This window comes from Capricornis sumatraensis, chromosome 20 (genome assembly GCF_032405125.1).
Source record: "Capricornis sumatraensis isolate serow.1 chromosome 20, serow.2, whole genome shotgun sequence".
Taxonomy (NCBI): domain Eukaryota; kingdom Metazoa; phylum Chordata; class Mammalia; order Artiodactyla; family Bovidae; genus Capricornis; species Capricornis sumatraensis.
In genome coordinates, this window is record NC_091088.1 from 27,413,892 (window position 1) to 27,702,249 (window position 288,358).

The following is a 288,358-nucleotide window of genomic DNA, read 5'->3' on the forward strand; positions in this document are numbered from 1 at the left end:
AATTGTTCTAAGAAGCTTTTCCTAAATACCTTGCCAACTGTGCTCTCTCTTCTGTTAATAAATCATCTTATACATAAACTTGTGCTTGCTTCTCTTAGGCCATGTTTACCATATTTTATTCAGTATATGATGTGCTCTTCTTGTGCCGTTACTCCTTATCTCCCCCATTTAGATTCTGAACTTCCTGAGGGTAGTGGCTTTTGTAGTTTGTTTCTGCAGACTTGCTTTGGACGTAATGGATCCAATAATATTTGCTTAATTAAATAGAAAGTTAAAATTGGACTGATGTGATCTTTTTATGAATTTGTAAGATAGTACATTTATTAGAATGAAATAAGATGATAGATCTTAAAGAGGAACTTAATTGAGCGTTGTGTCAGTTGTAGAATGAAGTGTTTAAATCAGAAAAGGTGACTTTTTAGACTTTTGTGGGCACTTTTTTCTAGTTTATCTTTAGTTTCTATTTTTATAACTAACATTGACTACTTACGTGTGTCTTGTCGCATACGAAATATGTATCTTCTTAGGTATAAGGGTGTCCATTTTCCTCATTAGATGTTCCTCCTCTGAATGTACTTTAATAAAATCACAAATATTGTATTATGTTGGTAATGTATCATATTGATATTTACTTGTCTGTATCTCCTTTCAGAGGTCAGTTATTCATCATCCTAGTGCCTGGAAGTTGCTTCTCTATAAGTGTTTGGTAGAAGAGTAAGCAGCAAAATTGTTTTGTAATTTAAAACTTCTCATATTTCCGATAAGCTTTGGGTTACATAAATGTAGAAAGTACTTTGCTATAGTATAATCTATCATAATGTATAAAATTCAAAGACTATTACCATTTCTTTCCTAATTGGAATATTATAACATAAGCGTATTTCCAGAACAGTGTTCTAAAAAACTATTTCTTAAGAATAAAACAGATGTACAAGCCTATAGTATGTAGTATAAATTTGGAAATGTTTACTGTTATCACAATAATTGGGAATATATGAACTAATGTCATATACTTCAGGTAATTTACTTTCAACATTCAATTGGGCAGTAGTTTTTGTAGTTCTGAACTCTTGAAGTAATAGATTCTATATATTCAAGAAATTATTTTAATCAATTCTAAGATGCATATTTTTTCTCCTTTTAATATCTCTGAAATTAGGATGTATCTCAGTCACTATCTGCCTGGTGGTTGTCAGGGAGTAGTTGTCGGTTGGCTGTGTGTACAGAAACTTAGTCATAGCTATTTATGTTGCCATCACTTCAGTTGGGCTGTGTACATTGGTACTATACATGTTTAATTATTTTAAAGGTCTCAAAAGATATACAGTTATTTGGCTTTTAAACAAAAAGTTATTGATTATGCAGAGAGGAACAGAGACAGAGTAGCAGAGCATAAATTTAATATTCAGTTCAGTCACTCAGTCGTGTCTGACTCTTTGCAACCCCACGGACTGCAATACGCCAGGCCTCCCTGTCCATCACCAACTCCTGGAGTTTACTCATACTCATGTCCATTGAGTCGGTGATGCCATCCAACCATGCATCCTCTGTTGTCCCCTTCTCTTCCTGCCTTCAATCTTTCCCAGCATCAGAGTCTTTTCAAATGAGTCAGTTCTTCGCATCAGGTGGCCAAAGTATTGGAGTTTCAGCTTCAGCATCAGTCCTTCCAATGAATATTCATTATTGAAATTCATTATTCATATATTCATTAGTGAAACAGATATTTGTTGTTGAAGAAATGACAGCAATTCTACATTTTTTTTACAGAGCAACAATCAGGTGTTTTATGGACCAAAAAGAGTACTTCTTGGAAGAAGAAATTGTCAAATCCTTCAGAATAAGTCTACTTCTAAAAATGTTTTTTTAAAGTTATAGATAGATTATAAAATAAAGATTCAAAGTGATATAATTTATTTCTTCATGTTATATCAACTAATGATGTACCTTATATTTGACAACATACTGGATTTCATAACTGCTGTTGTATTTCTTCTTTTTCCCTCTTGGTAAATGATCATACATCCATTAAAAAAAAATAAGACATTGCTTTCTCTGATTAATGGATTAGGTATACATAGATGTTCCCTTGTCTAGTGTCTATAGCGGAACATAAGATATGTTCCAGAGAATTGATTTAACCTACTTTTTTCTTTCTTTTTCTTTTTTTTTTTGGCTAATGCTGTGTTCAGATTAGAGCACATAGCCCTCTGTCCATTTAGTCTCATAGTTATAAAATCTGGAAAAATAATTTCTCTCTTTCTGTATTTTACTTTTTCTAAAGTTATGTACTTGTTAAAGTACTTGTATACCATTGTGATTGATAAGTCCATTTCCAGGTGAAAATTAATGTAAATTTACATAGTTTTTCCTTCTCAGAAAAATTTCAGAAGTATTTTTTCATTTAAATTGTGAGCAGACATTCTCTTTAGGAAATTTATAAATTCTAATACGGACCTCCCAAAATAGAAGCTCTGGAAAAGTTTTTTAGACATTTGGTAGTTTTTGAATAAACTAATATGTAGAGGAGCAAGAATCTTCATTTGGGTTCTGTATACAAGACAGTGAGGGCAGAACTCTAAATTACCTTTGTTGAAAAGGTTTGGAATAAATCATGTAATCCTGAAACAAAATTGGCAAGTAACCTATTAGATCCTTTCCACATGTAAATTCTACATATGTTATGTGATGTGTCTGTGTATAAATGTTGCTATATTTTTCTCTTGCGATTATCATAAGACTAATTTATTGCTTAGCTTAAGCTACTGTTTGTTTTTGCTTCAGCTTGATTATCAGTACATTTTATTTTGCACAGTTTAGTAAATATAATAAGCAATAGGTATATTCCAAATGATTTAATGATGGGAGACTTAGGGGTAGAGTAATGAATATAGCTGTTAACAAAAAGGTGCTTGGTTTAGCTACATGGATGTCTGTATCACTTGGCTCTCAGGAGGCTGATCTTCCATGGTAGCTGAACAAGAGAATCATGGTAGCAATATGATACAGCATCTCCAACATACCACATGTCTGTGTTGTCTATCAGCTGACCAGATGGCTAACTTTTATCTCATTTAGGGCCAGCTTATCATGACTTCATACAATTGCTCTTCTTGCTGTAATTTCATGTGTACCCTATAAAACAGTAGCTTTATCTGCTCAAGAGGTGTAGAGCAAAAGATCACAACATACTTGCTAATCTGAGAGGATCTGTTGTTGGTTATCTTAGCACAACATAACTTTCAAGTGTGATACATAAATATGTTGTACATGCTAGAGCTGTTGGGGAGTAATGGCCATTTCATGGTATGGGAGAGTCTGACATTCCATTGTCAAGTTTGCTTTACATTCTGTCATTATAATATGTGAACTTCAACTGAAGTAATATGTTATTACTTTTAAATGCATATATATACATAGTCATGTCCCCTGTAGCAGCAAGTTTTTCCTTGTAGGGAATATCACTGAGCTATTTGCAATGAATTACTCTACCGAAACATACTATACAGTGAGATTGTATGTTTTTTAAATCATATATAAACTTTGTTTGTAAAACTTTTTAATGAATATTCATTATTAAACTTTGCTTTTGTTCTTATTTCCTAGGATTCTGACACTTCATGACATGTCATTATCCAGAGCAATAATGAACATTGACCTGTTGCGGATTAGTTGATGACCTTTGGAAATGATCCAGTAATATCTACTACAGAGAAACTGAATGTACTCCATTTGGAGTGAACAGCCCAGATTATTATTGAAGTTTTCAAGATGACAGATCCCATGATGGACTTTTTTGATGATGCCAATCTGTTTGGTGAGACCTTAGAAGGTTTGCCAGATGATGCATTTGTACAACCAGGACCTGTTTCACTAGTTGATGAATTGAACTTGGGTGCAGAATTTGAACCTTTGCACATAGACTCACTGAATCATGTTCAAGGTACTCCAACACATCAGAAGATGACTGATTATGAACAGTTAAATCAGTTTGATTCAATGAAATTTCACCAAGTTAATCAGTCTTTTGGTAGCCCAGCTGAACATGTGTTATCGCCACACTCTCAGTTTAATTGTTCTCCAATCCACCCCCAGAACCAACCCAATGGTTTGTTTCCAGATGTAGCAGATGGCAGTCCTATGTGGGGCCATCAGACAGCTACTAGCATTTCAAATCAAAATGGGTCTCCTTTTCACCAACCAGGACATTCTCACTCTATGCATCAAACTAAAAGCTTTGTGGCACACCATGACTTTGCCTTATTTCAGGCCAATGAACAACAAACACAGTGCGCTTCGCTACGCTCACAACAAAACAGAAATAATCTGAACCCAGGGCAAAATTCTCTTAGTCAGTCTAAAACTTTTATGGATGTTAATGTTTCTGGTCCACACAGAGTCAGTGTTAACCATCCACCACAAATGAACAATGCATCTACTTCACAACAGTCCCTTTCGATGCAGCAATTTTCCCAAACATCAAACCCTTCAGTACACTTCCTCAAGTGTACCAGTCACCAAGAAGGTAATTTTAATGGACCTTCTCCAAATATGACTTCTTGTTCTGTCAGTAATTCACAGCAGTTTTCTTCACATTATTCCTTTTCCAGTAATCATGTGTCACCAAATAGTCTTCTTCAACCCTCTGCAGTTCTTGCACCTAATCATACAAATCAGACATTATCTGATTTTACTGGGAGTAATTCCTTTTCACCTCATAGGGGAATCAAGCAAGAATCGACTCAGCATATGCTAAATCCTAATACATCTCTGAATTCAAATAACTTCCAAATGTTGCATTCATCACATCCTCAGGGTAATTACAATTCAAAATTATCTCCTGTGCACATGAACTTCCCGGATCCTGTTGACTCAGGAACTCAAATGGGCCATTTCAGTGATCATGTAGAAACTAATGGCTTTTCATCTTTGGAAGAGAATTTACTTCATCAAGTGGAATCTCAAACTGAGCCATTCACAGGACTTGACCCAGAAGACCTCCTTCAAGAAGGTCTCCTTCCCCAGTTTGATGAGTCAGCATTTGGGCAAGATAATTCAAGTCATGTTTTAGATCATGACCTTGATCGGCAGTTTACTTCACATCTTGTAACTCGGCCTTCTGATATGGTTCAAACTCAGTTGCACAATCAGGCTCGGAGTTGGCATTCATCACTTTCTAATCATCAGCATTTACATGATAGAAATCGCCTGTGTTTACAGCGACAGGTATGTAACTCTTATTTTGGTTTGGGGTAGCGTGGGGGTTTTACTCACTGAGTTTATTTCACATGAGACATACTCAGAATTTCTCAAACTCAATAATTCTCTCAGGTGAATGTGCCTATTTTGACGTAGATTTATATTGTTTCAGTAGTCTTATATTTGAAAGTCCTTCATTGATTTACTCAAAGCAATAAACTTCTATTATTTAGATTTTTTAAAAATATATATCTTTTATAAGATATTAAGACATCTTTTGTAACTTTCAGTTATGATTGCCTTTGACAGAAAGATTTATTATCAAAACCAAAAAATAACCATAATTAAAAGGAAAACAATAGATTGGGAATGTTTTATTGCCAATATAATGGACATAGAGTTAATATTCCTATAAAAATAATTTGATAATTGATGAGACCTCATTAGTTGATAATTAAATAAAATGTAAAAGCTGAAATTCAGAAAAGAAGTCAGTAAACTTGACATTCAGAATGATATGCAACTTTAGTAATAATTCAGTTGCAGTGTGGTTTCATTTTTATCAGAAAAATTTTTTTAATTTGATGTTTAATATTGGCAAATTTATGGTGAAATTGGAATTCACATAGCTTTGTAATTGATAGATATTTTGGAAAGCAATTTGGTGGCACATGGCATATTTAAGTATAAAAACTTTATTATAACCCAAATATGGCAAAAGTAATATACCCAAAGATATTTCTCTTGCTGTATCTAAAAGGGAAAATTGGAAACAACACAATTTATTATCATATCTATATTGGATGAACTACTGTAGGCATTAAAAAGACTTTGAAGACTGATAATATGTTAATAATGGTGGAAAAGCATAATTCAAAATTAAGATCCCAGTAAGGTGGTTAAGAGTACAGGCTCTGGTACCACACTACTTGGGTTAGAACTAGGCTCATGTTGCTTATTAAGTGTTAATAATTTCGGTGCACTCATTTGCTTCATCTTTAAATATGGGATAATAATAGGGCTTTGATAAGAATGAAGCGAGTTATATTATGTAAAGTGCTTAAAACTGTGCCTGGCATATAATACATGCTTAGCATATAATAAGCACTTAACAAATGTTTTTATAATTATACTTTTTTCATAGCAGTTTGGAAATATACTTATGAAAAATACTGAAAGGAAATAGATTGTTTTAGGGTAGCACAATTGCTTTTCTTGCCTTTGCTTTTTTATAGTTTTTGTCATATGAATGTATTACTTTAAAATTCTTTTGGTGTATTTAATGTAGTATTTTATCAGTTTTCTGAAAGTTTGCTGTTAAAGATTTATAAAATTGCTTTAATACCTTGCTTACCTGTGAGATTTGGTAGACAATGAAATATAGCATGGTTCTTGAAATTAAGTATTTACGGACCATTTTTTTATTTCAAAACTTTGAAGTGTCTGAAAAGGATAAAATCTTTATCTTTTACTTTGTGGGTCATGATGATTTTAGTACAGCTTTTGAATTATCTAAATAGATTTAAGATATTTAAAAGCAACTTAGAGATTCTCTTTCTCCCCATCTTTTTGTTGCCTGAATATAATATTATGATTTTGCTCCCTCTACTGGAAGAGGGTCAGGCATCTTGGACCTTGGGGAAAAACTACTGATCAAACCCAGGATCATCTATTCACTTTTTATGTATATTTCTGACTAGTTTGACTAATTAATTTGTCCAGCATATAATTGAAGTTATTAAATCTGAAATTTATTAACTTATTTCCTTAATTTTATTTTTCTAAGGATTTTTTTAATTCATATTTTCCTAAACATGTTCTACTGACTTTAAAAAGAAAACTCTCTTCTGTAGATCTGAAATGAATGGAGAATAATTATAAAAATCTAAAATAGTCCCCAGTACTAATACTAAATCTAATACTAATACTCAACCTTAATGCTATCTGAGAGAAATTTTTTTCACACCAATCCATCAGCCTTTAATAAATCATCTTATCTACACTGATACATTCATAAGGCTTTATTTAAACCTACTCATCTTCTTGTTTCAGTGTTTGTTTCATTTTGCTAACTTCTTATTCTTTTTGTTACATGTTTAAAAACTGATAAAGGGCAAATGTTTTTGAATACTTATCTGATTTACTGAAAGTCTGTTCTCAAGTTTCCTATTATTTCTTTGTGTTAAGGCTTAGAGTTGTGACTTTCTGATTGTGGGGGTGGAGAGAAGACATGGATTGGTAGAGAAGATAGATTATAATATGGTTAATAGGGATTGGATATAGATTTTATATGTATAGAATTATGTCAGATATCCCAATATGTGAAATTAAACTATTCAGTATGTATAATTGATGATAAATTTTGGCAGGGCATATATAAGTCTTTTATCAGAATTGTTTGGCATTTTCTGAATGATTATGGTTACTACATAGCCAAAATGTTGTATTATTACAGTTTTCCCCAAGTTCTATGAAAAGAAATTTTTTCTTAGGGTTTTTTTTAAGTCTCTCGCTTAAATGCAATAATTTCATTTCGGACTAAATTAGCATTGTTAATTATGTATATAGAAGTTAACAGATAAAACTAAGAAAATGGCATAATTTTTGGTTTATTAGAATTTTAAAAGGACACATACTGTTATAGCCAAAACAAGATATTCATTAATCTATCATTGGAAAACTCATGGGTGGCACTCTATAACTTTAGAAAGCTTCACTGGGAATATTAAGTATGTAAAGAGTATCTGTAAGCCTTCTGTTTTCTTATTCCCCAATTGAGGTGGAGTATTTGTGGATACAATTTCAAAATCTTGGAATCTGTGTCAGTCACTAAAAACTGAATATTGCTGAGAAAATTTCTTATATAATTGACTCTAGAATTTTACCATTTAAAAAAGAGAAAAGAAAAGTGAGGTGCTACAGGAAGCATTTCTAAATGTAAATACAAAACATAATAGAGAAAATACTAACTTATTTTCATCTCTGGTTGTTAGAGCAAAGGAATATTGAGTAATACCATAAATTTTTCCTTGCTTTTTTATGATAAATACTGCTCTTTAGTGACACAGAATCTTTCATTTTTGTCTGATTATTTGTTAAGTGGGAACACTATATGGAGCACTGTGTGATCTTTCAAAGTTTGTAAATTAAATTTATTGTAAATGTTCTATAGCAGTGAAAGATATGTGGGATAGCTAAAATAGCTGTCAGCATAGGAAATAGAATTTTAGGATGTATATAATTGTACATAATTCCTTGTTGGCTTTTGTATCCTGATGAATTTATAACTTTATTTACTACCTTGAATTTTTTTTTTTTTAGTTTTCCCTGAAGGTAGGGAAACCTGCCTTTTTTATAAGCTTCAAAAAAACCTTAAGGAAAGATTTGAACAGCCTGTGTAAGGCACATTTTAAAATACTGGATTTGGGGGAATTCCCCAGTGGTCCAGACTGCACTTTTCACTGCCAAGGGCCTGAGTTCATCTCTGATTGAGGAACTAAGATCCCACAGGCTACACAGTGCAGCCAAATACATAAATAAGAAAATATTGGGCTTCTTTTCTGACAAAAAAATTTAATATATAATTATTATTTAAAAATTGAACAACATAGAAAACAGATGAAAAATGAATTACTTGTAATATCACTACAAGAAGATACCATTATTGACATTCTGTAAGTTTCCAGTGAAATCTGCTGTCTGTCTCTTCCCTATGTATTTTTGCATTTTTAAGAACAAAGTTGGGATCATAGAGTTTATACTCTTTGGCAAATTGCTTTTTTGTAATTAGTATTTTTGTAACAAATTATTGTTACATTTTGCAACAAATTAATATGTTGCAGGCATTTTTTCATGTCATAAAATATTTTTCTGAAAATGATTTTGAATGGCTAAAAGTTTGCCATCTTGAGTTTGCTAAGGGTGCTGAGTGCTAAGTCACTTCAGTTGTGTCCAACTTTGCAACCCCATGGACTGTAGCCCGCCAGGCTCCCTTATCCATGGGATTCTCCAGGCAAAAATACTGAAGTGAGTTGCCATTCCCTTCTCCAGGGGGTTCTTCCTGACCCAGGGATCGCAGCTGTGTCTCTTATGTCTGCTGCCTTCATTGGCCAGCCGGTTCTTTACCACTAGCGCCTGGAAAGCCCAAGGTTGCTAAAATGCGATATAAAAGTAAAGTTGTTATTGAGATCTGGAAAATCTGAGTTAAGGTAATTAAAATATTTTATATTTTTGTTGTGTTTATTACTGTAATAGTTCAATTTGAAGTAGGTATGTGATAGTAAGCAAAAATTAGACTATGCCCTGTGATAGAGCATTATGTTTGTGCCAACACTGTTCTAAATAGTTAATATATGTTATTAACACATTGATCCTTCACAGCAGTCCTTTTGTTTGGAGTTAGTTAACTCCTTCAGTTTCCATTTGCAAAAACTGAGATACAGAAAAGTTAATTAATATACCCAAAGTCACACCTGACTAGATTCAAATCAGATTTAGCTCCGTTATATATGGTCTTAACTACTTTCACTTTATTTCGGAGTATATTAATGCAGTGTGATGTTTAACAATAATATGCTAAAGTAATTCCTCCCTTCTCACCCTGCCCCTCCCCCAACCCCTTCAGAAATATACCTTACCGATGAGATAAAAACTTGCTTTAGAGTCTTTAAGTGAAGACCATTCATCTCGTATATTCTGACTATATTGACGGTTTATTCATTATCAGAGGGAAAGACAACCCCAAAATAAAGAACAAAAGTAAAGTGAAATAGCTGTTGCTTCCAAAAGTGTTTTGACTTTTTAAAAAATAAGATTGTGTTTAAGATGATAATAACAAATGCCCTAAAGGTAAACCTCATAATTACCTTCAAATATTTGAAGGACTTTAGAGGCTGGAATTGCATCTACCAAGTGGAAGTCACAGAAAAGTAGATTAGTGTAAAGAAGTTTGAAGTAAAACACTTTCACTGAAAGCCAGGAGGTGGAAAATGGACTAAATTGGTAGGTTCTTTTCAGCTATTCTGTGGTTGTAATTTTGAGTTTCTTTGTGAGATGTATTATTTATATTGCCTGTTTAGCTCCTGAGTGGCAGTTGTAAATAATGAAGAAGGGTAAAGACATGTGACAACTTCTCTGCTATCCAGGAATACCTGGGAATTATTTATCACAGATGGGTAAATTTTCCAGACAGTGGAAGTGTGTTCTATTAAGCTTCAAAACCTTTTATATGGCTTTCTCCCAACCCCCACCCCAAGAGTGATGGTAATGGTGGTAGAATGATCAGTTAAGAAAAGATGAAAAAACTCTTAAAGTTTTATAGGGAGGTCTTATATGTTCAAATTTGTGATAATTATTGTTACACCTCCAGGAATCACCCTCACTTAAGTAAGAATTTTAGATATTTGAAAGTAATCTTAGAAGCACAACTAATTTTTCCTGTAAATGAAATTACTATTAAAAAACAAAGTGGAAAACTTCCTAAAACTGAATGTAAATCTAAAGCAAGGAATTTGCTATACTTTGCTCATACCCATTGAGTTCAGAGGATCCTGAGGTCTTTGCTAGTTATTTTTGGTTTTGGGTTTTTTTAATAGTGGTAACTTTTCCTACATCAAAAAGCCAACATATAATGAATAATTTTAAAATTTGTCATTCCATTTATGTCCCAGACAAAAATAAGGGGGAAAAATGGCCTAAGTAGTATTTAGATTGTTTTATTGAATAATTTAAATTCTTATAAAGTAACATCCCTCTACTTATCAAAATTTATTTGCGTCTTTATATACTTAGTATGCTATTGCTTATAAGAAGTTGCAAAATTCTTAGTTGTCTAAGCTAATACACAAAATAGAATTCTGTGAAGGAATTTCCTGTTCAGTTGGGTTTTGTTTTTTCAGATAAAGTGGACTTGTTTTTTTTCGTTTTGACATTTCTGTCAAATCTTCTAGATTAAAATGTTCTGTTTGGACTGGAAATTTGTGTAATATTAGCTACTTCTGAAATATCTTAATTATTAAACTGTGTACTATATTGTATTAGAGGAATTGAGTTGTGCACTGAGTAATGACATTCTGGTTGTAGCTTTAAGGCTGTTGACTTCTGACTTGCATACTTAAGGGTGAGAGGTGAACAGGAAGTGAATTCCAGGGGTGGGGAAGAGGCAGCAGTTGGTGAGAAATTTGTGGATTTGTGCAGTGTGTGAAGAACATGAGATTCAAGCCAAACTTCAAAGTAGGTCTAACAGAGTTTTATTGTATTCAGTTTTTTTGCTTCTGTGTTTTACTCTTTCTTGCTATTTTTTTTTAAATGGAAGTGCAGTTGATCATATAAGTTACAGACAGGTATAGCTTAATTTTATTGAGGTGCACTCCCAGATACCTTAGAACTTCTCAGTCATTTATCCTTATTAATGTCTGAAATTGAAAAAAATAGGTTAGGGGCTACTTAACCATCAAACTTTATTCCTGTTATGATAATATGAATACTTTGGAATATTTAAATACGAGTGATCAGGTTTCTTTATTTGGATAGTTGGACTGAAATGATTTTAAACAACAGAAATATTTTAATGCAATATGCTACGAATAATTCATGGAAGGAGATGGTAAGCAAGCACATAGGAAGCTTAGACTATAGTTTTCAGTTAAATAAAATCTGGTAATTTACTATAGTCAACTATGCAGATAATAACTTGCACATTTATTATGCAAGTAATACCTTACAAATTATGAAAGCAGGGTAGTCTTTTTTGTATTGAAGTTTTATAGTATTTGCAATATTATATTCATTTCAGGTATACAACATAGTGATTCAATATTTTTATGGATTATATTGCATTTAAAGTTATGAGGTAATAAGGGCTAAGAACCAACCTTTAAGCAGTTTTCTGCTAGATTAATGTACACTTGTGTACCTGAAGAGTTTATGTTGAACATTTCCTAGAATTATAGAATTTTAGAGCTAGATAATATTTCACCCTATCCTAATAGGGTGAAAAAAAGCAAAAACAGGTCATTTTGCTTTCTGTCATACAGCTGGCTAGCATTCCTTCTTATAAACACTATAGTATTTAAGCGTGATCAGAAATGAGAATGGCCAGGCACTTAAAATTAATGTTTTATAAGTATTGATATTTTTTGAGTTGCTCAGTTTTGTTTTTGGGATTTTTTTTTTTGTATGTATATCTTTCAATGTATTTTAAGTTTTTAACCATACTTCTAGTGTTAAAAAATGGACACTTACTGTATCTGTCAAATGTAGATATAAACTGTATATGTGTGAATGACTGAATTTTGTGTAACATCTGTGTTTTGGACATGTTGCGTTTTTGCTGCATCTGTTTGTTCGGTATTTATTAGGTATCTACCAGGTATAAGAGGTTGTGCTGGGCACTGAGGTTGCAAAAATGAACCAGATATGGTCCTTTGCCTTTGAACAACTCAAACTGAAAATTAAGTCATACTTTCCCATCGGTCTGTATTGTAATTTCAGAGGTGTTCTCTTTTCAGTTGTGATTCAGTTGACAGAGGTTTCTAGCACTCTTCAGCTCTCCAACTAAGTGATTTTGAATGAGTGATAATTATAAACAATTCATTTCCTTGATCCATCTGATTTAAAGAAGGTATACCTCTAAGTTTCTAAGATTAGCTCTTTGTTACGTGACATTTTGTCATTTTGTACCTACTTGATCCTTGTATGCATTTATATCCGTGTTATAATGTATGTACATATAATATCCAACTGCTCTTGTGAATGGCAGAGTCAAGAAAGCAGGCCCTTTCCTTTTGAGCTTCTAATCTGTTTAATTTTATTACAAACTATTATGTTACAAAACTGTTTTTTTTATTTTAAAACTATGTGATTCAACTTTTAGCACTACTTTTTTGTCAAAAGAGACATAACTAGTTACTGAGAGATACATTATACTTAAAAGATTACATTGTAGATAAATTTCCTAGGATTTTTTCCCTCTAAATATCTCAAATGAAAGTAAGACTTTCAGAAGTAATTTTTAAAAAATAACATGGTAAATAAACATTGAATGTAATTTGAAATAGAAATAATAAAACATTTGCATAATATTTTAAGTGGTTTACTTACATTGTTTGAATTTTTTAGTAATAACCTGAGGTATATATAAGTTGGTATTATTTCTCAGAGTTTACATATTAAGTACTTGCGGTATCAAGAGGGAAAGTAATCTATCTAAAATCTTTATTTATTTATTATTATTATTATTTTTTTACTTTACAATATTGTATTGGTTTTGCCATACTTCAGCATGAATCCGCCACAGATGTACACGTGTTCCCAATCCTGAACCCCCCTCCCACCTAAAATCTTTAAATTCATTGTGTTTTCTACCACATCAACTCATAAGAGCATAAACAACAAATATATTCATTGAGCACCTGCTGTTTGTATATCAGGTACTGTGCTGGGTACTGACATTACAAATACAAAGAGACCTCTAAGGCTACCCCTGCAAATCTGTATTTTTGTTATATTACAAGAATAAAGATGACTGTCAGTCAACTTAAGCAATATTAGAAATATGAATATTATGAGTTTTTTAAACTGTTTATAGTAATATTTACTTTTCCTAACTTAGGAGTTGAAAGGACACGAGAGTGGACATCCATGTCCCATTCACATAGACTCATTAGTTTTTTGCTTGCCTCATTTGTCTTCTCGCTCTGTTTTCATTTTAAATAAAAGTTACTTTTACTATGTAATAAAACATCATCAATAACAATATCATATGACCAAAATTCAGATATCTTTTAATTATCCTAGTAATTTTTAAAGATGTTTATTTTAAAATACAGGATCCAATCAAAGATCAGGCATTGCATTTAGTTATGTCTCGTTAATATTCTTTATCCTAATACAGGGGTTTTCATGCCTTTTTGTTGTTCTTTTCCAGTGTCATCATTTTTTTAAAAAGTCTAGACCCTGTCTGTATTTATCTAATTGTTTCTTCATACTTCAAATTAAACATTTCTTGGTGAGGGTGCCACATAGATGTAGTTCTCTTGGGTCATATTAGGTCATATTAGGAGTTTGTCTCATTATTGGTGATGCTAAGTTTTATCACCTAGTAAAATTACCTTCGGACTTCCCTGGTGGCTCAGATGGTAAAGCGTCTGTCTATAATGCGGAAGACCTGGGCTTGATGCCTGGGTCAGGAAGATTCCCTGGAGTAGGAAATGGCAACCCACTCCAGAACTCTTGCCTAGAAAATCCCATGGACGGAGGAGCCTGATGTCCATGGGGTCGCAAAGAGTCAGACACGACCGAGCTACTACACTTAGTTTCTTTCTAAAATTACCTTCACTCCTTTTTAATTAGTAAGTGGGATTTGGCTATAAAGAGTTGGATCCATAGATTAAAAAACACTGACTATGTTATAGTCTATTACCCTTATTATTCTTTTTGAATATTTTGCCAGTGGGCGTCTTTGCAAGCCAACCCTGTGCCCTTCTAATGTGTCCTCTTTAGTCTCTAAGTACTTCCACTTTCTGGTGTAAGAAGGTGTATTTAATTGCTTTGTCTCAGAGCTGGAATCAGCCATTTCTTTAAGGAGCTCGTTTGCTTTGCTTATACTATGTAATGTAATGGATATGAGTACTATTTGTAATTTCTTATTTGGGTTTTTGTGTTAGAACCTTGTGATCCAGAAATTTTTGATTCATTTTCATAAGTACTTTGTCACCATCTATTATTTCATGTGGTGTTATGTTATGTATGAAATAAGATGTAGTCCTTGCTTGGTATTTGATTTAGGTTAAACTCATGTTGAACAGAGGGGTTTGAGTTTTTTTTAATAAGGTTGATAGAAATTTTTGAGAGCATACTATATGCTAAGCACTAATGTAGTTCTAAGACAGCTTTGTTTATAAGACATTCATTTGTTTATGAATTCAGTAAAGTATATTTTGGACACCTGTCATATGAACAAAGTTAGTGGAGGTGATGGAATTCCAGCTGAGCTATTTAAAATCCTAAAAGATTATGCTGTTTAAGTGTGGCACTCAATATGCCAGCAAATTTGGAAAACTTAGCAGTGGCCACAGGACTGAAAAAGTTTTCATTCCAGTCCCAAAGAAGGACAATGCCAAAGAATGTTCAAACTGCTGCAGAACTGCACTCACTTCACATGTTAGCGATGTAATGCTCAAATCCTTCAAGCTAGGCTTCAACACTACTTGAATTGAGAACTTCCAGATGTACCTGCTGGATTTAGAAAAGGTAGAGGAAACAGAGATCAAACTACCAATATCTGTTGGATCATACAGAAAGCAAGGGAATTCCAGAAAAACGTCTTCTTCTGCTCTATTGACTATGCTAAAGCCTTTCACTGTGTGGATCACAACAAACTGTGGAAAATTCTTAGAGATGGGAATACCAGACCACCTTACTTGGCTCCTGAGATACCCATATGCAGGTCAAGAAGCAACATTTAGAACTGGACGTGGAACAGTGAACTGGTTCCAGATTGGGAAAGAAGTACATTAAGGCTGTGTACAGTCACCCTGCTTATTTAAATTCTGTGCAGAGTACATCATGCAAAATCCCAGGCTGAATGAAGTTCAAACTGGAATCAAGATTGCCAGGAGAAATATCAGTAACCTCAGATATGCAGATGACACCACCCTAATGGCAGAAAGTGACAAGAAACTAAAGAGCCTCTTGATAAAGGTGATGGAGGAGAGTGAAAAATCTGGCTTAAAACTCAGCATTCAAAAAATGAAGATCATGGCATCTGGTCCTGTCACTTCATGACAAATAGCTGGGGAAGTGAAAACAGTGACAGACTTTATTTTCTTGGGCTCCAGAATCACTGCAGATGGTGACTGCAAGCATGAAATTAAAAGATACTTTGTGCTTGGAAGAAAAACTATGACAAACCTAGATAGCATATTAAAAAGCAGAGACGTTACTTTGCCAGCGAAGGTCCTATGTATAGTCAAAGCTATGGTTTTTCCAGTAATCATGTACAGATATGAGAGTTGGACCATAAAGAAGGCTGAGCGCCGAAGAATTGATGCTTTTGAATTGTGTTGGAGAAGACTCTTGAGAGTCTCTTGGACTGCAAGAAGATCAAACCAGTCAATCCCAAAGGAAATCGGTTGTGAATATTCGTTGGAAGGACTGATGCTGAAGATCCAATACTTTGGCCACCTGATGTTAAGAAATGACTCAGTGGAAAAGACCCTAGTGGTGGGAATGATTGAAGGCAGGAGGAGAAGGGGTCAACAGAGGATGAGATCGTTGGATGGCATCACCGACTCGATGGACATGAGTTTGAGCAAGCTCCGGGACTTGGTGAAGGACAGGGAAGCCTGGTGTGCTGCAGTCCATGGGGCTGCAAAGAGTCCGACATGACTGAGCGACTGAACAACAACGATTGGGAATCTACTGTTAGAGGTACTGAGGGAGATGCAGAGACAATGCCCATCTACCGTTTTTATGACTCAAAACTTCCCGTGAAACTGCCTAAAAAGGTGTCCTGGGAAGTTAAACATGGGATGATTTCTTTGTCCATCTGGCTCCTGCATTCTTCTGTAGCCTGTTGAAGACAACACACTGGAAGTAGGATTTGAGACCCCATCATCTTCCAGTTGCATTCCAGTGCCCCCTGCTAGCAAACTTAACATTGTGCCACTGGCAGAGAAAAATGTGTACAAGTTCCTTTATTGTAGTGCCGACAGTGAAGTGTAGATTTAGACCTGAGAGGTGACAAAGTGACATCTGGCATGTAAAGTAAGCCTTTGGTGAGCTACTGTGTAGTACTTTTTTTTATTATTTTAGTGGTTGCTTTAAGATTAATGGTATACATCTTTGACTTATCACAGTTTACCTTCAGTTATAATATACCTCTTCAATATGAATACATATGACTGATACCATAGAGTACTTCCATTTCCCACCATCCTGGCCTTTGTACTTTTGTTGTTGTCTATGTAAGTTATAAACTCCACACTAAATTTCTACTAATATTCCTTTAGGCAGTCATTTATCTTTGAATACAATTTTATAAATAAGAAAAAATATATTTTACATTTAATTAAATGTATACCATTTCCAGTATTCTTCATTTCTTCCTGTAGATGCTAAGTTTCCATCTGATACCATTTTTTCCTGCTTGAAAGACTTCATTTAACATTTCTTGTAGTGCAGGTCTGATAGTCATGAATTCTTTTAATTTTTTGATGTCTAAAAAGTTCTATTTCCTCTTTGTTTTTGAAAGACATTTTTGCTGGATATAGACTTCTAGGTTGACAGTGGTTTTTCTTTTTATCCTTGAAATATGTTGCTCTGCTATCTTCGTTTTTGCCTTGCTTTCTGATGTGAAGACTTCTGTAATTATCTTTGTTCCTCTGTGTGTAACATATGTTTGTTCTCTGCTAATTTTTATAAATCTTCTTCTCTTTTATTATTTTTAAGCAGTTTGATTCTGATACTTGGTGTGATTGTCTTCATGTTTCTTATGCATGAGTTTTGTTGAGCTTTTTAGATCTGTTCTTATAGTTTTCTGTCAAGCATGAACATTTTTCTTTGAAATTTTTTTTGTTTTTGTTCTCAAATATAGGTATATTAGGCTGCTTGAAGTTGTACCACAGCTCACTCATGTGTGTATATGTGTGTATGTATTTTCTTTAGCTTTTCCTTGTTTTTAATTTTGAATTTTATTTTTGTTGTTTTGTGTTTGGATAGTTTTTATTAATTTGTATTCACTACTCTTTTCTTTTGTTGTGTAATCTGTTAATTCCAGCCAATGTATTTTTTAAATCTCATTTTCACTCATTTTGTGTCTTCCATGTCTATACTTAGCAGGCTTAATCTTTCCTCTAATTTACTGAACATTTGAAATATAATTATACTAACTATGTTACTTTTCCTTGTCTACTTTATTTATTATCTGTGCCATTTCTGAGCCTGCTTCTATTGATTGATTTCTTTCCTTAGTGTAGGTTGTATTTTCCTGCCACTGTGCATGCCTGATAATTTTTGAATGGATGCCAGACATTGTGAATTTTACCGTTTAGTGCTAGGAAAGTTTTGCATTTCTATAAATACTCTTGAGTTTTGTTCTGGGATAGAGTTAAGCTACTTGAAAATTGGTTTATCTTTATAAGATCTGTTTTCAAGCTTTGTTTGGATGGACAGTCTTTAGAACTAATTTTCCCCCACAACTGACACAATAATAGCATTGTGAATTCTCTTTCCAATGCCTTGTGAAATAGAAAAGTTTCCACTCTGGCTGATGGGAAGGTGGACCATCCCTGGCCTTAGTGTGAGAGCTCAGTTCCTTTCAGGTGGATTGTTTTGGGCCTTGGGGAACTTCACAGACTGGTAGTATTGATCAGTACTCATCTAAAGTCTTGGGATGATACCTTCTGAAGATCTCCAGAGGTCTCTCCCTGTGAAGTTCTCTCTCTGCTGCAGAATGTTCCCCTGCAAACTAGTCGCTTTGAACTTTAGCTGAACTAGTAGGTAGCTGAACTTTCAGCTCTGTCTCCCCAACTCAGGCTGTGAGATTCCACCTGACTCCCTGATCTCCCTGTTCTGCGGCTTAAAGCAGGCTAATAGTCAGCCTTGGCTTATTGTTCCCCCTCTCTCAGAGGTTACTGCCAAGAGTTGCCTGATGTCCACCATCTAGAAATGATAGCTGCATATATTGCGTTTGGTTTTTCGGTTAAGTGTGAGGATAAATCCAGTTCCTATTATTCCATCTTGGCTTTAATTGGAGGACTTAAAACACCATTTAATGACTGTATAGTAATTTATAATATAGAAGTAGTATGATTTATGTATCCAGTTTGCCTTGTGTAGTATAACGAGTATCTTTGTAGGTAAATTATTGTGTATGTGTGTATAATTAGATTCCTAGAATATCAAGGTAAATGTACAGACTTTCCTTTGATAATTTATACAGTTATGAATAATAATAAAAATACAAGTAGCCAATAAACATTGAGCAGTTATACTTAAAAGATCATGTCTTTACATATTTTTTTTCATTTAATTGTCAGAACAACTCTGAGGTAGATCTTATCATTTACTCTTTTTACAGATACTGACTTGAAGTTCAGAATAATTATATAGCTTGTTCAGGGTCATACAGATAGTGTTGGATACATTTTTATATGTCATCACATTTTATTCTACTCTTCATTATGGCACCTTAATTTGTAAGTAAAAAAAAAACTAAAACTCAAGGTATCACAGTTTATAAGTCACAGAGCAAAGACAAATACAGGTTTGAGAAAACTAGGTAGTGAGAAAAGATAGAGGGAATCCCCTGGAAGTCCAGTGGTCAGGGTTCTGTGCTGTCCTTGCCAAGGGCCTGAGTTCCATCCCTGGTTGGGGAACAAGTCTCGCTCACCACCCCTCCAAAAAAAGAGAGAGAAAAGGTAAATAATTCTTGATTTTGTAATACATAATGCAGTAGTTTGCTTAGTTGTTTTAATAATTATTTACATAATAATTATTATAAAATAATCTTATATAATTCCAGGTTAAATTCACAAGCATCTTAGATATTATAGTACTGCAGGGAATAGTACTTTTTTTTTTTTTAAATCAAATAATCTGATTTCCAAAGTGTTGTATTTTATCTTGTAAAACTGCTGTTTTTTACTTTCTTTCTTTTCTTTTTTGGCTTGACTCTGTTCCTTTGTATCTTACTCTTTCAGCACTTTCTTAATATTACTCATGTGGTTATATCTCTTACTGAATTTAGCCGTAATTCCTAGAAAGTTTAATTCATGAATTTTTGTCACCAGACAAATGAGCTATTTATGAAGAAGATAAGTTAGTTTTTCTGTTCTTGGTCTCTCTCATGCATTTCTCAGTCCCATTGTCAGAGTATAAATATTTTGCAGGCTGGTTTTGCACGTTAGTCTCTCTGATAGAGTAGGGGTAGCACTGACTTTGTAGTGACGAGGCCTGGGCTGGAGGCCTAGCCCTGTTATCTACTGTCATAGTCATCTTAGGCAACCTTTCGCATCTGTAGTATGTGGCTGTATATTTTTTCTAACATTTTTTATTAATAAATGTGACAGTAAATTTGAAAGTGCCCTGTAAATTGTAAAGTCAGCTTATTATTTGATAATGATTCCTTGCTTCAAGGATTTTCAAAAAATATTATACCTAGAAAGACCTTTAATTATTAATCAGCTTTTAAAAATTTTATAGTTATAGAAACTGAAGCCCAAATATACAGTCTGCATAACTTTTTAGTGGCATAATCTAAAATCTGATTCTGTTTCCTTTTATTGTTCTTTTTCTTACATAACATTTTTTTACACTCCTCTACTTTCTTATGTAACTATTTCTTAACTCATTTTTATGCTGGCTTGCCCCTAAAATTTGTGAGTCCCAGGGAAGGAGTACAAATGTAAGCTCTTAAATTGTATGTCAAAATATTTGAAGTTGTGAAGTCAATAAATTGTTGAATATGTTCTGTTCTTCTTTGAGAAATAGAAGCATTTGTTTGAAAATAGAATCCTTGGGCCCTGTGGAGTTCCACCCCAGAATATGGCAGAAATGGATCATTCTACTTCTCTTGCCACTCCTGTCGCTATCTTGTATTTCAGGTGGCCTCGCGAACACAATGTGGACTTTTCAGCCTGCATATCCAGGCTCTCCTTCACTCTTCCCATCTCTCTACCCTTGCCATACAAAGCGTTCCTTGCCAAACAAGGACTTCCTTGAGAGAACAAACCTAGGGAATAGACCCAGGTGAGCTCTGCAAGTGAGTGTGAAACTGTTTTAGGCAGGGAATTCCTATATACCTGGAGCATGTTCTAGAAGAGGGAAGAAAGTAGTACATTGTTTTGGCCTTGAGGAGGGGTGTGAGACAGGAATCAAACCCTCTAAACTGTGCAGCTCAAAGAAGAGGGACTCCTCTTGCCTGATGTAAAGAAAGATGTTTTCCTTACAAGCAATGACACAGACGTGTGACGTTTGTTGGTGAGAGCTGGTAAGTTAGTGAGGGATGTAGGTAGTTAGCTTGTCTAAGACCAAGAGAAAGATTTTCTCTTTAAGGAAATCTTTATCATTAGCCATACCTTGGGCTTTGTATCTGTCAATTCAAGTATAGTTGATTTGTGAATTAAGAGTTTGTAGACTGTATAGTTTTAAAATTTTCTTAAAAACAAAGCTGTCAGTATTCTTGGGATTAAAGTGAAATTGTCCTATTAATACATATGTGTTGCAGTCAATGAATTGTTAGTATGGTAGTGGATTAGGACAAGTTATTTTCTAATGAAAAATATTCAGTATCCAAAAACAAATAAAATGAAGTAAATAAATAAAAATAGTAAATAAATGTTCTTTCATTTCAGTAGGTATTAATATTTTGCCTTTTTTTTTCTCTATTTATAGATAAGTACATAGATTTTATTGTTTGGGGTGGTATGATTTGAAAGTAAATTCCAGTCCTCACAACACTTTACCTCTCAATACTTCATGTTAAAATCTCCTAAAGAATGAGAGATAGGTTTTTAAATACAACCATTATCACACCGAAGATCAGTTAGTTCAGTCACTTAGTCGTGTCCAACTCTTCACAATCCTATGGACTGCAGCACGCCAGGCTTCCCTTCCATCACTAACTCCTGGAGCATACTCAAACTCATGTGCATCGAGTCGGTGATGCCATCCAACCATCTCATCCCCTGTCGTCCCCTTCTCCTTCTGCCTTTAATCTTTCCCAGCATCAGGGTCTTTTCCAATGAGTCAGATCTTTGCATCAGGTGGCCAAAGTATTGGAGTTTCAGCTTTGGCATCAGTCCATCCAATGAATATTCATGGCTGATTTCCTTTAGGATGGACTGGTTGGATCTCCTTGCAGTCCAACAGACTCAAGAGTCTATGGAGAGTCTTCTCCAACACCACAGTTCAAAAACATCAATTTTTTGGCGCTCAGCTTTCTTTACAGTCCAACTCTTACATCCATATTATGACTACTGGAAAAACCATAGCTTTGACTAGACGGACCTTTGTTGGCAAAGTGATGTCTCTACTTTTTAATATGCTGTCTAGGTTGGTCACCGAAGATAGTCAGTAGTAATTTCACATTTCATTTAAAATGTTATTCATATTCAAGTTTCTTCAACTGTTAGGATACACTGCTGAATTTTTTTTTTAATTGACACCAATTTTTGTGGACTTTGGAGTTTACTACTGAATTTTTAAAATCATTTTTACTTAAATATACCACTGAAATGTTTGAACTGTTTAGTTTTGGTCATGGCTTTAGAATTAAAAATATATCCAAGTCTTCATTGCTTTGTCATTAAATTTTTTTTTAACTAATCCTGGCATACCAATTTAAATTATCCTGACATACAAATTTTATAGATTTTCTTGTTGCCAGGATGTTCTTTGAGGAACAGTCATCTGTAAGTAGCTATGAATTCTCTCTGACATTTTAAAAATTAATTACTTTCCCCTTTGTTTTAATGTGCCTTCTAAATTTACTTTTTCCTTCAGAGAAAACGTTGGCTAAAATTGGGATGAAGGAAAGGGATTTACATAATTTGAGGAAAACAAGTGAGTTACTGCAATCTCTTAGATTTCTTTTAAGGGAAGAGAAGAATGAGAGATTATAAAACTGTTTTAGTGATATAGTAAGGCAAAAATATAGATGACAGTACTTCTGGTGAGAATAAACCATCTAGACTTCTTGAAATGTAGAGTAAGGGTTATACCAATTACTTCTCATAGCTACTCAGTTTTTGACACTGTTCAGTTCAGTTCAGTCGCACAGTCGTGTCCAACTCTTTGTGACCCCATGAATTGCAGCATGCCAGGCCTCCCTGTCCATCACCAGCTCCCGGAGTTCACTCAGACATGTCCATCAAGTCAGTGATGCCATCCAACCATCTCATCCTCTGTCGTTCCCTTCCCCTCCTGCCCCCAATCCCTCCCAGCATCAGGGTCTTTTCCAATGAGTCAACTGTTTGCATGAGGTGGCCAAAGTACTGGAGTTTCAGCTTTAGCATCATCTCTGCCAAAGAAATCCCAGGGCTGGTCTCCTTCAGAATGGACTGGTTGGATCTCCTTGCAGTAAAAGGGACTCTCAATCAAGAGTCTTCTCCAGCACCACAGTTCAAAAGCATCAATTCTTCGGCACTCAGCTTTTTTCACAGACCAACTCTTTCATCCATACATGACCCCTGGAAAAACCATAGGCTTGACTAGACGGACCTTAGTCGGCAAAGTAATGTCTCTGCTTTTGAATATGCTATCTAGGTTGGTCATAACTTTCCTTACAGGGAGTAAGCATCTTTTAATTTCATGGCTGCAGTCACCATCTCCAGTGATTTTGGAGCCCCCCAAAATAAAATCTGACACTGTTTCCACTATTTCCCCATCTATTTCCCATGAAGTGATGGGACCAGATGCCATGATCTTTATTTTCTGAATGTTAAGCTTTAAGCCAACTTTTTCACCCTCCTCTTTCACTTTTATCAAGAGACTTTTTAGTTCCTCTTCACTTCCTGCTGTAAGGATGGTGTCATCTGCATTTCTGAGGCTCATCACTTTTTCTGGGATCTGTTTCTGTGGATTCAGAGATCTGAATTTAGGAATCCATATGGATTCTATGGATCTGTTTCACTACAAAGTCTTAGGCTGATTATTCTTTCTCCAGTTTCTTGGTGGTTCTTTTTTCTCCTGTACACTGATCCAGATTCTCCAAGATTCTGTCTAAAGCTCTCTTAGCTTCTCACTCTATATTTTCTACTTCTTTTATTTTATGGTATCCCAAGCCTTCTTGTATCACTTTGTAGAAGATACTCCCCAAATACATACCTTCTTAAATCTAGTTTAAGAGTTTTCATTTGAATGTAGACCTCTTTACAGATGGGCAGTGAGGGCTGAAAACTTAGATGTACCTCCCCTAAATTACTGCCTCTGCTTTGTTCCACTTTTGTGCTAGGTTAATCTGGTATAGCTTTTATCATAATTTTTTCTGCCCAACGTCTTCACTTAGCCTGGCACTCAAAGCCTTGTACGTGACACCATAACTTCCCAAATCTCTCACTACTGTATCACTCATTCATTAAAAGTAAATGTTTCCTTTTCCTTAAAAAGACAAAACAATTGAACCACAAATCATATATACAAACACTTTTAGTTCTGTAGCTATCTCTTTTAGTGACTGATACATGTAAGATTAAATAGGATAATATTTGTAAAGAGCTTAAGAAATAGGCACTCAAAAAATATTATAGCCAATTATCACACTATACACTGCATGAATTAGCTTGTTTTACTACTGGACACAATCTTTAGCTGGTGCCAGTATTATATACATTTTATGGATGAGGGCACTATAGTTTGGAAAGATTAACAAACTTGCCCAAAGTTACATGGCTGATATGTAACACAAAGAAGTTTTAAACCCAAGATTGCCTAACTCCAGTCACTATTTTCTTTTTATTGTTAATGGTTAATTACACACTATTTTTAACATAGAGAAAATAAGCTAATCTTCATGAAATGAGATTAAATATATATTCATATTTGCCTTATTTATTTGAAATCTCTCTTAAGGTTGAAAAGATGAAAAAATAGAAATGAATGTTTTTTTCTTATTTTTTAAAGAATTGCAGTATAATTGCTTTACTATCAGGTAAAGCAGGTATATGTATATGCATATCCACTCTCTCTTGAACCCACTTCCCACCGCCCCATCCCACCCATCTCGGTCACCACAGAGCACCAAGCTGAGCTTGCTGTGCTGTACAGAGGTTCCCACCAGCGGTCTATTTTACGCAGTCGTGTTTATATGTCAGTCCTCCTGTCCCAATATTTGTCTCGCCCACCCTTTCCCCCCATTTCCACATGTCTGTTCTCTACATCGGTGTGTCTATTCCTGCCCTGCAAACAGGCTCATCTGTAAAATCTTTCTGGATACATGGGCATTGTGTTGTTCAGTCGCTCAGCTGTGTCTGACTCTTTGTGACTTCATGGTTGCAGCACGCCAGGCTTCCCTGTCCTTCACCATCTCCTGGAGTTTGCTCAAGCTCATGTCCACTGAATCGGTGATGCCATCCAACCATCTCATTCTCTGTCATCCCCTTCTCCTGCTGTCAGTCTTTTCCACCAACAGGGTCTTTTCCAATGAGTCAGCTCTTTGCATCAGGTGGCCACTGTATTGGAGCTTCAGCTTTGGCATCAGTCCTTCCCATGAATATTCGGATTTATTTCCTTTAGGATTGACTGGTTGGATCTTCTTGTAGTTCACAGGACTGTCAAGAGTCTTCTCTAACACCACAGTTCGAAAGCGTTAATTCTTTGGCTCTCAGCCTTCTTTATGGTTCACCTCTCACACTGGTACATGATAGCTTTGACTATATATGGACCTTTGTCAGCAAAGTGATGTTTTTGCTTTTTAATATACTGTATAGGTTTGTCATAGCTATAGATACTGTGATTATCCTCATTGCATAGATGATGCAACTGTACCAAAACTGGCTAGGTTTTAGAGGTATAAATCAAATATGACCTTGACTTCTAAATAACTACAATATGCTTTGGCAAACATAGCAGTAAAATTACATGTTGTAAAAATGATTGATATCTACACTGAATTTTGAATAAGATGTTTGCTTGGCTACCTTTTAGAGAAAGGACACTCCAAACAACTAGAACAGTAAATTCAAAGTTATTGATATAACTTAAAAAAAAAAAGTATTTCAGTATTTGGAAATTGGAGATAATAACTGGAAAAAGAAGATGATCATGTTATTCAGAAATGCTAACAATCTAAAATGACTATAGACTTAAAATATTCTGCTGCTACTGCTAAGTCGCTTCAGTCGTGTCCAACTCTGTGCAACCCCATAGACGGCAGCCCATCAGGCTCCCCTGTCCCTGGGATTCTCCAGGCAAGAACACTGGAGTAGGTTGCCGTTTCCTTCTCCAACGCATGAGGGTGAAAAGTGAAAGTAAAGTTGCTCAGTTGTGTCCAACTCAGCGACCCCATGGACTGCAGCCAGCCAGGCTTCTCTGTCCATGGGGTTTTCCAAGCAAGAGTACTGGAGTAGGGTGCCATTGCCTTCTCCTATTTCTGTTTAAAACCTTCACATTTTGATTGTAGGTTTTAAAAAATTTCTTTGCCTTCCCCCATCACTAATTACATTGGTTGAAGTAAACTCTTAGATGTCTTTCAGTATCTTATAGATTTCTCCTGGTATTGGAGGAGATATCTAATATTTCCTTTTTACTTTTTACTATTTATTTGGATAAAAAACACTAAATACCGTGCTAACAGAGTAAAGAAAAATAATTTGTTTTTAGTGTCAAGACATCAGTGGATTAGAACAGATGGTTTTTTCTTAAATATCTGGGTGTTATTTACTTAGATTAATGATAGTAAGATTAAATAGTAGGCACTTTCAGAGTTGTAGCCTTTTAATTTGTTGTTGTGTAACATACAGAAAAGTACACAAATTATAAGTAAATAGTTTGGTAAATTTTCAGAGACTCATCATCATCTGCTTCACCAATCCAGATCAATAAATTGAACATTATCAAAATCCTAAAAATCTCCTTAGGCCTCCTACTAGTCTTGCTTGCCCTCATCCTAAAGGTAATCACTATTTTGACTTACACGTTCATAGATTAGTTTTGCCTGTTATTGAACTCTCTGTGTATTTATGTGGAGTGTGTACCCAGGAGTAAAATTGTTCAGTTGTAGGGTATGTGAATTTAGTGCCAGATCAACCACATATTTAGTAATTTAAAGCAGCGTCCATTTATTATCTCACAGTTTCCTTGGGTCAGATGTCCAGGCACAGCTTAGCTGGTGTCTCTGCTTAGGGTCTTATAAGACTGTATCCAGTGAGTCCACTGGGGCTGTGATCTCATAGAAGACTCACACCCTCTTCTAGGCTCACGGGATTGTTGGCAGAATTCATTTCCTTGCAGCTGTAGGACTCAGCAGCTTGTTTCTTCAAGGCCAGAAGGAGACTGTCTCTGAGCTCTTAGGAAAGCCTAAGTTATCCTCTTTAATTAAACATTTTTATCTTGAGATAATTGCAGATTTATATGTAATTGTAAAAACAGCTAAATCTACTGTATTCTTTACTGAGTTTCTTGGCATATTGATATTTTCTTATGTACAAATTTTTTAATTTTAAGATTTGCATAGGAATATTTAAGGAAACAGTCTTCTCAGTCCAGGTTTCATATAGATAGGCCTTTAATAGAATGGAATCATTGTTAGTTTTACACATCTTAGAAAAACTTGAAAATCTTTGCAGTAGGTTAACATTTGAAGATAGTTGTCAGATCAAGATCTCTTCATTTTTCTCATCAAACTTTTGTTTTCATTTAAGAGTATTACTCATGAGTTAAATAAACTGCAAAGCTAACATAGTCCCGAGACTGCCTTCATTTTTTCTTCTAATTAAAAAAAAAAAATAGTTTATTTCTTTTTAATTTTTGGTTTTGCTGGGTTGTTACTGTTGTGCTGTCATTACTGCTTTTCTCTGGTTGTGGAGAGCAGGGCCTCCTCTGTAGTTGTAGTGCATGGCCTTCCTCAGTGCGGTGGCTTGATGAAGCGCATGGGCTCTAGGATGCTCGCTCTTCAGTCTTTGGGGCGTGTGCGCTCAGTACTTACGGCTCCTGGGCTCTAGGCACAGGCTCAATAGTTGTGGTGCGTGGGCTTAGTTGCTCTGCAGCATGTGGGATATTCCCAGATCAGGGATCAAACCTGAGTCTCCTTCATTGGCAGGCGGATTCTTTACCACTGAGCCGCCAAGAAAGCCCCTGCCTTTACTTCTGACACCATCTACACATTCTGGAGGTTCCCAGAACCACCCTTAGTTTAAATAATAGGCTAGCAGAACTCGCTGAAGAACTGTTATACTTATGGTTACAGTTTATTACAGGGGAGGTTATAGGTTGTGTGTGTGTATGTGTGTGTCAGTCTTGTCTGACTCTTTGTGACCACATGGACTGTGGTCATGGGTTAAAACTTGGTGAAAGAAGGGATGCATAGGCAGCTTCAGAGGGTTTCAAACAAAGCGCTCTCTTTGGTGGTCCCACCTTTGTTGGATGTGTGGCAGTATGCATTGGATATTGTTAATCAGCGATGCTCACATGAGCTTCAGGGTCAGAGTTTTTATTTTTATTACATCCATTAAATAGCTATAACTGTTTCTCTATTTGATTGATTAACTAATTGCCCAATGTGGTTGATCCCATCCTCCAGGTAGACTAATACCAGGTGACTCAAAGCCCTCCAACCCTAAGTGAAGAGTCTGCGTTGAACCCCTATGAAATAAAATTGAAACGTTCATTAACCTCTTAGAACTGTGTATTTCAAAATTTTTTACTGTGACCCAGCATAGGTGTGTTTTTTAATGTTTATCAATGTATATATGTAGGGGCGTGTGTGTGTGTTAAGCTGTAACCAGTGTTTCTGAAAACACTAGTCCACTACATTTATAAAGAATGTTAATGGCTAGCCCCTGAACTGATGGGTTGTAATGAGATTTTAGTTCATAGTTAAAAATCCTGACTCTGAAAATCAGACCATTGAGAATAGTGATGGCTAATTATTAGAAGGAACCAGCTTAAAACTGTAGGACCTGAACAGATAAGATCTGAAGAAGAATTGAGGTTCTCTTGCATGGAGTGGTCTCCAGAAGTACAGACTGGAAAGGATAGTATAGTTGGTGCAAAATGTTATCCAATAGGGAAACTTGGATTTTTAAAAGATAAAAATCAGAATGTTGGGTTTTGTGCTTTGTTGCTAATTTTTCAAAGCTGCTTAGAATAATTTGATTCATCTTTCCTCAGATCTTTGCATTGCTAATTCTTTCTTTTCATTCAGATTTCAGTATAAGTGGTCTCCTCAGTTAGACTTTCCTTGAGTCCATTTTAAAATAGTCACCCATCACTTTTAATCCCATCATCCTGTTTTCATTCTTGGCATAGCCGTTACCCTTACCTGATTTTTTTTCCCCTATTTGCTATCTCCTTCTCTAAAATGTTAGCTCCATTAGATCAGGGGCTTTATATTGCTTACTGTTTTATTCCTGGTATTTAAACAGCATGTCTGGTAGGTAGTATGTACTCAAATAATATGTCTTAAATGAGTGATCTAGTCTGTGTTCCTCTTAAACTCCAAACAGAATACATTTCTTTTGGTGAGACTAGAGTATACTATAATTATCACCTCCCTTGTTCATTATACTTCTTTCCTGTTTGTGCAGTCTAAGATTGCATTTACTTTTTTGGCAAGCTCATTATACCATATCATTTAGTTTACAGTGAGCTAAAATTTCCTGGTATTTTTCACATGAACTGTTGAACATACTTTTTCTCTCCCTGCCTTTTTATTTTAAGTAGGTGGTAGTGTTTGTATATGTGTGTGTGTGCATGTGCACGCATGCTCACAAGAATACCCATTTATAGATTTGGCCTTTTAAGATTTTTTTCATCAGCATTTTTGAGTATGATCTAAGAGGGAGGCTAATTAAGAATTAATGGTAGGTTTGCTGAAGAGATCTTAAGCTGAATTGAAAGGCTAAAGGAACCCAGAAGATTGACCAGATCACAGATTTAAGCTGAAAATATTCATTCATTTGGAGGGGCTATGTGCAAGCTGAGGAGGTAGATTCTGTTAGACAGATTTTGGAAGATCTCAGTTGACATGCATAGGTTTGCTTCTTCCTGTTCTTAAAAGAAATGTAGCATGATTTCTGCCAGGTTCAGACCTAGCATTGGAGTTAAACCCTTCATGAATCTAAATATTACTCGCTTTGAAACTTAGTATGGACATGAGTGTAGTAATACTTGAAGAATTATGTTCTCTTGCATCTGTCCCCTCTTCCTTCCCTGATTTTCCTTTCCTAGCCATCCCACCCTCCCACACTGTGTCCTCAAGATCCTAACCTTCTTGTTTAAAGCAGTCAATGGAACGTTTTTAATTGCCTTTATCATTTATAAAACCTTAAGTCATTGTGAACTTCCCAGCACTATTCCTACAGGTCAGTGCCTCTCATATTCTTCTTAATTCTGTCTTTTATACTCTGCGTTTTGAAATCTGGTAAGTTTGCAACCAGTATTTTTAGATACACTACATCTGTCCTTGTTAGAATCATTTCTTATTGAATTGTTAGAATTTGATTTTTGAGTCCTGACTTGCTGAACTCCATTTCCTGACTTTATTGATCTGTCTTGTGCTTTTCTAAGTTTCAGGCCATATGATGATACTTTTTTTTCTTTAACATCAAAAGGCCTTCATTTATGACACACAGCTAGTATGCCTAAGCGTGTTGTGGAAAAGGTCATGTTTAGTTTTTTCATATAATTCCCATCACTTCTACTTCCACAAATAACTTCTCTTGTGGTTAGAGTTATATCCAGAAATGCAGTTTCTCTCACAACTTCCTTTGCATTCTGCAAGATGAAATTTTAATATGATGAAATTAAATATATTTTGTGATTTCTGAAATGCTTTTGACTTTTTATATATAGCTACTCTTCAATATTTGGTTTTCTCTTGCCTAAAGCTGTAAATCAAATTCAAATACCTTATTTAAAATTTTTTCCTTATTGCAAATGTATTTAAATTAGCCTCCCCTTACCATCATTTTTATTTATGTTAGTAATTACTTGAGTGTTCAAGTAGTTTTTTAAATATCTCAGAATTCTGAAAGTAAAATTGATTTTTCATAATGCTTTATATACAAACAACCAGTGTCTTTGAACATAACCAGTTCTCAATCTCCTCTTTAAGGATTTGAGGGTTGTTTCTTTTTTCCCTTTGTATTTATTTTATTAATACCTTTGAAAATATTGTCCAAAGAGTTTAGAATGTGATGATTAGTGTTGTCCACCGAATTATGCAACTGTGTGGTGGTTAATTTGCTTATGCTGTTTCCCTTCTACTGTATCAGGTTTTCTCAAGGCTGTAAGAGTGTTTTTCACCCATGGGTTTTGTCTGACTGCCTCTACCACACTTCAGTCTCTCTTTTTATCTGGAAGAAATAGAAAATAGCAAATGGATTTACTGCTTTGGAAAGGCTACTGATTCCTCATTCATTGTCTTAAATGTAATGCTTTATGGACTTTGGATCAGTAGTCATCTATGACAGTAACTTAGCAGAAGAGTTGAACTTTGCTATTATTTCAGTGTGATATATATTTGTCCTGTCTATGCCTGAACTTTTTCATCTGCAGTTAGGAATAATTAATATTTGATTAATTTTAATAATTTTATTAATAGGAATATTGTGAAGTCAAATAAGAAATAGTGAAAAGTTTTGGGAAGGAAAATTATTTTTGAATTAACATATTCAAGAAATCTTATGGTAAATAGATGGGGAAACAGTGGAAACAGTGACAGACTTTATTTTCTTGGGCTCCAAAATAATTGCAGATGGTGACTGCAGCTATGAAATTAAAAGACTCTTGCTTCTTGGAAGAAAAGCTCTGACCAACCTAGACAGCATATTAAAAAGCAGAGACATTACTTTGCCAAGAAAGGTCTGTCTAGTCAAAGCTATAGTTTTTCCAGTGGTCATGTATGGATGTGAGAGTTGGACCATAAAGAAAGCAGAGCACTGAAGAACTGATGGTTTTGAACTGTGTTGCTGGAGAAGACTCTTGAGAGTCCCTAGAACTGCAAGGAGATCAAACCAGTTAGTCCCAAAGGAAATCAGTCTTGAACCTTCATTGTAAAGACTGATGCTGAAGCTGAAGCTGCAATACTTTGGCCACCTGATGTGAAGAACTGACTCATTAGAAAAGACTCTGATCCTGGGAAAGATTGAAGGCAGGAGGAGAAGGGGACGACAGAGGACAAGATGGTTGGATGGCATCTCAGACTCAATGGACATGAGTTTGAGCAAGCTCCGGGACGTGGTGAAGGACAGGGAAGCCTGGTGTGCTGTAGTCCATGGGGTTGCAAAGAGTCAGATATGACTGAACAACTGAACAAGAAGCATTTTAGAAGAGATACTGTGGGAAGTTTGTATTATTTACCCAAGTGATATTTATATATAATATTTTAATTTTTTGATAGAGTTTCTTTTTCATTTTCTTCTTTTTTATAATTTTCTTTATTTTTGTTTTTGGCTGTGCTGGGTCTTTGTTGCTGCACGGGCTTTCTCTAGTTGGGGCAAGCAGGGGTTTACTGTCTAGTTGCAGTGCCTGGGCTTCTCATTGTGGTGCTTCTCTTGTTGTGGAGCACTGGCTTCAGTAGTTGGGGCACATGGGCTTAGTAGGCTTAGTTCCTTCAAGGCATGTGGGATCTTCCCGGGAACAAGGATCAAAACCGTAACTCCTGCACTGGCAGGCAGATTCTTAACCACTGAGAAACCAGGGAAGCCCTACTATTTTAATTTTTTATTAGTGGTGTGATAATTTTGAGTTGTTTTATGGAAAGGGCTTTAAATTTTGTACTTGTGCTAAAACTCATTCTCTAATTTCTTTTTCTCTCTCTTATACAGTAAACACCCCAAGTTTGCAATTCCACTGTAGCCTGCCATTTTCCCTTCATTTATTTAAGAAAAGTATTTAACACTGTCACTTTCTTCCCATTTACTTCTTAATCTACTGTAATATGGCTTCTACCTCAACCAGTTGGTTAAACTATTCTTACCAGTAACCTGAAATATCTTACAGTGCCAAAAAGTAAAGAAGTATTCAAAATATGGTGCTGGTAAACACAGCTTAGGAACCAACTTGAAGGAGCTCTAAATGGTCAAAGCTGGAAAAATCTGAATAACAAATAATCATGTTATCAGATTATAACCCATAGAATAAAATAAGTCTGTACCAGTCCATGAGTCTATGCAGGTATAAATAATTGAATAAGTGAATGACTGAATGAATAGATAAAGAGAAGAGGCAACGTTCGTTTGTAGTAGAATTCCAGTTGAAAATGTGAAAGGAGTGATGGAAATAAATATTTTCCATTAGGCAAGTAACCACAGTAATAATAATTGTTAAAGGCAGGAGTCATCAGTGTTAGCTAAAATAACTAGGCAAATATTTATGAGAGGCAAGATATTTGCATAGTCTGATAAGATACTTAATAATTATAAAAGGAGAAGTTTATGATAGTCATGGCAGACATTACTTTAACCAAGGGATCAAAGGTAACAGTACCAGTTAGTTGTGAGACATACTGTCATCCCAGTAAAGCCTGAGATGGTGATGCAGTGAGGTGGGCACAATATCGCATTACAGCAGTAACAGCAGTATCTGACCTTTCTGAGTATTTGTGTGCCAGATGCCACACTAAGCACTCTACTAGCATTACCATAGCCCTAGAAGGTAGACACTATTATTATTCCCATTTTACAGATGATGAAACTGGGACCCAGGGCTGGCTGAATCCAAAGCGCTTTGCTTTCATCACAACATTATGCTGAGAACAGCTTTTAGTGTCATTAGTAATTTATGGACTGATGAATTCAGTATATTTAATGTTGTCAGTAAGGAACTTGATGAAATTTTGTGGTTTAATGTGTTTAAGATATAATTTTGTTTGGAAACAAAAAGACGAAGTTTTGAACAATATGGCATTGAAAAAGCAACACAAACTAATGTAAAATAGGTTAAATATTATTTGTTTTTATATCATGTATAACCTTTTTGTAAACAAAAAAGTTTTCATGAAATATTTGATATTTTTATTGAAACCACTTAACCACCCTAAATGTAAAAATCTGGTCCTATTACTTCTCTGTAGGCGAAAGCACCCCACTCCAGTACTCTTGCCTGGAAAATCCCATGGACAGAGGAGCCTGGTAGGCTGCGGTCCACGGGGTTGCGAAGAGTTGGACACGACTGAGCAACTTCCCTTTCACTTTTCACTTTCATGCATTGGAGAAGGAAATGGCAACCCACTCCAGTGTTCTTGCCTGGAGAATCCCAGGCACGGGGGAGCCTGGTGGGCTGCCGTCTATGGGGTCACACAGAGTCGGACACGACTGAAGTGACGCAGCAGCAGCAGCATTACTTCTCTGTATGTAATCAATTACTGACTCCCTATTTCAGTTTAGCATAAACTCCAGATATTTTAGCATAACTTACAACACTTGATAATCTAACCCATTACCTTTCTGTCTTAATTGTGTATCATTTTTCCACATGCATTGTTTTCTTGTCATGCCAAACTACGTGTTATTCCCAGAATATAACTGTTTAAATTTCTTTATTATATATAACATTTCATGTGTACACAAAATCAGAGTATCTGTCACTCAGCTACAACAGCCATCAGTTTATAGGCAATTTTTCATCTAGATGACCCTAGGGCTATCATACCCACCCCCTCCAGCAACTATCTTGAAACACACCTCAATGATACTGTGTCATCTGTAAATATTTCAGTTTATATACCTAGAAGACAAAGGTTTTTGCTTTAAAACACAACTTTAAAATTAGTTTCACACTTAATAACTATTATTCCTTCATAGTCAAATATCCAATCAAAGTACCCTAGTATTAACAAATATAGTATTACATACTTTCTCAGGTCTGTATCAAGACAAGGGCCACACATTGCATTCAGTTGATATGAATTTTGAGTCTCTCTTTTCTTTTTTTTTTAAATTTTGGCATTACATTTAGTCTTAAGTCTCTTGATCTGTGGTTACACTTTGTTTCTTATAGTTTCTTTGTAAAGAAACTGAGCCATCTGTCTTTAAAGTTTCCACGTCCTGGATTTTGCTGAGTACATTTCCATGGTATGCTCTGACATGTTTTCACTCTCTGTATTTCTTGTCGCATAATAATACATTTTTATTAAAAAAAAATAACTTTTCATCAATATCTACTATTTGTTTTAACTACTATGTGGATGAGTAAAATAAATGAAATACAATAGTATTACCTTATCAATGTCAAATTCAGGACTTATGACAATTAAAAAAAAAGAGAATGTCATCATTAGGTAAAAGCGGAAACCTGGATACTAGCACAAGTCACAAGAATAAGCCTTCTAATTTGTGAACTTGGGAGTTCACAGATGTAAAGAAAACACAATAAAATAATTGCCTCACATCTATCAAAAACTCTGAAAACAAATCTATGGGTAAAACTCAGAAGACTTTGACGTAATAATTTGGATCAATTTTTCCTGCCTTTTTTTTTCTCATTAACAGTAAGCCTTTATTGGTACCTTGTGGAAATAATGTTATGTAATGAATGCAGAAGAAGTTACCACTAGTGTTTGATACACATTATTAAAATTAACTAGAAATTTATTGTTTTTAGAGTTTAGTTTAATATGAATACTTAAGGAAATAATTATATAATTCATCCTAAAATAAAAATATTAAAAACTAGCATCCTGGCTTACTATAAACAGTTTAACAAAACTAAAATGCCTTCTAAGTTAGGTTTATAATATCAAATTGCTTTCAGATATTTACTTTACATTTATTTATTTAAAAAAATTTTTTTATTTGGCTGTGCTGAGATATATAAAGGATCTTAGTTCCCCAACCAGGGATCGAACCTACACCCCCTGTAGTAGAAGCTCAGAGTCTTAACCACTGGACCACCAGGGAAGTCCCCTTGCTTTCCTTTTGATGGCAGAGCTTTTAACTCTTCCCTTTTGACTTCCGTTTCAACACTCGTGATACTCACCTTACCATTTGTAGTTTTCTTTTTGTTTTTCTTCTTTTGACTCCTGTTCATCTCCAGCTATTCAAAACTTTATGTTTTGGGTTGCACTACTGGTTCTCTTCTTTTATTCTGTACTGTCTCTTGGCAGTAAAACTCAGTCTTGCTCAAGTTTCATTATCTCTGTTCTGTTGTATATTCTCTTCCATTGGAAGCTCTGTTCACCTCATCCCCAAAGCCTGAAACCTGAGAGTCCTCTCTTCTGAGAAAAGTTAGAAGGTTTTTAGCTATAATACAGTTTAAATATGTTGTTGAAAATTCCTCACTTTGTGTTTTATTATTACCAAAGAATTATATCAGTTTTGTTAGAGATACTTTATTCCTTTGTATTGTTGTAAAAATGTGTGAAATAGAACTTTAATTTTTTTATATTTTTCCCTAAGAAAGGAACCTGTGCTCAGTAGTAGATGTATGGTAGTCATGTGACCATTCTCCCCTTCTTTTTGAAGATTTTTGATTTCCATTCATGTCTACACACTGGTGATTCAAGTTTTTAACTGTTTGTATGCAATTAAAATATTTGAAATGGATGAACTGAGAATGGGCCAGTATGTGGGGAAATCATTCCACCAAGAGGAGAAAGAACTGAGTTCCCACTCAGATTTTAACGTCTCTAACTCCTTACCCAAATCTCTCTCTCTGCTTCTTTCATGAAAGAAAAGAGAAGTAACTGTGGTATTAAAACTTTCTAATTTTTAAGAGGTAGCATTCCTAAAGGCTGGGTACCACTATTTTTCATTCTGTTCTACTTCAGTGTTTTAGTACTAGTCTGGACCCACTAAATTTATATCATGACTTGTTACAAGGTCATGCTCTATGGTTTGAAAAACACTTATATCATAAATCCTTGAGTTTCTCAAACATTGAAATATGACATCCAGGGTCTTACGTATATTCTTCCAATTGCTATCAAAAGAATTGATATGTCACATATATCAAATCTTTATGATTTGCTATGACTTGTTCTTATAAATATTTGTATTTTATGTATTTTTTTTCATTTAGCATACTCAATCCTTGGGGAGGAAGACCTTTGCCTTTATTTTTTGTAAGTTGTGTTTTGAAACTGTGACAAACCTACAGAGAAATCACAAATGAAATACAAAAAAATTCTGTTACTTTGTAAAGAATTGGAGAGTGCACTGCAAACCTGATGTTCTATCACCCCCAAAGACTTGATATATTTCCTATTTAATAATAAATATTGGGGCTTCCTGGTGGCTCAGATGGTAAAGAGTCTGCCTGAAATGCAGGAGACCAGAGTTTGATCCCTGGGTTGGGAAAATCACCTGGAGAAGAGAATGGCTATCCATTCCAGTTTTCTTGCTTGGAGAATCCCATGGACAGAAGAGCCTGGCAGGCTACAGTCCATGGGGTCGCAAAGAGTTGGACGCGACTGAGCAATTAACATACAATAAGTATTAATAAATATTATTGATAATAAATATTCTACAGATAATGTTTTCTTATATAACTATAACCATATGAGTGGGAAATTAGTACAGCAGGAGCTGTTGGGACTGAGAGAGAGAACAGCACAATTAAGCAGATTGGACAGAATTTGTTGAATGCTTATGTGAATGAAAAAGAAAAATTGTAACATTGAGAAAAGTTATTATTAACTACCCTTTGGTATATTTGTATAAATTGGGAAATTGCCTACATTAAAAATGATTAGTTACTTAACACTTCAGCGTTGATGTTCCATGAGAATATAGTTTTAAAGTATAGTTTTAAATATATTTATATACTTACAAGTATATAATATAGTTTTAAAATCACTAGTAAAGTAATTCTCCAAGCCAGGATTCAGCAATACATGAACCATGAACTTCCAGATGTTCAAGTTGGTTTTAGAAAAGGCAGAGGAACCAGAGATCAAATTGCCGACATCTGCTGGATCATGGAAAAAGCAAGAGAGTGCCAGAAAAACATCTATTTCTGCTTTATCGACTATGCCAAAGCCTTTGACTGTGTGGATCACAATAAACTGTGGAAAATTCTGAAAGAGATAGGAATACCAGACCACCTGACCTGCCTCTTGAGAAACCTATATGCAGGTCAGGAAGCAACAGTTAGAATTGGACGTGGAACAACAGACTGGTTCCAAATAGGACAAGGAGTACGTCAAGTCTGTATATTGTCACCTTGCTTATTTAACTTATATGCAGAGTACATCATGAGAAACGCTGGGCTGGAAGAAACACAAGCTGGGATCAAGATTGCCGGGAGAAATATCAATAACCTCAGACATGCAGATGACACCACCCTTATGGCAGAAAGTGAAGAAGAATTAAAGAGCCTCTTGATGAAAGTGAATGAGGAGGGTGAAAAAGTTGCCTTAAAGGTCAACATTCAGAAAACTAAGATCATGGCATCTGGTCCCATCACTTCATGGGAAATAGATGGGAAAACAGTGGAAACAGTGTCAGACTTTATTTTGGGCGCTCCAAAATCACTGCAGATGGTGATTGCAGCCATGAAATTAAAAGACGCTTACTCCTTGGAAGGAAAGTTATGACCAACCTAGACAGCCTATTAAAAAGCAGAGACATTACTTTGTCAACAAAGGTCCATCTAGTCAAGGCTATGGTTTTTCCAGTAGTCATGTATGGATATGAGAGTTGGACTGTGAAGAAAGCTGAGTGCCAAAGAATTGATGCTTTTGAACTGTGGTGTTGGAGAAGACTCTTGAGAGTCCCTTTTACTGCAAGGAGATCCAACCAGTCCATCCTAAAGGAGATCAGTCCTAGGTGTTCATTGGAAGGACTGATGTTGAAGCTGAAACTCCAATTCTTTGGCCACCTGATGTGAAGAGCTGACTCATTTGAAAAGGGAAAGATTGAGGGCAGGAGGAGAAGGGGACGACAGAGGATAAGATGGTTGGATGGCATCAACGACTCAATGGACATGAGTTTGGGTAAACTCCGGGAATTGGTGATAGACAGGGAGGACTGGCGTGCTTCGGTTCATAGGGTTGCAAAGAGTCGTTCAAGTTAATCTCTATAACTTAGGGTATTTAAACCAGTCTCTGTAATATATTGGTATGTGAACCAATCCATGTAACTTACAATACAAATGTAAAACTTACTTGTATTATACAGTGGTTAAGAGCATGGTTTCCATTATAAGGCTTTCTGCCTCCTCATCCCTGCTCCATCTTTCAGTAACCGTGTGGTTTCAGGCAAGATATTTCTCTGTGCCTTAATGCGTGCCTGCTTGGTCACTTTAGTCATGTCTGACTCTCTGCAACCTTATGGACGGTAGCCTGCCAGGCTTCTCTGTCCATGAGATTCTCCAGGCAAGAATACTGGAGTGGGTTGCCATGCCCTCCTCCAGGGGATCTTCCCAATCCAGGAATCCAACTTGTGTCTCTTATGTCTCCTGAATTGGCAGGCAAGTTCTTTACCACTAGCGCCACCTAGGAAGCCTCTATGCCTTAGTATCCTTAGCTATAAAATGAGGGTATATCTCACAGAGTATTTTTTGTCTTTTTCATTTTTATTGGAGTATAGTTAGTTTACAATGTTGCATTAGTTTCAGGTGTACAGCAAATATTATACATATGTTTATGTATATATCCAGTTTTTTTTAAGATTCTTTTCCCATATAGGCCATTACAGAGAATTGAGTCAAGTTCGCTGTACTATACAGCAGGTTCTTATTAGTTTACCTCCTTCATATGTAGTAGTGTATATATGAGGCTCCCCAGGTGGCTCAGTGGTAAAGAATCCGCCCACCAAGCAGGAGATGTGGGTTTGATCCCTGGGTCAGGAAGCTCCCCTGGAAAAGAAAATGGTGACCCACTGCAGTATTCTTGCCTGAGCCTGGTGGGCTACAGTCCATGGGGTTGCAAAAAGTCAGACAGGACTTAGTGACTAAGCAGCCGCAGTGGAGTGTGTCAATTTCAGTCTCCCATTTATTCCTCGCTCCCATCCCCTGGTAACCATACATTTGTTTCTACATGTACTCTACTTCTGTTTTGTAAATAAGTTCACTTGTACCCTTTTTTAAGATCACAATAAGCAATCTCATATGCTGTTTATCTTCCTGTGTCTGACATTCTTCACTGAGTATCACAGTCTCTTGGTGCATCCATGTTGCTCCAGATGGCATTATTTTGTTCTTTTTTATGGCTAATACCCCATTGTATATTTGTAGCACGTCTTCTTTATCCATTTCTTTGTTGATGTACATTTAGGTTTCTTCTGTGTCCTGGCTATTGTAAATAGTGTTGCAGTGAACATTGGAGTGCATGCATCTCTTTGAATTTTGGTCTTCTTCATAGGGTTGTTTTTAAGATTAACTGAGTTACTGTACTGTAGATCCTGGAACAGTGTAGGGTTAGAGACTCACTGAAAGATCCAATTATAATTTATAGTCAGTTTTCCCTTTATGTGATTCCTCCATATTTGCAGTTCATGATTCCTCCATATCTGTGGTTCCACATCCTTGGATGAAACCAGTAGTGGATTATGTAGCACTGTAGTATTTATTGAAAAAAATCTGTATATAAGTGGACCCAGGCAATTTAAATCCACATTGTTCATGTGTATGTCATATTAGGCATAGGGCCTAGAACATAGTAAGGATGAAATGTGTTAGCTCTTATTATTATTTTAAAAAATTATTTGTGCCCCTAAGTCTCTCATTTTGAAATACTACTGTAAGAATCTCTCCCATTTGCTACTCCTCTCCATTATCACTATTACCCTATTATTCAGGATTGAATTGATTATTACATGTAAAATGCTTAGAATAGTGCCTATCACCTAATAAGCATTTGGGGTTAGCCATTATTATTGGTTATTATGATTTTTACATAGATGACCTCTCAGGTTACTAAGATCCTTTTCTTGCCATTAATGATCCTATGCCTTTAATATCCTTTCCTGCTCTTTACTTTAGTCTTTCTAGGATACTATTCATATAATGTAGCTCCATTTCGGGAGCTTTGATGCCTAAAAGGAAAAAAAGAAAACTAAAAACAGGTTCTTTGATGCAGATGTCAGATGATCTGCCAAGACCAGTTGAAAAAATGGCATTAATGAAAGAGGTAAATGTGAATTTTGAAACAGTGAAAATTTTGTTTTAGGTATTTCATTCTACTAAAATAGTCTCAATATTTTATAGGAGAAAAATGGTATTAATTATCAAACTCAGGAGGACTTGCTACTTATTTATTTTTAGCAATGGACCAAAACTCAAATTGTTATATGAAAAACTCAACAGTTTAGTTGAAACAGAATGTGGAGAGTAAAGGTCAGGAATGTTTTAGGAGTTTTTTGAGGTTAGGAAAATAAATTAATGTATGAATTCAGGTTTAAGTAAGAGAAAATTTTAAGTAGGATTAGTTATTCTTTATAGACAGATCTTATGTATTCATTTGAAAATCTTAAGCTTCTTTTTAGAATTTAAATAAAAATAGATTCAGTTCTCTGTAAAAATAACATTGTTAGCTTTTTGTTAGGAGAATAATGAGAGACCTTATCTAATTTCTTAAAGAGAAGTGACTTGTTATGTGTTCCATTTGCATGACCTCCTCTTTAACCCTTCACTCCTCTTCAGCTGTGTTTATGCTTTAAATATTTTAGAGTATCACGGAGAAAAGTATTTTTCTCTGGTAAAAATTGCATTGGACTTTCTTTTTTTAATGATGATAGCTACATAAAGCCACTTCACTACTGTTTTCGTTTTCAAATAATTTTTTGAAATCAAGTTTTTACGTATATTTTTTAAAAACTTTACTACAGGAAATGGTAGAGTGAGAGTTAAATATGTTTCATGGAGGGAAGAACAGTCCATTGGGGGTTAAATTGCAGAGTCTAATGGAATAATAACTGGTAGCACCATCTGCTGGCCTACTTCCGCAGAAGGAGTCAGTATTTTTAACGACATCTCTAATATTCATGCTGATGCATTTTGATGCTTTGTGCATTCATTTCTTTCTGTGCTTTGTTGGAATCTGGCTATCTGCTTACAGCTATTGAGGAAACTCAGCTTTTTAGGAGGGGTTTACGCCTTTTTCATATCTAATTAGGATGAACAGTGGATATAAACTTGCCAAGGCAGAAATGTGTTGATAAATCACAATGTGTATTTGTGGAGGGTTGTGCATCTCTTGGTTGCAGCTTGCTAAATAGGCCATTTAGGAATCTTCTTTCAATGCTTTTTTCTTGAGCACTGCCTGGGGTGGTGAAAAAGCAGAGGGCAAGCCTTTGTCTGACGCCAAAAATGTCTTCAGTGAAGAGGCCAAGAGGAAGGGTAAGTGAAAGCCTGAATGAGTGGGAGGAGGAGGGGTTCTTTGGGCTAAAAGGCTAATGGGATTGAATAACCTTCCTTATTACTGGCTGCTGCTGCGGGAGTCGTACTGCATCGCCATCTTGAGCTTGTTGCTGTTTTCTCGCGTCTTGGTTATTTGTTATAGCCTGTAGGCCTTAAGGTGGCATTTTAGTGAGCGATTCTAAACCCTCCTTCCTTTCTCAGTGCTGTAGCACTGCTATGAAACCTTTGATGAGGCAGGTATAGAAATATATCCAGTGAAGCACACTGGAATCAGCATGAAAATGTGTTTGGAAATTCCTGGTGGTTTTTTCCCTTGCTGTAGTCAGAGGCATGTTTACGGGTAAGAATGTAACAAAACTGTGATCTAAGAATACATGGATGTATGCGTGTTTGAAGAGGATATTATTTTTAAAATGCTGTTGATTTGCTTCCTGTGATATTGCTAAAATATTAATAATTTTAACGTGAAACTATAAATTTGTTTTTTTCCAGAATTGCTTGAGCAAAATACTATGATATAGAAAGAGAAAAAAATCCTCATTTAACTCTTTCACAGAAGAACTAAAACTTTCTCTAATTTTTAGTATGGTTTTGTCTACTAACTAGCTATATTGCTGCATAGACTGCACATTAAAATGATTTAAATGGTTTTAAGTTCTAGTTCCAGTTTCTTGTAAAGCAGAGAGGCTTTGTTTTTCTAAAAATCATAATAAACTATGGGGAGTAGTCATTCTAAATGAAAATTGATATTTTAAATTTGTTAATAATTTTCAGAGTTCTGGAATGAAGAGGAAAGAAGACACTTATTCCAAATGCCCAGAATATTTATATGACTTAATTTGGATTAGCTGTATTTATAGGACAAAATTTGAATCAGCTAATTAAGAATGCAATGAAAATATCAGTGAATCTGTATTACCCTTCTTTAATCTTCATTTTTAAAAGCGATAGTCCGGCTTTTTATTTTATACCTAGACTAATATCTAAATCAGCAAAGTGTTTTAATTTTAAACTGTAACACACATATTTGCTTATGTATTTTACTTCTTTAAGCTTAATTCTAAAGTTTTGGTTGTGTGTGTTAATTGTTTAAATGTACTTTTATATATTGTGTAAAAATTATTTTGATTTCTCTAGCCTCCATCTTCCAAGAAGAGTGATGGTTCTGGGACATACACTAAGTTGCAGAATACCCAGGTGAGGATCATGTCCGAGAAGAAGCAGAGAAAAAAGGTGGAATCAGAAAGCAAGCAAGAAAAGGCTAATCGTATAATATCAGAGGCCATAGCAAAAGCGAAGGAGCGAGGGGAACGCAATATTCCACGAGTAATGAGCCCTGAAAACTTTCCTAGTGCTTCAGTTGAAGGAAAAGAGGAAAAGAAAGGAAGAAGGATGAAATCCAAGCCAAAGGACAAAGAGAGCAAAAAAACAAAAACTTGTTCTAAGTTAAAAGAGAAGACAAAAATTGGGTGAGTTGATTAAGAATTAAATCTTCTTCCTTTGAAGTTTTTGTAAAAGCAGTCTGTCTAATCTTTTACTTTTGATTTGCGTGTGATGTGTTTACTCTCACTTTGGAGTTTTAAGTTGGGTACCTCATTGCCTTTTTGAATGAATTAGGTATTAATAATATTCCAGAATTTTACTAAATTTACTGACATGTGAACATACCTTTTTGTTAGTAAAAAGAATTTAGAATAGGAAAATATTTTATATATAAAACAGAAAAAGAAAAAAAAATCCACATTGCTGTGCCAGTTCCAAGTTTATTTAAAATTTTAAAGCGCCTTGAAATTGTTTATAATTATAGATTTATTTCTCTCTTAGTTGTACTTCACTGGGTACTTTATAGTTTGGAAACATGAAATATAATATTTTCTCATAAACCTGCAACTTTGAAATAAATGGAATGGCAAGGAAACTAAGACCATTTAAGTCAACAATAAGCAGCTCTCAATTCTTACAGACTTACTTCTTTATAGTCTTTCTGATTTACTTTATGTAATAAAGAGGCCAGGTGAGGATTAATGCTCCAAGAGAATTATAAGGATAAAGAATTGCTTTTGGAGGGTACATTAATCCTAGGTGTTTTTTATTTGACTACTTATTTTCAAAAAATAAAATGTAATAACTATTATTTGTTTTATGTGTATGTTTATTTTATGGATGCAAGGGATGCAAGGGTAAAACTAATCTAAGGCCAACAGAGTTTAGACTTGTTTTTATGGGAATATTTGGTTATTTTTGAAGGCTTTATATGAAATATTAATAAAGTGTTTAATTTTCTTTTGTCCACATAGAAGAGTACACAATAAAGGAGAAATTTCATTATTATTAAAATCTTCATTTGCTTAAGAAATCATTTATATATTATATAGATATTCCGAACTAAATTTTATAACAGTTTATTCACAGCATTTTAAATGCAACCATCAAACTAAGTTATATCATTAGGTCCAAATCTTTAAATAATGTGGGCTCTGTTGGTATAATAGAGAGATAATTAATATTATTGATTTTATATTTTATTTGCAGATAGCTAACATGAAATTTGAAGTTTAGATTTTTGTTCCTTTTATGTTTAAAGGCTTTGGAATGAAGGCATCTTATTTCAATATTTTTTCTAGTTTTAATTTAGGAAACCCCTTATATAATCCTTTAATGTATTAAAAGTTGCTGTGATTAAAATATTCCAGTTTTAACTTGTACAGGGATATGGACAAAGTAGTAGTACTATTTGAAAGGATATTTAAAATAATCATAAGAGGAAACCTTAGAGAACCTTCAAGAGTTACAGTAAGTTTAAATGGGGGGATGAGAGGATAACTAGAGGGAAGGAAAAGATAACAGGTGAACCTGGTTCAAGAGAAAAAAAACAATATATAAAGGGAAATTAGAAATAATAAATTATAATATAAAAACGTGGATTTTTTAAAAGTGTAGATTAATATGGTAGGGGATAGTAATATATTAGAGTAGTCTGTGATATTTGTATTTTTGTTATAAATAGATTAGTAATGATAAATTATTTTAATATTGTACAGCATGATCAATTTAGTACTTGTTTTATAGAGATAGCATTTGTGAGAAGAGGTCAGAATTGTATTGGAAAGATATTTCCATGGTCAGGTATTGAGTAAGCGGTAGAAAAATCACTTGCTGAAAGTGGGTGAGGAATTTATAAGTTGCAGGCAAGTAGAACTGAAGCTTGCCCATATATTATTAAGCTATTGGGAGTGCAGCAGTTTTTTGATCATCTTTATTAGACAACCAAAGATTACTTTCATGTTGGAAGAAAAAGCGTGGATGGAAATGAAATTCATATACAACCTGGAGTTCTGTAATGGGTCACTTGAAATATTTCATTACTGTGCTTTCCAGTTAGCCCACTACATTGTATTATTTGAATTTGCTGAGTTTTTAATTTTTTGTGAAGAACCAACTGTCCTTTAAATAGTTAAGTTTATTTGCATCATTTTAATAGTATTTCATGATGTATTAAATATTTTCTTGTAAAGGTTTTGTTTTTCTTCGTTTTAAAAGAATCGAACTTTTGCTAGTATCAGGTGATTTATATCAGATAAAATTAAAGGGAGTGTGTGCTGCAACTTAACCATGAGCATTAATGAATGCTCATTAATGAAACATAAATTTCAAAAATAACTAAATTTGTAAATAATAAGTTATGATTATAGTCAGAGTTGTTCATTTAATGCACATATGTGGTATCATATAATCTAGGATTTATTATATACTAAGACTAATCTGAAGAAAACCAATACTGCCTCTGCTTCCGTGAAACCTTTGTATTTTTTCTGTCACTTTCATAGATTAATCTTTTTAAATATGAGGAATAGAGTTTCCTTTTCAGAGACTTTGATATAGTGTCATTTAATCTTTACAGCAATTCTGAGTTAGACTGGGCATGCAGTATGATAATGAGGTTAAGTGCTTTGACTTTGGAACCAGATGTACTTATTCACATTCCCCCTTTATCACTTATAAAGCAGTGTGGCCCTGGACAAATACTTAACCTCTCCAAGTTTTAGTTTACTCATACATAAAATGAGGATAATGGTAGTGCTTGCCTTATAGTGTTATATTGAGGGTGAAATGATTTAATAACATTTAAAGCATATAGAACGATACCTATAAATAATGTTAGCCGTTATTTTCTGAAAACATAAATAGCATTTAGCTATTTAAGGAAAAACCCAAGGCCGGGAGCTATGCCCCTTGTTTGAAACTTAAGTTCTGACCTATCTGCCTAGGTTCTCTTTCTATTAAGGCTCTCTTCCTGAATAAGATGAGTTTAAAAATCAAGCAGACAATATGAAAACAGAAACAGTTGCTAAAACTGATAAGAAGGAGAATAGTTTAACTTACTAATATTTTTTTCTTATTTGTATGCCTCTGTTTATCAGATTAGCTAGAGTGGCATTTAGGACAGGTGAATTTTGTTTTGAAACGTGCTTGGAGTTTGAAAGGAATTACATGGTTATATGGAAGGGATAGTGTGAGTTAAAATGGAAATAACAGGTGTAAAATGAAGAGTAAGGTATAGGACTTTTTCTGCTTTGACATTTTTCATGATCTTGGCAGTCAGGTTATAAAAAGCCACCTTTCAAATGGAAGAGTGGGTATTTCTTTAGTGATCTTTGCTACCTAATAGAAGCTCCATGAATGGAAAGGAATGAATTTTATGAAAAGAATGAATCAATTGAAGATTAAATTTTAAATGATGCCAAATGGTTGCATTTGGTTTGTTAAAATCAGAAATGGCAAGCTAATCCTTCATTAAGTCACAGGGACAAAATTAATGGTTTAGTAGTGATAAAGTAAATTCTAAAATAAATTCATTCTAAGACTTCTAGTAGAATTTTCTTATAGCTTGCTTTTAGATTTGATTGAAGCATTTTTAAGTTGATTTTGTTTTATAGCTTTGACATTTAAACTATGTTTCCATGTTGTCAATTATTTTACTTCTTTGCTTTAGATGATCAGACTGACAAGTAGAATGTTTTTTACACTTAAAAATGTTCTTATAGCCCTGTAAATTATATCAGTAGAGGTAAAACCTTCACAATTAAAGGTTAAAAAAAAACTATTTTGTATTGCTCATAATTATTCTTTCTGTTGTTACGAGTGGCAGTTAACAAGTGCTAGAAGTAGCTTTTCTCTTTAGATAAAGCAGAAAACATCTAAATTAGGAAATATTTATCAAAGCAAGTTGGAATTAAGGGTGTCATGTTATAAAGAAAAACAGTAAAACATTTAATTAGATTTGGAAATTACATTGTGCCCTTCTTTGCGATTGTCATTCTGAGCGCCCAAGAAGGGATAAGTAAAATAACATTTATTAATTACCTACTATGCATATACATATATATGTATGTTTGTATTTTTAAACAAAACAAACATGTAAGTATATCCATATGTGTGTCTAGAGAGAGACACGCATTTAAATAATAATATAAGGGGAAAATCATGAACAAAATCTGAGGGGAAAATAAGAGGAATCAGCAGAAATTGGGAATTATCAGTTTATATTGTGTGTTAGTGAAATAACAAATGAGAGCCTTCCCTGGTGGTCCAGTGGTTAAGACGGCACCCTTCTACTGCCAAGGGGTGGGTGTTCATGCCTGCTCAGTCAGCTACACCACATGTCACAGGAAGTAACAACTGAGACCCTGATTGCAAACATTCAGAGTAGTAGGAATTTAGTGTGTGTTAGGATAAAATATAGATGTATTAATTAAATGTTTCTCAGCATATGATTAAGAAAGTGCTTTCAAAAATGTGTGGTATAAATTTATTATGTATTTTTAATTGTTAATCATGCCATTAGTAGACTGTATAAGTTCTATAATTTTTAAATGCTAAGAAGATAAAATGTTTTATTGATTTGACTATTTCTAAACTTAAGTTCAATGAAAATCTGAAGTATTCATCTGCAGAAAGAATTAATGTATACTTTATATATTATTATGAATTTAAGATTTATAAGTCCATTTTTAATGCATACATCTTTATATAAGATGTATTATAAGGTTTATCACTAGCAAATAATGTGCGATTATTTCATTTAATCTAAAATGTCATTGATTATGACACACTATTATTTTTTTATTTTATGTGTCAGAAAAAATATATTAACAGTTAAAACTATGGCATACCTTTGAATATTAAGTGAATCTTGATTTCATAGATGTTAATATGTAGAGGAAAGGTGTACTTTAGAGACACTATAGTATCTGATTTTAATTTTCCTATTTTGTCAGTATTTTTAAGCATAAATTTTTTTTTTAAAGAAGGGAAGTAAATTTTTTAAAGAATAAGGATTAAACTATGCTGATAAATATACTGACTATGATTAGCTAATACTTGGACCTTAGTGACTATTTATATGAAACAACTCAGTGAAATAAACATTTTGAAAAACTTGATGCCCAATCTTAAATTGGAAGTGATTATTTGTTTTATTTAGTATTATTTTTTGTCCATGCCACATGATGTACTGGATCTTAGTTCCCGGCCAGGGATCAAACTCATGCCCCCTGCAGTGGAAGTACAGAGTCCTAACTACTGAATTTCCAGGGAATTCCCTAAACAGGAAGTAATTTATAATCCACGTTATTAAAAACCTCGAATACAGTCCTCCTTTCATAAATTTAAAGATTAACTAAAAACTGTTTTAAAACTTGATTGTTTTTTTCCAAGAAAGTTTAAGCTAGAGTCTTGAGTTGAACTTTAAACTGGAATAATTTCATCAAGTTAAATATGTTTCTTCTTAAAAAAAATACACATGTATATATCTGATGATTTTAAAAATAGCCCCAGTGCCTGCAACTGGGCTTACAAAGAAAAGAAAATTATAATGTAAAATAGTAGTTTTGCTTGTTTCCTCTATGTTTGATGAATTGGGTGCATTAATTACAACAAATGGACTAAATTGGATAAGATTCATTGTTTGTCCAATTATTGCAATGAGAGGATCTACAGGGGGCAATTACAGATTGACACCGTGTAGAATGTAGCTTGTTACATGGCTTCTACTAATAACACGTGGGCAGGATTTAGATGAGTGCATCAATTACATCTGAAAATCAAATATAACTGTCAAGTATATAAACACTGAGGTTTTCTAGTATGTGTTTCAAATGAATTAACAGTTCAGATTTATACTTAGTTTGAAATTGCCCTTTGCTGTCTGAAAACAAGCTATGTTTTGATATTTAGTTCTTTTACATGCCTGGATACTTGTTGCTGCAATTTGCTAACATTGATAACAGATCCTTTTAATGTTTTAAAAAACAAAACTTGCTTAAAGTCTTTATTATCATTATAGTCTGTATTACTTTGTTGCTTTACTTTGTGACATTTCTAAAAAGCAGACTATCAGTTTATTTGAAAATTGTACCTATAATGACATTTTATTTTAGAATTAACATAGTAAACTTTCTGTAATTCATCATGGAGGAATGGAATGCTCTTTGGTAACTGGATATTTTACTTAACTGACTTTATCTTATTTCTTCTACTTTTGGACCATCTGATTTCCTTCAGATAACATTTATGGCTATCAGTTGTCATTGTACAGGCAATAGATATCCCTGGTTGTTCAGAAATCAACAAACTTTAACCGTAGCATTTTCTAAAACATAATGTAGTTTCATAATCCTCTTTATTCATTAAAGTATATTTATTGATATTAAACTATCAAGTGACTGGTTGAAGTATAGTATCATTTTATTTTAAAATCAGTAAGATACGTTGAAAATAGCAGAGTAGGAGTAAGGAGACTTTTCTTTTACTAGACGTGTGGTTTTGGCAATTTGTTTTATCTTTTAGGGCTAAAGTTTCTCTATTTAGTGGGACTGATGACCGCCTCACCTATATATGAACTTTTCTCAGGGTCAGCTAAGGTATAGACAAAAGCACTTTGAAATTTTAAGTATTCTGTAAGTATAGAATAGTTTTATTATCCTGAATATTTGTTCCTGGAGTTTTCTTCACTAATTATTTTGAGCCCGTGGTTCTGAAACCTGGTGAGAATTCTTATAAAGTCTGATGAGGGATCCCAGTTACTAGATCAGAATTCTGGAGTTGGAACCTACAAATCTGGAGTTTTGTTTTGTTAGTTTTTATTTTGAACTAATCTCACACTTGTGAAAATAGGTTAGGGTTCCCTTAGGCTCTTCACCCAGCTTCCTCAGATGTTAATAATATTTTACCCAAACACAATGATCAAAATCAGAAAGTAAACACTTAACACAATCCTGTTAACTGAGTTACAGCTCAGTGCAAATTGTGTCAGTTCCATTTTTTTAGCCAGGATCCAGTTAAGGATTTTATATTTCATTTTGTTGTCTTATCTCCTCATACTCCTCCATTTTAGAATGATTCTTCAATCTTTGACATTTTCCTCTTTGTAGCATACTGGGCAGTTATTTTGTAGTGCTCAGTTGCTAAGTCGTGTCCATCTCTGCAACCCCATGGACTGTAGCCCACCAGGCTTCTCTGTCCATGGCATTTTCCAGGCAAGAATACTGGAGTGGATTGCCATTTCTTCCTCCAGGGGATCTTCCTGACCCAGGAATTGAACCTATGTCTCCTGCGTTTCCTGCATTGGCAGGCAAATTCTTTACCACTGAGCCACCTGGGAAGTGCCTTATTTTGCAGAATGTCTCTCAATTTGGAATTTTTATTTTTAACAAACAAGCTTCTAATGAAACCTGACTCACATGTTTAGGAATTACTGATCAAAACTAACCAAATGTTTGTTCTTTGTAATATCCCTTATATACCATTTTAGAATGTTTAATAAACTGATATGACTTCATTATTTCTAAGAACCAATGTTCTATGTAAGTAACCATAGGATATTTGTGTGTGCACATATATATAAACTATATATTTTATATAAAATATATATTTTTTAAACTCAGAATTATGTCAGTAAAGAATGACTTCAAGTTTTAGAATAAACCTTTTTTCTACAGAAGAAATGTAGCTTTTTTGAACAGAATGGTCGTGTGTGTAAGTATTTGGACCTCAGAAATTTAGTAGGAAACTATTGTATTTGAAATATTTCTTGCAAAGTTAGAATTTGAAAAATACTTTTGCATGGGTTAATGATAGTTTATGAATTAAGATTTATTCCAGGCCTATACAATAGTATTGGAAGAAAATGCAGAATATAAGAAAAATAAATTTTGAAGGTATTTTTGTTTGTTAGTACATTTTTCAAATAATGTAATGAAGGTTTACCTTAGGTATTATCAGTTTAGTTCAGTCGCTCAGTCATGTTCGACTCTTTGCGACACCATGGACTGCAGCACACCAGGCCTCCCTGTCTGTCACCAGCTCCTGGAGTTTACTCAGACTCATGTCCATTGAGTTGGTGATGCCATCCAACCATCTCATCCTCTGTCGTCCGCTTCTCCTCTGGCCTTCAGTCTTTCCTGGCATCAGAGTCTTTTCAAATGAGTCAGTTCACATCAGGTAGCCAAAGTATTGGAGTTTCAGCTTCAGAATCAGTCCTTCCAATGAATATTCACGACTCATTTCCTTTGGGATGGACTGATTGGATCTCCTTGCAGTCCAAGGGACTCTCAAGAGTCTTCTCCAACACGACAGTTCAAAAGCATCAATTCTTTGGCACTCAGCTTTCTTTATAGTCCAACTCTCACATCCATACGTGACTACTGGAAAAACCACAGCCTTGACTAGATGGACCTTTGTTGGCAAAGGAGTGTCTCTGCTTTTTAATATAAGGTATTAAAACACTTATATCTAATTTATCCACCTCCACCAAAAAGAGGTGTTCAAGACTAATTTGGTAGCACTTAGTATTTTTTTTAGCACTTAGTATTTAGTTAATGTTTATTTATAAAAATATTATTTAAGCAGCTTAGTTTAGTGTCCTTAGAGTGAAAACTTATTTACTTTATCTACTAGAAAGGCAAAGTACAATCTCTTCATAGTCATAAAGTTTTAAATCTCTCTGCTCCTGATTTCATTGAAGTTTTTATTGAGTGGGATTTGAGTCTTTAAGCAGCAATATAGATAACATATCAGATTATATATTTCACATACAGAATTTATTTAGCATACCAAACACTAATAACATTTGCCTTTTTAAGCACTGTACTGAAGGGTATTTATGGGCCTTGATCTGCATTTCATGGGAAGTCATTATTAACAGCTTTTTTGCCACTAGTGTTGTCCTCATCTACAAACCAGTCTAAATTATGTTTGAGTTTGGCGATGGAGAGCAGATGAGGGAGTGCATGAAAACTGTATTTCTATGAATCATTTTTAGTTTGAGTTATCCCTTACCTTGCCATTGAAGATCACCTGTCCAAGTGCCTTAGGTTATATTAAATAATCAGAAGTAACACAAAGGTTACTCTCAGAAGGAGATTGTTACTTGAAGAGAAAAGCATGATAGGAGACTTCTGGGAAACCAGTGTCTTGTTTCTTGATCTAGGAGCTGGTTATACATTTATGTTCAATTTGAGAAAACTCACTGCGCTATATACTCTTTTGATATGTGCACTTCTCTGAATTTACGTTATACTGTAGTATTAGTACACTTTTTAAGGGAAACTGAGGGATTGCATTTGGGACCATTTTGAGATTTTCATATCTGTGGGATATCCATGTGGATATGTCTTATCAGCAGTTGGTTATATGAATCTGAAGTTGAGGAAAGGTCTGAATGAGAGATAACAGATCTGAGAATCTTCAGCTTCTAAGTGGTTGTTATGAATGGATTAAATTTCCTAGGAATAGTATGTAGAGAAGAAAGAAGTCTAAAGACACAACTTTGAGAAATACCAAAGTTTAAAGGACTGGCAAAAAAAAAACTGAATCCTGCTGAAAAATGGATTACTTCTTCAAAGTAAAGAAGAACCAAAGAAGTTTAGTGAGAACCAGAAGAATGTTGTGTCATGAATCTGAGGGTGGAGACCAGGAAAAATTAGTTATGTGTTAGTAGATAAAATTTTTTTTAATTTCCGTCGGATTTAGCATTACAAGGGTCATTGGTGGCCTTAAACATTAGGAGGTCAGTCTTTGGAGTGAGGCATACTATCAATATGACTTTAAACAAGTAATTTAATTTTTCTAAGCCTCAGTTTCCTCTTCTTGTATAATTTGCCTCTCAGAACTATATGAACGCAAAGTTAGAGAATGCATATAAAGTCAGCAGAGGTTGACTCAGTAAACATTGAGTAAATGGAAGCTCTGAATATGGAAAGTTGTTTTTAGAGTTCTGATTATAGTGGATTGACGAGTGAAAGGAACAGTATAAGTGACTCTGAGAGCTGTGGATAAGGAGGGAAGAACAAGATGATGTGGTAACTAATAGTAGATATTACCTCAAGGGAGATTTTTATTTTAGGAGAGAAACCAGAGTAAAGGAAGAGGGCCTGGAATTTAGAGAGATGACCTGTGTAAACAGAGGGGATAGAGTATGGCTGTGGGTAGTTCCTTAATGTTGTGTCAGAGTATCCTTTTATACTTTCTCTGATTTCCTGGTTTCAGTGTAAACTGTATGTTTACTGTATGTCATTTATTTCACATACTCAGAAAAGTACAAGTGAGATAACCAAGTAAAAATTACCATTATCATGTTGAAAGTGGTGATCAAGCCAATATGAGAATACCCTGGGAATTAATCATTCTAGAATTTTTCCTCACCTCATATCTCATTATCCAGTCAATAACCAAGTCTATTGTTTCTGCTTCCAAAATGAAAAATTATGTATCTTTCTTGACTTCTTCATCCACCCTACCATGGTCCTGTATTTCATTCTTCATTTCTCACCTGAAATTGGCAGCCTTATTGCTGGTTTCCCTCATTTACATTTCATTTCCTTCTAGTTGCATTGTTTCCTTGTTTAAAATTATTTCCCCCCAATTTTATTGAGATGTAATTGACATATCACAGTGTATTCATTTATGGTGTACAGTATAGTGATTTGATGTATGTATATATTGTGAAACTGTTACCACAATAAGTTTGTTAACATCTGTCACCTCACATAGTTATATATATTTTTTCTTGTGATAAGAACTTTTAAGGTTTACTCTCTCAGTGACTGTCAGATGTTTAACTCAATATTATTATCTATAGTCACCAGGCTGTACATTACATCTCTAGAATTTGTTTAAAATTCTTACATCTTCCGGTTGCTTTACTGTTTCTTATCCATTCAAAATATCTCCATGCCATTTGTTGTCAGTGCTGAGCAAGACAGATTTCTTTTCAATTTCTGCCCTATGGAGCTTAAAGATGGCCTTAGACTAAAACATTAACTCCTTGCGTGTAAGACAGGGTCTTCTATGACCTTGACCCAGCTCTTGCTGTAGTATACTTTGTGTGGTCCTAGCAATTCATGGGGTCGCAAAGAGTCAGACACGACTGAGCAACTGAACTGAACTGAACATGCTCTTATTGTTGCATATTCTCACATATCCTGTGGTATCCCCCTGTCTGGAATGTACCCAGTCTTTTCTTTCACTACTTGTTGGGCTCCCTTTCATCTTTCAGTTCCCTGTCTCAAACACTGTCTTTTCTGTAAAGCCTTCTTTACTCTTCAGTAAATATAAGCATTTCTTCCTTTGTCTTCACGTTACATCTTGTTCTAACTTCCTGTTTATTTTAGCTGAGATCATATTCTAACAATGGTATGTAAGGTTAGGAACCTTATCGACTTTACCTTAAAATCCTAGAACCCAGGAAAGTGCCTGGCATGTCACAGTTAGATGTAGTTACCATTAGTTGAGGAACTACTATGTGTTAAAGGCTGCGCTCAGACATACATTATCCCACTTAATTCTCAACAAAAATATGGCTCCAGATATTGCAGTATCCCTGTTTTACAGGCAAGGACACTATCAAGTAATTTCCCCAGTGTCACACAAGGACAGGTAAATGGTCACATCAGGCTTTTATATTTTTGAAATTACGATTTCAAAGTAGATACTTTTAACCTTCAAGTTTTCCCACATTAGTAAATAACTATTGAAAAGAAACTTGATATATTTCGAATATATCATGACTGAATATAATCGGGAAGCTTTCTATGTTTTGAATATAGATATCTAAAATAGAACTTTCCTAATAGTGATCATGTCATCTCATCTCTTGAACTAGATAAGAAAATGTGGGCTGTACTTATGTATTTCTGTCTTTCATCAGGAAACAAACATAGAAAACACATTTTCATTTTAGACATTTACATTCAATATGTGTTAATGTACATATATATGTGTATATATTAGAGACAGGTAAATGTATGCATACTGTAGAAATATAAAAATTCTTTAGAAAGATAGAGTGTAGCTAAGAAAAGCCTTAAGTGAAATAATCAAAGAACTATTAATTGTTTAAGTAAGGGGAAAACTGCTATAGTGTAGAAACAAGTGGAGACTTGAAGAATAGGTGGGATTCAAAGAAATTAAGTGGAATTTGAAATAAAAAGAAGTAGAAGGAAAAAGAATCCCTCATTGCAAATCTATCCAAGATAATAAAATAAATGAATTATGTTAATTCTTAAATAATTAAATCACCTGACATTTTTCTCATGAAAAATAATCATGAGCCTAAAGAAACAAGAGATAGAATTTAACTATTATTTCTAAACTTGAAATATGTTAACTGTATTATTGGTTTCTATTTGTTCCATTGGAATAGAGTTTATCATTTGAAAATATCATTTTTTATTTCATGATAAATAGCATCTTTGAAAGTTGAACATTCAAGGGATAAAAAACAGAAGAAAGTTGATGACTGAGATCTTACTGTGACCAAAAATGGAGAAATACAAAGAGATCTTAGTGTTTACTCTTTTTCTCTTAAAACAGCAAACTCATTATTACATTGGGTAAGAAACAAAAGAGAAAGAATGAGTCTTCAGATGAAATATCTGATGCAGAGCAGATGACACAGCATGCATTCAAAGAGGAAGACTCTCAAGTGAGTATAAAATTTTTTTCTGAGAAATGAAGCACTGGCAGATTTAGATAGCATAATATTGTTTTATGGATATTTATACTGTAGTTTAGTGGTAAAAGTACATTTTATTTTCATAGAAATTATATGACAAAACATTATTACAGTATGGTCCTACAGTGTTAGACCTGGGAGGAAACTTACACGTCCTCTTCAAACCCTCTCAGTTTTAAGATAATGAGACTGAAGCCCAAGAGAGTTTAAGTAACAATCCAAAGACCCTGGTGGCTTTTAGCATGGCAAGTATCTAGTGATATTATTACCCTGTACTTATAGAGCATTATTAAATGAATTTAATGATGGAGATACTAATTTTAAAAGTCAAATACAAATGATAAAGCAAATGGGTTGAATCATTCTTGGAGATAATTTCTTTGGTCTGCTTCTACTGAGGAAAAGATAAACAGGTATATTAAAAATCCCCTAAAGCAGACAGAAATACTGTGCATTTTTCTTTTTTATTTTTTTAATAGCTGTATATTCAAAATAACCTTGTGAAGTTAAAAAATTATATAGTGAAGGTCATAATAATTCAGGCCACCCTCTGCTCTCTAATAATTAAAGTATAACCCTAGGCCGTAGGGGTGGTGGCAGTTGTTGCATTATGGGGCCAGAAAGCCCCTGAATGGCCTTTCTTCTTCCTTATGCAGCTTCTTATCCAATGGGAGAGTAGTGGCTCAAGGCTCCTGGGCTGCTGCAAGAGTTGAGGTAAGGGCAGTGACTGAAGCTCCTGATATTATATGGCCTGGCTTTTTCTTCATATGTTATCCTTAACTTAGGCAAACTTATCATTATTCAATATGAGAAAATGTAGTTAAATTTTTACTAAAATAATGCTGGCCATTTTTCCATTATGTAATTACCAAACAATGAAATGGTAGAATAGGTTAACATGCATATTTCTTCCATGCCTTTCACAGTACTTAACTAGGTTGCTTCGACAAGTGTTTTGCTTTAACATGAAAATTTTAATGGAGAAGGAAAGAAATATTTTCTGGTAAACAATCATAAATCTGTATTATTGATATATTTAAATATATTAATATATAAATTATGTATAAATATCTAAAAGTAGTTTTCAACCACAGTGGATTGTCAAGATTTGAAGGCTTGAAAAGTAATTGAAGGTTTAGCGTGAAGTGAAAAATTTTAAAATATGGTTATGATATTTAATTTTTTACCTGATAGAGAATAATTCAGTAATCTAACTATATTTAGAGACTTAAATTATTTTTTAAGCCCCTATAGCACATTTTAGCACATTTTATTAGGTCTATGATAGGAAACAAATGGTATGTTATCATAATGAAATGTTTAGTCATTTAAGAACATAATGTTTCTGACCTCTTATGTAAAGTGCTGTTGATTGAAGCCTTTAAAACATTAAGGAAAAGTTAGAAAAAAGAAATTTGAAGAAATAGCTTGTCACTTTTAAGTTGTCCTTTGGAAAATACTATGGAGAAAAAGAAAGCCAAAGCAACCCACATTGGCCTAAAATATGGACATTCAAATTAGTTCTGTATTTTTAAGGTAGTGAAACTGTTCTGTAACAGGGAAAGCTAATTGGTAAGAGTAGCACCTTACTTCTCTTTGCTGAATATGTATCTAAATGCTGTAGTGGAATGTAAGTTTTGGTGAAATCAGTTTTTAAATTGCTCATAGACTGATAAAAATCTTCGTAGAATGAGGGAGCAGTTTACAGTATGTGGCTCTCATTCCTTCTTATAAAGAATTACCTGACTGTGCATTTTTGTGAGTTAAAACAATTCTTTCAGGCCACTTGTTTACTACTTACTAAGGATTGTGTATGGCATTTCAAAGTACCTGACCTAAGTGATCAGAAAGGAAACTTTAATGTTGAAATCATCTATAGAATCTTCTAAAAGTGTACCAAATTATTACCAGACTTCATTATATAAACTATTTGTGCCTAATGAGATGTAACATTCATAATATATGTTATTGTTAGAATAATAAGTGTCCTGAATGGTTATTAAATTAAGATATTTTTCAGCATTAAGAACTGATGCCTGTAATAGAATTCCAAACATTTCTTTAGCCTGGTATTAGAGATCCATAGACTTTTCTCTCCCAGGGAATAATAAATGTTTCATATCTTTTCCAAAAGAGGATTTGGGAGAATTGGGTTTCTATAAGTCCCTTGGGCTTCCTCAGTGGTTCAGTAAAGAATCCTCTTGTAGTGCAGGAGCCCCCAGGAGATACAGGTTAGATCCCTGGGTCAGGAAGATCCCCTGGAGAAGGAAATGGCAACCCACTCCAGTATTCTTGCCTGGGAAATTCCATGGACGAAGGAGCCTGGCAGGCTACAGTCCGTGGGTTCGCAAGAGTAGGACACGACTTAACAAGTAAACAAAACAAAAGCCAGTATATTTCTTAGAGTGAACTCCCCAGCCTTTATGGGTGTCCCTGGTGGCTAAGATGGTAAAGAATCTTTCTGCAGTGCAGGTGACCCATGTTCAGTCCCTTCTATATAATTTTTGTATGCCACCTTCCTGCCTCCCATAGTGACAATTGTCACCTTGAGTTCTGAAAATATAAATAAATTCATGGCTAAGAGATGGTGACCCATTCTAATTGAAGCATGGAGTTTTCTACTACGTTCACCTGAGCTGCCTCACCACAGTAGTGCCTTTCTTTCTCTCAATATTCCACTACTTTCAAGAGAAGAGGCACTGCAGCCTTTCTGAATACAAGGAAGTTTGTCCCTACACTGCTGCACTGATTGAGTTTTGTTATGGCAATGGTAGCATGAAAGACCTACCACATTGAAGACATTGGCAGAAACCAAAAGGAGACCACATAGGTTATTCTGTTAGTTGCATTTTGGGGAAATGTTATGGGAGCTACTGAATACACAGAAGACTAGTAAAAGGAAGAAGGAATGTTGAGTAGTAGAACAGTTGACTGAGGTATCTCCATCCATGAGATTTTAAGGAGGTACACAAAATTAAACCTAAGTCCTTTGGGATTTTCAGGCAATTGTATAATTTGTTTTTTAGTGGGAACATCAAATATTAGATTTTTAGGGAGGTAAGTAAAGCCATGTGCATTTGATACTTGCTTTTAAATTATTTAGATTATTTTAAAATCATGTTACTACACAGAATACTTTCTGAAAAGCTTTCTTCCATTTTTATGATAGTGCTGTTATTTATTTCTAAGGGAAGCTAGTAAAGGCAGTAAAACAATGGTTCCTCCTTCATTCACATTTAAGTTTTTAGTAGATTTCATACTTTGTTATTTTGTGTATCTCTTTTAAAACATTTTATGTTATTTGGTTTTTTTCTGTTTTAAACACAGGTTCATGGGCTTTGTGTCAAAGTTTTAATTTCTTTTAGTTTTACAACCCTGATATTAAACCAGTATTCATCTGATGACTTTCTAGGTTTGAAGCAAAAACTGTGCTAGTATTAATATTTTAAAATACATGCTTCCCAATCTGTAAAATAGTTAAATAAAAAGACCTTTTTATTGTTAACAAATTCAAAAGAAAACTAATAAAGGTATTATTGTTAATCATTCTTACTTGACATTTTAGGAAGTAAAACTAAAGATAACTAAAGATTGCAAATCTTTGGCAAAGTGAAAATTATAATCTTCCTTTAAAAGTAAAAATGAGAAAAGATGAATGCAGAATACAGTTTTGAAAATTTAATGTACAAAATTGTCACATGACCCTTTAAAATAAATCATGTGAATATGATCCTTATCATTCATTACAGAAAAGAAGATCAAATCGACAAATTAAAAGGAAAAAATATGCAGAAGATGCAGAAGGGAAGCAATCTGAAGAAGAGATTAAAGGCTCTATGAAAATAAAAAAGAATTCAGCTCCTTTACCTGGCGAACAGCCTTTACAGTTATTTGTGGTAAGACAGATTTTGGGTTATATGACAGAAAACATTTTAAACCAATGTAAATTAAAAATCTTCATTATCTTTCCTCCTAAAACCTACATCAACTTTTCCTCCTAGGTTCCATATTATAGTTAATAGAACCATTAGTTATGTGGATCAGAAACCTAGGTATTTGTTCTCTTTTTTATCTTTACTTCTTGACATTCAATTTTTTGCCTTCTAAATATATTTTCCTGTGACTCCTCCAAACTCTGTTTTTTGTGGAGTGTTTCTAAATTGCAAGTCTAATTACAGTACTTTTCTTGAAAACTCCTCTAACGGTGTCCTAAATCAGAAACAAATGAAAATGCACTTTTTACAGCTTATAAAGCCTTTCGTATGGATTTTTTTGGCCCTATGTCCTTCCACTTCTCTCTAAACTCTCAGTCCTCTGGTTTGATGAACACAGTTGTCTCAATGCCATATTTTGACACCTTTATGTCTTTACATATGCATTTTCCTCTTTGTAGAGTTCTTTTACTCTCCCTTATCTGGACTGTAACCCAGCTACTCATTTCCTTGCTGAATCATCTGACACCTTGAACAAGTACTAATCTTCTCTATGCCTGAGCTTTCTAATCTGCAGAATGTAAACTATTGAGAATAATGCATAAGAGATTAAAAAGCCCAATATGTTTACTATGGTGGTGATGCCAGTGATGATGAGGACAGTAACAACAATTGATTTTTTTCATTTTGTATTTCTAACATTTAACATGGTCCCTGACATGTTAAATAAGTGTTTGTTGGATTTTAGTATATTTATAGACATACAGAGTGGCAACTGAAATGTTTTCAGAATGTATCATCATACTTTTTTTCCTCCTCCACATAGGAGAATCCAAGTGAAGAAGATGCTGCAATTGTGGACAAGATACTATCTTCTAGAACTATAAAAAAGGAAGTAGGTAGTGATACATCATTACATTCTATACTTTATATTCCATGGCCTGATTGTAAAACTCATAATTATTGAATCTTTTTCTTAGATATCACCTGGAGTGATGATTGATACAGAAGAATTTTTTGTAAAATACAAGAATTAGTAAGTATTTAAGATAGAAAAATAATAGAAAGATATTTCAATATGAATTAATATTTTGAATATATTAAGTTAAATTATTTTTTAATCTGTATTTTAAAGTATTTGTTACTGCATGAACTTAAAAATCATTAAAAAGTGAATAGACTTAGAAAACTTTTCATGTTGAAATTGAGTAGCTTTTTTTCCCAGAAAACTACTTACTAACATCAAAATGCAGGAATATTTATAAATGATGCTTTTGGAAATAATAGACATTTTCTATCATATTATACTGTTAAACTTTTCAGATTATGTTCAACTTTTAGTATGCTTTGGTGAAAGAAAGTATTTTAAATAAAATTACATTGCTTTCAAAACAAGTTTGCTTTCTGGTCATGACAAAACTGTTATAATGAAAAAATGAATGAAAAGTCACATCTTTGTTATCCTTATTATTCAGTTTACCATTCTGTGTAGTGATCACAGTGGCTTTATTTTAGAAATTATATGAGAGTCTGTTGACATTAAATGAAATGATGAACAGCCTATTTAGAAAGTTGAAGATAATATTTTTAGAGGCCATGATTAAAAATAAATCTAAAAACAAAACATGATTTCTATATCATTCTAATATGCTACTTTATAAAATTTTAGCTCTTATCTTCACTGTGAATGGGCCACAGAACAGCAGCTTCTGAAAGACAAAAGGATCCAGCAGAAAATCAAACGATTCAAATTGAGACAAGCACAAAGAGCACATTTTTTTGCAGACGTAAGAAGAAAAAGACTATTATGTGTTGAACTCTGAATACATGTCATATTATGTATCAAAAACTTAACTATTATTCATTTTAATTCTTAGGCTTCTACTTTTGATATTTGACTATAAATGATATCTACCTATTTTCCCCCTAAATTTAGCTTGTGAGTGAAGTAGCTCAGTCATGTCCGACTGTTTGCAACCCCATAGACTGCAGCCTACCACTCTCCTCTGTCCATGGGATTTTCCAGGCAAGAGTACTGGAGTGGGTTGCCATTTCCTTCTCCAGAGGATCTTCCCAACCCAGGGATCAAACCCGAGTTGCCGCATTGTAGGCAGACGCTTTACTGTCTGAGCCACCAGGGAAGCCCTAAACTTAGTTTGGAAAGTAGCTAAAACAGGAACACTAATAAATGAGAATGATAGCTATCTCCTGTATTTTAAAGTTAACATTTATTTCAATACCTTTTAGAGTTGAATGTGAGTGTGTTAATATCTTAAAGTATTTTATCAGCACACTTAAGTAATGGTGACATAGCAAATAAATGAAAAAGAAGATTTTTCAGTATATAAGATACTGCATATTTTCTATATCAGCTTTGTGTATGCATGAACAGAACATCATTGGAAAAATTCATTAACCTTTCCAGGCCTTTTTAAAAAGTCAGATATCCTTTCCTGCTCTAAACTTTTTAATTTTTCTTTTAATAGACTTTTTTAGAGCAGTTTTAGATTCATCTAATTATTTTAACTTTTTATTTGAAGTTAGTACTGGATATTCCCACATATATTTTAACTAGATTCCCTAAATGTTAACATTTTACCACATTTGCTTTCTCCTTCACATTAATTCTTCTGTCTCTGTGCACCTCTCTCCCTCTTTCTGCCTCTCTCTCCCATGTACATAATTTTTTTTTCTAAACCATTTGATAATTCTCAATTTCAGTATTTTCTAGAAGCCATTTTTCCATATTAATAGTACAGTTAACACAGACATGGTAATATTATCTCATCTATAGACCCGAATTCATATTCACTAATTGTTCCACTAGTATTTTTATAGAAAAAAATTATTTTAAGTATGTTTATGCTTATTCTGATCCAAAGTCTAGTTCTGCAGTGCATAATACATTTAGTTGGCATGTCTCCTTTAATCAGTATTTTTTTGTTTTCCATCCCTTGGACTTTTTTCTTTTTAAAGAACTTACGTGGTTTATTCTATAGCGTGTCCCTCAGTTTGGGGTTGACTTGATGTTTCCTCAGCTTCAGGTCATGCATTTTTTAAAATGAACACTACAGAAATGATGCATCAGCATTCTCAGTGAATCGTGTCAGGAGGTATATGATATCTATTTACCCAATTACTGGTAGTGTTAACTTTAATCACTAGATTATGTTAATATCTTATGGCAGATTTTTCCCCCTTGAAGCTATTTTTATTTTTTTTGTAATTGTAAAGTCTACTTCAAAAATTTGTTGATTGAAATGACCTATCAATTTATGGATGCTGGGAGGTCCTCAAAAATTTCTCACTTCCTCACTCTGGTAAATCTCTATTGAGCTGGTGGGGCTTACCAGGTGGCTCAGTGGTAAAGAATCCGCCAGCCAGTACTGGAGATGCAGAAGATGCGGGCTCAATCCCTGGGTCAGAATGATCCCCTGGAGAAGGAAATGGCAACCCATTCCTGTATTCTTGCCTGGAGAATCCTTGGACAGAGGAGCCTGGTGGGCTACAGTCCACAGACTCGACTTAGTGACTGAGCACACACAATGAGCAAAAGATTTTGGAAGTACTTAACTAATAATCTTTTAATTTTTTGTGAAGGTTAATTATTTTTAGTGTGCCTCAGGTACAAGATAAACTGGAGCTATGCAGATTTTCTTAGAGTCCTTTTTTACCATTCTGGTATTGGGAAGTGTGCTTTTATTACCAAGTGTGTCTTGTACATGGAAATGATAGTATTGATCAGGAATGGATTAAGATAATGAAAACTAAAGGCAGAGCCATGGAGTTCTGTAACATTTAGCAGTTAAACAGAGGAAGAGATGCAGCAAAGATAACTGAGATGGGCTTTGGAAGTAAGGCTTTCAGGCATGATTAGGAATTAGCTAAGCAGACCAGAGAAGGAACAGCGATCTATTCAGAAGAGAGAAAAATAAGTATAAAAACGAAGGTGTGACAGAGCATGTAATCTGAAAAGCATGTGGTTTTGTACTTTTGAAGCATAATATTTTGGGTATGGCTGTGTCAAGCAGTAGGAGATGAGCATAGAGGAAAATGTTTGAGCTTGTTCATTCCACAGAAACTAATGTGGGCTTGGTTCCCAAATAGGAGAGAGTCAGTAAAGAATTTGAAGCAAGGGAACAATATGTAAGATTTATATTTAAGAAAGAGTGGGAACATGAATCAAGATAATCAGTAGCAAACACTGGACGGTAGTGGAGGACAGAGGAGCCTGGCGTGCTACAGTCCGTTGGGTTGCAAAAAGTCAATATGACTTAGCTACTGAACAACAAGTGTGAAAATAAAGGGAGACAAAACAGTAGTTAGTGACTAGTTAGGAAGTTACTTGTAAAGATCCAAATAAGAAGACATGAGGCAGTGAGAATGAGAAAGGAGGAACCAATTTGAGTTATAAACAAAATTAGAACCTGTGTGAATCAATGAGTTAAGGGAGGTGGGAGATGAAAGGAGAAAAAGGATCTAAGACGGCTTCTCCATTGCTGGCTTGTGTAACTGGGAGTAGAGTGTGGCATGAAGTTGGTGCTGGGTTGGCCATTAGCCCAGTTAGAAACTACAGGCAGAAGTACAGGTTGAAGTGTAAATGAATGCAGTTGAGTGTGAGGTCGCTCAGACAGTTTGCGTTTAGTTAGGTAAGGGGATCTTGAGCACAAGAGCCAGCACCAGATAGTGTTTGATACAAATGAGAGAGGAGCCTTCAGGTCAGGTGATGGGTCTTCAACTCTTGGACCTGGTTATTACTGAGGAAAGTAGCACAAGAAAGGTAAAGGAAAGCCTCTTTTCCAAGTAGGAAATTTTAAAGGATACATCTTCTAGAGTAACTTACTTGTCTGAGGTGCCTCATTTTTTCAGTGCTGTTTAGTTGAGTTTTTTTTTTATACATAACTTGGTGATTCATAGTACAAACAAATCATAGAAATTTTTTAGAAATTAAAATGGAAGTATTCCATTTTTTGAAATTCAGTTACAGTCAAACTGAAGTGTTTGTCCTATAGTGAATAGCTAGTGATAAATTTGTCATTATTTCACTTTTGTTTTTCTACTTCTTTGTCAAATATCAATTAAGTTACTTTTAATTTTAGATGGAAGAAGAACCATTTAACCCAGACTACGTTGAAGTAGACAGAGTGTTAGAAGTCTCTTTTTGTGAAGATAAAGATACTGGCGAGGTAAATATTTGGTAGAAATACTTTCTGAGTAAGTAAGAAAAATCTAAAACCTTCCAGGTATTAAGACATTACTTTTTTTAGAGATAATGATCTAAAAACACTAAACAAAGTCTCATAAGTTTTTACCAGTAAAGATTAATATATTTAAATTGTTTCTGGGGATTCTCAGTTTAAACTGTTTCTTACTATTCTTTTTCAAATTAATCAAGTGAAAAAAACTTTCTTTTACAGCCTGTTATTTACTATTTAGTAAAGTGGTGCTCATTACCGTATGAAGATAGTACTTGGGAACTAAAAGAAGATGTAGATCTTGCAAAAATAGAAGAGTTTGAGCAATTGCAAGCTTCCAGGCCTGACACAAGACATTTGGTAAGAATATGCCTTATCATCATGAAATCTTAGATTTCCTTAATCAAGAGGTGTAGTGTGATTTTTGAATTTTGAATTTAGTCTGGTGTGCAATTAATACTGTATTTTTAAAATGACTACATAGTAAATAAAATTACTACATAGTATTTTATATATGTTAATTTAACTATTCCTCTAGTGGATACTCCAAGTTTTTTCTATTCTAAACAGTGCTACATTGAAACATGGAACCCTTTATAAGTGAAATCAGAAGTATTAATATAATTGTTTGGTCAGAACATATGTACATTTAAAATTTTTTATAAGAAGGGACTTCTCTGGTGGTCCAATGGCTAGGACTCCATGCTCCCAATGAAGGGGCCCTGCATTCAGGGGCCTGGATTCAATCCCTTGTTGGGAAACTAAGATCCCGCATGCTGCAATGACTACAACAACAAAAAAGATCCAACATGCTGCTGCGGCTAAGACTGGTGCAGCCAAATAAATTTTAAAAAATATTTTTAAATTTTTTGGTAAGTATTTCCTTTTAAATTTCCCTTCAGAAAAGTTTCAAATACTTCTACTTAATCTTGAATTTACTCAGGTCATTTATAAAAATGTCAAGGGTATCAGTTTCAGCTCTAAGCAGTGTTATTAATTCTCTGTCAAAGAAAAATCTTTAATATACCCACCTTTCCCTTGCTTTCTGTAAACCGGTTATTTCTCTATAACTGAATAGCTCTTCTACTTCCATAGTAGCTTTATTTTTAGAAAAACCTTTTGTATAGAATATTACTAAAGATCCACATAAATTAAGTACACTGGTTTCTTATTGATTCATCCTTGTCTCTCTTTGCTTTAAAAAAAAAAAACTGAATCAGTTATTGATTTTTCTAGTACAAAGACTACAGAATTCTAGAAAGTTATATGGCAAGTTGTGTTATTTTAATAATTACTTTTTTTTTTACTTAAAGCATAGGATTGTTACCATGTGAATCCAGTTTGCAGAACCAACCAAAAGAAATTCACAAAGAGATATACTATGATTTTAATTAAATATTTTGGCCAGTCCTCTTTCAAATGTAATTTGGGTATAGAAATTTCTTCACTAAAGAGGGATTTGGTATATGAAAAGACTAGAGGAGATCACTTTTCAATTAGAATCAGAATTAAGGAAGGCTGTTATGAAAAATGTGGAGATGTAAAATAAAAGAAGAAAGTTAATTGTTCTGTGGAAGAGACCATATTGTTTTTATAACAGTTTTTTTTCTGGTTGTCATTTTATTTTCTGGTCTTCTTAATCTGTCTCCCATTAATACCCATAGCTTATTACCAAGAGGATAGCAGCTCACCTCTTTTCCTTTTGTCTTCCAAGTGCCTTTTCTTGAGCCAGGAAAGGAAAGTGTTAAATAATTCAGGGAGGAGCAGTCTAAAGGATATTATGAAGAGGAAGAACTTTCTTTTTGGAGTGGGGTCCATATTTCAGTGGTAACCTGATCTCTAGCCTTATTAAGTAAGCTGTTTCTTAGATCAGTGGTTGTCCGTCAGAGGTGCTTATCAGTACCACTTTGGAACTTTACAAAAATTAGAGGTGCCTAGTTTCTGTATCCTTGCTCCAGAATCAGAATATCTCTGAGTGGACCCCAGGTGTTAAAAGTCGATTTTGATGCACATGGTGGGAAGAGCCACTGCCTTAGATACATTTGTAGTCTTTGGTAATGTAGCCAATAGAACTAATCCCTTCAGTTAAAGTAAAATCAATTTGACAAAAGTGCTAGTTTATCAAAGTCAAGTAATACAGGAGGTAAGTGATTTTTTTTTTTGCCAGTCTATTATTATTAAATAAAACAGAATATAAACATATTTTTGAACAAATGAAATTTGTTCCTAAACTAAGGAAATAGTGATTGGATTACTGAAAGGAAAATTATTAGAGAATATTATTTAATGTGGAAATTATTTTAAACAATAATTTAAAATACATTATAGTTAATTGTTTTAAAGTTCATTGGCTACTATTTAAGAAAATTTTTTTTTTTTAGTAAACCCTGAATATTTCATATTTGGGTGCTATTGTAAGATAGTACTTTTACAATTTATTTATAGTTGTTTCTGCAATGTAGAATACAATTTTCTGTGTACTGATCTTATGCAGTATTGGTAAAATCACTTCTTAGTTTGTATTTTTTCTAGATTTCACAGGATTTTCTGTATAGTCAAATCATATCTTCTGAAATTGATAAAGTTTCACTTCTTCCTTTTTAATCTTGATGACTTTTATTTCTTTTTCTTGCTTGATTACTCCTATTACAACCTATAGTACAGTGTTGAACAGAAGTGATGAGAGTGGACATCCTTGCCTTTTCTGATTTTAGGGAGAATGTATTCATTTTTTAACCAGGACATATGATAGATGGCTTTTTCATAGATGCATCTTATTAAGTTGAGGAAATTTCTCTCTATTCAAAATTTAATTAGAGTTTATTTATTAGGAATAAATGCTGAAGTTTTCAAATCCCCTTTTTTACATCAATCTGAGATTATCATAGGTTTTTTTAGCCTGATCAACACTGATTAATTTTCAAATTTAATCCACCTTCCATACCTGGGAAAAACCCCACTTGGTCATGCTGTATTACCCCTTTCATATGTTATTAGATTCCATTTGCTAAAATTTTGTTACGAATTTTTTATCTCTGTTTATACAGGATATTGGTCTCTAGCTTTCTTGTAATTCCTTTGTCTAATTTCAATATCAGAGTTTCACAGAATGAGTTGAGACTATGCCTTCCTTTTCAGTTTTCTGGAAGAGTTTATGTAAAACTTATTTGGTCCTTAGATGTTTGTAAAATTTCATCATAATGCCATATAATGTTACCCTTCTGTGATTATTTTAAAAACAGTGCTTTTACCATGTATGAGATGTATGGAAAATTTAAAAGTCTGAAATACTTCATTCATTTGTTTTTCCGCAAAGGATCGTCCTCCTCCTAATATTTGGAAAAAAATAGATCAATCCAGGGATTATAAAAATGGCAATCAACTCAGGGAATACCAACTGGAAGGACTCAACTGGCTCTTATTCAATTGGTACAATAGGTATGTAGTATGTATTAATAAAAAAAAAATTTTATGTGTGTTTTTAAAATGTGTTCCAAAATACGTTAAATGAAATTGATACTGATGTTGCTACATTATTACTATCATGGAGTCTTCATTATTGAGAGAAAAATTGTGGTTACCTCTGAAAGATAATGTACATTATAATTCAGAATTTTGACTACAGTTGCTTCCCTTAAATATGTAGCAATCAGAATAGAAGACAGTTGATATATTGATTCTTAATCAGATTTGAGATAGCTTTCTTAACATCATCAAACATCAACCATGTTATCAAATGTTTTTCAGCTTACACTACTGTCTGCCAGTAATTGAATCTAGTTACTAAGGTGTGAGCAGTTTCATCTAAACAGTTAAATAAGTCTGTAATATACATCTTCAAGGAAGCAAATTTTCAGTAATTGTTAAGGAATAGAATACGAAATATAAGAACCTAGTAATGAATTACCCCCACTTATTATAATTTTCCAAACTGTTTAAAAAACTTTTCGGCATATTTCAGTTCAGTTCAGTTCAGTTCAGTTCAGTCGCTCAGTCGTGTCCAACTCTTTGCGACCCCATGAATCACAGCACGCCAGGCCTCCCTGTCCATCACCAACTCCCGGAGTTCACTCATATTATGTCACCTTTTTTTAGTGAGATGGAAAATTAATTGCAAAAGAAGTAAAAAATGGTATCTTGATTGATAAAAAAGTCTGATTATGTATATAAAAGAGCAAATGAAGGTACTATTATTAGTAATGGTAGCAAAATTTTATGACACTTGTTCAGAATCATTCTTCTGTGTTTCTACTTGTCACACGGTTCTTCTGTTTCACTAAGTAACAGTGAGTCATGAGTCCATGGCAGTGGTGCATCCATCAACTTCATCAGATGGAGTTAGGGGGATCTGTTATCCCACACAGTGCTCTTTCCCCTTGTTTATATTTTCTAAGCGTTATCATTTTTCCCAAGAGAATCTTCCTGGTAAAATAGTCAACAAAATTTTAATTGTCTTCTCTTATCAGTACCCTTTCTCAGTTGCTTGTTTTAAACTTGTACTACCTTCCTGAAGCACTTTATCAGAACCCTACCCCCTCCACTCTCTATATATGACTGCTTCTTAGAGACGTCTAGGACCAGTAGTTGAATTCATTCAGATTGTTGCCTGCCCTCACACCCAAGCCTAAAATTGTATCTCCATCCTTAGCCATTCATGCCTCTGTCCTCCTATCAGAAGTTAAACGGCGCCTCCCCAGAACCAAGACTGACGCTACAACCTCAACTCTTGATAGGCATCGCATCCAGTCTTCAGAACCTCACTTCAATCACTTATCAGCCTTCTCTGTTATATCTTCAAACTATCCCATTAAGACTAATGCCATCCCTTCAGTCTGTGAACAAATTTGGGTTTAACCTATATATAAAAATTTTAAAGGAAAGGATTAATCTCTTAGCTCTGTTTTTCCTTCTAGCTACCTTGATCCCTCTTCCAAGGTAGAGGTCTAGGAAGTATAGCCATCATGAACTCTTCCTGTTTTCTTATCTCCAATTCTCCTTAAATCTGTTGTTTGGATTTTAATTCTGTATCATATCTGAAACTCTTAATTTTCTAATTCACAATGTTTTTTCAGCCTTAAATTGCTGTCTCTGCTGCATTGGATAGTAGTTCTAGTCCTTTTTTAAACTTTTCTCCCATTCTCACTTCCAGCAGCTTCCATAGCGTTAACACTCCAGCTCTCCAGTACCTCTGTAGCTATTCCCTTCAGTAGTCTTTCCTGGTTCTGCTTCCTCTGCCTACCCTTTCAGTGTTTGTTTTTTTTTTTTTTTCTTTCCCAACGTTTGATTTTTTGCTGTCTTCTCATATTACGTGTTTGTTCTGCCTAAGCCAAACTTTATACCAACCCCCATGTCTTCACTTATCAGTAACATCTCTAAGGCGTTAATTCAAGCCCATGTTTGTTTGCTTCTTGCTTCCTTAATGTCTGTCTCAGTGATATTTTAAACACAACAAATTCACAATTAACCTTATTATTTCCTGTTTCCTCCATATCAGACTTATTCTTCTGCATTTTACATCTTAGTTAAGAATAATACAGCTTACTTAGTCACCCAAATTTAAATCTGACTGTCATCCTACACTCCATATATCTGATTGATCATTAAGTCCAGATCATTCTAACATGTAGTTAACTTTAGAATCAGTTTTCTCTTGATCCCTCCTACCTTAGTCCAAAGGTCCACTATTCTTTGCTCTATTATTTTGGTACTTTCCCAATTACTGTCCCAACTTCAAATCACCTTACCTTCTACTATTCCCATGGCACAAGAGTCGGCTTCAAGTACAAACCTAATCTCTTCAGGTTTCTTCAACAATGTTCAGTGACTCCCGTCTCAATAAAATGATGTCCATAACCTTTATTTATGACCCCTGCTTATCTTAGTAATATCCCTTCCTTTACCTTTCCCTCAAAACCATATTAAACTACTGTTGCCTCCCAGTTAATTGTATTCTTGACACTTGTACCCCTTTGCTCTGCCCTCTGGCAAAACCCTGCTCATTACTGACCTCCTCTCTGAAGGCAGTCTTACTTCTCTCTAGATACAGTTAGATACTCACCTGAGCTTCCATAATGAACTTAACACTGATGATTCTTAATTGGCCATATATCACAATCATCTGTGCAGCTTATTTTAAAAATTTCAGTTGCTTTTATCCTACTTTGCACATTGAATCAGAATGTAAAGGAGAAGGCCATAGGTAATTGTTTCTTAGGCTGTTCCAGTACATAGGCAGAATTGAAAACCAGTTCTTTAATTTGTGCTTCTGTGATAGCACGTTGCATGATTATTTATTTATGTCTGCTTTTCTAATAGATACAAGCCCCTGGAAGGCAGAGAACATGTTCTTTATATATATATCTCCTTGAGATAAGAAGGCATTTAATGAATGTTTCCTGAATAAATAACATTTAGTTTGCTTTGTTCTTGCCATATTGTTCTTTTAGAAACTCAAGTATCTAACAGGTGGTATCTTTATTTTGGAGCTACAAAAAAACTATAGTTTTCCCTTTGCAATACTATAATAAAATTATAATATTTAACCAAATCTGCACTTCAGAAACTTTCACGTTTTTATAAATGCAAGTATTTTAACCTGATCGCTCTGCTTTTTTTATATTTATCTTTTAAAACATTGTAGTATACAGAAAACCCAAAATATACATGGGTAATATATTTGTTTATTTCAGACGAAACTGCATTTTAGCAGATGAAATGGGTCTTGGCAAAACCATTCAATCAATTACATTCCTCTACGAAATCCTTCTGACTGGTATAAGAGGACCTTTCCTGATTATTGCTCCACTTTCTACTATTGCAAACTGGGAGAGAGAATTTCGTACGTGGACTGATATTAATGTTGTGGTTTATCATGGGAGCCTGATTAGCAGACAAATGATACAGCAATATGAGATGTACTTCAGGGACTCACAGGTGTGTTATTGGTGATTTTGTTTGTTGTTTGAAAGGCCAGATTTTAAAAAGATAAGCATTACATATTAATTACTTTCAAATTTGTAATAGATTTTAATTGCCTCCTTAGATCTTAGTTTGATCTATTTATTCATGATATTTTACAATACATTTTAGTAGCTGAAGAAAGAAATGACAAAAGTAGGCAAGTTCACACTGTAGTTTACTGGAAGGAAGTATGCTGATTTATACAATCATTACAAATTTGATTTTATACTTTTTAGCTAGAATAATTGTTTTATTAATTGTTTTAAATATAAATTTATTTTAAAAATAATAACTGTCTCTTTGATCATCTTCCAGTTTTTTCCCTCCATTTAAAAAATATACTTCTTCACTGACCACCATGGGTCTGAATGCCCATTGGGGTGAAACCGTAGGTTGTCTTGTGTGTTCAGTGAGTTTTGATGTTGGACATTTTGGGTTGTTTTGTATATTGGTACACACATACCTCTGTATCTTTCTTCCCTCGCTTTGATGGTTTTCTTCTCCATATTCTAGTGGTAATTTTGACCACTTACTCTTTAGGAAGGGATACCTCTTTTTCTGCTAAATATACAGATCATAAAATTGAGATGACATTATATGAAAGAATTTCCTAGTAGAAGGTTAAGTTTAGAAAACATGAAATGCCAAGTTGCAGTTTTGACTAGTAATTGGACTCTTCTTAGGTGAAACTTTTACTAAGAAATAAGAAACAAGAGTTAACTGAAACACATTTCACACAAAATTGTGCTGTTTCATTAGAAAAGATTATGGCACTCTGCCTCAATATAGTACCTTAATATTTTATTTTCTTTTATTGATTCTTAACATTTTATAAGGATCATTATAACATATGGCCAGGTCATGAGATATGATATAGGTTAAGGTAAGATAAAGTGCATAGCCTTTTACCTTTGCCTACCAGTTATAACTGATTTTCTACTTATTTAAGGCTGAATATCAGTAAAATTAACTTTCTTCTACTTTAATGTTTGAAGCAACTAGATTTCTATGAAATTAGGCATGTCTGTAATCAGTTCTACTGAAAATTATCAACTTTGCATTTTTGGAGCCTATGACAACTTAAGTTGTTTGATTTCCTTCCATAGTGTTTTATTATTCTTAATTGCACATTTGTAGAATTTTAGAGCTATATGACATCATTAAAACCATTTACTCTAGCTTTTTAAAGGTATTTTTAAAATATTAGAAGTTTAAGATTTAATATGTATTTCATGAGTTTGGTATAAATGTAATAGCCAGAAAGCTGAAAGATTCCTGTTGTGTTATAAACTGAATAGTATGTATTAAATTGTATTTTATGGTAAACGTTATACATTTTAGAATATTGCGTGGAGGGTTTAAAATTTCCAGAGTTAAGGATGTTTCATGTAATGAGATAAATAGATCTATACTTTAAATATAGAAATAAGTTTCAGAGTTAACTCTTTCAAATATATATATATTTTAAATTAAATGAACATTTAACTTTTGCTTTTTTCCAAATTATTAAATAATTTGAAATCACAGAAGTGGCAAAATTATGCTGTAATTTTCTGAATTGCACTGGAAAAAGTAACAGATAATAACACTAATATCTACAGACATTTATTGAGTATTTACCATGTGCCATGCATTATGCTCAACAGTTTACGTGTAATATTTCATGTAATCTTTGTAATAGCTACCTTGTAAATAGGTGAGATCTTCCTCATTTACAAATGAGGAAGCTGAAGTAAAAAGAAGTGATACTGTTTTCCCTAAAATCATAGAGCAAAACTGGTATTAATAAACCCAAGTCAGACTCAAGAACCTTTGTTTTTAAACAGTACAATATCACTGGAACTGAGTGCATCGTATCCTGGGTTTTTAGAGCTGTATAGACTTATATTTTGTACCTATTCTAATATTCTGCTGGAGTTATTGTTCAGCTTAATGGCCAGTATATGCAATCAATATGAATTGTTCTAAAATTACTGTAATTTAAGTTGATAGGAATTGAAAATCTAAATCAGATCACATGATCTTTCTTAACCCTTAATTTCTCCTAATTATTTATAATTTTCAATGCCATTTAAACATTCTCTTCACTTGGATTCTAGGACTTTATTCTGGTCCTGTATCACTTTCCTTTTGAAGCCCCTTTAAGTGATTCCTTCTTGTCTTATCTAAACTTGGGGGTGACCCAGGGCTCAGTCTTCTACTTTTTATATCCATACTCGTTTCATCAGAGATTTCATTTGGTCACACAACTTAATTACTATCTGTACTGCAGGAAACTCCCAAATCAATATCACCAATTCTAACCTCTTTCCTAAATGTGAGTCATATGCAAATGCCTACTCAGTTACTCCACTTGAATATCTAATAGACATCTCAAACATAACATGTCCAAAACTGAAATCCTGCATTTCCTCATGGTAGTAAATGGCAACCCCAGCTTCTAGTTGTTTGATCCCAAAAGTTTAGTCAAAACTTGAATCCTCTCTTAAACTCACTCCATTCCTATCCGTTAGTAAATCCTGTTGGTTCCACCTTCAAATTAAATCCAGAATTGGCCTACATTGATGATGGAGGCCTCCAAATCTCATGGCCTCCATTGATGATCTCTTGTTTGACTTACAACAACTGCCTCTTAACTGGTTTCTATGATCCTGTCCTTGGCCTTTTTCAGACTATTTTTTACCAGAACAGCCAAATAATTCTTTTAAAATATGTCAAATCATGATACTTCTTGTCTCAAAACCCTCTAATAGCTTCTTGCTCAAAGTAAAAGCCAAGAGTCCTCACCACAGCTTTCAAGACCCTATACAGCCTCATCCCCTCCATTCACTGGATTTTAGTCACTGGATTTCTTGCTAATATTTGAATACTGCCAAAGATATTCCCATGTTATGGCATTCACATTCTCTGTTTCTACCTAGAATGCTTCCTGGTCCAGATCTCTAGATATCAACATACCTTCCTCCCTGATCTTCAGGACTTGGCTCAAACGTCACTTCTTAGTGATGGCCTCCCAGCCATTGTAAATAGAGTTGGAATGGTCACCTCCAAGGCTGTACTTCCCATACACATCCCTGTGTTATCTGAGTCTGTGACCTTTATTACTTTCTAACATAATTTCTTTGATTTTGTTTTTTAATTTGGAGGTTTCTTTTTTCCTTAATGGCTATGTTCTATATTTGAATAATTGGAACGTAAGTTCCACTTGGATAATGAGTTTTGTCTGTCTTGTTTACTGCTCTATCTCGTGCAGCTAGAACAGAGTCTGGCACATAATCACCCAATAAATACTTGCTAACTAAATGACATGAGTGGCCAGTTTTTATATTTACTACTTATTTGCCATTATATGTGTGGAGTCATGGATATAAATAATAAAAATAAACACTGAAATTTATTTGGCTAGATTTTATAATAACCATTTCTTTTTTGACTTAACATTGTTAATAAGATTCTTAAAAATTATCAAATGTCTTATCAAGGAATACTTTTTTGGATATAATTAATTGTATCGTTTTGGCGAAATTTTTGACAACATTCTTAAAAACTACAATCTAATAGTTTTAATGCTAAGGTTCCTCATTTTAAGGAGTATCTCTGTATATATAAAAATTTCTATGGAAAATGTTTTATAGCAAATGTCATTAAGTGATTTGTATGCTGCTTGATAGGAATTAAAAATTATAAATAAGACATTATAGCAAATTATTACATTTGGTAATAAATTTCTAGGGGCGTATTATTCGAGGAGCTTACAGATTCCAAGCCATCATCACCACTTTTGAAATGATTCTTGGAGGCTGTGGAGAGCTTAATGCAATTGAATGGCGATGTGTAATTATTGATGAAGCACATAGGTTAAAAAATAAAAACTGTAAACTTCTAGAAGGTCTGAAACTCATGAATCTGGTAAGTGACTTAATGTCGTTTTAATGACTTCCATTTCTTAGCTACATAGTAAAAAGAGCTAGTGCCAGAAACTTATTCCTTTTTTTTAAATTTTAAAATACAGATTTCTAATTTCTATCTGATAATTAAGAGTATTTTGCTTTAATTAGTAAGGGAAAAAAATCTCATCTGTTTTCTAAGACTTAAATTTTTTAGTACTTTTCTCTTAAAAGCTTTAGCAATTTTGTAATTTAAAAAGAGAGGGAAACCTTGGGAGAGTGTCCTATTGAAAAGAAATAAAAGTATAAGTTTTAAGGCTAAATTCCTCAATAAAAAGCCCTTTCACCAAAGTTCAAATATTATTCAGATCATTTTATCATAGAGGAATAAAGTGTCTGCACAATTAGCATGTATTTATTATAGTTAATGGGATTTTTGAAAGTCATCTTATTAATGTGTTTGCTTTCAAATCAAAGTATTTTGTGTTTTTTAACATTTCGATTTAATTAGCATCACATAATTAGTCCATGAGCACTTGAACAAGTGACTCAAGTACATTTGTACAGAACTACATAAAGTACAGAACTACATCAAGTAAAACAGTAAAGTGCTCCTTCGTAGTCTTCATCCGTGCCCACTCACACTCTCCACTCCTTACTCCAGTATTTACAAATTGGTATATATCAGTCTAGACTATTTACTAACATCAAATACTTATGTAGACATGCAGATACGTATATAAATATTTGCTTAAGAATTTAGAGGTATTTTCAAATCAGATTTTAAATATGTTATACTATTATCACTAAAATATTTTTATTTCCTTTCGTTACTATTATGTTTAATTTGTAATGCATTTCTAGCTCAGAAATATTCCAGTCAGCCTTTCACATTGTTGGATTGTTGCTTTAATGATGGACGAACTTGTTCTTTTGTAAGAAGTCAAGTGATTATCTGCTAAATTGTAAAGAATGAGCAGTGTTTTGTATACAAATTACCATACCAAGAATGGCTAAGTACCCCCCAAGAATTTGTCTGTTTCCTTGAATAAAAACCTAAAAATAAACTTTTAATTATTTAGTATTTTTCTTTTAAAAGCAATAGGTAAAAATTAATAGCAGACAAAGTAAGCTATTATGAGAATAACACAGAGTCAATTAATGAAGATGATATGGGTGGAGATATATTTTGAGTTGATTCTTGAAAATTATGGTCAGAAAAATGTTTCCTTTTCAAAAACATGGAAACATTTGATAATCTAGTTCAACTTTCATATCATCTTAGCACAGTGGTGTTTGACATGGGCCTGATAGTATATGTTATAGGCATGTTATTCTTTCTTTATATAGGAACACAAGGTGCTTTTGACTGGCACACCTCTCCAAAATACAGTTGAAGAACTATTCAGTCTTCTTCACTTTCTGGAGCCCCTAAGGTTTCCTTCTGAATCAACGTTTATGCAAGAATTTGGGGATCTGAAAACAGAAGAACAGGTATCCTATTAGTTTTTGTAAATAGGTACATCAAATCTCTTCTCGTAATTATGCATGTGTATGCTACCTATATTTTCCATCATTTTTTAATGCAGGTGCAGAAACTTCAGGCTATCTTGAAACCAATGATGTTGAGACGATTGAAAGAAGATGTGGAAAAGAAGTTGGCACCTAAGGAAGAAACCATCATTGAAGTAGAACTTACTAACATTCAGAAAAAATACTACCGGGCTATTCTGGAGAAGAACTTTTCATTTTTATCCAAAGGAGCAGGGCAGACTAATGTACCCAACTTAGTCAATACCATGATGGAGCTCAGGAAGTGCTGTAATCACCCATATCTTATCAAAGGTAGTCGAAAAGGATTGCAAAGAAATCCTTTGCTTTCAACAAATACTCATGAAAAAATAACAAATGCTCAATAAAAGTAACACAGATGTAGTAGCTGCTACAGGAAAGGCACTGACCCTGTAACTCTCCACCCTGGTGTTCTGTGGGATTACAGTTGTTCCAGAGTCGGGGGCAGTGTGAGCTACTTCTTAACAGTGTCCCATGTTAGCATCACCCGATTACAAAAGCAGGAGATGTGTTCAGTCTAACATGGAGTGTGGTTCCTCCACCAGCCTAATCCTTCTTATGGACAAAAACAGTAAAGCCCATGTTTGAATCTCTGAGTTTACATTTTTCTTCCTGATTTCTTTTCAGTCTGGATACTCTAGTTATTGTCTCTAAATTTGTGTGCTCTGATAATGTTACTTTTTAAGGTCTTGTTAGCTTGTCTATTAATGATCTGTCTGTACATTTGAATATTTTTACTTATTCCTGTGAATATACTCTTTATGCAAGACAAGCTATTTCTTAGACCAGTAACTAACTCGTTTGCAGTTCTGGTACTCATGGCTAGACAGGCTGGAAGAAAGGAGAGCACCCTTAATGTTGATCTAGACTATAGGAGAAGTGTGGTCAAAGAACTATAACTTGACTTCCCTTTTAATTTTTCTTGTTTGCTTGTTTTGATGGCAAGCAGGATGCCTATAGACACATCTAGGTTATGATCACCTTGCAGTGGTGACCACTGTTGTATTGGTTTTTAAATACTAGAAATTTATTTAAAAGTTTGTGTTTACTCACTTAGGATAGAACTGTGTTTTCACTAATTGTTATCCTAAGAACATCCATTTGCTAAATTCAACATTTAGCAAACATAAATTTATGTAAGACATTATGCCAGTTGTCTTGGGAGATTAAAAATATGCTTAAGACACTGTCTTTATCCTCAGTGGAATTATAGGCTGGTATTGGTGGGGATTTACCCACAAACATAAATAATTCTAGTACCTATGTTAGAAAATTTTAATGTGTTAAAGAAGCACAGAAGATCACTAATTTAAAAAGAAAGTAGTTCAGAGTATCTGCATTTGTGTGTTGATGCTATCCTCTTATATTTTTTTGACAGGTGCTGAGGAGAAAATACTTGGAGAATTTAGAGATACATATAATCCAGCTGCTTCTGATTTTCATCTTCAAGCAATGATCCAGTCTGCTGGTAAATTGGTCCTTATTGATAAATTGCTTCCCAAAATGAAAGCAGGAGGTCATAAAGTGCTCATCTTCTCTCAGATGGTACGCTGCCTTGATATCCTGGAGGACTATCTTATACATAAAAGGTAAGGCATATAATTCACCATGAATTAAACTATAAAGTATGCTAAGTGTATGGTATTAAGATTTCTGCAGAACGGTTTACTGTAACCCAACTTTACTCAAGTCTTCCTTTTTACGTAGATAAGAGTCCATTTAAATCTGTACATAAAGATTGTTTAAGATTATGTATCAGCTTTTCCTAACCTACATATTTTGCAATAGTAGACAGGGAGGGCTAATGAGACTAAGAAAATTTTGCACGTTGACAGATATTTGCTGACCTATTGATGGGTGTATTAGGTTACATTTTATTTCATGTGTTTGTTAACCTTGTATTAAATGATTCAGGATCCTTTTTCAGATCTTTTTCGGTGTTAAAATTAGAACCTGAACTTGCTGGACTTTGACTTATTGTACACTGTATAATATTTGCTCTTGCTTTCACCTTTTCTCATATGTTTAATGTGGGTTTCTTGTTTTGGTTTGGTTTTTTGGTGTATGGCAGATAATCTCTGCAATAATATCTAATCAGTATTTAGATAAGTAGGATATTTATCAGAGTATTTGTGGGCCAACTAGAAATCAACATGTTAATATCAAAGAGAATCTGAAGATTCAGCTATAATTTTAGTTTATGATATTTTGACCCTTATTAATAAGTAGAGATCAGTCTATGCTAGTTTATATTTTCAGATGTTTTATAGTACATTTTTATTTTTCATTTTGTTTTCAGTTCCACTTTTAGTGTCAGTGTTCTCTCCTTTAGTCTTATTCCAAAATTTGTATTCTCCGTTTTATACCAAATAGAAGGAGGATTAAATTGCAATAGTCTTAAAATAACCATTCTTGCATTTTCTTGATGTCTTTACACAAAGAACTTTATAAGATAAAGATAAATTTGACTTAAGATGAATTTCATAGAAAACCTCAGATTTCTTTGATCCAGAAGTAACACTATTACGAGTCATACTCCCCCTTTCACAGGCCCCAGAGATAACAGTACAACTGCTGATAAGACTAAATTATAGGTGGAAAGAAGTGTCTTAAACCAGAAGAGGTGTGGCAAGAGTCATGTGTATTCCTCTTCTAGTTCCAAAGTCTTTATGTATTTTATATTTATTGATGTTTAGCAATTTCTCAGTTTTATGTTAAATGAGGAAGGATAAAAGAAGTTAAAATTTAATTATTTGGCAGTGATGACTTTGAATAATTAGCATTATAGTTTGCTCTTAATAAATTATAGTTTACAGGCAAGTATATCAATTGAGAGAGTAACATGATTGAGGTACAGAGAAATGTTTAAGCTTCTTGTATCGTTTTATTTAAACCTTTGCTTCTTGCCCCCCACCAAAAAAAAAATCACTTTTTATAGTGAGATTGGTACATGCATGCTGAGTTACTTCAGTAACTCTACGACCCTGTGGACTGTAACCCGCCAGGGTCCTCTGTCCATGGGGTCCTCCAGGCAAGAATACTGAAGTGGGTTGCCATGCCCTCCTCCAGGGGCTCTTCCTGACCCAGGGATCAAATCCACGTTTCATTGGCAGGCAGGTTCTTTACCTCTAGCACCACCTGGGAAGCCCAGTGAGATCAGTAAAGTATATTAATTGTAAAGCTTTTTACCTATACATCCAGTAATGCAGAGATTTTGTAACTTTATATTATTTTGTGTTTCCTGCTTAGCACAAACAGTGAGAATTATAAAACCATAGAAACTAGTTGGGGTAATATCACTTCTTAATTTTGTAGTAAACATTAATGTTGCAGCAAAACTGATAGCTATGTCTGTCAATTTGATAGAATGACTTTATTTTCATTATATCCATCTATCTAAATTTATTGCATTTCACTTGGTAGATATTTATATGAGCGAATTGATGGAAGAGTCAGAGGGAATCTTCGACAAGCTGCTATAGATCGATTTAGTAAACCTGATTCAGATCGATTTGTCTTTCTTCTGTGTACCCGAGCTGGTGGGTTGGGCATCAACTTAACTGCAGCTGATACATGTATAATTTTTGATTCTGATTGGAATCCTCAAAATGACCTTCAGGTAAACAAATTCCCTGACTAAGAGAATTTTTTTAAATTTCCATAGTTATCTTTGATAACCAACCTGTTTTATTTTTATTTGGACAATTAACATTTATGCTTCCCTAAGAAATATCAGTGCCAAATAAAATAGATGAGATTATTTTATTTTAATTTAACGACAGTGAAATATAATAAAATATACTTATTTAGATTATATGTCTTCTAAAAATGGCTTACTTACTTGAGTATAATATTTAATTATTTAAAGTATATCATATATATTTGTGAAATGCTTAGGATAAGTTTAAGAATAGCTTATTTTACTTCTTTAAAAATAAGTGCTTACTTCTCCTGATTTCATCTTTTTAATCATTACATAATATAGTATGCATAGAATGGAGACATAATTGAATTTGCTTTTTATGAAATACTAGAGAAAATTAATGTACACATTTAAATTAAGACTACTTGAACTTCATGGAAGCATGGGAATATTAATTAGTGGTTATAATGAGTTAGAGTTTACAGAAAATGTGTTTCTAGGCGGTATACTACACTAGAACAAAGTATTGGAGAAATTCTTCTTTTATTGTTCATAGTAGTCTCAGTAGTACTGTAATTGATATTATTCTTGAGAATATACCTGAATTTACCTGACTTAATAAGCAATAATGTTTTAACCTTTCATTTGTGTAATCTAGTTCAAAATTTATCAGACATTTTAAGTTCAGTAGGAATTTGAGATAATATATGAAGCTATTATGCAATCTCTGCTGTCTTTACCTTCAAAATGTCTACATTTTAGATAATTTGTTTTTTGCATGTTTAAGTAAAATTTAGGCCTCCAGAGTTATTCACCTTAAGTTTTTAGCACTCTCAGAATTACCCAGAATTACCCAAAATATATTGAAAGGATTGTTGATAATGTAGCAGGGAGAAAAAAACCTAGATATTTAGGGTTTAAGTTTAAAGCCAGCGCTAAAAAAATTTGTTCATAGAATTTATGTTCCTGTCTAGAATTATATTGATGACACGCTCTTTAGGAAACAGTATTACTTCATGGATTTATGTTCTCCAACATATTTTAAAATTTAACTCATTGCTGATTGTGATATTTCTTCATGGATTCATATTCTCTGAAATATACATTTAAATTTTAATTTATTCCTGATTTTGAAATCATTTCTCATTTTAGTAAGCTCTGCCTTCATTTCCAGAGAAAGGTTATATGCAGTTCGGTAGCAGGAGTGTCTAAAATATTCTTACACATATTTTTATATTCCTTCAAGATAGCTTAATGTGTAATGCCTTTTATGCTATTTTATAAAATAAATTGAATCTATAACGTTTCATTTTTTACAGGCCCAAGCTCGTTGCCACAGAATTGGTCAGAATAAAGCAGTTAAAGTCTACCGACTAGTGACTCGTAACTCATATGAAAGAGAGATGTTTGACCGAGCCAGTCTGAAACTGGGTCTAGATAAGGCTGTGTTACAGAGTATGAGTGGAAGAGAAAGTAATGTTGGTGGTGTATGTATATTTTCTTCTTTATTTGGAGTTTTCCTGCTTTTGTTTACATTTAACTTAAACCCCAGATAGCATATTATTTAATTTTGATCCATATTGAACACTAAGTAGATATTTTTATTTAAGGAGAAATTTCAGAATAGAGCTGTATTTATTAGTTAACACTTTTGGAACCTGTTCTGTCTATATAGTTCTAATACCTGTGAATCCTAGAGCAGAATTCACTACTCTGAAAAGAAGAAATTCTTCCTTTTTCAAGATATTTGTATTATGACACACCAAAATAGAATTCCTTGTTTTTCCACATTTTTTCTATAAAATAGTTTTCAAATTGGTCTCTTCAGGGCTAAACTACTACCATTGGCTTTGTCTTGTTATAAATGATGTTTTTGGCATTTTTCCCCCTCAAAATCTTTTTTTGTGCCTTGTGATTATAACAACTATTGGACTCTAGTACTAAAAAGAACCTTGAAAGATTACCTGCCCCAGAGGCTTTGTTTTAGCTGAAGTTATCATGGGCAAATGGCAGATCTTAGTTTAAAGATAGTAGAGTCAACAACTTCAATATGTTTTTCAGAGAATTCTCTTGGTACTCCCCGAGCCCAAAATGCAATTTAAACATGACTTCTGTGGTTTTTAATGTTCTTTAGGGATACTTTCTCATTTTATGAACTTTACAGAATTATTACCAAAATTTTTACTCTTTAGATTCAACAGCTTTCCAAAAAGGAAATAGAAGATCTGCTTCGAAGAGGTGCTTATGGTGCCATTATGGAAGAAGAAGATGAAGGCTCTAAATTCTGTGAAGAAGATATTGATCAGATTTTACTACGTCGTACAAAAACCATTACAATTGAATCAGAAGGACGTGGGTCAACATTTGCCAAGGTAACAGTGAGTGATATTTTATAACTATACCTGTAGTGTTCTCTCCTAAAAAAAATTTAATGGTCTCTTACTTTACTATTATTTCAGGAGCACCTACTTAATATTTAAATAAACAGAATTACTCAAAAGAAGTAGGTAACATATTCTTTTCCTTCATTTTTATCTGCTCTCTCATATCATATTTCACATGTATTCTTACACTAATGAAATGGATGGAGTAGGGGTTCATAACTAGAAATGACTCTAAGTATTAATTAGAGTAGAACATTTGAAGTTAAATTAAGAAATGAAAGAACATATGTGTGAAAGTTAGAGCAAAATATAAGTAACATAGCATAGGAGGTTAAATCATTTTACATTAACTTGTAATAATTTAGAGTACTTCAAGGAGAGAAAGGATTTCTGATTTCATTTTAAGTGTTTAAATGAAGTTTAGGGAGAGTAAGATGAAGTTTGTGTATTGAAAAGAAATATTATTTTAACATTCCTATTTGCGGAAAACATTTTAAAAATGTACTAGCCGCCTTTACGCCCACCCTCTTCCCTTCTTCCCTCCCTCACCTCCCTGCTGGTAAACATATATCTGTGTCCTTCTAAAGAGTTTTTTATTGCAGTATTCTATCCCACCTATAGTGATTCATACAGGTTTCTGCTTCACAGTTTATTTCCTTTCTGCATTTTCTTCCTTTGTCCCCTCTCCACTTCCAACCCAGAAGTCTTTGTACATCTTTATGGAGATCAGTGTAGTATGGCAGGTAGTCCAGGTGCTACATCAAAAGTAATGATCAGTCTTCATTTGAAAATTTTTCCTCTTGCATTCAGTAAGCAAACTAATGTAATCATGTTGTCAGGTACTTTACTAAGTGGTGGGAATACTAAAATGAAAGGATTCTAGTCACTGAAAAAGAGTAAAAGAGAAAGTATTAATTCTGCATAAAAAGGGAGAACAACAAATCAAGAAAGTCTTTGCAGAGGAAATACATTTAAGCTGACTCTGGATGGAAATTTGAATTTAGTTGTGTTACAAAAAGAGAAAGCCACATAAATGAACTATATGTTGCTAAACTACAAGGAAGATTTCAAAAACTGTGGTACAGGTGTGTATGGATGTGCAAAGTCAATTAAAATGGAGATGAAATGAAGGTTAGGGAGATAGGACCTAAATTGTGAGAAGCTCAAAAAAATTCCATTTTGAGGAATTTGAACTTGATCGTGAGGCAGTTGAAAAGCTTTTAAATCCCTTCAAGCAGAAAATGGACATAATGCTGTCTGGTTTATAAATTTAACTCTAGCAGCAGTGTAGAGAATGAGATTGAAATGTGAAAGACTGAAAGTATAGAGACCAGATAAGAGACTTCTGTAAGCTGTGTCGATGGGCTAACCAGAGCAGTGGAGACCCATTTGAATCAACAGGAATTGATGAGCAGTTAGAAATATGTGGAAGGAGATGTCAAAAATAACTTTAATGTAAATTTCTAGCCCTATTTCTGGTGTCATTAAAGTAAAATAGAGAGTGCAGAAGAGGAAGTTCATATGGAGAAGATAAAATATTGGAGCTGCTATATTTGTGACATTTATAGGGCATCCAAGTGGAGATATCCAGGAGAGTTGCCTAAGTTACAGATTTGGGAGTCAATAGAGAAAAAAGCAGAAGAAAGTAGTATTGTGGAAACAAGAAATACTGTAGAAGTATAAGGTTAAGATCTAAAACTAGTCATGATTGGTTAGATGTACCCTGCATCTAGCTTCTTTCCTGGGAAATCTTGTTTCCTTTGGATTCCTTACTCAGGTTGTCAACATACTATGTACACATTATGTGTTTTCTTCTTCTTGCCTGAAATTATCTGAAGTTTAATTAATTTAACCAAAAGGTATTAGTCATAGAAATCACCTTTGTTAGTTAAACAACATTTAACATTAACATTAGAGTGTTAATTAACATTAGAGTGTTAATTCTAATAATCATGAAAAGTCAGAACAGCAAGACTTGAATTCTGGCTCATAAGCTTAGTGACCCTGGACAGTTAACATTGATGAGTTTTTCTTGTCCTGAAAGGAGAACATAATAATCATGCTTGACCTTTTCCTTTACTATAAAGCGCTCTGTGAGTTTTATTTTCCTCAGGTGTCTAATCATAACCAGATGTACTCTAAGAATGTGAAATACTTAAGCACTTAAGTATCTATTTTAAACCTTCAGACCAGATAGTAATTGTTGCATTTGAAAAAAGAGCTTACTGAAGAGGTAACACTACAGTAGCTGAAGAGGTACCTCATAAACCTGTACTTATATTATAATTTTTTCATTTTCATAATTATGTGGAAATGCCACTGTATGATGGACATTTGGCATAGTAGAATATGGCACTACTATGTAGTGGCACCAAAGGAATCAAGTTGGTACTGTTTTTGGCCTTTCCCTAGAACTTCCAGAACTTCGGTTCCTCAGTTGTTTTCAGTGGTTTTGGTAACTGTAATTCCAATACATGTTTCTTTGCATTACCAAATAGTTTTTGATAAGAAGCTCCATATACGGAGCAGGTTTCCTTGGTGGCTCACACAGTAAAGAATCTGCCTGCAATGCAGGAGACTTGGGTTCGATCCCTGGTTTGGGAGGATCCCCTGGAGAAGGGAATGGCTACCCACTCTAGTATTCTTGCCTGGAGAATGCCATGAACAGAGGAGCCTGGTGGGCTACAGTCCATGGTGTCACAAAGAGTTGGATACAACTGAGCGACTAACACTTTGACGTTCTTCACTACATATATGGAGCGGGGTGCATAATAAGACTAACTAGACTTAGTTAAACATAGTAAACACTTTTGGGGGGTGTGGGGGCTGGGATCTTAGTTCCTCAACCAGGGCTTGAACCCACATCTTCAGCAATGGAAGTGCAGTGTCCTAACCACAGGATTGCCTGGGAATTTCCAACACTAATTCCTTGATACCATCCATCAGTTTTTCAGTGTTAAAACTTTCAGTTATCTTGAATTTCATAAATGGCTTGTTTACTTGTAGTAGTTTTATTACCTATGTGTAATTTTCTGCATTTTAAAGTTCCATTGAAATGCAAATGAGTATTTTTATCATTTGATTATACCTCAGATAATTAGCCATTATCCTACAGTCATTCACTAATTATATTCTCTTTTGAAAATCATTTTATTTGATTATATTCTTCCATTTATTTTCATAGAAGTTTTGTTGTTCAGTTGCTAAGTTATGTCCCATTCTTTGCAACCCATGGACTGCAGCCTGCCAGGATTTCCTGTCCTTTACTACCTGCCAGAGTTTGCTCAAACGCAAGTGCATTGATTTTTGTGATGCCATCCAAACATCTCATTCTCTGACGCCCCCTTCTCCTCTTGCACTCAGTCTTCCCCAGCATCAGGATCTTTTCCAGTGAGTCAGCTCTTTGCTTCAGGTGGCCAAAGTATTGGAGCTTCATCTTCAGCATCAGTCCTTCCAAGTGAATATTCAGGGTTGATTTCTTTTAAGATTAACTGGTTTGCTGTCCTTGCTTTCCAAGGGATTCTCAAGAATCTTCTCCAGCACCACAGTTCAAAAGCATCAGTTCTTCGGCGTTCAGCCTTCTTTATGATCTAACTCTCACATCTGTACATGACTACTGGAAAAACCGTAGCTTTGACTATATAGACCTTTGTCAGCCAAGTGATGTCTCTGCTTTTTAATACACTGTCTAGGTTTGTCATAGCTTTTCTTTCAAGGAGCAAGTGCCTTTTAATTTTGTGGCCACAGTCATCATCCACAGTGATCTTGGAGGATGAAAATAAAATCTGCCACTGTTTAGGCTCTTTTCTTAAAGTATTATATATCTTTACTGCATATTTCATTTTTATAAAGCACTGTGATGACTTTTCTCTGAAGCAGCATATCTATTTTTAGGAACTTAAGTTGCAGATAATCACAGTTCATGAGTCACAGTGTCAAACTATAATGTCTAAAGTTTGATTTAGTTAAAAGATTTTATATAATTTCTATAATATTTAAGAAAATAAATCATTTTTATTTTCTTTTATTCCTCTGTAATTAATTTTTGCAGTGCTTATGCAGTATTTTTGTTGTTAGGAAAAGAGTTTTTAAAATAAAAATAGGCAGTGACTCATTTTTCTTTATTTCTCATCTTCTATATTACATTTTTAAGGAAACATATCTACTTAAAAATGGGATGGAAATAAAGGAGGAGAAATACCAGAAAATGAACTGTATAGGGCAAATACGTTTGATATTCTTATAACCTCTAGTCAAGGCTATGGTTTTTCCAGTGGTCATGTATGGATGTGAGAGTTGGACCATGAAGAAGGCTGAGCGCTGAAGAATTGATGCTTTTGAACTGTGGTGTTGGAGAAGACTCTTGAGAGTCCCTTGAACTGCAAGGAGATCCAACCAGTCCATTCTGAAGGAAATCAACCCTGGGATTTCTTTGGAAGGAATGATGCTAAAGTTGAAACTCCAGTCCTTTGGCCACCTCATGCGAAGAGTTGACTCATTGGAAAAGACTCTGATGCTGGGAGGGATTAGGGGCAGGAGGAGAAGGGGACAACAGAGGATGAGATGGCTGGATGGCATCACTGACTCGATGGAAGTGAGTCTGAGTGAACTCCGCGAGTTGGTGATGGACAGGGAGGCCTGGTGTGCTGCAATTCATGGGGTTGCAAAGAGTCGGACATGACTGAGCAACTTAACTGAATTTCTTTATATTTGTGTATTTTTAAAAATCAATTCTGCATCATGTGGTTTTTTTGACCAAAAAGATTTGATCCCAGCTTACCCAAAGTTAAATAACTCTTTTGACTTTTCTCCTAAAACTCCAGCTTCTGTTGGTATTAAGCTTTTTGCCATAAGCAGATGCTGTCCTGTGTTTCAGATCATTGCAGTTTGGAACATCCTTTGAGTGTACATGTTATGTGTACACTGAATTCAGATTCTGTCTACAGTAAATATGAGGAGATAAGATTTTAGATATACTCTAATAGATTTTTCCTCTAAGCTTCAAAAGATTTTGAAAAATTGCCGTTATGTATTTCAGGCAAGTTTTGTGGCGTCTGGAAACCGAACAGATATTTCATTAGATGATCCCAACTTCTGGCAAAAATGGGCGAAAAAGGCAGAAATAGATATAGATGCCATCAGTGGTAGAGTAAGTATTTCCGTCCCTTAAAAAAAAAAGTTACCTTTTGGAATACTTTATTATTATACTATTTTAAGGTGTTCAACTATGTACTTACTGAAATTTATCTGCATGAATAAACTGATACAAGGCAGTTAAATGATAACATATTTTACCAGGCACTGCTTCAATTTAATTCTTCAGATACCTGATATGATAGGTCATAATACAGGGAGAGTTAAATTTTGGAGGTTATTTATGTCTTAAAATTATAATGTGTTTTTAAGTTTTCTAATTGTCTTCAAATAATGAATTACTTTTCACTCTTTAACCTTCATTTTGCTTTTTTGGTGTTAGATCTCTTTAGTGATGATCTAGTCAACCATAAAAGGAGAAAAAAGAAATCAAGAAAGTGGCATTTTCAAATTCTGACAACTAAAAAAATTTAAAATCCAGTTCTGCTTATGTACACGCATGTATTATGCTTAATAAGTATTATGAAATTTAAAGAAAAGAGAAAGTGGCTTTTTAAACCTAAAACCCTTTGGGGTTAAGGGCCAAAAGCTAACACAGAATTCATGGAACTGATAATATAACTGTTCACTTCGAAAGACACCTGTCTAATAATATATAGGAATCAGTGTTTCTAAGTCTTACCTACTGTCAAAATAACTGCTAAATGGTTTAAAGAAATTTATATTAAGCATTGATGCATGGGATCCATTTTAATAGATAGCCTTTTAAAATGTAAAACTGTATGATGAATAATGTGACTGCTAAAATAATCATTACTGTTTAATATGTTTTGGAAATATGTATAATTATGTGTGAAACATTATAAATAAGTAAATTAGAAAAGAGATGTTTATTAAAATATTACTCTTTGCCTATTGGCATGTTTATATGCCTAAAAAGTCAGTGGCATCTGCAAACCACTATAAAATTAATGAATTAGTGAATTAACAGGATAGAGGATAAATATGACATTTAGCCTTCTTAAATATCAGTACTACCAGAAGTAGAAAAATTATAGAAGAGGAAATCTACTTCATAGTAGAAAAACTATTTAGAACACTGAGGGGTATACCTCCTGGTCATGTATGATTTTAATAAAGTGAATTACCAAACTTAATTGTAAGATTTGTCAGTTAGAAAAACTATACATTTTAAACATTTTAAATGAGTTTAAACATAGAAATGCAATCCCAATCAAAAATGTTAACAATTTATTCATATAACCAAACAAAATATAAAAATTCCTCTGAAATAATAAATATTCAAGAATATTAAATCAACTCTTAGGAATCTGACTCGGCAATAATCACATGTTTAATGATAATGTGGTACAGTGATGTACATCGCTGCATTGTTCATTTTAGAAAAAAATTAGAAACTAATCTGCTGCTGCTGCTGCTGCGGCTAAGTCGCTTCAGTAGTGTCCGACTCTGTGCGACCCCATAGATGGCAGCCCACTCGGCTTCCCCGTCCCTGGGATTCTCCAGGCAAGAACACTGGAGTGGGTTGCCATTTCCCTCTCCTATGCATGAAAGTGAATGTGAAGTCATGTCTGACTCCTAGCGATCCCGTGGACTGCAGCCTACCAGGCTCCTCCATCCATGGGACCTTCCCGGCAAGACTACTGGAGTGGGTTGCCATTGCCTTCACAACTAATCAGTACTTTTATATTATCTAATGCAGTAAGTAAAAATCATTATGTGAATCCCTAAATGCTCACTTAGAGCTCTGAAACAGGATGTTTTAGTCACTAAGTCATGTCCAACTCTTTCCACCAGGCCCCTCTGTCTGTGGGATTTCCCTGGCAAGAATACTGGAGTGGGTGGCCATTTCAGCCTCCATGGGATCTTCCCCACCCAGGGATCAAGCCCACATCTCCTGCGTTGCAGGTGGATTCTTTACCACTGAGCCACCTGGAAAGCCCCTAAGATAAGATAGTTAACCAAAGAGTCAGAGAGAACAGTACTTACAGTGTGATCTTGGTTTATGATTTTTCAAAAGTATTTAATGGTAAAAATAATACACAGACACTTGTGTATTTGTGCTGGCTCCAGCTAGAGCACACTGTAAAGTAAGTACCATTCCTGTGCTATGACTAAAAGGAATGAGACCGATGGACCACTGCTTTAGTAGGGCTTATAAATTCTGGTCGGTGTGTAAACAAATATATAAGATAATTTCTGAGATCGTAAGATGGTAGAGAATTCCTGAAGGAATGGAGGTAGCATTAGGTAAAGTGGTCAAGGGAGATCACTCTGAGGGGACATCTGGCCTGAGACTTGAATGATGAGAACAAGGCAGCAATGTAAAGACATGAGAAATAAAATTGCAAGGTGGAGGGAATAGCAGTGAGCCACTGGTTGAAATAAGCTTAGTGTGTTCCAGAAATAGAAATGGCTTTGTGTCAGAACATAGGGAGTTGTTGACAGTGGTGACAGCTTAGGTCAGAAATGATAGATATGGCTCAAATCAATAGTACCTTATAGATAATCATGTAGAGTAAAGATTTTATAAATAAATGTATATAAGCATATAGATGGTCCATAGTAAAGAACTTGCCCTCCAGTGCAGGAGACACAGGTCAATCCATGGGTTGGAAAGATCCTCTTGAGAAGGAAATGGCAACCCACTCCAGTATTCTTGCCTGGGAAATCCCATGGACTGAGGAGTCTGGTGGGCTACAGTTCACGGGGTTGCAAAGAGTTGGACATGACTTAGCGACTAAACAGCATAGTCATTTAACACTTGTGCAGTTATGTTTTCTGATTTATACATTGTTTAAAGTTTTTTATGTTTTCCAGCAAGAAGTATCATGAAGACAGATGGGTATATATGTTTAAAATGTAAAAGTATATTAACATATAATAAAGGAATTAAGATGTTGAAAGAAATATATAGAGAGCAAAGAATAGAATAAGAACAGGAGAAAATCAATTTATAGGATGTAAATAAGTAGCATTAGAGGAAAAGAAATTATGTGAAAATCATGATTAGAATATTCAGTTAGCATTGGTGAAGCATTTTAATAATATGCTCTATACCAAGTAAACTCCAATTCGTGGTAAATGTATTTTTGAAACAAAGATGAAAAATAGGAAATCTGATTTCTATTTTATCAAATATTTGATGGGAAAACATTCTGAATTAGAAATCACAAAGGAAGTAATTGGCATATTCAAATATATGACAAAAAATTATGTAATGGCAAAAGGTGCTGACTGGCGACTACTTGTAACAGAAGTATATGTGAAAGTATATTTAGTATATAAAAGCTGATGTATTATAGCTGATTCATGTTATACAGCAGATACTAACACAACATTGTAAAACAGTTTAAAAGTGCTAATGAAAATTGATCACAGGTAGAAATGAATCAAAATCTTTACAGATTATGGGCAAAAAAAACTTGAAAATTTACTTAAGAAAATCAAACTAAGGTTTTTTGTCAGGGGAGGACAGAGGAAGCAACAACTCTTTGTTTTGTTTTTAATTAATTTTTATTGAAGTATAGTTGATTTACAGTGTTGTTTTAGTTGCACATGCACAACAGGGTGTTTCCATTATAAATACATATATATTTTTTTCAGGTTCTTTTCCCTTATAGGTTCTTACAAAATATTGAGTATAATTCTCTGTGTTATGCACTAGGTCCTTGTCAGCTTTTTCTTACATAGAAGATGCCAGTTAATAAATGTAGAAGGAATAAGAGAGATGAATATCTCAATCCACCTTATTGATGAATTCTAAAATTAGCTTAAAATATAAGGAGAAGCTAAACTTCTATATATCTTTCAAAATATTTATTAATTACACAAGGAAAACTAGTAAGTTTGCAGTCGAAGAACGTAATAGAGAAGGTTAGTGTCATGAGTAATGACACACTAACATTCTGTAACCCGTTATTCAGTGCCCCGTGTACATAACTTACTGTGGGATAGCAGAACCTGCCTGCTCTGCTTCCCCCCTCCCTTTACCCTCTCTTGCTCTAGGACTTAACCAGAGAATACCTCTTCAGGTCCATTGCTCTTATCGTCACTTATAATGCCATCTCTTTCTCGTATGCCTAGCAAACTACTTCTCATTCTTGAAAATCTCTTTCAAGAATCACTACTTTGTAAATCATTCTGACTTTTTTTTACCCATCCTATATCATAATATATTGTATCCTGAAAAAGCATTTGTTTACACATTAGTCTGATCCTCAAGACTGTCAGTTTCTCCTGAGCAGAAAACTGTCTTAGTCACAGCTACACCTGCAGCCCATAACATAGTGCCTAACTTAGAGAAATTGTTCAATAAAGGTAAAAGTTTGTCAACTTAAGTTGTTTTGAATGAATTAAAGTGTATTGAACATAGTGAGGTTCATACACTTACTGCCTTGCTTGTTGTATATTCAGTTCACTTCAGTCACTCAGTCATGTCCGACTCCTTGAGACCCCATGGACTGCAGCGTGCGGATTAGTATGAGTCTTTTGGAACACACGGAAACATGATTCCAGATCCATTAAAAAAAGTGTACCCTTTGACCAAATTTGTATTTCTGGATATTCCACTTCTTTGGACTTACCTTTAGGATAAAGTACGAAGATTTACTTTAACATTGTATATTTTAAAAATTGAAGACAATTAAATTATGAATTAATTAGGTAAATGATTATGATGCATAAATTCAGTTTAAAATATAGTTTATGGTTGTTGTAGAAGCACAGTATAATAATTTTCAGATTAATAATAAAGTAATACACCAAATTCTTTGTATCTTATGATTGTAATATGAATTTATGACAAATGGTAATAAGGATTTTAAAGAAATACTAAAAATTTTAAGTTGATTTGGTAGGTCAATGGAATGTTAGTATTTTCTTTCTTCTGGCTTTATGTAATTATTTTGTTGTTTGTATAGCTTGAAAGGTAAAAATGTAAAATATTGTTACAAGCAAAATAGTAAAAGGACCTTCAAGTAATAGCTGTTAAATTTTACAGAACAGCTTGGTTATTGACACTCCAAGAATTAGGAAGCAAACAAGACCCTTCAGTGCCACAAAAGATGAGTTAGCTGAATTGTCTGAACCCGAAAGTGAAGGAGATGAAAAGCCCAAACTTCGGAGACCCTGTGAGCGTTCGAATGGCTATGGAAGAACTGAATGCTTTAGAGTAGAGAAAAATCTGCTAGTTTACGGGTAAAATACTATTTTTAATGTTTACTGTTAGTAGTCTGGTATATAAATTATAGGAAACATATACTATATTCTAGTATACTTTTTGTCTTGTTAGAATCAATAAAATTATTTTTAAAGTATCATGTATTTATATATTTAACATATTTAATAGAATGATGAGATACCTTAAATTTTAAAATTATAAATGTATTACTAATGTCAAACTCCTTATTGTTCTCAGATTTGCATATTCAGTAACAAAATGGATAATTTTGTTATCCATTATTGAATAAAATATACTAGAAATTACCATGATTCTGCATTTTATTCAATGAGGACAAAAAAACTTTCTTAGGTAAATCCTGTTAATGACAAGATGTGTTTTTTGCAGTTTTCAGGCCTTTTATCCATGAGTTACGTTTTTCTCTAGGATTTCATCCAATATTAATGTAAATATACCTTTTTTTAAATAGATGGGGCCGATGGAGAGAGATTCTGTCTCATGGCCGTTTTAAAAGGCAGCTAAACGAGCACGATGTAGAAATAATTTGCCGAGCCCTCTTAGCATATTGCCTTGTTCACTACCGAGGAGATGAGAAAATTAAAGGCTTCATATGGGATCTCATTACTCCAACTGAAGATGGGCAGACACGAGAGCTACAGAATCATCTAGGTAGGAGCATACTTTATTTCCTTTTTAAATTCAGCTCTAGTTGTATAACTAGCACTTAACATAGTACCCTATAAAATACTGAAGTATTTCAGATAATGGTAAAGAACTCTTAACCTTCCCTCTCAATACAAGTTCCAAGTTGGAAAAGACTAGTCTGAGTTTTATATATTGCTATCAAACATGTATTGGTTTACAAGTTGTTGACCCAATAGTATTTCTTAGAGGCTGTCCATCTGTATCCATGTAGATCTATTTTATCTTTTAAACTCCTGCTTAGTAGTCCATAGTATGGATACTACTTAATTCATTTAGCATCTCCTTTAATGTTGGACGTTTAAGACATTTCCAGTTTTAGACAATTGAAAAACAGGTATCATTGAAGATCCCTGTAAATTGCTCATTGTGCACAGGAACAAATCTTTCACCAAAGTAAATATCAAGAAATGGAATTGTTGAATTACAGCATATACATCCTTAGCATCTAAAATGTGGTCTGTGAGCCTTTCCCGGGAGCTTTTTAGAAATGCAGAATCTTAGACCACAGACTTACTGCATCAGAATCTACATTTTAACAAGGTCCTCAGCAATTAGTATGTACATTAAAATTTGGAAAACAGTGATATCCATTTAAATTTTTTTTGATATTTTGATTTGCCATCAAATGTGGCTGTGCCAACTTACAGTCTTATCAAAGGGCTGGAAATTTTTCTTTGTAATCTTTATAACAGAACATTCTTTTTTGCATAAAATAACTCAATTTTCTATAAAGATAAAAAAGATGCTGCTGCTGCTAAGTTGCTTCAGTCGTGTCCGACTCTGTGTGACCCCATAGACGGCAGCCTACCAGGCTTCCCCGTCCCTGGGATTCTCCAGGCAAGAACACTGGAGTGGGTTGCCATTTCCTTCTCCAGTGCATGAAAGTGAAAAGTGAAAGGGAAGTCGCTCAGTCGTGTCTGACTCTTAGCGACCCCATGGACTGTAGCCCTTAAATTTGTGTTACAGTTTTGTTCCCTTTAATCAACAAATACCTGTCAAAGCACCTGTCATGTGCTTCTTTGCAAAGTACTGGGAAAATGAGAAGGAACAACACAGACAAGATCCCTGAGCTCATGAACCTTACATTCTGGTTAGGCAGAGTTAGACTATATGGACCTTTGTGAGCAAAGTGATCTCTGCTTTTTAATGTGCTGTCTAGGTTTGCCATAGCTTTTCTTCCATGGAGCAAGTGTCTTTTGATTTTTTGGCTGCAATTACCATTCTCAGTGATTTTGGAGCCCAATAAAATGAAATTACCTAAATACTTTTAAATTATGATGAATACTGTGAAGGAAATAAACCAGGAACTGAAATCAAGAACAACAGAAAGCACGTGGTTTAGATTTGGGGTGGTCATTGGGGTTCTATCTCAATAAGAGGGAATGAAATTATTAATGTGAAGAGCTGATTTCTGGTAAAGATGGAAGATTTTGTATATTACACAAATATAATTTCATTCTTCCTTAAAACCCAACTTAAATGTCAATAAAGAGGAAAAAATTCAAGGCATTAAGCTTGATGAAGTATACAGGTAAAAAATTTTAGTTTCTTAAATAGTAGAAGGGAAGGAAATGGAGAGGGTATCTAAATCAGTAGTTCTCAACCAGACATGATTTTGTGCCCCAGTCTTGCTCTCACTCTGGGTTGTTACAACTTTGAGGATGTTAATGGCATCTAATGGGTAGAGGCCATGAGAGCACAGGCAGCACCCACAGTAAGACACTGTGCAGGCTCAAAATAACAGTAGTGGCAAGATTGAAAAGCTTGCTGTAATCTGAAAGAGATTGAAATGTCCTCAGCCAGGCATAATGTATGAGCCTTATTTGGATCCTGATTGAAAGCAGCAGCCCAGGGGAAATTTTTCTGTTATTTTTATTAGATAATTATAAATTTGAATACTAAATATTAAGTATTACTGCATTTCTTGGGGCTGACATGTTGTAGGGTATTGTGATTATTTTTTTAAGGAAGTATTTTACATGTGTTAAAAGATACGCAGACATTTATTAGAGGTGATTATTGTCTTCAGTTAATTTCAAAATAGTATTGGATGTTCGGGAGCAAACATAATATAGATGAAGTAAAATTGGCCGTGAATTGATAATGAAGTTGGAAGATAGGACCTGATGCTCCATCGTATTATTCTATCTATTTTTGTGTATGCCTAATTCCATAATTTAAAAATAAATAAGAATAAACCTCTAAAAGTAGACAGGGTGGGAAACAAATTTTGGAATCTTGGAGTGTTAGATAAGTGGTAACTAACTTAACCAACGAGAGAGAACTGAATCTTAGGTCAACATTAGGAAAGGGCAACAACCAGCTGATTTTGCTTAATAGATTATCCAAAAGTTTCAAGAGTTTGTGACATCCATGACCTCTGAAAGTGGGTATAAAAGACAGGGGCTTTGATTAAATATTGTCTAAAGGGGAGATCAGACCCATAAATACCCTCTTCAGCTCCATGTACCCATGATATGAAGACTGACTGAATGTTTATTCTCTAGAGAAAATAAAATAAGGTGTGTATTTCATTGGGATTTGCAACATGGACTTACCAAATGGCTATTGAATTAATATGTATAATGGACAGTGTCATACTGAAGGAAGAAAACTAAGAAATTTTCCTTGGTTGATCTGACCAGAGCAAAACCTAAAGATAATGACAGGAAAAAGCCAGCCAGATTACCCTTCAAAGAGTCCACAGTCAGCTCCATTCATTCAGATGGCCAGTCAGTTTTCCTTTCATTCTTAAATATGAGCAAATCACCAAGAGTATCAGACATCTGAGGAAAGTCTCCAACATGAATGAGAGACTAAAAACAAATTGCTAAAATGTAATTGTAGGAAAAAGGCTATAAAAACAAGTTTTTAAATATTAATATTTGAAAAGATACTTCAAGTATACCATGATTTTGAAAGAAGAGTAAACACACTCTTGTGAAACAGATCTTTTAGCCACAACTTACAGTTTTGTAACTAAGGAAGCAAAAAGTAAAGCACAGGGAAAGGTTTGATCTTTCAGTTTTTACATTTAGAAAAAAAAAGTTTTGGAATATAGAGGTAATCAGAATGATTAATTAGAGATATTAAATTAGGTGTTTGGCAGAAATTGTGTTAATATGTGTGGAGTCATTGTACTGACTTATCTTGTAATTGAGTTAATATTGATACCATTAACATTTCAAAGATCTCTGTATAGCCTCCACAGACCTCTGAAAGCCTCCAGAAGTTGCTTGCATTATGAAAATGTTTCAAACTTAAAATCTTTATACAAATTATCCCTGATTTTACCTGTCCTCATTTCAACAGGCCTGTCAGCCCCGGTACCAAGAGGTAGAAAAGGGAAGAAAGTAAAGACTCAAACAAGCTCATTTGATATACAAAAAGCAGAATGGCTTCGAAAATACAATCCTGAGCAACTACTTCAAGATGAAGGCTACAAAAAACATATAAAACACCACTGTAATAAGTAGGTAGTAGGGTATTTTTAACACAACTCATTAAAGAGTTTACTTTTTTGAATTTTAACAATCTTAAAGCATGCTGATTTGGAGTACAGAGACAGTGTGATCTAGGACCAATCCTAATCTTAATCTTACAAGGTGTCCTTCAGCAAATCATGGTACCTCTTGTGTCACTTTTCATCAACAGAGAGAGAAAACTGACCTCCAAGTGAGCTCGTTATATCTTTCTTGGCTCTTAAATAATGATGATTGTGAAGATTTTGGAGAAACCTATTGTATATATATGGTAGTAATGTGATTAATTTAATCAGAAGTAATTATTATTATTTCATTATAAAAATTCTGTATACAAATTCTTTTTTAATTTTAACCCCATGGATGAATTTTCTTTAATGATGATTAATGTCTTTTTATTTTTTCCCTTCATTTTTAGAGTTTTGCTTCGTGTAAGAATGCTGTATTATCTAAAGCAAGAAGTCATTGGAAATGAGTGTCAGAAAGTTTTTGATGGAGTTGATGCAAGGTAAATAACATGTTTATATTTAGTTTTTAGCCATATGATGAGGCAAAAGTTAAATGACTAGGAAATTTTATATTAAGTGGCTCTTTATTCAGTGAAATTCACAGAAAGGAAAATCTACCAAATTTAGAGTAATCCTCGTCAATTTGTTGCCTTTCATCAATAATCTCATTGTTGGCTCTGTCACCAGAAATTATAAGAAGAGTGAAAATAGCAGTAGTAGTAGCTTGCTACTACCATGTGAAGTGAAAGTCGCTCAGTCGTGTCTGACTCTTTGCAACACCATGAACTATACAGTCCATGGAAGTCTGCAGGCCAGAATACTGGAACGGGTAGCCTTTCCCTTCTCCAGGGAATCTTCCCAACCCAGGGATAAAACCCAGGTCTCCCACATTGCAGGTGGATTCTTTATTGGCTGAGACACAAGGGAAGCCCTCTCTGGTTGTGGTGGTTAAACAGCTTATTTGTGTTTAATCACATTTGAGATTAATGATCACAAGTTTGAAGTGAGTCATTTGGCAGGGCTTGTGTGATTTTCTCCAGCAATGTTCAACTGCTTAGGTATAGGCAAAAAGGTAAGTGGATTTTTAGGTTTAACATGAATTGGGGTTGTGTCATGTGTGTAGAACAGAGGGAAAAGCCAGCAAAGAATTTTAATGAGTTCAGTGCTGGACTACAGAATGCTTATTTATAATGAGGAAAGTGGGGAGATGAAACTGGGGAAGAAAGTGATGATGGATAGTATGTGGTAAGATGGGGGACATCATGATGAAGCTAGAGAATTATAGTGAAAAGTACCCAAGTTAATTGAGTTGGAAGGAACTGACAGGTGGAATTCAGTTTGAAGAGATAATGCTGCTATTGGTGATGGTAAGATTAAGTATATGACTGTGTGCATGTGTGGCTGTGGTAGAGAGAAAAAAAGATGATGTAAAGGTCAAGGATCTGAGAGACCAAGTATTGGATGGATCACATGAGGATGCACGAGTCCCTCTTTGTAGTAAGAGGGAGGAAACTTAAGTTTTAGGGCTCTTACTGCCATATCTAAGCCCTAAAACTGTAATTCTCTAGCTTCATCATGGTGTTGGTGTCCCCATGTTACCACTTACTATTCATCATCACTTTCATCCCCCACTTTCCTCATTATAAATAAGCATTCTGTAGTCCAGCACTGTACTCATTAAAATTCTTTGCTGGCTTTTCCCTCTGTTCTTGACACATACTTGACACAACCCCAATTCATGTTAAACCTAAAAATCCATTTACTTTTTTGCCTATATCTGAGCAGTTGAATGTTGCTGGAGAAAATCATACAAACTCTGCCAAATGACTCACTTCAAATTTATGATCATTAAACACAAATAAGCTGTTTAACCAACATGACCAGAAAGTTCATTTACCAGTTCTTCAAGAGGACCATTCCATACCTCTCTCCTCAAACCATCTTCCTGTCCTACTAGCATCCCCTCCAATAATGACTTTGGTATATATTTCATGAAGAAAATAGAAACAGACAAGAGCCACCTTCAGTTCTACTTGTCATATGTGTCCCGCTATTTATTCCTTCTCTCGGGATGCCCTAGAAATCCTCCTCCTCATCCTCCTAAGAGCAGCCCTTATGCTTGGAACTCATCTCTTACCTTTTAAAGATTTTACACCTTTGTTTCCTGAATCATCATTTCCCCTACTCTTTACTGAATCATGCTCTTGGCATATATGCATTCATTAATATCATTCACTTTAAAAAGAACAAAAAACCTACTATAATATACATACATCCTTCTAATCCATTTCTCTGCTGTCCTTCACAAAAATAGAGAGCTGTGTGGGTTGATAATCTTATACCTCTTTACTTTGCATTTTCTCTTGAGCCTGTTCCAATTAATGCTATATCTCCACTCTCTGAATGAAATAATTTTTAGTAAGGCCACTAATAACCTACAGTGTGGAGTTTAGATGTCTCTGAACTTACTCTGTTTCTCCCTTCTTGAAATGATGTCTTCAGGAGACTTCCATGTTGCTACACCCACCTGGTTGTTCTTTTTTCCTCGTTGCTCTTTTTATTTTCCTTTGCTAGCTCTTACTCTTCTAATAGAGGCTTCCCAGGTGGCTCAGCTTTTAAGCATCCATCGGCTAATGCAGGAGACGCTGGTGTGATCCCTGGGTCAGGACGATCCCGTGGAGACGGAAATGGCCACCCACTTCAGTATTCTTGCCTGGAAAATGCTGTGGACAGAGGAGCCTGGCAGGCTACAGTTCACAGGGTCGCAAAGAGCCAGATGTGGCTGAGAGACTGAACGACAGCAGCTTCTGATAGAGCTCCAGACGTTGGATTGGTCAAGAGCGGTGTCCTCAGCTTGCTTTCTTGCCTGTTCTTTCTCCTTAGGTGAACTTATACAGCCTCATCATGTCAAATATGATCTATACACAGATGACTGTCATCTTTACATATTCATCCCAGACCCCTCCCCTCAGCTCCAAAGTCTAAAGCAGCTGCCTCAAACATTTCCACTTGAAATATCTGATTAACATCTCAGTCTTCCCCTGCATCTTCCAAATCTTCTGTCTCCTTTTGTGCCCTCCCCACCCTCCCACATTCAGGCCTTCTCCATCCTCGTAGATCTACCACCCAGTTGCTCTGGTATTATTCTTGATCATTCTCGTCTCCTCAAACCCTACAGGAAGACTTGTTAGCTTGACATAGTATATGTGAAGTCTGAGCACTTTTTCTCTCTTTGCTCTGCTGACTCCCTAGTCCAGGCCACCATTATCTCATGTTTAGACTTTTGCAATGGCCTCCTTATTGAGTCTCTTTGCCTCTTCTTTTTCAAGTGAAAGTGAAAGTGAAGTCTCTCAGTCGTGTCCAACTCTTTGCGACCCGTGGACTGTAGCCCACCAAGCTCCTCCATCCAAGGGATTCTCCAGGCAAGAATACTGGAGTGGGTTGCCATTTCCTTCTCCAGGGGATCTTCCCGACCCAGGGATCGAACCCAGGTCTCCCACATTGCAGGCAGACGCTTTAACCTCTGCACCACCAGAGTAGTTGGATTTTGTTGTTGTTTTGGCACAGCCCCACGATTTGCAGGATCTTAGTTCCCCAACCAGGGATTGAACCCAGGCCCCCTGCAGTGGAAGCACAGAGTTCTAACCACTGCTGGACTGCCAGGGAATTCCCATTTTTGCATCTTTTGCCTCTCTACAGTTGTACCTTGATACAGAAACCAGAGTGATCTTTGTAAAGCAAACATCAGGCCAAGGTACTCCTCTTCTTAGAACCTTTTCATTTCTCTTAGAATAAAGACCTATCCTATAGTGACCTGCGTGAGTCTGGGCCTTCTGCCTCCACTCTGTCCTTCATCCGCAATGTTCCTCCAGCATGTTAGGCTCATTCTGTGCTGCTTCCCAGTGCAATACTCTCTCCCCTCATTTTCCACAGAAGGGCCTGCTCCCATCATGCAGGTCTCAGCGTAGGTTTCACCTCTGCAGATAGGCCTTCCCTGCCTGCTCTAGCTAGAGCAGCCCACTGGTCACTGACTATAACTTAACGTTATTTTATCTCATTCGTGATGCCTACTAGTATTAAAAATTGTATTTATTTTTGAATCGTATTTCTCCTGTCAGTACAGTTTAAGCTGACTGAAGGTGACATCTGCTATCTGTCTTATTGGTGATCATATTCCTAGCCCCAAGAACCTGGGAAATAGTAGCAATCAGTAAATACAATTTGTTGTTGACTGATTGGCTCCTCTTTTTCTTTGATCTAATTGAAATCAACCCCCTTGTGATTTCCTAGGAACTGTGATCTTTGAATTATCCTCTTTCATTATTCTCTCCTTCACTGGTTTCTCATTTTGGGTTTTATTTGGATTTTAAGGTATTCTTATCTCTCTCAACATACTCCCTCATTCCCTCCAGGCCTTTGCATTCTTGGGGAAACATTCTCTTTCCCATTTTCCTCCCTTCTCCCTCTCTTACTCCTCAGGCAACATCAAATCAGCCTCCCTGTCTTCTCAACTGGGTGCCTTGTCACAGCACTCATCACAGGTATTGAAGAGGTTTTGCAGATACTTCTTCAAAAGGGCAGGGATCTGTCTATCTTATTATTGCCATTGTTAGCACCTAGTGAATACTGTTTAAATCTATTTTGAATGGATGATCTGGCCAGGGGAAGTCAGAGGCTTTATGCAAGAGATTGCAGACATTAACAACAGGAGTATATGCACCTTATTGTATTCCTTTCCCCAGCAGTTAATGAACACTTAACATGCACATGGCACATTTAAACCATGAGGTATATACTGAGTGCCCTTTACTAGTCGCTCCGTCGTGTCTGACTCTGTGACCCCACGGACTGTAGCCCACCAGGCTTCTCTGCCCATGGAATTCTCCAGGCGAGAATACTGGAATGGATTACCATTCCCTTCTCCAGAGGAACCCTAGAACCCTGGTCTCCTGTATCGCAGGCAGATTCTTTACCGTTTGAGCTTCAGGGAAGTCTGTAAAGTGAAAGTAACTCAGTCCTGTCCGACTCTTCAGAGCTGCATGGACTGTACAGTCCATGGAGTTCTCCAGGTCAGAAAACTGGAGTGGGTAGGTTTTTCCCTTCTCCAGCAGATCTTCCTAACCCAGGAATTGAACTGGAGTCTCCTGCATTGCAGGCAGATTCTTTACCAACTGAGCTATCAGGGAAGCCTCCTTTACTCTTTAAAAGAAGGAAAAAACCTTCCACCTCAGATGTCACAGTGTTTTGAGCTTAGAGTGCCACCTGCTGGTTTGTATAGGGAAATACAGTATCTGACCCACTTGATAATTCCCCTTTGGGTATCGTGTCTCCAGTGTTCTTTCCTCTTTTTCCTTTATCATTCTGTGCTTCTGCTTTGATTAATCCTGACCAGGAGTGAAATCAAAACTAAATCTCATCTTTAACTGTATTTTTTCTCATCTGTTTTTCAGCTTTTGCCATATCATAGGAAAACCTCTCTTCCTCTTTCTGCACTAAACTAAAAAATACTGTGATTGTGACACTTCTGTTTTTAAGCAAAATAAGATATAATGAGATGTGCATTTTAGAATGCTGAAAAATGTCTTTCAGTCTCCTGGCAAAACATGAAAAATAAAGTGATTTCCTTATGTTTTATTTACTTATTAAATTTATAACTCTTTCTTTTTCATTGTCAGTGTCTTTTATTTCAACTATATTAGTGCTTAAGTATTAGGTTCTTGTGCACCAGACCAGAAACACTAATCACTTATTTTATATCTGTATGAAAGTTTATTTTGAGTTCCCAGAGATAACCAACTTATAGATGAACTTTTGTCACACAACCTAGGAAACTCCTCATATCTTACATCCCTAGTCCTTTGTTAATTTATAAAATTTATGATGCTAAGATGAAGAGATGAAATGCAACTAAATTTGTGGGGTTTTTTTATGTGTTGTATCTTTAAATCATATCTGTGATTCTTTGAAAACTGATAATTCATTAATTTCATAGAGAAATTCTCAAGTAGAATTTTGATTCCCTGGGGTATTATGCTGTGCTTAATCACTAAGTCGTGTCCGACTCTTTGCAACCCACTGGAGTATAGCCTACTAGGCTCTTCTGTTCATGGGGATTCTCCAGGCAAAAATACTGGAGTGGGTTGCCATGCCCTCCTCCAGAGAATCTTCCTGGCCCATGGATCGAACTCAGGTCTCCTGTATTGCAGGTGGATTCTTCACCCTTTGAGCCACTAGGGAAGCCCAAGAATACTGGACTGGGTAGCCTATCCCTTCCCCAGGAGACCTTCCCAACCGGGGAATCAAACTGGGGTCTCCTGCATTGCAAGAAGATTCTTGCCAGCTGAGCTACTAGGCAAGCCCTATTCAATCTCTGCCCCTTTGGCTGTTGAATGCAATATAAGAATGACATATATTTATATAAAAATTAGTGATATTTGCTAATCCTTATCAAACATTAACTCTATGCTAGGCTGAAGGAGACAGTGGCTTGAATCTCTGTGGTAAAGAAGTGAACATTTCAGTCGTTTTATGCATGGCATCTTTCCCTTTTTAGAGGTATATATTACTTTAGAGGTGTGTTACTCACAGAATGTTTCTGGGAAAATGATAATTTCAAGTGATAAAAGAAAAGAAAGTTATATTTATAAAATTATAAGTGCTATAGTTGCTTTATATTAATGAAAACCACCAAATTACCAGAGCATCATGGCTTTATCATTGTGTTTTTATTAACTTATCATGTTATCATTTTGTGGCATGGTATTATAAACAGCATAAAAATAGCACTTTGAGTGGTTTCATCAAATTATTAATCAAAAACTTGCATTTTTCTCTAGTTATAAGCAGTGCTTCATTTTTCAGTGTGACTTCCTAGCAATTGTTGCTGTTGCTGTTCAGTCACTCAGTTGTGTCCAGCTCTTTGCGACCCCATGGACTGCAGCACGCCAGGCTTCCCTGTCCTTCCATCTCCCAGAGCTTGCTCAAACTCATGTCCATTGAGTCGGTGATGCCATCCAACCATCTTGTCCTCTGTCGTCCCCTTCTCCTCCTGCCTTCAATCTTTCCTGGCATCAGGGTCTTTTCTAATGAGTGGGCTCTTCGCATCAGGGGGCAAAATATTGGAGCTTCAGCTTCAACCTCAGTCCTTCCAGTGAATATTCAGGATTGATTTCCTATTCCTAGCAATAGCAGTCTAAGAAAGACATAACTTGTTTTACAGTGTAGAGCAATTAGATTTGCTTTTTTAGGGGCTCAGTCTCCTCATATACAAAATAAAATATTTGAACCAGATGATTTTGGCCACATTGTTTGCCGACATAATCAGATAGAACCTTTTGTCTGTATCTGAAGGAAATCAGTGGAAAGAATATTATTCCTTAAGGATAAAGTAAACCTTTTGAAACTGACTTCTTCTGTTGTGCTTAAGAGTATTAATTCATTTTATGATATCTTTGTAGTTACTGTGCAGTTTTATAATTTTAATTATAAATTATATATATAATTTTAATTGGTGATAATTGTGGGAAATAATAGTTATATCCTCTTTTTGTTAAAAACCACAATGCTTTTTAGAAGCTGTGTAAAATTTTGCCTCCTTTTAGACTTGTTTATAGTAACTCATAAAGTCATATCATGCTTTTTTTTAAGTGACATTGATGTTTGGGTCCCAGAACCAGACCACTCAGAAGTTCCAGCTGAGTGGTGGGATTTTGATGCTGATAAGTCACTCCTTATTGGAGTTTTTAAACATGGTAAGTGAGAAGTAAGATAGGTAGAGTCTTCATCTCTGTGTACTGTTAAGTCAGCTATGTCTTAATTTATTGATTTCCACTTACAGCTTTATTTCAGTAATACCCTTTGAACACACTATATAAAGCATGCACTCTCAAACTGTGCATCCGTCACTACATTTTGTTATGAGTGGGTGGCATATATAAACTGCTTCTCCCGGACTTGTCTCATGTAACATTCCCTCTCAGGAAGAGTTTTTATGTGAGATTTGTTGCATGTGATCAGTTTTTCCTCTTTTTCAGTTTAACTGATAAATTTAATCTAGATTCCTAAATATACTTATTGTCAGACCATGTAATGTTTGTGATAATTTCTAGAAAACGTTTAACCTGTATCATTTTAATATATGGTCCCTTTAGTCCAGGAACATCACCCATCATAAATATGAGAAATACTTACATGTTTTTCTTCTTTTTATCCTTTTTACTTACAAAATTGGTGGTCCCTCTAGGTTATGAAAAGTATAACACTATCCGAGCAGACCCAGCATTGTGCTTCTTGGAAAGAGTGGGAAAACCTGATGAGAAAGCAGTTGCTGCAGAACAGAGGGCAAATGATTATATGGATGGGTATGTGCATTTCAGAAGCATGAGTTCTCCGTATATCTCTGTCAACATCAGCATGTTCTATGTCAGTGATGTTTCTCTTTAAATAAAGTAGTAGTAAGAGATTCTGGAGTTTACAGTCCAAACGAGCTAATGATAGTCTAATAAATCAGCACTTGTCAAACAGAGTGTGAATGAAGAAAGAGACTGGACCTTCCCCACACCCATTCATTTGATGAGTTCTTCACTTGTCCATTCTTAGTAGTCACAGCAATTAAGACCATAGAATTTTGAAGGTGTAAGAGGGAATAAGAAGGCTAAGCATACACAATTGAAGAGAAAGATGATGTTCATTATACCTGTTTCTTTTCTCACCGAAAGTGGAAAGTAGGAGACTCTGTTAAGATTAATATCACATTTATAAGTGAACTTGGGGGTAATTAGAGTAAATTAGAACTAGTGTTCTTCTGACTTGGCATGTAATTGCCTTCATGCTAATAGACTTGAGCTCCTCTGGCTAAAGAACAGAGACTTCAGTCTGACCTTTAAAACATATTAAAAAGTCTTTCCAACAGTACCCCATTTGTTTGTCCACCAAGGTAAATTTGAAGTTCGGGAACAATAATTATGGCATTTGTTGGTATTTAACAGGGATGTGGAAGATCCAGAATACAAACCTGCCCCAGCTATCTTTAAAGATGATATAGAGGTATGCTTTGGATCATGTTTTTAAGTCCTCAATTCTAGTTATCCATGTTTTCTTTTGTTTGCTTTTTCTTTTTGTGTGTTTTTCCTCCATATGTTTTTATTATACATCATTTCTCAGAAGTTAGTGACCAGCTTAGGTTGCCAGACATCACAAATAAGCATTTAGAATCTGCTTGATCTCCCCTTCTAGACAACCTTGGGACTGGTTTGGACATATGGATGAAATGGAACTTGCCAACATGCTACGCTGCTAGGAACCAAAAAACACAGTGTTCAGGAACAAAATCCCAAAGCAGAGTGAAAACTAGATACTAAAGGTACACAGCAACAGGTAGAAACTGTGCCGCCATAAAACAGTTTGAAATAGAGGGTAGAGCCTAGAGGAATTTTGAGCTGCTAAAGCACAGTTCTAAGTGTTCTATTTATAGAAAGTCAAAAGGAAGAAAAAGAGTTGTTGAAAGTACAGAAAATAATCTGTTGGATTGGAGAAATGATATTAAAAGAGGAGAGGAATTTCTCCAATATTTCTGAGAACATAGTAAAGACTAAACAGTGCTATGGCTGTCAGGTAGGATTTGCTGGCCTTGGTTGCCAGGGGAATGGGATATTGGTGTGGTGCCTACATGCGGAAGAAAGATGAGGTTTAGGCCAGTATGTACCAGTGAGAATGATATCCAGTAAAATCAGAACCCTTAAAGGGTAGTACTTTCTGCCAAATTGCGCATAAAAACATAGAAATTTATCACAGATTGGGCTTCAGGTAAGGAGAAAATTATCTCCCCTGAGAACTCATAACCATAGGCCTACCTTTTCTTGAGTTTATGGTTTGATTTTTTTTTTTAATTTAATCTACATGGTCCAGGAATTCTCAAGACAAAACATGTAATATAAAAAGAGATCCCAAGCTGGTAATACACTTGAGGTACCTGGAGAAAGAAAACAAAGATAAAGAACTAATAGAAGAAACAGCTTCAGTTGAGATTATATTTGCGTCCTGAAGATAAAAGCCTTCCATGAAATAAGGTCAAGATCCCAAACTTCATCTATGAGGAACACTTTACCATGAGTTAATGTTAGCAAATACAACAAAGAACAAGATTAGATCTCTAAGAATTTCTAATAATAGATCTCCTGAAATAGAAAATAAATTTTTTTCTCATTAAAAACATTAAAGAAAGAACTAAGAACAAAAGAAAGCATATGATTTTAAAAGGGACATGTGAAGGAGAATTATATGTAACTTTAGAAGTGGAAAATATTGACCTTGAAATTTAAAACTCAACAAATAAGTTATACCTTGTGCTGGAGAAGCAAATTAGACACAGTTCATGAAAGAAGAAATTATTTAAAATATAGAAGAAATTATCCATAATGTAGCATAGATGAATCAGTTTGAGCCAAAAAGAGAGAAACTACATAGTAATTTCAACAGGGCAAGCTTGACGTAAAGACTTACTGATTGTGATAGAGGAATTGAAATAATGAGAGATAGACTAGAAAGAAGTGTTGAGAACTCTAAAGAATGTAAGAATAGGCACTGCTCCTGAGGCTGAGATACAGCACCCAGGGAAGGATCCTGTCCCCACTAGGGCTAAGGGTATGGCCTTGGTAAGCAGAGGACTGTTACCAAAAAGATTAGAAATAACAAGGATAGGGTGCAGAGCAAAGTGAGACCTGGCACACTGTCGGCGGGAATGTAAATTGGTGTGGTCACTATGGAAAACAGTATAGAGGTTCCTTAAAAAATCGTCATGTGACCCAGCAGCCAGACTACGGGTACTTAGCCTTTAAAGAAAAACACAAATTTGAAAAGATATATGCACCCCCATCACATGTTGTTTCAAGTATTATTTATAATAACCAAGATGTGGTAACAGCCTACGTGTCAAATCGATGGAAAAATGGGTGAAGAGATTGTGAGAGATAAATATACATAACACACATTTTCATATATACATTTATGTATATATGTATACAATGGAACATTATTTTTAAAAAGACTGAAATCTTCTCATTTGCAACAACATGGATGGACCTTGAGGACATTATGCTAAGTGAAATAAGTCAGAGAAAGACAAATGCTGTGTGATCTCTTAATATGTGGAATCTAAAAAAGAACATATTTTTAAACTAAATTGATAGATAAAGAGAACAGATTGTGCTTGCCAGAGACTGGGAGTTAGAGATGAGGTGGAAATGGGTTGGTTTGGGTTTTTTTAGTTTAAATAAATTTTTAAAATTCTATTGCAAAACAAAGTATTATAAACAAAATCGATTCTCTTACTGTATCTTGACCCAGTTTCCCTGTGACAGATTTCTGTTTTCTTTTGAAAGGATGATGTTTCCTCACCAGGAGATCTTGTTATAGCAGATGGAGGTAAATAACATTTCTTTCTTTTAGTATTACAGTTGCAATCATTATAAAACATAGTTGATTGAAAGATTAACAGTATTTTTAGTTTTTAGAGCTCTAATTAAAGAGTTTTTAAAAGCGATTTGTTTTTGCGTTTCACTTAATTGGATTACAAGAAAAAATTAAGGAAATTTTGCTGTTTTTGTGAGCTTCATGATAGTATCTGTTTAGTTTTTTTTGTGTGTTTGTTTTTTAGTTGTGTGGTTTTTTTTTTAATTGACATGAGTTTCTTTAAATGTAGATGGTCAGCTGATGGAGGGTGATAAAATTTATTGGCCTACTCAGTCAGCTTTAACTACCCGTTTGAGGCGTCTCATTACTGCATATCAGCGTACCAATAAAAACAGACAAATCCAGCAGATACAACCTACTTTCCCTGTGCCTGCCAGTGTTATGCAGCCTCTTTATGAAGAAGCCACTCTTAACCCTAAAATGGCAGCCAAGATAGAAAGACAGCAGAGGTAAGACTAAGTTTTTAATATATAATATCTAAACATACTGTTCATTCTGAAGTCTCTTAAGGCTAGGATTATCTCACGTTTCTAAAAACATATCTAGGTAAAAGTTGGTCACAGCAAAATGCTTTATGCACACATACGTGTACATAAGTATATGCACACACAAAGATGGTTAAACTAATACAGATTGCATTTTATAGTTACTAGGTCTTATTTTATGTGTAATTCATGTTTATGAACAGTGAGATGTAAGGGAAATGAAGGTGAAAACTCAACAGTTAAATTATAAATGAAATGTATTTTTAAATTATTTGAAATAAATTCCATTGTGTCTTATTTCCCATGATGGCATTAATGAAGTACAGAATTCATGAAAGAGAAGTTTGTCTCTGCTTTTTACAGAGGATGAACTCTTAAAGCTACTGATGTCAAAGGGAAATAAATAGTAGTAGAACTTCTTGCAAGAGATCTTGTTAGGAAGACAGGCACACTTCTCTCATCCCCAAAACTTTAACTTCTTAAAAAGGATAGAATCCCTGGAAAAGAATAAGAAAGTTTAGCAATAACCCAGGCTCCTTGTTAAACCTGGATCTTTGGATTTTTTTCTGAAAGATAAATCATTGTTCCTTTGTTTCACTTGAGGCACATTCATTGTAACCAGAATTTACTCCAACACTGAAGATTTTAGCTATCCTAGATGCCGCCACCTGTGTAAATACACTGTTTCAGTTATCTGTCCTTGCATAACCACCCATCCCATAACACAGTGATGTAAAGCAACATCAGTTTTTTTATTTCTCACAGTTCTGTGGGTTGACCAGGTGATTCTTCTGCTTTCCATGGTGTTGGCCAGAGTGTAGGAAGGGTTTGAAAATCAAGTTAGTTGTACAGTCACATCTGACTCTGCGATCCCATGGACTAGAGCCCACCAGGCTCCTCTGTCCGTGGAATTCTCCAGGCAAGAATACTGGAGTGGGTTGCCATTTCCTTCTCCAGGGGATCTTCCCAACCCAGGGATCAAACCTGGGTCTCCTTCATTGCAGGCAGTTTCCAAGAGGGAACATTCCAAATGGCAAAGGCTAAAGTTGCAGGGGTTTATGGCCCAGCCTCCTCAGCAGTTACAGTGTCACAGCTGCCACCCTACTGTTGGCCAAAAGAATCACAGGGCTGACCATGATTTAAGGGAAATGAGTTGCTCTCAAATAGAAGAGTGGCAAAGAATTTGTGGCCATCTTCAATCTGCCACATAACATTTTGCCTCAGTCTGGAAGATTTAGATAATCTTCCTAAAGTTTTAGTTTTATCATAATATTCAGTGCCCTTTATTTCGTACAAGGATAAAGCCTAACTTCTTAAGCCTTAATTCAAGACTCTCTTTAGTTTAGGCCTTAGCATGCATTTATAATTTTATTCACTACTATGTCCCCAGCCTGAATGCCCCACTTAGTCTTGATTCAATATCCTACTTAAGTTGTTCTGTCACCGAAACTATTCTTATTAACTCTTTGGTCCATACATGGCCCTACTATTCCTTCAGTGTTCAGCATGGGTTCTTTATCCTCTGTTGGTTTTTTCCTGCACTAGACTAGCTCTCAGTATTCTTTGTTTTCTGACCTAAATAAAACTAGTCATTTTCAAAATGATAAAAGATCCTGTAATAACATTCTTCTTTTCCTTTCCATGTCTTATCTAAGCTGTAAACAAATGCCACTTAACTCTGTGATGTCTTTCTTGGTTAGTCAAGTTTGAACAAATCCTTCCATCTTCTGTGCTGTCTTAAACTTGTGGTTTCTATAATACATACAACTATAAAATACTACCTTATACTGTAAATATGTTTGAAATGTTTTATCTTTTATTCAAAGGGAGGGTCATCATGTCTTATACATTCTTGTATCCCATACATATTTTTTCACACAGTTAAGTATGCAAAAAAAACCATTATTGTCTGAAGGAAAAGAAGCATGGATAGAGATGAGTCAACTAGCATTTTTAAATGTGTTTATAGGCAGTAACCCTGGATTTAATCTTTTAAAGTGTTAGGTACTTGAAATGTTTTTGAATTTTACAATAGTCATTTATATTCAGCATTAATATTATTTCATGAGCAACATGACTTTTTCTTTAATTCAAAACAGATGGACAAGAAGAGAAGAAGCTGATTTTTACAGAGTTGTATCTACATTTGGAGTGGTATTTGATCCTGACAGAGGCCAGTTTGATTGGACAAAATTTAGGGCTATGGCTCGGCTACATAAGAAAACTGATGATAGCTTGGAGAAATATCTGTACGCATTCATGTCTATGTGTAGGAGGGTTTGTCGTCTTCCTTCCAAAGAAGGTATGTATAAAAATTTTTTTTTTCCTTTGTTTCAATCAAAGAAACAGAACTAAAATTCAGAAATTCCCAGCTTTTTAATACAGTATCATCTAATTCAACATTTCACCAGTTTTTCTGAATTGTAAGTAAACTCTGCTTAACAGTCCTTTATTCCTTAATTCTACTATTGAAATGAGAGCTAAAGAGAATACAGGTACACATTAAATTTTGAGAAAATAGTCAGTGTTTTTATTTAGGATTAGATTTATGATTGTCAGGGGTGGGAAAATAAAGGATAGCTTTTGGTAAATAGAAATAACCTATATTTTCAGTCCGTCTGATAGGAACTGTGCTGGAGGGCTTATTTAGCACAAATGATTTCGCAAGAAATGAGGCTTCCATTCAAAAGACATTTTAGTAGGAAAAACCACCCAGGGCCTTCAGAAAACAGAACCAAAACAAGAGCAATTAATCAGAGCTGCTGATTCTCACCCAATTTAATTGATTTTGAATCCCAGGTGGGGAGTTTTCATATATCCCTCACTTTTCCTCCTGTAATGTTAAAATCTTATATCACTAATCATCTTGCTGCTGCTGCTGCTGCTGCTAAGTCACTTCAGTCATGTCTAACTCTGTGTGACCCCATAGACGGCAAGCCCACCAGGGTCTCCCGTCCCTGGGATTCTCCAGGCAAGAACACTGGAGTGGGTTGCCATTTCCTTCTCCAATGCATGAAAGTGAAAAGTGAAAGTGAAGTCTTAGTCGTATCCGACTCTTAGTGACCCCATGGACTGCAGCCTACCAGGCTCCTCTGTCTGGGATTTTCCAGGCAAGAGTACTGGAGTGGGTTGCCATTGCCCTCTCTGTATCTGTTTTTCTACTGATGTCCTTTTTTGTTCCAAGAGCCCACGTGGTATTCCATTGTTATTTTTCCTTCACCTCCTGCAGTCTGTAACAGTTCCTCAGTTTGGGGTTGTTTGTTTGTTCGTTTTGTCTTTAATGACCCTGATACCTTTGATCAGTTTTGCCAAAAACCCTTCAGTTTGGATTTGTCTGGTGTTTTCACATGATTGTGTTGAGGTTATACCTTTTTTTTGCAAGAATAACTTAGAATTGATGTTGTGTTTTTCTCAGAACCTAACATCAAGGGGCTCATGATGTCAGTGTGTCTTATTACTGATGATGTAGCCCTTGATTCTTTGTTAAGCTTAGGTAGTTTCTGCTGCGTTTCTCCTGTGTATAATTATGTTCTCCCCTGTAGTTAGCAGATATCTTAAGAAGATACTTTGAGACCACACAAATCCTGTTCTCCTCAAACTCTTACCCATTGATTTTAGTAACCATCAGTAGATCTTATCTGCAGCAGTTTTTAACTGTGCAGTTCTACTGCAAGGAAAAGCTGTTCTTTCTCCCTAGTCTACTCAATTATTTATTCATATTCATATTTACTCAAATGAGTGTTTATTTTTTATTCTGTAGGTTATAATCCAGTACTGTCCGTATTAATTCTGGTGTTCAGATTGTTCCAAATCTGGCCATTAGTACCTCTTTAGGTAGTCTCTACGTTATTCCAACAAGCTTCTATCTTGTTTTGAGTTCTTCCCAACTGCCAGTATCTCTGCTGATAAAGATAAAGAAAGTGCAGTTGCTCAATCGTGTCCAACTCTTTGCGACCCCATGGACTAAGGAGCCTGCCAGGCTCCTCTGTACATAGGATTTTCTAGGCAAGAGTACTGGAGTGGGTTGCCATTTCCTTCTCCAAGGAATCTTCCCAACCCAGGGATTGAACCCAGGTCTCCCACATTGCAGACAGACGCTTTACCGTCTGAGCCATCAGGGAAGTCTGATAAAGATATGACCCCACCAAAAAGAAGAGAGTGTGGTCTGATGTTGAAATGGAACTGTCTCAGACTAGTAGTCATACACTGTTTGACAACTGTTCCTATGTTTATATCAGATTTTAAGAAAGACTTTGGTGTCCCTGTGAGTCCACTGTAATACTCTTGAGGTACCTCAGTGCACTTAAAGATATACGGACTTAAGTTTGCTTATGGGATGTTATTTTAACTTTTAATTTGTATTTGTAAGTGAGTTTGAGTGCTTTTCTTTTTGATTAAAATGGAGTAGTATGACATTAGCTCATTAAGAATTTCCCCTCATTTAAAACTGTTAAAATGAAATTCTGAAACTATACAATGATATTGAGTAGACATATATTTTAGAAGTTGCATTATTTGTTTTAAACCTATAATGAAGTATTTTTTAGGGTAATATGTTTGTTCTTATCTCAATTTAGAATTGGTGGATCCAAGTATTTTTATCCAGCCAATCACAGAAGAACGTGCTTCTCGGACTTTATATCGCATTGAACTTCTAAGGAAAGTAAGGGAACAGGCCCTCCGACATCCACAATTGTTTGAGCGCTTGAAGCTTTGCCATCCAAATCCAGACTTACCAGTCTGGTGGGAATGTGGCTCTCATGATAGGGACTTGCTCATTGGAGCTGCTAAACACGGGGTGAGCCGAACAGACTATCACATTCTTCGGGACCCTGAACTCTCATTTATGGCCGCTCAGAGGAACTACAGTCAAAGTAAGATGGCTCATTCAAGGACTTCTACCCCACTTTTACAGCAATATCAAGTAGCACTTTCTGCTTCTCCTCTTACCTCTCTACCTAGGCTCCTAGATCCTAAAGCTGTTATTCTAGAGGATGTGAAAGTTAAAAGTGAAAACCTTAAAGAGGAGCCTCAGTCTTCTGAAGAAGAGTCTATGTCTTCTGAGGAAACCAGGACACTAATAAAGTCTGAGCCTGTAAGTCCAAAGAATGGTGTTTTACCACAGGCTACTGGAGACCAGAAATCTGGTGGAAAAGGTGAAACAGACAGACGCATGGTTGCAGCCAGAACAGAGCCTCTAACTCCAAACCCGGCTTCTAAGAAGCAGCGAGTCCACAAAAGAGGATCAGAGTCTAGTTCTGATTCTGACTCTGATTCTGAGAGATCATCCTGTTCTTCCAGATCATCTTCTTCCTCGTCTTCCTCCTCTTCATGCTCCCACTCTCGATCAGGCTCTAGCTCTTCTTCCTCCTCCTCTTGTTCTTCAGCATCATCTTCATCCTCATCCTCATCTTCCTCTTCCTCATCCTCCTCCTCATCTTCGTCAGAAGAAAGTGACAGTGAAGAAGAGGAAGTCCAAAAGCGAGGTATATGCATAAAGTGCTTTTGCTATTTTAAGACATTTCATATGCAAATGAGAAGTGATTTGGATTGCTTAAGCATGCTTAAAATTGTTAGTTTAAATTTTACGTGTACAGATTTTCTTAAAGAAGGACTGCTGAAAATGCAACTAGATTACGGGTTCATACTCTGTATTCAGTATTCACATTGCAAAATGGGTTAGTCAAACAGGATGAAAGACTTGGCACAGTAATTTTATTTCTTTGTGATTGCCTTAAATTTAGTATTAGTATTTTTCCTAAAACAAGTTTATCAGTGAGCAAATAAAGATAATTATTTTATAATAGACACCAGTCCAACTAACAAGACCCTGCTTGGCCCTACTCAGAAAGGTCTAGCGGAGGAACTCCAGCCAGACTAGTGGTAGGTGGTCCTCTTCTGCGGGTGTCCTTGTTGCAGTCTAACAGCTCAGGTGTAAGGAAATGTGAGTGAGTGTGAGTGCGTTAGTCGCTCAGCCGTGTCCAACTCTTTGCTACCCATGGATTGGGGCCCGCCAGGCTCCTCCATCCATGAGATTTTCCAGGCAAGGATACTGGAGCGGGTAGCCATTCCCTTTCCCAGGGGATCTTCCCGACCCAGGGATCAAACCCAGGTCTCCCGCATTGCAGGTAGACTCTTTACTGTCTGAGCCACTGAGGAAGACTGTAAAGAATGAGTCTTTACATCTTCAAATGGGCATAGGAGCCATCCTGACACCCACAATAGCAAGCACCTCCTGTAACAACTCCACAAGCATGACTTTCTGGGTTTTCACACAGGACATGCCCAATTAAAGAGTTCCCTCCTGAAAGAATGATAGCCTCCCCAGCAGATATTTGTGCCCTTCCCAGTCCAGATTGATAAACTCCTGAATTTACCAATCACAAGTGTATGTGTTTTCAGGGAAACAGACCTAGAGAGTTACCATAGGTCAAATCTTCTTGCAGAAAGGGATGTTTGGTTAACCCTTTTCCTTCAAACTCCGTAATGCCACTTATTTAGCTTTTGCTATAATTTTAAAAATAATGAGTACTTCACTGTATTCTAGGTGATTTTTTTTTTTTTACTTCTCAACTTTTCATTTTCAAATCCTAATTATATAGGATTTGAGAAGTATATGCAAATTGTGTTACACAGTTTCTAAAACAATTATAATTGGTCATAATTATTCTTAGCAGAAGGTACCCCTCACATGAAAGCCTACGATGAAGAAAGTGTCGCGTCACTGAGCACTACCCAGGATGAGACCCAGGATAGTTTCCAGATGAACAACGGGACCGCAGAGTCTGCTTACATCCTACAGGGTGGATACATGCTGGCAGCATCATACTGGCCAAAGGTAAGTAAATCATTTCTTGCTGATACAGGTCATTTATAAAAATATTTTTCTGTCTATCTTTAATGGTAGATATTCCTATTATGTAGGAAAAAAGAGTCACTGTCATGTGTGGGATGACCATTTGGTGTTAGCATTAAAAGTAACAACTATTACTGTCAACTATTACTCCGTTAGATCTATGTCCTTAAATGTATATGATTCTCAACCTTAGAATATATAGAATATTCAGAAGAAAAGATAATGACGGCTTATGTTCACATACAATTCAGATGCTTCTTTATGAAATAAGTGCTTTTAAGTGGGTCTTCTTTAAGAAAATTTACGAACCAGTTGTGACTTAGAAAAATGTTCGTTTAAGTACATGTACATATAATGGTGGAAGCTCAGACTGTATTAAGACAGTTCTTCCTTCCTCCAGTATGTGACTGGATTAGTAGAAGAGTACTTAATTTTAGAAATGAGAGAGAGGAGAACTCTCTACTCTTCTGTATACTTCTGAGTTTGAATTTTTTATGAGGACCCTGTATTACTCTTATAAAAACAAAGGAACAGCAAAATATCTTTATATTTTTTAACTTCACCAATGGAAATTTATACGAAATTGTAATATGTATGTGAGAAAATGTATGCATACCAAGTACACACAAATTGTACCAGGGATAAATCCATCAAAGCTGTGATCCCCAAGGGTCTGGCTCAATTACTGAAATTACCCTTTGATGTTCATGCTGTTGTAGGATCGTGTGATGATCAACCGGCTGGACAGTATTTGTCAAACAGTCCTGAAAGGGAAGTGGCCTTCAGCTAGAAGAAGTTACGATGCCAACGCAGTGGCTTCTTTCTATACCACAAAGCTGCTGGACAGCTCTGGTGCAGCCACAGAATATAGCGAGCCCAGCGCGCCCCCTCCTGCAGGTGCTGCAGTCAAAGAAGAACATGATCAGTCAACACAGATGTCAAAGGTGAAGAAGCATGTACGAGAAAAGGAGTTTACAGTGAAAATCAAAGACGTATGTTTATTTTTATTGCCCTAGGACCTGATTGCGATTGCGGTGTGCAGCATGCTTTTCCTGCAAATGGCTGCCTGCTCTTACTCTTACTTCCTTCACATACTTGTTTTCTGGTATTTGGATTGTTTTTTTCTTTTTGATATCCAGGTTATTAAACTTGAATATTCTACTAGAGGGATCATCATTAAATATGTTTCTCTACCTATACTTCTGAAAATAGTCCTTCTGCTGATCAAGATGCTTTCTTAAACAGTCTGACAATTTCTTATTATTTAGTTCTTTTATATAATATTCGAATGGTATGTCAGTGCACTTTCTGTTTTAAATATTTAGCATGCCTTGTTATCAGTAACATTTCATTGTTCAGTATGATTTTGAAGCTGAATTAATGCCTAAAACATGGGTAATATCTCTTAAAATGTCATGTGAATAATGTACACAGATATATGTCAATCGCTGAAAGGGTTACAATGTACCTGTCACATGAAAAGTTTGGTTTTGCTCAGAAAAGTGTATGTAATACCTAGATTTATTTTTCACTTAAAGATAGAAATTTTAATATTCATTATAGAAATTGATTAAATGTTTTTCTCTAGTTGATGTATGAACAAGAAGAGAACGTGACTGATTTTTCAGGGTTTTTACCTCACTCTTTCTAAGTAAAAAATTTATCTTACTATACTGCAATGATTTTAATCATTTCTTTCTTGATAATGGCTTCTGTTTAACAGGAAGGTGGTTTGAAGTTGACATTTCAGAAGCAAGGGCTCGCTCAGAGAAGGCCACTGGACAGTGAAGACTGTGCTCCTGGGCAGCAGCAGTACCTCACTCGACTTCGGGACCTTCAAGGTGCGTCAGAGAGCAGCCTCGCCAGTTTCCCAAAATCCCTACCACTATCAGGTGAATATGCTAGTAATCACTGCCTCAGCATGAAATAGTCCATTCTTCCTAAATCCTTCCTAAATCCTCACTTACTCACAGAATACTTGCAAGAACAAGATTGTTTCTACTTTAAACAGCCCTTTTATTATAAGAAAGCTCTAAAATATCACAAAATTTCTTCTTTGGAAGCAAATTCTGCCCACAGTTGGTTCTTCTCAATGATTATATTTTTGTCTTTAAAGGCATTACAGAAATAACCTAGTCAAATGTCCGCATGATAATCTTAACTTTTTGAAACCAATGATAATATCTCCCCTTGAGCTACGTTTTGTTCTAACTTTTTGGCAATGTGAATCATAATTATTAAATACTGAATTAGTCCCATGTGTTCTGTACTCTAAAGGCACTGAGGAATCCATCCATGAGAAGTTGTTTTGTTTCTGTTGATCTAGTTGTACTTTAGTTTGTCTGTGTCCCTCTTAAAGTGTCCTATCAACAATTGAGAATTTTAGTTAAGAGTAGTTGAGTCTTAAAATGTATGGACCACACACACTAATCATAAAAAAAATGTATCTTTTCAGTTAAACGCAGATGAATGACTGGAATTTCCTTTGTACCTCTGTATACATAAAGTTAAGGACTCTATTTCGGTTGCCATCCAATACTTGAAAACATTTCAAAACTCCTGTGCTTGTAATTTCCTAAAATTTGGGAAAATAATGCTATATTATAGATGTTAAATTGATTGCTGTTTCCAGTAGCTACTGTTACCACTTTCTAATTGTAAATTATAATTAAATAATGAATTAGAGTCATCAGAATTTTGTCACATAGTTTCATTAACCATTCACTGTAATTCTCTAATTACTAGACTTTCAGACAAGTATGATTGAGCCATCATTCTCTTACTGAAGTATAAATCCCCCAAATTGTGCTTTACAATGGCAGTGTTGTTATTATTTCTTTTTCCCATGAGAAAATGGGAAGAGGTGGAGAAGATAAGTTCTGGGATTTTTTTGTCCAACATAAGTGTGTTTAATAATGCTGCTGCTTGTACCTTGATTATGCCAGAACTATAGAGTGGGATTGATACTTTTGTCATCTGAACATTTTATTACTGTTGCAGCTGAAGACTTTCAAAGACTACAGCCTTTGCCTATAAGTAATTCTTTGGTAAATAATACTGTTTTAATAGTGTCAATAGTAATTATAATGCTAACTGGCACCTATACAAAATATTAGAAAGCCAAAACATTAAAACTAGATAAAATTATTTAAGAATTACATCCCATTCATCTTGATAATTGCAAATGTGAAATTTTTCTTTTGGCCATGCAACACGGTATGAAGGATCTTAATTCCCCAACCAGGGATTGAACCTGTGCCCCTCCATTGGGAGCACAAAGTTTTAATCACTAGACTACCAGAGAAATTCCCTTGAATGTGAAATCTAGCTCTGTCTTCTTACAGGACTTTTAGGAAATCTGTTAACATTTTTGAGCCTTTTCTTGTTTGTGAAGTGAGGGGTTGGGGTGAGAGGAAAGGTAGCATTGTTAGATAGATTAAATAATACATGTGAAGTGACTGGAATGGAACTTGGCACATAATTAGATGCTAAACAGATGTTAAAAATAGATTTTAGAATTGGGTATTGAATAAATGCTATTGTAATTCTTCATATTGAGCCCTTTTTATGTCTATATGAGTATGCCTCTGAATTTTATCTAAAAGCTTTGAATGAAGAGATATTGTGTAGTGTAAATTAATTAATGAAAGAAAGTAAAATAGCATAAATGATAAGTCTTTAGTTTATTCCAGAAACCACCTGGAATAGTAATCAAAAGATGGTAGAGCTAAACACCCTGGAGCTGAATTCTGTCATTTACCAACTGTTGTGACATTGGGCTTGCTGATCACATTTATAAAATTGGCTTAATACCACTCTGTTTTGTTTGTTCTGTTTTTGATAATTTAAGAAGACATTTGTAAGACTTAGTCTAGTTTATGATGACACCTAGTAGGAACTCAATAGAAAGTGATATTTATTTTAAATTTTAATATTATTATAATTACATCTTACAAAAGACAACACAGGCTTTATGAAATAGAATAAGTTAAAATTTCCATTTTGGATTCTAGCCCAAAATAAATCAGTAATGTTTGTAAAAATCGCTCTCAAGAAGAAATTAAGGCAGCTGGGTTTTTGTTGTTTTTAAAAAAAAAAGAAAGGGAAGTGTCTTTCATGAGTACACAGGACTTGCTCAAGAAATTCTCCTTGGATGATTGAAAATGTATTTCTCGCTACAAGCTGAACCATTATAAGCAAACATCTCATTCTTAATAATATTTTCTCTCATAAGAATATTCTAGATGATGTACTCTTTAAGGACAGGAACTGTGTCTTACCTTTGAACCATCCTAGTGCTTTGTACGTAGCTGTTTAAAAATATGTATCTATTGGGAAAAAATGAATGCATGGAACTGTTTGATTCATACCTCTTACAAACTTTTTTTTATGGAGTGCCTACTGAAATAAGGAGTGTTTAACTGGCAAGAAACACTGGTGATCTTAGGGAAAATACCTTAAATAGTCTGGTCAAGGGCAGACTTTGGGAATTTAAGGAGTGAAGTTTGTTGTGAAAAAGAGGAGCATGACAGATACTAACGTTTCAAAAGTTTTGAAGGCTGTGAAAAAGCCAAAATAAGTTTATTTTTTGTGTTGGGCCATGATTTTAAGTTGATATAAATCTAATGTAGATTAAGATTTTTTGGCACCAAAAAAGCAAAGATAAATGGTAAAGCAAACTTATACTTAAAGATAAAGTAGGAATTAATGGATTCAAAAAAGGTGGAAAGGCTTGCCTTGTACACTGGAAAGTCATGCTTCTTCTCTGAAAGGGGACGAAAGAAATATATGTGGATATCCAAGGGAAAATTTTGAGGAGACATGTTAAAACTTGAAAGAGGCCTGGATTGCAGTTCTCCTGGGTTTTAAATGAGAAGTGGGGTGGTATTTTTAGTTCAAAAAAAAAGTATGTGCTTTTTTTTTTAATTAAACATTTTCTTTTATTTTGATCATAAGTCTCATTATAAGCATTCATTATTTTATTGTTTTATTGGAGTATAGTTTACTTATAATGTTGTATTAATTTCTGCTATCCAACAAAGTAAGTCACTATGTCTATATCTATCTGTCTGTATATATACACACACACACACACACACACACTCTTTTCCATTATGGTTTATCACAGGGTATTTAAGATAGTTCCCTGTGCTTATACAGTAGGACTTCCTGTTTATCCATCCTGTATATGATAGTTGGCATCTGTTAATCCCAAACTCCCAGTCCATCCCCCTAAAAGTGATTACTTTTAATCTAAGAACTAGATTTTTATCACTCTTTTGCATTTTTAATTTGTTAGGTACTCCCATTCAATCAACCCTTGGTGCCAATGGAGTTTTATTAGACAACCAGCCTGTAGTCAAAAAAAGGCGGGGAAGGAGGAAGAATGTAGAAGGTGTTGACATCCTCTTTTTTAACAGAAATAAACCACCTAATCATGTAAGTAAAGTAATGCTTAAAAGCTACTGATCCTTGAGTCCAAAATTCATCCTAGTAAAGATACATATTGCTGCTTTGTGAATTTTTTGTGAATAATAAAAATAACTGGAAAATTAGGAGTATACTGTATAGTTTTTTAGATTGTATCTCAGTAGAGTCCAGCACTGGCCAAGATTCATGAAAATTTTAAATTTAAAAGACTTAGAAGAAATTTTAAACAATTTTTGTTTCTCTTCAAAAAGAACTGCTTCGTTGGACCAAAATCAGAATGCTAAAGCGTGGAAATAAAATTTTCATTTGGTGTTTTTCTACAGGTTACGTTAGGCTTAACCACCTCACAGATTTCTACAGGGATAAATCCAGCACTATCCTATACTCAACCTCAAGGAATTCCTGATACAGAAACTCCTGTTCCAGTTATTAACCTTAAAGATGGGACAAGACTTGCAGGCGATGATGCACCGAAGAGAAAGGATTTGGAAAAGTGGCTTAAGGAGCACCCAGGTTATGTGGAAGATTTAGGAGCTTTTATTCCTGTAGGTGATACCTTATAAATCGTAGTATATTTTATGTCTGTGATTCATTACATCTGTAATGATGAAGCATAAATTCTCACCAAGTTATATTAAATATGTATTCTGCCCAAGATTTAGGAAACATTAGCAGCAAAAACTAATGACCATCTTTCCTATGATATAATATCATTTTCCATTTTTCATTCTGTATTCAATGTGTTTAATAAAAGTCACCTGTCATATACAGACTACTATCATAGACCCAAGGACAGTTATAAAGGTATAAAACCTCCATTCCTTTCCCTCAAGGAGTTTATTTTAAAATAATAAAAATGATCATAGTAAACATTTATTGAGACTTAACTCTGTACCTGGCTTTATACTTAGCACTTATATGCATTATCTCATTAACACTCCCAAACTTTATCAGAATGGCCTTGTTATAACTTTATAAAGAAATGGAAACTGAAATTTTAAATAGTGCAAAGTCACGCAGCTAATAAGTCTTAAATCCACTGTCCAAACCTCTGCTCTTAAGATCTTATAAGAATACAGGTACATAGATTATATTAGTCAAGATGAGAATAGGTCTATTCATTTGCATTTTCCTTATCCTCTTAAATACTTCCTACTCACTATCTTATGGGCATATGGCTTTCTTACTTATAGAAATGTATTATTTCAGTTTGTACTCTCAGATGCTTATGTACTAGATTTTGTGTCAGTCTCCCTTGTTGTTTCTATATATTTTATAAGGTAAAAGAGTAGTTTTTTTTTTTTCAGAAAATGCCACTAATTCTCAAACTTCACTTAATTCTTTTTATTAAAAATAAAAAGCCAAATAAAGCTCTTAAAAGGGACAGGATTTCAGTAAGATGAGCAATAATAAAACGAGTATGGCAATTCTGAAGATAATGAGAATCATTAGTTTAACCCTGTAACAACTTAACTTGTTAGAAAATAACATTCATTTATTTAGTCAATTTTTATTGAGCAACTGCTGTGTGCTAGTTACTGTTGTAAGGGATTTAGGATAAAACAGTGAACAATATAAAGTCCTTGCCCTTTTGGCAGTTATACTCTCGTCTCAGAAGATTCTCAGAGCTTTCTCTTACTACTGCAAAGGAGTCTTTATTACTTTTTTTAACTTAGAGCCATTCATCATTTTCACTGCAAATAACCCTTTTATCACAATGTTTTATATAATGTTATAAGACAATTTTAAGACATTGCTATAAGCCGCATTTGTTTGAGTAGAGAATACAACATAATGTTGGTATGATTTCCCAAGGGCACTTGATGTTAATGGTTTCTTGGCTCTCACACGCTACTGTGGTATGTCTACAGCAAAAGGATTGTGACGTGGTATATGTACTAACCCTTCAATATATAACATAAATAGTTGGCCCTTGAACAACACAGGAGTTAAGAGATACTGACGCATGTCACCCTCCACAGCCAAAAATTCAAGTATAGTGTTACAATTAGCCTTCCATGTCCTCAGTTACACATCCTTGGATTCAATCAACAGTGGATCGTGTAGTCACTGGGAAAAAAAATCCACGTATAAGTGGACCTACACAGTTGAAACCCATGTTGTTCAAGGGTCAACTGTATTACTATATGTTATATATACCATGTATCTTCAATTTTACATGGTTAAATTACTTGGATCAGTTTATTTGTGCCATTTGCATAGTTAAAGATTTTACAGCTATTTCTTTGTCTATGTATTTTAGAGAATGCAGCTCCATGAGGGGAGACCCAAACAAAAAAGGCATCGCTGCAGAAACCCCAATAAATTAGATGTTAATAGTCTCACTGGAGAAGAACGTGTTCAGCTGATTAACAGAAGAAATGCCAGAAAGGTATTTGCATATTATTTGTTGTTAATTTTTCATACTGATGCACTGTGTAAGAGGTTTCTAGAACACTGTTTCATTATGCAGTATTTTCTAACAGACGTAGTTGGGTTAAATCTAGAAGATTTGAGGGGAAAAGGCACGGACTACAATTTTATGCAGTCTAATTTCAAATCCCACACCTTTGGCTAAGCTGTCCAATGAATAAGTTACATCTGTACCTTTGCAGTGCCACTGAACCAGGGCACTGCGTCTAAGGCAGTAGTTCTCAAAAGGGGGTAACTTTGTCCTCCAAGGGACATTTAGCAATCGGGACATTTTTGATAGTCTTAGCTCTGGATGAAGGAGGTGGGTGTTGGGGAGGTTGGTGAGCTGCTGGCCGGATGCTGTTGGCCTTGGCGGGTGGAGGCCAGGAATGCTGCTATACCTCCTGTAATACACAGGACAGCCCCCACGACACCAATCCAAAATGGTCTGTGGTGCAGAGGTTGAGAAACTCTGCTGAAAGGGAACACTATTCTCATCATAGCCATTACAGATTTATATATATTTATCATGTATTGATAATTCCATCATTAGGACTTAAAGTGTCTTCTTCTATCAAAATTGGCATATTATATAATTTTCTGATAGATGGAAATTAAATATCTTGAATCAAATGTCTTAAAGCAAAGATAAAACGTCTTATCTTAGAGACAAATGGTACCCCTTGCTAATCTTCTTGCTTTACTGATTGATGAATGGTAAGAGCTAGGTTTTTCCAGGTTTTTCTTATTTCTGAATCAAATGTGGCACAACATTTGTTTCCCCAAATTGTTTCTGTTTTATGTATGTATTGGTATATGTCTCTTTTACCTCACAAAGTAAGTGATAGAACAGTTGAGGCACCCTTTTGTAAGTTTATAGCTTTGACACTTTTATTGTTTTTTATTCTGATGAGCAAGCAGCACAATAAGTAAAAAAAAGGAAAAAGAAATGGCCTTCAAAGTAAGAACATCAAGTTTCCCATTGAATTCCTTCACTCACAAATTAAATTACCCTACATAGATCCCTAGTTAATTCCCTACTTCTGTTTTGCTCTCTGTTGAATGACCTCACTGCTAGTATAAAAATACATGAAATCATTTTAATTTTCCAGAAGTATTGAAATTGGAAGAATACCATTTTTAAAATAACAATTATCTTAATATTATTGTATGTACTAACTCATTAAAATTAATACTACTTTTTCCCCAAGTTTGTTCAGCTTTTGTTAGTAGATTAAGATGATGTCAGATGTATTAGGGGAAGAACAAGATGACATTTTAGTTGCATTTTACTTAAATTTTGTGCTTACACAGATCATGTTACAAATCTTTGCACTTCATCTTATAACAAAAATTAACCTTTATAGATATGAATAAATTTGTCTTAGCCAGTTTTAAGGAAATGGAACCATTTTGAAATTTTTACTTGGTTTAATATTAAACATCCTAAATTTTATTTTTAATTATAGTAGCCTGGTAAAGGACCTGTTAATTTCCCTTGGTTTGTAGATTTCTTTATTCTGAGTTTCTAGAGTACAGGCTTTAAACCATGCAGAGGGCCTCTAGTTTGAACTGGAGCTTAATGAAGGAGATAATAAAAAGGAGATCGCAACAGAAAATTGAGAGGCTAAGTAAAAACTATAGAAAATAATTAGATAAGAATATAGATATTATAACTGACCACATTAAACCCTGTCTGTATCCTAACAAGATATAGTATCTATTCATTCAGAAAGCTGTGGGAATAGGAATTATTCAAGAAGTGTCCTTAGACTCCAAAGGTACATTAAATTGGTAGGTTGAAATCATTTAAATATTTAAAGGGATATGTTTATTTTTATACTTTCAGGGTTCAGTTCAGTTCAGTTGCACAGTCATGTCCGACTCTTTGCGACCCCATGGACTGCAGCACGTCAGACTTCCCTGTCCATCACCAACTCCTGGAGTTTACTCAAACTCATGTCTATTGAGTCGGTGATGCCATCCAACCATCTCATCTTCCTTCGTCCCCTTCTCCTCTCGCCTTAAATCTTTCCCAGCATCAGGGTTTTTTCAGATGAGTCAGTGCTTCACATCAGGTAGCCAAAATATTGGAGTTTCGGCTTCAGCGTCAGTCCTTCCAATGAACACCCAGGACTGATTTCCTTTAGGATGGACTGGTTGGATCTCCTTGCAGTCCAAGGGACTCTCAAGAGTCTTCTCCAACACCACAAAAGCATCAGTTCTTCGGTGCTCAGCTTTCTTTGTAGTTCAACTCTCACATCCATACATAACTACTGGAAAAACCATAGCTTTGACTAGGCAGACTTTTGTTGGCAAAGTAATGTCTCTGCTTTTTAATATGCTGTCTAGCTTGGTTATAGCTTTTCTTCCAAGGAGCAAGCATCTTAATTTTATGGCTGCAGTCACCATCTGCAGTGATTTTGGAGCCCAAGAAAATAAAGTCTGCCACTGATTCCACTGTTTCCACATCTATTACCCATGAAGTGATGGAACCAGATGTCAGGATCTTCGTTTTCTGAATGTTGAGCTTTAAGCCAACTTTTTCACTCTCCTCTTTCACTTTCATCAAGAGGCTCTTTAGTTCTTTTTCACTTTCTGCCATAAGGGTGGTATCATCTGCCTATCTAGGGTTATTGATATTTCTCCTGGTAATCTTGATTCCAGCTTGTGCTTCATCTAGCCTGGCATTTCAGCCTGGCATCCAGCCTGACCGAAAAAAAAACTCCAGTGATGCCTACAAATACAACTTTTAGGGTATTAGTTTGCATAAAAGATAAGTGCATTGGTTTTTGAGACCTGAGTTTAAAAGCTGACCTTGACACTTACTAGTTAGCTTTAGGCAGCTTGTATAACTTCTCTGAGGCTTAATTCCTTCATTTGAAAAATAGAAATAATGCATTCTCAAATGGATATAGTGAGAACTAAAATAAATTATGTGCTTAAAGTCCTTAGCATAATACTTGGCAATATAATAATAACAACTTATATTTATTATGTGCCAGACCCTGAAGCGACTTAGCAGCAGCAGCAGACCCTTTGCTGAGCTGCTTGAATTATCTCATTTTTATAAAACCGTATGAGGGAGGTATTATTGTTATCTCCATTCTGCAGATCAGAAAACTGAGGCTCAAAGAGATTTACTAATTTGCCCGAGTTCATGTAGGTGATAAGTCTGATGACTCCAAAGGATATACTCTTAACAAGGTTACACTGCCTACCCAACATAGTAACTTCACAGTACATGGTAGTTATTTTACTGTCCAAGGAATATACATGAAACATCTAAAATTTATGGTAGCATGTTTATGTAGTATATTGATAGTTCTTATGGGTTGTGGTAGTCCTTTTTACTATAATCAAGATTGTCAGGGTGGTTCAAAGAATACATGTGTTTTAAAGAAATAAACTCTGTATAGCACAGATTAAAAGAAAGAAATGTCTTCACATTTAATATGCTTTTAAGTGTCTAAGAATCTGTTTTTCATTTATAGGTTGGAGGTGCATTTGCTCCCCCTTTGAAAGATTTGTGTCGGTTCCTGAAAGAAAATGCAGAATATGGAGTAGCTCCTGAATGGGGAGATGTTGTTAAGCAGTCTGTGAGTATTTCATGAGCGCTAATTTAGACATCATTTAATTATATCTTAGATTAAATTTTAAGTTAAGAATTAACAAAATATTCCATAAATATGTGATAATATTTTTTATTTCACAGTTTTTATTTTACAGAGTATGTTGCAAACTTCTCAGATACTTGTTGAATTAGAGTGCAGAATCGGTGTATACTAACTGGTGTCATATTTCTGTTTTACCTTTTTTTTATTGTGGCTACTAGAAAATTTTAAGTTACATATGTTGTTTACATTGTTTCTATTGGACAGTGCCAGTCGAGAGGTTCTAAACTCCTAAAATTTAGGAATTTTGGTTTGTTTGTTGGGAGGGAGGGTTGTTTTGTTTTGTTTTGTTCTTACTTCTAGGAATTTTGAACCCCAGAAAATCTTGGGGGAATTTCAAGAAAGTAGCATAGGTTGTTCTCCACTCAGGACTTGGTGCTTCCCAGTCTGCAGGTGCTACTACTGTTCTGAGCCAAGTGATTTTTTTCCCCATTGAGTATCTTTTCCATCTTGGCTCTATCTCCATTATTTCCAAAGTGATAGTCAGAAAAGAGTCAGAAGCATCTCATTTTAATCATTTCTTACTTCTGTCCCTTTCCACACTGTTCTTCCAGATTAGAAGAAGGGCATTTCTTTAGTCTTCTGGTGATGTGAACAATTTAAGGGCATGGCAGTAATAAAATTTTTTGGATTTTCCAGTTTCCAGAACTATTTTACAAACCTGTGCCTTGCAGTCATAAAAGAGAACCAGAGGCTCTCTTAAGATAAAATGAGAAGTGGAAGAACTGTTTCAAGCCCTACTTAAAAATAAGATAAAACTGGGTTCTCTCTTTCATAATTGGTTATTTTGTATCAATCCAGAATAAGTTTATGAATAATTTCATATTTTTAATGGCTTATTTGTATCATAAGTTAATAGATATTGATTTTATTTTAAAATGGTTATTGTTGATGAATTTTTTTTTTTTTTTTTTAGGGATTTCTTCCAGAAAGTATGTATGAACGTATTCTCACTGGTCCTGTGGTAAGAGAGGAAGTAAGCAGGCGAGGGAGACGACCTAAAAGTGGAATTGCGAAGGCCACTGCGGCGGCAGCAGCTGCAACTGCTACCAGTATTTCAGGCAATCCTTTGTTAGCCAATGGATTACTTCCAGGTGTGGACCTCACAACTCTTCAGGCCTTACAACAAAACCTACAAAACTTGCAATCACTGCAAGTGACTGCAGGGCTGATGGGAATGCCTGCTGGCCTTTCTTCTGGAGGAGAAGCTAAAAATGTGGCCGCCATGTTCCCCATGCTGCTGTCGGGAATGACTGGGTTGCCAAATCTGTTGGGTATGGGAGGACTCCTGACAAAGCCGACAGAATCCGGAACAGAAGATAAAAAGGGAAATGACTCTAAGGAGGTAGAAGAGAAAAGAGAAAGGACAGAGAGCCAAAACCCCGAGAACGGCGGTGACAACTCGGTGTCAAGTTCTCCTGCACCCTCTACTGCTGCGTTAAGTACAGCTGCAGCTGCCAGCCCGTTAGCTCTGAACCCACTGTTACTATCTAATATTCTTTATCCAGGGATGCTTCTCACTCCAGGCCTTAATCTTCATATTCCAACTTTGTCTCAGTCCAACACTTTTGATGTACAGAAAAACAAAAACAGTGACTTAGGCTCATCTAAGTCTGTGGAAGTAAAGGAAGAAGATTCCAGAGTTAGAGATCAGGAAGACAAAGGGGGAACTGAACCAAGTCCTCTCCACGAAAACAGCACAGATGAGGGTTCAGAGAAAGCCGATGCTTCATCTGGATCTGATAGTACATCATCGTCATCCGAGGATTCAGATTCTAGTAATGAAGACTGATTCCCAGACTGCACTTAAATTATGAACTGATTTTGGATTTTTTTTTTCCCCTTTAATTATTAATTGTAAATACACCAGTGTTGAGTGCATCAATAACTTACTGACCGAACATTTCAGTTATTTGTTTAGAAGTGCAAACTGCTTTCAGAGACGTTTTGCATGTAATATTTCTTAAGATTCATAAGTTTCTGAACTCGTATGTACTATCAAATACATAAAGGTGTAAAATTACAACAAAAGGCATTATAATTTTGTTGGGGGTTAATTTTATGAAAATTATGCTCAATGAGAGTTGTATATTTAATATATTTGCAGTGAACACAGAATACTTTATGCATATTACTGATTTAATTTGAATATAGTTTTACAGCCTCCTTGACACCTATAATTTACAGATCAAAACTCAGCAATAATTTGGGCAGCTAATGAATGTCATGAAAGCTGTAGAATCTACATCACCATCCATTGCTTTAATTACATGAAAATGCTCTAGTGTTGTGATGCACTGCTGATATTTCCAATTCAGGTACAAGTGTGTTTTAAAGAAGAAATAAGTTTCCCAATCGGCCAATTTAACTGGCTACCTGTTACCTCAGCTGAGTTAGTTTAGGAAGTTTACATTCGTTTCTAATTCTATACTTGTTTTCAGGGGTTTTTTAAACACATCCTATATATCATGTTAATCGGGCAAGAAATATGACTTGCATTTTGCTGAGCTTAACTCTGAAATCAGTAAAATTAAGTCATAAAATAATCCTGTGTCATGTGACTTTGACACCCTCTAGACACATTTAGTTTTAACTTTTCAAAGTTTGGCCTCCTATTAGAAATAATTATGTCTCAGATGAGTAATGTCTGTTTCCAGGGTTCAGAAAAGGTAAATCATGAAATACCACTGAAAAGAACTTTTCAACACAGCATACTTCATGTAAAAGAAATTGTTTGTTTGCTTTATTTGTGTAGATTTCTATTTGTGTTTTATGTCATGGAAATATTCCAAAATTAACAGATAATAAGGTAAAGTAATATGCAGATAGTCTAAATTCATTTTGCATTTCTAGGTATAAGCAGACTAAATGTTGGCCCAGAATCAGTGTTGGGTTATCAGTTTATATTAAATATACTGAGTTGCCCATTTTGAAAATGCACTTTTAATAATCTCAAAAAATATATACATTATTCCTGTAAACCACAAAAAAAGGAAGCCTAAGGTTTCTGATCAATTTCTTAGAACCCTTTACCATGTAAAATTTGTCTGATATTTGATTTATGATACAGTTTCTCCTGCTAAAGCTGCTATTATTCTGACAAGGTAGAGGTCCAGGTTCACCTTCATATACATTGAAAACAGAGCCGAATTGGTTATAAAATACCATTTACATCCTAAGGAGAGATAAGCATTGTTCTGGTACTTAAATAAATAAGTCAGTGACAAACTTTGCTAGGGGGAAAACTACCCCACTTCTCTCCCACAGAAAAATTAACTTTCAGTTTGTTTTGCTACAACTCTATTGCTGTGTCAGGAATTAAGCAATTATATTGGATCTTCCAAGACCTTTACCAGTAAATTATGTTTCTGTATGTAAAATAATCCCTTATTAGAGAGACAGTGTTACATGTATTTACAAAATTTTATCAGTTCCATTGGGATTGTATTGATTTTTGTATTTTCCCAAAATAGTACTTTGAATTGATAGTCCTTTATGCAATGTCTTAGCAATAGTCACTATAATGCCCTTCCAGGAGAAGTGGGTAGTAATTCTTCATCATGAAAATGATATATTACATATTTAGTATCTTCCCTTTGCAGTATTGCACTTTTGTTTAACTAGAATACACCTATGAGATAGCCAAAGTTTTCAAACACAGTTAACTTAGGTTGCCGGTGGAGTATTTCAGCACCATCCATGTTTCCCTTCTCTCCCTCTAGTCCTGCCCACATGATCTTCATTCCTTTCTGTCTCCAGTTTAAAAGGGAAATAAAAAACCCTAGATCTTGTCAGTAAAATCTAATTTATATCAAATTTATGAGATAAAGTATTTTCCTAATTAGATCAAATGAATTTGGTTAACATCTTAGTGATTCTCTTTCTATGTAATAAAGGCAGTTGCAGTTTTCAAAGCATTAAGGCTAATATTAACTTTAAACATTCTCTTGGGATTCAAGATATTTCTATCTAGTACTGATTGGGGAAAAGTTGTCCAGCTATCAGCTTAAAAAAAAAAACACGCAAACATGGTTATGTAAAGTTAAGGGTTATAAGAAAGAAAGAAATCAGTAGAATTACATAATACTAAAGTTGCAGTTGAAAGGATATCCAAGTATGTGTTGGTAGTTACTAAAAGAATTATAGCTGTTATTGCCTTGTATTTATAGCCCTGTTTCAGGTTTCATGATTCAAGTCTTAGTCCAATTTTTCTTTTGGACATTTGCAATATTTACCAGTTGTGTTTTGTGTAGTCTGAATTTGCTTTCTGTAGTTGAGCAAACGTCTTAAAAAGTCATTTGTAATTTATTAAATTACTTTCTATGATGTTCTATAGAGCAAATGGAAGTTTAATTATTTTTTATTAAACATATTCTTTGACTACCCATGATGTCAGCCTCTGTACATGACAATACTTTTATTATTTTATATGTAGTTTATTCCAGTTATGAAAGAAACATTAGTCATAAATCTTTAAAAGGAAAGTGAACATTGGAAGAATTTTTACGAGACAGAAGCAGGCTATAATTATACCCACAATCTTACTATTTCCTTAAGTTCTCTTCTCCTGGACCTTTAAAAATCCAGAAAGGCTCACAGATACACCTAACCTCTTAAAGAAATCCATTTTGGAAATCAGTAACTATTTTTCCCTTGGTCTTAGAGGCTTTTCTAATTTATCACTTGTTTGTAGTGTTTGGCTGTTTTTTTTCTTTTTGTAAATACAAAAGAAATTTGTTTTCCCCCAAACTGTCAGAGTGGAACAGTGGAGTCTCATCACTCACTCATTTAACTTGACCACATTGAATTATACTGTCATGCTTAGAAAACCTTTTTTTTTTTTTTCATTTTTGTAAAATAAGGTAAACAAAAGTCAACTGCTTCATCTAATGCTTACCCAGAGGATCAGTAATATTTTCAGTGCTGGAAGAAGAATTGGCTATGTTGGATGTTTTTGCAAGACATTGCATACAAAATGATGTATTTTTTCTATATATTTTGAGCTGTAGGAAGAAAAAGAGTGAGTTGCAGGGAGAGTAATTTTTGGCTACAGGTGATGTTCAACTCACACAGTAAATTTAGAACTTAACATAAATGCAACTCCAGAACATAGCTATTTATTTTTAAATGCAGAAAAATAAAAAATTATTTAAATTATCCGTCAACCTACCCTGAAATACTGTTCATGGAGCTATCCAGTCTTATTTATATGTACATTATATACATCAGAGACAGCAGTGGTACCCCACTCCAGTACTCTCGCGTGGAAAATCCCATGGACAGAGGACCCTGGTAGGCTGCAGTTGATGGGGTCGCTGAGGGTCAGACACGACTGAACAACTTCACTTTCACTTTTCACTTTCATGCATTGGAGAAGGAAATGGCAACCCACTCCAGTGTTCTTTCCTGGAGAATCCCAGGGACGGGAGCCTGGTGGGCTGCCGTCTATGGGGTCGCACAGAGTCGGACACGACTGAAGTGACTTAGCATAGCATAGCATGTATACATATAGTGGGTTGAATAGTGTCTTTAAAAAATTCATGTCAACCCAGAACTTCAGAATGTGACCTTAATTGGAAATAGGATCTTGGCGGATAAAATCAGTTAAGATGCAGTCATACTAAATTAAGGAGGGCCCGAAACCCAATGACTGGTGTCCTTCAGAGAAGAGAAGAGGACATGAGCACAGGGAGGGGGCCATGAGACAATACGCAGAGATCAGCGCAACGCAGCTACCAGCCGCGGAGCACCAAGCATTGCCAGCGTCACGAGGAGCTGGGAGAGAAGCGTGAAGCGGATTCTCCTGCAGAGCCTCCGGGAGGAGCCAGCCTTGCCAACACCTTGATTTTGTACTTCTGGCCTAAACTCTGGTAGGAGTAAATTTCTATTGTTTGAAGCCATGTAGTTTGTGGTAGTTTGTCGGTAGCTTTAGGAAACATTTTCCTATTAAATCAGTATTATACAGGACATAATGTTTGCTGTTTTGCCTTTTAATATACAGGCCTGTATGTCAATAAGTATGCTGCAATGTGATTTTTAATACATATTGCTTATAAAGATGGAATTTATCTAACCAAAAACCTAAAAATGGACAGTTGAGTTTATATATTCATTTTTTGCATCCACCTTTAATGATGTGCTTAAACCCTAGAATTGAAATACTTCTGTTTTTAAGGTTTTTCATTTGTGTTGCCAGTGCCAGTGATGACATTAGTTAACAGGTCATTCTACCGTTAGCAACATACATTTTATGTATGATTTTATTTCTTACTAATACTGTGTATTGCATTTGAAATCATCTTAGCCATTGCTAACAGGCAAAAATAACATTTTTTAATTGAAGTATGGTTGATATACAGTATTACGTAAACAGTTGTTGTTCAGCCAGTAAGTCGTGTTTGACTCTTTTGCAGCTCTGTGGACTATACCCCACAAGGCTCCTCTGTCCATGGGATTTCCCAGGGAAGAATACTGGATTAGGTTGCCGTTTCCTTCTCTAGGCGATCTTCCCAACCCAGGGGTCAAACTCATGTCTCCTGCATTGGCAAGTTTGTTCTTTACCACTGAGCCACCAGGAAAGCCCATTATATAAATTATAGTGTGCAATATAGAGATTCACAATTTTTAAAGGTTATATTCCATTTATAGTTATTATAAAATATTGGCTATATTCCCCATGTTGTATAATATATCCTTGTCACATATTTTAGATTCTACATATAAGTGATATCACACAGTATTTGTCTGACTTATTTCACTTAGCATAATACCCTCCAAATCTGTCTGTGTTGCCAAAAATGTCAAAATTTCATTTTTTTCTATGGCTGAGTATTTTAATTGTGTGTGTGTATAACCACATCTTAATATCATAATAAATTTCAATTGTGTGTGTGTATAACCACATCTTAATATCATAATAAATTTTTAAATTGTTCTTCATTTTTCTTAGTTAAAAATAAGACTATTATAGAGAATCATGAGGAAGAAGAGAGGAAGAGAAGCACAAAGTAAACAAAAATCTCATGTTGAATATGCAGACATAATTGTTAACCTTTGAGTTATTATTTGGATATACATGTTATATATTATTTTAATAAGAGTAAGGTTAAACTATACATGCCATTTTGTAACCTTTTTTCATTTACCATATCATACTAATATCTTCCCATGACATTAAAGAATGTTTCATATTTTTAAGGGCTTTCTCATTCCACTTTTTAAAACCTTTGTCAATTTAATAGATTAGAAATAGACCCTTATTAGAGTTTATTTTGGTAAGGAATCTAAATTTCTCCAAAATAAGGAATCTAAATTTCTCCAAAAAGAAGCACTGTCCTAGCAGTGTGTAGTGTATAATCTCTCCACTGATTTGACATGCCTGCGTTGGATTGGTCATAATCTAAGTAATGCATGCATTTATATGTATATGTGAGTTACTCAGGTATAAATGATTTAGATCATATCTATCATAGATAACATGATAATATCAATGGTATGTATGAAGTAGCCCTAAGAGTGTCTATACTGGGAAAAGAGTAATAGATTTGAGAACAAACAAAAAAACAAATGTTACTAGAGATAAAGGAGAACATTTTACAATAACTGAAGGGTCGGTCTCTCAGGAAAATAAAACAATTATCGACATATGTGCACCTAATAACAGGTCCACAAAATACATGAAGAAAAACTAACAAAACTAAAAGGAAAAATGTACAAGGCAGCAACGATAGTAGGAGACTAATAGCTCACTTTCCATAATGGATAGAGCAAGTAGGCAGAAGATCAACAAACTGATTTGAAGGACATTATAAATCAACTAGATCTAAGAAACATCTATTGGACACCACCCAGCAATAGCAGAATACATGTTCTTAGAGTACACAAAGACCATTCTCCAGGATAGACCGCATAGCAAATCCAAAGTTCTCAAATTTAAAAATATTAAGTCATACAAAGTATGTTCTCTAGTCACAGTGGGATGAAGTTAGAAATCAGTAACAAAGCTTGGAAATTTACAAATATGTGAAAACTAACAACATCAATAATGAGTCAAGGAAATCTCTGAGGAAGTTATAAAATATTTTGAAATGAATGGAAACAAGTAATATAGCAAGACATCATATAAACAAACCAGTGCATGAAGGGAAATGTATAGCTCTAAGTATCTACATTTTAAAAAAATCGCAAATCAACCAAACTTTCTACTTTAGGAAAAGCTCAAACTAAACCCAAGACAAGAAGTAAGGAAATAAAGACAAGAGCATAACTACTGGAATACAAAATAGAGAAAATTAGTGAAACCAAAACATAATTCTTTAAAAAGATCAACAAAATTGACAAACTTTTAGCTAGACTGATCAACCAAAAAAGACAAGACTCAACTTACTAGAATCAGGGAATTTCTTGGTGGTCCAGTGATTGGAACTCTGCACTTTCACTGATGGAGGCCTTGGTACAATCCATGGTGGGAAACAGATACTGCAAGCCACGTGGCATTACAAGGAAAAAGAAAAATTACTAGACTCGAGAGAACATCATTTGTACCAATATTACAGAAATTAAAATGATTGTAAGAGAATATTATGAATAATTATATGCCAATAAATTAGATAACCTAGATGAAATGGATAAATTTCAAGAACACAACCTAGTGAAACTGAAACAAGAAATAGAAACTATAATAACAGTATAATAAAGAGACTGAATTACTAATTAAAAACAAAAACTATCCACAACATAATCCCTAGACTGGCAGCTTCACTGAGGGATGAAAAAAAAAATTAAAATAACTATTCATCACATATTCAAATGGAAAAGAAAACAATTCCCAACTTGTTTTATAGGTGAATATATCTCAGTACCAAAGTTAGACAAGCATTGTAAGAAAACTGGAAATAAATATCCCTTAGGAATACAGATGCCAAAATTCTTAACAAGTTGCTAGCAAACTGAATCCAGCAGTACATGAAAGATACTGTAGACAACGACCAAACTGATTCTATCTCAAGAATGCAAGGATGGTTCAACAATATGAGAATAATCAATGCACTGTTAATGGGAAAGCGGGGGAGGGGGGAACATGAGTATCTCAATAGATGCAGAAAAGACATTTTACAAAGTCCAACACCATTTCATGATTAACAAAAAAGCTAGATTACACTGTGCTCAATAAAGGTCATTTATGAAAAACCTACAACTAACATCAGTGCGTAATGGTTAAAGAATATTTTCTCCCAAGTGAAGACAAGACTAGGATGTCCGCTCTTACTACTATTATTCAACATTGTTCTGCAGATTCTATCCAAAGCAAAGGAAAACAACAACGGAAGACATCTAGATTGGCCAAAGTAACCCAAGAGAGAAATGACTGGGAGCATTTGTATGTTTTTTTCCTTTTTTTTAATTGAAGTATAGTTGATTCACAATTTGTATTTATTTCAGGTGTACAACAAAATGACTCAGTTATATAAAAGTTGGACTTCATCAAAATTAAAGTCTTTAGTTCTTCAAAGGATACCTTTAAGAAAGTTAAAAAACCCATAGAACAGGGGGAAAATTGCAAATCATGTATCTGATAAACTACTTCTACCAGAATATGTAAAGATCTCTTACAATTCAGTAATAGAGACAAAAATACAGTTGTGAAATGGGCAAAAGATTAAGACATTTCTTCAAAGAAGATATAAAAAATAGCAAATAAGCACACAAAAAGATATTCAGCATTATTAGCCATCAGATAAACGTAAATCAAAACCAAAAAGAGATATAATGCCATACTCCTCGGAATGGCCAGAATCAAAAAAACAGATAATAACTTGGGTTAGCAGTGATGTGGAGAAGTTAGAACTCACATATTGCTGGAGGAATGTACAATGATGCAACCACTTTTCAACACAACTTTGCGATTTCTTGCAGTATTCCCTTATGACAGCAATTCTATTCCTAGGTGTATACTCAAAGAAATGAAAACATGTCCACACAAAAGCTTGTAAACAAACATTCATTTTATCTGCAATAGCCCAAGAGTATAAAAATCTCAAATGACCATCAATTAATGAATGGGTAAATAAAACATGATATACCCATAAATATACCAAAAATGACAAAATGAGCTCTGTTCATTTCCAAAGCAAACCATTCAATATCACAGTAATCCAAGTCTATGCCCTGACCAGTAATGCTGAAGAAGCTGAAGTTGAATGGTTCTATGAAGTCCTACAAGACCTTCTAGAACTAACATCCACAGATGTCCTTTTCATTATAGGGGACTGAAATGCAAACGTAGGAAGTCAAGAAATACCTGGAGTAACAGGCAAATTTGGCCTTGGAGTACAGAAAGAAGCAGAGAAAAACCTAGTAGAGTTTTGCCAAGAGAACGCACTGCAGTAGCACTGCAATAGCAAACACCCTCTTCCAGCAACACAAGAGAAGACTCTACACATGGACATCACCAGATGGTCAATACCGAAATCAGACTGATTATATTCTTTGCAGCCAAAGATGGGGAAGCTCTATACAGTCAGCAAAAACAAGACTGGGGGCTGACTGTGGCTCAGATCATGAACTCCTTATTGCCAAATTCTGACTTAAATTGAAGAAAGTAGGGAAAACCACTACACCTTTCAGGTATGACTTAAATCCTTTACAATTATACAGTGGAAGTGAGAAATAGATTCAAGGGATTAGATCTGATAGACTGAGTTCCTGAAGAACTAGGGATAGACATTCGTGATATTGTACAGGAGGCAGGGATCAAGACCATCCCCAACATAAAGATGCAAAAAGAAATAATGGTTGTCTGAGGAGGCCTTACAAATAGCTGTGAAAAGAAGAGAAGCGAAAGGCAAAGGAGAAAAGGAAAGATACACCCATTTGAATACAGAGTTCCAAAGAACAGCAGAGATAAGAAAGCCTTCCTCAGTGATCAATGCAAAGAAATAGAGGAAAACAATAGAATGGGAAAGACTAGAGATCTCTTCAGGAAAATTAGAGATACCAACGGAACATTTCATGCAAAGATGGGAACAATAAAGGAAATAAATGGTATGGACCTAACAGAAGGAGAAGATTTTAAGAAGAGGTGGCAAGAATAAACAAAAGAACTATACAAAAAAGATCTTCATGACCCAGATAACCACAATGGTGTGATCACTCACCTAGAGCCAGACATCCTGGAGTCCAAAGTCAAGTGGGCTTTAGGAAGCATCACTATGAACAAAGCTAGTGGAGGTGATGGAATTCCAGTAGAGCTATTTCAAATCCTAAAATATGATGCTGTGAGAGTGCTGCACTCAATATGCCAGCAAATTTGGAAAACTCAGCGGTGGCCATGGAACTGGAAAAGGTCAGTTTTCATTCCAATCCCAAAGAAAGGCAAGGCCAGAGCATGCTCAAACTACCGCACAATTGCACTCATCTTACACGCTAGCAAAGTGATGCTCAAAATTCTCCAAGCCAGTCTTCAACAGTAAATGAACTGGGAACTTCCACATGTTCAAGCTGGTTTTAGAAAAGTCGGAGGAACCAGAGATCAAACTGCCGACATCCATTAAATCATTGAAAAAGCAGAAGAGTTCCAGAAAAACATCTACTTCTGCTTTATTGACTATGGTAAATCCTTTGACTGTGTGGATCACAACAAACTGTGGAAAATCTTCAAGAGATGGGAATACCAGACCACCTGACCTTCCTCCTGAGAAATCTATATGCAGTTCAGGAAGAAACAATTAGAATGGGATAGGGAACAACAGACTGGTTCCAAACAAGAAAAGGAGTACATCAAGGCTCTATATTGTCACCCTGCTTATTTAACTTATATGCAGAGTACATCATGAGAAACGCTGGGCTGGAAGAAGCACAAGCTGGAATCAAGATTGCTGGGAGAAATCTCAGTAACCTCAGATATGCAGATGACACCACCCTTATGGCAAAAAGTGAAAAAGAACTAAAGAGCCTCTTGATGAAAGTGAAAGAGGAGAGTGAAAAAGTTGGCTTAAAGCTCAACATTCAGAAAACGAAGATCATGGCATCTGGTCCCATCACTTCATGGCAAAAAGATGGGGAATCAATGGAAACAGTGACAGACTATATTTTTCTGGACTCCAAAATCACTGCAGATGGTGACTGCAGCCATGAAATTAAAAGATGCTTGCTCCTTGGAAGTAAAGTTGTGACCAACCTAGATAGCATATTAAAAAGCAGAGACATTACTTTGCCAACAAAGGTCCGACTAGTCAAAGCTATGGTTCTTCCAGTAGTCATGTATGGATGTGAAATTTGGACTATAAAGAAAGCTGAGTGCTGAAGAATTGATGCTTTTGAACTGTGGTGTTGGAGAAGACTTTTGAGAGTCCTTTGGACTGCAAGGAGATCCAACCAGTCCATCCTAAAGGAAATCAGTCCTGAATATTCATTGGAAGGACTGGTACAGAAGCTGAAACTCCAATACTTTGGCCACTTGATGGGAAGAACTGACTCATTGGAAAAGACCCTGATGCTGAGAAAGATGGAAGGTGAGAGGAGAAGGGAACGACAGAGGATGAGATGGTTGGGTGGCATCACCAACTCAAGGGACATGAGTTTGAGTAAACTTGGAAGTTGGTGATGGACAGGGAGGCCTGGCGTACTGCAGTCCATGGGGTCACAGAGTCGGACACGACTGAGTGAATTGAACTGAACTGATACCCATAAAACAAAATATTACTCAACAATAAAAAGCATGAAGTACTGATACATGCTGCAACATGGATAAACCTTGAAAACATTATGCTAAGTGATAGAAACTGTCACAAAGACCACATAGTGTATGATTCTATTTATGTGAAATGTCTAGAACAGGCAAATCTATAGAGATCGAGATATAGTCTATAGGTCAGATAGATAAGGCTTCCTTGGTGGCTCAGATGGTAAAAGAATCTACCTGCAATGTGGGAGACCTGGGTTCGATTCTGGATCAGGAAGATCCCCTGGAGCAGGAAATGGCAGCCCACTCCAGTATTCTTTCCTGGAGAATTCTATGGACAGAGGAGCCTGGTGGGCTACAGTCCATGGGGTCTCAGAGTTGGACATGACTGAGCGACTAACACTGTCATAGAGAGAGAAAGTATACTAGTAGTTGCCTAGGGTTGGGGCCATTGAACTGCTCATGTGTATGGGATGGATGTCTCCTTGATATGATGGAAATGTTCTCAACAGATTTTGGTTTGTTGCATAACCGTGAATATAATAAACTAAAAACAACTGCACTGTATACTTTAAGTGGGCGAATTTTATACTATGTGAATTGTATCTTAATAAAGCTACTTTTAAAAACTGACAGAAGGCACAGTGTACAAGCTCAATGTGAAATCTTTAAATGTTTAAGCTTAATAAATACCCTCTTTGTCTCCCTACTGGAGCCCCTGCTGAGATGTGGAAATCTCTACCACTTCAACTACATTTATTGCATGCTGATCCATGAGGCTCAAACTGGCTAACAGCTCCTTCAACTAAGAGCATCCCCTGGGAATCAAGAGGAAAAGCAAGAATTCTGGAACCTTGTTTTTCCTCATCTATGCATTTACTCCCAAGATGATCTCACCCTGTCTTTTTTTTTTAATTAGTTTTTTCCTATTTAAAAAAAAATTTTATTGAAATATAGTTGATTCACAATGTTGTATTAGTTTCAGGTATACAGCAAAGTGATTTGGACACATACATACATATATATATACACACACATACACATACATATATACATATATATGTATATGTACACACATATATATATGAAAAAGATTGTTTTCCCTTATAGGTCATTACAAGATACTGAACATAGTTCCCTGTGCTGCACAGTGGGTCCTTGTTGATTATCTTACGTATGGTATTGTGTATATGTTAATCCCAAACTTCTAATTCATCTCTCCCCACCTTTCCCCTTTGGTAACCGTAAGTGTGTTTTCTATATCTATGGGTCTATTTCTGTTTTGTATATAAGTTTATTTGTATCATTTTTTTTAGATTCCACGTATAAGCGATATCATATGATATTTGTCTTTAACTTCACTCAGTATGACAATCTAATGTTGCTGCAAATGGCATTATTTTCACTCTTTTTTGTGGCTGAGTAACATTCCATTGTCAGTGTATACCACATCTTTTATCTATCATTGGACATTAGGTTCTTTCCATGAATAGTGCTGCAATGAACACTGGGGTGCAAGTATATTTTTATATTGTGATTTTCTTATGGAGAGCAATCTGCTCAAAGTCCACTGATTAAAATGTAAATCTTATTTATAAACACCCTCACAGAATCATCCTAAACAGTATTTGACCAAATACCTAGGCACAGGGGCCCAGCCACGTTAATGCATAAATTTAACCATTACAGCTTCTATGTGAAGAAGAAATTGTGGTAAAAGGCAAGACAGAAACAGAGAGGCCAGATGGAAGGACTTTGCAAGGATGCTGGTAAGAGAAGATGGATGCTCAGAGCAGAGAATGGGCAATGGAGGATCTGAGAGGTGGTTAGATTTTGAAAAGGTGAAGACGGAGCTGATGGATTAGATGGAGAAGGTAAGAGAAAGAGGAATCAAGGATAACTCCAAAGTATCTTGACCTAGTCAACCAGAAAAATGTTGTTGCCACTTACTGAGGGGAGAAAACGGAGACAATAGGGGGTGGGCTTCCATGACCTGAGGATGAGAGAGTGAGGGTCCAGTGGGCCCAGGGGACAGCAGAGAGGAGACAGCAGAAGGGACACAGCCCTTGCTCCTGACCTTGAACCTGGGAGACATGAGGAAACGCTGGACATTCCAGGGTGCACAGTGAAAGGACTGAGGGGTCATGAGAAGGATATTTCATCCTGGCCAAAGTATTGTTTAACTTGAGAGGGAAATGACTGGTAGGGTTAGCAATTTTTTTCTTTTTTTATTCAAGTATAGTTGATTTACAAAGTTGTGTTAGTTTCAGGTGCATAACAAAGTGATTCAGTTATATAATGTTTCTGTTGCTGTTTAGTCACTTCTGACTCTTTTGTGGCCCCATGGACTGTAAGGCCACCAGGCTCCTCTGTCCATGGATTCTCCAGACAAGAATACTGGAGCAGATTGCCATTTCCTGCTTCTGGGTTTGAACCCTGGGTCAGGAAGATCCCCTGGAGGAGCAAATGTCAACCCACTCCAGTATTCTTGCCTGGAGAATTCCATGGACAGAGGAGCCTGCTGGGTTACAGTCCATGGGGTCACAAAGAGTCGGACATGACTAAACAACTAACACATACACACACACACACATATTTATTTATCTATATATATATATATATACACACACATATATACATACAAACATAATACACATATATTATAAATATGTGTATATATTTAAGTATGTATATATTATTTTTCAAATTCTTTTCCCTTGTAGGTTACTACAAAATATTGCATATAGTTCCCTGTGCTATACAAAGGTTTCCATCTTTAATGAAAACTGAGGAATTCAGTTTGATCGGTATGACTGATTTCATTTTGACCTAGGCCTCACAGAATTCAGTAGAGGCCTTGATGTCAAGCTAGGTGTTAAGTTAAATAAATATTAGTTGAATACCTGTTAAGTGATGAACACTCTTCTAGGTTTGGGTAACAGAGTGTTACTGCTCTCCTTACCCTAAAACCTTAACCTTCCAGTCACCTTTAGAATCAAGTCCAAAATCTTAACCAGGACTTTGACATCATCTCTAGCCATACCTCCTGCCTTTTCCTCTTTCTTTTTACACTTCAACCACATTCTCATTCCTACAACTCTTGGATCACGCTTTTTCCTGATGCACAGTCTTTCCTAAAGCTTTTTCCTCTGCCTGAAATGAACCCTTCCTTTGTACTAGCTATAACCTTTAGATTTTTTTCTTGCAGAAGTGAAGGGGAAGAAGGGAAAGGCTTTGTCCACTTTCACCCACCCAGGCAGCCCTACTCCTGTGCCTGGTAAACCTCTTCCAGAATGCACTCCTATAGTTTCCTGACTTTCTTTTTTTGTAATATATTCACACTTGACAATTTGTTTGTTCTAGGTCTGTTTTCCCCATGTCAGCATAAACTCTGGAGGGCAGACACCATGCATCTATCATTCACTACTATATCTTCAGTGCTTGGCAAAGTACTTGACACATAATAGGCACTCATTAAACATCAGTTGAATATTTGAGTGGATGGATGGCACAATCTCTGGCTAAGTAAATGAATGTATAAACGAGTGAAAGAATAATCAGAGCCCAAAATCCCAAAGAAAGGCAATGCCAAAGAATGCTCAAACTACCTCACAACTGCACTCATCTCACATACTAGTAAAGTAATGCTCAAAATTCTCCAGGCCATGCTTCAGCAATACGTGAACCGTGAACTTCCTGATGTTAAGCTGGTTTTAGAAAAGGCAGAGCAACCAGAGATCAAATGGCCAACATCTGCTGGATCATGGAAAAAGCAAGAGAGTGCCAGAAAAACATCTATTTCTGCTTTATTGACTATGCCAAAGCCTTTGTGTGGATCACAATAAACTGTGGAAGATTCTGAAAGAGATGGGAATACCAGATCACCTGACCTGCCTCTTGAGAAATCTGTATGCAGGTCAGGAAGCAACAGTTAGAAATGGACATGGAACAACAGACTGGTTCCAAATAGGAAAAGGAGTATGTCAAGGCTGTATATTGTCACCCTGCTTATTTAACTTATATGCAGAGTACATCATGAGAAACGCTGGCCTGGAAGAAACACAAGCTGGAATCAAGATTGCCGGGAGAAATATCAATAACCTCAGATATGCAGATGACACCACCCTTAAGGCAGAAAGTGAAGAGGAACTAAAAAGCCTCTTGATGAAAGTGAAAGAGGAGAGTGAAAAAGTTGGCTTAAAGCTCAACATTCAGAAAACGAAGATCATGGCATCTGGTCCCATCACTTCATGGGAAATAGATGGGGAAATAGTGGAAACAGTGTCAGACTTTATTTTTTGGGGCTCCAAAATCATTGCAGATGGTGACTACAGCCATGAAATTAAAAGATGCTTACTCCTTGGAAGAAAAGTTATGACCAACCTAGACAGCATATTCAAAAGCAGAGACATTACTTTGCTGAATAAGGTCTGTCTAGTCAAGGCTATGGTTTTTCCTGTGGTCATGTATGGATGTGAGAGTTGGACTGTGAAGAAGGCTGAGCGCCGAAGAATTGATGCTTTTGAACTGTGGTGTTGGAGAAGACTCTTGAGAGTCCCTTGGACTGCAAGGAGATCCAACCAGTCCATTCTGAAGGAGATCAGCCCTGGGATTTCTTTGGAAGGAATGATGCTAAAGCTGAAACTACAGTACTTTGGCCACCTCATGCGAAGAGTTGACTCATTGGAAAAGACTCTGATGCTGGGAGGGATTGGGGGCAGGAGGAGAAGGGGACGACAGAGGATGAGATGGCTGGGTGGCATCACTGACTCGATGGATGTGAGTCTGAGTGAACTCCGGGAGTTGGTGATGCACAGGGAGGCCTGGCGTGCTGCAATTCATGGGGTCGTGAAGAGTCGGACATGACCGAGTGACTGAACTGAACTGAAGAACCAAATCTCTGGAATAACCAAGATTGATTTCTTTTTTTTAATTCTTTTAAAAATTGAGATAAAATTGACATATAACATTGTATTAGTCTTAGGTATATAACATAGTGATTTGATGTATGTATGCATATATATACATATATGATTATCACAAGTTTATTAACATCTATAACTACACAAAAGTACAACTTTTTTCCTTGTGATGTGAAATTTTAAGGTTTACTTTCTTTTAAGATTTCTTCTTCACACATACAATGTGGTATTTTAACTGCAGTCACCATGCTGTACTTTACATCCGCATAACTTATCTATTTATAACTGGAAGATTGTACCTTTTGTCCATGATCACCCATGTCACCTACCCACTCCTGCCCACCTCTGCTAACCACCAACCTCTTCTCTGTATCTGTGAGTTTTCTTTTGGTTTTTCCTTTATTTTAGATTTCACATATCAGATACCATATGGTATTTGTCTTTCTCTGTCTGACTTATTTCATTTAGTATAATACCCTCATGAGCCTATGCTTGTCACAAATAGCAGGATTTCCTTCTTCTTATGGCTGAATAATATTCCACTATATACAACTATCTTTATCCATTCAGTCAATGAACACTTAGGTTACTTCCATGTCTTGGATGCTGTAAATAATGCTCCTATGAATACAGAGGTGCAGATATCTTTCTGAGCTAGTGATTTCATTTTCTTCCAATAAATACCAAGAAGTGGAATTGCTGGATCATCTGGTAGTTTTTTTTTCTTTATTTTGAGGAACTTCCATATTATTTTCCATAGTGGCTTCTCAATATACATTCCCATAAACAGTGTACTAGGTTTTTTTTTTCCTCCACATCCTTGCCAACACTTGTTATTTATAGCCTTTTTGATAATATCTATTCTGATAGGTCAGAGAAGGCAATGGCACACCACTCTAGTACTCCTTCCTGGAAAATCCATGAACGGAGGAGCCTGGTGGGCTGCAGTCCATGGGGTCTGTAAGAGTCGGGCACAACTGAGCGACTTTACTTTCACTTTTCCTTTCATGCATTGGAGAAGGAAATGGCAACCCACTCCAGTGTTCTTGCCTGGAGAATCCCAGGGACGGGGGAGCCTGGTGGGCTGTCGTCTATGGGGTCGCACAGAGTCGGACACGACTGAAGTGACTTAGCAGCAGCAGCAGCATTCTGATAGGTATAGGGTGATATCTTATTGTGGTTTTGATTTGCATTTTCCTGATGATGAGTGACGTTGAGTATCTTTTCATGTGCCTCTTGGCCATTTGTATGGGCCATTCTTTTTGGGAAAATGTCTATTCAGTTCTGCTCATTTTAAAAATTGGGTAGCTTATTTTTTAAGAGAATTTTTTTTTTTTTTGCCTGTCTATGTGGCTTGCAAATTTGGAAAACTTAGCAGTGGCCAAAAGCCTGAAAAAAGTCAGTATTCATTTCAATTCCATAGAAAGGCAATCCCAGAATGTTCAAACTACTGTACAATTGCACTGATTTCACATATTAGCAATGTAATTCTCAAAATCCTTCAAGCTAGGCTTCAGCAGTACGTGAACTGAAAACTCCAGATGTACAAGCTGTATTTAGAAAAGGCAGAGGAACCAGAGATCAAATTGCCAACATTCGCTGGATCATGGAAAAAGCAAGAGAATTTTTTTAAAAGTGTGCTTCATTGACTATGCTAAATCCTTTGACTGTGTGGATCACAACAAGCTGTGGAAAATTCTTAAAGAGATGGGAATACCAGACCACCTTACCTGTCTCCTGAGAAGCTTGTATGCAGATCAAGAAACAACAGTTAGAACTGGACATGGAAAAATGGACCAGTTCCAAACTGGGAAAGGAGTACATCAATGCTGCATACTGTTACCCTGCTTATTTAATTTAAATGCAGAGAACATCATTTGAAGAAAACGAAATGCAAAAAGGCAAAATGGTTGTCTGAGGAGGTCTTACAAATAGCTGGGAAAAGAAGGGAAGCTAAAGGCAAAGGAGAAAAGGAAAGATATACCCATCTGAATGCAGAGTTCCAAAGAATAGCAAGGGGAGATAAGATAGCCTTATTCTCGCCTGGAGAATCCCATGGACGGAGGAGCCTGGTAGGCTACAGTCCACGGGGTTGCAAAGAGTTGGACACGACTGAGCCCACCTCACCTCACCTCCTCAGTGATCAATGCAAAGAAACAGAGGATAACAATAGAATGGGAAAGGCTAAAGATCTCTTCAAGAAACTTAGAGATACCAAGGGAACATTTCATACAAAGATGGGCACAATAAAGGACAGAAATGGTATGGTCCTAACAGAAGCAGAAAATATTAAGAGAAGGTAGCAAGAATATACAGAAGGACGATACAAAAAAGATCTTCATGATCCAGATAACCATGTTGGTGTGATCACTCCCCTAGAGCCAGACATCCTAGAGTCCAAAGTCAAGTGGGCCTTAGGAAACACAACAAACTAGCTTAAGAACAAAGCTAGTGGAGGTGATGGAATTCTAGCTGAGCTATTTCAAGTACTAAAAGATGATGCTGTTAAAGTGATGCATTCAGTTCAGTTCAGTCACTCAGACGTGTCCGACTCTTTGCGACCCCAGGAATCGCAGCACGCCAGGCCTCCCTGTGCATCACCAACTCCTGGAGTTCATTCAAACTCACGTCCATCGAGTCAGTGATGCCATCCAGCCATCTCATCCTCGGTTGTCCCCTTCTCCTCCTGCTCCCAATCCCTCCCAGCATCAGAGTCTTTTCCAATGAGTCAACTCTTTGCATGAGGTGTCCAAAGTACTGGAGTTTCAGCTTTAGCATCATTCCTTCCAAAGAAATCCCAGGGCTGATCTCCTTCAGAATGGATTGGTTGGATCTCCTTGCCGTCCAAGGGACTCTCAAGAGCCAGCAAATTTGGAAAACTCAGCAGTGGCCTTGGGACTGGAAAAGGTCAGTTTTCATTCCAATCCCAAAGAAAGGCAAGGCCAAAGAATGTTCAAACCGCACAATTGCACTCATCTCACATGCTAACAATGTTCAAAATTCTCCACACCAGGCTTCAACATTATGTGAACAGAGAACTTCCAGATGTTCAAACTGGATTTACAAAAGGCAGAGGAACCAGAGATCGTATTGCCAACATCCACTGAATCACAGGAAAAGCAAGAGAGTTCCAGAAAAATATCTACTTCTGCTTTATGACTATGCCAAAACCTTTGACTGTGTGGATCACAACAAACTATGGAAAATTCTTCAAGAGATGGGAACACCTGATCTGCCTCCTGAGAAATGTGTATGCAAGTCAAGAAGCAACAGTTACAACCAGACATGGAACAATGGACTGTTTCTAAATCAGGGAAGGAGCACGTCAAGGCTGTATATTGTCACCCTGCTTATTTATCTTATATGCAGAGTATATCATGCAAAATGCCAGGCTGGATAAAGCACAAGCTGGAATCAAGACTGCCAGGAGAAATATCAACAACCTCAGATATGCAGATGATACCACTCTTATGGCAGAAAGTGAAGAACTAAAGGGCCTCTTGATGACGGTGAAAGAGGAGAGTGGAAAGCCGGCTTAAAATTCAATATTCAGAAAACTAAGATCATGGCCTCTGGTCCCATCACTTCATGGTAAATAGAGAGGGAAAAAATGGGAACAGTGTCAGTGTTTATTTTCTTGGGCTCCAAAATCACCATGGACTGTGATTGCAGCCATGAAATTAAAAGACACTTGCTCCTTGGAAGAAAATCTATGACAAACTTAGACAATGTATTAAAAAGCAGAGACGTCACTGTTCCAACAAGTCAAAGCTATGGTTTTCTAGTAGTCATGTATGAATTTGAGAGGTGGACTATAAAGAAGGCAGAGTACTGAAGAATTGATGCTTTCAAATTGTGGTGCTGGAGAACTCGATTCTTGAGAGTCTCTTGGACTGCAAGGAGATCAAATCAGTCAATCCTAAAGGAAATCAACCCTGAATATTCATTGGAAGAACTAATGCTGAAGCTGAAGCTCCAATACTTTGGCCAACTGATGTGAAGAGCTTCAATTCAGTTCAGCTCAGTCGCTCAGTCGGGTCCGACTATTTGTGACCCCATGAACTGCAGCATGCCAGGCCTCCCTGTCCAACACCAACTCCTGGAGCCTACCCAAACTCATGTCCATTGAATTGGTGACGCCATCCAACCATCTCATCCTCTGTTGTCCCCTTCTTCTCCTGCCCTCAATCTTTCCCAGCATCAGGGTCTTTTCAAATGAGTCAGCTCTTCACATCAGGTGGCCAAAATATTGGAGTTTCTTTCAGCTTCAACATCAGACCTTCCAATGAACACCCAGGACTGATCTCATTTAGGATGGACTGGTTGGATCTCCATGCAGTCTAAAGGACTCTCAAGAGTCTTCTCCAACACCACAGTTCAAAAGGAGGAGAAAGAAGTATGGGAAATAAAAGTTTTGTAACCCTAGTCTAGAAGTCTAATGTTCAAGTCAGTTAATCGCCATCATCAAAAATGCCTCTGACTTAAGTGCCTAGTTCTTTTTTTCTGGAAGGGATGTTAATGTTAATTATTAACTAATTTTAGCTTTTCAAAGTTAAAAGTTTTAATCTATTAGTCAGAGTAGTGGTGGCATAAAAATTAACCAAGAAAAAAGTTCGTTATTAAGTGATATCTTTTCTTTGATTCTAATTGATAGACATATGTCTTACACTTAACAGATATTTGGTTGTTTGTTGCTGTATAACAAGCCACCCAAAAAATTCATGATTTGAAACAATAATAATCAAATAATAATTATTATTTTTGTCCACAGATCTGCTGTTTGGCAGGGTTCATCTCTGCTCCATATAGCACTAGCCAGGACACCTTGACCAGAGGCTGAAGGATCTGCTTCCAACGGGCTCATTCAGCATGGCTGAGGCTAAGGACCAGGGGACTCAGGTCCTATGGGCAAAGGGAAAACAGCAGAACTCCTGTCCAAACCCTTGCTCTAACAGATGCCCAAACTCTTCATGGCTTCTAGCAACATAAGACTGTCTCAGGATGACTCCAGTCCCTATTAAAATGCCTGCCTGAGAAAGCTCAGTGCTGCCAGAATTTAAAGACTGTTCTTCTAACATCTGATGAAAAGCCCCAACTGTCCCTTTCCTACAGCATGTACTAAACAGGGCTTACAATTGTGACACCTTCCTCTGCCTTTCTTAGATGTACAGAAATCCCCTGGTATCTGCAGGGCATTGGTTCCAGGAGCCCTACAGATACAATATCTGCTGGCATTGAAGTCATATAAAATATCATAGTATTTCCATACAAGCTATGTACATCCTCTTGTAAACTTTAAATCATCTCTAGATCACTTACAATACCTGACACAATGTAAAGAAATTGAAAGTGTTAGTAGTTCAGTTGTGTTGTGTCTGATTCATTGCAAGTCCATGGATTGTAGCCTGCCAGCTTCCTCTGTTTATGGAATCTCCAGGCTAGAATACTGGAGTGGGTTGCCATTCCCTTTTTCAGGGGATCTTCCCCAACCCAGGGATCGAACCCAGATCTCCTGCATTGCAGGCAGATTCTTTACCATCTTAGCCACCAGGGCAGCCCCACTCAATATATGTGCTTTGCAATTAGTTTAAAATACAATGTAAATGCTGTGTAAATAGTTGCTAGGGTGTGTGGCAAATGCAGGTTTTGTTTTTTGGAAATTTCTGGAAATATTTTAAATTTTATTTTTAATTGAAGGATAACTGCTTTACAGTATTGTGTTGGTCTCTGCCATACAAAATGAAATCAGCTCTGCTGCTTCTGCTGCTAAGTCACTTCAGTTGTGCCCGACTCTGTGCGACCCCATAGACGGCAGCTCACCAGGCTCCCCCGTCCCTGGGATTCTCCAGGCAAGAACACTGCAGTGGGTTGCCATTTCCTTCTCCAATGCATGAAAGGAAAAGTGAAAGTGAAGTCGCTCAGTTGTGCCCGACTCTTAGAGACCCCATGGACTGCAGCCCACCAGGCTCCTCCGTCCATGGGATTTTCCAGGCAAGTGTATTGGAGTGGGGTGCCATTGCCTTCTCCGGAATCAGCTCTAAGTATACGTATATCTCCTCCCTCTTGAGCATCCCTCCCACCCTCTTCCTGGGAATTTTTTTAAAAAATGTTTTTTGATCCACAGTTGGCTGAATCCGCCAATGCACAACCTATGTTTACCGAGGGCTGACTGTATCATCTACAAATCAAGAGTGTCTTTCTCAGAGACCCGAAAGCCATTCCTTTGAAATGTAATCCTCAGGAAGGACAGAGTCTCTGTTCCCAGTGTTTGTGAGAGGATACGATTCTACCTTCAACAAATTGACAGCTAGCAGGCCCAGCTGCCCTAATTATATTTATACTCATTAACCCTCTTAACAGTTTTGGTTGAGCTCTTCTCTCTTCTCCCACATCTACTATTTCATTTTCCTTTTAAACCCCTCGTCCTCTCCACACAAACCATGACTGAGCCTGGCTCTTTCCCCTACTGTCAGGAGTGATGGAATAAAATGTTTTCATCATTTTCACTGATGTCTATGGCTTTAATCTATCTTTGATAATAGGCTACCCTAAGCGACCTGGGCTTCCTTGCAGTAAGGTGGCTGTGTTCAACGGGTCAAATGAAGAGAGAGAAAAGTGACCTTATAGCAAAACAGCAGTGCCTTGGGCTCCTGGAGCAGGAAAACGTTTTATACTATCAGTTCAGTTCATTCGCTCAGTCATGTCTGACTCTTTGTGACCCCACGGACTGCAGCACACCAGGCCTCCCTGTCCACCACCAACTCCTGGAGCTTACTCAAACTCATGTCCATTGAGTCAGTGATGCCATCCAACCATCTCATCTTCTGTTGTCCCCTTCTTCTCCTGCCTTCAGTCTTTCCCAGTATCAGGATCTTTTCCAATGAGTCAGCCCTTCTCATCAGATAGCCAAAGTATGGGAACTTCATCTTCAACATCAGTCCTTCCAATGAAAATTCAGGGTTGATTTTTTTTAGGATTGACTGGTTTGATCTCCTTGCAGTCCAATAGTCTCTCAAGAGTCTTCTCCAACACCACAGTTCAAAAGCGTCAATTCTTCGGCGCTCAGCTTTCTTTATGGTCCAGCTCTCAAATCCATACATGACTACTGCAAATAGCTTTGACTAGATGGGCTTTTGTTGCAAAATAATACTCCTACTTATTAATACTATACTCCTTTATAAACCAAAGAGGACTGGAAATAAAGTGACTCATATAGATTTGAAAAGAGAAAGCAAAGAAAAATGAAGTTTTGAGAACAGAACAAATATGTCACTTAGGAGTAAATGTAAATTCACCCTGTGGGGGAAAAATTAATCACTCCTTTAAAAAAATCAATTAATTATTTGACAGTCTCACATAAAATTAAAACACAGAAAAGGAGAATTCCCTGGCGGTCCACTGGTTAGGACTCTGCTTCCATTGAAAGGGGCGATGGTTGAATCCCTGCCCAGGGAAATAAGATATCACCAACCACTGCAGCTCGGACAAAAAATAAATATAGGAAAGAACTAGAATTTCTAAGAGTGATGCCAAAATTTGAATTTAGGCAGACAGGCCCTTTCTATTACCTTGGTTTTTCAGATTAGGACACGCAGGTGCTAAGTATTATTTCTGAGGACACTTTGAACACTAAACCTTCACGTGTCAACGTTTCTTAGATACTTTCTCTTCAGTACAATCCTGCTGAATGGGTCTCCCGATGAAGAGGTACTTGAAATGCAGAGAAGTCGGTTTTACCTCAGGCTGAGGGAGAGGACGCGAGATGACTTTTTTTTAATATGATTTTTGATCCCCGTGGGTCTCCGGCCTGGACTACATTTCCCACCAGGCCGTGCTCCGAACTACGGGTGCCGGCTTGAGGCCCAGCGCCGTTGGCGGCGGCGCAGTCGCCGAGAGGGCGGCCGACCGGCGGGCGCTTCGCGGTTTGAATGGCTGCGGGCCCGGGCCCTCGGCTCACCTGAGGACCTGCCGCACAGGTGTACGCTATGCCGTCGGGAGGCGACCAGTCGCCGCCGCCCCCGCCTCCCCCTCCGGCGGCGGCGGCCTCAGATGAGGAGGAGGAGGACGATGGCGAGACGGAGGACGCCGCGCAGCCGGCCCGGTCGCCGGCCCCTCAGACCCAGCAGCGGTTTGACGAGCTGTGCAGCCGCCTGAACATGGACGAGGCGGCGCGGGCCGAGGCCTGGGAGAGCTACCGGAGCATGAGCGAGAGCTACACGCTGGAGGTGCGCCGGGGAAAGGAGACCAGCGGTTTTCGGGGCCTAGCGGTCCCGCCCCGCCGCGGGGGATGGGGGCCCTTCTCTCTCCGGCTCGGGCGCCCCGCGGGGGAGCTCCCCAGGTCAGCCCCGGCTCTCCCGGTCCCCAGCCTGGAGCGGGAAGGGAGTCCTTTCTGCCCACTTTCGTCCTGGAAACCTGGCTTTTGAAAAGCCCTTAGCGGTCCTAAAAGTGAACTCTGTCTCGGTGCTCTTCCCTCTCCGGTTCCGAAGGGGGAACAGCCTTTGCCCTGAATTAGCACCTCGAGGCTGAGGTCGTGCTGGGGTCTGATTACAAAAATACAGCCATCTGGTTGGCAGACTGAACAGGTGCAGTTGTCAGGACCGTACTCAAAAGGGATGGAGGTGGGGGGGCCTGCCTGCGCTAGCACTGAAATTAACCCGATTTTAGCGTCTGCGTTTCCAGGCTTCTCCTCAAGTTCTTTGCAAGCTGTACCTAATTGCCTTTGTCCAGGCATTGCCATTTGAGTAAATGCATTACGTTTCGGGCTGTGTTTGTGTATTTGTAAACAAAGACGAATCTTCCCGTGAGCGGATGAAACGGGCTTTCTGCCTACCTGGATATAGACTCATATCTGTCTCTAGGAAGTCAGGACTGCGGCGATCTTGAGGACCTATTGGTCACCCCAGACACTGCGCAGGATTCTTAAGAGTCGCTGTCATCTAGACATGTTTTGTCCCTTTCTTCGGACGGGGCTTGCAATTAAGAAAAATGGCCATTCTAGCCAGTGAGGTTCAACTCTGTAGGCACCTCCCCTTTACGGGCCAATGGGAAGTGACACGGAAGTGTGTATTGTTTATCTGCTGTCTAACTGCCCCATGGGAGTGATATTTAAACTGCGAGCCATATGATTTTCTTAAGTTGTTTAATAGTTTGTGGAAAGAGTAGGGCAAATAGGCTCAGAATGGGAAGGCTAACAGGTGTTTTAACTGTAATACGGTGTTTTTGCCTGTGTGGCACTCACTAAGTTTATTCTTATTATTTTTTATTCTTGCATTAATATAATTTTAATTTAGTTACATCTAGAGTGGGGGAGGGTAGCTAGAAATGTACTGGCTTTAGAACCTGACAGGCCTTGGTGACTTCGGGCAATTTACTTAACCACTCCAAACTCAGTTTTGTGATATGTCAACTTGAGATATGTGTACCTACTTTACACAGCTGTTCTGAAGGTTAAGTAAGGTAATGTGGAATTTCTGGAGCATAAAGCATTCATGGATAGTGCTTTAGAATTTACAAAGCTCTTTCACATGCTTAGGTGAAATGACTGAATAGGTCAGGTCAGGTCAGTTCAGTTCAGTTCAGTCGCTCAGTCTGTCCGACTCTTTGCGACCCCATGGATCGCAGCATGCCAGGCCTCCCTGTCCATCACCAACTCCGGAGTTCACTCATGTTATTGTTTATTTCCTAGTGGTTCCTGTGACAAAAGAGAAGGACTATTTTTGGTGATGGGCATAAGTGCCTCCAAATAAGCTCTTATTTTACCTTCAGGGTAACCTTGTAAATTAAATAGAAAAAGCATAATTTTACACTTTTTACGTTTAACTCACAGTGGTTAAGTCATATGAAGCCCGGGGTTATATAAACAAGTTACAAATAATAGATGGTTCAGTTCATTTCAGTAGCTCAGTCATGTCCGACTCTGCGACCCCATGAATCGCAGCACACCAGGCCTCCCTGTGCATCACCAACTTCCAGAGTTCACTCAGACTCACATCCATCGAGTCAGTGATGCCATCCAGCCATCTCATCCTCTGTTGTCCCCTTCCCCTCCTGCCCCCAATCCCTCCCAGCATCAGAGTCTTTTCTCAATGAGTCAACTCTTTGCATGAGGTGGCCAAAGTACTGGAGTTTCAGCTTTAGCATCATTCCTTCCAAAGAACACCCAGGACTGATCTCCTTCAGAATGGACTGGTTGGATCTCCTTGCAGTCCAAGGGACTCTCAAGAGTCTTCTCCAGCACCACAGTTCAAAAGCATCAATTCTTCGGCGCTCAGCTTTCTTCACAGTCCAGTTCTCACATCCATACATGACCAGTGGAAAAACCATAGCCTTGACTAGACGGACCTTTGTTGGCAAAGTAATGTCTCTGCTTTTGAATATGCTGTCTAGGTTGGTCATAACTTTCCCTCCAAGGAGTAAGCATCTTTTAACTTCATGGCTGCAGTCACCATCTGCTGTGATTTTGGAGCCCAAAAAATAAAGTCTGACACTGTTTCTACTGTTTCCCCATCTATCTCCCATGAAGTGATGGGACCAGATGCCATGATCTTCGTTTTCTGAATGTTGAGCTTTAAGTTAACTTTTTCACTCTCCACTTTCACTTTCATCAAGAGGCTTTTTAGTTCCTCTTCACTTTCTGCCATAAGGGTGGTGTCACCTGCATATCTCAGGTTATTGATATTTCTCCCAGCAATCTTGATTCCAGCTTGTGTTTCTTCCAGGCCAGCGTTTCTCATGATGTACTCTGCATATAAGTTAAATAAGCAGGGTGACAATATACAGCCTTGACATACTCCTTTTCCTATTTGGAACCAGTCTGTTGTTCCATGTCCAGTTCTAACTGTTGCTTCCTGACCGGCATATAGGTTTCTCAAGAAGCAGGTCAGGTGGTCTGGTATTCCCATGTCTTTCAGAATTTGCCACAGTTTATTGTGATCCACACAGTCAAAGGCTTTGGCATAGTCAATAAGGCAGAAATAGATGTTTTTCTGGCACTCTCTTGCTTTTTCCATGATCCAGCAGATGTTGGCAATTAGATCTCTGGTTGCTCTGCCTTTTCTAAAACCAGCCTGAATATCTGGCAGTTCATGGTTCACATATTGCTGAAACCTGGCTTGGAGAATTTTGAGCATTGCTTTACTAGTGTGTGAGATGAGTGCAATTGTGTGGTAGTTTGAGCATTCTTTTGCATTGCCTTTCTTTGGGATTGGAATGAAAACTGAACTTTTCCAGTCCTGTGGCCACTGCTGAGTTTTCCAAATTTGCTGGCATATTTAATGCAGCACTTTCACAGCATCATCTTTTAGGATCTTAAATAGCTCAACTGGAATTCCATCACCTCCACTAGCTTTATTCGTAGTGATGCTTTCTAAGGCCCACTTGACTTCACATTCCAGGATGTCTGGCTTCAGGTGAGTGATCACACAATCGTGATTATCTGGGTCATGAAGATCTTTTTTGTACAGTTCTTCTGTGTATTCTTGCCACCTCTTCTTAATATCTTCTGCTTCTGTTAGGTCCATACCATTTCTGTCCTTTATCGAGCCCACCTTTGCATGGTTGGTTATTTTTAAAAATGTGTATGATTGCTCAATTTTTTAAAAAAGACTTTGATCTCAGATTCTTAGTTTACCCAATAAGTTAATCAGTATTTATTTATTTTCCAAATACTTGTTGATCACCTGTTCTTTGCCAGACACTCTTATCCAGGTGCTGGGCATAGAACAGTGCACAAAATATCAAAATCCCTGCCCTTGTGGAACTAGTAGTCAGCCATGCTGTCAGATCATGTGGGGTATCAGTCTCATGGAAGTGTATAGTGGAAAATAAAATTCATTTGCTATTTAATATATAATACTGGTTATAGACTTTTATCTTTTGATTTCTTGTATTTCTGCCCTTGTTGGGACTTTAAGGTGTATGTTCTGAGAGAGAGAACCCCGTGGAACCCCTGTTGCCTTTCATGATCTTGAAAGTTGCATCACTCTCATCTGTGCTGTTGGTAGAGCCAGCTCAAAGTGAAAGAGCAAACTCATACTTCTCCTTGGAAGAATGTGTCACAAAGGCATTTGGGACAGGAACATCATTGAAAATGCAGTTTCCCACAATCATTTTTCAACTGAAATATGTATAGTTCATTAGCTCAAACTGAATTTTCTTTCTTTTTTTTTAACAGGGAAATGATCTTCATTGGTTAGCATGTGCCTTATATGTGGCTTGCAGAAAATCTGTGCCAACTGTAAGCAAAGGGACAGTTGAAGGAAACTATGTATCTTTAACTCGAATCCTGAGATGTTCAGAGCAGAGGTAACTATGTTAGAGTTGTTAAAGTGCGGCTAATATAAAAACATAGTGACAGTAGAAATTCTCTTTTTCACTTTCTGAGCTTTTGTGCCTGTGGAATGCTAAATTTAGAAGTTAGGTCATGGTTTTCCTTTGCCACATCTAAGTTAGTACCCGTTATATTTTATTTCTTTGGAGAAAAATATTTAAATTTTAATGTATTTAACACTTAAATGAGGAGTTTACTATTAAAGGTTATGATTTATTGTAATTATTGGGAGAATTCTAAGTGAAGATACTCTAAATTGAAAAGGTGAATATTTTATGGTATTAAACCTGCAACTACACGCACAGGACTGGTATCTTCTATAAGTAATGTGTAAAGACTCAGTTTCCTGTATGGAGGATAAGGAACACTAGTACAAAATCTGTTAAAGAGAAGGCCAAAGAATATTTTAAGGAGGAGGAAGACATTGCTTTTTCTATCTGTTGTGTAATTGAATTGATTATGTTTCATTATTTGAGCACTCTGGGTTAATTTTCTCATGGCTTATTAAAGGCTGGTGGGAAAAGGATGTTTGGCATTTTGGAGGAAATACCACTGTCAAAACTTAATGGACCTAGTGGTTTAAAAAAATCACTTACTTTAAAATAATTAACAAGAAACGTAATCTTTTAGCTGTAGTCTATTTATTAATCCTGAATTTCACCCAGAGTTATATTTAGGCCTAAGAACAAGAGGCAATTGATAAAGAACTGAATACCTCGGCTGTAGGTGTGAAGTATAATCATTGCAAAGAAACAAAGTGGAGACAGAGTAATCTAGTTAAATGACAGACAAGGAACTTTAGAAGTAAAGGTCAAATTATGGAATAATGAATATATACTTTACTAGACAATGGCACCCCACTCCAGTACTCTTGCCTGGAAAATCCCATGGACGGAGGAGCCTGGTAGGCTGCAGTCCATGAGGTCGCTAAGAGTAGGACACGACTGAGCGACTTCAATTTTACTTTTCACTTTCATGCATTGGAGAAGGAAATGGCAACCCACTCCAGTGTTCTTGCCTGGAGAATCCCAGGGATGGGGGAGCCTGGTGGGCTGCTGTCTATGGGATCGCACAGAGTCGGACACGACTGAAGCGACTTAGAAGCAGCAGACTCAGTTCAGTTCAGTCACTGAGTCGTGTCTGACTCTTTGTGACCCATGAATTGCAGCACGCCAGGCCTCCCTGTCCATCACCAACTCCCGTAGTTCACTCAAACTCACATCCATCGAGTCAGGGATGCCATCCAGCCATCTCATCCTCTGTCGTCCCCTTCTCCTCCTGTCCCCAATCCCTCCCAGCATCAGAGTCTTTTCCATTGAGTCAACTCTTCGCATGAGGTGGCCAAGGTACTGGAGTTTCAGCTTTAGCATCATTCCTTCCAAAGAAATCCCAGGGCTGATCTCCTTCAGAATGGACTGGTTGGATCTCCTTGCAGTCCAAGGGACTCTCAAGAGTCTTCTCCAACACTACAGTTCAAAAGCATCAATTCTTCGGCGCTCAGCTTTCTTCACAGTCCAATTCTCACATCCATACATGACCAGTGGAAAAACCATAGCCTTGACTAGACGGACCTTATTCAGCAAAGTAATGTTTCTGCTTTTCAATATGCTGTCTAGATTGGTCATAACTTTCCTTCCAAGGAGTAAGCGTCTTTAAATTTCATGGCTGCAGTCACCATCTGCAGTGATTTTAGAGCCCCCCAAAATAAAGTCTGACACTGTTTCCACTGTTTCCCCTAACCTTTAACACAAGTAATTTCTCAGTTTTATTTCCACTTCAAAAACTCAGTTTTTAACTTCTTAACGTATGGGTACAGGTTATTTACTTTTCTGCCATAATGGACTAAATGAATTAAAAGCAAAGAGCAGTTTGGGAGAAGATATTTACAATGTAATGTAACAACGGTCAATATCCAGAATTAAATAAAGAACCACTAACAAAAAAGCCTCTTGATGAAAGTGAAAGTGGAGAGTGAAAAAGTTAACTTAAAGCTCAACATTCAGAAAACAAAGATCATGGCATCTGGTCACAGCACTTCATGGCAAATAGATGGGGAAACAGTGGAAACAGTGGCAGTCTGTTTTTTGGGGCTCCAAAATCACAGTAGATGGTGATTGCAGCTATGAAATTAAAAGACGCTTACTCCTTGGAAGGAAAGTTATGACCAACCTAGATAGCATATTGAAAAGCAGAGACATTACTTTGCCAACTAAGGTCCATCTAGTCAAGGCTATGGTTTTTCCACTGGTCATGTATGGATGTGAGAATTGGACTGTGAAGAAAGCTGAGCGCCGAAGAATTGATGCTTTTGAACTGTGGTGTTGGAGAAGACTCTTGAGAGTCCCTTGGACTGCAAGGAGATCCAACCAGTCCATTCTGAAGGAGATCATCCCTGGGATTTCTTTGGAAGGAATGATGCTAAAGCTGAAACTCCAGTACTTTGGCCACCTCATGCGAAGAGTCGACTCACTGGAAAAGATTCTGATGCTGGGAGGGATTGGGGACAGGAGGAGAAGGGGACGACAGAGGATGAGATGGCTGGATGGCATCACCGACTCAATGGATGTGAGTTTGAGTGAACTCCGGGAGTTGGTGATGGACAGGGAGGCCTGGCGTGCTGCGATTCATGGGGTCGCAAAGAGTCGGACACGACTGAGCGACTGAACTGAACTGAGCTGAACACACTTAATAATTGACAGATAGCTACTAAAAAGTGGGAAAAGTATATGATTTCACAAAAGCCTAAACTCAAGTAGCTAATAGATGTAACAAATAATTCAATCTCACTAGTAATCAAAGAAGCTCAAAGTAAAAATTAGATATTATTTCATTCTAATCAGATTGGGGAAATTTAAAGTCTCATAATACCATTATTTGGGCTTCCCACGTGGCACTAGGGGTAAAGTACCTGCCTGCCAATGCAGGAGAGGTAAGAGACGTGGGTTTGATCCCTGGGTCAGGAAGATCCCCTGGGGAAGGGCATGGCAACCCACTCCAGTATTCTTGCCTGGAGAATCTCATGGACAGAGGAGCCTGACAGGCTATAGTCCACAGGGTCGCACAGAGTCGAACACAGTCGACTGGAGCAACTTAGCATGCACGCACAATACCATTATGCAGGGAAATAGTAACTCTTTATTGCTAATGTACATTAGAGTATAAATTGGCACAGTCACTCTAGTGGGAAATTTGGCAGCAGCCAGTAACGTTGAAGATGCATTTTCTCTGACTCAGCAATTCTATTTCTTGGGGATAATTCTTAAAGAAATTTCAGTATACATGTATACAAATGTGTTCCTTATAGCATTTTTTGTTACAGAGAAAAATTAGAAGGCTCAGTTTCCGTTGGTTGGGGAATAAATGCAAAACCTAGTAGTTCATATGGAGGAATATTTTTAGCAATTACATTGAAAAAATTCAATCTATCCATATCAACATTAATCTCATAAACAATATTGAATGGGGAATTATCTGATTCAGTGATTAAGACTTCATACTCTCACTGCAGGGGGTGTGAGTTTGATACGGAACTAGGATCCCACATGTTGCAGGACAAGGCCAAAAAAACAAATAAAAAGCCATTATTGAATGGAAAAGTAAGTTATAGAATGCTACTTACAGTATACTATTTATATAAAATTTTAAAATCAGACATACAAAAGATACTGTTAGTGGGTACATATATAACCACATAGTAAGTATAAAAACTTGGATGAGAAGGACTCAGACTGTAGAATGATGGTTATCTTTGGGGAAGAAGAGTGAGAAATAGGATTGGGGAAGAGTACAAATGAGAACTTTGGCTGTTTCTATAGAATCTGAAGCAAACATGTCAAAATTTATGTGCTACATTAATCTCTTTTGAATCAGTTGGTACATGAATGTTGGTTTTGTTCTCTGGTTACTTACTTATTTTATAGTGTGGATGTGTACCTCATAATTTAAAAAAAAACTTTAATCTCAGAAAAAGAGATTAGGAAAGTTTTGGATTAGGAAAGATTTGGAAGATGAGAGAAATAAACCAACCTGTGAGACTAAGCTAGTCAGAGTCATGAGTTGTGATTTTATATCACTGTCTAAAAGTAATAGTGAGTTGATGTTGATGTACTTTTATTTTCCTATATTTGCATTAATTATAAAAATGTCACTTTTAATTTTTACTATCAGCTTAATTGAATTTTTTAACAAGATGAAGAAATGGGAAGACATGGCCAATCTCCCTCCACATTTCAGAGAACGTACTGAGAGATTAGAAAGAAACTTCACTGTTTCTGCTGTAATTTTTAAGAAATATGAACCCATCTTTCAGGACATTTTTAAATATCCTCAAGAGGAGCAGCCGCGTCTACAAAGAGGACGAAAACAGCGGTATGGTTTTATATTTGTTAAGCAGGGATACACACTCTTCTGTCAGTGCTACAGTTTTGATGCCTTGGTCTTCATCCCTCAGTTTCTTTTGCTAGTCCTAAGAAACCAATGTGATTTCATAAGTAATCTTCTTTCTCATCATCATTTCTTGCTTTTCATTTCATGTTAGCTCTGAAGAGTTTAGCTTCTTTCATGTTGCAAAATGTGTGGAATCTTTGTTCATATAACCTTTTCCTTTACGCAACCGACAATGCAACAGCGCGACTGCCGGTGCTCTCACCAGTTAGCCACCTTGGGTATAGAATTTGATTACTCAACTTTCTCATATTGACTGTATTGACTTTTTCTATTATTTTCTACATGTTATAATACATATAAACTCTTTATTTGACTTTTATGTCCAACTGAGTAAATTCCCCTGAAAAGGCTTCTCCTTGTATTTGGATGTTTACAACCAGTGAAAAGTAGAGAAATTTGGTTTGGGGAGAATAGTTGAATTGAAACTGTCATGAAATTGCGCTTTTGACTGTGTCTGCAAAGTCTGAAAACGTACTCTGGCTCAATATCTTCCATCTTTCCTGGCAGAAAAGAGCAGTTATGGGATACAAATTCTCTACTTTTCTCAGGAAAGTTGTTTCATAAAGTAGAAGTGGAAACAGAACTAGAAAGATGTTGACAAGAAAAGTAGGGGAAAGGGAGTTATTATAATTGAATGAATAAAGTTTGCTTCTCTTTCAATATATAAAAATGTTCCCAAATTCTGATGGATGATTATAGTAAGTGAGCATCTTTAAAAAATAAAACAATGTACATTTTTATATAGTTGACCCCACTGCTATGGAAGCAGCCAGTCTGGTTTGCTTGCAGTTTTGGGGAATTATCTGTTTATAATGAAGTATTCTAAAGTTTGGATAGAAGCTTCTTTCTGAGTCTGAATGAGCTGATATGATCATTTATAGAAAAATATAAAGTATCTTCTTAAAGTGTTGCAGAAAATGGTTTCAGATTGTATTTGCTTTGATATATATTATTACACATATATATTATCAGTTCAGTTCAGTCGCTCAGTCGTGTCCAACTCTTTGTGACCCCAGCACGCCAGGCCTCCCTGTCCATCACCAACTCCCGGAGTTCACCCAAACTCAATGTCCATTGAGTTGGTGATGCCATCCAACCATCTCATCCCCTGTCATCCCCTTCTCCTCCCTCCTTCAACCTTTCCCAGAGTCAGGGTCTTTTCAAATGAAGCAGCTCTTCGCATCAGGTGGCCAAAATATTGGAGTTGCAGCTTCAACATCAGTCCTTTCAATGAACACCCAGGACTGATTTCCTTTAAGATGGACTGGTTGGATCCCCTTGCAGTCCAAGGGACTCTCAAAAGTCTCCTCTAACACCGCAGTTCAAAAGCATCAGTTCTTCGGTACTCAGCTTTATAGTCCAACTCTCACATCCACACATGACTACTAGAAAAACCATAGCCTTGACTAGATGGACCTTTGTTGACAATGTAATTCTATAATATATATTATAGAATTTTCTTAATTATGTATGTATATATATTATATTTCTATATATACTATATTGGAGAAGGAAATGGCAATCCACTCCAGTATTCTTGCCGGAAAATTCCATGGACAGAGGAGCCTGGCGGTACAGTCCTTGGGGTTGCAAAGAGTGGGCCACAACTGAGTGACTGAGCACATACATATTATATTAGGTGTATATATTACTTAATTCTAATTAAGAAAACTCTAACCATAATCATAGTAATAATAATTCATACCATTTACTGAGCATTTATTATGGTGTAGGGACTCTGCTAAGACTTCAATTAAGCATGTATTACTTGAGTTAATCACTGCTTCAGCTCCATGAGGTTGATACTGTTGTTACAGGTAGGGGAACCAAGCCTTTCAAAGGCTAAGTGATCTGGCCAGTGTCACACAGTAAGTGTGGAGCTCTTACTGAAACTTAAAGAGTCTGCCTGATAGCCCATGTTCTTCTTATAAACTGTTCTTTGAAAATTTGTCATTGAATATTTATTGAGAGTTTACCATATGAACTACTTTGTTAGGTATTATGTAGGACACAATTATTAAAAACAAAAACAAACAGGCCAAAACCCAAACCCACAGTTACTGTCTTTTGAGAACTTACAGTAAGTATTATAAGGGAGAGGCATGTATAAATGCAAAAGATAATAGAAATGTAGGACTTCTGAGGCGAAAATAATCCACTCTGTATAAGCCAGTTAGGTAGTGTTCCATAGAAGAACTAGAAACATGCCCGAAAGGATGGGTAGGATTTTGGTAACCATCATTTGGTACCCATTTTGGTGAATTTGGAGAGATGTTCTTCTATGCAGAGGATGAAGAATGAAAATACCACAGCAGCAAAGAGGAAGTTTCGCTAAGTTGGTTGGTTGTTCCAGGGTTTTCAAGTTACAGAGCCAGTTTTGGGAGTGGCTTAATTTTTTTTCTCCCTTCCAGTGTTATTGAGATATAATTGACATACAGCACTATAAAATTTAAGGAGTGCAATATAATGAGGTGACTTATGAAATGATGACCACAATACGTTTAGTGAACATTCTGCATCTCACATAGCAATACAAAATTAAATAGAAAAAAAACATTCCTTCTGATCAGAACCCTGTAAGATTTATTCTCTTAACAACTTGCATATATGAACCTACAGCAGTGTTAATTATATTTATGTTGTACATTACATCCCTAGGACTTATAGCTGAAAGTTAGAATGGCCTGAGGGTTAAGCCTAAAAGTTTGACTTTTATCTTGGTAAGCATCAAAACTACATAGTTTGTCATGTCTGTGGTTGGAAGGCTGCTTTTTAAAGCGGGGCCATGGCGTATAACCCTTGCCATCAGCTGGTGAATGAAGCCCTACAGTATGCTACCCAAGGAGAAGTATCTTTTAGCGGATTAGGAAACTAAGACACATGGAGAGCAAGGGTACTGAGTTAATGACTGTGGGAACTAAACTCCAGTCTTCAGCTTCTTCTCCTCAAAACACCTTGTAAGAATAAGGGTATTGGGATATGGAGCCAACACATATCTGATCTAAACATTGGCAGAGGTTTTGGTAGAAAAGCCAGTTTAAAACAGGTCTAAAACTCCCTTTAGCAGATGACTTAGCAAATACAACAGGTACTCTTATTTTTTTCTCCCTCTCCTTTCCTACAACAGTACCTATAACAGGTACTCTTAATGATAGAAATATAAGGAATTATAGGAAGCCCAGAATTTCCACTGAAAAGTCCTCTCGTGGGCCTTCCCTGGTGGTCCAGGGGTTAAGACTGTGCTTCCACTGCAGGGGGCACAGGTTTGATCCCTGATTGGGGTAAGATCCTGCATGTCATGCAGCATGCTCCCCCAGAAAAGTCTTTTTGTGACTTAATATAATCTGGAATGTCTTTAGAGAGTGAGGGTTTACAGTTCACCAGCTGTGATAGAGGAAAAAAAATTGGTGGACTGTCTGACTGCATGAGTGTGTGCCAAGCTGCTGCAGTCGTGTCTGACACTATGTAGCCCGCCAGGCTCCTCTGCCCATGGGATTCTCCAGGCAAGAATACTGGGGTGGGCTGCCATTCCCTTCTCTAGGGGATCTTCCTTACCCAGGGATCAAACTCACAGCTCTAATATCTCCTGCATTTGCTGTCAGATTCTTTACCACTAGCACCACCTGGGAAGCAAATCTGACCGTATACATGGGTCTTAAAGCAACATTAGCCTTGCTGATGTCATCTAAAGAGCTACTGTGATTTTGTTCATTTCATTCTTATTTTGTTTGTACCCTTATTCTAACAAGGTGCTTTGAGGAGAAGAAGCTGAAGACAGGGTTTAGTTCCCACACTATTGTTAACTCTGTACACTTGCTCTCCATGTGTCTCAGTCTCCTCATTCGCTACAAGATCCTTCTCCTTGGTTATCATATTATAGGGCTTTATTCACCAGTTGATGGTAAGGATTAAACATTGCCCTGCTTTAACAAACTCGTTAAAAAATAGAACTCGTTTTATTTTCTGCCTTAGCTATGTTGACCTGGAAAAGCTTCTACAGTTCTTCAGAATTTTTCTTCTGAGCGAGCTTTCCCTTGCTCCCAGCTATTTCCTTACCTGTGTTCGATTGGAGCAGAACTTCTTGCACGTTTTCCGTGAGAAATGAATCTGCTGTCACTCCCTCCAAATGTGGGTTTTGTTTCTCACCTAGTTTACAGTCATGTGTCATGTCTTTTTCTGATTCTTCTGTTATCTCATGACTTTTTTCTCCCCCTCAAGGCGACAGCCCTGTACCGTGTCTGAAGTTTTCCATTTTTGTTGGGTGCTTTTTATATATGCAAAAGGTAAGGAAAGAGTAATATTTATTTTAATATTAGCTTACCTAAAAGTTCAGGTACTACTACTGTCAACCTAAAATGTGTATCAGGAAAAGATGCTCACTGAAAAATTTCTCGAGGATTTGAATCCCACCTTCTTTTTTTTAAGTATTGCCATTTTATAAAGCTTTTGAATTTCTTTTCTTTCTTTTCTTTCCTCTGATATTTTCTCCCTTCCTCCCTCTGTTTTTTAAAAAAATTATTGATTTATTTATTTTTGGCTGTGCGGGATCTCTGTGGCTGTGCACGAGCTTTCTCCAGCTGTGGCGAGCAGGGACTGCTCTCTCGTTGTGGTGCGCAGGCTTCTCACCACAGTGGTTTCTCTTGCGGAGCACAGGCTCTAGGGCGCTCCGGCTTCAGTAGTTGCGGTATACCGGCCTAGTTGCTCTGCAGCATTGGATTTCTTTGCAGTGTACCAAATATGGTGCATTAAATGGAATATCCTTTAGTTTTGTTCTCACACAACACCTTCTCCAAAGCATATTATCTCTAAATTATGGGCTGAAAACACGTTAGTGTGTCTGTGCTTTTGGCTTGGACTTGTGTTTTGCACAAGACATGCCTTACATAATGGAGTGGGACTAATCATTCTCAAAGTAATTTAGATTACTTTTTATGCCTTGTTCAGATAAACATGCTTGATCAAATGCCTTTAGATACAACTTATTTTCACTACCCTCTATTCTCACTTAATCTGCCCAAGGTCTGCGTTCAGTGAAATACATTTTTATGACTATCATTGTCCTCTCTGTGTTTCTATGTAAAAATGCTTCTTAGTAATTTAAGGAAGAAAAGAAAGTACGGTTCCTTAGCTTTTTCTGTAGACTGTGTAGAATGCCTTTGCCATTAAGATAGCCTAATAAAATGCAAAGTTAAAATCAAAGAATTATAGAGCTGAAAGGTTTCTTCAGTAGGAGAGATTCTCACTATTAGGTCAACTTGCCCAATGTATTAATGTTAAAGAGTAGGTCACTGAGGCCCAGGGACCAGCTGCTGGAAGAAAAGCTAGGATGTGAATCCACATCTTGTAGCTCTTGGTTTCATGCTGGGGGTGTGGGCCCTCCAGCAGGGATGTGTCACTCTGTTGGGGTCACTGTGATTGGTCTGATTGTTATAGGTTACAACTTATCCCCCCTTCCCCAAGCTGCATGCTTGATTGAAAAGAAAAATTTTTCTTTGTCAGAAGTAAGCTCTTGGTGATTTTCACTTTCCATCACACTGCATGTTTCTTTAGTGCGGATGAAGGTGGTGTGATCAGTGGCATGAAATGCAGAACATCTTAATAGCACATAAACTGTTTCATGATGGTTTGAACATTCGCTGCCCCTTGGCTTACTGTGGCTGGTGTTATATATGATATTAATCTGGGCAGTAGGTTATGGGCAGGTATATCTGACTTAGAGGATTTTTATCTGTTTTATGGAGGTAAGTATTTAGTACTGGTATATAAATTACTTCTATATACCAGTATATATATATAAAAGAAGTGGATTGCCCTCAAGTAGGTTTTGGTCTCAGTTGACCAACTGGGGTGGCATATTTTTGTCTCTACAGTTATCTGAGTTTTTAATTTTATCTTACTGTTATTAATTCTGTCTGTAATTATTTGGTCTGAAGAGCCTTTGTCTACTCACAGTCCAGTGCTGTGATCATTTATGCTTCACTACAGTCTTTTCCAGAGGAGTAGAGTAGTTGGTTTTCTTCAGTTCTTGATTTCATTATTTGGGGGGGGAGGTGTATTCTTTTATGGGCATCTTTTTCATGACTTTGTGTGCAACAGTGGGCATCCCAGATGATCTCATTCCTGATAAATAAGCCAACATTTGCCTGTTATCTTTGTTGACTTTAAAGGCAAGTACATACCAGTGACAAGTTTGGGCTTGTTGTCATGAAGGGCTTTGTGGCCTGAAGACCGTTAGGCACCACTTCCTGTTTTACATGATATTCCAAGTCTTTAGTCAGATTATCTTTGTTGACTGAAAGATAAAATATTTCACAAAGTGGGGTTTATTTCCAAAGTCAGGATTGGAAAGATAGACTCTGTCATGTTAGGAGAGTCCTGGAATTTAGATTCTGATCTTTAGGGGCATTTAAGTTTCTTGTAAGAAGTTACTGCTGCAGGTTTTTTCCTTCTGTGGCAAGTACACACCAGCGACAAGTTTAGGCTTGTCAGTGTGATGGGCTTTTTAATTTGAAACTGGTAGGTACCACTTCCTGTTTTACATTTGAGGAATTGAGTATATTTTAATATTAAGCATCTTTATAGTCAAACCAAGCAAGTTAGTTTGGTTATATCAATGCAGAATTTAACCTATTAATTATCATTTGTGTTTTTGGCAACAGAAAAATATTTTTTTCTCTTTAATTCATTTAAATTGATTTGTTGAAATGTTTCACCTATTAAAAAAAATGAATTGCTTATCCTGATATGCTGAGGTAAGTGGTAACTTTGTTTAGAGGAAAGAAGGAAAAAAGCCTGAAACAAAGTAGTATGAGTGTGTGTTTGTATTTAGTGTGAAAACGTCGAAGTTTAGAAATAATTCTTCAGATGTATGTTAGCTATTTAGATTGAATTCATCTGTTACTATGAGAATGTAAAGTCACTATGAAGCATATATAAGCAGCGTTTAATGGAAGGAGGGATATGCTTAAAGATACAAAATATCTAGAACTATGTTTTAATTTCTAAGAATAACTCTTTTAACTGCTGTAAAAACCTGTTTTCAATGTTAGAGATAAACTAGAACTACAAAAGTTATATGTTTCTATGGGTTTAGGTTTTGGTTTAGTTTTTTCTCTGTTACCAAGCATCAACAGTTATTCCCAGGATATTTGCTCTAGAACTGAAATATCTTTTATTGTGATCCTGTTGCATTAGTTTGTATGAGCTTGTATTACTACATCAAAAAGCATTGAACTATTACTGTTAGGAGTCTGATTATAGTTTCTGGGCTTTTTAAAGTACATATATGCTAAAAAATAATTATATTAATAATTTTTGAGCTTTTCCCAAATAAATATTTATACCAATTTTCTTGACAGAAAAGTATTTTCATATACAACAGTTTCTTACAGCTTGAGATAATTTATGAAGTTGTATTCAGGGTTTTCAAAAGAAAAACCAGTGAAAGTAAGTTTGGACAGGCATTTAATAAATGCTTATTTAACAACTGTTAAGTGAATGACATTTTTAGGGAAGTTTTGGTTTTTCTTAAACTCTTAGAAATTTATTAAACAATTAGTAATATTTCAAAATGTAAATTTGCCAAAACACTTTCTGTAGCTCTTGAGTCAGCCTTGCATGTTGTTGTATAGTGTCATTTTAATTAAAGGAAGAGATTATTTTTATAATATTGTAAAGTTGATGCAAATTTGACTCTCTAATTCTTTATAATCCTATAGGTAATTTTCCCATGATTAGTGATGATTTGGTTAATTCTTATCATCTTCTGCTGTGTGCTTTGGACTTAGTTTATGGAAATGCCCTTCAATGTTCCAATCGTAAAGAACTTGTGAACCCTAATTTTAAAGGTAAGTTTGTAAATCAGGGACTCAGATGACTCACATGTCTACACTATGTTTACTCTTAGGGGTTGTATACATAGTACAGGTTTCCTAGCATCAGAGAACATAAATGCTTTCCCACGCTTCATCACCATAGTTATCCCAGAGTACTTAGAACTAGGAGTTGAGCTCTCTGTAAAAATATTTCTAGAAAGAGAAATCACAAATATCACAACGTTTTAAAAGTGTTAGATGACAACTTTAGTAGTTTCTGAAATATATACTCAATGAGAAGAAGGAATTTAGAAATCTGGAGTAGCAATGATGACATTTGAGCTGACAGTGGTTTTGTGCGATGGCAAGTTTTATGCCTGACACACAGGAGGAGGTCAAAGAAGATTTGTTGAAAGATTTATTCATTCAAGTATTTTCTACAAAAGAGGAATACCTATGGTTCTAAAATATTAAAATGCATTTTCAACTCTGAAAGGTGTGTGGAAAGGATCATTATTTTGGTAATGCATTTAGCAGGCTTTAAGGTGTAGAATTTCTATGAATGATATACAGTAAGAGGCCAAATTATGATTTATAAAGCAAATATTTAAAAGGTACTTATTGAACTAGTATGTAATGCTCTTGCTGCTTGAATAATACCTTGGTAGGATTCTGAGTTGGAGAAGGAAATGGCAACCCACTCCAGTGTTCTTGCCTGGAGAATCCCAGGGACGGAGGAGCCTGGTGGGCTGCTGTCTATGGGGTCGCACAGAGTTGGACACGACTGAAGCGACTTAGCAGCAGCAGCAGCAGGATTCTGAGTGATTGTCAGTTTTGAAGTGGTTATGATTAGAATTTCACCTTGTCTGACTCACAAGGTAGATTTTTAAAGTTAGTGGAGTTAATTCAGTTGCTTGTGGTTTGGTAAGTCTAGTGTTCTCTGTATTCTGTTCTTTCATTCATTTTCTTCCTAACTCCCTTTTGTGTTTCTATATTGCTGCTTCCCTTCATTTTTCCCCTCTTCTTTTATTTATTATTTGTGGGGGTTTTTTTGCCTTGCATTGAGTCTAGGGCAAGAAGGGCTGTAAAGTAATATAATAAAAACATCTAATGTAATTAACTCAAAGTATATAAAGAGTATGTGCTTTGAACAATAACTTTTCTATTTGACTTTTTTATTTGAATGTAACACTTTTTTTTGCAAAATTTAATTTTTCTGTTTTGTAGTTATTATAGTAGTATAAAAAATATTTTTTTAGTTTTTCTTTTTTAACTCTCTCCAGATAACTGAATAACTGAAATCTTTTGAGTCATAATAAAAGCTTTACTTCTATTTGCTATTTTTGAAGTGTATTTAAACAGTTAAATTAGCACCTTACACTATTTCCTATACACGCATGTGCTAACAACTCATGTGCTGATTAGACTCTGTGTTATTTATATCTTAATTTATTACAGTTAGGCTTGTTGAATGCTACCTGATATCTCTGTTCTGTGCTTTTACCCATCATAGGTCTATCTGAAGATTTTCACGCTAAGGATTCTAAACCTTCCTCCGACCCACCTTGTGTTATTGAGAAACTGTGTTCCTTACATGACGGCTTAGTTTTGGAAGCAAAAGGAATAAAGGAACATTTCTGGAAACCTTATATTAGGAAGCTTTATGAAAAAAAGGTTTGTAAGTATAAAGAAATGATTTGAAAATATTTTCTGGGTAAAGACTTGATTTAATATGACTTAAGGATCTTTTCTTTTCATCATAGCTCCTTAAGGGAAAAGAAGAAAATCTTACTGGTTTTTTAGAACCTGGGAATTTTGGAGAGAGTTTGTGAGTACTTCTGTTATAAAAAGTGTTTTCATACTTTATGTGCTCAGGAAACATCAGAGTTTAATGTTTTTATTGTTTGTATCCTGGAAATTTAGAATATGTTTTGTGGAAGAATATAGGGATGCAGTAAAAAATCCTATCAACTCTTACTTGAAGCACATGTTTTGAAGTAGTTGAAAATTGTGCGGCTGTTCTTTAAAGCTCTGATAGTTAAATTTTGGGATCATGATTTTTCAGAGAAATCCTTTTGGAACTACCCAGGTGGCGAATGGTGCTGTGGAAGCACTGAGGTCTTCACAGGTGCCTGGAGCAGCCGGGAGAGAGAAGTCGGCTGGCAGCTTGATACAGGGCACCCACCCTGGAATACTGTCAGCAAAGTACACTTCCTGTACAAGGCATGAGTGTAGTGGAGCACTCCTGCATTTCTATACGCCTCAGTTTTTATCTTGGTGATCCCACTAAATTTAACTTTCACAGACTATTAGAATTTTTAGTAAATGAAAACAATGGAACAGGCAGCCGCACACAGCTTCAAATGGCAGCTCTGCGAGGGTGCCTTTTGCCTGTTTTTCCCCCTCTAGTAAAGCCATCAGTAAAGCCTATGAGGAGTATGTTTTATCTGCTGGGAATCTGGATGAGCGGATTTTCCTGGGCGAGGATGCTGAAGAGGAGATTGGGACTCTCTCAAGGTGCCTGAACACTGGCTCAGGAACAGAGCCTGCTGAGAGGGTGCAGATGAAGAACATCCTGCAGCAGCACTTTGACAAGGTGAGCCGAGCCAGGCCGGAGTGGCAGCGCGAGAGCAGGCGCGCCGAGGGCCTGCTTTATTCTGGCAGTTGAGTGTGCATGCGCGCTTTGCTGGCTTCCAGCACGAAAAAGAAAATTCACATCCTACCTATTGCAGTTGAAAAGGTTATCTCTGTCTTTATTATTTTAACTTTGTTGACATTGATTTTCACAAGTTTTGGTTAGATCTGCGAAAAAGAATTTAATATAAATGTCAAGAAATGCCTCATGCTGGTTGTTGGTTTTGAAAAGATGGGCCAGGGATATACAGCTGTTACATACTGAACATAGTAGGCATTTTGAAAATGTTGATTGACCTGAATTAGTACCTTCATCTAAGACACTAGGGAAACTGAGAATCTGTAGTCTTTAAGAAAACTCTCTCAAACTGAGTTTCAGGATCATGTGTTATTTCAGGCAGGATGATGGAGACTGAGAGTTTCCCTCCTGTTGTGTGGTGTTCATACAAAATAAGCAACTTCTGACAGGTACTTCCAGAGGCAGTGTGGCTAACTCCAAGGGGTAACTCACCTGTAAGACCAGACTCAAGGCTGGTTTGCTTTTTTCATTCAGCAAATATTCTCAAGATATTCTATATACTGGGTTGTATCCTAGACACTGGGACTACACCAGTGAACAAAACAGCTATGAATATCCTGTTTAATATTCGGATGTGGGGAGATGGATAAGAGATAACCAAACAAGTAAATATATAGTGTATCAGATGATGATAAATGAAGAAAACTAAAACAGAGTAGTAGAACAAAGTATTGAGGAGAAGAGAGAATGGGTGGGCCTTGGGCTCCTGGGTGTAGATAGAGTGGTTGGAAAAGGCGTCTCTAAGGAGGTAGTATTAACGCGGACCTGAAGAAGGTGAGGAAGCAAGTTATGGAAACAGCTGGGGAATGTATTTGAAACCAAGACAACAGCAAGCACAAAGCCGTGAGGTACAGACATGGTTGGCTTTTCAGAGGAACAGTGAGTGAGAACACCAGTGTGGTAGAAACTGGATGAGTGAGAACTGAAGCGGGGTGGACCAAGGGGACAGGCCAACCGTAGAGGACTGTGAAAGCCATGGGAAGGTGTTCACTTTTGCTCTGCTTGAGAGGAAAGCCGATAGGAAGGTGTTGTAGAGAGCAGTGACTGATGGAATCTGGTTTACATTTTTAAAAGGGCTTGTGAAGAGGTGGGATGGGGCAGGGGTGGGAGTAAGGAATTAAGAGGCTATTGCAGTGATTCTGGTGATAATTCATGGTGTCTTGAATCAGAGAAATGGTTGTATTTGGGCTCTGTTATGGAGACAGCATCCACAGAATGGCTTGGATCTAGGGTGTGCAAGAAAGAAAACAGTGAGGACTCCAGTTGGGTGCATGGTATAAAAGCTAATGTCCTTGCAGATGTCTGGAAGGTCATCAGTGATCTAGCCCTACTCCCTCTCTGAATTCATCTCTCACCACCTTCTTCCTCACCATTTCCACTCATGTCACATTAACCTCCTTTTTCCCTCTTCAGATATGCCAGGCCTACTTCCAACTCAGAGCAAGCTGTTCTTCAAGATACTCATGTGGTTCACTTGTTCACTTCCTCCAGATCTCTAATAACCCGACTACTATACAAAATAACAACCACCAGCATCCTCCCATACCTCAAGACTTCCTTTCCCACTTACTCTGTGATTAGTGTTAGTATTAATCACTGTCTGATGGTTGGTAGGTAGGTAGGAAGAATTGTTTATCTGAAGATGATAGATAAAGACAGAAGGAGGAAGAGGGGAAGGAAGGATAGATGGATTGTTTATTATCTCCTTGCATTACAGTCTAAGCTTTATGAGGTCTGTGACGAGTGTTGTGTTCAGTGCTTGTAGGCATTACAGTTATTTACTATCGACAGTTACTGAGGGGAGAAAGACCAAGTCTAGGGGGGTGAAAATCAAGAGTCACAGTTATGAGCATGTTCAATGTGAGATGTCTCTTAGACATTCTAGTAGAGGAGCTGAGTAGGCAGTTAAGAGATACACAAGACTAGGGCTTCCCTGGTGGTCCAGTGGTTAAGAATCCACCTGCCAATGTAGGGGACACAGATTCAGTCCCTGGCCTGGGAAGATTCCACATGCTGTGAACTAAGCAACTAAGCCCATGAGCTGCCACTACTGAGCCAGCATGCCTAGAGCCTGTGCTCGCAACAAGAGAAGCCACCAGAATGAGAAGCCTGAGCATCACAACAAAGAGCAGCCCCCACTTGCTGCAACTAGAGAAAGCCTGCACACAGCAACAGTGACCCAGTGCGGCCAAAAAAAAAAAAAGATGAATAAATCCTTATTAAAGAGAGAGATGTAAGACTAGCGTTCACAGCAAACGTAAAGGCCATACATACAAGTACCCGTGTATGTGCGCTCAGTCGTGTCTGACTCTGCAACCCCACGGACTGGAGCTTGCCAGGCTCCTCTGTCCAGGCAAGAAGACTGGAGTGAGTTGCCATGCCCTCCTCCAGGGGATCTTCCCGATCCAAGGATCAAACCAGCATCTCTTCTGTCTCCTGTATTGGGTTCTTTACCTCTAGCGCCACCTGTGAAGCCCATATGAAAGGACTTCACACACACCTATACCTAGAGTCATTAGGATACAGATGGCTTTTAAAGTTATGGAATTAGGAGAGGTTACCTAGTAGTATGAGTTGCCGGGCAATAAAAGAGGTCTAAGGAGTTAAAGACTCTTCTTGATCAGAATGCACAGGAAGTTTTAAGCTAAGAATTTAAACGGGGCTACCAAGAAGCCCCGTGCCGACCTTGAGGACTGTGGGCAGGAAGTTGTTTGTGGTCGTCTTACCTCGTTTCCTTTGTGGAAGCACTGCTGCCTGTAGGCACGGTGGTGAGATGCTGCTGGCTGCTGTCACTTCTCCTTCCAGAAAGGCTCCGGGTCATACACAGGGAAGACGGTGGCTGCAAGGAGAGCTGCTCAGGGACTCCCCTGGGGGCCCAGGGGGTTAAGACTCTGTGCTCCCAATGCAGGGGGCCCAGGTCTGACCCCAGTGCTGCAGCTAAAGAACCTGCATATGGCAACAAAGATCCCAAGTGCAGCAACTAAGAACTAATGAAGCCAGAAAAAACAGCTGTTAAGTACTGAGAGAAATCTTCTGAATGTAGTTAATCAACCTAGATCATCTTATTGACCTAAAAAAGTTATAGAATTAATTTCTTTGAAGCAGAGTGGAAGTCTTTCCTCTACTCTTAAGTCACAGAGAAAGCATGTAGATTTATTTCTGTATAGTGGATTTCTGTGTTTTTCTGTATGTTGTGGAACTTGAACAGTTCTGTTGCCAGGTAAAATTTTTGGTGGGTGTTTTTACAGCTATCTCTGGAATAAGTACATTTACTACATAGGGAAACATAGTCTGTCTTGAGTATTAAAAAATTCTTAAGCTATCTTAACCTTTCAGAGTTTGTTGGAAATATAGAAAAAGATATTTTATTAGACTGTGTATTCATACTTAAATTCTTTGGCATCAAGTTGTATCTTTTTCATTTTTGTGTTTAAGAATTTCACTTGAACTTATTTCTCTGAAGGTCTGTCTGCTTTAAGGGGGAAGCCTATGATGGATTCTAGAAACTAAAGGAGGGGCAAGAAGACTGCAGAAGGCTCTTCTGCATCAGGCTGTGCTCTGCATCTAGGGAGGCTTGCTTTATCCTCTCTGTGAAGCAAGATTTGATTATTCAGAGGGGCTTTTTTGAAATCATGGATTTCATTTGGGCCAGATTTAATTCTCAGCTTTCCTTTGTAAGTCTTTGAATAATTACAAAAATAACAGTAGATAGGAGTTATGAAATTATGTTTGTCAGAGATAGCCTTAATATTTTCATGCTTCTTTTTGCTTTCAAGTTAAGTTTTGAAGGAGGAATAATAGGGAACTATGCCTTATTTTAAACATTAACTTTTTTTTTTTAATCTGTGCCACATGGTGAGGCTTGTGGGATCTTAGTTCCCAACCAGGCATTGAACCTCTGCCCTTGGCAGTGAAAGTTCAGAGCCCTAACCACAGGACTGCTGGGGAATTCCCATAAATATTTTTTAAGAGATAAACTGCTTAGTTGGCTAAAGTATAGATTGTCCTTTAACACAATTTCACATGGATAGTGATGTCTCTTAGTGGTGTTATATTTAAATTCCAAGAAAGTGGTGACATTTGAATCACTAATATTTACCAGTAATGTAAAGATAAAGTCTGATTGGCTTGAATTCCCATTTATGAAGTGACTGACAGTCTCTTTGACCTGAAATACTGTTCCTTTCCCCCCTTTAGTCTAAAGCACTTAGAGTCTCCACACCACTTACCGGTGTGAGGTACATTAAGGACAGCAGCCCTTGTGTGACTCCAGTTTCTACAGCTACACACAGCTTGAGTCGCCTTCACACCATGCTCACCGGCCTCAGGAATGCACCGAGTGAGAAGCTGGAACAGACCCTCAGGTTAGTCTGAGCTCTTCTTGCCTTCTAAGACTTGGTTGTTGACTGTCTTCCAGTGTTTTATTTTTATGTTTTGCCATTTGTGCCTTAATTCACCCATTGATAATTCTATATCCATGTTATGCTCAGTTCTGTTGTTAGTCCTTAGAGGACAGAAAAGGTATGAACAGAAAATGGTGCTTTTTTCTCAGTATCTTAGTCCATTTGGGCCGCTATACAGAATACGGTAGGCTGAGTATTGGTGGCTTAGAAACAACAGAAGTTAATTTCTAACAGTTCTAAAGGCTGGAAGTCCAGGCTCAAGATGCAAACAGTCAGCGTCTGGTGAGGACTGCTTCCTGGTTCGTAGACAGCTGTGCTTTTGCTGTGTCCTCATGTAGCAGAAGGAAGAAGGGAGCTCGTTTGGGTTTTCTTTATAGGGGCTCTAATCCCATTCATGAGGACCGCCCCCCTCATGACCTAATCACCTCCCAAATTCCCCACCTCTGTACATTACCCTTGGGGATTAGATTTCAATACATGACATTGAGGTGGGAGTGGGAATGGAGCAGCTGCAAAAGTTCAGTCCATAGCTCTCAGATTCTCTTAAGCAGAGTTCAGGAGACAGTAACTAATAACACTAGATACTGTAGAATAAGACACTAACCTATCTATTATCAGTTATTCTACCTTAAGATTTCAAGGAAAGAGGGATCAGTAAAGATGGGCATCTGTCAAAGAACTTCAGAATAAGGACTGAATCTGAGCAAATTTCTGAAGGGTGGGTCACATTTGAAAAGATAGCCAGTTAGATTCACAGCCAATGTAAAACCACCGTAACTTTTCTAAGTTCTATAAAACACCCTTAGCCTGGAAAGGCAGTCAGCTGCCTTTAATTCCTTTGATCTGTCTGATACTAGTAAGAGTATCAGGGAACTTTAGTGGAAAACACAATAGACTGAATTTCATTACCTGTGCATAATTTTTAGCAAATTTATTTGACAAAATTACCTTCAAGACTGCTTCTATTCCTGAACATTTATGATTTAATGACATAGACCCTATGGGAGACCATTTAATTTCTGGCAGTATAGTATAAGAAAGCCCTGTATAAGCATACAGTAATTTCCCACTCATAGCCACACATATTAAATATCAAGGCTGACCAGTTTTCCTGTACATTTTTATGAAGTCTACTTTATTCATAAACTGAATTGTGATTGACACCCAATAGGCTTTTTCTGTATGACCTCTTCCTAAGTCATATTGCTCAGATGAATCTTGTTTACCTAGAATTCAGAAGCATTTTATAAATACATCTTGGAAGGCTGTCAACCTCTGTGTCTTCCAGATCTCCTTGCAGTCTCTAACTAGGTGTAACAGCTTCTTTAATCTTAAATACCATTGCTGCTGCTGCTGCTAAGTCGCCTCAGTCGTCTCCGACTCCGTGCGACCCCATAGACGGCAGCCCACCAGGCTCCCTCGTCCCCGGGATTCTCCAGGCAAGAACACTGGAGTGGGTTGCCATTTCCTTCTCCAGTGCATGAAAGTGAAAAGTCAAAGTGAAGTCGCTCAGGCGGGCATGACTGAGCGACCCCATGGACTGCAGCCCACCAGGCTCCTCCGTCCGTGGGATTTTCCAGGCCTGAGTACTGGAATACCATTAGTGGGGCTAAATATTGCCAGTAGATACTAGGTAGAGCCAAAGATTCCTGTTGTTGTAACCTCTGTGTGTATTCATAAATAAAATTCTGCTTACATATGATATTCAGTAGCCATTAGTATCAGGACTATAATTGATTTTTATTTCCTTTGTAATTTTCTAAACTTGCTGCATTTCTACAGTGAGTATATATGTTTATGATCAAGATAAAAACAGTTATTACAAAAGCCCACATGGTGATCATTTATACTATGCTTCTGAATTGAACATATAGTGCCTTTCAAGTAAAACTAGAAAAATCAATGAAATAAACTTCATTTTAGAGGAAAAAATGTAGAATGCCAGTAATGATTTATATGACTTTGTTGTAGTATAGATTATATAACCCTTCATTCTGTTTTCTTCCAGGAGTCCTTAATAAGAGTTGTGCTGCTATCTGGGGAAAGAGTTGAGGGCAATTTTGTTTGTCAACAGTGATTGCAGATATGTAGAGTAGGTGGGGGCCAGTCATGTACATCAAATGGGCACTGGTCAGAGTTGCTCCATGGAATAAATATTTTTCATTCAAATGGTAATACTAACAGCTTTGATAAGGAAGTATGGGATTGCCTGGATTAATTGGGATGTGTATAGTTTCTGCTCAAAGTATTTGATATTTACAGGTTAAAATTACTCTGAAATTCCAGAGTTGTAAACAGTTTATCACTTTGTGACTTGGCAAGACCCTTACATAATTTCTTCTTTTTTTAGGTCATGTTCCAGAGATCCAACCCAGGCTATTGCCAACAGATTGAAAGAAATGTATGAGATATATTCTCAGCATTTCCAGTCAGAGGAGGATGGCAGTAATTGTGCTAAAGGTAAGGCTTAATATTACCCATATTGTTCTCATTTTTGAAATTTAACTATTAATATGTGGATTTCTTTCTTGGAAACCGAGTCAGAAATTGACTCTAGTCTGAGGCCCACAATACGGATATCCAACTTTTCTGTCAACCTATTTCTGGGCTACTCTCAGTTCAGTTTAGTTCAGTTCAGTCGCTCAGTCGTGTCCGACTCTTTGCGACCCCATGAATCACAGCACGCCAAGCCTCCCTGTCCATCACCATCTCCCGGAGTTCACTCAGACTCACGTCCATCGAGTCAGTGATGCCATCCAGCCATCTCATCCTCTGTCATCCCCTTCTCCTGCCCCCAATCCCTCCCAGCATCAGAGTCTTTTCCAGTGAGTCAACTCTTCGAATGAAGTGGCCAAAGTACTGGAGCTTCAGCTTTAGCATCTCTCAATAAGAGAGAAATTTTAGATTGATAATCTTTATTATGTTGGACTTCTGGCACTTAAAAAAATCTTTAATTTTCATTTGTAGACTGGATATTACGTATAGAACTATAGTGATTCATCATAGCTGTTACCTGCCCAGGCTTGTTTTTGGAGTTGTTTGATGTCATGAAGTATAAGTACCAAATAGTGCAGTAGCAAGCCAGTTACATACCTCTTGGCGTAGAGCTACTCTATTCGGAATTTAAAAAAAGAAAAAAGTGTGATCTTGATGGAGTGCTATTACAGTTTTTATGTACAAATTTTATTTCCAATTTTAGAAAAATTTCAGTGTTACCATGAAGAAAATGTTAAGGAATCTTAGGGACGGTTGAAATAGTAGCTCTGGGAAATACATACATATATATGAAGTGTTGGGGTTGGTTTTTAAATTGTATTCTGTGGGTAGGGGATGGGATAGACCCTCATTTTCCACAATACTTATGTTCTTTGCATGTGACTTTTTTTTTTTTATTCAGATATTGCCAGCAAACATTTTCGTTTTGCTGAGATGCTTTACTATAAAGTATTAGAATCTGTTATTGAGCAGGAACAAAAAAGACTGGGAGACATGGATTTATCTGTGAGTAAATAACCAATGTACTGAGCAGCACAATAAAATGTAGTTCCCTTTCAGCCCAACCCACCAAGAAAACAGCCATTATTGAAAAAATAATATATAACTTTGAGGGAATAAGATTGTCATCTAAGGAAACTTGTGTTCTGAGCCTCTCATCTCCGGTTGCCCACTTAGTGTTTCTCATCGCAGCAGGCTGTGTGTTATCACTTAGAGACTCTGTGGGTAATAAGACGCCTTAGTCAAGGTTAACACATTCAGACTTAGCCTTAACTGAGATTTTTAAATAACATGGAGTTTTAATTCAAGCCTTGTATAGAATAAATTGAGTATTGACTATATAGGAATTTAATGTAAATATTCAACCACTGATCTTTGACTAAGGTAATTTTTCTAGATTGTGGAAGTAATGCTTGCTTTTAATGACCTCAATAAAGATAATTTAAAAATAAATTAACTTTAAATAACATTTTAATGAAAACTGTAAAATTGACAAATAATGGTTCTGACTCTCTATAGCTATCTACAGTGCTTTTATTCTGTATAAAAATATGGCTGTGTATACAATGGAATGTTAATGATAAAACAGAATGAAATTCTGCCATTTGCATGTGTGGACGGACCTAGAGAATACTAAGTGAAATAATGTCACTTACATATGTAATCTTAAAAATATGCAAAAGAGAAACAGACTCACTGATACAGAAAACAAACTTGTGGTTACCAAAGGGGAGAGGGAAGTAGGAAAGGATAAATTAGGACTATGGGATTAACTGTACTAACTGCTATATCCCTGGAGAAGGAAATAGATAAGCAACAAGGATATTCTGTATAGCACAGTAAATTGTAGCCATTGTCTTATATTAACTTATTTCTAGAGTATAATCTGCAAAAATACTGAATTATTACACTGTGCACCTGAAACTAATGTAACATTGTAAATCAACTGAACTTCAATAAAAATAGTATATGGTTGGTGAAATTTAAAAGGCTGTTTTAGAACAGTTTTTCTTTTTTTAATTTTGAGACATACAGAAGAGTATAACAATGTTCCTAGATGTTGAAGCTTTGTTTTTTTATAGGGCATTCTGGAACAAGATGCATTCCACAGATCACTCTTGGCGTGCTGCCTTGAGGTCGTCACTTTTTCTTATAAGCCTCCTGGGAATTTTCCATTTATTACTGAAATATTCGATGTGCCACTTTATCATTTTTACAAGGTATTTTTGAAAATCTGATATTGATGAGGAAATTGTAGAAGAGAGTAACATCTTGTTGTTAGTCATCTAATCCATTTTAATATGGAAGTACATTTCTTCTGTTTTAAATTACATATTTAATAATTTCCACTCTAAATGGGGAGCAGAGAAGAAAAAGGAGAGTCTTAAGAACTATATAAATTCTTTTAATATGTATAGACCTATTTTGTATAAAAGTTTCATAGGATTCCTCCATTTATCTGATAGTCTTTTAGAATACTTTCTTTTTATAAGGTAAGAAAGTTTATAAAAAGTAGCAAATTATCACTAGCTAATCATGATAGCAACCTTCTTTTTAATTTTATGAAAATTAAATGAAAGTGTCTTTCAGAAAAGAACTTTTCACATGTTATATAGGGGCACACAGTTACAGCACTGATTTGGTTTCCCACTTGATATTGATTTAGTATATAAACTTATCTTAATTCTCATACACTGCTGCTGCTAATTTGCTTCAGTCATGTGCGACTCTGTGCAACCCCATAGACGGCAGCCCACTAGGCTCCTCTGTCCCTGGGATTCTCCAGACAAGAACACTGGAGTGGGTTGCCATTTCCTTCTCCAATGCATGAAAGTGAAAAGTGAAAGTGAAGTCGCTCAGTCGTGCCCAACTCTTAGTGACCCCATGGACTGGAGCCTACCAGGCTCCTCTGTCCCTGGGATTCTCCAGATAAGAACACTGGAGTGAGTTGCCATTTCCTTCTCCAATGCATGAAAGTGGAAAGTGAAAGTGAAGTCGCTCAGTCGTGCCCGACTCTTAGCGACCCCATGGACTGGAGCCTACCAGGCTCCTCTGTCCCTGGGATTCTCCAGATAAGAACACTGGAGTGGGTTGCCATTTCCTTCTCCAATGCATGAAAGTGGAAAGTGAAAGTGAAGTCGCTCAGTCGTGCCCGACTCTTAGCGACCCCATGGACTGGAGCCTACCAGGCTCCTCTGTCCATGGAATTTTCCAGGCAAGAGTACTGGAGTGGGGTGCCATTGCCTTCTCATACACTAGTCAAAACTAATTTTTATAGTGGCATAGACTTTTCAGTTTTTAAATATCACATTTTGAGTCATGTATCTTAATCTCAGTAGATAGAGCATGTTTTTTAATTTAAAGATTTTTGAAATGTATTCCTGTACAAAAGATTTTAGATGGCTCATACCTGCAATTTAAATAAGGTAATGAAATGAGGAGCAGCTGTTTCAAAATAGTATTCTTTAACCTTAATTTTTCATTAATTGACTTCTGTTTCTATAAATATGTAAAAAATATTGAAATATATTTGCCCATTTTGCTTTTCCACTTGAATAATTTTCTGGTTAAAAGTTATTACTAAACAAACCAAGACATTTTGAAACATTTCAGGTGATAGAAGTATTCATTAGAGCAGAAGATGGCCTTTGTAGAGAGGTGGTAAAACACCTTAATCAGATTGAAGAACAAATCTTGGATCATTTAGCTTGGAAACCAGAGTCTCCGCTCTGGGACAGGATTAGAGACAATGAAAACAGAGTTCCCACATGCGAAGAGGTTTGTGAAAAGATCTTAACATCTTTCTGTGACAAAAAGCCTACCATCTGTCCTATCATAATTCTCTTTCACTGACCACAGTTAAACTTAGCATCTTGCTCATAAGTGTGGGAGGGTAACAGCTGGGTGTAATTCGGTACAGTCACCTCTGTATCTACGAGGAAACAAGAGTCAAATGATTAGTGACTGCCCCAAGGTTTTAGTGACAGAGTAAGAATTCAGTGTTCTCTCTTGATTTCCTAATCAAGTTTCTATACTTTAAAATGGTTGATTGTCTAATTCTCCAATGAGTAATGAAGGTTAATTTGTATTTAGTATCCAGTTATTAGGTTTGAATTTTCTAAACCCGCCAGAATTTTTTTTAAAGATTTACTTATTATTTTTTTTGGCTGTGCTGGGTCTTCATTGCTGCACTTTGGGCTTTCTCTGGTTGCTGCAAGTAGGGGCTGCTCTCTAGTTGCAGTGTGCAGGCTTCTCGTTGGGTGACTTCTCTTGTTGCAGAGCATGGGCTCCAGGGTGCACAGGCTTCAGTAATTGCTCGGGGGCAAGTGGGATCTTCCTGGACCAGGGATCGAACTCATGTCCCCTATATTGGCAGGCAGATTCCTATCCACTGCACCACCAAGAAAGTCTCAGAATTTTTTTTAAACTCAGTATGAAAGTGAAAAAGATAGGTGATTTTATTTAGGCGGAAAAACTGATGAGCCAAGATAATTTCCTTTTGCCTTAGATTATTATTTTTTGGTGTTTTTTTTAAAAAAAAAAAAAACTTTTTTGAATAATGGTATTTCTTAATAGGTCATGCCACCTCAGAACCTGGAAAGAGCAGATGAAATTTGTATTGCTGGCTCCCCTCTGACTCCCAGAAGGGTGAGTGAAGTTCGTGCTGATACTGGAGGACTCGGAAGAAGTAAGTTTAAAATACTAGGGGAAGTATTTTGGGGATTTAAATTCCATCCAAAACTACAAGTGAAGTTATTAGGATATATATAGAAGAAAATAATCGATGCATTATAGTGTCACGTGGATCAGTTAAAGAGCACAGGAAAATGTATGATAAGTATCTTTTAAAATAGATAGAATGCTATATATTAATGTGATTCCTATTTTTTAAGTATATTTTTTCCTATAAACACACAAAAGGGCTGAAATGGAAAAACCAAACCATAAATGATTAGTGTTGGGTAATAGAATTCCAGGTGATCTCTATAAAATTTTTAAGATGAATATCTATCACTTTTAAATTCAGAAGAAACAGAAAAAGGTTTCTTAAAGATGGAGTCTATGATGTAATTAGATATAGATGAGCCAGTGAGTTGAGAGGACTGAATGGCCTGAGTGTGTTCAGGTTTTTCAGTTTTTGACCATGCCTTGCTGCTTGTGGGATTGTAGTTCCCTGACCAAGGACTGAACCAAGGATTGGTGAAATCTCCCAAGTCCCAACCACAGATCACAGGGAATTCCCGGGCATGTTTAGCTTTGACTCTTGCCAGTTGAGCAATGCCACCTACCCTAGTTAACATAACAGCATTGCTGGCCCTGAGTTGCAGCAAAGGGAAGTTTTGCTATTCACCTGGTTACAGTTTAGACAGCTCTTTATAACGGTTGCCAAGTGCAACACATACTTCAGATAAAACTACTTTTTTAAAAGCAATTCTGTAAATCCAGAGAGTTCTAAATCCTTAGATGCCATTAGAAAGATATTATTTCTAGATCAACTTTTTAATGTAATTGATAAGCACTGGCTATAGAAGATCAGTTTAAAATCAGAAATCTCTCTATGTCAGTGCATTGTCAATGGATATGAATGATCTGTATGAAAATTTCCTCATTTTTGAAAGAGGAGGCATTATGGCTTAACTTTTTCTGCTTGTTATCCACTTTAAATTTCATTTTTTGTACTTTTCCATATTCATGAGGTCTTTTAATATTTTACAAGATAATGATCATAATTTGAAACACTAAAAAAACTGTATTGAACTATAGTTGATTTATAATATTGTGTTAATTTCTGCTATCTAGCAAAGTGACTCAGTTATACATATATATATATTTTTTTCATATTCTTTTCTATTATAGTTTAGCACAGGATATTGAATATAGTTCCCTGTGCTATACATATAGAACTTTTTTTGTTTATCCAGAGATAATGATCATAATTAATGTATTCTTCTTAAATCTGCAGCTTTGTTCCAAATGTAAATCTAGTAAATTTGTTTGCTTTTGTATCATCAAGAAATTGAAATGTTAAGCCACAGTCTGTCAGAAATACTATCAATCCTTTTATGACCTCCCTACATATATTTTAATACTTAAAACCCACTCGTGCAGTTTTTACAGCTAGACATGGAAAAGAGAAAGGGATGATTCTCAAAAATTCAGATTGCTGTGGATTCAAACTTAACAACACATGAAGCTACAGTGGTTAACAGAGTTTCTGTTTGGGATGTTGAAAAAGTTTTGGGGAAAGATGGTGGTGGTAGTGGTGGTCTGCACAGTAAGTGAAAGTCACTTAGTCATATCCAACTCTTTGCGACCCCATAGACTATACAGTCCATGTGATTTTCCAGGTCAGAATACTAGAGTGGGCAGCTGTTCCCTTCTCCAGGGGATCTTCCCAACCCAGGGATCAAACCGAGGTCTCTTGCATTACAGACAGATTTTCTACCAGCTGAGCCACTAGGGAAGTCCAAGAATCCTGGAGTTGGTAGCCTATCCCTTCTCCAGTGAATCTTCCCAACCCAGGACTTGAACGGGGGTCTCCTGCATTGCAGTCAGGTGTTTTACAAGCTGAGCTATCAGCAAAACCCTCTGTGAATGTGATACCACTAGATTGTATACTTAATGCCAAATTATATGTATTTTATCACAACTTAAAAAAAAACAGTGATGTAATATACCCCAAACCACTGAATTGTACAATCTAAGTGGGTGAAATATATGTGAATCATATCTCAGTAAGGTTGTTTAAAGAATAGTAAACTCAGCTTAACTGAATCTAAAACATGTATGTCCATTTTTACTGAATAACATTATTATATTTTAGTAACTTTCTATGTGTAAAAAATGACCATGATGAAAATGCATAAAATGGAGAGTAAATGCCCCAAATATTACCACAGTAATTTCAAGTCTATCAAGTCTTCATATCAAGTAGTAGCTTTACAGTGAAATCGTGTTATCTGAGTGTTAGGTAGAAACTGAATACGGTAGAAAAATAGTTATTCAAAATGCCCCTAAATCAAGACCTCATGGTAGTGGAGGGAAAAGTCTAGTTTGATTTAACAGAAGATATAGTGAAAAAAGCAACAGTGTGAGACAAATAGAGAAAAATCCTTCCTTTAAATTTTGCTCTTAATAGTACTCAGTTGAATTTTCATCCATTGAATTTAGCTATGATGTGATTCCTATAATTTTTGTTTTTCAGTTATAATGTATTTCAAACACTTAGTTATGAGCATAATATCTTAGATGGAAGTCAGATCTGTCTCCTTGAGTTAAATGGTTCGATCTTTTCTTTTTTCTGACCCTAGGCATATCATCTCCAACCACACTGTATGATAGGTACAGCTCCCCAACAGCCAGTTCTACCAGAAGGCGACTGTTTGTGGAGAATGACAGCCCCACGGATGGAGGGACCCCTGGACGCATTCCCCCGCAGCCTCTAGTCAATGCTGTCCCCATGCAGAATGTATCTGGGGAGGCTGTATCTGTCACACCAGTTCCTGGACAGACCTTGGTCACCATGGCAACAGCCACCGTCACAGCCAACAATGGACAAACAGTGACCATTCCTGTACAAGGTAAGGAAGGCAGAATTGGACATTGAGTTCTTTCTCTGGCATTTATTACTTGAGATTTGGCTGGAATGATGATACGAGACAAGCGCAGACTGTGAAAGGGGTTGGGAGGGGAAAAACGGGAAACCTCTGCCTGGAGAATCTGGTATTATCAACATTTTCTTTGTGCTTTTTTTTTGAAACAAACTTTAGGTATTGCCAATGAGAATGGAGGAATAACGTTCTTCCCAGTCCAAGTCAATGTTGGGGGGCAAGCGCAAGCTGTGACCAGCTCCATCCAGCCCCTCAGTGCTCAGGCCCTGGCTGGAAGCTTAAGCTCGCAACAGGTGACAGGAACAACCTTGCAAGTCCCTGGTCAGGTGGCCATTCAACAGATTTCCCCTGGCGGACCACAGCCGAAACAAGGCCTGCCTTTAACCAGCAGCAGTGTCAGACCCAGGAAGACCAGCTCTTTATCGCTTTTCTTTAGGAAGGTAATTTTTCACATGCCTTCACCAGGTCTACAACTCGGGAAATACAAGGGTTAGATAAAGTTTGAGATATAACATTTTTGTTTATCTACTAGGTTTATCACTTAGCAGGTGTCCGCCTTCGGGATCTTTGTGCTAAATTGGATATTTCAGATGAACTGAGGAAAAAAATCTGGACCTGCTTTGAATTCTCCATAATTCAGTGTCCTGAACTTATGATGGACAGACATCTGGACCAGTTGTTAATGTGTGCCATTTATGTGATGGCAAAGGTGAGTACCATCAGGAATATAAAAGGAAAAAGATGCTACTTGCTTACTTTTAGAACACTTTTAACAGCTTTACTAAGGTAAAATTCACATACTGAATAATTCACCCATTTAAAATATACAGCGCAGTGGATTTTAGTATATTCATAGATATGTGTGACAAGTACCACAGTCAATTTTAGAATATGATATTCCATTGTATGAATATATGATATTTTGTTTATCCATTCATCAGTTGATGGACATTTAGATTATTTTTACTTTAGGGCTATTATAAATAATGCTGCTAATGAACATGTGTATACAAGTTTCTGCAGGGACACTTTTTCATTTCTCTTCTGTATATACCTTGGAGCATATTGCTGGGTCATGTGGTAAACTCCATTTTTAACTGCTTGAGGAACTGCCAGACTGTTTTCTGAAGTCACTGCACCATTTTATAGTTCCACAGATAGTATATGAAGGTCCTTATTTCTCCACATTCTCATTAACACTCATTATCTTTGTTTTTAAAAATAATTTATTAAGGTGAAACTCACATAACATTATGCATTTTAAAACAAATGGTCCAAGTTTTAAATTCGGTAACTTTTTTCTTCAAGGTTTGGCTAGTCTAAATTGCTTGACATTCTTGATGAATTTTAGAATCAACTTGTCTATTCTTCTTGTTATAAAGAAGTCAGGTGGGGTTCAGATAGAGATTATGTTGAATCTGTAGATTAGTAAAGGAGTATTGTTATCTTAGCCATATTTTACCTTCTGATTAGTGGACATTTCAGGCCTATGCTTTTCTTTGTGGGTAGTTTATTGCTGAATGATTCTTTTTTCCCTGGTATGAGTCTATTCAGATTGTCTATTCCTTCTAGAATCGGTTTTGGTAGTGTGTATCTTTTCTAAGGAATTTGTTTTCTCCAGGCTTTCTAATTTGTTGGCACCATTGTTTATAATATTCCTTTTAGTCCTTTTTATTCTTTGTCAGTAGTAATTTGACACTCTTCTTTAAAAATTTTGGTCAGTCTAGCTGAAAATTTTGTTGGTTTTGTCAAAGAACCACTTTCTGGCTTATTATTATATGCTCTAAGTTATTCCCTTCTTTCTGCCTGCTTTTGCTCTTTTTTTTTTCTCAAGCTTTCTTGAGGCTTATTTTTGTTCTTTTTGTTTTCCTGGCTCTGCCACACGGCCTGTGGGATCTTAGTTCTCTGATCAGGGATTGAACCAAGGCATTTGGCAGTGAAAGTGCCAAGTACCAACCACTGAACTACCAGGGATTCCCTAGGCTGTGTTTGCTTTTTTTTTAAGTGTCTTAAGATGGATGGATAGGTAATTTAATCTTTCTTTTTTCTTACTATGGGCATTAAGAGCTATAGATTTCCCTCTAAGCACTGCTTTAGCTGTATCTCATAAATGAGGGTATGTTGTGTCTTTATTTCACTCATCTCAAAGCATTCTCTAATGTCTTTTGACTTACTGGTTATCTAGGTGTGTTGTTTAATTTCCATGTATTTGTGAGTTTCTCAAATTTCTGTTAATTTCTAGTTTCAATCCACTGTGGTTCCAAAATACACTTTGTATCCTTTTAAATTTATCAAAGTTTTGTAGCCTAGCTTGTGGTCTATCCTGGACAATGCTCAGTGTGCACTTGGGAAGAATATATATTCTGTTGTTGGGTGTCACATCTATAGATGTAAGGTTTTTTAGTTTTTTTTTTTTTTTTTTCTTAATAAAGGCTATTTCTTTGTTGATCTGTCTAGTTGATCAATCCATTATTGCCAGTGGGATATTGAACTCTCTGAATATTATTGAATTGTCTATTTCCCTATTAATTTGTCAGTTTTTACTTCATGTATTTTAGTGCTCTGTTATTAGGTATCTGTATATTTTTAATTGTTAGATCTTTCTAATGGATTGTCCCCTCATAATCATGAAATGTCCCTCTTTATCTCGAGTAACTTTTCTGTTTTAAAGTCCATTTTATAGTGTGATCTTTGTATAGCCACTCAGCTTTCTTGAGTTGCTGCTGGATGATATGTCTTCTTTCCATCCATTTCTTTTAAATCTGTTTGCTTTAACCTAAAGTGCTTTTTGTATATGGAGTATATAGTTGGATCTCTTTTTTTAATCTAATGTGACAATTTCTCCCTTTGACTGTGTTAATACATTCACATTTAACATTGTTCTAACTGGATTTATGTCTGACATTCTCCTTTTTGTTTTTTGCCTCATGTCTTTTAGATCCTCTCCTTGACTGCTTCCATGTTCATGGGCATGCAGTAAATACTTTCTAATATGGCATTTTAATTTCAGTATTGAGTTTTAAACTTTTTTTACTAGTGGTTTCTTTAGGGTTTTCTATATTTTTATTTTTGCTCTGCCTTTTTTTTGGTCCCATCTTTACTGAGATATAACATCACATTTCTTCACGTATATATTTTGTTTTATACAATTAAAAAAATCAGTTAAGAAGAAATACACATTCTGTATTCTTTCCAGTTACATAATTATTTTTACATTGCTCTTTGTTTTTTCATGTGTAGCTGAATTACTGTGTGAGGTCACTTACTTTTAGTTTGAAGAACTTGCTTTAGTATTTTCACGTAAGATGGTTCTGCTGGCAGCAAGTTTTCTGTCTTTATGTTTAGCTGAGACTGTATTCAGCTCACTTTCATTTACAAAAGATAATTTTGTTACATACTGGATTCTTAGATTTTACTTTGTACACTGTTTCATAGCTTCCATAGTTTCTAATGAGAAGTTATCTGTTACTTTATTAGAGTTTCCTAGTAAGCAAAAGGTTGCTTTTCTCTTGATGCTTTCAAGAGTCTCCCTTTCTTTGGCTTTCAACTCTTTTTACTAAGTGTCTGGGTTTCTTTGCATTTGTCCTACTTGGAATTTGTTAAAATTTGTGGATATATTTCAGACTTAAATTGAAGAAGGTAGGAAAAACCACTAGAACATTCAGGGTATGACCTAAATCAAATCCTTTACCAGAGATACGGTGGAAGTGACAAATAGATTCAAGGAATTAGATATGATAGACAGTGCCTGATGAAATATGGATGGAGGTTTGTGACATTGTACAGGAGACAGGGATGAAGACCATCCTCAAGAAAAAGAAATGCAAAAAAGCAAAACAGCTGTCTGAGGAGGCCTTACAAATAGCTGTGAAAAGAAGAGAAGCAAAAAGCAAAGGAGAAAAGGAAAGATATACCCATTTGAATTCAGAGTTCCAAAGAATGCAAGGAAAGATAAGAAAGCCTTATCAATGATCAGAGCAAAGAAATAGAGGAAAACAATAGAATGGGAAAGACTAGAGATCTCTTCAAGAAAATGAGAGATACCAAGGGAACATTTCATGCCAAGATAGGCTCAATAAAGGACAGAAATGGTATGGACCTAACAGAAGCAGAAGATATTAAGAAGAGGTGGCACGAATACACAGAACTGTACAAGAAAGATCTTGGTATGATCACTCACCTAGAGCCAGAAATTCTGGAATGCGAAGTCAAGTGGGCCTTAGGAAGCATCACTACGAACAAAGCTAGTGGAAGTGATGGAATTCCAGTAGAGCTATTTCAAATCCTAAAAGATGATGTTGTGAAAGTGCTGCACTCAATATGCCAGCAAATTTGGGAAACTCAGCAGTGGCCACAGGACTGGAAAAGGTCAGTTTTCATTCCAATCCCAAAGAAAGGCAAGGCCAAAGAATGCTCAAACTACCGCACAATTGCACTCATCTCACACACTAGCAAAGTAATGGTCAAAAGTCTCCAAGCCAGACTTCAACAGTATGTGAACCATGAGCTTCCAGATGTTCAAGCTGGTTTTAGTAAAGGCTGAGGAACCAGAGATCAAATTCCAACATCTGTTTGATCATCAAAAAAGCAAGAGAGTTCCAGAAAAACATCTATTTCTGCTTTATTGACTATGCCAAAGCCTTTGACTGTGTGGATCACCACAAACTGTGGAAGATTCTGAAAGAGATGGGAATACCAGACCACCTGACCTGCCTCCTGAGAAATCTGTATGCAGGTCAGGAAGAAACAGAACTGGACATGGAACAGCAGACTGGTTCCAAATAGGGACAGGAGTACGTCAAGGCTGTATATGGTCACCCTGCTTATTTAACTTATATGCAGAGTACATCATGAGAAACGCTGGGCTGGATGACACACAAGCTGAATCAAGATTGCTGGGAGAAAAAAGAAAAAGATTGCTGGGAGAAATATCAATAACCTGATATGCAGATGACACCACCCTTCTGGCAGAAAGTAAAGAAGAACTAAAGAGCCTCTTGATGAAAGTGAAAGAGGAGAGTGAAAAAGTTGGCTTAAAGCTCAACCTTCAGAAAACTAAGATCATGGCAACTGGTCCCAGCACTTCATGGCAAATGGATGGGGAAACAATGGAAACAGTGGCAGACTTTGTTTTTTGGGGCTCCAAAATCACTGCAGATAGTGACTGCAGCCATGAAATTAAAAGGTGCTTACTCCTTGGAAGTAAAGTTATGACTAACCTAGACAGCGTATTAAAAAGCCGAGACATTACTTTGCCAACAAAGGTCTGTCTGGTCAAGGCTATGGTTTTTCCAGTAGTCATGTACGGAGAGTTGGACTATAAAGAAAGCTGAGTGCCAAAGAATTGATGCGTTTGAACTGTGGTGTTGGAGGAGACTTTTGAGAGTCCCTTGGACTACAAGATCCAACCAGTCCATCCTAAAGGAGATCAGTCCTGAATATTCAATGGAAGGACTGATGCTGAAGCTGATACTCACAAAACTTTGGCCACCTGATGTGAAGAACTGACTCATTTGAAAAGACCCTGATGCTGGAAAAGAATGAAGGTGGGAGAAGGGGATGACAGAAGATGAGATGGTTGGATGGCATCACTGACTCAACGGACATGAGTGTGAATAAACTCCAGAAGTTGGTGATGGACAGGGAGGCCTGGCGAGCTGCAGTCCATGGGGTCACAAAGAGTCAGACACGACTGAGCAACTGAACTGAGACTAATGTTTTTTAAATAAATTTGGAAGGTTTCAGCCTTTGAACATTTCTTCCTGCTTCACTCCTTCTGGTACTCCCATTATGTGACCTTGATGAGCTTAAGGGTATGCCCCATTTCTCTGAAGCACTTTTAATTTTTCTTCATTCTATCCTCTGTTCTGTGAGCGATTCCATCTCAGGTTTATTAAACTTTTCCTTTGCCAGTTCAAATCTAGTTTTTCATTCGTCTAATGAATTTTCTGTCACTATGGTTTATTCTAGGTCTTGATTCAGATACCACATATTCCCTCTGTTGTTACTGAATTAGTAGATTTACTTGAATATATAGTTCTTCATTTGTTGTATGCTTTTTAGAGACATTTCCAGAGACTTTAAATGGTGGTTTTTTAATGCGATTTTCACCAGTGTCACTGGGGAGCAGGTTCAGGAATCATCTCCTACTATATTAGGCTAGAAGTCAAATTCACTCTCAGTGTACCCTTATTCTTTGCCAGGTCACAAAAGAAGACAAGTCCTTCCAGAATATTATGCGTTGCTATAGGACTCAGCCACAGGCCCGGAGCCAGGTAACTACATTTTCCCTCAGGGCTGAAAATAAAGATGAAAGTGTTTTTGAAGCATATAAAAAAATTAACTACAAGAGGCTACAAGTGATTCTGTAGCCTCTTCTCCAGGATAAAAAATAGGATTCTATTTTAATCTTATTTAATTATTGACAGCCACACATCTTGATTAGTTTAAGTTCTCTTTTCCCCCAAAGTTAATGATGTAAAATATTTGATTCCTTTTTAATTCAGATAATTACAAGATGTAAATTAGGAAGCTGCTGTTTGGATTCTATGTCACCTTGAATTCAGTCTGGTTTAGGACACACAGTGCTACACATTTAACCAAAATAGCATTAAGTGAAATTTTAAAACCCATTTTACCTTTAATGCTATATAGTTGTCTCGAAGAAATAGGTCAGTAAGATCTTTGTATCTGACTTAGAATGACTTGATTTTATAATTAGGTATTATTGCTGCTCTGTAGTATTGTAGGCAGCACTTGGAAGTTGAAGCCTGACAGGCCCTGATACATAGCCTTGGCTGCATTTACAAACCTCCCCTGAGTAGGACAGCTATTACTGTAGGGAACTGTGAGGATTAAATGACATGAAAGCTGTATAGTCTAGGATGTGCTCAGTAGATATTGTTCTGCTGCCTTCTCCTGCTCTGTTTAAAGGTGTATAGAAGTGTTTTGATAAAAGGGAAAAGGAGAAGAAGAAATTCTGGCAGCAGTGACAGCAGAAGCCATCAGAATTCTCCGACAGAACTAAACAAGGACAGAAGTAAGTGGGATCTTTATGAATGTATACAACTAAATTAGGAGCTCCTCTTTTTTTAGGTCTAGGACTAAAGAATTACTAAAATTACTGTTGTAGAAGCTGTGAAAACAGTTTATTGGGAAAAGATTTGTTGGAACAGTAAACAATTCTAAATTTAGTAGCAAAGTTGTCCTTTATTCCATGGTTTTGAGACACACTGTGCATAAACATTTTTCTTTAGGGGTACTAGAAAAGGTTAGGGAAGACAGGCATTTGTTGACCTGAGTTCCAGAAAAATGTGGCATGTCAACAGAAACCATGCTATGGAAATACCATCCTTAATTGCTGGTTTATACCACTTAATGCAGGGCTCGGTCCTAGAAAACTGGTGTCAATTAATGAATACTTGCTACAATTAATGAATACTTGGTGTCAATTAATCAAGCCCTTGCTACATTAATAGCATGATAGTAGTTAGTGGGGCTTCCCAGGTAGCTGAGTGGTAAAGAATCCACCTGCCAATGAAGGAAAGCAGGAGATGTCGGTTCGACCCTTGGGGTGAGAAGACCCCCTGGAGCATGGCAACCTGCTCAAGTATTCTTGCTGGGATAAACCATGAACAGAGGAGCCTGGTGGGCTACATCCAATGGATTCACAAAGAGTCAGACACAACTGAACATGCACACACACAGAGTTAGTACTAAATACCTTGTCTGTGCTTTGCTCCTCAGTGTAGAGGGCCCATTTGCTGCCGTTTAACAAGGAGAACGGGTAGCTGTTCACCCTCCTCTTCCTGAAGTTTCTTTTTAAAAGCAAACTGCACCAGCAGTCTCCCTGTTTAACACCTTCTGTTCTACCTGGTACAGCCAGCAGAGACTCCAGTCCTGTCATGAGGTCCAGCAGCACCTTGCCAGTCCCACAGCCGAGCAGCGCCCCTCCTACCCCGACTCGCCTCACGGGGGCCAACAGTGACGTAGAGGAGGAAGAGAGGGGAGACCTCATCCAGTTCTACAACAACATCTATATCAAACAGATTAAAACGTTTGCCATGAAGTACTCACAGGCAAATGCAGTAAGTCTGAGGAGGATTATTTCATACTTTTTTTTAACTTGTGAGGAATGAGAAGTCACGTTTTTGAGCTAATTCTGTGTAAACTAGCTTGACAAATAATTATTTTGTTAAGTAAAATAAAACTGAGAAAGTCTTTAACAGAAATAATTTGCTTAATGAACATAACTTCTACTGTTGTGAAGTGTTAAACATGACTAAGACTGGACTCCCTGCAAAGTACAGTCATATGAGACGGACTGCATAAGTTGAAATTACCCCAAACTTGCCAGCTCTGGTGACCTTGCAAATTATTTAACTTTCTCTGTGCCTATTGTTTCCTTTATATAAAATGGGAATAGAAATAGTCCTTTGCTTATAGTGTTGTTGTGAGGATTAAATGACCTAATATATTAAAAATGGTTAAAACAGTGGCACAAAGCAAGCACTTAACCGATTCCTAACGTATGGTTTTCTTTAGGTTTAATTTTTGCCCCGAATACGTCACTATCTACCATTCATAAAGCACTTAGTTTGTTATACCTCTTCACTGATTCAGCAAGAATGACCATTTTCCCAAAAAAGTAACTGGTTAGGAATTTTGTTTACCTTAGAATTTTTTTTTTAAACAGATGGATGCTCCTCCACTCTCTCCCTATCCATTTGTAAGAACAGGCTCTCCTCGCCGAATACAGTTGTCTCAGAACCATCCTGTCTACATTTCCCCGCATAAAAATGAAGGGATGCTTTCTCCTCGAGAAAAGATTTTCTACTACTTCAGCAACAGTCCTTCAAAGGTGAGCCTAATGTAGAGCTTGGGCTTTACCAGCCCCACACTTAGGATTCTAAGGGTTGCTGGGAAACCTTCAGCACGCACACGAGTGATTGGATCCGCGAAGGAAGAGCAACCAGTGGTCCCAGAGCAGCAGGAAACAAGGGTTTGGGGGAGGACTTTCAAGTTGGAAACAGGGAAAGGGGTTTGGATTTTCATTCCTTTTTTCCTATTTGCGCATCTGAACATTCTGCTATAAATCTGGAATTATATATTTTTTGTCCCATTTGTAAAACTTTAAAATTCCAAATTTCTGTTAGGGAAAGAAAATCCAGATCCCTTGACGGATTACTCAGTGCCTGTCTCTGGGACAGGAACTGTCTCTGTCCTTTGAATTCTTAGTCTAAGGGGAGAAACGGGCATTTTATAACAATACGCACATTAGCACCGATTTAAGTGGTAGCATCTGCCTCAGTCTGCAGTGGGTAGGGAAGCTTGAGTCAAGCCTTAACAGATGAAAAATTAGGAGGTTGCTGAGGTGTGGAAGGAAGGGCATCCAGGATAAAGTGGACAAGAAAGGGAAACAAGTCCTTGAGGCAGTAAGGCTAGAGTTCTGGGAATCATATGTTACTTACTCTTAAGGAGGCAGCTAGATCTTAAAGGTCCTTAAGTGATACCTATAAAGACTGTTCAGAAAACACACATAGATAACAAATGGCACAGGAAAAACACATGCAGATTCCTAAAAAACACAATGTCAATACCATGGAGAGATGGATGACAGATGGCGGGGAGAGCATTGCTCTGTTTCCCTATTAGTAGATTTTCATCCCATACCAAATTAGGTTCCAAACGGATTAAAAAGTTACACAGAAAAAATAAATTGGAATAGGACTATTCAATTCAAAAGAAGGCCAAAAAAGGAAGAAGACAGCAAACAAAGAGCAAGTAAATATAAATGGTCTAAATACCCCAGTTAAAACTCAGGAATTGTTAACACTGGATTAAACTATGATGCAGATTACCACAGAATACTATGTAGCAGTTAGATATGTGATCCGTATATACTGATATGAGAAGGTGTAAGACATAATGTGGACTGAACAGTACATAATATACCATTTTAGTTTTTTTGAAACCCCACTTAATGAACATTATTATATTTCTAATGCGTGCCTTCCTAGACAAAAGAGCAGAAAGCTACACAGCCTGATCTGTTCAGTGAATGAATGGTAACAGTAAGTGTCCTTAGGAATTGGGTGAGGACAAGGTGGTATATTCTGTATGAATCGGGGGGCGGGAATAAGTATTCATTTTTAAACTGTCATGGACCTATTATATAAATTAGGTGTATAAAATACTGTATTGTATATAAATTATATGTATTAATGTGTTATTAATCTATATTAATGTTATGTATATAGTAAGGCACACAATTAATACTTGCACGATACAAAATATGTTGTATATACATGTATACAAATACCACTTATACAATTAGTGTACAGTTAACAATGTAAGAACATTCCAGTAAGTGGGAGACTAGAGATAGAAAGTGCAGAGCAGACTTTTCGGAAGGCAAGAGAGTAGACGAGAAAGAGGAAAACTTGCTTAAAATGGTTAAAATTTGGGAAAGATGCATATACTGATTATAGAAAACCGTGGTGGTTTTAAGCCTCAGAAAAGCCTTTATTATTTAAGAATAAGAAATAAGTATCTAGGATTTGCTTTAAAACATCTGAGAGATGAGAAGTGAATGAAGGTATGGATAAAATAAGACTGGCCAACATTGCTGAAGTAGGGTGATGGTCAGGTGAAGGTTCACTATATATCCTTTTCCATTCCCATGTTTGAAATGTCCTAAAACAAATGCATTTAAAATCTGCTCAGTATGCTTTCTACTAGGAAGCATGGACAATGAAATCAGTGGCATGTGAAAAAAAAATTTATCCGAAAATAATGTAACAGCCAACCTCTGGGACTCTGGGGAAACTCAGTGCTGAAGGCACCTGTACATAGAACCAGTCTTTCTAGCACCCTGCCAATATTCTTCTCACTCCAGGTTCCTCGCGTGAACCAAAGAATGCAGAAAATAATTTGCCTTTCCTCAGAGGAAGATGTATAATGCATTTTAGAATTTAGACTTCTCCTATGAAACTTCATGGCTGCTAAAAAAATGAGTAACACTAGACTGGGGGAAAAGGGGACATAATACTATGTAAAGTCATGTTACTTTTTTTAAAAACAAAAATGGAAATGTATGAAGTTGATTAAATATGGCATAGCAATGTGATGCTATGTAACTTGTTAAAACATAGAAATACTCTGCCTCTATCCCAGTCAGTCATCATCTCAGCTAGCTGAGAAGTGAAACCAGAAGGGTGTAAAATTTGCTAGTTCTTTCCCTTATAAAGATGTTCAAACTCTTCAAAGTAAACTACTTAACTCATTTGAGGTTCTTTGATGTTACACTGAACTGTGTGTATTAGAATTTTAACGCTTTTTATATCTATTTTTACCTCCGCCACCAGAGACTGAGAGAAATTAACAGTATGATACGGACAGGAGAAACTCCAACCAAAAAGAGAGGGATCCTTTTGGAAGATGGAAGTGAATCACCTGCAAAAAGAATCTGCCCAGAAAATCACTCTGCCTTATTACGTCGTCTCCAAGATGTAGCTAATGACCGAGGTTCCCACTGAGGTTAGTCCGTTGTATTGAAACTGTCTTTTCACAAACTCTGTTTAGCAGCAGCATTTAATGTATGCTAGATTATGGGGCTCTTTTCCTGAATCCTTCCAGTATCCTTAGGATATTTTTACTTACCCCAGCTGCCTTTTTTCCTACCTTGCAGTGCTTGCCATCAAGGCTGCCTAGAATCCAACACAGTTGGATTTTTTAACTCTTTGGTAAAGCTATTCCAAGTATTACAAGTACTGCAGAGAATGAAGCGTACTCGTGTGTAGAAGAGGTCTCTGTTAACGTGTTCCAGCAGAGGAACCATATTTCAGTTCATTCCTGTTTTGTGGTCAGCCCTGGCCCTCATGAAAAGCGAAACTTGGCATTTCATCCCGAAACACTTGGTAAGAGTGTGAGATTTCTGCATTCCTAAAAGGTAACAAATTGGGAAAGCGCCCAGATTTGGAGGTCCCAGGTAACCAGTCCAAGTCTCCCGTCTCCTTTGTGTAATTCTTCCCTACCCCAGTAGGTGCGGTGCAGTGTGACAAGTCTTTGATTAGTGTGCAATGTGTGAGTGAACTTGTATAAGAAGTGGCACTTTAGGGCTGTAAAAAGCATGATTTTGTAACCCAGATTTTGCTGTATATTTGCGATGGCACTTTCTACAATGTGAACTTTATTAAGTACAAAACTTCTAGGCTTAATATCTTCTTTGATGCTTTTGTACTTTTTTAAAATTGTTAAAGCCCCAGTAGCTACCTTTTGGGCAAGTGTTTTAAATTCTCCATTTTTGTTGATAGGGATCAGCTGGCTAAGTAAAGATTTTAAATCAAGTTGAATTAAGGGGATTATTATGAAAAATTATGACCTCTTCCTTTAGGAGGTAGTTATCCAAAAAGATATGTGTCTTTATTAAGGTGGTATTTTTAAATATCTTTGGGTGTGTTCCTGGAAGTTTAAAAAAATAGATTGGAGAATTTTAGGTTTTTATTAGTACACAGTACCATTTATACAGATTAGAAAATGTTAATTTAACAGCTACTGAAGTATCTATATATACCTTTATTAATCACTATTGTTCCAGCAGTTTTAAAGTTGAATGAATAATCTTATTAGGGAGAAAGTTCAATTGTAAATTGAATCAGTATAAACAGAGTTACTAGGTAACTTCATATTGCTCTGAAAGAAATATGGAACTTACACTGTTCAATTAGAATAGTGTTCTGCAAAAATATTTATAAAACCTCTCAAGATACTGCTACTGTAATTTTATATGAAAATAAGTGTATTTTTCAATAAAGCATTTATAAATTAATCTTTGTTTAGTTATACTGAGAAAAGGGTATTTAGTTTCCTGCATAAATGACAAAGAACAATCATTCATTGATTTATTGTCTCTACAGAATACACTAGTCATTCATCATTTAAATCTCTGACTTCATTAGAAACCGTTTTAACACTTTTTCTCCCTCCTGCCAGAAAAATACAGTAATTTGCTGAAAAAACAAAACAAAACACCTAAGAACAAGTGTTCTGGTTTCCTCACTCACCTAGTATGTCCCTCAGTGACAGCAGTTTGTATATCAGTAACACAGTAAGCTGAAGACTGAGGTTCATTCATTCAACTGCTCCTCCACTCAAAAGTGCTAATAAGCTATGGAAACTGCTCTCTCTATCCTTTCATCTCTGCACCCTAATGTATGTACAACCAAAACCGCCAATTAAGAAATCACTATAGTGTTGAACTTTGCTTAACTTCATCAGTTTAAATGAACGCAACTTACCTTTAGCATTATATTCAAAAAAATACGTAAGCTTCAAAGTCCCCAATAATTTGGAGTACTGAACTAGATAACCACCTTAAAGACACTTCTGACAGAAGTAATGCATTACATAAAGAGAGGTTTCCAGAACTTGCTGTTAGAACCTAAGCATACACGGACAACACTGATGTCAGCCACTGTTCACAACGTTTTACTCTGCAGGCAGTCCTTTGCCATTGGCCAGCTTTAGGAGCCGAAGTCCAGCAGGAAAGTGCGTGGTGCACCGATTCACCAGCTCTTAGGTCGCTACTGTTTTCTCTTCTTTACTGAAAGGTTGTACTGAGCCAGGCTTTACCCATGACAGGCCAGCAACATGAACACTTTTATTGTGCTGTTCTTCAGGCTTCTTCTAGGCACAATAAAAAACAGACCGATAAGGAGATTTCAGCACTGCACCAATCTGTCTCCCCAAAAGTCACTGTATACACTCAATGGTCACCAGTGAAGACACTTTAGAAAGGAAACAGCAAGTTAACCTATTTCTAAAATGGCCATCTACTTACTTTCTGAGTCAGCATCTTCTCTCTGGCTTCATCATGGACAGAAGGATTCCATGGAGAAAAGCTTAAGGAAGAGAGAAACACTAAAGAACGGCTCACTAAATTTAATGACCATTTTTAAGCCCGTTCCCCAAACAGAACTTAACAAGGAACAGTCTTAATCAGTTGTCAGTATGTAAGTTTCAGACATTACCTAAATGATTTTCTCATATAATTACCCCTTAGAGAGCACTTTTCCTGGGTTAGCTCATGTAAGCCTTGCAACCGCCCCTGATATCCTATTACAGATGAAGAAAGCAAGGCACGGTAAAACTAAGTCACTGCTCAGGGTCACCAAAGCCAATTAAGTGCAAATGTCACCCAGTCTAACTGCAGAGCCCAAGCTCTTGAACACTACACTACGTTCCTCTCTCCCAGCAACACCCACGCTGCCCAAGAGCTAAGTCACTTCAGCTCTCAACACTCTTGCAGACACTTCCCCAACACACACTAACAGTGCTCGGGGAACCCATGATTCAGACTGTTCGCTCACACTGATCAGTTTCCCTCCTTTCACCAAATCTGTAGGTTGATGGGGTAATGACCATTTAAGAGGGGCTCCAATTGGAAGGAAAAGTCCTGACACTTGAGTGAGCACATTACCAGGATCTTTGAGAAACCAAAGTCACTCAATAGCTTGCTCCTGGCATAGTCATCCATGTGAAGCAGAAATCAGGTTAGAAATGTTGTAGGCTAGCAGATGACTCACTTTCCTTTTAAATCCCCATTTTAAGACCACCTGAAAAACAAGCCCAGTATTGCCAAGTGCGGCTTATCTGGATAATGTACCACTCACCTAATTGCATAGGGGTCTTCTATTTTAGGTTGGTCAAACAAGCGAGCAGTGCACACCTTAACGCTGTCAACCACTTTACTTTTAAAAAGCTGAATATCTTTCTCGTACCTGTGTCAAAAGTTTAAATCAAAAGGTTACCAACATGACCTCCTTCGCTGACTTTTCAAATGTATCTCAAGTGACAAAGCAGAGTAACATACAGTACTGCAGCCTCTGGGTTTAGGGGGCTTGCTGTATCAATCTTGTAGAAGACTCGCCTTGCGTACATCAGTACTTGCCAAATGTGATTATGGTTCCGCCTAAAGGGAAACACAGCGGGGTGACTAAGGCTTCCCCTTGCTGGCTTACATCACCACACGAAACTCTCTATTTACTAACCTCCATTTTGCAAACGCTCTCTTCACATCCAGTTCACCTGAGGTGGGATCCACTAGCGGGTGAAAGACAGGAATATCAAACACCAAACGCTACAGTGAGAGAAAGACACTGCCTTTAATGGAAGCAGTGGAGCTTGTGAAACCCACACACAGAAGTTGTGAAAGGAGCTTCAGGACAAGGCAGTCTTGTTGCTTAAAGTCAGAAAGCTGCCTTGAGAGGGACACTTAAGTACTTTCACCATTTTCCTGTAAAAGTAAATTTTGCAATGAAGCAAAGGGAAAGTTGCTCTCTTCCACCACAGCATAACAAACGCCACTCACGTGGCAGATGCTGTACCACAGCATCCAGCCTCACAGGCACACCCTGGACAGAGAAACAAGCAAAGCTGAAGGCAGAAGCCAGCATGGCAAAAGATGGAACAAAGCCAAAAAAAAAAAAATCCCCTCCAAGGACTACACAGTAGACAGAACATTCTGGGAAACTGAAATCATAAAACTTATTAATTAGGTCCAGAAAAGAACCAAGACATTTTGAAAGCCCCGTTAAGCCCTCCTCACTGACCAAGCAATGAAGCCAGAGTGTATCCCCAACTTACTGGACAGTCACCATCTGGGTAGTTATCAGGGATGTAAACTGTAAACTTAAATACGCCATCTTGATAAAGTCCATGCCGTATGAATATTACGCCAAACCACACTGCAGGACAAAACAGAAACAGTTAAGGGCTAAGTTTGCGTCAGCGGAATCAAACATGCTATAAAAAGAGCGAATGCTTCTTACTTAATGCAGATCGATAAGACGGCTGCACATAGACACCTGGTAACTTCTGCTTCACAACCAAGGTACTAAAACAGAAGCAGCAGAATAGTGAGACTGTAGGGATGCAAAAGACACATAGATACCAAACCACCCACATTCATTTTTTAAAGAAGGAACAGTTCTCAAAGGGAAGCCGATGCCCTGACCACATAGATGGAGGCATCACAGTCTCCCACCTGGCCCTAACTGCTGTCTGTCTACTGGCTTCATAACATATGCGTGCAGAGTAGCACAGCCAAAATAGGGCCCCAGATTTAGAAATGAAAGCCAAGCAGGGATTCACAGTCAAGTTTTCCCCCTAGAAATCAGCTTCCCTAAAACACCATCTTGGAAGCCAACCTGCATAGTTAATGCTGGACATCAAGTTTTAGGTCAGTGAGAGTCATTTGTAAGTATTGCTTTTGTGACCACAGACAATAGATCTTACCCACACACATTCAAAAGCTCTTTGAAGGTAGTTTTAGGTAATTAAGACATTAAAATTCCATGGAATTTCCCTCACTTGGGGGTCATTTAAAGTGTGAATGGGCAGCGTCTGACTGTACTCTGCTCCTGAGTTCACCCCCAACTCAGGCCCTTGAACTCTGCAGGCCTTGGCGTGGGAGCCAGCGGGAGCTGAAACAAGGGAAGACAGGCTGCACTGGCTCTTCTGGGACCTGGTCGTTCTGCTCTGTTCCCTGCTGCTGAGCCAGGAGCCTGCACAAGTAATGCTGTGACCAGACCTCGAGAACTGAGGGCCTTAAAGCACATTAACCTGCCAATCCTCAGTTTTACTGAGAAGAAACTTATTAGATCTCAGTTGACATTTTATTACCTATTTGCTACCACACTTATTTTTCAATCATTTTAAAGTAGTTATTCCATTTTTAAATCACTAAAATTCAGCGCATCAACAGCAGTGTGGATGGCAGATATATCTCCTACCGAGGTTTGCCAGAAAGGCAGATTTTGTGGCCTAATACAGCAGATTTACCACCACAATAGAAGCCTGTCCAACTCACTGCCTTGCCTCAAACACAGGTGTCCATTATAAAGTTACCAGCTCATGCTCAGCCATTCACACTGGGCCTCAGACCCTCTGACCATTACAACATTAGTAAAGAAAGGGGGCACTGGAGGATGCTTTTAAAACAGATTCATGGGCAAAGGCATTCTTAAATGACTGAAATTCAGAATTAATTCTCCAAACTTGCTGCCCATTTAACAAATGACCAATTAAATGCCATCTGCACTCATTCACTGCTTGAGCTCCTCTGATGGGCCAAGCACTGTTTCATCACTACCAGACTATGCAGAGGTGCCCATCTCCTCACAATCTATAGATAGGTACAACCTCAGTCCAATTTGTGACTTCTGTGACTAATCAAGTTCTTACATGGAGCCCAGATCTTTTAAAACTTCCCAACTGCCTACTTCTGCCTTTGGGGGTCCTACAGAATACCTCAAATCCTCTTTCTAATTGATGGGCCTCAAATATATGAAGACAGCTTTAATAAGTACTTTCTAAGTTTTCTCCAAGTTAGAGGTTCCTGTTCCTTCAATTGTTGACTCCTAAGGTCGGGCTTCCTGACCTCTGCCTCCTGGGACTAGCCTCTCAGTCTGTTAGGAGGCCTCTTAAGGGTGATCGCCAGGATGGAGCACCAGCCTCCAGCTGCGTCTGACCCAAGAAAGAATAGATCGCCACCCTCCCACCGTCCTGCCCCCTACAAAAACCTCTTCAGGGGGTGAATTCCCCACCTCATATAAAGGTAGACCAAAATTAAGTTCCCAGATGCTTAATAATGTCAGTTTCTCCCTCCTCTTGCTTTTCAAAACAGACATGGAAATTAAAGCACATATTTGTCTTTGAATCTTACTTACCCAAGCTCTCGGTAAGAACTGTTACTTTTAGAAGCAGATATTTATATAATACCACTGAGGCCTTGGTGAAGAAAGATTACATGCCAGCAATAGATTCCATCCTATATACGTTAAGGCTCATACTGAAGGGGGATGGGTTTAACTGTCAAGATTAAAATGGCTGCTGTTTACTGAGTCCATCAGAATAAATTTCATTCTTCACCTTTAAGGGTCATTCAAAATTTAGCCGGATAGTTTCAGAACTTACAATTCTGCAAGAAGGGAGTATTCCAGGTAGAAAGGTCCGTAGGAAGCATGTGTGCCATTTGTTGACTGTGTTGCTGGGGCAGGAGATGTAGGCTTAGTTATGGGCAAAGCATTTTTGGGAATAGAAGGCAGCTGTTTCTTTGGAGCAGTGCGTGGAGGACTGGTTTTCACATCCCCTGTTAATGTCTTCTCTTCACCATCAGACCGCTATTCAAGACGAAGTGGTGAGAACATTTGTTAGGATGATTCTTAAATCACAAGGCTACGTGTGACGCCCTTTAGTCCTTGACTGAAAAGCTGGAATGACTCTTACAGGGACCTTCTAGCACCGTGATTGAGATGACCTGGAGGTCTGTTGAGTGGGCAAGCTATTATAGACAGCAGAATCAAGCTGATGCAAGACTAAACCATTAGAAAAACCCATTCATCAGCTGTATCCTATAGACAACAAAGCCAACATTTACAGGATTTACATGACACAGAGAAAGAAAGAGTTTCTCTTCAAGGCCCCAGAAAGAGGGCAAGGGGTTACTACACAATTAGACCAGATTAGAAAGGTGCCCTGGCACGCAGATGTAGGAAGTTGGGTGCTAAGCATCTCAAAACAAATAGTGTAATGACTGAAATTAGTCACTCCCTGATGTCAGCACTTTGGTTAGAAACAAAGGATGAGCCTCTTCTCTCACTCGCATGGGTCTGATTTTGATCTGGTCCCTAACTGGTATGTTTTCACATTTAGACTATTATTAGCATAAACTGTCATTCTTAGTCAAAGACAAAGGTCTAAATGATTCAGAGACTAAACTACCACCCCACAGGTATTTCCTTGGCTCCAAGACCATCAAAGGCTGTATCATCACCTGTATTAAAAATGTATACAGTATCAGGTACAGAAAAAAAAAGATTACCAAGGGTATTCTTAGACATGGACTTATGGGTAACATTTTCTTTTTGTTTGCATATTTTAAGCTTCCCTAAAACATATTTTATTTTACAAGATATTTTAGTTAGATAAATTAAACCAGTGCTCTCAAGTCTGACTTGACCACACTGGACTGGCCTTTCCCAAAACTTTTCTAACCATGAAATCTTGAAGTCTGTAGAAAAACTACCTACAATATGTGTCACAAATTTGATCATGTGTGAATATAACCTAACTCAAAATAACAGGATTTTGATTACCAGAACGGTTTCTGAGATGTGATCTTGGTCTCAGAAGCTGACTTTAATCAATGAAATAGTTATTTCTCAAAAGTAAAACCTAAACTAAAAAAACCAAAGTTAATTCTGCTAAGACGATAGGCAACCTTAATATGGATTATTCTGGCCTCTGTTTTGACACAAATGGGTTTCCTCCCTAAGTTCATCAATTATACCTACTTTGCGTACAGAGCTTGTAGACATGCTCCAGAAAGGGTTCATAACGTGTGCTCCAAACAAAGAAATTCAGCGGTCTGTGTCATCAAATTCTTCTAGCCTCAGAATTCACTTCACCTTAAAATGAGATGGGAAAACAGAGAAACATACTTATACCAACAGTTAAGACTTCTGAAATAGTAAAGAGCTAAATCTGAACCTCTAAACAGAAATACAATAGAATGTTATATAATATGCAGTTATAAAAACCTAGGGAAGAAAGTCTTCAGAAACAGTTTCCTTCTACACCCCCTCCCTCTTCTGACTCCAATTTCTTTCCCATCTTTAAATGCCGACAGGAATCTGTGTACTGAGTCTTTGGCCAGGATTCAGAATATTCAGTGACACAGTTCAGCTCTGGTGCCAGCAGTGCAGAAGATATGGACTAAACAGTTGCTACTAGCAGAATATCTAGGCATTTGACTGCTGGGAAAGCCAGGTTCAGAATGCACTGTACCCACAGACACAAAAGGTCTATCCAGTTCTCAGGGTTATGGGAATTGAAGATCCAGGGGAGTTGATTTAAGCGTGTCTTAAACAAGTGTCTTAAATACAGAATGATTCTCTCCAGTAAAACTGGCAACCAAAAGCAAAGCATGAGAGACACAGAAAGAAAACTGGATCCTGTTGGGACCATCCACATACACACACAGAAAAACCCGATCTTTTCAACTGATTCAAGTGTGCAAACAGCAGCATTATGCATTTAAGGAATTGCCAAGCAATATGTACAAAAGAAACAGAAGGGAGCCAAAGAGACCTTTCACAAACAAACATCTTCCACCAAAGCTTCATGAAGTGGATAAGAAACCCTGTCTTAAAGGTCACAAAGCCAGTGGGTCATTTCCTAACAATACAAGGGAGAAGCAGCAAGTGGAGCTGAAAGGACAGCAGCTTGTCTGCTCTGGTGACATTCCCCCCAGACTCCATCATGTTTAAAACAGAGCTCTGCTCAGTTCCTACTTGCACCAATCAAAAGGCTGAAGGTGAAAAGGGTCAGAGTTTAAACAGTATTTTACCAAATTTATAAGCAAGTCATTAGAGTAGGATGTGCCAAATGTCCCCCGTTCAGCAAAAATTTGTTTTCTTTCATACACAGGTGGGTCTCTTATCCTGCCAGTGCCCATTACTGCTGTTCTGCTTTCCAAGATACAGTGCCACCCAATAATTAAATCAGAAAGAATGTGGGTTCTGGTTCTTCCACTTACCTAATGACTTAAACCCAGTAAGTAGCAACTTATTGCTGAGAGCTCTCTGCAAACCTGGTGACTATTATACAAGCCAAAATGGCAGGGCACCAAAACTGTAGTGGGGGTAAATGTTCCTGTTTGGTGCAAATGAAAACATGGTTTTCAGGTCCAGAGTAACGGGCAGCACCCACCCGCCATCTAGGTCAGGCCTAATTTGACAGGGGAACCCTGTTCCCCTGGGACACAGCGCTCACCACCACGTCAATTGACTGGAGTGGATTACTCACCTGTAAGGTCTCTTCCAAGTCTAATACCTAGTAATTCTATGACTTTGCCTTTAAGAATCAAATATTAATCAAACTTACCCCCAGGTTCCTCCTGTCTTTAAGAAGGAGGTATTGTCTACTGCTGCCTTTGTTTCCAGCAACGACATAATCACCTAGAGAAACTGCAGCACGCTTTTCAGGAGTAACTACATCATTTAATAGATGTCTACTGAGCAGGTACAGCATTTTTCCAACAGATGTGACATGGATGGAAGAAAACACAGGACAGGTCCTAGTCATTCCGAAACAATTTAAACATTTCTGCTGATCTGGTCGTCCAAACCACAAAGGACTGTCTCTTAATATCATACAGCTGAGAAGTCGTAGCTTAGCCCTATACGAATTATCTGCACGTGTACTCAGCCAAAACTTGAGAAGGGCGGTGCTACATTCTATGCCTAAACAGGCACATCATCCCGATCAGACTTAAATCACACGTTAAGAGGTGGCAGAGGACGACCCAGGGAAAAGATGAAAACTGCCTCGGTCCCGGATCTCTGGGGACAGCTGGGACGGGCACCCTCGCCCGGGGCGTAAACCCATCTCCGCGCACGTAGGGAATCTGGACAAACCTGTCTCGGGATGATGTAAGGCAGGAGCCAAACCCTGACCTCGCTGATAGCTCGAGGCCGGCCCCGGGCCCGCGAGACCCTCGGGTGAGGGGACTGCGGTCCTCGGACGCTACCCTCAAGCTGGAAGCAGGGACGGAGCCGGGCAACGAGGGAAGGCCCCGGACGGGGCGAGCCGGTACGGCCCGCCTCCCCTCCTCAGGCCGACCAGGCCCGGCTCCCGGTCAGCCCCCAGTGCCAGGCCCCGGGGTCGGCGGCGGCCGGTGCAGCAGGTGCCTGCAAACGCGGACAGGTGCCCGGCCCCGCCCCCGTGTCCCAGCGCAGCCGCCGTCGCTACAGTTTAGAACCCCTGGCAGAGCACACAAATGCCGGGCCTGAGGACGCTGGCGGCCCGGGTCTGAGGACTCCACGGCCCTCGCGCACCTACCACAGCCTGGCAGCGCACCTCACCTCGGTGTTTTCAATGCAGTGCTCCCAGCGGCCGAGCGCCGTCGCAGTCCCACAGCATCTCTGGCCGCAGCGCCAGCCCAACCCCTGCCTACTCTCCGCCCCGCCCGGCCCTGTTCTCAGCCTCCGGCTCCGCCCCTCAGCCCCAGCCCCAGGGCCCGGATGCTTCCGCCCAGCCTCGCGGCGCGAGTGGTTCCTATACTTGTCGATCAAAAACGTTCTTCCGGAGGCGTTGGGGCGGTGGCTCTAGGTCCTGCCAATCAAATCTGCTCGGCTCGGGTGGAGCCGCGCTTGACCCTCCCCTTACGTAACAGCGCCCGGAGAGAAATGTCAGTCACGGAAGTATCGGTCCCTTTGGGGGAGGGGGGTTGTTTTTAGGGCGGAAACAAGTGCCCGGACATAATTGGTCACAGTGTCTGCCAGTCACCATGGAGACCCGCCCACGGGCCTGTGCGTGGCCGCCGCTGCTAGTCCGGAAGGCTGTGACTGCGGGTTTCCCAAGCCTGAGTCGGGGCTGGATAGGGTCGCGGAGCCGGGGTCCCGAACAAGGAGCCTGGGGGCGGTTCCGGCCGCCGCCCGACCGCCCCGGTGCCCGCCCTCGCTCGTCCCTCAGGCTCCGGCTGCGCCGACAGGCCGGAGACCGCCACGTCGGGCCCACTCGGGTCTGGCCGGCCCGCAGTGGGAGGGGCTGGGGCGGCTGTCAGGTTGGGAGAACTTAGGAGAACGCTTGGTGTATCCTTGAGAAATGCCCGTTTTCTGTGTCAAAGAATGGAGGAGCGCATAGGTACAGAAAATGGGACTAAACTCCCAAGTCACCCCTTGGCAGTAGCCTAGCTGCCAGAAGGGCTTTTTAAAAGTGTACCTATCGGACCTGACCTATAAAATCCGAATCCAAGGGGCGATGAGTACCAGGAATTTACATTTGTTGTAAGTTCCTCTGGCGATTCAGGTACGCCTTGAAGTTTGGGAACCTCTTGCACGGTAACGAAGCTCCCGGTCCTCTGATTTTTAAATTTTAATTTTTTTACCTAACAAAGGTGACCTGGAACATCTTCACCACATCTAACTCCTTTCATCTATCTCCTTTCACGGGAGTCGTTTCAGACTGAATAAAGTCTAAACGCAGCCTCATTCACAAGGCACACCCCGTGCTGGCCTCATTCCCATATTCCCATCTCACTTCCCACGTTTCTCTCCAGCCTCATTCTGTGGCGGTTGCCCTTGGTTTTCACACTTCCGAGGCTTTTCTTATAATGGTGCCTCTTCTTGGGGTGCTTTTCCAATCCCCACGTAACTCGGGATCTTATACTCAGAAGAGGAGAAATGTTCTCTCATCTGGCTGTTTTGTTCAATTTTTGGTGGCCTTTCACATTCTGGTAAAATGACCTTCTTGTTAAATGGCAGACAGCCAAACGCTCCTAATCCCAAGGGTTGGTTCTGAAATCCAACTTCCTCCTCTAGTGAACATTCCTGAACCACTTCTGTTTGTCCAGTTAAAGTACACTGGGGAATGTTGTAATGCCCTTACTATTAGTCCCAGTCAATATAAAGAGGACGATAAGCAGGAAGTCCTTTCTCCTGGCCACAGGTGATCTCCCTTGGCACCTCTCTGACCCAGTCCCTCCTCAACTTCTTGGCAGTCTCATCATTCTTTCCTAAACTTTTTTCTGCTCCTACCTTCTACCCTTCTTGACATCTTTTCCCTAAGCTTCACCAAGGACTCACATATATTTCTCCAGCTCAGACCTCTCCACTGAGCTTCAGCATCCATTTGGCACTGGATGCCTCAGACACGTATCCGAATCCTTACAGTTGCACATGCCAGAAAATCCAACTCAAATCGACTTGCATAGCAAGGAGATTTGCCTCATATGGGAGGGCAGGGTCCAGTGGTGGCAGTCTGGACTTCAGGCACTGCTTTCCTTCCAGTGCCTGGAATGGTTCCTTAGACACACCCAGGTTGTGACAATGGCTAACAAAACAGAGAACATCTGTTTCTTCCAGGGGTCTCTTTCACTGAGCAAAGATACCTTTCCCAGAAGCTCCTCAGAAGCAATGCTCTCCTTTCAGTGACCAGAAACAAGTCACGCGCTGGTCTCTGCCCACAACGAAACCAATCAAGGTCAAGTGGAATGAGTCTGCCATGATTGGCTAGGGCCTCAGCAAGATTTACCCTGGATCCCCGGCCTTTAGGCAGAGGAGTGACATGATTGGTTTGTATTTTGAAAAGGCCCATGGAGAAGGAAATGGCACCCCACTCTAGTATTCTTGCCTGGAAAATCCCATGGATAGAGGAGCCTGGCGGGCTATAGCCCAAGGGGTCACAGAATCCAACATGACTGAGTCACTGAACAACAACAGCTTTGCCGGGAGAACAGACCGGGGGAGGTGGGGGGGGGGGGGCGTGGTTCACAAGAACACATGGGAAAACGTTGCAGTAGTTCAGCAAGACACAGCTGCATGAATTTGACGGTGAAGATGGAGGAATGAATGAGTTCAGATAGTCAAGAGGTAGATGGACAGGACTCGCCCATGGATTAGATACGGGAATGAAGACGGGTGTGTCATGGATGAAGCCTAGATTTTGACCTGAGCTACCGGATGAATGGTGAGGACTTTCACTAAGAGGAGAAACAGTAAAAGCCATGCTGTTTGCAGGGGTGGAGCAATAGGGAGATGTTTGGAGGTGTTTCTTTACGTTCTCTTGCCTGTATTGTTAACTATTTCCCCCTTCTTCATGGCTAACAGAGCCTTGATTTTTGTTGAGGAGTCTTGCCCTTCAGTGGTTTCCTGTTCTTGGGGCAATATAGTCACTGTGGACCTTGCATGGCAGGGCCGATCCGTCCAGCCCCATAGGCCCCAGACTCCAGCCACTCACATTCTTTTAATTCCTTGGACGTGTGATGCTCTCCCAGTCTGCCCCACCACAAGAGGGCGCTTGGGTGTTCCCTTTGCCTGCACCGTCCTTTTCTCAGAGTCGGGACACAGTGGCTAAACAACAACACATGTCTCTGCTCAAACACCACTTCCTGAGGGCAATTTTCTGTCTATGTTGGAGATGACTTGTTAGTATCTATCTATATACTATACAGTAAGCTCCGTGAAGCAGGCACCATGTCTGTTTCATTGTTCCTGGCCTCCCGAGCATCCAGAGCAATGCCTGCGTGTGGTGGGTATGAAACAGATCCTTGACAAATGAAGGGCAGAAGCAACTCAGTTCAGTTCAGTCGCTCAGCTGTGTCCAACTCTTTGCGACCCCATGGATTTTAGCACGCCAGGCTTTCCTGTCCATCACCAAACTCCCAGAGCTTGCACAAACTCATGTCCATCCAGTCAGTGATGCCATCCAACCCTCTCATCCTCTGTCATCCCCTTCTCCTGCCTTCAGTCTTTTCCAGCATCAGGATATTTTCCAGTGAGTCAGTTCTTCACATCAAGTGGCCAAAGTATTGGAGTTTCAGCTTCAGCATCAGTCCTTCCAATGTATATTAAGGACTGATTTCCTTTAGAAGCAACTACAGTATATTTAAAATACCGACCAACCTGCATGCCCCGAGATCTGCACCAAGAAAGGAGCTGATTATGAAAATAAGGATGATTTATTTAAAGGGAAATGAAAAGGTAGCCTTGAGGTACCATTTCTTCAAGACTAAAATATAAATACTAAGAAAAAAATTAAAAAGCTACTGACCCTAAACCTTACTTGTAAAACATTTTTAATCACTTCATATTTTATTCATTAGTCTAAACTTTTGGAGCATATCTGATATTTGTGTCAAAAGATGAATTCTTGGAACTTGCCTGGTGGCCCAGTGGTTAAGACTCCATGCTCCCAATGCAGGGGGCATGAGTTTGGTCCCTGGTTGGGGAACTAGGATCCTGCATGCCACATAGCCAATAAATAAATAATAAATTTAAAACACGTTTAAAGAATTTTAAATTATTTAAAAAGAATTCTTGCACCGGGACCTCCATAGACATGTGATCTCTATGAGTAGTCAAGACTCCTGCTCATGTTCTAACAAGCAAAATATTCACTGAGTCTGTTTTTCTTTTGGTCTCTGGGAAATTAACTGTACAAAGCCAGTTTAAATCTCTGATCTACTACTGAAGGAAGGCCTGAACAGAAGGAAAGGGCCAAATGATGGTTAGTTGAAATGTGTGTTTCATAAACATGAACCAGTATTTTAAGCTCACTCCATTTACCTCCTAAATCCTTTTCTGAAAGGCAGATTCCTATATAAGATGGTATGTATATCACCGTTTACATGATTATTGTTAAAGATACATGAGCTGATTATATAACTGTGCATTTATTTTAATACATCAGAGAAAAATGCAACAACACATCACTGCCAAGACTTTATGGATAGGAATGTGTAGGCTGAGACCACAGTAATCTCTTTTTTAAAGTGAGTAGGTTGAAGGGAGGATATTAAGTATTACTAGTTGATGATCCTCAGATATGGCAGAAATCATGAATTTTTAACAATGATTTAAATTTGAGAAACTGCTATAGAGGATGGGGTGGCTTTTATCCTTTCTACATCCTCACTGATCATGACAATTTCGCTTATAACATCACAAATGTGCTTCTAGTTTTGGGTTGCATCCCATTTTCTTCCCTGACCTAGTTACTAAAACTCCTGACTCATGAATAAATTAGTGAGCGGATGGTTGGATTATTGGATAGATAAAATAGATAGATGAATTTTACAGAATACAATATTTCAAATCTAAATCCGAGTAGCTGACAGACTACTATGTCAGTAAATAACAGAGTAAATACTACTCTGAGTGTTTACACCTTAAGGAAAAGCAATCAATATACAACACTGCAGTTCAGAGAGGCCCAGAAGAGAACTGATTTTCTTTTATAAACCAGAAAGTGCTTTGAACGTGGCATGACGCTGCAAATAACCACCCACTCTCTCAGCGTGCTCCTGGCTAGTCCACCAGCCACAAGAACTCCTGTTCTCTGATTGGCATTGTATGCAAAATCACCTCACTCTGCAGTTTCAAAGCATTTGGAGAGATGATAAAGGCTCAAGGTTAGTTTTAGCCAGCGTGGTAGATTTCAGAAAAGGAAAAAACGAAAAGAGAAAGCAATATTCATCCATTAACAAATATTGATAATTCAGGGTCTGCTGTGGGCAAAGTACTGTTCCTGACACAGACGCCTTTCTTTCTTACAATAGGTAAATAGAGACCTGTGAAAACCAAGAAGTCCCAATGATTTTGGGAGTCTGCACCCAAAGTAAATGATGTGTCACTCTCATTTCTATGTCCCAACTTTCTATTATGAAAATTTTCAGTCATACAGAAAAGTAGAGTAAAAGGACTGTCCTTAAACTCACCACCCAGGTTCAACAACGTATTAATGGTGTAAGAGTTCTGCTGTATTGCCTTTTACTGTCTAATTTTTTCCTCCCAAATCATTTAAAAATAAGTTGCAGAGGAAGACCAAGATGGCAGATGGGGAACTCACCTCCCCCCACAAATACATCAAATACATCTACATGTGGAGAGATTCTCACTGAAAACCGGAAATTTGCAGAAAGATTTGTTCAATCAAGGCTGTAAAAAATGCCCCTGGGAGAGGACTCAGAAGAGGAGGGGGATTACATGGGCTGAGATCCTCCCTGGGGAGGAAGCAGTTTGAGCCACATATTGGCCACACCAGCCCTGGGGGAGTGGGTCTGACTCCAGGAAGATGAGTCCATTTGGCTGGCTGGAAGGCTGGTAGGGCTAACAGGTAGGCTGTGGGAAGCCTGGCCTCCACCTGTGAGGACTGCATACAAGCTTGCTTGCTCCCAAAACAGGGCAGAGAGGGCGGACTGACACTGCCTAGGGTGCTAGCAGGTTTCTTGCACTCACCCTGGCATTCAGCTCAGCCTAAGCTGAGCGTCCACACAGGCCCTGCCCGCTCTGCAGCACAGTTCCACAGAAGGGGGAGGGCTGCAGAGGCCAAGGAGAGAGCTCCATTGTGAGGGACAAAGGTGGCTTGGACCCAGAGTGGCTTCTTTATAGAACCTCAGAAAACCCTGGACTGCCAAAGCAAATTTGAGAAAAAAGAAGAAAGTTGGTTGTATCATGCTCCCCGACTTCAGACTATACAATGAAGTTACAGTAGTCAAAACACCATGGTACCAGCACCAAAAAAAAAAAACAAAAACAGATGCAGAGATCAATGGAACAGAATAGAGAGCCATAAATAAATGCACACACTAATGATCAATTCTTGCCATGAGAACCCGATGAACAGTATAAAATGGTCAGTTAGTCTGTGACAAAGGAGGCATGAATATATACACTGGAGTAAAGACAATCTCTTCAATGTGTGGTCCTGGGAAAACAGGACAGCTGCATGTAAACGTCTGATAATAGAACACTTTCTCACACCGTATACACAAAAAGACTCGAAGTGGATTAAAGACCTAAGGGTAAAACCTGAAACCATAAGACTCCTGGAAGAGAATATAGGCAGAATATCCTTTGACACAGATTGTAGCGATATTTTTTGGATCTGTCTCTACGGCAAAAGAAGCAAAAGCAAACTATAAACAAATGGGACCTAAATTTGTTGAATTTGAGAACTGTTGCTCATTAAAGGAAATGATCAACAAAAGGCAACCTACTCAATGGGAAAAAATGTTTGTAGCTGAGATGGATAAAACTGCTCATAAAACTCTATATCAAAACAAACAACCTGATTTTTAAAAATGGACAGAATACCTGAATAGACATTTTCCCAAAGAAGATATACAGATGGCCAACAGGCAAATGAAAATATGCTTGCTGTAGCTAATCATGAGAGAAATGCAAATCAAAACCACCATGAGGCATCACCTCACACCCGTCAGAATGGCAGTCTTCAAAAAGTCTACAAATGACAGATGTTGGCAAAGATGTGGACCAAATGGAGCCATAGTCCACTATGGAAAGTAGTGGCAAGTCCTCAAGAAAATAAAAATATAGCTACCATGTGATCCACAGATTCCACTCCTGGGTATTATATCTGAAGAAAATGAAAACACCTATTTAAAAAGATATATGTAGGTCAGTGTTCGTAGCAGCATCATTTAGAACAGCCAAGATGTGGAAGCAACCATGTGCCCATCAACAGATGAATGGATAAAGAAGATGTGGGGGGTGTGTGTATATACAATGGAATCTATCTATCTATCTATCTATCTATCTATCTATCTATCTATACACCCATCCAGTGGAATATTGCTCATCCTTTAAAAAAGAATGAAATTCGGCCATTTACAACAATGTGGATGGACCTAGAGGGTATTATGTTTAGTGAAATATGTCCCATTGAGAAAGAAAAATACTGTATGATATCATTTATATGTGGAAATTAAAAAATGAAATAAATGAATAAATCTAACAAAACAGAAACAGACTCACAGATATAGAAACCAAACTAGTGGTTACTAGTGGGGAGAGGAAAGGGGGAGGGGCAAGAAAGGGTAGGGGGTAAAGAGATACAAGCTACTTTATAAAAAAATAAGCAAAAAGGGCATATTATACAGCATAAGGATATACAGCCACTATTTTGTAATAAGTTTAAATGGAAAGAAAGGGGGGGCTTCACTGGTGGCTCAGATGGTAAAGAATCCGCCTGCAGTGCAGGAGACCTGGGTTGGGAAGACCCCTGGAGGAGGGCATGGCAACCCACTCCAGTATTCTTGCCTGGAGAATCCCCATGGGCAGAGAAGTCTGGCGGGCTACAGTCCATGGGGTCGCAAAGAGTTGGACACGACTGAGCGACTAAGCACAAGCTCAGTCTATAAAAATACTAAATCACTATGTTGTACATGTGAAACTTTCATATTTTAAATCAATTACATTTCAGTTAAAAAAAATAAGCTGAGGTCATCGTGAACTTCACTGCTAGGTACCTCAGTATGTATCTCCTAAGGTCTAGGGCATTCCCCTGCCTACAGGGCCACAGACACACTTGAGAAAATGCTCTAAATTCCTACCCGCATTGCATGCCCATACCTATTTAAATTGTCCTATTGTCACATATCATAAAAATGCTTTCATTGTTATCATATTCTGAAGCCACGATCCAATCAAGATTTTTTCACTGTGCTTGGTTGTTCCGTCTCTTTAATCGCTATTACAGAAAGATTCTTCTTCCCGCCCCCATAACTCGGACCTCTGAAACAGACCAGGATGAGTTTCTTGTGATTTTATTCACCTCGATCCTCTGCCCCTGACTGATTTATTCATTATTTTTGGCTGTGCTGGTCTTCCTTGCTGCATGTGGGCTGTCTCTAGTTGCAGTGAGTGGGAGCTACTCTTCACTGAGGTGTGTGGGCTTGTCATTGCAGTGACCTCTCTTGTGGATCACAGGCTCTAGGCACTCGGCTTTCAGTGGTTGCAGTACATGGACTCAGCAGTTGGGCACAGGCTCAGCTGCTCCACGGCATATGGGATCTTCCCGGATCAGGGACTGAACCTGTGTCCCCTGCATTGACAGGTGGATTCTTAACCACTGGACCGCCAGCGAAGTCCTATCTCTGTATTTCTTGAATGCAGTAAGGGCCGAACACCTGATTAGATTTAGCATTTCTGGCAGGAGTACTTTGTGGGGGAGGAGTTTATTTTGACTCCTTGAACTAATGATTTAGCAGAATGGCACCTAATGATTATGTGTGAATAATTAAAAACAGAAATATTGGCTGTGTTAATACAAGTTGCTTGTATTAACTCTCTGGCAGTGTAAATAGTAAAATTTGAAGTTTCCATTTTGGAAACTTTTACTTTTCTCCAGTAACAGGCATTTGGAGAAGGCAATGGCACCCCACTCCAGTACTCTTGCCTGGAAAATCCCATGGGCGGAGGACCCTGGTAGGCTGCAGTCCACGGGGTTGCTAAGAGTTGGACACGACTGAGCGACTTCACTTTCACTTTTCACTTTCATGCATTGGAGAAGGAAATGGCAACCCACTCCAGTGTTCTTGCCTGGAGAATCCCAGGGACGGGGGAGCCTGGTGGGCTTCCGTCTATGGGGTCACACAGAGTCACACGATTGAAGCGACTTAGCAGCAGCAGCAGCAGTAACAGGCGTTGGATATTTTGGCCATTGCTACTTCTCACTCTTAAGGCTGACTTCCTGTCAATGACTTCTGTCCTCACAAATATCAATGAGGCCATAAATCACACTTGTTATGTGCCACTTGCATTAAGTACTTGCGGTACTTAACGCCAGCTTAGTTGTGATGGTGGTGGTTTATTCGATAAGTCGTGTCTGACTCTTTGCTAACCCACAGACTGCAGCCCACCAGGCTCTTCTGTCCATGGGATTTTCCAGGCAAGGATACTGGAGCAGGTTGCCACTTCCTTCTTCAGGGGATCTTCCCGACCCACGGACTGAACCCACGCCTACTGTATCTCCTGCACTGCCAGGTGGATTCTTTACCACTGAGCCACCTGAGAAGTCCACCAGCTAAGTTGAGTCCAGTTGAAAAAAGAAAGTGAACGTGGCTCAGAAGACATCAGGTGGAACATGGTGATTGCGGTGCTAGCAAGTGTTAGTGAGGAGAAGGGGGCCCTCTTAAAGCTTATGCTTATTCAATTCACATTTGAACATTTGCTACTTTCCACCTGTAGCCAAGCCTGGCCTTAGGTTCCTGCTAACTGATACACTGTAAACCTTAAGGACACTCACTTTTTTCTCTCTTTTCGATGTGTCAAGGTACCAAACATTCCTTAATGTGCAGAGTAGGGAAAATGAAGACTGCTTGAAGGAACAGTAAAGCCCGGTGCACCGTTGCTTTCTGTGGCAATGTGACTCTAAACAAAGGTGACCGCAGAGACTGCTACTGGATATCCTAGTGGGTTCATATAAATATATTTGTATTTTCTCTAGTAACAGGCAGCAGTTTCTCCTGACACCGTTTATATGCCCTTCCTTTTCAGTTGACAGTAGCTGGCAAACCTTGCCTTGCTTCGGCAAATACAGCTTCAAGCCGGGGAAGGTGGTGGGTGAGTAAATTATCCAAAGGGGGTCGACTTTAGCATCTCCTGGTGAAGGGTTGAGTGCCCTCTGGTGGCCAATGGGAAGAATGCATGCAGCAGAGCAGGAATTCATTTACCGGAGGATGTTTGTTTTAGAGAACACTATGTGTTCATTTTATATAGGCCCTTGCTTTGAAACCCAGTGCCTACGTCTGTATTCTTGAAAAAAATCACAGCTAAAAGAGTTATGTTTCCCTTAAACAAAGTTGCTTAATAGTCGCAACATCTCCATCAAATCCCCAGAGATAAGAAACGGATTCAAGAGAGAGATTTTTACTGAAACTTTCACCAAAGATGCCTTCAATAACACGCTGTGAGTATTATTCCAGAAGCCATTCCCCAGGGCTGCCCCACCGAAGAAAGGTCATGCTTTTGCCCACCAGCAACTCCCCATTGGTATTCCCGGGCTTGACTTTATCCCTGTACAACTACCTTCCTCTCACCCCCATCAAAACCAGAAGCTGGAATCTTTATTCCCTAAATAGTGAACGACTACAGAAAGCTGAATCCTTCTGCACAGTCTGGGACCCAAAGCCCGAAATTAGAGATGACATGCTCACAGTGGCGTTTCTGGCACTGACCCAGAGCATGCTGACCGATTCTATCCTACAGGGGAGGTGGTCTGGAGAATGAAAGATGGGGGGAAGGAATTAGGAGAAATCGGGGGCTGGGATGAGCAGGTGACTGCCGCACCCCCTCTCCAGGGCTCTATACTTGCACGGTTCAAGGGCTGCAACACTGCTGAGGAAAAGGCCAGCCCAAATATGCCCACGTGACAAAGGACGAGGGTAATCAACTGGGCATCAGGTTTGTGTTTAGGTAGAAACTCGGGAGCAGAGGTGTCCCTGGGCGATACAGCATTCCCAGTGATCCCAGTCACTCAAGAGTTAGGCCAGCACCTGAGGGTCACGAGATCTGGCTTCTCAGGACAAATATTTATCTTAATCACTGATAAATGGAGGCTGTACTGGTTGCCCTGGTCTGCTGGTATGGGCAGGCTCCTTCCATAAAGCAGAATAACCCAGGTGCTGAGCCCACTGGGGTCAGCTGGGGCAATCCCAGCTTCCAGGAAGGTTAGAAACCGCCATCCATCCACCTCTTCACAGCCTGTATCTGGGTCTGCTGGGGTCTTTCTGTCTTAAATCCCAGCATGAGGGGCAGTAGGAGGCCCTGTCTACACCCACCGTAGGGGTGCGCCCCTAGCTCTTCCCTCCTGGAAGAGTCACAGTGACTTAACACAGCCCCAGCTCCTTGGCTGTGGTGTCTTTCTATTAGAGGGTGTCTTGCTGTTGCTTGCTGACCAGAAATATCACCCAGCGGCAAAATGCAAGGTCACACAGACAGAGAGGAAGGGGGGCAAAGAATTATGCCACTGAACAGATAATCCCTAAGCCATTCATATGCCTCCACTGCTGACTCCACTCCACTGCGATGTGGTCCAAGCCACCATGATCTGGATGACATCTCTCATCTGAATGAGGGCACCAGCCTCCCTACTGGGCTCTGGCTTCCCCCGTCTCCTCTCAGTCTGTCCTCAACATGACAGGTGCAGTGAGCACATTCAATCTCAAGTCAGGCCACATCACTCTCTGCTCAAACCTCCCGTGGTTTCCCGTCTCAGGTCGACTAAAGGCCTAAGAGACTCCAAGTAATCTAGCCATTGCTACTGACTCACCTGTGTCCAGCTCCTTCTCTGACTGTTGTTTTCTAGAATACAATTGATTTTTGTATGTTGGTTTTATATCCTACAATTTTACTGAATTCACTTATTATTTCTAACAGTTTTCCAATGGGATGCCTAGCATATTCTACCTATAAGATCATGCCGTCTACAAAAGAGATGTGATTTTACTTCCTTTCCAATTTGGATGTCTTTCTTTAGCTTTCCTTTTTTTTTTTTCAGTTTTCCTTTCTTTTGCCTAATTATTCTGGCTAGGATTTCTAGTGCTGCATTGAATTGAAGTGGCAAGTGGGCATGCCTGCCTTGCTCCCAATCTAAAAAGGAGATCTTTCAGTTTTCCACCACCAGGTATGATGTTAGCTGTGAGTTTTTCATACATGGCCTTATTTTGTTGAGGTGAGGTAAATTCCTTCTATACCTGATCTGTTGAGAGGCTGTTTTTTTTTTTTTTTCAATCATAAAAGGGTGTTGAATTTTGTCAAATGGCTTTTCTGCATTTATTGGGATGATCATGTGACTTTTATCCCTTATTTTGTTAATGTGGCATGATCACACTGTGGTATCAATTTGCATATGTGGCGCCATCCTTACATCCCAGCAATAAATCCCACTTGGTCAGGGTGTGCGATCCTTTCACTGTGCTCTTGAGTACAGTTTGCTCGTATTTTGTTGAGGACTTGTGCATCTATGTTCACCAATCTTTTCCATTTTCTGCTCAAGCACCCTTTACCAGTGAGGTCTTTCTTGACCACCATATTTAACATCTGACTCCTCCCTACCCTCTATAGCTGCTCTATTTTACCCCGTGGCATTTATCACCAAGCATACTAAATATTCACATGTTTGTTTATGGTCTCTCTCTCCCACCTCCATCTCTGACCCATGTAAAGGCAGGGATTTTTATTTTTTGTCTCTTTTGGTCACTTCTAAAGATATGACCAACCTAGATAGCATATTAAAAAGCAGAGACATTACTTTGCCAACAAAGGTCCGTCTAGTCAAGGGCATGGTTTTTCCAGTGGTCATGTATGGATGTGAGAGTTGGACTGTGAAGAAGGCTGAGCGCCGAAGAATTGATGCTTTTGAACTGTGGTGTTGGAGAAGACTCTTGAGAGTCCCTTGGACTGCAAGGAGATCCAACCAGTCCATCTTAAAGGAGATCAGTCCTGGGTGTTCATTGAAGGACTGATGTTGAAGCTGAAACTCCAATACTTCGGCCACCTCATGCAAAGAGTTGACTCACTGGAAAAGACTCTGATGCTGGGAGGGATTGGGGGCAGGAGGAGAAGGGGACGACAGAGGATGAGATGGCTGGATGGCATCACGGACTCGATGGACGTGAGTTTGAGTGAACTCCGGGAGATGGTGATGGACAGGGAGGCCTGGCGTTCTGCAATTCATGGGATCGCAAAGAGTCGGACACGACTGAGCGACTGAAGTGAACTGACAGCCCTTTTACCTAAAAAAAAAAAAAAAAGTGTGGCACACAGCAGGCAAATGATGGGTCGAATTGTATCCTTCCGAACTTTTTATGCTGAAGCCCTTACCCCTTGTACCTCAGATGTAGTTATATTTTGAGATAGGGTTTCAATGAGGTAAGTTAGCATGGGCCCTAATCTGACTGGCGTCTTGGTAAGAGGAATAAATTTGGATACACAAGGAGATGTCTTGAACTCAGACTCTTAGACGGATGACTGTGTGAAGAAACAGTAAAAGGGAGGCCTCAGGAGAAACTAACCCTGCCAGCATCTTGATCTTGGGCTTCTAGCCTTCAGACTATGAGAAAGTAAATTTCTGCTGTTTATGCTACCCAGTCAATCGTATTTTATTATGGCAGTGTGAGCAAACTAATACGGCATGTAAATATTTGTTGACTGAATGAATATCTTCGGAAGGCCTGAAATAGCTGCATCCTTCTTTTTCTCCTTCCCATATAAAGATGAGTGTCCACTGGGTATCTCTCACTCCTGGAGGGGTCTGCTGGCCCCAGGGAAAGCTGGCCTGTGAGGAAGGTTTCCCCACCCCTGTACCAACATGTGGATGGGCCACATTGGAGCTTCTCAGGAGCTGATGGTACCAAGGTGCTTCTAATGATGCTTTATCCAGTGGCCTGCAGGGTGGGTTGGCAGAATTGGCCATCTCCTATGATGACCCACTGACCACAGTTAAAATCAGAAAACCCCATAAACCAGAAGGGGCTGTAAAGATCCCTGTAATAGTGGTAGCAGATGTGTGGTGATAGCAGCTGTAATTATTGTTGCTGCTATTTAGCAAGCTTTTACTCTGGGTCGGTGTGGTAAGCACTCTGTAAATCTTAGCTCTTTAATCCTTGGGATAATCCGGTGAGATGGGACCTTGCCCTGCCCCTACCTCACAGATAAGGTAGCTGAGGCTTGGAGAATGAGGCCGCAGTCAGTGAGAAAAAGCAGAAATTGAATCTATTTTCATTTTCCGCCTCTCACCAAGCTCTGCTCCTCCTTCTCCAGACTTCCTCCACCCCTAATTTCCCTTGAGAAGTCATCCTCCCTAATTTGTTCTTTGTTCAGGTGGGACTGAACGGATTCCGATGGGACTGACCCCATCCCCGCAACCCCAGCTCCAAGTGGACCAGGACTGACCAATCAGAATACTCCATTCCTTCCAACTTCCCACTACTCCACCGATTCAAGGATTGGTCACATGATACAAATTAGTCCAGAGAGGCCCCGCCCTGAGGTTTTAGATGTCTGGGAGAAGTCCTGGGTAGAGGAAACTCCCATTGGTAAGGATGCGAGAACGTCAGCCCTGGACACTACCTTCAGCAAGACTCAGTTCTTTTACCATATGACCCAGTGATCCCACTACTGGGCATAAACCCAGAGAAAACCATAGTTCAAAACGACACACGCACCCAAATGTTCAGTGCAGCACTATTCGCAATAGCCAGGACGTGGAAGCAACCTAAGCTTCCATCAGCAGAGGGACGGATAAAGAAGATACTGTGTATATATATGCACACACACACACACACACACTGGAATATTACTCAGCCATATAATGGAATGAAATTGGGTCATTTGTAGAGATTTGGATGGATCCAGAGACTGTCATACAGGGTGAAGTAAGTCAGAAAGAGAAGACCAAATATCGTATGTTAATGCATATATGTGGAATCCATAAAAATGGTATAGATGATTTTACTTGCAAAGAGAAATAGAAACACAGACAACAAATGTATGGATACCAAGACGGGGAGGGGAGGCAGGACTGACATTTACATACTGTTGATACTATGTACACAATAGATAACTACTAGGAGAAGCTACTGCGGTGCACAGGGCACTCTACTCAGCGCTCTGTGGTGACCTAAATGGGAGGAACTCCAAAAGACGGGACATACGTGTACGTATAGCGGATTCTCCCTGCAGTACGGCAGAAACTAATACAACATGGTAAAACCACTCCAATAAAAATCCATTTAAAAAAGACTCAGTTCTTCAGGTCTCTCAGTTGAGAGATTCCTGCAGGAGAATCTGGTGGTTCTAGAAGAGGCCAGGCCTCCACGCCTTGTCAGTTGTCTGTGGCTGAGAGGGGTGGGGAGGGACAAAGATCACCACTTAGCACCAACCACCGATGCTAAGAAAAGAGGAAACGAGAAACTGAGATCAAAACTCTTGATGGTCACAACCTTTCTGTGGGTGAAAATGGGCCCCAACATCTTGGCCCCCACAACCATCTCCATTGATTCTGTGACCTGCCTTTGCCAACAACACGTTAACAGAATTCTCTGAGCTGCGGGCACAAGGCAGATAGCCCAGCAGAGAACGTCAATATGTGAATCAAGCCAGGTCTGAGTTAATAGAGCTAAAACTTCTGGTGCCGTGGCCAGGCCATCTGCCTGCCACGTTGCTTCTAAAACATCTCAGAGGACTTCCCTGGTGGCCCAGTGGCTAAGACTCTGGGCTCCAATGCTTGCAACTCCTACAGAGCAGCTAAATATTGCCCCTCTGGGCTAGATGAGCATATTTCTATGAAGAATTCTGGGCAATGTACCAGCCATCAGACTGCACTCAGGTGGTGGCACCAAGGAGAGAAAGAGTTAGAAAACATGTCTTTTGTGGGAGGGATAGATAAACAGTAGAGGTAGCATTTGACTTCAGGAAGCTTGCAGTCTGGTCAGAGAGACCTCACAAATGCGAGAGAAAGCGGCCACGCACAGGCCCTTCCTTGCACGGCCCGAGCTGCGCTCTGTCAGGGGCACAAGAGGCGCCAGTGGCAGACGGCTGCAGTGGCAGACGGCTGCAATCGCAACAGTTTGAGATGGGAATCGTGCACAGGCGAGAAACCTAGGAGGGGAGAGAGAGGCGTCTCTTTGACTTGGAAAAACCCTCTCTCGCAGCCCTCTTGGTTTGACCGAGTGGCTCCTGAAGGCATCCTGACTTCTGTCTTCTTTACCCAGGAGAAGGATCACATTTTATATATATATATATATATATATATATATATATATATATATATATATATATATATATATATATATGCCGCTAAGTCGCTTCAGTCGTGTCTGACTCTGTGTGACCCCATAGATGGTAGCCCACCAGGCTCCCCTGTCCCTGGGATTCTCCAGGCAAGAACACTGGAGTGGGTTGCCATTTCCTTCTCCAACGCATGAAAGTGAAAAGTGAAAGTGAAGTTGCTCAGTCATGTCCGACTCTTCGCGACCCCATGGACTGCAGCCCACTAGGCTCCTCCGTCCATGGGATTTTCTGGGCAAGAGTACTGGAGTGGGTGCCATTGCCTTCTCCGATGACTAGTAGGGGCATTCAGTTCAGTTGAGTTCAGTTCAGTCGCTCAGTTGTGTCTGATTCTTTGCAGCCTCATGAATTGCATTAGCCAACTCCAAATTCCCATTGCCAGGATGGCTCAGGTCCCTCCCTGTTCAGGGATCAGAGTATCTATCTTCTGTCTGTTTTGGAGTACAATCCCTGCCAAGTGTGTTGGCTCTTTAGAGTTATCCTGAGAAATCTTATCCCCAGAAACCAGATTTTGGGGGTGTTCATTAGAATGGCACTCATTTGTAGTCCTGAGTAGGTATCTGAGAGCTCCCAGGGGCTCACAGGTGTACTGAGTGTCCTCTTCTGTTTTCTTCCACAGCTTGACTCGTGAGTAGTGAATCCAGGAGTCATGTCCTGGTACCTTGACTGCTGTGGGGGTAGAAAGTATTACAGGGTAGGGGCCTTTCCATGTGGGCTGGAGTTGAGCCTTTGGGGACCCATCTTTCCAGACTTTAATTAGGACTTGGGTCCCTGGAGCATATAGTGGTGACTCCTTAGAATCTTCTGGGTCCTGGTTCATACCCCACAAGCGTATATCCTGTTGGAATTGCCCAGTGGCCATGGTATAAGACTGGCGGGTCTGAGTCTCTGGATCTAGGAAGAGGTCATTGACATAAACAGAAGGTCTCCCATATAGCATCTCGTAAGGACTAAGACCAAGCTGTTCCTTAGGGGCAATGCGGGGTCAGAGGAGAGCTATCTCCTGGGTTATCTTTTTTATTGGTGATTTTAAGAATTGGTTAGCTCTTTCTACTTTTCCTGAAGACTGAGGCCTCCAGACACAATGGGGATAATAAGGAACGCCCAATGCTTTAGAGACCTCTTGGGTGACCTTAGAAGTAAATGATGTCCCATTGTCACTTTGTAAAGACCTGGGTAGACCAAATCTTGGAATGATTTCATGGAGCAGTTTTTTTACCACCTCCTCAGCCTTCTCAGTCCGGGTGGGAAAGCCTTCAATCCATCCTGTGAATGTATCTATCATGACTAATAGGTATTTATACCCTTGAGAAACTGGCATCTGGGTGAAGTCCATCTGCCAGTCCTCTCCTGGGTAGGCCCCATGTCGTTGGACGGGCTGGACCAGCTGGGGTCTTCAAGCTCCTTGGGGGTTGTTTAATTGGCAAGTGGGACAAGAGGAGCCACTTGCCTTATAGTTATTTGGAGGCCTGTTCCTCTGAAGGACCTTTCTAGTAATCTTTGGAGGGCCTTTTCCCCTAAATGAGTGGTGGCATGTAAGGAGTTAACCAACTTCCATTGGAGGTTCCCAGGCAGAAAAAGGAGTCCCTCCTTTTGGAACCACCCCATATAATCTTCTTGAAAGCCCTCACTCTTAGCTTTAAGAGTCTCACCTTCAGTATATGAAGGAGTCTCTGGCAAATTAGTCTGTAGAACTATGGTGGCCACCCCTATTAGGTCATTGTTCTGTAATTCTGCTCTCTCAGCTACATACACACACATTATAATATATATGTTTGTATATAAATATTATAATATTTTATGTATTTATTATATAATTATATAATGTATATAACAAATATATGATGTATATGTAATATATTCTCTCTATATAATGTATGAATGCATGCATGCTCAGTTACTTCAGTTGTGTCAGACTCTTTGCAACCCTACAGACTATAGTCTGCCAGGCTCCTCAGTCCATGAGATTCTCCATGCAAGAGTACTGGAGTGGGTTGCCACGCTCTCCTTCATGGGATCTTCCTGACCCAGAGATCGAACCCAGGTCTCCTGCATTGCAGGCGGATTCTTTAACCACTGAGCCATCAGGAACGTCCATGTAATGTGTGTGTGTGTGTGTGTGTGTGTGTGTGTGTGTGTGTGTGTGTGTGTGTGTGTGTGAATTTGGTTGGAACCCAGGCCCCCTGCATTGGGAACACGGAGTCTTAATCACGGAATCACCAGGGAAGCCCCTCACATTCTATTTTTATTGAGCACAGCAAGCCCATGGGCAAGGTTCCATTGTCAGTATCTACAATACAACTTACAAAAATGAGAGAATGAGAGTGAAGCCCTCTCAAGAAAGAGAGGGTCTGTCCATCAGCTGTGGCCTTCTGTGCATTTCTATTCATTTTCCTGCAGTTCTGCCACCTCGTCCTGAACTCAGGGAGAATCTCAACGAAAGTTCTCTCCGAGTAAGAGCTTGGGAGGGGTGAATGGGAGCACAGTGGTGCCTGGGCACAATTTAGTGGTGCCTCAGGGAGGCCTCCGCTGCCTGCCAGGGTACTCCTTTGGTGGGGCAGGTATCTACCCTTATTTCTGCTTATAGGGGGGACAGCTGACAGCATGTCATGAAAAGAGGGCAAGGAAAAGATGGGTCTCAGCACAAAAAAGTGGTCATGATATGCCCTTTGTTGGTTTGACAGTCACGGGGACACTGAGGATTCTCCAGTGACAGCAAATACTTCTGCTCCTCCCCTCCCTTCTGCTAACCACACACCCATGAAGTCCTCCCAACGGTGGAGGAAGGGGCAGGGCTGTCTGTCAAAGGGGCAGCCCCATCTGAAATAGGATCTGGATGGATCACACACATTCCAGCTCCAGAGAACTCTCAGTACATTGATCAGGCACGATTTCTGCATAACTCAGGCTGGGCTGCTGCTGTGTCAAAAGTTAGTAACTCTGCAGCCTAAATACTGAAGGGTGGGGTCTTCAGGCTCAGAGGTGTTTCCTGGCACACTCACCCATGCAGGAGCCTGGCAGAGTTGGAGCCAAGCTTAAGCTTCTCCCACGATCAGCCCTTCATGAGAGCACACACAGCCACCTACACGCTCATGAGTCAAAACAGTGCTTCTTATTTGTGTCTTTCCACCCAACCCATTGCTCCGACGACAGGAGGACATCTGACAACCCGTAGTCAACCGCCTGAGTGTCAAGACTCTAGAAAGTCCCTTGGACAGCAAGGAGATCAAACCAGTCAATCCTAAAGGAAATCAATCCTGAATATTCATTGGAAGGACTGATGCTGAAGCTGAAGCTCCAATACTTTGGCCACCTGGTGCGAAGAGCTGACTCATTGGAAAAGACCCTGATGCTGGGAAAAGGTTGAAGGCAAGAGAAAGAGGCGACAGAGGATGAGATGGTTGGATGGCATCACTGACTCTATGGACATAAGTGTGAGCTAGCTCCGGGAGATAGTGCAGGACAGGGGACCCTGGTGTGCTGCAGTTTACGGGGTTGCAAAGAGTCAGACAGGACTTAGCAACAGAATAACCATGCCAGAAAAAGTCTTTGTTGCCACAACTTTGAGTCTTTTTGCTCCTGAGACACAGAAAAACCCGAGGCTGCAGGGAAGTGGTGTTGGTGGAGCAGTGATCAAGAAGTCCATTCCCCATCACTTTCCTGCCGTGATCGTCACGCTCAGCTGGGACACGGGTCCCCTCTCCCACAACGTGAACAGAGGAGTTTGATTGCAATTCCCTCGCACCTTCCAGCTCTCAACTTGGTGCTGTTAAAGATCTCAAGTGAGAAAGGACTTTAAAGATAAAATAGAGCAATCCTTCGATTTTGGAGACCAAGGGAGGCAAACTGAGGTTTACTGTCTCATCAGTTGTATACGTGGTGGTGCATGGGCCAGAGTGTGTGTGCACGTGTGTGTGTGCAATGTGTGTGCAGTGTCTGTGCAGGGAAGGGTCAGAAAAGCTGGGAGGTGGAGAGTGAAGTGCAGAGAGTATGTCTCTTTCCTTTCACAGATCACCCCAGAGATTTCCCTGACTTTACAGGTGGAACTGAAGATAAATGGGTTAGCCAGGTGAATAAACCTATATTAAAAACTTTCTGAAAAATCAATTTGAGAGAGAAGATTTGGGAGAATAAAATATGATCAGCTGTGTCAGGTAGCTTGAATAAATCGATGCCTGCAAGTCTGGTAAACAATTTCTGATCTACAGCCCCCAGGGTCTCCTTGCTGGTGATAGTTACCTCGGTAATTGGACCGTGGGATGAGGCCAGGCCAAGGAGGAGAGGCATTAAAAATGATGTTTCTTCAAGTGAAAATTAATTTCTTTGCTGACCAACAAAGATCAAAGTAATTTCAGAATTTTAAGGATGGCGAGACATCATAAAATTGTTTATGCTTTTCATTCCGTCCTGAAATTAGACATGGAAATGAAAGAGAAATGAGTCTCTCTGTCCCCATGCGTGATATTCCATGCACTGAGACAGTCGGCTACTATTCAGAGGAGCATCTGACGGCTCCAGGAGCAGGGAAGGGGGGGCATCTCACGTCGGGGCACACAGAGTACACATCTGTGCGTATGGCAGGAGGGAAATCAACCCTGAAAGCCAGAAAGAGCTTTCTCTTCTGCTCTGGACTTTCTCCACACAACAGTTAAAGAGATGTAGCTTTTGGCCCTGGAATGGAGTGAATCAGCCTCTAAAATAAAGATGAAATGTACTGTTGAAATAAAATTAAGACCTAAGACTCGCTTTTCTATACAGAATGGATAAACAACAAGGTCCTATTGTATAGCATGGAGAACTATAGTTAATATTCCCCAACAAATAATAATAGAAAATATTAAAAATGATATATACCTATGTGAAACAGAATCACCTTGCTGTACAGCAGAAATTAACCCAACATTTTAAATCAACTATATGTCAACTTGAAAAATTGATTAAAAAAAGAATCCACACAGGAAACCCAGTACTCTATAATGACTTAAGGGAAAAGAATCTAAAAATGAGTGGATATATGTATATGTATAACTGATTTTCTTTGTCTGTATAGCAGAAACTAACACAGCATCATAAGTTAACTATACTTAAGAAAACTGTTTTGAAAAGAATCTAAACTCAGTGTTTATGGCAAATAATATCTCCTAATGTATAATTATTAGGCTATGACTACAACAGGCCCAAAATCCCCTTATAAATCTTCATAAGGAATATTCAATACTTTTCTTATCAGTAGAATAAAGTGAATGTATGAATAGCTTTACACTAGGGGATAAACAACAAACAATATGCGTGCAGCATTAACAAAAATTGTCATTGTCTTTGAAATCTGTAATTTCAGAAGTGTGTACACTTACAAACAGCTGGAAATACTTAATTTTCTAAGTGTAAATAAGAAAGACCTAAGGCTACAGTACACACCTTAGCAGCAGCAGAAGGTGGATGTAAGAAAGAAGCGCAAGCAAGCGACAGGCTTGGCCCTGTCGTGACAGTGGTGGAGGCGCGTGTGATTTCAAGGACTGCAAAAAGCCACACGATGGCCGGAAGGATCTTGACATGAATCAAAGCATCTCACTCTCCAGCTTAATCCGGTGGTGTGCTGGAGCCCCCCCTTTCCAGCTTGAAATGTTTTGTTTTAGAAAATGCCCTTCGGGACTTCCCTGGTGGTCCACTGGTCACGACTTCCAGTGCAGGGGTGCGGGTTGGACCCCAGATGACAGGCTAAGATCCCACATACCTCATGACCAAACAACCAAAAACAAAGCGATAGCGTAACAAATTAAAGACTTGAAAAATGGTCCACATTAAAAAAAATAACTGACAAGAAAGGAAATACCCTTTAATGTGTAAAAAGCAGAACACTTTCAATAAAATGAATCCTGAGATGCAAAGAGCTAGCATTTCACCCAGTCTTTTGTGCACACCCCTTCCCAGCCCCAGCTTCAGGGACCTCACTTCAGTAACTTGAACTTGGTCATGACGGGGTATTTCCACCACTGAAACCTGTCTACATGCCCAAGGGACTGCTGCATGTTTACCAGCCCACTGTTGCTAAAAAGTCTCCTTACTCTTTAAACTGTAAGCCAAGACATTCCGCTGTGGCCGCAGGGGCTCACCTCTCTACCTCCAGCTGGTATTTCTCTCCCTTCTTCTGCTCTCCACCAGCCCACAAGGCCTACACCTACTCCTTGAATGTTCTCTGTTCAACCTGTGCTCTCTGCCTAGAGAATTCCTCCTTCAGGCCTCAGATGTCACCTCCCCAGAGGCCTTCTCTAACCTCCTTCTCTTCCATCACTGTTACAGCATCCGATTTTATTGTCTTTGCAGGATTCATGACTCCCTGAAATCCTCCTTTGTTTCCTTTGTTGGCCAGGCCACTGGTAGGATATACGCTTCCTTGAGCGTGGCGATCCTAATGTTCTCATGTCTTCAAAATCCAGCCCCGATACATGTCCGGCTCTCCAACATAGAGGCTGAAATGAATGAATGAATAGCCCAGAGCCTCAAATACCATCATGGACCAGATATCCTTTTTTGATAAGTGTGGCTCCTCCTTTTCTGTTCTGAAAATAAATCATTTCAGGGACAATCCCACTTCCAGTCACTGAAACCCTTGAGGGAATAAGTTTCTTAATGTATTTCCTCCTGGGCTAAGAGGCCCAGAACAGTCTGGGCTGTTGGAAGAGGGCGAGCAAAGAAAAGGGCACCAAATACAGACTTTGCTCCTATAATTCTGCTGAGTGACATTTCTGGGTGCTGTGTTGACAGCCACAGGCAATCTTACCTGTAATAAGAGTAATGCAAACTAAAACTCCATTTTTAAAAACTCTGCAATTGGGAAAGATGGAATAATTTAGTTACAGACTGTTGGAAAATGTGTCAAAACAGACACCCATCTATTGCTTATAGGAGCTTAACTTCATACCACCTTTGGCAACTTCTATTACAAATCCAAATATTCAAGCCCTTTGACCTAACAATTCCACATCCATGAATTTATGCAAAAGATTTATGTTCACAGGGGTGCAGAATTCCAAGCATGCAAGGTTATGAATTGTAGCAAAAGACTGGAATCAATGTAAAAGTTCTTCACTGGAGGCTGAGTTAGACAAATGAAGAAAATGAACTGCTACAGAAACAGAAAGGGATGAGGATGTTCTTTATGTACTAACATGGGACAGTCTTCAAGATACAGTCAACAAAGAACCATAGGCCTATGATACTGTTTGTGTAAAAGCAGGCAAACAGGGAAGTGGGTGTCCACACAGCCACACCAATACCTGTATATGCTATGATGCTCTCAGGAAGAATGTACAAGAAAATGCGGGGGATCTCCCGGTGGTCCAGTGGCTAAGACTCTGCACTCCCAATGCAGGGAGACCGGGTTCGATCCCTGCTCAGGGAACTAGATCCCACATGCCACACTAAAAAAACCACAAGCCACAGCTAAAACAATCCTGTGTGCTGTAAATAAGACCCAGCACAGCCAAATTAAAAAAAAAAAAAAAAGAAATTGGGAAACTGGTTGACTCTAGGTAAGAAGTCAAGCGGCCAAGCGGAATGGGAAGAGGAGGCCTTTTCACTCCGCTTGTTGAATCTGAACCGTGTAACTATCTCTCTTACGCAAAAAAAATTTTAATTGAAAGTTTAAACTATAGTTTGGCCCTATAGCAGTTACGAGAGAAAATGCTGCGTTTCAGTCACATTAAAATGTCAGCAGAACTTTTCCACCCAACTTTCTTCCCTGTAAAAGATGACGAGGTGGGGAACAACTTCTAACCCCAGTGGCAACTGACTTGATGTTGTTGTCTTCTATGCCGATTTCACCACTTGCTCCTGGCCTCAGGCCCAGGACTTCCTTTCTTTTCTTCTACACTCACTTGGGGATCTCATCCAGTTGACACACTCCCAATCTGAGTCTCCAACCAAATGCCTACTCTGCGACTTTACCTGGACCTGGTCATCTCATCTCCTGTGATACATGAACGCTCCACAGGCTTCTCCTGTTGTGTCATCCCTCTCTCACCTGTCCGCAATCTGGGTCGTCCCTGCCTCAGCTACGTCATGAATCCAGCGGCTTCTCACCCTCAACCTGATCCATCCAGGCCATTGACGCTCTCTCTGCTCACCTCGGCTTTTGTCAAAGTCTCCTAACCATTGAGTCTCCCTGTTTGTCCTGAAAACAGCCAACATGATCCTGTTGAAACTGAACTCCGATCATGTCATTCTTCTGCCCTGAATGCTCAACTCTGTCCCATCTCAGAACAAAATCCAAAGTCCTTGCAGGGTCCCTTAAGACCGAGACAATCTCCTGTCCTCGGCCCATCTCTGTGACCTTGCCTCCTACCATTCTCCCACTCCGGCCTCAGCAGCCTTCCCGTTCTCCTTGGGAGGATTCAGGCACAGGGCCTGTGCACTTGCTCTTCTTTCGTTCTTCCTGGAAAGTTCTTGTCCCAGACAATTGCACAGCTTGTCTCCTCCCTTCCTTCAGGGCTTTACTCAAACACCACCTCCTCAGAGAGGTCTGCCCCGGCCGCTTTATCTACAGTCACAACCCTTCCCCTGCCTCCACCACCAGCCTCCTTTCCCCTGCTTGGCCATCACCCTTCTCAGTTCAGTTCAGTCGCTCAGTCGTGTCTGACTCTTCAATCCCATGGACTGCAGCACACCAGGCTTCCCTGTCCATCATCAACTCCCGGAGCTTGCTCAAACTCATGTCCATTGAGTTGGTGATGCCATCCAACCATCTCATCCTCTGTCGTCCCCTTCTCCTCCTGCCTTCAATCTTTCCCAGCATCATGGTCTTTTCTAAAGAGTCAGTTCTTCACATCAAGTGGCCAAAGTATTGGAGTTTCAGCATCAGTCCTTCCAGTGAATATTTAGTGATTTCCTTTAGGATAGACTGGTTTGATCTTCCTGCAGTCCAAGGGACTCTCAGGTCTTCTCCAGCACCACAGTTCAAAAGCATCAATTTACCTTTCTCACCATTTACTAAACCATGTGTTTTATTTCCCTGCCTTGTATATTATCTGTTTCCCCGTCTTGGATGTCCACTCTTCAAGGGCAGAGATATTTATCTGTTTTCTTCCTGGCTGTTTCCCCAGAACTTAGAATAATGCCTGACACACAATAGATGCTCAACAAATATGCACTGAATGAATGAATCACCCCCTGGGCTGGCTCTCTGGGGAGTGAGTGTCGGCTTCCTTGAGTTGGTGTTACATGGTTGAAAGGCAGAATTCAGTGGCAGTCTTGACGGACCTAAGCCACATCACTGCTTGCCATGCTGTTCACCTGTCCATCACCTACATCACCATCAATGCCCCTGCCTGCACTCAGCAGACAGAGTCCTGTATATTCCTGATATCTGGTTTTTTAAAAATGGACACCCCTAGTTTTACTTTTTATTTAATTTTCAAAATTATAGTTGATTTACAATGTTGTGTTAGTTTTAGTGTACAGCAAAGTGATTCAGTAATACATATACACTATCTCTTCTTTTTCAGATTCTTTCCCCTTATAGGTTATTACAGAAACTAAGTAAAGTTCCCTGTGCTGCACCGTAGGTCCTTGTTGGTAATCTACTTTATAAATAGCAGTGTGTATGTTATTCCCCAACTCCTAATTTATCCCTCCCCCTGCCGCTTTTCCCTTTGGTAACCACATCTGTTCTCTATGTCTGAGTTTGTTTCTCTTTTGTAAATAAGTCCATTTGTGTCATATTTTAGATTCCACATAAAAGTGATATCATATGGTATTTATCTGTCTGACGCTTTATTCAGCATGAAAATCTCTAGGACCATCCACTTTGCTACAAATGGCATTATTTCCGCTCTATGTTATGGCTGAGTAATGTTCCACCCTGGGCTTCCCTGGTCGCTCAGTGGTAAAGAATCCACCTGCCAATGCAGGAGATGCGGGTTTGATCCCTGGTCTTCAAAAATCCTCTGGAGAAGGAAATGGCAACCCACTGCAGTATTCTCACCTGGGAAATCCCACGGACAGAGGAGCCTGGTGGGCTACAGTTCATAGGGTGGCAAAAGAGTCAGACACGACTTAGCAACTAAACAACAATATTCCACTGTGTGTATGTATGTATATGTATATATGCATAAATATATATACTAGCAATCTCCTAATTTTAAAAGCAGAAAATTAAAAAGTGCTCAAGCATTGAGGGCTTGGTCCACTCACCTTAAGAGTCACTGCTTGGAAATGTTTGTCTTTATAACCCTTGGACCTTGCAGAAAGCTGAACTCTAGATAGGATGAAGAGAAGCAATCCCTGGGATAGAATCTATTGGCAGTTCTAATATGTTGGGAAGTATTATATTGTCTCTCATTGTTTTCTAGGGGGAGGATGGACCCCAGTGACTGAAGGATCTTGTTTACTGAGTTCAGGCTCAGCCTCCCTGCTGTAAGGCCTTCCATGGCCTTTTCTCTGCTCACAGAAAACATTAACAAGTTCATGGGGTCAGCGGGCTTGAAGGAGCTGAGCGTGAGCTCACATGCATATGAAAGGAGCACTGTGAGGGAAGAAAACTGAGATGGATTGAGGAAAGGTTGGAGGAACCAAGAGAGGAGAGACAACGAAAGCAGGGAGGCCAAATGGGGACTTTGGTTCATCAAGCACATGGGATGTTCACGGCGGCCCCTTCCTTGCTCTGACTATACAATCTTTAGCAAAACGTATGCAACCAACTCCACGTGCTTGTGCCAAGAGAAGTCGTTGTTGGCGGGGGAGGCGTTTGATAGAGAAGGACAGGAGACACTTGACATGTGAGGAACAAATCTGTCACGTGGACAAACTTAATTTTAAATATCGATCAAAAGTCGGTGGCAATGACCTAGTGAGTCCACTCCTAGGAGTACATGTATCCAAAGAATTGGAGACAAGTGTTTCAACAGAAGGCTGCACATGACTGTTCATGGAAGCACTATTTCCAATAGGCAAAGATGGAAAACAACCCAGACGCCCTTGAGTGGATGAATGATAAACAAAACGTGGTCTGTTGTTACAATGGAGCATTATTTGGTCCCCCGAAAGGAACGCAGTACTGAAACACAATTTGATGAAGCATGGAACCAAATGAAAGAAGCCAGTCACAAAAAACCATGTTATGTAGTCCACTCATCTAAAATGTCCAGAACTGGCAAATCTGTGGAGACATAAAGTACATTAGTGATTGCTTAGGGAGCAGGGCACCTCTGAAGGTGATGGCTTAAAGGTATAAAGACTCTCAGACCAAGACAAAACTCTCAAATTGACTGTGGTGATGGCTGTGCAACTGTGAATATACCAAAATCCATTAAACTGTCTCCTTTAATGGGAGAGTCATATGGTATGTGAGCTCAGTAAAATTATTTAAAAATAGAATAGTTGAGGATTTCCTTGGTGGCCCAGTGGAAATCTAAGACTCTGAGCTCCCAGGGCAAAGGGCCTGGGTTCAGTCTCTGGTCAGGGAACTAGATCCTGAGTGCCACCACTAAGACCCGGCATGAAAGTGAAAGTGAAGTCACTCAGTCGTGTCTGACTCTTTGCGACCGCAGGGACTGTAGCCTACCAGGCTCCTCCATCCATGGGATTTTCCAGGCAAGGAGTGGGTTGCCACTTTCTCCTCCAGGAGATCTTCCCGACCCAGGGACTGAAGCCTGGTCTCCTGCACTGTAGGCAGATGCTTTACCATCTGAGCCACCAGGTAAGCACAAGATCCAGCATAGCCAAATAAATAAATATCGAAAGTAGAAAAGTTGGTGGCACACCTGCAGAAGATTCACAGTCTATAAGATGCCATGACTCATCCCTCCAAAACCACGGCCTGATGTTACTGTCAAGCAGGAAGGAGGGTCTGAGCCATGGGGCAGAACCAAGGGGCGGGGGTTGGACTAGACATTTCCTTAAAGACCCCCATTGAAAACACCACCAGCCTCTTTGCCACATTAAAGGGGGGAGAGGTGGAGGAGCAGAAAAGTCACCAGCACCCTCTCCTGTGGGGCAAACCCTTCTCAGCCCCTCCCTGTTGACGGTCATGTCTCTGCCCTCTGAAAACATGCTGTATTTCATAAACTGGAAGTGGCACCCAAGACAAAGTGTGTCTGTTTAGAATTAAGGCCCCTTTAGTACTAAAGATTAGTGGGGGTCAACCAAGAGGGGAGGGTGCAGGCCCTTAAAGGCTCCCCCTTCTCTCCTTGCAGTATGACTGGAAGCCTGGGCCAAGCATCGGTGTGGCCTCTAGGACTGTCTGTGGTCTGGGAGGGACTGCCTGGCTTAGTTGGGACCAACACAGAGTCAGGATCCTCTGGGTCTAACTCTAAGCACGGAAACTTTTTTTCTTTAACTGAAGGAGAGTTGATTACAATGTGTTAGTTTCTGGTGTAAAGTGCCTCAGTCATACATATGCGTTTTCTTTTTCATATGCTTTTCCATTATGGCTTATTATAGGATACTGAATACAATTTGCTGTGCTATATACTAGGACCTATATACACTAGGACTATGATTTTACACGTAGTGTTTTTCATCTGCTAATCCCAAACTCCTAATTCATCTTTCCCCCAGCCCCTTTTCCCTTTGGTAACCATGTTTGTTTTCCGTGTCTGTGAGCCTGTTTCTGTTTCACAAAAAGTTTATTTGTGTCATATTTTAGATTCCACATATAAGTGACATCTTATGGCATCTGCCTTTCTCTAACTTATCCCACTTAAGGATAAGGTAGATAAGGATAAGGATAATCTCCTGGTCCACCCATGTTGCTGCAGACGGCATTATTTCACTCTTATTTTCTGGCTGAGTAGTACTCCATTGCATATATGCACCCCATCTTCTTTATCCATTCAGGGGCCAATGGACATTTAGGTTGTCTTCGTGTCTTGGATACTACAAATGATGTTGCAATAAGCATTGGGGTGCATGTATCTTTTTAAAAATATTTTCACTGGACTATAGTTGATTTACAATGTTGTGTGGAAGGTATCTTTTTGAACTATCAGTTCAGTTCAGTTGCTCAGCTGTATCGGACTCTTTGTGCTCCCATGAGCTGCAGCATGCCAGGCCTCCCTGTCAATCACCAACTCCTGGAGTCCACCCAAACTCATATCCATTGAGTCAGTGATGCCATCCAACCATCTCATCCTCTGTCGTCCCCTTCTCCTCCTGCCCTCCATCTTTCCCAGCATTAGGGTCTTTTGCAGTGAGTCAGCTCTTCGCATCAGGTGGCCAATGTATTGGAGTTTCAGCTTCAACATCAGTCCTTCCAATGAACATCCAGGACTGATCTCTTTTAGGATGGACTGGTTGGATCTCCTTGCAGTCCAAGGGACTCTCAAGAGTCTTCTCCAACACCACAGTTCAAAAGCATTAATTCTTTGGCGCTCAGCGTTCTTCACAGTCCAACTCTCACATCCACACATGACTACTGGAAAAACCATAGCCTTGACTAGACGGACCTTTGTTGGCAAAGTAATGTCTCTGCTTTTGAATATACTATCTAGTTTGGTCATAACTTTCCTTCCAAGGAGTAAGCGTCTTTTAATTTCATGGCTGCAATCACCATCTGCAGTGATTTTGGAGCCCCCAAAATAAAGTTTGACGCTGTTTCCACTGTTTCCTCATCTATTTCCCATGAAGTGATGGGACCAGATGCCATGATCTTCATTTTCTGAATGTTGAGCTTTAAGCTAACTTTTTCACTCTCCTCTTTCACTTTCATCAAGAGGCTTTTGAGTTCCTCTTCACTTTCTGCCATAAGGGTGGTGTCATCTGCATATCTGAGGTTATTGATATTTCTCCCAGCAATCTTGATTCCAACTTGTGCTTCTTCCAGCCCAGTGTTTCTCATGATGTACTCTGCATATGAGTTAAATAAGCAGGGTGACAATATACAGCCTTGATGTACTCCTTTTCCTATTTAGAACCAGTCTGTTGTTCCATGTCTAGTTCTAACTGTTGCTTCCTGACCTGCATACAGATTTCTCAAGAGGCAGGTCAGGTGGTCTGGGATTCCAATCTCTTTCAGAATTTTCCACAGTTTATTGTGACCCACAGTCAAAGGCTTTGGCATAGTCAATAAAGCAGAAATAGATGCCTTTCTGGAACTCTCTTGCTTTTTCGATGATCCAGCGGATGTTGGCAATTTGATCTCTGGTTCCTCTGCCTTTTCTAAAACCAGCTTGAACATCTGGAACTTCACAGTTCATGTATTGCTGAAGCTGGCTTGGAGAATTTTGAGTATTACTTTACTAATGTGTGAGATGATGGATATATGCCTAGAAGTGGAGCATATGGCAACTCTATTTTTAGATTTTTGAGAAACTTCCATACTACTTTTCATATTGGTTGCATCAATTTATACTCTTACCAAGTGTACAAGGGTTTTTGTTTCTTCACATCCCCTCCAGCATTTGTTATTTGTAGACTTTTTATTAATGGCCATTCTGACTGGTATGAGGTGTTACTTCATTGTAGTTTTGATTTGCATTTTTCTAACGATTATAGCTTTTCATATGCCTATTGGCCATCTGTATATCTTCTTTGGAGAAATGTCTATTTTAGTCTTCTGCTCATTTTTTGATTGGGTTGTTTTTTTTTTGTTTCAATTGTATGTTGTTCAACCCCTAAGTGTGTCTGACTCTTGGTGACGCCATGGACTTAAGCATGCCAGGCTCCTCTGTTCTTCACTATCTCCTGGAGTTTGCTAAACTCATGCCATTGAGTCTGTGATGCCATCCAACCATCTCATCTTCTATCAACCCTTCTCCTCCTGCCCTCAACCTTTCCCAGCATCAGGGCCTTTTCCAGTGAGTCAGCTTTTCATATCAGGGGTCCAAAATATCGGAGCTTCAGTTTCAGCATCAGTCCTTCCAGTGAATATTAGGGTTGAGTTCCTTTAGGATTGACTGGTTTGATCTCCTTGCAGTCCAAGGGCCTCTCAAGAGTCTTTGCCAGCACCACAATTTGAAAGCATCAATCCTTCAGCGCTCAGCCTTCTTTGTTAAGCTCTTACATCTGTACATGACTACTGGGAAAACCACAGACTATACAGGTTTTTGTCAGCAAAGAGATGGCTTCACTTTTTAATACAGTGTCTAAGTTTGTCATGGCCCCCACTCCAGTACTCTTGCCTGGAAAATCCCATGGACGGAGGAGCCTGCTGGGCTGCAGTCCATGGGGTCGCGAAGAGTCAGACACGACTGAGCAACTTCCCTTTCACTTTTCACTTTCATGCATTGGAGAAGGAAATGGCAACCCACTCCAGTGTTCTTGCCTGGAGAATCCTGTGGATAGAGGTGCCTGGTGGGCTACTGTCTATGGGGTCACACAGAGTCGGACCCAACTGAAGCGACTTAGCATGCATGCATGCATTGGAGAAGGAAATGGCAACCCACTCCAGTATTCTTGCCTGGAGAATCCCAGGGACAGGGGAGCCTGGTGGCTGCCGTCTATGGGGTCGCACAGAGTCAGACACGAGTGAAGCAGCTTAGCAACAGCAAGTTTGTCATAGCTTTTCTTCCAAGGAGAAGTGTCTTTTAATTTCATGGCTGCAATCATCATCCACAGTGATTTTGAAGCCCAAGAAAATAAAAACTGACACTGTTTCCACTTTTTCTCCATCTATTTGCCATGAAGTGATGGGACTGGATGCCATGATCTTAGTTTTTTGAATGATGAGTTTTAAACCACCTTTTTCACATTCCTCCTTCACCTACATCAGGAGGCTCTTTAGATCCTCTTCACTTTCTGCCATTAGAGTGGGTTATCATTTGCATATCTAAAGATATTGATATTTCTCCTGACAATCTTGATTTCACCTTGTGATTCTTTCAGCCCAGCATTTCTCATGATGTACTCTGAATATAAGTTAAATAAACAGGGTGACAGTACACAGCCTTGATGTACTCCTTTTCCAATTTTGAACTAGTCTGTTGTTTTATGTCTGGTTCTAACTGTTGCTTCTTGACACATACTCGTTTCTCAGGAGACAGGGAAAGGAGTCTGGAATTCCCATCTCTTTAAGAATTTTTCACAGTTTGTGATACACACAGTCAAAGGCTTTAGTGTAATCAATGAAGCAGAAATAGATATGTCTGTGGAATTCCCTTATTTCTCATATGATCCAGTAAATGTTGGCAATTTGGTCTCTGGTTCCTCTGCCTTTTCTAAATCTAGCTGGTACATCTGGAATTTCTAAGTTCACATACTGCTGAAGTCGAGCTTGAAGGATTTGGGGCATACCTTGCTAGCATGTGAAAGGAGCAGAACTGTACAGTAGTTTGAACATTCTTCGGCATTGCCTTTCTTTAGGATTGGAATGAAAACTGACTTTCAATTTGTATGAGCTGTTTGTATATTTTGGAAATTAAGCCCTTGTCAGTCACATCATTTGTAAATATTTTCTCCCAGTTCATAGGTTATCTTTTCATTTTATTTTATGGCCTATTTTGCTGGGCAACAGCTTGTAAGTTTGATTCAGCTCCATTTGCTTATTTTCTAAGCACTGACACTTTTACAAAGGGCAGAGAAAAGACTGTTGGAGGCCCAGCCTTGGCCGTGAACCTTCAAGTGTTTCTGATTTGGGTGATGGTTTTTCCTCCTGGGGCTGGTCTACAACTAGCTTCCTTGAACACTGGACCTCCATGGAGGACAAAGAAAGCCCAGGTCCATGGTGGTCTTTTGACTGTGGTCCCAAGAGCTGCTCATGGCAGCTGCCTCTGTCTTCCAGCATGGCTTCCCCTCAGGCCTCCTCCTGGCAAAGCCCCTTCCTTTGCATCCTGTGGGCTAGACTTGGTCCTTCCAGAGCCCTCATCATCATGGCTGCCTTACACCTCAGCATCTTCATTTTTTATCTTCATGACAAACTTGATACTTATCCCTGATGCTGTCTTCACAGACATTTAATGAACAGGCAGCTTATTCCCACCTAACTGCTCTACTGGATGTGAGCACGTGTAGAGGTGAATGTGGTCCTAAGGATGACGGCTGCCCGTGTGACCAGGCTCTAGCTATGAGGGCAAGATAAAGCTGCCAAGTGCACATTTGAGCTCTAGAAAAAATGGTGTCCTTTGTGGAAATACCAAAGCATAAACACACACAACTTTGAAACTAATCATGTTTTCTCCCCTGCTACAGCTTAACAGAGGCTTCCCAGGTGGCTGAGTGGTAAAGAATCTACCTGCCAAACAGGAGATGTGGGCTCTGTCCCTGGGTTGGGAAGATCCCCTGGAGAAGGAAATGGCAACCCACTTCAGTATTCTTGCCTGGAAAATCCCATGGACAGAGGAGCCGGGCAGGCTAAAGTCCAGGGGGTCCTAAAGAGTTGGACACGACTTAGGGGCTAAACAATAGCAATAACTTAGCAGAGTCTGGCTTCCTGCGGGGGCGGGGTGTTACACAGCAGCCCCTAGCTCAACATCAAGTTACTCCATGGCTTCAGTAGGGGGCATCCTCCCAGCCAATCTGCCTCGGTCAGCTACCCGGGGGCCCACTATAGCTCTGTGCTGTGCACACCCACCTGGGTGTCCAGCCACCACCAAGGTGATCGGGAAGTACTAAGGCTGTACGCTTTCCTTGCCACCAAAATAATCACCAGGAGCCCCTTTGATTTGCAAGGAAATCGGGGCTTCTTAATGCACTTGCTGTCAGGCCGGCCCTTTGAACAAGCTCACTCCATAATTTAGAGTTTGAATCTCGTTTTAAATGGCAGTTAAAAATTGTATGTGGCAGTTCACAATGAAATTTAGCTTGACAGCTTGGACATAAAACTAAAAATAAATGACTTCACATCCAAATAATAAGTAATAACAATGTTAGGCTGCATAAGAATAGCAGGGCTGGATTCAAATACAATATTAATTTTAGGAATATGAGTGACTGGGGAGAGACAGAGGCAAAGAAACAAATCCTTCATATAGCAATCGTCTCCTCTTATCCCCCAGGCAACTGGCTGCCTTTCACCTCCGCGGCACAGCAATTATGTGGTGTAATGGAGGCACCGCAAATAAGCAGAAAGATTTTATTAAACCAAATGAGCAAATCATCTGCGTATTATTGCGATTTGATTGACACTGACAAGTGTCGAGCAGACTCGGATGTGAATATGATAAAGAAGCTTGCAGAAAAGCTCTTGATAATGTTACTCTTGATAAAGTTGCCCGGCCACCCTCTCTAAGTAAATAAAGGGGAGAAGAAGATGACGCATATTAATTCGCCCAGTTTGCAGCCTACTGGAGGATGAGAGGGGGGGAAAGAAAGTTGCAATGGGTTCAGCGTATGGCATTTCCTATGAATACCAAAATTGCATTCATGATTCGCATAGACTTTACGGTAATATATTAATATTAAAACTAAAGGTCATTCCACATAACAGTTAAGCTGCCTGAGCTTCAACCTTTATATCAATAACAGACTCGGGAAAGTAAGTAAGAGATATTTGAATACTCTAAAAATATATATATATATATATATTTATTTGGGAAGATTGCTGGGCTAACGTGAGCTCAGGTGGCCCCTCACCCACCTGCCTTCTCCAGGGACAATTAAAAGGCTACCTGGAGGATGGCTGCATCTGAGACAGCTGGGGCTGCCAGAGAGGAGAGGTGATTAATTGCCACAGGCCTTCGGGCCCTCGCACAAGGCTGCGTTTCACTAATGATTCCCTTATGAGCTGGCGGCGGGCGCTGCCACCGATGGGGCTCTACGGAGTCAGCACAAAACTTTACTCGGCTGCTCAGGGTGCTCCGAGCAAAGGGCCTCCAATGAGGCAGTCTCTGTCGAGGACGATTTATGGGACACCTGCCTGGAGGCAGGGGGCTGGCTGAGATGACCTCTGGAGTGCCCTCCAGGGGGTGGTTTGCTCTGATTCTGTCAGCTGGGCTAACTCCAGAAGAGCATCCTGGCTGGCTTGGTGGGTGGGAGAGTGGGTGCATAGACTGACTCTGAAGTTTTCTTGGAAGAGACAAAAACGGTCATCAGCTAAGTTGAGAGGCAGTTGACATGAGGGTAGGGTGCCATTTCTGTAGAGGGAATTAAGTCAGTGTCTGGAGAAGGGAGTGTCTGTTGATGGAAAGTTTATCAGACCCCCATGGGCAGATGCCCAGGTCTGGTTGGCTCAGAAAGGACAGAGCTTGATGGCTGAGGATCACCATCCAGTGACCTTGCCGACAGCTTGAAACTGGCCACAGATAGAGTCTTTCCACTGTGGAAATTGGCAGACGCTTTAAATCGGGGCTCCCTCTCCACTAGCCAATTTGCAAACATTTTAGCAGCAGTCCGATGGCTGACTCAGGACGACATGTGGGATATTTCACTTCCCACGAGTAGCTGGGTTGTTTCTATGTTTACTCCCTTCTATGGGCATAGAACATAGATTTTTTTCTTAAAAAAATTATATTTATTTAAGTATTATATAAGTTACAAGTGTACAATACAGTGAGTCACATTTTTTTTTTGGCCTCACTGTTCATTGGGAGCTCAGAATCTTAACCACTGGACCACCAGGGAAGTCCCAGTGAGTCATAATTTTTAAAGGCTATACTCCGTTACTAGTTATTACAAAATATTAGCTATATTCTCTGTTGTACAATATATGCATGCTCGCTCTGTCGCTCAGTCATGTCTGACTCCTTGCGACCCCATGGGCTGGAGCCCGCCAGACTCCTCTGTCCATGGAATCTTCCAGGCAAGAATACTTGAGTGGGTTGCCGTTTCCTTCTCCAGGGGATCTTCCCGACCCAAGGATTGAACCTGAATCTTTTATGTGTCTTGCAGATATGTGGCAGGCAGATTCTTTACTACTGCGACCACCTGGAAAGCTCCATGTATAATATATCCTTGTGGCTTCTCTCTTTTTAAGATTTTTGGGGAGATGTGGACCATTTTTAGTCTTTGCAATATTGCTTCTGCTTTATGTTTTGAGTTTTTGGCAACGAGGCATGTGGGATTAGCGCCCTGATCAGGGATTGCGCCTGCACCCCCTGAACTGGAAGGTGAAGCCTCCACCGCCAGATCACCAGGGAAGCCCCTCTCTGTAGCTTATTTTATATATACTAGCTTGTACCGCTTAATCCCCTACTTCTGGACTCCCCTCCCCCTACCTTCTCCCCAGATAACCACTAGTTTGTTCTATCTGTGAGCCAGCTTCTTTGTTATATTCATAGTTTGCTGTACTTTTTAGACTCTACATATTAGTGAGCTCATCTGGTATTTGCCTTTCTCTGGCTTATTTCACTCAGCACCATGCCCTCCCAGTTCCATCCATGTTGCTGTAAAGGGCACAATTTCATTCCTTTTTATGGCTGAGCAGTAGAGCATAGTTTCTTTCACGCAGAAAATCTTTGTGAAGCCCCATTTGGTGCAAAGCAAAGGCCGGGGGAGGACTAGATTTAGCACCACTTAATGCAATGATTCCAACCATGTCTTTTGGTAATTTTCTGCCTGTTTCTGAGAAAAGAATTTGGGCCTCTGACTTTCTAGTCTTCTCCCTGCCCAGCCGGCTCCTCTCCCAGGTGGCACGTGAGTGAGCGGCACGGGCAGGCGGCTTCGGGGCCTGCATCTCTCTGGAGGAGTCCCTCGACTACTGGCTCTCCCTCCCCTGCCTGGCATTTTAAAGTGTTATAACTAGAGATCTGGTCAGTCTCCCTGACACTCTCGTCTTGGACAGGTCGAACCTGCCTCCCACCCACGACCTTCTGGCCTAAGTAGGGCTCTCATCTGTCGTCGGTTCTGGCACCTCCTTGGGTTTCTTGGACAAGGGAAGCTCCTGGTGCAGCCACACGGGGAGGGAATGGAATGGGAGGCAGCTCTGGGTAGTTGAGGTCCGGTGCCTGATCACATACCACCTCCCCATTGTTGCGGCCCCCTCCAGGCTGGCGCAGAGGCAAGGGATGAATTTCCAGTATCCTAAGGAGAGCTGGGGGCTTCCCAGGAGACTCAGTGGTAAAGACTCTGCCTGCAACGTAGGAGGCGCAGGTTCGATCCCTGGGTTGGGAAGATCCCCTGGAGTAGGAAATGGCAACCCACTCCAGTGTCCTTGCCTGGAAAACTCCATGGACAGAGGAGCCTGGCGGGCTACAGTCCATGCGGCTGCAAAGAGTTCAGACACGACTGAGCCGCTGAAGTGCAGCCGCAAGGGGAGCCAGGGCAGACGTGCTTCTTCCTTTGGCTCCTGCCATTCCTGTTCCTCTCCAGGCCAAAGTATGGAGCAGAGGGAGAAGGCCCTGCATCTGACTGCTCTCCTCCCCACTCCGCCTCTGCCGTCTTCCTCCTCCCACATCTGCCAAAGCCAATGCCTCTATCTCAGTGATCTTGAAATGAAGTAGGTGGATCATGACCAACATCTATCAAAAAGACAAAAGCAAAACCAGAATGTTAAAAGGGAGCAAATACCACATATGACAAGGCTAAGAATTGTTCCTTGAAATTTGTTTCAATTATATGAACACGTGCGCGCACACATGGGAGTTCTGGTTAAAATGTAAAATGAAAAGATGCTCCACATTGCTGATTATTAGAAAAATACAAATCGAAACAACAATGAGGTGTCACCTCACACCAGTCAGAATGACCACTATCAAAGTCTACAGATAATAAACCGGAGAGAGGGCATAGAGAAAAAGGAACCCTCCCACACTGTTACTGGAAATGTAAATTGGTGCAGCCACTATGGAAAACAGGATGGAGACTCTTAAAAAACTAAAAATAGAGTTGCCATGTGATTCAGAATCCCACTCCTGGGCAAATAACTGGAGAAAACTCTAATTGGAAAAGATACATGTGCCCCAATATTCACAACAGCACTATTTACAATAGCTAAGACAAAAGCAACCTAAGCGTCTATCAATAGATGATTGGATAAGGAAGATATGGTATATGAACAATGGAATATTACTCAGCCATTGGAAAGAGTGAAATAATGCCATTTGGAGCAACATGGATGGACCTACAGACTGTCATACTAAGTGAAGTCAGACAGACAAAGACAAATATCATATGATATTGCTTATACATGGACTCTAAAAAATTGATGCAAATGAGCTTCTTTATGAAACAGAGCTAGACTCACAGATATAAAGAACAAACTTATGGATATCAAAGGGGAACGTTGGAGGGAGGAATAAATTAGGAGCTTGGCATTAACATGTACATACTTCTACATATAAAATATAATAGATGAAAGACAAGGACCAGAAATGGAAACCCACTCTAGTATTCATATCTGGAAAACCCCATGGATAGAGGAGCCTGGCGGGCTACAGTCCACACGCTCACAAAGAGTCGGACACGACTGAGTGACTAACATAACAATATAGAGCACAGGGAACGAAACTCGTCTATATCGCACAGGGAACTAAAATCAATATTTTGTAACAACCTATACCAGACAAGAACCTGAGAAAGAATATATATATGTATATGTGTGCTGAGATACTTCAGTCGTGTCCGACTCTTTGCGACCCTGTGGACTGTACTCCACAAGGCTCCTCTCTCCGTGGAATTCTCCAGGCAAGAATCCTGGAGCGGGTTGACCATGCCCTTCTCCAGGGTCTTCCCAACCCAGGGTTCGAACCCACATCTCTCATGCCTCCTGCATTGGCAGGCTGGTTCTCTATCATTAGTGCCACCTGGGAAGCCCATATACGTATATATTAACATATGCATTATTTATACATGATTTATGTTATATAAATTATATATTATATAACACACATTATACATATATGTATTGATATGTGTGTGCATATTAATATGTAAGCTGAATCATTTTGCTGTACACCAGAAACTAACATGACATTGTAAATCAACTCTACTTCAATTAAAAATATGTAGAATGAGCTCGTGCTGTGGGTCTCAGAAGAACGTGTTTGGCAGTCACTGTTCCACCCTGTGTTCTCCTGCCCCAGAGCGACAGGCCACCCACCCTAGGGCTCACAGGGTCTCCTCTTCAGAGCAGGAGACCTCCAAGCATGGCCCCCTCCAAGCTCGGCTCTGAAGAAGCTAACTGAAGAGATGAAACAACTCAGAAAGTCTCCCCAGGACAAGTCTGGCTGGCTACACAAAACCACTTTTGAATGTCAGACCCTGAGCAGGACTCTCTTTCTTGCTTTCTTCTGTAAACAGCTCCTACCCCTCCTCTCTCCTTAAGGAAGACTGAGGCCCCTAGCCTACAAGGGAGACAACACACTTGGAAAAGGCTAAAGAAAAGAGGTGATTAGGAATATGACACTTTTGCTGCTGCTGCTGCTGAGTCACTTCAGTCATGTCCAACTCTGAGCGACCCTTTAGACGGCAGCCCACCAGGCTCCCCCATCCCTGGGATTCTCCAGGCAAGAACACTGCAGTGGGTTGCCATTTCCTTCTCCAGTGCATGAAAGCGAAAAGTGAAAGTGAACTCGCTCAGTCGTGTCTGACTCAGGGACCCCACGGACTGCAGCCTACCAGGCTCCTCCATCCATGGGATTGTCCAGGCAAGAGTACTGGAGTGGGGTGCCATTGCCTTCTCCGGACACTTCAGCTGTCACATGCTAATTGTTGAAGAGGCTGTTCTGCTTTGACTCGCACCCACTGGCTCCTCCTCTAGCCAGCCAGTAACCCACACATGAGCTACACACATGCCAGAAGATACTCGGAGCTAACCTGATCCACTGCTGAGAAGTCTCCGTCTTACATCCTGGTTTCGGATGCCTAATGAGTCATGCATGACTTTGATGAGCAAGTCCACGTGAGGGTATAAAAAAGACAAACCAGGACTTCCCTGGTGGCTCAGTGGTAAAGAATCTGCCTGCCGATGAAGGAGACATGGGTTCAATCCCTGGTCTGGGAAGATCCCATATGTTACGGATCAACTAAGCCCGTGAGCCACAACTATTGAGCTGTGGCAATATTAGTATACTGTGTATCCTAATTAGTACAGGTACACTAACTCCTGCTCTGGAGCCCGGGAACTGCAGCTACTGAGCCCCCAGGCCTGGAGTCTGTGCCCTGCAATGAGAGGCCTCTACAGTAGGAAGCCCTTGCATCGCTGCTAGAGAGGAGCCCCCTCACCGCAATGAGAAAAAGCCGCACAGCAGCAAAGACCCAGCACAGCTAAAAGCAAATAAACGAAATTTTAATTTAAAAATGAATGTACACCTCACAATGTGATACACCAGAGTACTGCATGCTCGTTCACTAGGTCTTTACACACATCCCATCAGTGCTAGTAAAAGTGAGACACGTACCCATCGATATATTTTATGCCCTTCTGTTCAAGAATACACACAACGATAATATCATTCCCTGTTTAATTTTGTATGCTGGTCTGAGGGAAAAATAAACAAGGCTATATATTCTTTGGAATAATAGGTCTTTAAACTCTAAGAAATTCCAAGGGATAAAATCAGTCAGATATATCTTATATGTTAACTGCCATTTCCCTGTATTCTTCTGCTAACAGAGTTAGAAACCACCCCCGCAGTGTATTTGATATCCGTCAAGATGTATAGAGGCTTCCCTGATAGCTCAGTTGGTAAAGAATCTGCCTGCAATGCAGGAGACCCCAGTTCGCTTCCTGGATCAGTAAGATCCACAGGAGAAGGGATAGGCTACCCACTCCAGTATTCTTGGACTTCCCTTGTGGCTCAGCTGGTGAAGAATCTGCCTGCAATGCAGGAGACCTAGGGAAGATCCCCTGGAGAAGGGAATGGCTACCCACTCCAGTATTCTGGCCTGGAGAATTCCACAGTCTGTATAGTCCATGGGGTCACAAAGGGTCGGACACAACTGAGCGACTTTCACCTTCTTTCAAGACATATATGTACTAATTATTGCTTTCTTTACAGCCTACTGTTACCAAAACTTTATTTTGAACCGAGAGAATTTTCCCAAGGCCCCATTGCAGACACTATTTTCCCATGGTTGACATACAGAGCAAACTTTGTAACCTGGCACTCACACCTTATATAAGCTGAGCCTATGAGACGCTACCAAACTTACCTATTCATTCGTACAATCATTCCATTAGAAAGTACCAGCATATGTGCTGAGACCTTAGCAAGTCAAAGCCTTTCTCCTCCTAGAATTTACATTCCAGTAAAGGAGAGAAAAAAGCAAGCAAACAATTACAGACTGTAAGAGGTGAGATGAAGGAAATGTGCAGAGTGAGGGGATCGATGGGGGGTGACTTTAAGGGGAGGTGTCAGGGAAGGCCCCAGAGAAGGAGGCACTGGATCTGTGATTCAGGTACAGGAGGGCCAAGTAAAAGCTAAGAGGACAGAGTGCAAGGCTTTGTGGTGGGGAGTACCTGGCCTGTTGACAGATCAGCTGAGTAGGTGGGGGACACCTTGAGAAGAGATGGAAGTGGTCAGTGGAAGCCGGTTCACTCGGGCCCTGAGGACCGCAGTGAGAAATCCATTTTATGTTAAGAGCATCTGAAGTCAAAGATCACCCCTTTGCCTTTATTTGTGTGTGTGCTGTGCTGTGCTTAGTCGCTCAGTTGTGTCCAACTTTTTGCGACTCCACGGACTGTAGCCCACCAGGCTCCTCTGTCCATGGGGATTCTCCAGGCAAGAATACTGGAGTGTGTTGACCACGCCCTCCTCCAGGGAATCTACCCAATCCAGGGATTGAAGCCAGGCCTCCCACATTGCAGACAGAATTATCATCTGAGTCACCGAGGAAGCCCAAGAATACTGGAGTGGGTAGCCTACTCCTTCTCCAGGGGAACTTCCTGATCTAGGATGCGAACTGGGGTCTCCTGCATTGCAGGTAGATTCTTTACCATCTAAGCTACTAGGGAAGCCAGTCTTTACTCATAACTCCCCCCAAATAGGGGGAAACTCTGGTATTCCTCACCTACTAAGTGGATAAATAAACTGGCACAGCTGTTTAAAGCCATGCTACTCAGCAATAAGAGGGAATGAACAGCTAATGCATGCCACAAGGCAGATGCAATTCCAATGCATTATGCCAAGTGCATCTGTTATCTATGTGCGTGCGGGCGTGTGCAGTTGTGTCCAGTTCTTTGTGACTCCATGGATCGTAGCCCACCAGGCTTCTCTGTCCATGAGATTTCCCAGGCAAGAATACTGAAGTGGGTTGCCACTTCCTCCTCCAGGGGATCTTCCTGATCCAGGGATCGAACCTGAGTCTCCTGTATCGGCAGACAGATTCTTTACCACTGAGCCGCCTGGGAAGCCCCATCTGTTATCTATGCTGTGTAACAAATCATCCCCAAACTCAGAAGAGGTAAAATATATATATATAATCTTACCATGTGTCAGAAAGGAAAACTGGAAATATCAAAGGAGAGGGACAATAGCCCGTTATAAAAGTTGCAGTTACATTGTTTCACCTCTGGAGGGAAAGTGAATGCGGCATCATTCCTCACAAATGAGCCTCAGCCGCGGAGGTCTGCAAGGTGGTAGAGATACAATCATGTAATTCACAGTTCTTATTAGTCACATTCTGTCCTTGCTGGTCAGTCACTCAGTCGTGCCTGGCTCTTTGAGGCCCCATGGACTGTAGCCCACCAGGCGCCTCTGTCCATGGGATTTCTCATGCAAGAATACTGGACTGGGTTGCCATTGCATTCTCCAGGGGATCTTCCTGACCCAGGAATTGAACCCACATCTCTTTCGCTCCTACACTGGCAGGTGGATTCTTTACCAGTAGCGCCACCAGGGAAGCCTTAGTCACATTACTGGAAGCAAAATGTACTATTTTGTTGGGTCATCTGGGAAAAGAGAACGTCCCATGACATGACACAGTCTTGATACACATGAGATGGCGCGTGGCTGTGAGTACAGGGCCACGAAGCCCAGTGCTGGTTCCCTGCTGACACCTCTGGGACCCCAGACCCTCGATGATTCAGAGCTTCGGTTTCCTTCACCCGCATTAGTTGTGCTTGGGAATCCATCTCTGAGGCTCCTCCCTTCTGTGAATTATTAGCCGTCATCCTGTGACTTGACCACATGCTGCTTTTTGTGTGATGCTCTTTCCTGCCTTCCCAGGTAGGGCTGGGGGCTCCTGCATCCCTCCGGCACATCCATGAGACTTCCTGGGGCCATTTGGGTACCACCTGCACGAATCCTGCTATATCTGCTGGCTACCTGCTCTGCCTGTTTAATCTTTTCTGTCAAATGAACTCACTTTTAAAAAACTTAAATTTGAGTACATTTATTTTAAAAGTAAACTTTATGTCACAATAGCAAGTGGAAGAAAATCGGCGAGACTAGTCAAGTTGAAGCCAACTATAAAATGAGTACAGTGAAGGCAGAGGGATGGTGCCAATTACAGCTGGAAACCTGGGTTTAAGTCCTTCTTTTTTTTTTTTTTAAGATGGGGGCTCTATGTCTTTTCAAATTTTTAAGTGATTGAAGAGTGGCAATAAAGACCTATTAGCACCAAACTGAGGCATTCTCCCTGCTTTAACTAAAGGCTTAAAAGATAACTGAAAAATGAGTAACTTTGTCCTTTGGTGATTTGGGGTTATTTCATGCCATGTCTATGTACCATCCAACACCACTTTCCATTACACGCTGATGTGTCCTCTATAGGGCTTCCCGGGTAGCTGGGTGGTAAAGAATCTGCCTGCCAATGTAGGAGATGCAGGTTCGATCCCTGGGTTGGGAAGATCCCCTGGAGGAGGAAATGGCAGCCCACCCCAGTATTCTTGCCTGGAGAATTCCCTGGACAGAGGAGCCTGGCAGGCTACAGTCCATATGATCACAAAGAGTCAGACACAACGTAGGGACTGTGCCATAAACACACATACGTCCTCCGTATTTGGGGAGGTGTGGAAACTGTGATGCATTATAATCATTTCAAAGTTGTTTCTCTTGACTGATCTCCCGGAGAACAGGTGGGTTCTGGTTTATCCATCTCTGCATCCTTAGCAGACATCCTGTTACTTCCTTCAGAGGACTTGGGACACCCGGCACAGGTCAAGCCATCAGGGGGCGTGAGAACGAGTGAAGGAGATGAGCGAAGCTGCCATCATCAGTGAGGGTGGGATTTGAGTTCCGTCAAGAGCTCTGCCTGAAGTTCTAAAGAGGGGAAATTAGACTCCAAAGGAGGATTTGGCCCAAGTTCAGGTACTGCTTTGAGGTGATTCTCAGAGCTATTTAAATCTCCGTTGGCTTTAAGGCTGCAAAACAGCAGCTACCCAGAACTAACACTTACAAGCAGTGAAGGGACTTCCCTGGCGGTCCCGAGGTTAGAACCCCACGCTCCCAACACAGGGGGCCCGTGTTTGATCCCTAGTCAGGAACTAGCTCCCATGCACTGCAACTGAGAGTGCACGTGCTGCAAGGAAGATCAAAGGCCCCGCATACCGTACCTGAGACCGAGAATGGCCCCAGAAAAAGCTAAAAAAAAATCCATCTTGCCTATATAATAATTCCCTAAAAATTGAATTAAAAAATAAAGAATAAAAGCAGTGAACATTTTGGAGTGAAATTTTTTTTTAATGAAAAGACATGGAGTTTAGGGTTTTCAACTTTTTTTTTCCCTTGAAAAATGAGAGCATCCCCTACAGTGTGCAACATAGGTAGAAGGTACCTTAAAAGGCTGGAAGGGCCACAGACACCTTGTTTACCTGTGCTCAGAGCAACACTTCACCACAGTCAAGAAATAGAAACAACCCCAATGACCTGATGAACAGGCAAACTAAACGTGGCTGGAATATTATGCAGTCATGAAAAGGAACGAAGCACAGAAACATTCTACAGCATGGCCAAACTTTGAAAACACTGTGTTAAATGAAAGAAGTCAGATACAAAAGGTCACATATTATATGATTTGGTTTACATGAAATGTCCAGAAGAGACAGATTCATAGAGACAGCAGATGAGTGGTTGCCAGGGGCTGGGAGGATAAGAGAGGATGGAAGGCTGCTGAAGTTTCCTTCTGAGATGATGAAAATGTTCTAGAATTGATGCAATATGTGAGTGCCATCACAATATAGCTGTTACCAAAAAGCCTTGGAGGAGCACAGCTTTGTAAACCAGCTGGGAGGGTAATGGATAATGAGTTTGTTTACAGCTGTGCATCCTCAAGCCTGACTGCCCATGAGAATCACCAGGGGAGTGTCAGGAACCAATGCCAGCCCCACTTGGACTGCTCACATCAGAAGCTCCTGGGGGGTGCGACTGGCCTTTACAGTTTTCAAATCTCCCCAGGTGATTCTGAGAGGTAGGGGACGCTGGCTCAGGAAACTAGCCGATGCAGATGCAGACTTGACCCAGAGGCGTGTCCTTGCTCTTGACCAGACTGGCCCACTTTGCTCTGTCCCCATCAAAGCCCCTTCTTCTCTTTTTTGTGACCTTTGAAAACAAGTCAGCTGCCCGAGAAGCTATGTGCTCAACCTTCATTATTCATTGCTGCTGCTAAGTCGCTTCAGTCATGTCCACCTCTGTGCGTCCCTACGGACAGCAGCCCACCAGGCTCCTCCATCCACAGGATTCTCTAGGCAAGAATACTGGAGTGGGTTGCCATTTCCTTGGGAAACACAAATCAAATCCACAATGAGATACCACTTCACACCCATGAGGATGGCCATTAGTGAAAGATGCAAAAGTGTTGGTGAGGAGGTAGAGAAACTGGAACCCTTGTGCAATGTTGGCAGGAATGGAAACTGGTGCAGTCATTAAGGAAAACAGTATGGAGATGCCTCAAAAAGGTAAACTTAGGGTTAAGAATAGGCCTGCCAATGCAGGGAACATGTGCTCAATCCCCGGCCCAGGAAGATCCCACATGCCTCAGCACAATGCAACAAAGAGTAGCTCCCACTCTCTGCAACTAGAGAAAGCTCACATGCAGCAACAAAGACCCAGTGCAGCCAAAAATAAACAAAAATTTTTTAAAAGTTAACCTTAGATTCTTTTGTAACCTTGCAATTGCACTCTTAGGTATATATCCAGAAGAATTGAAAGCAGTTAAACAAGCTTACACAGGTTCATAGAAGCATTATTCACAATAGCCAAGAGGTAGAAACAACCCAATTAATCATTGGCAAAGAATGATTAAACAAAACGCAGCATATACACACAATGGAATATGATTCAGCCTTAAAAAGGAATGAGATTCTGATGCATGCTACCACATGGATAAACCTTGAGAACATTATGCTAAGTAAAATAAGCCAGACATAAAAGGGCAAATATTGCATGATTCCACCTATCTGAGATACTTAGAAGCAACAGTTTCACAGAGATGAAACGCAACTAGGTTACCGGAGGCTGAGGGAAATGGGGAGTTATTTTTGATACAGTGGGTACAGAATTTCTGTTTGGGATGATTTAAGAGTTCTTGAGATGGATAGTTTGATGGTTGCACAAAACTGTGACTGTACATCATGCCAGTGAATTGCGTAACGGTTAAATGATAGCATCTGGACTTTCCTGGTGGTACACTGGGTAAGAATCTGCTCGCCAATCCAAGGGACCCATGTCTGGGAAGACCCCTGGTCCCAAAAGATTCCATATGCCACAGAGCAACTAAGCCTGTGTGCCGCACTGCTGGGCCCGAGCGCTGCAGCTACTGCAGCCTGTGTGCCTGGAGCCCGTGCTGCACAACAAGAGAAACCGCCGCAATGAGGCCCCGAGCACCGCAACGAAGAGCAGCCCTGCTCATCGTAACTAGAAAAAGCCTGCACGTGACAACGAAGACCCAGCACAACCGAAAAATAAATCAGTTAAATTTTTAAAAAAGCAGCAGCAGTGGCGGGGGAACTTTCCTGGTGATCCAGCGGCTAAGACTCTGTGCTCCCAATGCATGGGGTCTGGGTTTGATCCCTGGTCAGGGAACTAGATTCCATATGCCACAGCTAAAGAGTTTGCATGCTGCACACCAGTGCAGCTAAGTTAAAAAAAAGAAGCAGTGGAGGCGTAGGGCATGCACCGCCCTGGGTTCAGACCCTGCGATGGTGGGCGGCCAGCTTCCTCTCTCTGCATCTTGATTCCCTCACCCACAAAAGCAGGATAACCATAGGGGCCACCTGTTTGGGATGTGGTACAGACTGAATGAAATAATAGGCAAAACACTCAGCTCAGAAGCTGGTATACAGTAAGTGCTCAGTAATGGCTATGGGTATCACCACCACCATTAGCAGCATCATTATCCAGACCCACACTGATATGTCTGCCTTGACTCTGACGTCCATTCAAAACGCAGAGTGTGTTTGCGGGTGATGAAAATGTTCTGGCATTAGACAGTGGTGATGGCTGCACAACCTCCGTAAAGTGGTGCATTTATGGAATGTAAATTGGATATAGACAAAACAGTTAGCTGTGCTGTGCTCAGTCGTGTCCAACTCTTTTGCAAGCTCATGGACTGTAGCCTGCCACGTTTCTCTGTCCATGGGATTTCCCAGGCAAGAATACTGGAGTGGGCTGCCATTTCCTCCTCCAGGGGATCTTCCCAACCCAGGGATCAAACCTGCGTCTCTTGCATTGGCAGGCAGATTCTTTACCACTAGCACCACCTGGGAAACCCATAGAAACTATAATCACATAGTAATGTAGACACATGTAAGAATCACATAGTAGGAAATACATATTTGCTGAGCGGCAAAGTCAGGACCACACGGCAGAGAAATACTTGGGCTGCTGTTTGAGAAGAATCTCAGTTCCTGGTATCAGTGACCAGCTGGGGCTGGGTCTTGGGACCTCAGTCACCTCTGTCCTCTCTGGAGCTGCCCCGCCATTCTTGGGGGCTTGTCTGGCTCCTGAGAGGCACACAGAGGAGGCAGGCAGGAGTCTAGGCCTTCGGGAACAAAGCCAAGATAGACCACCTGGGGAACGAGTGCTGAAAGGGTCAAGCTCACTGACATTCCAGATCTACATTTTGTGCCCCTTCCCACGTCACCCCTACCGCCTGTAGCGTTCCCTCTGCCCCCTCCTGGGAAGATCTCTTCTCCTCGGATGTCAAGACAAACCTGCAGGCGGAAGAGGGGGAGGAAGATGGTATGACCAGCTCTCCCAGCCCCGGTTTCCTCGTTACTGACTAGAGGCTAACAACGCTGGTTTGAGAGCCCTTCGGGATGGGGAGGGGTGATGCAGATCCCTGGGAGAGGGCTGCAGGCCCAGGTAAATGCTCAGAAAGAGCACCTGCCTTGTGATGTTAAGCAGCAGCACCTGCTTGGGCAGCGGGCGGTCCCACACCTTCCATGTGTGAGGCAGGTAATTTCTACCTGGAAGACTCAGCAACCCCAGGCTGGGATCTGCGAGCCCAGCTGGAGCGAGGATGTGGAATCGAGCACTTGGCGGGGTGTGGGAAGAGTTCCAGCTAAGTCGCTTCAGTCATGTCCGACTCTGTGCGACCCCGTGGACTGTAGCCCGCCAGGCTCCTCTGTCCATAGGAGTCTCCAGACAAGAATACTGGAGTGGGTTGCCATTTCCTCCTCCAGAAGATCTTCCCAACCCAGGGATTGAAGCCTGTCTCTTCTACCTCCTGCAGTGGCAGGCGGGTTCTTTACCACTAACGCCTCCTGGGAAGTCCTCACGGCGCTGGAAGTAGAGGGTGGAGTCTCAGGTTTTCCAAAACTCAGACCCTGGAATTCTCTGAACTGGCTTACTAGTTTCCCTCTGGGGCAGGAAAGACAATCCCCACCCGACCCCCACCCCATGACTGTGTGATAAGGTGGAAGCCTAGCAACACCCACCCTGAATCCACCAGGGGAACATTGGCTGGAAGACGTGCAAACTATAGTCACAAAGCAAATGTGTGGGATCTCAGGAGAGAGGAAGAGAAGAGCCGGCTCACTCTGGAGGTTCAAAAAGATGAACGAGGGAAAATCACCCCAAACAATGTGAAGTTCAATGTTCTTATGATTATTTAGGAAGGCTATTATAGTATGCTTTAAATATGCACTGTTCATTGTATGCACATCTCAAAGCATTTGAACTTTAAGAGGTGAGCTATTGTAAGTCCCCTGACCTTTGTAGTTTATCTATCCGGTCTCATCTCCTTTCAGAAGCAGGGTGAAAGGAGCTATATCTGAAGGCTGAGACTCATGGTGATGGGCTGGAGGTCAAACAGCCAGCTGGTGGCTGGGCCTCTGATTCCAGCCCCTATGAAGTTTCCACAAATATTTATGAGCCTTTCGATGGCTGGATGGTGGGGAAAAGGTTGAGAACAATTACAGGGAGTCTTTGCATTTAGGATTTGCCAGCAACTCGCTGTGTAACTGAGGTGGCTTCTCTTTGGGCCTCCGTTTCCTCATCTGTAAAATGGGGCCAGAAAAAGCAGCCTCCAAGACCTCTTTTTGCTCCAAGAGTGCAGCATAGATTTGTGAATAGTTTTGCTAATTTCTAAAGCAATGTAGGGACTTCCCTGGAGGTCCAGTGGCTGGGACTCTACACTTCCACTGCAGGGGCATGGGTTCAACCCCGGGTGGGGGAATGAAGATTTCACATGTTTTGTAGCTCTGCCAAAAAAATAAAAATAGCAATATTTCAATTTAAAAAAGAGGCAATGTAGCCTCTCTTCACCTCAGTTCAGTCGCTCAGTTGTGTCCAACTCTTTGCAACCCCATGAAGTGCAGCATGCCAGGCCTCCCTGTCCATCACCAACTCCCGGAGTTCACTCAGATGCACGTCCATTGAGTCAGTGATGCCATCCAGCCATCTCATCCTCTGTCGTCCCCTTCTCCTCTCTTCACCTAAGTATTATTTAAAAAAAAAACAAACACCCCATCTGTTTCTAAGTGGCACTTTTCCCCCAAAATGTAACTTTGATTCTGCTCTATCTGCAATCAGCTTCCTACCTCTTATGCAGGACCTCAAAGTTATGAAATTTCTAATTCCAATGTCTTGGCTATTTAGAGAATTATACAATATTTCTATGACTCACATCAGGCTTTTGGCTTTAAGACTAAAAGATCTGAGCATCTGGGTTTTTGTTTTTTTAAAGAAAAATGACGGATATCAGCCCTTAGAAAAATCAGCTCACTTGGAGACCTCCGTGGCGTTATTGCCTCCTTTAATATTGCTGACAGTCTCTTGCAAATGTATCACAAGTTGGCATTTATTAGTGCGAGGCACAAGTAAGGGGCATGTTATTTGATTTGAATAACAGCTTGGAGCTACAGTTTGAGTCCAGAAATATATTAGTCAGAAACAATCTCATTTAATAACACAGAAACTAATAAAAGAAAAGTATTCCAACTGATTCAGAATTGAATTTATGAATATTGCTTTAGCAGGATTAATGATCAAAACCCCAACCTGTTTGTCACGTTATAACTGACTTTTCCATTTAAATGCAAAACCAGAAGTCAATGAGTCCGAAGGATTGTATATTGCTTTGAAGAAAACCAGTTCATTTTACATGTAAGCTTCTAAATTGGCAATAAACTTTAATTACAGGGTCAGATAATCAAATTATAATCAAATAGCCTCACATAAAAATCTATGTTTGAAATTAATGAGATACAAGGCTGCCACTCGGTACCAATACACCTCTGTAGCTTACTAGCAGACATTTCATTTTCATTTAAAAGTCACCTTAAGGACTTTCTCCTCAATTTTCACCGTGTAGCTTAATTTGATTTAGAAAACATTTCATTCTTAGACCATACAGTCCTTTGGATTTTCAGACTCATCTCTGCCTTTCCCTCCTCCTCTCAGCCTCGGGGGAGGTCTGGTTTATAATTGACAGTGGAATTTCCAAATGGGCATTGCTGGAAAATTTTCCAGCTGCGGGGTGAGTACGTATCTATCTGTGTTGAGAAGAACCTTGCCCCGTGTCAGGTGTCATCTGGCGGAGGCAGTATCCAAACTGTGGGATGGGGTCAGCTGGGAAATTTTGCCAGAGAAGGGGAAAAAATGCACTTGCCTTAGAAATACTTAAATTGTTTAAAAAAAAAAAAGAAAGAAATACTTAAATTGTTTTGAAATCAACCAATCCATTGGCAAGTGAGTGGAATTAACACTTACACCTGCCTCCTTATCTCATTAGCTTACAAACAAGAATGTGGAGTTGTATTTTAAAACCTCTGTATTTTATCTTTAAAAATCAGCAATGTCTTTGTCTTCATCAGTAATATTTCTTTTGGGTCAGAATGAGCCAGCTTCTGGGGCTTCCTCTTACCGGCAGGTAGGAGAGCTGGGACCAGGGATAAAGAGTAACGGACTGACAGGCAGAGAGAGAGATGCGGAGGGACAGCTTTCTATCACTGACATGCTTTCGCTTTCTAAAAACTAGACTTTTGAGTCTTTCCATATTATGCAATAAATGAGGTGCATAGCACTTGATCAGGTTGCCAGCTTTAAAAAAAAAATCAATTTTTAGCACCTTTCACTTTTCACTTTCATACATTGGAGAAGGAAATGGCAACCCACTCCAGTGTTCTTGCCTGGAGAATCCCAGGGATGGGGGTGCCTGGTGGGCTGCCGTCTATGGGGTCGCACAGAGTTGGACACAACTGAAGCGACTTAGCAGCAGCAGCAGCATATCCCAATTATTGCTTGGGACATACTTCTAAAAATATTCATGAAATTCAAATTTAACTGGACATATTGTGTTTTTGAGAATGCTGGGGATCCTAATCTGTAAAAATAATGATAATAAAGTTTCAATTTAGTTCAATTCAGTCACTCAGACATGTCCTACTCTTTGCAACCCCATGAATTGCAGCACACCAAGCCTCCCTGTCCGTCACCATCTCCCAGAGTTCACTCAAACTCACATCCATCGAGTCCGTGATGCCATCCAGCCATCTCATCCTCTGTCATCCCCTTTTCCTCCTGCCCCCAATCCCTCCCAGCATCAGGGTCTTTTCCAATGAGTCAACTCTTCGCATGAGGTGGCCAAAGTACTGGAGTTTCAGCTTTAGCGTCATTCCCTCTAAAGAAATCCCAGGGCTGATCCCCTTCAGAATGGACTGGTTGGATCTCCTTGCTGTCCAAGGGACTCTCAAGAGTCTTCTCCAACACCACAGTCCAAAAGCATCAATTCTTCGGCACTCAGCCTTCTTCACAGTCCAACTCTCACATCCATACATGACCACTGGAAAAACCATAGCCTTGACTAGACGGACCTTAGTCGGCAAAGTAATATCTCTGCTTTTGAATATGCTATCTAGTTTGGTCATAACTTTTCTTCCAAGAAGTAAGCATCTTTTAATTTCATGGCTGCAATCACCATCTGCAGTGATTTGGGAGCCCAAAAAAATAAAGTCTGACACTGTTTCCAGTGTTTCCCCATCTATTTCCCATAAAGTGATGGGACCAGATGCCATGATCTTCATTTTCTGAATGTTGAGCTTTAAGCCAACTTTTTCACTCTCTTCTTTCACTTTCATCAAGAGGCTTTTTAGCTCCTCTTCACTTTCTGCCATAAGGGTGGTATCATCTGCATATCTGAGGTTATTGATATTTCTCCCAGCAATCTTGATTCCAGCTTGCGCTTCTTCCAGGCCAGCATTTCTCATGATGTACTCTGCATAGAAGTTAAATAAGCAGGGTGACAATATACAGCCTTGACGTACTCCTTTTCCTATTTAGAACCAGTCTGTTGTTCCATGTCCAGTTCTAACTGTTGCTTCCTGGCCTGCATACAGATTTCTCAAGAGGCAGGTCAGGTGGTCTGGTATTCGCATCTCTTTCAGAATTTTGTGATCCACACAGTCAAAGGCTTTGGCATAGTCAATAAAGCAGAAATAGATGTTTTTCTGGAACTCTCTTGCTTTTTCCATGATCCAGTGGATGTTGGCAATTTGATCTCTGGTTTCTCTGCCTTTTCTAAAACTGAAATCAGATTGATTATATTCTTTGCAGCCAAAGATGGAGAAGCTCTATGCAGTCAGCAAAAACAAGACCCGGAGCTGACTGTGGCTCAGATCATGAGCTCCTTATTGCCAAATTCAGACTTAATTTGAAGAAAGTAGGGAAAACCACTAGACCATTCAGGTATGACCTAAATCAAATCCATTATGATTATACAGTGGAAGTGAGATACAGATTTAAGGGGCTAGATCTGATAGACAGAGTGCCTGATGAACTATGGATGGAGGTTCGTGACATTGTACAGGAGACGGGGATCAAGACCATCCCAATGAAAAAGAAATGCAAAAAAGCGAAATGGCTGTTTGGTGAGGCCTTACAAATAGCTGTGAAAAGAAGAGAAGTAAAAAGCAAAGGAGAAAAGGAAAGATACAAGCATCTGAATGCAGAGTTTCAAAGAATAGCAAGAATAGATAAGAAAGCCTTCTTCAGCGATCAATGCAAAGAAATAGAGGAAACCAACAGAATGGGAAAGACTAGAGATCTCAAGAAAATTAGAGATGTCAAGGGAACATTTCATGCAAAGATGGGCTTGATAAAGGATAGAAACGGTATGGACCTAACAGAAGCAGAAGATATTAAGAAGAGGTGGCAAGAATACACAGAACTGTACAAAAAAGATCTTCACGACCCAGATAATCATGATGGTGTGATCACTCACCTAGAGCCAGACATCCTGGAATGTGAAGTCAAGTGGGCCTTAGAAAGCATCACTACGAACAAAGCTAGTGGAGGTGATGGAATTCCAGTTGAGCTCTTTCAAATCCTGAAAGATGATGCTGTGAAAGTGCTGCACTCAATTTGCCAGCAAATTTGGAAAACTCAGCAGTGGCCACAGGACTGGAAAAGGACAGTTTTCATTCAAATCCCTAAGAAAGGCAATGACAAAGAATGCTCAAACTACTGCATAATAAGGTTTGGCATCTTCTAAAACATTACAAGGGTTTCATGGGGACTCCCTGAATATTTTGCAAACCTGCCTGATTACCCAATCACGTGGATCAGCTGGGAGTTTTCTAAAACTACAGTTGCCCAGGGCGCCCTAGCAATGCCCATTCACTAGGTCCAGGGTTTGGCCTGAGAGTCTGTATTTTGACAAGTTTCCCAGGTAATTCTTGGCATCAGACAAGTTTGGAAAATAGTGCAAATATCTCTTTGTCACGACATCCCTGAGAAGGAGGTGGTGATGGAGTGGGGGAGGTAAGACCAAATGATGCATTTCTCAGCTGGGGAATTCACGGCCCGAAAAGGAGGAGGGAGTGCTCAGCTGTCTTCAGAACCTTGCACCAACTGAAACACCGGCCTCGGAGTATTTTATTTCACTGTGGCATACAGTTAAAGGTTATTTGCCTTAATTACTATCTTTGCTGTTTTGTTTGGCACGCTCAAGGGTCCTACTGTGAGCTGTGTAAGTGTGAAGCATCGATCGAATCTGCCTTGGGTTTTTTATTTGTAATAAGGACATCCTCCCACCTCCAGCCTCCTCCATGGTTTTAACACTAGGACACGAGAGAGACAGACAGGAACTAAAAGCTTTTGGGAAGCTCTATCCGTCAGGGCTCAGTCCCAGCTGGGCGGGGAGGGGGAGCGTGCCACACAAGCTCTGGGGTGCCACCCCCACCCACACCCGGGACCCCTCTAGCTGGTCCTCCACAGCAATCCACAAGGACACCTGGAAGATGCTGCCCCACACTGCAGGGCTGGGAGGAGAACACCATTTCAGTGTGAACCACAGCCTGTGTCTCACCCCCACTCCCTACACATACACATTTAACAGAAACTGTAAGGATGGCAAGGTGATGAGAATATGCAGTAAAAACCGAGAGGATCACGGGGCACGCCCATGCCACCCTGCCCTACGCTGTTACCTTCAGGGCAGGAACTGTGGGTTTGAAGTCAGCCATTTCTCTCTCCTGTTCACCAGCAGAGGCATGAAGCAACACATTAGAGGGAAGTCCGGTTTCTCCTGCTCCCAGCTCCCCCTTTCCACCTCCTATTTGAGTGTCTTCTTGCTCCCCAACAACCCGGGCATTCACATTTTACTTGCATAGTGCAAGCAGCCTCTTTTGGTCTACGTGGACCAACCCCTGGGCCAGCAGTCAGAAAGGGAGAGCTCCCTCCACCCCGTCTCTTGCCATAACCTTGAGCAACCCTGGTCTCTGCCTCACCTCTACTCAGGTTGTGCTTGTTTCTGACGTCCTGGACTCTTCTGCCACGCCTTCCCTTTTATTGGTGAGTGATGACCGTGTCAATTAGGCAGCCTCTAAGATCACAGAAACACAATTTAATTTCTCCTTTTCACCTGAAGCAGGTTATGTCTGCCCCTTCTCATTTGAAAATTAACTCCTAAATGACTGCCGCTGTCCACCTTTATCTTGACAGATCTCCTTCTCACCATTGCTTGATTTGGCTCCGCCCTCTATGAACCCAACGACTCAAGGGATAATAAGGAATATGTTTCACTTGTAAGATAGTCTGCAAGTCCTCCCAAAGCCACTGACCCTGCCGATTACACCTCATGTAATCCCGATGGGTGCCAGGATTTTTCTAAAGACCTGATGAATGCAGTTGCCTCTTACTCTGTTCTGAGGAATCCAGAGGAACCCGACTCAACCCGATGAGATGTGCAGGAGAAGGCAAAGCATCCATGCGAACAAACAGGACAGGATATGGAAGAAGGGACAACAAAGTCGGGATGATGGTCACGGCAAGTGGTGGCGTTTGGGTGACGAAGATGAATAAATTGTCCTTTCTTCCTGATCTGAGCCTTTGGTGATGTTCAATTGACTACATACGCACCAGGTCGGAAACATGGCTTGTGGCGTGTCTCCAAGAGACATCCACGTCTAAATCACACACGAGGTACGGAATTGATCAAAAGCAGTTCTGAGCCACTCCTCTCCCTCTGGTTGTGATGCTCGGCCAAGCACCCCTTACCTCTGAGAAGCACCCCTCAGCGTCACAGCGAGTTCTTTCTGCAATGGTGAACACTCAGGGCCCCTAAAGTAGGATTTTGGTTCAGACGTGATGTGAAATTCTGGGAGATGGATGCTGGATGGGTCTCATAGGCCCTCTTTGATCCAGAAGTTCTACAGCTTCAGGTTCATCGTAAGGAATATGCATATAAAGCTTCCAGTTGTAAAAATCTAGGAATCTTGTATCGAGTGAATTTTTATGGCTCATTCCTATGAAAGAATACCCTGAAGCCATGCAAAATCACGTAGAAGAGGACTTCCCTGGTCGTCAAGTGGTTAAGGATCTGCCTGCCAATGCACGGGACAGGGGTTCGATCCCCGGTCTGGGAAGATCCCACATGCTCCAGGGCAACTAAGCCCGTGAGCCACAAGCACTGAACCCATACTTTGCAACACCTGAAGCCCCTGCAGGGAGAAGCCCAAGCACCGCAGCTACAGAGCAGACCCTGCTCACAGCAACTGGAGAAAGCCCAGGCACAGCAAAGCCCCAGGGCAGTCAAAATACATACAGACCACATAGAGGAGCACACAGGGACACAGAGCTTCGGGTTAGTGCGGCCAGAGCACGAGCTGCGTAAGACGAAGGCAGTGCAGGGCCACGTCAAAGTTGATGGTGATCATCTGCGGTTGACAGAATGATGAATGCTTTCGATCTCGTATTTGTTTTTCTTGTTTTCCATGTTTTCTACACAAAGCTCATATTTATTATATATATATATATATATTTTTTTTTTTTTTAATTAGGAAAAAACGAATTACACTTCTGCGGGGAAAAAAGTATTGAACACGACAAAAATCTTACTGACCCTTAAGGAACTTTCAGCTTCCATTTTGTCCTGAGTCACAGGATTTTATGTTCACTGTGTATGGAGGTTGTTCCAAGCTCTACAACAACTGGCGACCTGGGACTTTCTCCTTTCCTCTTTTTGACCCATGTGGAAACATTCCAGCCAACAAGAGGAAGTAGCAAAAGTTCTTATGGGTCAATTACGGGATGTTTTCATACCTCACCTAGCCCTGTGCTTTACCATGGAACCTGACTCAAAGAAGGTGCTGAGTGTTCCCTGAATGAATGAAAGAAAAGGCCATCTTGCTATTTTGAGGGCTTTCATCTTTGTTCCATTGTTAAAACCTGGTGGGGGGAGTGGAAAAAAAAAATTTAACTCAATTCATAAAAGTCGGGTTTAAAATAGAAACTCCCAACCAATTTTGGCTGAAAGGGTTCTGGAATAATCTGAACAGCTGCTGTTGTAGACGCAGCCTGAAACAACTTCCAGCGAAGTTCCAAGTCTGCGTTGAATAAACGCGCAGACGGGGGCAAGGGCTTTAATTAGCACTAATTGCAGTGCCGGCCGGCTGTTTGTCTAAGCCTGGAGGAGAGCATCCTTCCGCAGGCTGTAGATGGAGCCATAACATTACTAAACGGCATCCCGGCGCACAGGGTGGGGGTTTTGTGCCGGGAGAACCAGATGTATGGAAGTTTTTCCGCTTCCGCCTCTGAGTGTGAACAACCAGCGAACTCAGACCTTCTAATTCTCTCCAAAGCTGACTGTGTTGGTTGAAGCCCAGAAGCTGGCGTTGGGGTGGATTCAGATTCCATGTGCCCAGCAATTATCACCTTCTAGCACCTTCCCCTCTGACAATTTCTTGGCTCCAGGGCATCCCCAGGGCTGTCAGTCCCACCTGGGCCGATGAATGCATTTGGAACAGCAGATATGGCCCTGCTCTTTGCAATCTCTTGCCATAAGAGCCACTCACCCAAGTGGCCTGGGCTCCCCAGGGCTCACCTGGCGTCCTGGCCAGAGGGGAACTCAGGGAGGGTTTCATACCCGCAGACAGGGCCTTGGTTAGCTGGGCAAGCCTCACCTCCCCTTTCCCACCGAAAGGCCCAAACTTGATGAATGTCCCGACTTCAAAACCCTCCCTGGCTTGGTTGATCACTCACATTTCTTTCTCTTCTCTTTTCTGTCTTCAGGACCCCTCTCCCTGGCTTTCTTTCTCCTCCTCTCTCCATCTCTCTCTCCCTTCTTCCTCTCCTCTCTCCTGCCTTCTCTGGTGCGTCTCTCCACACACAGATTCTTGAAGCCAGAGTCAAATCTTGAATCAAAGGCCATTTCACATTCACTATGCTGTGTTTTCCTACTGACTTTGCTACATCTTATCAGGTCAGTTCTTTGCTCCCAAATATTCCCTGGCTGCCACCCTGCTGTCATTCAGGGAAGGCCCACCTTGGCTTGAGACTCTCGGTGCATAGACCGTCTCCTCCTCTCCTGCCCCGTTTGGGCCTCCCAGGCAGCTGCCTTGATTCATACCTCCCCTCCACTGGCTGGACTCCCACTCGTCTCTCCAGGCCCACAGCACATGTTCCCACCTCTCCTACGCTGCTTTCCTTGCTTGCCTCCAGTGGGATTCCTCTCTCCTGTGAAAGGACTTCAGGATGGCACATGTTTTATTTGCTTTGGATTCCGGCTGCTGGAGTGTGTGTCTGTAAGATAAGATAATCCTTTAAAGGGTTTTCGTTGTAATACCCTCTTCCCAGGCTTACCCTTGCAAGAGAAGGACGGCTGTTGACCAGGGTGATGAGCGGCCAGGGTGACTTCCTGTGCCCTGTGGGGAATGGGGAGGTCCCTGGCAAAAAATCGATAGCTTCAGGTCAGCGTGTGTTGGTGGAAGAGGACCTCTTCCCGTCCCTGAGGTGAGATGGCAGGTCAGCACTGATAGAGCTGATGTTTCAATACCCCAGCTCTCTCGTCCCTCACATGTACTCACTCTCCACTGTTTCGCAGAGTTCCTGGCAAGACTGAATGCCACTTGCCCACCGGGTACTGTGATAACACGCTCTGTGGCGGCTTCTTTCCCTTCCCTGTCTCACTGTTGTATCCCCTACTACTGTGGGTATCACCTCCAAATAAACGATCGACCTGATTCTGGAGGAACTCAAAACCAATACAAACTCAAAAGAGGCCCTTGGGAAGGAACGAAGAAAGATGCAGCAGGAAGCCTCAGGGCCTGACATGGGCATGGAGCTCTCCCAGGGGACTCGGCACAGGCAGATGATGCCTTTTCCCAGAGTCTGCCTCTCATAAGCCTTCTCCTGCCTCTCCCCACAAAAACACAGCAGGACAACCAGGAAGAAAGGGAATGGGGGCTTGTGCTTTAAATTAAATCGATTTGTTGAAAGAGGAGAATTGCATGTTCTTTTCATCTGCGTCTGTGGGTGCCTCCTCCAGCTGTGGCCTTTACCTGCTTCCCTCTCCATCTGAGCTGCCTGAAGGCAGGGAATGGGCCTTGCTCGGCTTGTGGCGACTCATCCCCTGGTGTCTCCCACGAGGGACACTTGAGCCCGATTCAGTCCACTGGGGAGTGTGCCAGGAAGTGCTGATGGCCCTAAGGAGCGGAGAGCAGCCCCCAGCTGATGGCCAGTAGGGAGGTGGGGACCTCAGCCTGATAGGTGCAAGGGACTGAACTCTGTCAACAACTGAGTGAGCCTGGGACTGGATTCATCCTGGATCTCCAGCTGAGAACCCAGGTTGGCCAACACCTTGACTTTGGCCTCAGGAGACTTGGAGTAGAAGAACCAATTGAGCCTACCTGAAATTGTGACTTGAGATGATAAATTTGGGTTGTTTTAAGCAACTACATTTGGAGTGATTTGTTACAGCAGCAACAAGAAACTGATACAGAGATTATAACAACCCCGTGAGTGCTACTTTGCGTGGCAACTCTGGCTGAAATGTTGAATGGCCAAATGGCCCGCTGTGCTTTGGTCCATCCTGCAGGTCACATGTGCACTTCCTATGCGGGTGGCTTGTTAAGGATAATAAGCGAATGAAGAAAGCTGCAGGCTCCTTTGGGTCTGAAGGAGGGAGACGTGGATATGGATCTGGGGTGGCTTTAGCTGGTTTTGGTATGATGTGTGGGTGACCTCTGAATCAGAGTTTGACGATCGTTTTCTGACTTCATTTCTTCAGGGCTTTTGGCAGATAGAGCCCTGGAATCTGCCAAGAAGGCTGGTTATGTGGGCAGAAGCAGCGGTCCAGGGACAAGATTTGACAGCACCCCGGCCGGTTCATCTCTCTATCCAGGTGGGATGATGCCCTGAGGTTTATCTTCAGGTTTTCTTCAACTCTTTTGCTTCTCTTCACCCAAGAACAGGGTACCTGGAGGCAGGAATGGGATTTGCTTTTCCTTCCCAATTCAACTTCTCTGTTTCAACAGGTTTTAAGCTAATGGTTGCTGTGGCTGCCCACTGGGGCTGTTCATATACATTCCAGGGGTTGTGGTAGGGGATGGGGGTTCACACTTTGATTTCTGCAAAGAACATAAGCAGCATTTTCAGCTCCCAGATGGAGGAAGCGGGAGCTGGTTTCCTGCCTTCATCACGGAGCTCTGTGGGACCGACTTCTTGTCTGGAATGCAAAGCCCTTGCGTTTGGCTGGACTGTCATGTCAACCTAGAAAGACTGTGAACTAGGGAAGCAACCACTTGTAGGCTTTGGAAAACCACCTCTACCAAGGTTCAGGGGAGACTGACCACAGGGAGGGGACTGGAGCCCGCCTCACACATCTATCCTCTCTGGCCCTCGGCTCTCTCCCAGGGGAAGACACTTGGCCTCCTTAGATAGCTTCCAAGGTTCCTTTTGACTTTAGGATTCTAGGTTAGAACAAAAAAAAAAATCTCGTAGAACAGACACTAGCTATTGACAGCAGTAATCTCTGCTGGGGTGGGAACGGGGAATAGTATTAGAGATTAACTTCCCAGGTCAAATTTTAGAAAATATTAAAAAATAATTTTTGGATCATATGCAACAAAACATTAATTTTAATTGTGGGGTTTTTCTTTCTAAAAAAGTGCTTTCTGTTATGGAAAATTTCAAACATACATAAAAGTATGGGGTAACGAATTCCCACATACCCATCACTCAGCTTCAACCATGGTTGGCTCATAGCCTGTCGTTTCACCAGTATCCCCACCTACTCCCCCTTTCTGTCTTATTTTAAAGCAAATCCAAGACATAATATCATTTCACTCAATACAGTATGTATCACTTTTGTAATTAGAAATTAAAATTTACCTGAGGCATTCTGAAACTAAATATACCTCCATATTCTCCTGCAGAAGCACCGCAATAGGATGGAAAGAAAATGTAACTGTTAGTCTTCTGGAGATCTGGAAGAAATCTGTTCTCTACTCATGATTGCCTAACAATGTTTAATCCAAAGGAAAGAATCTCTAACAGTGCAATTTCATTTATCTGTGGGAGGGGCTGTATTGAGGGACAGGGGACGAGGGAACACTGTTAGCTACTCCACTGTGTAATGTGTAGAGCCCGTCCTGGGAGGGAATGGCTTGTCATTATCTTCCCCACCTGTTTTGCACTGTATGTGTCAAATCCCATAGTAAGTACTGAGAATTATTTTAAAGGATCTCTTAGGAGTTTGGCAGCCTCTCTCCTCCCATTCAACAGTTTCAAAATCCCTGTTACGACCACCACCTTCATCAGATTGTGCTTATTAAAGGTCCACTTGGACGCACAGCCCCACCTGTTTCCCACTGAGATGGGTCCTTGACTTAATTTCGGGGGTGAGTTCTCCTGCTTTGTTCATTTGGATTAGAAACCCCGTGACGTTCGACCTGGTTTATGTTTTTTCTTTTCTCTTTTGAAACAATAAAAATGTTTCGTGGGGATTCTGGACTACATTAGAGGGTCGTTTTCAATTTTCATGCGAGACATATGGAAAGACTCACCTCCACTTACAGTTTATTCCCTGAGACGGTCTGACCCCCAGCCGACACTCCGAAATGGAAAAGACCTTCCAGGCAGTCAGCATTTGAGCACATTTCCCGCCCAAGGCCTGTACTGACCTCAGCTCAAGTCAAAACTCACAAGAACGCTAGACTTGGATGATCCGGGACATGGAAACTTTTAATCCTGAAGTGTGCCCCCACCTCACTGAGACTGGGGCTCCCCAAACTCTTAGAGTGAAATTGGGCCTGAGCCTGGGGGTGGGGAGTGGGCTGCTACAGTGTTTCTCCTCTTTCTCTTCTTTGGTAGAGGGAGAAAGGCCCGTGGGACTTGCTCTATATGGCTGACGGTGCTTCTTTTTGCCTGCTTGAGTTAATGGAGAAAAGCCATACATGGATGTCTGCTGGACTAGTTATGTTTTCCTTGCAAATACAAATCTAAATTGCTCTAGCACAGACAGCTTTAAAGCCTGAGTAAACGCTTGACCTTTGGTGAGTTTCCAGAATTGAGGTGTTCGGGTCTTTTGGCATCACGAGGAAATGGGCTTACACCTGACAGGTTAAGGGGTGACAGCAGTAAATACAGACAGGATAGGAGAAGCTGGGAGTCACAGGGAGGGGGAAAATTCGGTCCTGACATCCAGGCTCTCCAGCCTTTTGACATGGGGATTAAAAATGGCCTGCAGAGGCAGCCTGCAGTAGGGAGATTTTAAAGGAAGGATTCTTTGGGTAGAAGGAGATCTGGCAAGGCAGGGGAAGAGGTTTTTTGAGAGAGAAAGGAGAGACTGAAGGCTATTTTGGGGGATGGGGACTAGGGGAGATGGGGGAAGGGAGGGGAGAGATGGAGATGAGTAGGGAGAAGCTTTGTGGTGGATGAACCTGGAATCTCTGCAGCTGTTTTCCCAGGAACCCTGATGAAGATTTTGCTCTCTTCTCAATTGCTTTCAGTTGTTGCCCTTGACACTGATGGGCTGTGATGCTGATGGGAGCCTGGAGCCTAAGATGGTCCAGATCTTTTGGGTCACAGAAGAGGGTAGAAAAGCAGGGTGCAGCCTGGGAGACAATGGAGGTTTCACCATGAAATAGATTTTGGCCTTTTGTTGGACTTGACCTACCCCCTTTCCTTTTTGACCAGGAGTGCGTCATGGGGTGGCTGCTTGCATCCAGGACCATCAGGTGTATTCCCAGCATTGTGTGAAGAATGGGTGTTGCAGGAAACCAGCGATCTGCTGGGGCTGGCTTTCCCAGCCTTGCATAAAAGGCTGAGCCGTGGTGTACAGTGCAGGCAGGGGTGGGGGTGCTGAGCAGCGCAGGACAAAGGCACATGTCAGCAAGTCCTCCATCCGGCGGTCTGGGGGACTTGGCAGACCAGCCAGAGTTTCCTGGCATTTGGTTCTGAAGTAGGTAAGGCCAGCTGGCTCCGGAGAGTTTTTTGTAAAGCTTATGTCAGTCTGCGTCTTGGGGTCCTGTTTGCTGCCTGGGGGGTGATGGAGCTGGCTGGCCGAGTCCCAGCTGTTCCTTTGGGGGCCCACGTGGAGATTCTGGACTCTGATAGCATCTTTCAAGCCAGTAGAGGATGGGGGGCGGCGGGTTGCAGAAAGGCAGGGCTGGAGCTAGAACATGGTGCGGTGGGGGGGGGGGGGGGGGGCGGCAGTTGGTCTCTGGGGCTTAAACAAGCCAAGGAATTCTCACTGACCTGGAGAACAGACAGCGGGTGTTCCCTTTTCCCTCCTACTGTGAAGTTTTCTGCCGGAACCTAGCCCTCCCTGGGTCGCAGGGGTGTGAGGCACGCTTTGAAAAGGCATTCTTGACCCAGTACACCCACACAGGCTTTTTCTCTGGAAATTAAAAAAAAAAAGAAAGCTCCAAAGCCCAAGTTTTATGCAAACACTTAAGAAGGCAGGCTTTCTGCCTCTTCGCATTACTATCACTAGACAGATTCCATTCCAGGTCCGGGCTCGGGGGAGGGGGAAAGCTTGGGGTTTGCCTCCAAAACCAGGGATCTGTTTCAAGTAATGTGTGTGCACACTTGACTCCCACTGCTCAGGCCTTAAAGGTCGTTCACACTTGAAAACCTCAAGTTTCTTCTTCTCTGGAGCAGAGAGTTCTTTTCTCCAGGGGCTTTCCTCCAGTCCCTCTAATGCTGCTGAGAATGGCAAGACCTCCCCCATGCAACCAAGGGTGAATGGGAGAGCACCCCACCCACGGTCTCAGGCACGCTAAGACGACCTGCTGCTCCGTCTGCCTCCCTCGCCCCGAAAAATAAAGTCCCCGGGGGGCCAGGAGGTCCCAGGAGTGGCTGATGCACATGTGTGCTTGCCGTGTGCCCAGCACTCCTGAGTGCTGTAGCATGAAATAGCGCATTTAAGCTCCACACTAATGATGACTATTTGTGATCCTCACTCTGCAGAGGCGGAAACTGAGGCCCAGGGAGACAATGAAATGAGCACATGTCGTGCCGCCAGGGCGCCGGGGGAGCTGGGATTCGAACCCATGTTCTTTTCTCCTCTCTCTGCACCTGCGCAGACTGAGCGTGGGAGGGAGGGCTTTGGCTTTGTGCGCTGGGATCTGAAGCTGAGCATCTTCTGAGGAGGAGCCTTGATGGGAGCGGGGAGAGGGAGGGCGCTGGAGCCAAAGCAGAACTAAGGGAGATGTGGGTGGAACTAGCTTCTTCCCGGAAGCCCCCTGGGGCTCTGGAACCAATGAAGTCTTAGAATGAGCAGCTTGGCGGCCGCGGGCTGGGCGTGATTGCCCCACTCCCCACCCCGCCGTCCCAGGAGCCCAAACTACACCCATGGATGCAGCGGCTTCCGTCTTCATCCAGCGTTCGCCCCAGGCCAGGCCCAGGTTGTGGGGCTGAGGACAGAGAGGAACAAGATGCAGCCTTTACAGAAGATTCGCAGGTCATTACCTCCTGTATTTGATGGGGAGGGGTAAAGAGAAGGTTGGTGTAAAAGCGTCGCTGTTGCAGCGCTTCGGCAGCTTGGAAGAATTCCCACGGAGGATAAACCGCTACAACTATTAGGAGAGACCCCTGTACTGGGCCTGTGGGACTGAGAAAGGCTGGACGAGGAGGTTTGGACAAAGAGGAGTTCAGCTGTGCTACTTGCAAGGAATTATGGACTTACCTTGCTGAGACCTTGAGAAGGAGTTTGGGGTCCGAGAATAAATAGGAGTGAAGAGCTCCGCCAACCCCCGCGCCACCCCCCCGCCGCCCCCGTTATATCCTTATATCTTATCTTGCTAGGATCTGTGGAGGGTGTGAGGCAGGCAGTGGTTAATGAGATCTAGCAAAACAGGTTCCACTTTAGAGTTGTGTCCCACCAGAGCAGTCGTTATTGCTGTGATTTCCTCCTTGCTCCTCTCTGCCTGAGACCTTAAGGGAGTAGAAGTCGGTCACTCACAGTAGTGCGCCTAGGAAATACTGGCGTAGTTCCAGGCAGTGATGTGCACGAGGGGCCCGAGGCCGGCCATGAGGAGATAAATAACAACGGAGTAAGGGGCTGCAGTGACCAGTGGCCAGGAACAGATTCTTAACAAACCCGGTCTTCCTCCAACCGTCTTGAAGGGAGATGTGGGAGGTGGATGTGGGGCCGACTCTATTACTGCAGAGAGCCTGGGGCTTGGGGCTGGGACAGCGTGAGGTGGGTGAGGCACTGCCTCTGGGACATTTCAGGGTGTGCCCCCGAATTCAGCCATCAGATAAATCATATTTTGATACAACCTTTAAATTGTCAGTATACAAAAGTCTGATGAGATCAAATTGCCAACATCCGCTGGATCATGGAAAAAGCAAGAGAGTTCCAGAAAAACATCTATTTCTGCTTTATTGACTATGCCAAAGCCTTTGACTGTGTGGGTCCCAATAAACTGTGGAAAATTCTGAAAGAGATGGGAATCCCAGACCACCTGACCTGCCTCTTGAGAAATCTGTATGCAGGCCAGGAAGCAACAGTTAGAACTGGACATGGAACAATAGACTGGTTCCAAATAGGAAAAGGAGTACGTCAAGGCTGTATATTGTCACCCTGCTTATTTAACTTCTATGCAGAGTATATCATGAGAAACGCTGGACTGGAAGAAACACAAGCTGGAATCAAGATTGCCGGGAGAAATATCAACAACCTCAGATATGCAGATGATACCACCCTTTGGCAGAAAGTGAAGGGGAACTAAAAGCCTCTTGATGAAAGTGAAAGTGGAGAGTGAAAAAGTTGGCTTAAAGCTCAACATTCAGAAAATGAAGATCATGGCATCCGGTCCCATCACTCCATGGGAAATAGATGGGGAAACACTGGAAACAGTGTCAGACTTTATTTTTTGGGGCTCCAGAATCACTGCAGATGGTGATTGCAGCCATGAAATTAAAAGACGCTTACTCCTTGGAAGAAAAGTTATGACCAACCTAGATAGCATATTCAAAAGCAGAGACATTACTTTGCCGACTAAGGTCCATCTAGTCAAGGCTATGGTTTTTCCTGTGGTCATGTATGGATGTGAGAGTTGGACTGTGAAGAAGACTGAGTGCTGAGGAATTGATGCTTTTGAACTGTGGTGTTGGAGAAGACTCTTGAGAGTCCCTTGGACTGCAAGGAGATCCAGCCAGTCCATTCTAAAGGAGATCAACCCTGGGATTTCTTTGGAAGGAATGATGCTAAAGCTGAAGTTCCAGTACTTTGGCCACCTCATGCGAAGAGCTGACTCATTGGAAAAGACTCTGATGCTGGGAGGGATTGGGGGCAGGAGGAGAAGGGGACGACAGAGGATGAGATGGCTGGATGGCATCACTGACTCGATGAACGCGAGTCTGAGTGAACTCTGGGAGTTGGTGATGGACAGGGAGGCCTGGCGTGCTGCAATTCATGGGGTTGCAAAGAGTCGGACATGACTGAGCGACTGAACTGAACTGATGAACAAAATATCAAAATTTTAAATTAAGATAGAGCCAGTGTATTACGGATTATTCCTTTTGCCTCAGGCTGAAATATGACTGAGTAATGCATTGTTATGGATCCTGTCTTTATTTAAAATGTTGATAATTCATTCATCATTGATTTTTTGCATTGATTTATGATTCTTAAAACCTTGCATTAAAATATGACTTATCTTGATGGCTGAGTTTTTGGCACACCTTGAAATGTGCCCAGGAAGGATATCTTATTCATCTTGCCTTGGTCCTGGCCCTGCCTGGGGACTTGAGACATCATTTTATTTGGCCTTAAAGAAAAGAGAAATTCATGAACCTGTGGGTTCATGGGGAAGGGCTGCTGCGTGGATGATACACTCTTGCAGAGTACCATCTGAGACCGGTTCACTATTGACAGCTGTCTCTCCTCTGGCTGGATAGTGCTGTCAAATGACAAAAACAATTCAGTACCAGATTTGATGTGCTTTATTTAAAGGAAAATAATCCATGGACTGGGGGAGTACAGTGCCTCACAAGCAGTGGGGCATTCTCCCAAGGGATTTTGGGCAACAGGGAGTTTTATAGATGTTAGAAAAGGCAATGCAGAAACAGGGCATGGTTGGCTAGGACGCTGGGACTTCCCTTAGAAGGCAAGTGGGTCCTGTTTTGTAGGAGAAGGTGAGCTGGGTAAAAGCTGAGTTGGAGGGACTTCGCTGGTCCAGTAGGTAAGACTCCATGCTCCCAGTTCAAGGGGCCCAGGTTCAATCCCAGGTCAGGGAGCAAGATCCCACATCGCGCAACTAACTGTTCACGTGCTTTAACTCAAAATCCTGCATCCCGAAAGACCTGGCATAGCCAAAAGAGAAAAAAAGCCAGCAGAATTGGAGGATTGGGGTTGGTTTCCTTGACATTGAGCTGTGTTCTAGCCCACTAGATTGGCCTGGCTACCATGGGTCCTGGTACACGAATGACCTTTACAAGTGCCCTGACTGGGAGCAAGCCCACATTCACACATCATGAGAGGCAGCAAGGCTGGGGCCTCCCTGAGCCCAGATGGTGGGCACCGAGCCAAGGGACCCAGTGTTCCGAGAGGGATGTCTTTCGGAAAGATGGTTGATTCGATTTTGTCTCAATGAGAACTTTCTTTGGATCTCTGTTCCCCGACTTCACTGCACATTTCAAAACATTTCAACATTTCAACATTCTTTTATGAACAAGCACCAGGACATCAAATACTTCCACACCCTATGCTAGATGCGCTTTGGGCCATGTTGCTCTTTTACTTTTAAATAGTTCCATGTAAAATCAGATGTTAACTCTCTCTGAATAAACCCAACTGGAAAGGCTTTTTCTTTAATAACACCAATGACAATCAGAACAGGTGCAAAGAATATGTGCCCCTAACTATAGAGCACCACAGTTTAGAAGGAAAACACTTAAGTTGTTACATATGTAACAAATAACTCTTATTTATGGGCGGTGAGAAAAATGATCAACAAAGCTTGGAGGGAAAGGACAGCAGGAAATATATTAGCAGGAAGCATGATTGATGTCTTTGAATGGGGCCCATTTCTTTAATGAATGATTTTGTTTGGCATCTTGGTCAACTGCAGCTCCACTCCACCTTTTAATTATAAAAGCTTGTGTTGGGTTCATCACATATGGCAGCTTTTTGAAACCTTTCTTCAGCCAGCAAACGACGAAACAGAATTTCAGAGTTTGCGACTCAAGGGAGGTGTACGTACCTGTCAGAATCCTGAGATTACAGAAAGCTGCAGCTGGCCGGGATTGTGGAGGGTGGCTAATGCAGCGTCTCAGTCCTCACCTCGGTCACCCTACACCCCCTCCATTTATGGTGAGGAAGATAACTCTGGGGGGAAGGAGTCCAGGCAGGATCGCACAGTTGGCTGGTGGTGGAAATGAATTCTTGTCTGAGATGCTTTGTGGGAAGACTCAAGACCTAGAATTCTAGACTTGGTTTCTTTCTTTTACTTTTTCCCTAAAGTACGATGTCAAAGAACAACGTTGTTAATTGGTCTTGAGTATTGGATAGGTGGTCTTGATGATAACTCACGAAAAGCCGAGTGAAGTGAATGTCGCACATTGCGTCCGCCTCTTTGTGACCCGGTGGACTGTACAGTCCATGGAGTTCTCCAGGCCAGAATATTGGAGTGGGTAGCCTTCCCCTTCTCCAGGGGATCTTCCCAACCTAGGGGTCGAACCCAGATCTCCCACATTGCAGGCAGATTCTTTACCAGCTGAGCCAGCTGGGAAGCCCCATGAAAAGCCTGGGAGCACTCACATCTCTGATCCACCTCTATGACGGTGACGGTCAGTCATATTAATAAGTCATATTAATAACATCTTTTATATTATTAATAGCAGTTTAATGGAGACTTTCTAGCCAGTATTGTTTCCCTCCAACCTGAAGAACTTCCTTTTGGATTCTTTGTAGTGGAGGGCAGCTGGTGGCAAATTTTCTTACCTTTTTATTTATAGAATATATACATATTTTGCCATACTCTTGAAGGATATTGATACTGAATTATGAGTTGACTTTTTTTTTCCTCTCTGCATTTAAAACATGTGATTTCCCTGTTTCCCGGCCTCCATTTTTGTCCGATGATAAGCCAGCGATCATTTGTAGCACTGTTGCATGCAGTATGTCATTTGTCTTTGTCTGCTCAAGATTCTCTCTGATTTTTAGTTTTCAGCAGATTGACTATGATATGTCTAGGTGTGGTTTACTTTTGTGTGTCCTATTTTGGTTTCTTCAAATATTTTTTCCATTTTGTTTCTCCTCTACGTTTAGGATTCCAAATACATGTGTACTAGATTCTTTTTTAATACTAGCTTTTCCCACTGAGGCTCTGTTCACTTTTGAATTTTTTTCCACTGTGCTCCACAGAGTAGTTTCTATTGACACATTTTTAACCTCACTAACTCTTTTGTTATTTATCTACAGTCAGCTGTGTATTTTTAATTTCAGATTTTAGTTTTTGGTTCTAGGATTTCCACCTGCTTCTCTTTAATTATTTCTATTTCTCTGCCTAGAGTTCCTTTATGTTCCCTTATAACAAGCATATATTTCTTTACTGAGCATAGTTATAATAACTGCTTTAAAATCCTGTCTGAGAATCCTAAGTTCTGGGCTATCTTGGGGTTAGTGTCTCCATTGGGTACCTTCTCTCTTAAGTATGAATCACATTTTCCTGTGTCCTGAATATTATGGATGAAATGTTATAAAGACCCTGGATTCATTATATTCCTCTGAAAGACTCTTGATTTCTTTTTTGTTTGTTTCTCTGCTTAATGTGCAGTTAACTGGGGTGAATTAAAACTCCAAACTGTTATCTCTTCTGCGGTGGACAGCAACTGAAATCTCAGTTCTTTTATCCTAAGTTGGAACTGCTTGAAATCTGCCCCAAGGGAGTGTGTAGGTTGGAGGCAGCCAGAGATTTGAGCAGAGTTTTTAGACTGAATTCAGGGCTGTTTCTCTGTGGATTTTTTTCTTTTCATGTTGTTTCTCCAACTTTCTAACTGTTGTGGTCATCCTAAACTCCTCTGATTATTCATGCCTCTGAGACTAAGTGGTTAGTTTTAGCCAGCTGCACAGTAGCTAAGGCCTGCCCTCAGGCAAAAAGCTGTGTGTGTGTGTGTGTGTGTGTGTGTGTGTGTGTGTGTGTGTGTGTGTGTGACAGAGAGCGAATGAGAGAGAGAAAGAGATAACTTTCTGTAGTTTTTACCTGCTTTGGAACTTTCTCCAGTGCATTCAGAGAGTTATTTTTTAATATATTTATCCAGAGGTTAGTTTAATTGTTATTCTGCCATCAGCACAGTGTAATCCTCCTTTTTACCTTGTAAGAATATAAAATATCATAAATGTTCACAGTTCTTTCTCCTTCCATTTCATGAAGGTTCCTCCTCTGTGCGTGTCCTGTGTTCCAGCTGTGTCCTGTTGGAATGTCTCTCCTTCATCATCCAGCTCTTCCCTTCCTGGGGAGGAATCTGTGCTTGCGAACCTCTCTGGGTAAATCACAAGGGATCTTCTGTCAGCTCAGAATCCTCTGCGAAGGACAGAGTGACGCCAAGTTTGCTGGCTGATGTCTCGGGCCCTGCAACATCTTTCTTCTTGTTTATCCAGTTCAGGTTACTGCCTGACCTCCAGAGTTAAGTTCTCTCTACACTAACTGGGTACAGGGTGACGGTGGCACTGACACCTTACCACTTTCTGATTGTGGAAATAAAATTGGAAAATGAAAAACTTACAATTTCAAGGTGTGGGTGGTTTTATAACAACTATGCTCATATTCGGGTTGAGGTAAAAGGTCAAGGAAGTTGGCCTAATTATGGAGATGTGGTCAGTTAGGAGCAGATGTGAATTTTGTCCAGTGGACTCAGCACTCTCTGTTTTCACATATTGATAGTTTGAAGCTATACTTTTCTTCTGTTACCCAAGACTCGTCTATGAAAGAGTTTCTTAATATCTAAATAGCTACAGAGAAAAAAAAAAGTTAGGCTATTCTGTAGTTTTAAAAATACTTTATTTTTTAGAGCAATTCTGGGTTCATAGCAAAACTGAGTGCTAAGTACAGAGAGTATGTCATTGTCTTCTCCCATCCCCCACCCCCCGGCACAGGCACAGCCTCCCCGCTATCAACATTCAGCCCCTGAGTGGCACATTTGTTATGTTCGGTGAACTTACCAGTGTAAGTTCACTTATTTATCTAGTCATCCATTGAAGGACATCTTAGTTGTTCCAGGTTTTGGCATTTATGAATAAAGTTCCTATAAACATCCATATGTAAGTGATGTTCCTATAAATATCCACATCACTAAGTCCGTGGTTTACATTAGGGTTCACTCTTGGTGTTGTGCATTCTAAGGATCTGGACAAATGTATAATGACATGTGTCCACCATTATAGTATCAGACAGAATAGTCTCACTGCCCTTGTAAGCCTCCCTGCTCCCCTGGCTCATCCCTCTCTCCCCCGCTACCGCCTGGTAACTACGGATCTTTTCTCTGTCACCTTAGTTTTGCCTTTTATCGAATATCATATAGCTGGCTTCATAAAGTATGTTGCCTTTGAAGATTGGATGCTTTCAATTCAGTTCCGTTTAGTCGCTCAGTCGTGTCCAACTCTTTGCAACCCCATGAATTGCAGCATGCCAGGCCTCCCTGTCCATCACCGGCTCCCAGAGTTCACTCATACTCACGTCCATCGAGTCAGTGATGCCATCCAGCCATCTCATCCTCTGTCGTCCCCTTCTCCTCCTGCCCCCAATCCCTCCCAGCATCAAGTCTTTTCCAATGAGTCAACTCTTCACATCACTTAGTAATATGCATTTAAGGTTTGTGTGTGTCTCTCCATGGCTTCCTTGGTTCATTTCTCTTTACTACTGAATGAGTTTCCATTGCCTGAATGTACCACAGTTTATTTATTTAGTCATCCATCGAAGGACATCTTAGTTGTTCCAGGTTTTGGCATTTATGAATAAAGTTCCTATAAACATCCATATGTGGGTTTTTGTGTGGACATAGTTTTCAGTTTGCTTGGGTGAATATCAAGGAGCTTGATTGCTGGATTGTATGGTAGGAATACACGTAGCTTTGTAAGAAACTGCCAAACTGACTTCCAAACATTCCACCAGAAATGTTTGAGAGTTGCTCTGGTGTCACATTCTTGTCAGCATTTGGTGCTATCAGTATTCCAGATTTTGGCCATTCTGCTAAGTGTATAGTGGTAACTTGCTGCTACTGCTACTGCTGCTGCTGCTAAGTCACTTCAGTCGTGTCTGACTCTGTGTGATCCCATAGACGGCAGCACACCAGGCTCCGCCGTCCCTGGGATTCTCCAGGCAAGAACACTGGAGTGGGTTGCCATTTCCTTCTCCAGTGCATGAAAGTGAAAAGTGAAAGTGAAGTCGCTCAGTCGTGTCCGACCCTCAGCGACCCCATGGACTGCAGCCCACCAGGCTCCTCCACCCATGGGATTTTCCAGGCAAGAGTACTGGAGTGGAGTGCCACTGCCTTCTCTGAGTGGTAACTTGCTGTTATTTTAATTTATTTCATGATAACATATGATGAAGAGCATCTTTTTATATGCTTACTTTCCATCTGATTATCTTCTTTGGTGAGGTGTCTGGTTCAGATCTTTGGCCCATTTTTTAATTGGGTTGTTATTTCCTTATTATTAAGTTTTGAGGGTTCTTTGTATATTTTGGGTAACAGTCCTTTATCAGATAGCTCTTTTGCAAATGTTTTCTCCCAGGCTGTGGATTATCTTCTCATTCTCTTGACAGTGTCTTTTGCAGAGCAGAAGTTTTAAATTTTAATGAAGTCCAGCTAATCAATTATTTCTTTCATGGATCATGGCTTTGATGTTGTGTCACTGGTTTTAATAACAAAAACAACCATAACGAGACCATAAGGAGACTAACCCAAGGTGGGATGTCAACTGCCATAAAAGCAATCATTTTGTATCAACTAGAGCTCCATGGTAATGTTTTATTTGGCATTTGATGATCCTTCCATGCAAACCATTCCCATGGACATGTAATATGGAAACGTATATGTTTACAATTACTTTGTAAATGGTATAGCTATTTCAAGTGAGATGTCAGCGGTAGAAATAGATTAGGCTGCATATGTGAGTCCTGATTTGGGATTAGCAAGCAGCAACCACTCTTTGAGCTGCTGCTTTTGACATTCTGCTTGAACTGAAAGCCAGGTCTTATCAACAGAGGTGTTTTTCCATTCCCTGGGAAGCTGGTAATTCGTGTTCCATGGAACAGTGCCCCCCTCCCCCCACCACTGTTCCCAGCAGTAAGACTACAGCTGCTAATGACTGTACTCTACAGAGGCACTGAACATCAGGATTTGTAGCAGGGGTTGGTATGCCATGGCAAGCAATGATGGTGATAGTAACAAGTCAGTTAGCTTCTAAGGAGTTGGACTCCAGTGAAATACATGTCAAGGAGAACTTTGGCAAAAGATACTAGCATTCCTGATCGCCACAGCTGGTGTGTTTATCAGCCGAGTGAATTCAGATGGAGGGGTAAGTGACGAAGAACTCAAAGGAAATGGGGGACTTCTTAAAGGTGACATCAGGAACCGCCAGAGCATCACCTTCACTGTATTCTCCTGGTCAAAGCCCATCACAGGCACAGACCAGATACACGGGGGAGGAAGAAAAAGAGCCTGTCTTCATGGGGGAAGTTTGTGGCTATCATTAATCCACCACATTTAGTAATTTCTTCCCCCACCCCATCTCTTAGACCATTGACATGAAGAGCCCAAAATAACGGTGCACTAACTGTGGCTTCCGTGGGACTCTTTCCTGTTCCCTGGGGTGAAACAGTTGCCCTCGGAACCAGGATCTCACAGAACCTAAGACTGTGGCCATGGGAAGCACCTATTCTGCAAGCGTACTCCTGGGAGTGGTGGTGAAGGGGGCTTTCCTACTTCTACATCTCAGTTTCTGGAGCCACATATTTTACTCTTGGGGACGGAGGGCCACACCAGCTAGAGAGTCAGTGCAGAATTTGTATCCCAGAGGACAGGACCCCAATTCACTCCATTGTCTCTAACAAAGCTCCTCGGCTGGGCCTGTAATAGGCCATTCCTTCATTCTTGAATGGCTGCCTCTGGACACTGAAATATTGGGCAGAAGCAGTCACCCCTTCATTTCTGTGAAAGGCCTCCCTTGAGCTGAGGCATGGGACATGGGATCTTGTTTGGTCAGTCAGACACTCTTTTCCCTCCATTGGTGGTACTGGTGGAGGCACTCTGGACGGGGCAGACAAACACATCTCCAGAGGAGACAGCAGCTGCAGGAGGGACAAATTCCTGCCTCCTTCAAAGGAGAAGGAATCCAGTGGGATCAACCTGCTACCATCAGAGATTGGCTGGTCTCCTTGAGAGATGGCGCCATAGCGAGGGCTCAGTGTTAATCTGGCTGCTATCAGGCTGAACAGTGGCCAGGACAGGCTCACTGAGAGAGAGAGGCCACCATCCGGGTCCAGACACGGTCTCCATTCCTGTCCTCTGGGGCATCCTTAAGAGGCTTGGTGTGGCAGTTCACACCGACAGATCGGGCCTGCTGACCCGTAAATCAAACTCAAGATTTTTTTCTCCCTGATGAATCTGGTGGCATCAAAGGCCTTTCCTAAGCCAAGAGACCACAGTGTGGTTGAGGACAAGGCGCTGCTGTCACCTTGTCAGGTGGCTTGGGCCATTTGCTTGTATATCTTGTCAGCACTATCTGCGCTGCCTGATCCCCAAAGTACCATTTTGATCACGCTGTGGATGGCTGTAGTGTGGGTACAGGCTAAGGAGACTCCCACAGGTGTGCACAGCTTTAGCAGAGTTGCCGAGCATGCAGCAAAGAACGCAGTGTACACCTGAGGCAAGATGCTGGGAGAGGGAAGTGAGTTGAAGCTGCCGCAGAACTGGCCACCAGAGCCGTCGCTGGAATCTGAGATATGGCGGTGGGGATGTGAGGTGGGGCCCCAGAGGCCTCCGGTCTCTTTTCACCCCATCTGCTTTGGTTCCGCTATCCAAAACTGATTTAGATTCTCTGCCCCGAACTCTAATCAGTTTTTTTGAGAAAACAGAAAGATGAGATGGGGAAAGCAGAACAAGAGACCTTGGAGGATCTCTAGCCGTGGAGAAACCACGTGATACCCATTGTAACCATTTATATGTTCCCTCTGTTAAAACACTTGTCAAGTTTGGTTGTTTGTGGTTCCCTAGGTATATACCCAAGAGCCATGGAAACATACCTGTAAGGAAAAACTTGTACACAAATGTCCATAAGAGCATTGTTCATAATTGCCCACAAGTGGAAAAAACCTAAATGTCTATCACTCGATGAGTGAATAAACAAAGTGTGGTATAGTCATATGATGGAATATTATTTAGCAATAAAACTGAATGAGACACTGATACATGCTACAGTGTGAATGAAGCTTGAAAATATTATGTTATTTAGTGAGAGAAGCTTGTCACAAAACCATGTATTATGATTCCATTTATGTGAAATATACAGAATAGGCAAATCCACAGAGACGGAAAGTAGATTAGTGGTTACCTGGGGCTGCGCGGAGGGAAGCTGGGAATGGACAATGATGGCTGTGTTTATGTGTTTTCTTTTGGGGTTGCTGAAAATGTTCTAAAATTTGATTTTGGTGATCACTGCAGAACTCTGTCATTATGTTAAAAATCATTTAACTGTATACTTTAAATGAATGAATTTTATGGTATGTGAAATACATCTCAATATAGCTGTGAATAATATACAAATCAAACACAATAAAAAGTAGGGTTTTTTTTCCCCTTCTTCTTCTAGCTGCCAATTCCCTTCCCCAGAAGCTACCACTTATCAACTTCTTAGATGTAGTTCCAAAGATTTTTATTTATATTCAAGCACATGTACATATGTGTTTTTATATAATTTATTGCATAAACCAAACACTGTTCTTTACTTTACTTTTTCATTTAAAAATGTATTTTGGAGACATAAACAGAAAGGAGAATGCCCTGTTCAGATAGGGGCAGATAGGCAAGGTCTACAAGGCAAAGAACGCAGAAGACTAACCAGTAACCACCAGAAGCTAGGAGAGAGGCATGGAACAAAGTCTTCCCTGGAGCCTTCACAGGGACTATGGTCTTGCCAACACCTGGCCTTCAGAACTCTGGATAAATATCTGTTTTTAAGCCAAAAATAAAAAATATACCTTGGAGATTATATCTAAAGTTGACTCCTCTTAAATAATCTAAGACATAATCTAAATTGTATCTAAGTGACTCCTTTTAAATAGTGGCATAGTGTTACGTTTCATGACTATAAGAACCATCATTTATTGAACGAATTCCCAATTGGATATTTAGGGTAATTCCCAATTGGATATTTAGGGTGTTTCCAATTTTTCCTCTTTTAACAAAGGATGGAACCTTGTCCAGTATTATTCCTTACATTTGCAAATACAACTCTGGGATAAAGTCTTCAAAGTGGAATTATTGGATTAAAAGATAAGTGTATGTTAAATTTTGATAGAATTGCCAAACTCATCACTGTAGCATTTATGGGAAATTACCCTCCCACTAGTAATATTTGAGTGTGCCTCTTTCCTGTAGCCCTGTTAGCACTATATATTATAAAATTTTTAATCTTCTCAATCTGATAGTTGAAAAATTTTATCTCACTGTGGTTTTTATTTGCATTTTGGTTATTATGAGCATGTGGACTGTCTTTTCTGTGTTTAATACCATCATCAATATCATTACATTCAGTAATGTTACATTCACTTCATTAAGTCAATTGTAGTTTCTTTTCTGTAAATTATTTATAATATTTACCCATTTTTCTATATGCTATTTTTCTTTTACTGTTTTAGGAGCTCTTTATATATTAAGAAAACTAGCTATTTGCTCCACTTGTTGGCAAATGTTTTTCCAAGTTTTCTCATTTGTTTTGATTGTATGATTTTTTTTCCTTGACGGTGAGGGCTTCCCTCATAGCTCAGTTGGTAAAGAATCCGCCTGCGGTGGAGACCCTGGTTTGATTCATAGGTTGGGAAGATCCACTGGAGAAGGGATAGGCTGCCCACTCCAGTATTCTTGGGCTTCCCTTGTGGCTCAGCTGGTAAAGAATCTGCCTGCAATGTGAGAGACCTGGTGTTCGATCCGATCCCTGGGTTGGGAAGATCCCCTGGAGAAGGGAAAGGCTACGCACTCCAGTATTCTGGCCTGGAGAATTCCATGGACTGTCCATGGGGTCGCAAAGAGTCAGACACGACTGAGCAACTTGCACGTTCACTATGAGGAAAATTTTATTTTTGTGTAGTCAAACATGTTATTATTTAATTTTGTAGCTCCTGGATTTTGTGTTATAGAGGTTCTCTCCATTTGAAACTGTGAAAATAATGATTTGTTTAGTTCTAGTGCATTTGTGGTTTCACTATTTTACATGTGCGTATTTATAAAACTTATTTTGCTTTATGGTGTGAGTAGGGGTCCAATTAACTGTTTACTAGATGCCCTTTTATTGCTTCTAACATCATTACTGAGTGGTCTACTTTTCTCTATTATTTAATAAGCCACCTTTGCTGTGCCAACTTCTTGTTTGTATTTGGGTCTCTTTCCAGATATTCTGAGCCACACTACATTTCTGTAACATTTCTTGATCATGGTGTATTTATATATATATATATATATATATATATATATATATATATATATACACACACTAATAATATTTAAATTGTTGTTGTTGTTCAGTCACCAAGTCATGTCCAACTCTCTGCAACCCCATGAACAGCGCACACCAGGCTTCCCTGTCCTTCATCTACCAGAGCTTGCTCAAACTCATATCCATTGAGTATTTATATGTTTATATTTATATATATTTATATTCAATTTTATTTGGTAACATTTTACTTGGAAGATTTTTGCTTCAGTATTCACAAGTGAGATTAGTCTTTAGTTTTCTTTTGAGTATGTCTGTGCAATGTTTTGGAGAAGGCAATGGCACCCCACTCCAGTACTCTTGCCTGAAAAATCCCATGGATGGAGGAGCCTGGTGAGCTACAGTCCATGGGGTTGCTAAGAGTTGGATACGACTGAGTGACTTCACTTTCACTTTTCACTCTCATGCATTGGAGAAGGAAATGGCAACCCACTCCAGTGTTCTCGCCCGGAGAATCCCAGGGACGGGGGAACCTGGTGGGCTGCCGTCTATGGGGTCGCACAGAGTCGGACACGACTGAAGCGACTCAGCAGCAGCAGCAGCAGTGCAATGTTTATCGGGTTTGCAAAACAGTGATATATTCACTTCTTTAAAAGATTAT

The 288,358-nt window shown here is 39.1% G+C and overlaps 3 protein-coding genes across 11 annotated transcripts; 2 read left to right on the forward strand and 1 right to left on the reverse strand.

Moving 5' to 3' along the window:
- Nucleotides 1–3,768: 3,768 nt before the first annotated feature.
- Nucleotides 3,769–132,613, forward strand: CHD9 (chromodomain helicase DNA binding protein 9). Of its 4 annotated transcripts, none has more exons than XM_068992604.1 (38): nucleotides 3,769–5,223; nucleotides 43,294–43,625; nucleotides 56,029–56,140; nucleotides 59,920–60,066; nucleotides 60,929–60,997; nucleotides 61,083–61,138; nucleotides 61,772–61,889; nucleotides 65,202–65,288; nucleotides 65,520–65,657; nucleotides 68,614–68,735; nucleotides 71,987–72,230; nucleotides 75,990–76,166; nucleotides 77,495–77,638; nucleotides 77,734–77,989; nucleotides 79,095–79,305; nucleotides 81,140–81,335; nucleotides 82,679–82,846; nucleotides 83,552–83,731; nucleotides 88,782–88,892; nucleotides 93,861–94,057; nucleotides 94,510–94,709; nucleotides 98,058–98,217; nucleotides 98,646–98,735; nucleotides 105,883–105,986; nucleotides 106,478–106,595; nucleotides 107,223–107,280; nucleotides 109,614–109,656; nucleotides 109,934–110,153; nucleotides 112,289–112,491; nucleotides 114,767–115,675; nucleotides 116,867–117,027; nucleotides 117,765–118,037; nucleotides 118,769–118,937; nucleotides 122,345–122,484; nucleotides 122,799–123,020; nucleotides 124,739–124,867; nucleotides 128,382–128,486; nucleotides 129,478–132,613. In XM_068992604.1, exons 1-38 carry the CDS (start codon nucleotides 3,769–3,771, stop codon nucleotides 130,351–130,353), a joined length of 8,700 nt encoding a protein of 2,899 aa, XP_068848705.1. In that variant the 3' UTR covers nucleotides 130,354–132,613. The 4 variants fall into 4 exon arrangements, with proteins under 4 accessions (XP_068848705.1, XP_068848706.1, XP_068848707.1 ...); XM_068992605.1 differs by having other exon boundaries at nucleotides 117,765–117,989; XM_068992606.1 differs by lacking the exon at nucleotides 3,769–5,223 and adding an exon at nucleotides 42,106–42,135 and having other exon boundaries at nucleotides 116,864–117,027.
- A 21,537-nt stretch (nucleotides 132,614–154,150) lies between these two features.
- RBL2 (RB transcriptional corepressor like 2) lies at nucleotides 154,151–200,797 on the forward strand. Of its 4 annotated transcripts, XM_068992655.1 has the most exons (23): nucleotides 154,151–154,390; nucleotides 158,338–158,468; nucleotides 162,661–162,861; nucleotides 167,158–167,222; nucleotides 170,658–170,786; nucleotides 172,267–172,427; nucleotides 172,517–172,581; nucleotides 173,163–173,349; nucleotides 177,664–177,830; nucleotides 180,220–180,329; nucleotides 181,267–181,370; nucleotides 182,447–182,584; nucleotides 183,978–184,142; nucleotides 184,941–185,052; nucleotides 187,676–187,945; nucleotides 188,135–188,415; nucleotides 188,508–188,684; nucleotides 194,179–194,250; nucleotides 194,909–195,014; nucleotides 195,857–196,062; nucleotides 196,671–196,835; nucleotides 199,342–199,513; nucleotides 199,665–200,797. In XM_068992655.1, exons 1-22 carry the CDS (start codon nucleotides 154,151–154,153, stop codon nucleotides 199,510–199,512), a joined length of 3,423 nt encoding a protein of 1,140 aa, XP_068848756.1. In that variant the 3' UTR covers nucleotide 199,513; nucleotides 199,665–200,797. The 4 variants fall into 4 exon arrangements, with proteins under 4 accessions (XP_068848756.1, XP_068848757.1, XP_068848759.1 ...); XM_068992656.1 differs by having other exon boundaries at nucleotides 195,857–196,059; nucleotides 199,342–200,797; XM_068992658.1 differs by having other exon boundaries at nucleotides 188,135–188,268; nucleotides 195,857–196,059; nucleotides 199,342–200,797.
- Nucleotides 200,540–209,997, reverse strand: AKTIP (AKT interacting protein). 3 transcript variants are annotated; one of them, XM_068992661.1, is made up of 11 exons: nucleotides 209,902–209,981; nucleotides 208,922–209,048; nucleotides 207,331–207,444; nucleotides 205,952–206,157; nucleotides 203,806–203,870; nucleotides 203,621–203,721; nucleotides 203,026–203,114; nucleotides 202,848–202,946; nucleotides 202,648–202,755; nucleotides 201,816–201,876; nucleotides 200,540–201,661 (listed from the first exon to the last, which is right to left on the reverse strand). In XM_068992661.1, exons 3-11 carry the CDS (start codon nucleotides 207,370–207,372, stop codon nucleotides 201,551–201,553), a joined length of 882 nt encoding a protein of 293 aa, XP_068848762.1. In that variant the 5' UTR covers nucleotides 207,373–207,444; nucleotides 208,922–209,048; nucleotides 209,902–209,981; the 3' UTR covers nucleotides 200,540–201,550. The 3 variants fall into 3 exon arrangements, with proteins under 3 accessions (XP_068848762.1, XP_068848763.1, XP_068848760.1); XM_068992662.1 differs by lacking the exon at nucleotides 208,922–209,048 and having other exon boundaries at nucleotides 200,540–201,658; nucleotides 209,902–209,997; XM_068992659.1 differs by lacking the exon at nucleotides 208,922–209,048 and having other exon boundaries at nucleotides 209,902–209,997.
- Nucleotides 209,998–288,358: the final 78,361 nt, after the last annotated feature.

What these genes read in the sequence shown, in the direction of transcription:
- CHD9 (XM_068992604.1), top strand. Translation starts at nt 3,769, where the DNA reads ATGACAGATCCCATGATGGACTTTTTTGATGATGCCAATCTGTTTGGT. An exon ending in TTTGATGGAGTTGATGCAAG is followed by an intron (nt 98,736 to 105,882) that starts GTAAATAACATG and finishes CTTTTTTTTAAG; the next exon opens with TGACATTGATGTTTGGGTCC. An exon ending in TCTTTAAAGATGATATAGAG is followed by an intron (nt 107,281 to 109,613) that starts GTATGCTTTGGA and finishes TTCTTTTGAAAG; the next exon opens with GATGATGTTTCCTCACCAGG.
- RBL2 (XM_068992655.1), top strand. Translation starts at nt 154,151, where the DNA reads ATGCCGTCGGGAGGCGACCAGTCGCCGCCGCCCCCGCCTCCCCCTCCG. An exon ending in GGAAGCTTTATGAAAAAAAG is followed by an intron (nt 172,428 to 172,516) that starts GTTTGTAAGTAT and finishes TTTTCATCATAG; the next exon opens with CTCCTTAAGGGAAAAGAAGA. An exon ending in TGCAGCAGCACTTTGACAAG is followed by an intron (nt 173,350 to 177,663) that starts GTGAGCCGAGCC and finishes TCCCCCCTTTAG; the next exon opens with TCTAAAGCACTTAGAGTCTC.
- AKTIP (XM_068992659.1), bottom strand. Translation starts at nt 207,372, where the DNA reads ATGAACCCTTTCTGGAGCATGTCTACAAGCTCTGTACGCAAA. An exon ending in TACTCCCTTCTTGCAGAATT is followed by an intron (nt 203,871 to 205,951) that starts GTAAGTTCTGAA and finishes CTTCTGTTTTAG; the next exon opens with TACCTTGGTTGTGAAGCAGA. An exon ending in AGAGCGTTTGCAAAATGGAG is followed by an intron (nt 202,947 to 203,025) that starts GTTAGTAAATAG and finishes GTTTCCCTTTAG; the next exon opens with GCGGAACCATAATCACATTT.